The sequence below is a fragment of the Falco punctatus genome (genome assembly GCF_963210335.1).
Source record: "Falco punctatus genome assembly, chromosome: 17".
In the NCBI taxonomy this organism is placed as follows: domain Eukaryota; kingdom Metazoa; phylum Chordata; class Aves; order Falconiformes; family Falconidae; genus Falco; species Falco punctatus.
The window spans coordinates 3732928-4008421 of NC_137597.1; the positions used below are offsets into that span (position 1 = coordinate 3732928).

A 275494-nucleotide genomic window follows, 5' to 3' on the forward strand; every position below is an offset into this window, starting at 1 on the left:
TACATTCTGTTTTCATCTGACTGTAGGCAGGGGGGGGAAATCGCAAGTGGCACAAACCTGTGAACTTTTCTCAAAGCCCAGTCCTGATCATCACCAACTCCTGCCTATTTTTTTCCTCCAGGAGAAAGCCAGTGCTTGTTGCACGTTGGATGTGAAAGCAACCCAGCTTCAGCCTAAAGCTGAAAAACACTCAAGATTATTGATCAAGGAGACACATTCACCTTCCAAGACACACATGGGTACAAACATGTCAGCTCCTTGCCATCTGCGCAGTGTCCGATGCCTGCAGAACCCAACGTGGGAGATGAAGCTGCGCCAGTCCAGCCCCAGCGCTGTGTACTGCAGAAGTCTACCTCTAGCATGGTTTATTATAAAAACATCCCCTAACTGCTGCCTCATCTCAACATTTGTTGAATACGGCTATTAAACACTGAGTGATCAAGTATCTGCAGTCTCAACTACACCACATTTTTTACAGCAGATTGTTGAAAGCACACAAACTCCTAAAAATATCTCCTCTAAGTGATTGCACTGTCCTGTCTCATCGCAGGGAGCAACTCAAGAAAGGAGCCCTTGCAAACCCTGCTAACCAAATGCTTTCTTTTAAGATGCAGATCACTCCCACTTTCATATTAGAGGCAGATATGTCAAGAATGAGTTGGACAGTTCTGCAGACTGAAACGGATGACGACCGACCTGCGCAGAGCAGCAGAGTATGCAAACAGAATAAATCCTTTATATCAATTAGAATTGTGCACCTGCATTATGTATGGCTCATCAAAAGCAAAGTCCTTTTATTAAACTAAAGGGCCTGGGATATGTCTTCAACAACACATCCTTTTATACTAAGAAGGGAACAGAGCGTTAATAACTACTGACTCAACTCCAATAATGTAATTAAATGTGTCCACACAGATGCCCCAGTAGCAATAGAAAAGCAGAAACATGTTTGGCAGCATCAAAACAATTACTGTAAGAAGCAGCCTTTTAACAGCACCTCTTTGCTTCCCTCAGTGGAGAATCAGCATTTTAATAAATTCATTCTATTTTGTGCTGGTAAAGTCACTTAACGTTGCAGTCTCCCCAGGCAATTGGTATCACTGCAGTATTTTCTGTTGTCACTCTGTGATTTTCTTTTTTTTTTTTTTTTTTAAAGTAAAACCACACATACTTGTTTTGAAACAAGAATTCAAAATGCAGATAGTAATGCATCTCTCAAGGCATATGATATGAAAAAAGAGTGACTACCTAAGGACTAAAGAGAAGAAAAACCTGGAAAATTCTGTGCAAGACAGGTAGAGAGGGAACAAAGAAAACTGACATCTCTGCCTGCTGCGTAGAAAAACCACACACAGAGTAAAGCTCAGATTCTCCGTATGTAAACCAGCATCAATGTTTTATTGTTCTGTTTTATGATTCAAGGAGGGGGGGGGGGGGGGGAACCAAAAAAAAAAACACCCCAGACCACGTACAAAAGCATCAGTCCAGTGTGCATCTAAGGTCAAACCATTTGCAATCTGAAGTTAACAGCAGATTTCCTCAACACACTGCTTTAATAAAAAATCCTAGGGACACAGGGCTAGGGTATTCATCATACAGAAGACTGTAATATGAAAAAGAACAGGTAGCTCTATTTCCACCTTTATCTGTCTGGACGGGTCATTCCCGGCCTGGTTGGCACCATCATGGGTCTGGAGGGTGGTCTCATCATCGGGGGCCCTGGCATCATTGGCATGTGTCCTCCCATCGGTGGCCTCATCCCTGGAGCTACAAGGGGAAAGAGGACATTGGAGAAGAGCTTTCTGGAGCAGCAACTGGCAAGTCACACCAAAATCGCGTGTAGGTTCTCTCCCCCACCCTCCAGGGAACTTTTGTTTTACAAGTTTGTAGGCTTTGATCAGGAATCTGACTGAGATGGATTGCATTTCCCTGCAGGATATTAGCAATGAGTAGCAGAGCAACCAAATGCCTGGGTTATATGCCCACTTTTGACAATATTCAATGACAAATTATTTTCAACCACTCAGAAGAGACACTAGCTTAATTACTGAATTGGAAAGGTCATTTGGAAAGAAGTGCTGCAAAACCCTCAGTGTGCTCAAGAAAAAAAAAAAAGAGAAAAATAAAGTAAAATAATAATAAAAAAAAAAAAAAAGACTGGTGTACTTCTTACAGCTGGGTAACAGCATTACCAAAGAAAAGCAGATGCTCTACTAAAAAGCACTGAAATAATGGCTTCCATCCAACTTTGCCGTTTATTTTCAGTCAGCCGCTCTGCTGCTTAATATCGCAGATTATGCACGGTTTGTGCCTTTAAGAAAAACACTTAAAAGAACAATTTCTACCAGCAAGACAATAATTGCAAAGACACTTTACTCCTTCTAGTGCACATGTCTGTGTTCCTTTAGATTTGTTCCAGTAACTGCTTCAATAAGACATCCTCTGAGTATTCTTTGGATGCCAGTAAACTCAGAAGTGGAATGTATCAAAGACATTTTGGTTTGCCTTTACAGTTCTGAAAAAAACTTAAGGCACAGCGTTTCTCTGCAACACATTATCTTGAAACATTTGAAACAATAACGTTCATTTAGAACTGAAATGCACCCCTTGTGCAAAAACAAAGGCGCTACTAATACCAACATAAACCTCTATAGATCGTACTGCTAAGACTAGAAGTCAAAAAGCTACAATTTAGCACAGTGATAATTTCAGCTGGAGAGGGGGACTCATAACTCGCAACAAGTAGTAAAGAAACTTTAACGAGCAGTGGTAAGACTGGTTCATGTCTCACCACGCAGAGGATAATGGATCAGCAAACGTGCAGACATAGCATATGCAAACTGAAATACTTCCACAGCTTGACACTGGGGGCTGTCAATCCACGCTGGATCTACTACGACATCTGAAGTGACGCCGCCTGTAAACTGGAGTGCATCACTACAGCTAGCAGCCGAGCACTGCAGCTACTCCACATTTTCTGCTGAGCTCTTCTGACAACTCTCTGTTGCTCCGTGAGACAGAAAATAGAAGCCCAAACATCCCACCAAGCAGACGATGCAGTACCACTACCACAGTTACAGAGATTTACCTATTTCCAGACTTACCAGGTCCAACCGGCATCATTCCCGGTGGGGGTGGGCCCATCATTGGCATCATTGGCGGTCCACCCATATGAGGGGCTGGCATCATGCCAGGCCGTGGGGGGCCAGCTGAACACAAACACGGATCGGTTACGCATTTGGCTGCTTTCATATTCATCAACAACATGCAGCGTGAAGTAATTATTAAACTTTACAGGACATTTTAGGAATTATAGTGTCTTAGATTGTTGTACTACTGCCTCCCATCATTTTCAGTTTCAACTCTGACTTCAGATGCCAGAAAGTAAAGTGGATGAAGAATATGCTAGCTGTTAATCCCAGCTTTGCACACCTAATGCAGGTGACTACCATTTTCAACAGCAGGACTCTAAGCAGAAAGGGATCTCGGCTGTTTGCCAGCTGAAGTGCAAAAGACAATTATCAATCCTATTCTATTAAAAAAAAAAACAAAACAACTGAAAACAAAACTGAAAACAAAACCAAAAAAACTTCCATGCTGGAAGTTTTAATGAAGCTATCTACGTGGCAACTACCAAGTAATGAGGAGACACACACAATTAAGATCTCTGCCAAAACACTCTTACAAAGCATCTTCTTTAAATTTTGGTATTCACAAGCTCAAAAAGTCTAAGCTTGATCTCAATCTAAAAGGATTTTTTTTTTTTTTTACAAGTCCAGGAAACATGCAACACAACTCAAGAAGGCTGCCATCCCAGTCAAAAATCATCCAGTTCAGACTTACGGATGCTGGGAGGAGGTGGTATCATGGCTCCTGCCGGAGGTGGTGCCGAGAACGGTGTAGGTGGGATTTTCCCTTGCTGAAATGCAGCCGCTACATTGGGGGGGAAAAGAAAAAAAAAAAAGGAAAGAAAGAATCCCAGGAGAAAAACCAGTTACTAGGCTGAGGAAGCTCCTGCGCCAATCTTCCTTCTCATGCCACGCGGTCAGAGCATACTTCACGTCATGCTGCGTGCTCAGTTGTTCTAACTCTGGAACAAATCCCTGGTTTATGCTGCTTGTCATGGCGGAAGCACCTGATATTCTTGAAGAAAATTATTATAGTAATTACTCCAGCTGAGACTAGAGAGGTCCATGATGAATTTCACACACCTAACGGGAAGGCGGATGGTAGAGAAAATACATCACGTGATTTGCAGCTGCAACTTTCAACTGGGATCGTTATGTAAAGACATGCTGTCCTGAAAACGGTAACAAGGCAATGACTTAGGTAGGTGACAAAAAGCATGAAACACATCTTATGTGAAAGGGAAGAGAAGAGGCAAAAGATGGGAAACCTGGAAGCATTATGAGGAAAACAGACACAAGGAAATGGGAAGAAGCTGCGTCAGGGGAAATCCAGATTGGGTGTCAGGAAAAAGCTCTTCACAGGGAGGGCGGGCGTTCCCTGGAACAGGCTCCCTGAGGAAGTGGTCACAGCACCAAGCCGGCCACAGTTCAAGGAGCATCTGGATGACACGTTTATAGTCATAGGGTTTAATTTTAAGTAGCCCTGCAATGAGCAGGGAGTTGTACTTGATGATCCTTATAGGTCCCTGCCAGCTTGAGATACTCTATAATCTACAGAAACTTGCCATAAAGTTAATCTGGCATTTGTATTTCTTTTCACAGAGAAAAGAACCATTATTCAGAGGGCAAGCAAGAGGGAAAAAAAAAAACCATAAACGTTTATATACATATATTATATATGTATATATAATATATACACATATATAAAATATATGTATTATATATATTATAAACATAAAAAAAAATCCCATAAACAGAGGAAACTTCACACTTCATTCAAGCTTTTAATAGTAAGAGAGTTAAAAAAAAAATCCTCAATATCCCTAAGGAATTGAGGGCAAGCGACTACAGCGGTGTAAAAAAAAAATCTGTACATTTTGAAGTACATTTTCCTATCTTTTGGATTTCTTATTCATACCCTTTACATAAATGTGCTACTACCACAAAGCAAGAATGGGGTACACGACCTTGTACGACATTATTAGCAGTGCTAACGGTGGTGGTATCTACAAGCCTCTCAACTGCAGTAAAGCAACACCTGCTTGCAAGATGCTCCCCTTGGGTAGAGCCCTCAGTCTCTTAGGTGGAAGCTCACACTCTGATGAGTTCAAGATTCAAAGTGAAGTTTTTGCTCACGATTTACAGAGCAAAGACTCAACAGGAAAGTGAGGAAGGATGGAAAACAAGCAGCTAGAGAAAAGACAGAGGAAGTAACAGGAAAGCAACCCAGGGTCACAGAAGGATTAGCCTTACTTGTTTTATCAATCAGGCTCTGAGCTTGTTCCTCCATCCATTTTTGATAGTAGTCTTTCACATTCTCTTTGTGTTTTCGGCCGCTGCAATGGGTTTTCCTCACGGAGGGCTGAGAAAGATCACATAACCCCGAAGGTTAGATAATATCACATAAAAGCAAAGTTTACTGGGAACTATTGCATAATATTAAACACATGCAATTGAGCAGTACAAAACAGGCTGGTTTCTGTGCCCAGCCAGAGGATGGGTGATATGCAAAAAGTTCACGTATAAACTGTAAGCGTTGAAACTCCAGTTTAGGTAGAAGCGGTTGCCCTAACATGGGGCCAGCTGTCTCCTACTAACTCACCACAACACTCACAGCCGTGTCAGCTGCCCTGACTGCTAGTGCCACTCGATATCCTCATTCTCTTTTGCCAAGAAGTAGGAGAAGACAAGTACACGCCAAGTAACCTGGCTTTAGCCTATTTTTATTTTAATGCTCTTGATACAACAGAGAACTTAACGCAGAAGATTCGGTACTTACTGAGTCATGGGTGAGATATGTGTCACAGTAATCGCAATAAAACCTGAAAAGGGAAAATTCTTTGTTATTAAGGCATCGCCTTGCCCAGTGTCAGAACGCAGCCCCTCACAGCGGCTGTGCCCGGGGCGGCGGGAGTAGGAGGCGCCGCACGAAGCGGGCAACTCCGGGCTCGGCCTGCCCCGCTCCCCTTCCCCCAGCCCCCAGGCCTGAAGAGACAGGGGCCGCCACAGGGGTCACCCAGCCCTACCCGGGTCAGCGGGCCGCCCCCCGCCTCGGCTGCCCGCCCCCTGGGCCCAGGCGCTGCCCCCGCCGCCACCCCCTCAGCGCCGCAGCCGCTCTCACTTGGGCATGATGCTCCCCGCCACCGGCGCCGCCAGGAAGTGACGCCCTCGCGTAGCGTCCCCCTTCCGCCACTTGACCGCCGGCGGCTTCCGTAGGGCGGGCGCAGCGCCGGACGGCGGCCCGCGGGGGACAAACGAGGTGGCGGGCGGGCTTCGCTTTTCCCGCCCGGCAGGCGGGGCCTCCGCCGCGCCCCTCAGGCACGTCCCCGGTCACGCCACAGCTTCTCCGCCTACAAAGCGACGTCACAGCCGGACGATTCTATCGCGGCCCCCCCCCCCCCCCCCGCTGAGGCCTATCCTGCCCGTTGGTCCGCCCGGCACCTCAGCCGGCCGCCTGGCCCGGGACCGCTCGGGGAAAGTGAAGCCTGCACGTCACGCCACGGGGTTAACACCAGCGAGAGTTTATTTACGTTAAAAAATGAACGTACAGCAAGCATCCTGGCGCTGCCCCCGGTGCTGCAGGGCGAGAGCCGGCGGCTCTGCGTTCCCCTCAAGGGCAGCCCCCGGCGCTGCCAGTGACGGAGCCGCGGCGTTCAGAACTGCGGGAAAAACGTCATTTTGGGGGGAAAAACCCGCCCGCGACAGCTGCCCCAGCCCAGCTGCCCCCGCGCCGCCTCCTTTGCATGGTGCCGTGACGTCACAGCCCCCGTGCCGCTTATTTGCATACGTAAACAGGTGCGCTCGCCGCCCATATAAGGAAGCGCGCGGCTGCGGGTTATGCAAATTTCCATCCGCCGCGCGCTCGGAGTCCCCGCGTCACGCGAGAACGCCCCGCCTCCTTATGTAAATACTTCGTTTGCATGGGCGGCCCCGCCCTTTCGCCCTTGCGGCTCTCCTTCCGCCAGGGGGCGGGGCGAGCGGCCGGCGCTCCGCCCTACGCGCCGCGCGTGGGGTGACGCCACCGCGCCCGGCGCCGTGGCGTCAGAGGCGGCGTGCCCCTCGCGCCAGGCGGGGCGACGCTTGCGCAGTGCCGGCAGCGGCTGGCGTCGCCCGCGCCCCCTCCCCTCCCCCCCCGCCGTGCCCGCGCTCCCCCCTCGCCCCCATGCGGCGCTGAGGCGGCGGCGGCGGCAGCGGGGCGGCCCCGGGGCGGCGGGGGCCGCTGGGCGCCATGGAGGGCATGGACGTGGATCTGGACGCGGAGCTAATGCAGAAGTTCAGCTGCCTGGGCACCACCGACAAGGACGTGCTGATCGGCGAGTTCCAGCGGCTCCTCGGCTTCCAGCTCAGCCCCGCCGGCTGCGCCTTCTTCCTCGACATGACCAACTGGTGCGGGGGGCCGGGGGGGCCGCGGGGAGGCGGCGGAGGGCAGCGGCGGGAGGCCGCCCGCCCTCCCTGGGGCGGCGGAGGGGAGAGAGCGGGAGGCCGCCCGCCCCGCTGGGCGCCTGAGGGGAGCCACGGCCGCCCGCCCCGCTGAGGGGCCGCGCACCGGCCCGGCCGCCTTCCCCCCTGCCCGACCCGCCTCAGGGGGCTGCAGGCCCGTCCCGCCGCCCGGGGAGGGTGGGGGGGAGCCGCGCTGGGGGGCGCTGTGTTTGTGGCGGGGTCCCCCTTTCCCCTCCCCTTCCCCGGGGTCGGCGGGGCGGCAGCGATCGTGGCAGCGCGGAGGAGGGGAGCGGCGGGACGGGGCTGAGGGGGGGCGCGGGGTGGCCTCCCGGCCTGGGTCGGGGTAGCGATTTTGCCAGGTCGAGGAGCTCGTCGGTCAAAGGGCTGCGAAGCTGTTAAAGAGTGACTAATTGATAGGCAGAGGGGCATGTGATCCGGCGGACCCAGAAGCGCTTAAAGGGCTCTTTCTCTGCCGAGCGGGAGGTAGAGCTGGATTCAGGGATGGCTGACGGTGCCCTGGCCCCTGGAGCAGGCTTCGGAAGGAGGGAAAATTGTGGTAGAAAGGCTGTAGGGAGGGCTTCAACCTGCCCTGGTTTCCATGTGAAAGTTACCTGCGTGTTTGGTAAAAACTTAGCGTCTGCTGGCAGGCTAGGGGTCTCTCTAAATGCTCTGGCTTTCCGCGTATGTTTTGTCTTTTTAAAAGCTCTCTGTTGCTGCCCTAGAAAAAAAAAAAGGCAGGTACAGGTGGTCAGGGAAGCTGTAGCTCGAGGAAAACGTGGGAAATAGGAAATATAATGGTGAAAAGTAAAACCCTGGAGTGTTAGTGGTGTAGTGAATTCAGTGACTGTGGGAAAAATGTCGTGAAATTGCTGCCATCTGAACTGTGGGCTTTGACTCCTTATTACCACTTTGCATCTTTTAAATCCTCTCTTAATAGCTTTGCCGTAATGTAAGGTGCTAACCAAAACACAACCCTCTTGTTAGGTTTGCATCTCTTCACGGTGGCAGATGCAGGAAAGGTTTTTTCTGTTTCAGATCTGTTAACAGATGCTATTTAGCTAAGTTGTACTATTTTTTTTCTTAGTGGTGTAACACCAAATCCAGAAACCTCTAGATTGAAACTTTTGAAATCCAAGTGTAGGTCTTCATATCAACAGTTGGGAAAAAAACTTTCACGGAATTGTTGAACTAATAAACAGTAACAAGACAACTTTGTCACCTTCTTCCTTTCATCTTTCCTTCCTCCTACAGCTCTATATTGAATTATATTGGCAAATCTGCATCTGCAGAGGGAGTAAGGGAATAGTAAATAATACCATGTGTTTTGAAAGCTGATACAATGTGAAAGAAGGTCTCTCTCGAGGAGTTCAGGAGTTTGCTTTGAAGAAGTCGTTCACAGCGGAAGATGTTTTCCCAGTTTATTCGTGTGTTGATAATATGAATAAAGCTACCAACACTGCAGTGTAATACTGTTGGGGATTTTTCTGTGATGTTCCTTGGGACAACAGAAAGCTTAGCAGAGCTGAGCCTGAAAGTTACTTATGAAGATGCTATGTATAACCATAGTATTGGCTGATTTGTGTCAAAGAAGCTCGCTCTTTTTTTTGGGAGTATTTAATTTCTTTTTTAAGTAACAGTATCTCAAATACAATCTTATAAACAATGGCTTTTTAAAAAAAAAATAATTTTTAATTACAGTTGAAGAAAATCTTAAGTGGTTAAAATAGCTTTAATGTAACTTCAGTGGCCAGTTTGGTTCTGAAAACATAAGTTTTCAGAATTTTTTGGAAGTATTGGTTGATAAGCCTTGATGGATGGGGGTGTGTAAAAAGGAAATCTGTTAAGTTGGTGTCATGTATGCAAAAGTATATGAAAATTAGTGCAGGCTGTGGTGCAATTACTCTTAGAGTGGGCTTAAAGCCTGTGCGTGTTTAACCTTTCAGCAGCAGGGAGCTGGGTTAGGTATGCTGACAGGTGCTGCTCGTTTTTCTCGTGTGTTCTTGCCAGGGCGCTGCTTTCCTGACCTGCGGTATCATTTGTTGTGCCTGGTTTTGTAGGGTTTGCAGTTCTGCCGTTTTGTGTTTCTGTCCCGTTCTCCAGCTCACACCTCTTCTTAGTATGACCTTTGGGTTAGTGGCCTGAATATTACTAACCCTGCTCTCAGCTGTTGTAAAAAGGTGCAATCAAACCCCAATTTCCTTAACTGGAAGGACCTTTCCTCTGTCATGTCGAGGGACCCGGTGAAATCCACACTGTCCCAGGTGATGTTAGGTAGCGGCTTCCTAGGTTTGGTTTTTCTGGCCTAGAGTTAGGGTCAGAATCTTCTATCGCCAGTCTGTCCTGCAAATAATTTGTCTCTGAGACTGTCGAGTCACTTTCCCTTTTGTTCAAAGCATGGCACTTTTTCTGCAGTGATGATCCCTTTGCTCTTTCTCTGCATGAGGATTAATGTTCATGTGCGGGAAACGGTGAGGGGATTCACAGCAGGAGTGAGAGAAGTGCATTAACTTGGTAGACTGGGTTCTTTATAGCGATGTCCACGTACGGGTTAATTAACAAAGACACAAATCATTTTCACTAGAACTTTTTTCACAAGTGTGCCAAGCTGCTCTTTGGCAACAATTATGTATTCTTCAGGTCTGAAGTTACTTCTTCTCAGTTGTATGCCTTTCACATATTGTGTAGTAAATAATCCAAGTTGTAGTGTGTGTTGAAAGGATATTTTTAATAGTGGCTTATTCAGCCCGTTTGGGGAAAATAATTAGTGGTCAATTTTGAAGCACTATAGGTGCTTGTAAGCTGCCTTTAAAAGTGTGTCCACTTCTCCAGTTCACCTGGAATTGCTCAATGTGCTTTCGAAGTTCTGTCAGACTTGGGGCAGTACTAAGAAACTGCCAGCTGGTTTTATTACCAATATTGCAAAAATGCTTCAGGTAGAACATATGCACCCTAAGTTTCTGAAGCTGTTCCTTGATCTTCAAGAAATACAGGTTACACACTTTGAGTTGTGTTCTTCCCTGTTACTTATTAAACACTTTCCTAGAGTTCTGCCCCTTTTTTTAAATTACCATTGAGTTCTGTTTGTGGGCTGTTCTAACATCTTTGCTTTCTTCTACAAAGATCTGGCTTAGCCCTTTCTGAGAGGCCTGGCGGTAAATTCTTTAATGGCATCACACATTGTCCCTCTTTATTTATTTATTTATATTTCATTAGCAGTTGTGAGGCATTAGTGAGAGGCTGAGCTTTTGCTTTTGGCCTAAAACCAAAACTGAACTTCTCCAAAAGATGTTTTTGCACCGAAACGTTCCTCCCTCGGAAGGAAAACCCAGGCAGTGTAGTTGGGAGGGCATTTTGCTGCCATTGCATCTAGGATAAAAATCCACCCTCCATTAAATGGCATGCTTAACTCTGCCTGCTCCCTTCCCCCCTCCAGATGTTATGCCAGGCAGAAGCTGCCTGCACACTGAAGCACATCCAGCACTGCAGGTTGGAGGCTGTTGGGAGCGATTTTTGTGGTGAAGTTAAGTTCCATGTGTTGTCTGCAGCTCCTCAGTGTGATGTGATAATGCGGCCAGGAACGTGTCTCAACTTGTCTAGACTCAGTCTACCTACACGAGAAACTCCTTTTGAAAACCTCTTTGTGCTAGTGTTTTAAAAATAGGGATTGTTTAGTTGATACTGAATGAGTTTGCACCAAAATACCTGTTCATGTTCTTCTGAACATTGGAACGGTTGGTCTCTGCATAGATGGTACCAGGACAGATTGGATTTTCCAAAAACTCTTGCAAAACAAAAGTTTGTGTCAGCCTAGCCTTTACTGGTTTGCAGCAGTATGGAGTGGTGTGAATGTAAGAGCAGAGGAAACAGTACAGAATGTGCATTTTAGTTTTTGTTGACACCCAGTTAAGGCTTATTTCATAAAAGTCATCGGATTCCTCTGTTGCTGGCATGGAAATTGTATTGTGGCAAGGAAGAGGACTTTTTTTTTTTTAACTGGAGAGTATACCAGCTTTTGAAGGTGAGAGGCTGCAGAGTAAGGCTTGGAGCTCCTTTAATTCTGTGAGAAAGTGAATTCGTTTGATTTGAAGTAGCTAGTGGTGCTGGATTTAAAAATCCATATTTCAACAGAGTTGGCTGTGAAGGGATTCTTAGTTTGGAAGACTTCATGTATATTCCAGCAATTTACACGTAATATTTCGCTAAATTAGCCTTTTAGCTGTTGTTTAGAAAGCTGAATTTTTATAAGTCTAGTAGGTGTGATATTTAATTGAAATGTGTCAGATAATGATGGTTTCCATTGTGTGTAGGAAAGAAATTTTTATTGTTGTGAACCCTAGCCTTTTTTGATCTAGCTTTCTGGTGGAAAAAGGTCTTAAAAACCACTAATTTGAGGTAGGCAGATCTTTTCTGGAGGTCCTCATTTTTTTTCATGTGCTTAGAAGAATCTTTAGCTGTATCATGGTTTAACTAGTAGTCTAAAGATGACATTTTGCATAAAAATATTTATGTTTATCTCTGAAAGTACTATAGGAATTTGCTGTAAAACCTCTTTCTGTATTGTGTAAAATGTAGGGCACTTCTTAGCTTCCCTCACTCATACATACAGGTGAGGTAGTGATTAGCCAGTGGTGTTAGATTTTAACATCAGAAATCTGAAATTTTTGAGCATAGCAAGGAAAACGTTTCCAACATTTTTGTGCAATTGTTTTATTGGTCTTGGAGAACAGACAGAATATTGGCTTTTAACAAAATTAAAATTGCCTTATAAATGCATGTTTATCCCTGTGGGTGGGCTATTTAAATTCTTTATATCAAATGAACCACCTGTATTGCCCAGAAGTGGATGTACTTGATTGGGAGCCTAAAGACATGTTTTAGCTAATAGTTGCTTTTAATTGCTTTTACTCTGTGCAAGTGTTTAATTTTTGCTTTCTAGCAAAGACGATAGGATGCTACTTTAAGTAAAACTCGGATCTGTGGAGGAAAGCATGTCTATTTACACTTGGTATTAGTGCTGGAGTATAGGTACTGTTCGGAGAAATACTTGAAGCACACTTAGGTGAGACATCAGGACATACGGCATTTAACATAAGAGATTCAAATCAACCGGATTCACTCACACATGATGCATTTCCCACAGTGGGTGATGCTAGTACTCCTGGTCCTGATTTTTAACCTTGCAGGTGTTTGCAGAACTGCCATTAAACAAACAACAACCAAAAAACCCCATGCAGATATCTTCTGTTAACAGATTTTTGACCTGCTTTTCAAAAGCAGCTCTCCAAGTGCGTGTCAGGAAGAATTTGGGTTTCCAATACTCCTCCTCGGCTCAGACACAGGGAGGTTACCACATGTTGGCTGAAGGATGGTACCGGTGTGTGGGCAGGCTCATCATCTCAACGTCCTTGGCTTTTCTGCGCTTACTGTATTTAAAGTGTTGCTGGTACTAGTCATCCTATGGTATGGTATTCTTCCAGTCTTCAAATAGTTGTACATTATTTTTCAAAGATCTGTGGGAAAAGCATATATAGAAGGCAAATATAGGGACATGCGAAGTCAGAACAGTGCAAAAAAAAAAAAAAAAAAAAAACCAACAAAAAACTCAACAGTGCAATTGGTAAGTTTTTAGGCTTTACCTGTGAGGATATGAATGTCGAGGTGGAATGTGGGGCTGTAGCTGCACCATGAAACCTTTGATGGTGTGGTTATATCAAAAGCCAATTTTACTGATGATAGTATGGCTCTACATGCTTGGCCTGGTACAGGGGCTTGCTAGAACTCACTGCTGCCAGTGGAATACCTGCATTTTTGTTCCAACCTTTACTTAAACACCAGCAACCCGCCAAGAATTTAGTTGATCTCTTAAATGAAAACATTGGCTTTATATCATTGTTCAGATGCAAATATGCATCTCCACTATTCTTGATGAAATACTTCTGATTATAGACCTAATACAGTGTTAGATTTGCATTTGTACATTTGTTGTGGGGGAAAGAGACTGTTCTTGTGTGGTCTTATATCAAGATCTCTTATCTAGTTTTTATTTGGAAATCCTGACTGAAGCGTGAACAAATTTGAATTTCCTCAGCAGTTTGAAGGCAACATTTTTGTTCGTGTCCAGTAAAGTAATCAACTGCTGGCAGAGAACTCTGTCTGATTTTCAATAGATGTTCTGTCTTGCTACGTTTACTGAGTTTTCCTCTTTTTTTTTTTTTTTTTCTCCACGTGTGAGAAGTCAAAGGGAAGGTAGGATAAAACACCAAAAGGCAGGATTTTCTCTTTCCCTGAACTAAGGAATGTAAACCCTTCTTTCATGTTCATATTGGTGGTGTTGGACTTGCCACAGAGGTGATTATGCTGTTGCGAATGGAGAGTTGTGGGGTGTGTGTGTGCTTTACCTTAGAAGAGTTCAGGGCTGTCCGTGTTTGGCCTGACCTTTGTCTCAGTCCGTGGGACTCCTGCGACATCGCTTTTGCTGATCCATATGCAGGTAAATCTGAGGAAGACTCCCCCACAGCTCTGTATAAATCTCGAGCTTAGTTTTGATACTCCTTTCCTTTTGAGAGGGCAGTGGGGGGAACCCTCGTGTCATGGAGGAGGCAGGAAACCTGAGACCTGATCTTTCAAGTCAGTCCTCCTCCTTTCCTGGAAACTTCTCTGGATTAGCTCAACACTCATCTGAGCATCTATTAGGGAAGTGACAGGAGTGGGTGTGAAGTCTATTACTTTGCTTCTTTCTATATCAGGTGATAAAAACAAAACAGTCTTGTGTTCTTTATGTGTCTCAGTACAAAGGAAGATTTTAAGTAATCTAGGTCTTCCCGTGGTTCTAGTCAGATTAATATTTGTAGGTGCGGATCAATGGAACTGAATCTGGTGAGAAGAGTGAAGCGCTTGGTTTAAAACATTGTTTGCATTTTGATAAAGTTTAGTAGGGAGGGTGAAGATGAGGATTTAAACTTCATGGCATTCTTACTCTGAAACAATCAAACTGGTGTCCTTACGGAGGGAAAAATGCCATAAAAACAGGTCTAGTAGTTCTTGATGTACTGTTGTCAGAATGTCAGAGAACAGGGTTGCAACCTGTGAGCTGTGGCTGCTGCTGAGCAGGGCGTACGTAGGGTCGGCCGTACCCTATGGCTGTGGAGCAGAAAATAGTTTTTAAACTCTTGTGGCAAACATAAAGCATAGCAGTTGTCATCTTGGTACGTGTGAACTACTGTAGACTGTTGCATCTCTAGTGTCCGCAACTGTCCCCTGATGCTATTAAAAACTAACAAAATTATAGAATTAAATCATTTAAAAATATTTCCTTGGATAGCTTTTATCTAGTGAGTTAAAAAAACAAACCCAAACACACAGCTCTTCTCCAGAATAACTCGGATCTTTGACCTGATTATTTTGAATGAAATCTAGGCTTTAAATATATTGTATTTTTAACTATGGAACATACTATAATGGTGCTATGCTCCAAGTTACAAAACATTTACAAATTGGGTGCATGTGAAATGGAAATGTAAGCAGACAACTGCAGCAGAAGGAATTGGGTACCATATAATTTTAGTCCAGCTGGACTGCCTTACATGCCTGAACTTGTTCTCAGACAGTTTCTGTAGCTTAATCCCCCTTTACTTTAATGCAGACAATTATAGATTGGTGACATCGTTTATACTGAGGAATTAGTAGTTACAGAATCTTTTGCCTACTGGCCGCTCTTGATTACTTTCCACTGTGAAGAGCTGCTGCCTGTTTTCAATGGTAGCAAGTAGAGAGCAGCTCCTGCTGTGACATTCTCAAAATATTTTACCCCACACTTAAAGCTTCTGACCACCTGCTTTAGGAGGGCTCAGCTGCTGGGGGTGGCTGTGTGGGCTCACGCTTATAGCAGCATCGTAGTATTGATTCTGTCATTGAGACCGATTGCTGCTGTTTGGCAAGGTGCAGTGCTCAGCCAAGGGGCAGGCACCACCGCAATGGTTAATGTTATATATAAAATGTGTACGCTGGGGGGGGTGTGTATATAACAGCCTGCTAAAGGAAAGTGATTTCCTTTGGTGGTTTGGGGCGCACTGGAAGCGGTGTGCCTCTCCTGCAGCCTTTTGGTTTCTTTTCTTGTGCTGCCCCTGCAGAGAGCACAGTATTGCTTCTAGTCACCGCAGGTTTCTGTCTTCCTGGAACATCCCACCTGTGTTTGGAACTGGCTATTTTCAGCTAAGACAATGAAATGCTTTTCTGTGGCTTCATGTGAGAAAATACATAAGCTGCAAATTAACCAGCTCTTCTTCCCCTCCCTTTTCAGCTGTGTAGGTTCATCTTAAAGCTTTCAACTTCCCTCATCTAACGTCTTCTAAGGTAGTTTCCCAACCTCACGGTTTAGTGTAAGAGAGGTCAGGAATGAAGACAACCCATACACAAATTTTGCTTTCTGAAACTGTCTATTGAAAGCTATTCAGTGATTAAAATTCCAGTCCTTCAAAACATCTTGAGACTTTCCACTTAATTGCCACGTGTCACCTCTATTGAAAATGTTTGAATTGAAAACTCCAGGTAAAAGTGCTTCCCTGTGGTGTAATGAGTACATCTCTCCCCCCTGCACCCCTTCAGCTCTCTCCAAGGCTTTGAGTGAGGTGCCTCCTAGTTGAGGAGTGACCAGGATGGCTGTTCATGTTGTCCCAGCCTGTAGTGCTATCGTCCTGTTCCCCAAAAGCTGGGGCAAATAAAATCCAAATAAGATGCTAGAGACCAAGAGACTAAAGAGAGTGGATTTAGCATTGCCTCATTTGGATGTCCTCCATATACATTTTTAGTCTCTCCCACCTGTATCACGTAGAGATGTTCCATTATTTAGGAGTGAGAAATTATCCATCTGCCACACTATTTCTTTTGCACATTTCTTTCTGGTTTTAACAATAGATACCTCATGGGCTATCATGGTGCCTGGTTACATACTGCATTCGGAGAACGAGAGAAAGCTCTGTAAAGGTGGAGGGTTCAGTTACAGAAAGAGTACATGGTGTTCGACGTAACATCATGTTCTTGAGATTTTATTGTACTTTCATATTGCTGCTTAGTTTTTGCATTGCAAGTTTCCAGGAGGATAACACCCAAGTTGCTTTTCTCACGACAAAACATTGCGCCATATGTGAGTGCTGAGGATATACAATGTGTATACGTTACAGCTTGGGCACTTGCCTGGCTTTTCCACCCCTCCACAGAAGGAGAGAAATGTAACTGGGCATTTGCTTTATTACAGCTGCTCTGCACAACGAAGTGACAGAGTCCATTTGTCAAAGTGCTTTCTACTTGACCTAATAAATGTCCTCTGCTACTGTCTGTGTATGATCCAAGGGCTACATCCTGTGTGAAATCCTAAATCGAAGGCTAATGGTATTGCACTGAGAAGTCTAGCCTTCGCTTTTTCCAGCAAATCAGGAGAATCAGCGCTGGGAACTTTCTCCCGTTAACTGGTGATAGGTGGGGTGGCTGTAGGAGTGGGCAGGAGCTGGTAAGAGCAACACTTGGATGCTGCAATTTGAGCCTAAGCTGTGATTTGATTTGAATTTTTACCCCAAAAAATCTTTTTTAAAAAAGAATTTTTTTTCTTTATCTTTCATCAAATAATTTTGACAATAAATGAAAACCTAGATTCCTGTAACTATTCCTAGAGTTAAAAATTTAATTTTAAAATTGTTGTTTTCTACTGTAAATGTTACTTGCAGTGTATGTTTCACCACATACATTAGACAACGTGCACATCATAAGGGATTTTTTTTTTTTTAGTAGAAATCTTTAAGCTGCTGGATTGTGAAAAAAAGCCAGAATATGATCCCATGTGTCAGCCATGCATGATAGTTGGTGGGAGAGGTGTGTGGGAAGGTTACAGCTCCTGAATGGTAGAAGATCCCTCTAATTCGCTTTCTGCCTCTTTTGAGAATATCTGTTTGCCAGGACTCTAGTGTTCGTCGTCTCGTATGTTAGGGCGACCTGTTTATACAGCTTTCTTTCCAAGATGCTTACCTTCTTTACATGGAAAGAATCATACACTTTATTGGTAACAGAAGGATTAGGTATTGTGCATATGCTCTGCTTTGCGTAAGGCCGCAGTGAAGTGACCCTTGCACTTCGGTTTCTTCGTTCTCCTAAAAAAAAAAAATATCTGATTCAATTAATCAAACACAAATTTCCAATTACCTGTATATTGCTCTTTGTTTGCACAACAGTTAGGTTTTACAAGGAGGCCTCCAGTTTGTGAATTGATTGGAAGATTTTCTTTTATTTTGGAATACTGTGTGGTGACCTAGTTAATTGAGAGTAATTACTGTCTAAATATATTGGTTTAACATAACAAAAGGCTGTCTGGAAAAAAAACTGGGAAGGGAAAGAATGGCTCAAGATAAACCACCTCTTTGCAAACACTTAAGAGTTATTAAGGGACATCTCCAGAGCTATTAGCAGAGAAGGCTTTAACTTCGCTATTGTAATTTAGCTCCTGAGGCTTGAAACAAAGCAGCAGAGCAAAGGAATTGATCTGAAAAGGAACACTTTCTCTGGTTCTGTGGGTCGCATTTTGTTGGGAAAGCACTTGACACGTAGGAGTCATGCGATGCCCTTGGAAAGGAAGGGGTAGGATGCCAGTATTTAGCATGGATTTGGTTGATAATATGGAGCTATAACCTTTATTTGCTGCCTTTCCCCCTCTTCTCTTTCCGGAGCCTTGCTCTTAGGACTGAAATTGAGCACTGTGTTGATTTTAAGTAGGCTCACCTGGTCGCTGGGGTGACTTCTGATTGCAGGCTTTTTTTCAGGAGTTAGAGCCTAAATCCTGTCAGACCTGCTCTGTAAGTATGGCAGAGCAGGACTGTTCTAAAAATGGAAAAATTGCTTAATTTAGGAAAGGTAGGGAGGGCCTGACACCTGAAGGGCTATGTTAAGAAAGAGATGTATGGCCATTCCTGTAATTAGGAGAGATCAGTCATGTAAATTACACTGGCTGGATCTGGCATGCTCATCTTCGTTTCGAAGTTGTTTGGTTTATAATAGCAATTTATCTCATATGGCAGAGAGCAAAGGGGTAGTGTGGTGCAAGTGACACCTCGGGAGTAAAAGAAAGCAGGCATGGATGTGTAAGCAGAAGCCTTTAGATGATAACCCCTTCCTCTCAGAGCTCTAACTTTTTGTTCCTGTCCCTGAAGTATCTGCAGTCGGTGCTATGCAATTACAGCTGGGGCACAAAGGGAAAGACCTAAAAAACCAAGTATATCTATTTAAAAAAGAAAAGAAAAAGACAAATTTCAGGGCCTTGAGTGTGTTTGACCTTGAAGCCATCTTTCTTGTTAATGCTTGCATGTGCTTGTAAACTCCACTAATGTTGTGCCTGTAGCAGAAAGGCAGAGCAGCGAGGTATACTACAGTCTCAAGAACAAGAACCTGCAGATAATCAGGTTGCAGACAGTTTGCAAGTGGCGTGCATTTTTCCCAAGCAGTGCACTGCATTCGGAGTGGTGGTGGGGTGTTGGTAGTAGGGAAGGAGGGGGAGCACTGTGTCGTGGAAAGACTGGGAACAAAGCTAGCAGTGATACGTTGCTGGCTTTTCTGGTTGTGTAAGCAGGGAGCATGACTAAAATGTGAGCACTGTGGGTATCTCTTGCAGCAGAGCAGTGCCATAGGGCCTCTCAGTGGCTATCTCTTAGGGTTGTCTGTGTCAAAGAACGTGAACTTAGGTCAGATTTGCTTTGTCATCCTGACTTTGGCTCTTGCCACTTTCAATTTCTCTTTAGTTTCTGGAAGTTTCTTCTTAATTCTCTAGTGGGAAAGCAAGAGATGTATCCAAACAGACTGAAGGGCTCATTCCCAACAAAACTTGCTGCGCGTTAATCAAAACAGTGGGAGCGGGAAGGTAGGTTTGTGAATATCTGATCACAAACGGGTGGCAGATCTGTTTTTCAGCATGTGTTCTTTAGTTAGCTTTTAACTAAACGCTGCAGAGGGCTGGAGTTGTTTCCCAATGGCAAAGCAAGCAATGAAATATGACACAGGGAGGGGAAGAGGGTTGGCAGAGGGCCTATGTGCACAAATAGCCCACTACCTTTTGAAGCAGATTTGCAGCCAAGCAAACAAAAAAACAGTGCAGACTGCCTTACAAAGAATTACAGTGGGAATCTTCTTGGAACTTTTCCTTTTCCCTCTCAATGTCAATAAAAACTCATTATTGCTGATTCCAGAATCCTAACTTGCAAGATGTTGTGGTATGTCTGAAAACGTATTTATATGGTAGTGGATTAGGACAAGAAAGAGCTGTGTTGCAGTCTTTTATAGCTCTTAGAATACCTTTTGCCTTGGATTGCTGTTAATACAGGGAGGAATCCTAGTGAAAACTAAACTCTAGATCATAGTGTTAGCTGGTTGAGCGAACAGGAGTCTCTTGGCACAGCCCTTTTGTGAGTTATGTAAATCTTGTGCAGTGTATAAGCAACAGGCGGTTGGTGACGTAAAACCGAGCATTTGTCTCTATTTATTGGCTAATGTGACATGCACCCTTGCTGTAGCATTTGACTGAGCTGGCTGTATTAAATATAGCCTTGACACTCCTAAGTAGAAAATACCTCAAGCTGAAAAATGGTTTCTGGTCTGAAATGAATTGTTCTAAACGTGGAAATCTTAGACGGTGGCTCTTTTGTCTCCGTATCAAAGTCCGTTCCATGTTGATGGCGAAAGAGCTCACTGTGAGGCTCAGCGTGCTGAATTTGCCGATTGATTGTCATGGCCATGTTGTGCAGAACATTCCTCCAGTGCCTCCTAATGCTTTGGCTGTGCTCTGGGAGACTTAGCGGGATGTCAGTAGCTCCTGCCGTTAACACAGCGTGATTATCTTCTGTCATTCGTGATGGATTACCAAACTGATACATCTGTTGTTTAGGTCCTCTCCCACCCGCCCCCATCACGGGTGGCTTGCAGATCTGCCTAATGCTGCTATTACCCCCTTTGACCCAAGCTTCAGTGCTATTAGCTACTATGCTTTGGGTCCCCTGTGTTTTCTGTGAGGAGAAAGCGGTGATGCTTCTCCCATGCAGTTCTGATTTTATCCAGAATGTCTGATTTTTTTATTTTTTTTTTCCCCCATGAACACTGTAGGAATTGAACAGGAGGCAGTTTCTCTGCTCACTGTTTTGAGCCTCTTTCCAGCTGGCAAGCAGTCCAAAAAAGCCCTGTGTTTGCTTTTTCTCAGGGTCATACTGCAAATGTTTCTCTTGCTTTCACCTTGGCTTTCTGGCTTTGCTTTAGACACATGACACTCCATCACACAATACAAACCCTCAGTGTATCGCTGTACTTGGTAGTGCTGCTTCTGACTAGCCTTCTGCATTTGTTTTAGGTGGTGATTCCCAGTTCTTGAAGGTTTTTGTTGGTGTTCTTTTCTAGCCTGCTCAAAAAAGCAACACAGACTTTTGTAATCGTGAATAAAAAGCAGTTGTTATGCCCATTGCATTTGGTGAGATTTTACTCATCTCCATTCTCACGGCACCTGCTCACAATGTGTAAATTAGGGCCACAACCTCACAGATGTGTAAACAGAGGAATTACATGACTTGCCAAACACTTACGTAATAACTTAATAGTATATCGTGGAACGGCAGCTAAGACTTATGAATCCTCTTCCTGTTTGACTGTTCCTCTTTTCAAATTAATTATCACATGAGTTTCAACTACACCACAACTCGGGAATCAACAGCATTTGTGGCTTTCTGAAAGTCCTTAATATATCACAGACTTCCACTGTCATTTGTCTGTATTCAGTAAGAACTTCTGACTCAGATGGTTTGTAAGTTCCTTTGAGCTGTGACTATCCGGAGCTGAGCAGGCACTTTAGTGATTAATAAATAGTCTTAGAGTATGTGTGGCTCATACATGACCATATGTTCCAAAAGCAGCCAGACTTGAGTTATTATCCATAGCTACTGATGCCCTTTGGCCCTCAGAGTTATCATAAGAACGTTCTTTGTGTTTTGTTCATCTTATGTTCCTTTTGGACCTTTTGTGCTAGAATAAAAAAAAATGGAGAGGTTCACTCTTTCTGAAATTAGCTCAGGAAATTAGGCTGATAGAAAGAAATTGCCCTGTTGTTTGCATGCTGCTGTGTGGCGCTTCCCTCGGTGTCTCTTGAACTTTTTGGCAAATTTTATAAAAAGCTAATAGGGTAGAGCTCTCAAAGACTCGTAAGCTCGAAGATTTCCAGTGAAAATGATCCAGAGTAGAAAAGTAGTCTAAAATATTGTCCCTGGCAAGTAAAATGCTATATTTTGAGCTCTGTTATCTTGGCGAGTCCGTGTGTGGTAGAGATAAAAGCTTTAAAAAAACCAAACATGCAGCAGAACTAATACAGTCTGGCTAATATTTTCGCTTAACTGTTTAGGATGACATATGTAAACCTGTGAAAAAGACCTGACCCACCTGTACTTTAGGCTATAACCTGCTTTTTTGCTTTCTAGGAATCTACAAGCCGCTATTGGAGCCTACTATGATTTTGAGAGTCCAAATATCAATGTACCCTCCATGTCCTTTGTTGAAGATGTCACCATAGGTGAAGGAGAGTCCATCCCTCCTGATACCCAGTTTACAAAAACATGGAGGATACAAAACACAGGTAAGGCTTTTAGACTGTAGCAAAACCCATGTAGCGTGTATTATGTGAGAGGATGGCAGATCTAGTAGAAGAGATGCTGGCAGGAGGTTCAAGTGCACTTAACTTGGAATAGAGCCACCCTGTCAACTGAAGGAGCTAGCCTGCCAACCTGTGCGTATTCCCATTCTTACGTTGGCACAAACATTTAGTGGCGAGATGTGCGGCTCAATTCACCAGTCTTATTCCTCGTGCCACCACACCAACAAAAACTTTAGGAAATGTCTAGATAAAAGAAACTGAAGTACAACTTGGGGGGTTATTTTTGCTTTTTTAAGTATCTAGATGTGAAAATTGATGAAGACTCCTTAGCTAGTCATGGTTCTGATCACTTGATGCAAACAAATGGAGTATGTTTTTAAGTCAATGAAGAGATTGCTTTTAATCTCCAAGCTTTTTAGCTGGTGACCAGCCTGCATATTACCACTACCCTTCATCACGCCATTTCTCTGACCATCCTTGTTGTTTGGTCATTTGGCTTTCCACGGAATTGTGGTCTCTGTGAAGGCGGTGATGCGATGATGTAACTCTGAGAAGAGGTAGAGATTTAAGGGTAATGCGGCAGGTACCCTATTTAATATGCTTTTGACAGAATTGCTTTTTCATGCTCCGAGAGGATGCAAGGCTGGAGAGACCACATTCCAGCATGAAATAAGTCAAAACAGTGACTGGGATCCAGGAAGTGAGACTAGGCAAAATACATTCTCGGTGCTTGGTCTTGTTGGGATGTAGTCAGAGAGAAAAATGAGATCCGTGGATGCAGAGTGGAATACCTTGTCTTCGGGTGTTGCAATGACAGGATGTTGCATGAATGTTTAAGCTGTGTGTCTGAATGTAATTGACCTGCTTGCACTTTTGTGAAGAAGAATGATAGAACAACAAGGTATAATATCATGAATCATCACGAGTAAAGTTCAGATGTGTTAGTATTTCTGCTTGTAAATAACTGCAGTACTCGAGTGCTGTACGGATTTGTACTGAATATCAAATTATAATAGAGAGTAAAATTGTACTAAAAAAATCTAGGAGTGTTTCACCAGGATATGAGAGGTGAGAAGGGGCGGGGTGTAAGAACACTAATTTATAAAGACTGTGTTCTAGAGAAAGATCTTAATTATTTCAGTTTGCTTTTTCTGCCTCAATTTTTTTGATTTAGCACAGTGGCAAGGTGACATGTATAGCTTGCTTAAACTCCAATAACATGAAAAATTGGCAGGTTTTTTATAACAGTCTCACATACAGGTCTTACAAATGTAGTAAGTTTGACAGGTCTTGTTTCTCCACTGTTGGTATCTTAATTTGTGTGTGTTATGACCACACCTCCTCCTTTCTCCTTTCAGACTCCTTCCTCTCTTATTCCTCTGATGTACCCTTTCCTGCATGCAAATACAGCCTTAATTCAACATCCTAGTTCAAGCACTAATTCATTATTCTTGGAATGTTTGACCTTCTGAAATCCATGGGCCTTCTAAAACGAGGAAAGGAAGTTAGTCTCGACTTACGAGTTCCTGGCAAAGCCAACATTTGTTTTGGCTTCTGTGTGGGTTCAAGCCTGATTTCTCAAAACGTACATCTGTACTCTTAACAGTGGTGCTGGAGGCTAGATCTTGTTAAAACCATGCTGTTGAGGCATGTTTTAGTTAAATGCAACTTCACATACTGTGTTATGACTGTGCAGTTTAGGGAAGACCATGGCATTTTAAAACCATTTTATGGTTTAATTAAGGTACAATATCAAAGGACTGTAGTGTTTCCAGATAATATCTGCTTGTTAGGTAGATAACTGAAGCAAAGCCAAGGTTTTTAACAGCTCTACAGGAACCCTTGATTAAATGACTTCAGTTCTAGAACACGAAATACCTGAGGCATGTGTCACTGAAGCGTTTAGTGTCTGACGAGTATGACAAGCAGAGCTCTGAGAGATTGTCAGTTTTAAGCAAGCAGGCAGTAAGCTAGGTTCAGTTAGGTTTTCATATACGTTATTAAAAACTAATACCCTGTTCTGATACCTTCCAGGACGGTGCTTGGCTTGTCTGCCAAAAGACCAGTTTGTATAGTAGAACCATTGCTGAAAGAGCAGCAGGATTTAACAGACTTGCTTCCTCTTCCCACTCTACCCCCAGCTGCTGCTGGCTCTGCGGGACAGTTACTACAATTTATCATCTCCTGAGAGATGAGTGTACCAAAATAGAATGACATAATCATAATTTCATTTTATGGGGCTTATCAGTTGCAGCGTTCTAGGCACCTTGCAAGCCTAAAGCCATTAAAACCGATAAAAATCACATAAATTATTTAAACTAAACCATGTTGCTGGGCTGCCAACCTTTTCAGATGAGACTTCATACTCAACTCCCACACGCCATGGTCTGAGGTCACCTAGTCACTCAGCTCCTCTTTCAGAGACCTCCTTATCTCAGCACTGTTTCCAACTGTAGTGATATATCCCCCACTCTGAATGTCTCACTTTACTTGTTCACGTCATGCTATCCCTGCCAGATTGTGAATTTCACAAATAAGGACTTGACTAGAAAACCAGTCTTTGCCATGTCTTCACTGAAGTATCCACAGGAATTAAATTAGGAGGCGAGCTTTTGCAAAGGATGCTTTTTGGGGTAACCTAAGGTCAGATCAGCATCCACTTTCTCGTCTTAAACTAGACATGGAGTGGTTCCAAGCCTCTTCGTTCAGGCTTTCCTTTGCTGTTTCCATCAACCTCAACGAAGCATTAGGTATTCTCAAAGTCATTGGCTTAGTCATGTCACATTACTGGGGAAGAAGCAAAAAAAAATGCTGCTAAACTGATTTTTCACTAGTCTCAGAAGCACTTTTCTTTTTGTCTGCCCCAGTATTTGTTATCTTTGGTGGAGATGGCTGTGCTTGCATGCACTGTTTTCTCTACCTCTACAGATTGCCAGGTCATGCTGTCAGTCCCAGTATCTGCAGTCTAAACATTGATCTCCTCAAATAAATCATATGTTCTCAAACCTTTCCACCTGTGCACAAGGCTGAGGGAAGGGTTGGTGAAAGAAGGGAAATAAATCCATCTACAAAATAGTACTAGCTCTTCAATTATAGTTCAAACTGTGAATTCCTCCTGAGACTGCTAACAGGCTTAAAAAAGAATGAATCCCTGAAAGAAAATGTTCTGGGCGCTTTGTATTAATAACGTGTATTTTGATGTCTCAAGACTCAGGAGCTGCATGTAGGGAGGCAGGAAGAAATGAGGAGGGGGGGAACCCACCTAGGGCTGACCTCATCTTTGTGTCTAGCATTGATAAAATATATATGTGTGTCGGTTATGTTGATTTTCTTTTTTTTTTGTGGCTGTTACACTGTGATTTTGAGAATTTTCCGGTGTAAAGAAGACCTAGGGATTATTCAAACAGAAATATGAATTGTCCTGCTGGTCTCTAAATGGACCAGTTAAGCGTTGTGTGAAAACTATTCTTCTTCAGCATCCATCGCTGGCTGTGTTATGTATATCTTGGTATTCCTTTGACTGTCCAACAATTGCACAACTGTTTTAATAAGCATGTTTCATCCAGTCTTACACAAACAGACACAGAGCTTTTCCTGGTGCACTGTCAGTAATTCTTTCTTCTGTTTAATCCCAGGGACAGAGGCGTGGCCCCCAGGGGTTTGTCTGAAGTATGTCGGGGGAGACCAGTTTGGCCACGTAAACATGGTGATGGTCAGGTCCCTGGAGCCCCAGGAGATTGCAGACGTCAGTGTTCAGATGTGCAGCCCCAGCACAGCAGGAATGTATCAGGGACAGTGGCGAATGTGCACTGCCACAGGACTCTATTACGGAGGTGAGTGATCCCTTTTTGCGGTTCTTCAGGCTTTTCTTCCTCATACTCCTGCTGCAGACGAAAAGGATGCTCCTGGCCCCTTGCAGATGTTCTCCCGATAACCAAATGGTGACAGTACAGGTCTGCCAGCTCCGAGACTAAATCTAGAAAACAGAATAGAGAAAACATTAAATGAACTACTATGTTGTCTTGGTCAGCGCAGGTATGTTTTCTAAACACTGGAACAAATTATGGATTACACAAAGCTCTGAAAAACAAAGGGACTTGCATTTCTTTAGGAGATTCTTTCCAGTTGGTCCTTGCTGGGATTCTTTCGCAGTGAACTCCATAAAATCTACATACGTAAAAATCTATGGAAGTGGTGAAAACCTCATCTGAGAAGTTCAGGCCTGGGTTTTAATACAGTAATTTAATGCATCCGCTGTGAACCATATTTCTGTATTTTAAAAAAAACACTTTTTGATATTTTGCCTGGTGCCTCAGCCTGAGCCACCAACATCTTCATTCATTTTGAGTCTTTCAGTCATTTTTAGCCAGCTTTAGTTTATACTGAGAACATCTTTGTATCTGTTTTGGCAGTTGGGATTATCCCAAGTTACATGGGCTTGAGTGAGAGATGTTAGCACTTGAAGTCAAAAATAACTCTTTGCTCAGAAGTAGGGGGGTCTGCGCGGGATGGTTGGGAAACGTGCGACTCCTCGGTGTCAAAAGGGGATGTAACTTGTCCCTGGAGAAAGGGCATTAGTTCCTCCGCGCAGGTTGGAAGGCCTCCTCAGCTTACATTCCCTGCCACAGCCCCGTGTGTGTGTAAAGCTGAGTGTTTCCCAGCTGCTGACAGTTTAAAATCTTCCTAAACTTCCTGAAGTTGCACATTTTGAAAGGAAACAACCAACAAATGAAAATCCCTTTGGCTATCGAGTTCTGGCTCAAAGCTACCCTTCCCCCGCTGTATAATTAAGGGCGTTAATGCTAGCCGGCCCCCAGAGGTCAGGCCCCGCAGCAGCGTGAGAGCCTGGCGAGTGGCCGCGGCTGTTGCCCGGTGGTCTTGGGGGGGCCACCGGGGCGAGCGGGCCAGGCGTTGTGCCGCGGGCGGGCAGCAGGGGGCGCCGCAGTGCCGCTCCGCGGCGGGGCCGGGGATGGGGGCGGACGGGCGCGGGGGGCACGGGCTGTTGTGGCGCTTAGTGGGTATTTACGGGGCCCTTACGGCCCCGGCAGGGTGCTGGGGACCTTCAGCGAGTTGCATTTGTGGAAGGGAAAAAAATCCCGCTGCCTTTAATTGGGTCGTAAAATGCAAAGTAATGAGCCCGGCCCTGATAAACCTGGGGAGGGGCTGGGGGGATTGCTGGCTGAGTTAATGGCACACAGCAAAAGTACCTGCTGTCTGCTCCCGCAGGCCAGCAGTGGCAGCACGAAAGAGCCTCTCGTAGGTTAACGCTTGACTGCAGAAAACCTGGAAACGATTACATGTGACATGAGGTGCTGTTATTAGATCTGCTGAGATGAGATAAGGTATTGCTGCTGTTCTTCTTTAATTCTCCCTCTCCGTGCAGCAAAACAAAAGTGGAGCACGTTTAATGGAGAAGTGGAGAGAAAAGGGAAAAAAAAGGCAGTAAGGCTGAATTTGGATACATACCAAGAAATGTGTTTATGTAAATAGGCCATAATGTTTGCATGAAGTGTAAATGAAATGGTAAGTAAAATAACAATCTTATCTATGTACAAGAGGCAGACATGCATTAGGTAAGAACTGTAAATACGTTCCTTATACTAACCAGTAGTTTGTGAATTTGGGTAATAGTCTACCAAGACTGGGTGTCTTATCCACCCACTGTGAGTGTTTTGGAACTGGAATAGAGATATCTTGCAGTGAGTTGTCATAAACATAGTTACCTTCTAAGTCACCCTTTTGTTGTTTTATTTTAATAGTCAAGCCTTTCAAAGCTAAACAAAAAACATTGCCTTTTCTGTACCGTCAGAGCAGGAGATTGGCAGTGATATTTCCTGGCTCTCATTTCAGTCTTGCTGCATAGCCTTGGATAAAGTCACTTAAGGTTTTCTTTTTTCAGTGCATCCTATTGGTAACCTGAAGGTATGGAACTTCAAGTTGCCATCTCAATTTGCGTTTTTTATGTTCTTAGCTGCTTCATGTAAGTTCAGTGGGAGTAAACGTTGCCTGGTTTTCTTGAAAGATTGGACACTAAATTAGTGTTTAATCGGTACTTCTGATGCTTCGTAAAAATGTACTTTAAACGATCAGTCTTTTTTTCATTCTATTGTGAAGGATGGAATTCATGTTCTGTTTTTCTCCTTCCCACTTCATAAACTCCATCTAGTGACAACCTGAGTGTCTGTCTTTTCCCACAGATGTCATCTGGGTGATCCTCAGCGTGGAAGTTGGAGGACTTCTAGGTGTAACACAGCAGCTGTCATCCTTTGAAACAGAGTTCAACACGCAACCGCATCGCAAGGTAGAAGGAAACTTTAACCCATTCGCCTCTCCACAGAAGAACAGGCAACCAGATGAAAACAACCTAAAAGACCCTGGGGGTTCCGAGCTAGGCACAATCAGCAAAAACACATGGGGGCCTGCTCCCGACCAAATCGAACAAGATCAGAATGGACTGTCACAAAACTCTGTAAATCTCTCCCCCAGCAGTCACTCGAACAACTTGTCGGTAGTGACATACAGTAAGGTAGGTGCCCTGGGAGAACAGGAGAATGGGTAGGTGATGAGACTGTGATGTATGTAATAGTTCTTCGTTACAAACTGCAAAGCCCTTCCCTTCTGCTTCTGCCAGACCTGCTAAGGAAGGTTTTGAATTTGACTGTCTGACTCTGCCAACTCCTCATGTTATATTAAAATATTTTTGCCTCTGATAGACTCTACCAGATCTACCTTTTTGTTTTTGCTTCAAGTCCTTCTTAAAATTTATATAATCTTGTCTGGGTGCTGTAACTATTAGTGGCTGGAGCCCGCTCCAGTTGCGTGTGCAAATAAGTCAAAATATCTCTCTAGATGTGCTCCTGAGTTTTAAATAATTTTGAAAAGAGGAAAAAAAACCACACCCCCAAATTCTAAGATTAACCAGATAACTTCTTTTTAGCTGGTGTGGGGAGACTACAGAGCTCAACGTTTTGATCCCAGAAGCTACCTGTCAGGAACAGTCAATCAAAGGACTATTCCTGTCTATGTCCTTGTCTTGTTTATAATTGTAGGTAACTGAAATTATCTTTACTTTAAATCTCTCATAAAAGCTTGCTTGGTGGATGCTATATGAGTCTGAGTGATATTTTGACTGTTTTTATTTGCTTGTGTGTGAAAAATGAATTGCAGGATTATTTACAATTCAGAATCCACCTGTTAATGCAGCCAGTATGTGTAGGTGTGTACTGTCGTATGTCAAACTAGTTTGATTTTTAAAATCCTTTAAAAATGCTTTACTGTACTTTAAGCAGGCTGTGTAGGACAATAACACTTGGTTGCTGAATGACTTAATAAAGCCCTAATGTTAGTTCACCTACAGCACTTTAGTTCCTAACTGGATGAACTGCCTGTCCTCTACCAGTGGATCATATTTTAGTGACCTACTTTGCACCAGGGCTATGCATTTTTTTACTGATGGCATGCGCAGGATTAACTGTTTGACAGGCTACCAATCACCCTTCTTGTGTTTTGCACCTCAAACATAAATTGCTATAAGCTGTATTGGCTCCTGCTTCGAGATTCTTGCACACTAAAAGTGAAATGGATGGCTTAGGAAATGATTGAAAAATAAAGCCTTTCACCGATCCGTTCAAATACAACCTGAAATTAGCAGTGACTGAAAGTCACTGCCTTTTAGTGGTTGCTTGGTGGATAGCAGTGTTCCCTGAAGGGACAGGCCATTGTCTGACTGCAGAGGCTGTCTAGATACCGGTACAGCTGCTCTGCATAAACTATCTCAGGTGCTTCAGGCAGGGAGTACTGCTCTACGGCTGTCTGTTGTCACCAGCAAAGATTGGTAACAGCTCCATGTATCAAGTTGATGAAAAATCACTTACTAAGTACAGCTTTGGTGAGTTAATGGACTTACCTAAGCCTTTCATAGCTAAAATACTAGATTTAATTAAATTCCACTTTCGGTAGTCAGCTTTAGGCTGGAGGTGGCTTTCCCCCCCCCCCCCTCCCCCCCTTGCCTATTGTCTGAGTGCAGAGCTTGGCAATTGCTTCGTAGTTGATTTGCACTTGCAGGTGGATAGATGTGGAACTGCTAATACATGCACTTCTGAGAAGGTTCCTGTGTAGAATTTCTGGATGTGAGGTTTTGGCAGTAACGTGGCCTTCAGTTTTCGCTAGGTCTCTCTCCCCGTGGTATAGATCCTTACCCTTCCTAGTGAGAGAGGAGTGGTGTGGGCACGAGGAGGTAACGTGTACCGGCAGACTCTCTTGGCTGAGGAGTAGATGCTTTCTTTTCTAGGAACATAGGTATAAGAGATACCTGTTGGCGGTGCAGAGGGCATAGCAAAGGTCAGCTATACCATGGGAAAGAAAAGCCAAAAAGGAGAGTGAAGCACTACCAGAGAGGATTTCACTAAATTTAAGTAAGTTGGTTTAGCTAGTAACCCAAAGTTTAAGATGAGTACTCTTAATGAGATGTGAGCCATTATAATCTAACCTCAGATGTAGGGTAAGTGGCCTTTCTTCCCTTTGTTTTTGTTTTATTTTGAGGGTTTTGTTTCTTTCTGTATTTACAGAATATTCTTGGGTAGACTTGAAGTGGATTATCTGAGATAAAAGCAAATTTCTTGCTTCAGAAGGGATAACTTTACGGTCCTTTTTGGAGATGGGTGGGGTACGTGAAAGGTCATTGATTTTTTGAGGGTTGTCTCTACTACAGCGTTTCTATTTGTGACATAATAAAACAGCTTTTCCTTTGGAGGCCATTATTAAGGTAGGTCTAAAGATCAGAGTCCTGTTCCAGCCTTGCTCTTCCTGTCCAGGCCAGGAGGTGTTCTGCCACAAACTTGCTATTTGTATTGGTACAATACTGTTTCTGTAGTGAACAAGTTTGAATAGGTTTGACATCCTGGATACTTGGTCTCTTTTAAAATCACCAGGTGAACATGCTCACCTTCCCAGCTTTAGGTCTAGCAGCACTATTGCATGCCTTCTTCCTACAATCTGGAAAAGATGATAGTTGTGGGTTTTTTTCTAAAAAGGGGTAAACTGGGAATACCACTTAAACAGAAGAGGACTTCTTGAGAGGTCATACTGGCACTATTAAACCACCTGCTCAGCAGATGGTATTCCAGTACCTGTTAGGAAAAGTCATACCTGGCCCTTCTTCCCCACTTCCCCGGGGACTTGACCTGTACTCTGCTGCTTGAGAGGGGGAAAGAAAACGACTACATTTGGAGCTGTTGTCTTGTGATCCACTGTTGATGTGAAAGGCTTTATTTCAAGTTGTAGGAGCAGACAAAGGAGTTGTTGGGGGGTTGGTTATATAGTTGTACATTAAGATTCCTGGATTGTATCTTGGGACCTCTAGTATTTTTTGTCTGCTTCCATGTATCAGGAGAACGAAGTGAATCCCTAGTCACGTTTGATGCACCATTTGGTGAGATATAGCAAAAAGGATGGGTAAGGTCTAGTGAAGGCGTTCAGAAGGACCTATGTCCTGTATTTAGAAGTAAAGTGAGCCCTGAAATATCTCTCAGATCACTGTGGAGGCTTCCTCTCTGCCAAGAGATCGTGGAGGACCCATCATGCAGTTGCATGAGACCATGAAACCTTTGAGATAAAACTGGCAGTTTCTGGCATCTCCAGCTGGAAAACATACTGGAAGTTGCCAGACCTTGTCTGTATTAATTCTCCCTTTGGTGCAACTGAGCAGGTGTGACTTGGCCTCTGAATTTCCCCGTTGGAGTCAGGATCGTAATGACACTGATGTGCCATCTGCTGCTGGATTATACAAGTATATCAATGTTTCACAAGTGGAAACATTCAGAATGCTTTTTTTATACAGTAGCACAGAGTAGGTGGTTTGGATGCTCCGCACAGTGAAACAAAGTTACCTAGGAAAAACCAAAACAAGAGACTGAGTTCCCTATAAGCAGACGAGATGAAACCTGTGATACGGTTGGAACAAATGGAGTGTGAGCTTTATTCCTGCTGTAGTGTACGCCTTCCCTGGGTCCACCCTGCGCACCTTATCAAATAAACTGCTGGAAGGCCGTAGTTCAGGGTCTGTGTTCAGGGCATTGCTTTAAGCATGTTGTTATATCTATTCCCAGTGGAGTTTTTGCATGTTCTTAGAATTAAAGATGTGCTTAAGGATAGGATGCTTATCTCGGGACAGGGATGAGCTGTATTAGAGTCCAGATATACCCATGCATGGGTATTTTATTCTCCTCTTTGGCAATCGCTTTCTCTCTGTATCCTCGAGAGAGATGAGGCTAATATAGCTTCCTTCTATTTACTCGCTCCTGTCTCATAGCAACACTGTCGAGGTCACTGCTGCTCTCTTGTGACAGTCTTTTACATTAAAAGCGCAAGATGCAGTCTTACAGTGCCTGGGGAATTAAATTTCTTAACTGAGGAAAGAAACATACAGGTTTAAATGCCTAAAAAGATCTGAAGTGGATAGCCATATACTGACACTCAGATTGTACTTGTCACCTCTATGTAAAAAATACATATATATCTCTCTCGAAATCCGTTGCCCATATGAATTGAGGAATTGCTGCTTCCTGTGTAATGCAGAAAACTACGTGTGGAAGTTCTGATTCGGCAAATATTTGCCCGTACAGAACGATTTGCATAGTCACTGCCATAGCAGAGGGTGTTCTATAGCTTGTCTGGTTTTAATCTGTTCTGTTCATTACTCATGCTACTCTTAAAAGCCCAATGAAATATAAGCATATTTGCAGTTCACAAAATGAAAATCACAAAATTAAACCACCTTTTTTCCTGCTGTATCTATGCTCCCTGTCTTTCTTCGTTCTGTGTGGAGCTGAACTCTGATCCGTGCTACTTGACAGCTTTCTATATGTAAGGGGAAACCAAAGCGTGCTGTATTCTTAGAGCCTTTAACTGGCTTCCCCTCTCTGAGTTTCAAAGTTGCTGCTGTTTCTAGGTGCGTGCTTCTTCCAAACCAGGGCGCTCCAATTTGTATATTTTTGGAGTACCTCTGTAAACTTCAGACAAATTTTTTTTTCACTGCAAAGTATTTGGGTCCCAACTCTTATTTGTGGGTAAGATGCCTCAGAAACGTTTGCATCCATGTAGAAGAGAAGTTCCTCCCATCCTGGTGTTTGGGCTTCAAACTGGGCTAGTTGACCATGTGGTTAAATTAATTTAGAACAAAATGGGAGAACATTGGACTCAACTACCATAGCTACTCTTTGACAGCCACACAGCTGCGTAGCATCTGCAGGCTAAACTGATGTTGCATGAGCTGGTTTGCTTATCTGGTGAAAGACTAATGTGTTTGGATGCTGCATGTTAGCTCATCCATGAAAACCGACAGTCCGTGTGCTTTCAGACTGTGGGAAATGTGAGATAATCTGATTTTAGCTTAACTTTGCTCCATTGCAGGCCAACAGAGTTACCCTGTTCTTTTATCTCTGCAGACTAAAAGCACGCCATTGATTAAGTTACAAGAGCTAAGTTGTTGCATGGTAACTTAACCGTGTACCTGAGCCCTCATGTACTTCATCAGCTGTGTGCATCTAAACCAGCCCTAGGAGTGGCTGCACTGTGAGAAGATTCTTAACTGCCTGGTGGTCTTAACTGCCATGCCATGTTTGCACAGCATGCATGGAATAAAATAATAATAATAATAAAAAAAAGTGCTCAATACTTTGTTCTTCTGTTTGTGTTCAGTTTACGTAAGTTAGTCAAGAAAACTCTGCGTAGTTTGGAGAAGCACTGACTAGGAGCGGCCCAGGAGGTGACGAGGAAACGGGGACTTGTAGCGTTGTCTGATGCTACTGTCAGTGTACACTGGGAGACTCCTGTATTGCTTTGCAGCTGTGCATCAGAAACTCCTGTCTCTCTTGAAGTGTACCTTTTATTGATCTTGACTCAGTCACAAAGGTGAAATAAAGATAGCTATTTGAAAGCCTGTGTTGTGATGGTTTATGAAAGATTAACTCAATCTTTGTTTTATTTCTAGCACAGGTGCCTTCATTTAAAGAGCTCAGTATTTACCAAGGCCTTTGACTTTCCAGAATGTCTCATTTCCTTTCTAGATACAGAAGTCAAATGATAATTTATACCAATAATTCGCATGTAGAATCTTTCCTTGGAAAAACACGGTCCTCTGTTCTCACAGACTTTTATCTGTATGAATAGCTAGTATGCTTTCACTAGCAAGTTAGCAATTACTTCTGTGGAAGATACTGGAAGAATTGAAAGTAAATTTGCAAAGCTGCAGCTGAGCTTTTCATGAAGGCAGTCATGTCATTTTGAGAATAGAAGGAAATTCACCAAAAATAGTGTAAATAATTCTTCATTTGAAAGAATTCAGAAAAACTGCAATTGTATGCAGAATTATTTTTGCGTGTTTATGATGTAAAATATTGCATACAAGGGATAATTATTCTTGAAAATGTCATATAATGGAGTCTGGTATATTTGCACTGCAGCAGTAACTAAAGTTTTCAGGTATCAAGACACTATTACACTGTGTGTTGAATAAATGTACTGAGAAACGACTGCTCTGCAGAGAGCTTGCCTCTTACTGAGGAAGAAGAAATATTCTCATTTCACAAAGGGGAGTGAGAGTTTCTTGCTCAGGGTCTGATGTTAAACCAAGTCTACACTTGATCTTAAAGAAAAGAAACAAGTGTTTTTTAATTTCGTACGTTCTCATGTACACTAATAAATCTCACGGGTAAGTGAAATGCAGTGAAGAGTGGCAATCCCAAAAGCAAAGATTTTGGGCTCGCTCTTCTTGGTGACAGTCCCTGCCCCAGGAGAAGGTACCGTTAGTCACAGATTCGGGGACCATTGTTGGACTTGCTCGTGAGAGAAGCCCATCTAGGGATGCCAGCCTGTTCAGCGCAGTGTAGCAAGTGGTACAAAGCTGTATATATTTAGTAATCTGAAACGCTGAAGGTGAGCTAAATTCTGGTTTTAATTAACACATGATTAGCGTAATTGTGTAGCTTTAAATTAGAAGCTATGGAACATGGTATCTGAAGATCCAGAGGGGTTTCCCTGAAAACAAGGTTAATAGCGTCTTCACAGGGTCTCTCTCTGCATACAGAAAGACTAATGAACTGTTCTCGTGTCTGACTTCAGATGAAGACTCTGGGCTGTGTCCTGATTAACTGTGTTAATTCTTTTGTGTCATGGGGTGCTGCAGATGTCTTGGCTTACAGCACACACAAATGAAATCGGCAATGTTTTGCCTGTGACATAAACTGTGAAATCCATGACGGGTACAGCGCGGGCTCCGCAGCGCGGTCCCGGCAGAGGGAGCAGGCAGCTGAGAGCAGTTGGTGTTTAAACCCTCTCGGGAGGCTTGTGAGTGCTTGCCAGTCAGTGTCTGCAAACAAAGCCTTATGTGCAGGTAACTAAAAGATGAAGCAAACTCTGGCACATGTGTCTGTACAGGTCATCGGCCACAAATCCTGTTTTTCTTCTGTAGAGCAGTAAGTACGATAGCTTAGGATTTTGCTTGTAACATGGTTTTCCTCCTGTGTCCTTGGGGGTTTTTTTTGTGCACCTAGTCACGTTATTTTAATGTTCCTCTTCTGCTCCCCTTCCCCCGTTTTTTTGGAAATATTGACTATCTCAGTCTCTTGATTTTGGTGGGAGCTTCTCCTTTCTGAGGTGAACTGTTGTGCTGGAATCTGCAGGGTGTTATCTTTTTAAAAGATTCCTTTGCAAACCAGGAGGAGTGCAGCGTATTCCTAGGGTAAAAGCATGTTTGGTTTTCCATCACTTGCATGTATTTCTGTCTTCCAAGTTTCCAGTCTTCCATGCTTCCCACACAGTTCATGAGACGTCCTGTTTAATAACTTGCTAGTCCTCTACTCTTGGTTGAATTTTGAGAGCTGCTGATAGATGTTTGATTTTGCCGTTGTCTTGGATCTTGCCACCTGATATATCCTAAAGAATTAACTTTTCCACCAGCTGTAGCGAGATTACAGGCTTCTTATCGCATTACCTTTATCGCATAGATGTACAGCAGAGCTCTTGAGCTTGGGTTTTTGCAACTGGGCTTCAGCTGGTGAAGTTGAGACTTTCTTTATCGGTTTCTACAAGTCGTGTTAAAGACTCGTTACTTTGTGGCTGGTGCAGTGAGGTTGTAACAGAGCTGTAGGAGGACATGCAGGAAACGGTGTTTGCTTTGAAGTTTGCCCTGTTGAAGGCAAAATGGTGAAAACTGAAGTCGGAGCTTCACTCAAAGACCGAGAATGGCTTTGTGCTAATTGGGGTCTCCGCTGTCTTACTCATCAGTGTGCTGGAAAGAAGCTGGACTGTGTTACAAAAAGCATTTGCATAATGATCTTCCAACTTTGACAATGAAATACAGTGAGCTTTTCCCACTTCTGACCTGGGTATGTGTCTGGATCTCACAGGAGGATTTTGTGTGTGCTTTGTACCTTCATCGTTGTGACAAACTTTATATCCCTGTGACTCGAGAGATCTCTTGCCTGCCTGTTGCTTGCTTGCTTTTGCTTCCTGATGAAACCCTGGATAGCCGATGTGAACAATAGAAGTTACAGAAAGAAGTTCCTGTTCACTTGAGACCTGTTACTAGATCTGTCATTTAGGTGACTCACTTCAGGATGTAAAGGAGGAAAAATGGATTTTTTTCATTAAATATTGTGTTTGGTTTTTCAATCGAGGAAAATGTATATTGTTGTCTTGAGAGAGGAAAAAGTGGCGGTTGTGGGAAGGTGGATTTCCAAGTCTTGATTGATTTATTTTCTTCTTGAATGGACTCTCCCACCAGTTCACAGCCTGTTACTTAACTGTTTGCTGTAGTCTTTAGAACAGACGTGTGAAACTGTGGTTGCTTGGCCTTTGTAGCATCTATTAGGGGCTTTTTGCTCTGGTGTAGAAAATACAAGTTACTTTGTGGCCCAATAACACCTGGGTATTACCTGGCCTAAATAACACCTGAAAGAGGTAAGTGGATAGCAGTGGCCACCTCTGGGCAAACCGGCTAGAAGCGCTGAAAACCTGTGTTTTAGGAGTATTTCGTAAGGCTAGACAGCACAGGTCACGCTGCTGGGTAAGGGGTTGCATTTGGTTCCGAAGTACTGGGATGGGATGGTCGGTATATGTAGGTGTTACACTGACCAGTTTTATTTTTTGCCTGTTGAAATTGATTATGTCTCCAACTTTCTTTCAGGGTTTCCACGGTCCTTATCCCTTCGGACAGTCTTAAAACACAAAAACACAAAACGGGTATCGACAAGAGGAGAATTTAAGAAAGAACTGACTTTTGGGGGAAGGGAGGGGGATTCATGTGGCAGACAGACACAACGTGGATCCCCCCTTCTCTGCCTCCGTGTTCTGGATAAAGAAGAAAAAACAAAAGCCCAGTAACTTAAGACTAGCTGTTTTCAGAGGAAAATACAAAATCTAAGTATGCATGTGTGAATGCTGGATTTCAGGAGTGTTGTTAAATGCTATGAGAAAGAAAATATACCAACACCATGGGTTTGGGGTTTTTTTTAGAAATCATTCTCACACATAATTAGGTAGTTTAAAAAATGAAAATGAAAAAGCCATCTTTAAAAAAAAAATATTTTGCCTACAGAGCGGTTGTAGTTTGTGCAAATGTTTAATTTGTTTGTTTCTTGTTCATTTATTTTTTTTTTTTTAATAAGGGACAGCGTGCATTTTTATGGAACTGTCATGTTTTGCTTGCTACCGAATGGGAATTTGCTTAGCATCTTCTGGGGCTTGTGCAGTGACTTCTTTTTGTTGGACATTTTTTTAGTGACAGGTTGGGTCTGCACCCAGCTCTGCATTTTTAATATCATCTGCTGGTTTTAGTTACCAACTTTTTAATCTTTTATTTCTTCTTTTTTTTTTTTTTTTTCTTTTGGTTTGGGTGTTGCTGTTAGTTGTCCTGCATGTCATTGCAAACCATGCTAAAGACCAGGTCTCGGTATTGAAGTTGGAAAGATGGCTCTGGGATTTCTAGGATAGCATGGAGCGCTCGTTTCCCTTCCCCTTGTACATGAAGTACATACAAATACACGCCCATATTAATAAGAAACAGATTTATTAAAAGTTCCAGAGCTGTCCTACGTGGTTAGCATTTTAAAATACCTTTTTGTTAACTCTTGATGTACAGTAGCTGTGCCTAGAGCAACCAAGCAAGCGTATCAGTCTTGTGCCAAGAGGAAACTTTTTCTGTAGCTGTAATTCACTTGGTAGTAGTTGCAAAGCTTTACAAGTCACATCCTTTTTAATTTTGAATCTCCCATCTCTCTCTTATACTGTTTTAAGTTTGCATTCGTTTCTCCTGTGATGAAGTATTAGCTTTGAAGCTAATTGTTTGTGTTTTTGAGTGCAGAGCAAGAGTTAGCATCATCAGCTGGATTCCACTCTGTTGCCTTGTATTCATTCGCCTTTATCGTCCTGGCTTGTAGCTTTGTTGAAGCTCTTCTCTTCTAAATGGGATCTCCAGGTCTTGGTATCAGAGGGGGAATCACTCCTCTAAAGATTTGGGTTGCTCTGCTGTTCCTCCAATGCATTTTCCTCCAGTTACGGATTGGGAAGCCCAGTGTGAGGGGAGGGAGAATGGCCTCGAGTGCTGCGGTGGGTTTCTAAAGTGCTGTGACACCACAGCTCCTGCTGAAGGGGAGCAAGGTCAGGGGATACCGCCTCACTCAGAAGCACTGAACAAGGCTGGAACAGCCATCTGCCAAAGAGAAGTCATACATAAAGCTCCCACAACCTTCTTCCAAATCTTGTCAGTGAAGACTCTTGTTCTTGTTGGAGCAGAGCGCAGGCTTGCATGGCTTTATTCTGATTGCCCTTGACTAGTTGTACTGTCTTGGTTGGTTTAGAACAGGGGATTCACTTTCATTGCAGCTACTGAGGATGCTCTTGCCTTAGTGCGTGCAGACGGATCTTGTGGAGGATGGTGGGAGTTCTGCGTATCCAACAGAAGGAGAACTAGGTGATGGATTTTGGTTGTATTTCAGAGGTTCAGTTGTTAAACGTCACTGTTACCTGAAATCTTCCTTCAAAAAATGTTTACTTGGAGAAACAAGTATAATGTAAGAAATTATCTGCATAAAAGAGGCACTGCAGGATTTGGACTGCTAGCCATTTGCACTTGTGGTTTGGTGAGTGCCTGGGTCTGTCTCGGCAGCTTGCTGGAGCTGGGTGAGCGTTGAGATCCAGGGCGGACCCGTGGAAGGTGGTGCTGCACCGCTCAGTGCAGCTGTAGCGTTTGGTTCTTGTCCTGTCACATCATTTTGTCTTGGATTAATTATCTCCTCCTAGCATTCAGTCTAGGGAATGATTTGCATTACTGTAGCGTAGCACGGGTGAGTGGATCCTTTCTTTGCTCCTTCCTTTCCGAGCAGGTGGCTTGTGCGACAAGCTCTGAAGGCAGGAACACGTACCTGACCATCACGCTCTTGTAATACCGTTGCTTCCCTTCTGAAGGCATCTAAAACACTGGAGGCTGCTCTTTGTCTAGGTGACAAGGTGACTCCTTATCTTCATTAGCTCCTTCTATCAGCTGTGTAGCGAAAGGGAGGAAAAAATTAAGATCTGAGTCTGTGTGTCACAGCTGGTGCTGCGACCTCTTGCCTTGGGTCAGCTGAGGCGTCTGGGAGACCCTTGAACTCAGATACCCCCACACTGGCTTCCTTCTGCTGCCAGCCACGTATGCTCCTCTCGTATATAACGGCTGCCACATTCGTGTTCCTGTGCTTTTCCTAAGGCTGAATTTTCCTTTTCTTTGAAAGAAAAAAAAAAAAAAAAAAAAAAAAACAAAACAAAACCAACCAACTTGCATGCACCCCAAGTAGTCGTGTGCTTTCCCACTCAGAAGGCATACTTGTTCTGTATAGACTTGAATTCTCTTGAGTGTTTCCAGTCCGTGGTGTCCTTGTGACAAGGGTCACTTACTCCAGGGTGTAAAGAAAGGCAGGGCCAGGTCTGAGTTGCTGCTGAAATCTGCAACCTCTTGCTGCTTACATCCCCGCTCTTCCCCAGGCAGTGCCTGTGAGCACTCGTTTCTGCAGGAGCCAGCTCTGCAAGTGATGGCACGGAGCTCTGGATGCTTTGAGGGCTGGGGTTGTAACCCTGGCTGTGACGGGGAAGAACGTTTAAATTAGTGGTTACTCTACCTCTGGGTTTTTCCTCGAGTGAAAACTGTTTCACTAAGGCCAAAGGTGGTTTTATCTCCTATGGTTCCTTGGAGCTTAGTGTGGTGCAGCGAGCCCTCAAATTGCTCTTGCTGTCAGGTTTCCAGCTTTTAAATAGGGAGATTTGAGATGTATTCAGCAAAGCTCTTTCCAGGTGACTTCAGGGCACTGTGATTGTATCGGTCTCAGCTACACGAAACAAACAGCCTGGTTTTTCGGAAGTGCTGAATGCCAAATATTTTGGTGAGCCTGCAGCGTATGTGGTGGCTCGGAGAACCCCATCCGTGCGAGTTACACACGTAGAACCCAGGCCTGCTGGAAATGGGAGGGAATCCTGACGGGGTTGAGACTGGGGAACCAGTAAAGAGGCTGTTTTACCCCAGTGAGGCTGGTGGTCCTGACGGGGGGAGGGATGGGGCTGGTACCCGCTGGTACGGGGGGTACGACCCCTCCGTGGTTCGGGAGATGCGGCTCCCCCAGCGAGGGGCGAAGCCGTGCGGGCAGGAGAGCAGCTGGAGTCTGCAGGGTTAGGAAATGCACGCTGTCCCGTGTCTGGGTTTCTGTTGTGTGTTTTAATATTTTTTTTTCGTGTGTGAGTGCGTGGGTGGTTCTGCAGCCTGTCTGTTCTCTCTGGGGGGAGCGCATGTGTAGAACAGGATGGTGTGTTGCCTCATTGAGTCTGGGAGAAGCCCTATGATAGCACATTAGGGGTGAAAATAAAGGAAGCTTTTTCCTTAATGTATAAATGAATATTTGTATGATTAAATTAACACAGAAAAAAAATGTCCTGTAGCTGTTGAGAGTTTTATTGAAGCTGCAAAACCTTCTGAGTCTGTCATCTTAGTTAAATGTACCCAGCTGGCTTCTGTCTCCGGGGTGTTTCCAGACGCTAAGACACAGTATCCTTCACCCCGTTCTAGCCCTGTCTTTACCCAGTTCACTTCCAAAACAAATTCTGTGCGTGTTGAGTTTATCAGACAACCCCTCCAGCCCAGGCGGATGGGCATGAAGGGTGGTCGAGAGCCCCGTGTGGATGTTTCGGTGAAGGAGGGATGCTCAGCGCGGCACCCCTGTCCGGAGGAGGATTCCCACCAGCTGGACGTACGGTACAGACCGCTGCCACGCGTGTTACACCTCTCCGCTCCCGTTGGCGGTGGATCTCCCTCGTTACAAGGGCAGGTAACTTCGCTGTAGCGCTGTCTCTCCTGCCTGCACCGGTCCAGCCCGTGCGTCCGAGGGGATGGCTGGGGCTCAGCACCATGCCAGTGCTGCAGCTGGGAGATGGAGGTACCTTCCAGCTGCAACTGGGACCGCAGGGGAGGTGGCACTGGGAGGGCTGGGTGCCGGTGGGAGGGCTGGAAATCCGGTGTTCCTTACCTTCCAACACAAAGCAGTGCTTGAAAGGCTCCTTGTGTGGTTTATTTACGTGCCAGCACCTCACTCGGAGCCTCGGTGCAGTATGAGGCCATGCTTCAGACTTCAGACAGCACCGGATGGGTCCCGAGTCTCCTGGCGTGGCAGGAGAGGCAGTTTGAACGAAGGAAGTTTGTTTTTTTTCCTTTTCTTTCTGTCACTAAGGGATTATCTCGTGTTCCTGTGTATCGGGAGGGGGACATACGGTCTCCGCTTTGGTGGGCACTTGCAGGGGTCGTCTGGGGCCGATCCTGTTCCCCCAGGCTTTACTGCTCAGGGCACCAGCCCAAACGTTTGCTTATCTAAACTATACTGTGGAGCAGCTCAGCTGCAGCCCTGCTCTCGGTTCTCTCTCGCTTACATGTGACGCTGTCGCTAATCCCTGCAAGAAGCCTCGATGTGCGTGCGGCTGGGTTTGCTTTTTAACATTTGAATAAATGCCTGGAGCTTTCATGTGCTGTTCAAGCTTGACTGAAAAGCCTTACTGGGAACAGACATCCTGCTACCTGCGCCTACAGGTATTTATTTTGTGCCTTGAAAAGAATGCACCCCTTGAGCTCCTGGTGCTCACGGGTGTCTTTAAGACCGATCTGTTTGGGTAGGTGGGGATTGCCTCCCCTTCCCTCTGCCCAACTTTTCATTGACTCTGTTATTTGCTTGAAAGAATCTGTTTGTCTTTAGGGTTGCAACCTGTCAAAGTGTGCCGGTACAGGACAATGCCATCACACCTTCTAATACTATCTCCTGAGACAGCAAATAACTCGAGGGATCCCTGATCCTGCGCTGAGGCTGGGTGTGGTGCTGGGTGGCAAGGCTGGCGGCCAAGGCAAACGGTGCGCGCAGTTACCTATGAACTACTTGGGTTTGCTTTTTCTGCCTTCTTTTTTTTTTTTTTTTTTTTTTTTTGCCCCCAAAGGAACCAGATTGTTGCCCATTCCAATTTATAAAAAATTATAAAAAGAATTCTGTTTTTTAAGCAGCTTCTTTCGGTCCCTGAAGTGACGCTGTGGTAGGCAGGAGCTGCGTGGGTGATGGGGTACAGTGAGGAAGGGGTGCTCAGCACACTGGGTAGTGCTCAGGACCAAACAGCACCATCCCCCGAGCCTCGCTTTGTGCCCAGGCTCCTCTGCCAGCGCCTCTGGCTGGAGGGTGCCCAGCCAACCACCAAGCACAGGATGTGCTCCAGAGCCTCCGCAGCATCCCTGCATCTCCTCATACCCACAGGCGTGGGCTGGGGGGCTCCAGCAAGCACCCTGCCCTCCAGCAGCAGCAGTTGTAACCGCAGCAGAGAAGAAAAAGGCAGGTTTTGTGATATTATTATTTTTTTTTTTTTAATTCCCTCCTACCTGCTGTGGCCGCTAAATCACGTGGCGCACAGCCTGCAGTGCGCAGCAAGGCGTTAAGGGAGGGATTTGGGCTCGCTTCACCTCTTCTTCCCTCTGCTCCTGCTTCTCCGCAAATCCTGTGGGGATGCGCAGTGAAATATTAACAGGCCAAGTGGGGACACAGGCCGTGCTGGCGAGGGGGATGCTGTGAGGGAGTCCGTGGGGAAGCACTCCAGGATCTGTGCGTACGTACACGGGGTCAGGAGTAACTTGCAGCGTAGGCTTTGACGGGAAGCTCTCTCTAACCTGTTATCTGCTGTTCACGTGCTCCGCCCGTGTGTTCGTTGGAAAATACCCAGTGAAACAGAAATTCTTTGAGGAAATCGAATCTCAAATGTTTCCTACCCCATTCATAAAACAGCCGAGTAGTAAAAGCACGCAGCGCAGAGCGAGCGAGGAAGCAGATGGCACATGCAGGTGAGGACCAGCCTTGTTTGCCCCACCAAGTGCTGCGGGCTCAGCTCCGCGGAGCAGGGCTGGCGTAAGAGCCGTCTCACGTGCACTATTTCCTTATTTTGATTATGTCTTCCCTGCAGAAGGGATGCCTGCGCAGGAACTTTGGGGGCTAAAGCAGGGGGGAAAAGGAAAAAATATGTTTTTCACCTATTTACAAACGGAGTAACCGGTGGAGCATCCTGCAAGGCGGCTCAGCTGCGCTGTGAGTTGGTGATGCTGTCAAAACCACGGATACAATCCACGGTGTTGGGCGGAAAAAGGGTGATGCTGGGACTGGGGTGGAGGCATTGACCTGGCTGGGGTATCCTCCAGCCAGAGGAAAAGCTCGCTGCTCGGCTTTACGAGTTTCCCGGAGGCAGCGATCCCAGCTCCTGCTGGTTGGGGCTGTATGTTTGAACCCCTTCTCTGTATAACCAGGAGTATAACCAGCTTCCCATGGGCTGCTAGGGCTCTTCTCCCAGCTCTGAGGTGTATCACCCTTCAAGCTAAGGGTGTTTGAACAAGCCTGAGGCTGCAGATGGGATGTCATTATTCCCCTTCACCAAGTGCTGTGTGTTTTTTTCCAGCAGTCAAGTGCCAACTCTTCACCTCTGGGGCTCTGCTAGGTTGGCTGTTTGTGGGAATTCATTGAGGATCTCTGCAAACGAGGATAAAAAAAACCTTCTCAAGAGCTTTCCCACTTGCTGGCAGGGCTCAGCCCTTTGCCAGCTTGCTTGGCTGACTCAAGCTTAAGGTGTGTGTACCATCCTGGGAGAGCCGCGTGCCTGCAGGAGTGAGTCGAGCGATGCTGAGGCACCTCCGAGGGTGCTGCCAGGCTCTCCACTTGCAGGCAGCTGTTGTAAACACCCTCAAAGTGCCCATAAACTCCAAGTAAACCCTGAATTCGGCCACCGGAGAGGAGAGCCAGGTGCGTGGGTGGGGAAGGCCATATAGGATGTCTTACGGAGCCGCTTGCGCTGCCGGCTGCGGTGTCTCCATAGCAATCTCCCTTTATTGACATAAAAACAAGGCTCCTGCTTCCCAGCTGCCGCCGTGGGTGATGGGGTGGGCTGGGGCTCAGCATCGTGCCCACACACTTTTCCTCCAGTCCCGCTGCAGCGTGGGGGGTGACGTGGGGTGGCGATGGCCGGGGATGCTTCACCCCACGGCCGGTGAAAGGTGCCTGGCTGGGAGGTTGGGATGCGGCGTTCCCAGGCCTGTTCCCAGCAAGGGCAGTGCTCCCTGTGGTTTATAGGTGAGAGATGCTGAGGCAGGAGGTCCTGAGTCCCCAGCCAGCCCTCTGGCTGTGGGAGGGAGCCCCGCAGGACTCATTTTTAACAGCAGAAATCGTTTGTGGGTGTTGTGTCTTTGCTCCCCAGGGCTGTGGCTCATCCCTGCTGACCCTCACCAGGTGTTTTTCTCACTCGTAAGATGGGAATAACTACCCGGAGCAGGATGGATGGATGGGCTGTGTGTCCTTCTGCTGAACAAGCTGCTTGTGCTCGACCGCAGCGTGTGGCAGGAGCTGGGGAGCATCTTCCCGGCTTTGGGCTGGGCAGGTGGCACCGTGTTCTCTGGGCAGGGAACGCTGCGGGAAGGTGGCTGGAGATGTTATTTATAACCAGGGATCGCTGGGGAAGGGCCTGGCCTGAAGCAGGTGCCAGCAGAGGGAGCTGAGGTTGTTCCTGGTTTGCAAAACCCTCCAGAGCTGCTGGATGTGGCTTTTCCAGGCTTTGGGACATGCTGGTGACAGTGGCCAGCCGGGTGTGAGCTGTGTCCCCATGTGCTCCCAGAGCTGCCGCTTGGCACCGAGCGTGGGGCTGGGCTGGGGAGGGGTTTGCACCTTTCTGGGGGCATGTGGTGCCCACTGGCAGCGGGGTGGCACCGTGTCACCTGGCCCCTCACCACCACTGTGGGGCTGGGGTGGTGCCACCGAGCCAGGCAGGAGCTTGTGCTGGGCAGGGGCGGCATGAGCAGGACCTCCGAGATGCTCTGAAGGCAGAGGTGTCCCATCGGTGGGGAGCAGGAGGGTGGCTGAGCACCAGTAGCTCCATGTTGTGTCCAGGTCTGGAGGGTGATGGGCTGCTGGGGGGCAAAGGGGGTCTGGGTAACACCACCTGGAGCCAAACATTGCTCTGCTGGGGAGGCTGGGATGCAGCCAGCTGGGCGGGGGTGAGTGCCCCCTTTGCTGGGACCCTGCGCCTGTTACACCACGGTGGGGACACCAGTTCTGCTGGCCAGGACCTGGCCCTGCCTCTCTCTTCACTAGGATGAAGCAGCGGGTCTTGTTGCCCCATGTCCCCTCGTAGTCGCTGCTCCCACCCGCCCCACGTTCCCCCCGGCAGCGGTGGGGTGTGCAGACCCTGCTCTGCCCTCGCCGCCCACCCCAGGGCATGCACAGCTCTGCGGGAGGGAGGGCAGGGACCCCAACCCTCGGATCTGGGATAAGCCAGAGCTTTTTTCGGAAAAGTGTCCTGCAGCAGGGGGATTTCAGCCCCTCCGGGGCCGAGCTCCCTGTGCTGTTGGCCTGGGTCTGTGCCCCCGCGGGCGGGCAAGGCTTGCCATCCCGGGCAGAACACGGCGAGAACCTCACATTCCTCGTTATCTAATCTGCCCCGTTTTCCTTCCTCCGTGTTTACCGTGGCTGGGTTTCCTCAATTAATTCTGACAGCTGCAGGCTGGGCCATGACGTCAACCTGGGGTAACGAAGCCCGAACCCCGGGTGGTGTCGGGCGGCGTGGTGCTCGGCTCCCTCTGTCCTGACATTTGGTTCTGTCATGATAATGGATGTGTCTGGTTGTAATGGCTGTACCTGGCTCAAAGCGGCTGCGGGGGGTTGACCAGAGCAGCGTGCTTAGCTCACAAAACGGATAACGAGGAGGTCTACTGATCGACCCCAGTGATGCCCGGGGTGCGGTGGGGGCGTCTCAGCCCACTGCTGCTGGGGTACCAGCCAGGAAGACACCCCCCTCCCCCCATCCGTACCGATGTACCCCCCACACTCCCAGAATTAACAACCCTTGCTCAGGGCTGGCTGGCGCACGGTCCGGCCTTAGTCCCACCTCGCCGTGAATGTAAATCGGGCGTTGAGACCCCAAGTTTGAGGATGAGAGCTCCAGCCACCGGCTGGGTCAGTGGGCCTGGACCCCCCCCCTCCTCCCCAAGCCGCAATGCTGCATCCCTTGGACTCGCACCTCCGGCTGCATCCGATGGCACCTGGGGACACGTTAACAAAAGCGCTGAACTCTCAGCTCAAGCTGGCTTGTCACACTAAGCGCGTCTATCAGCGGCAATTCTGAATTTGTTTTATCTGTTGCTTAAATTATTTTTTTTATTCAACTTGGCAAAACTGTTTCAGTGAAGGTCCTCCAGCGGGCTGTGGCAGGCAGATGCTGAGTGTCTGTGGAAGCCATCGGGCCAGGCTGTGGCAGGCAAACGCTGGCTCCGATGTGCGGCTGTATCCCTTAGACCAAAGCTGTTGACCAAGTCTGAGACCAGGACTGATCCAGCCACGCCTGGGCTCCTCTCCGGGAAGCACTTCAGAAGGCAAGGGGACCCTTCCCAAACCTCCTGGCTCAACGGGAGGGCTTTTCCCCGCTCTGGCCACACATCAGGCTTGTGCCCATCACGGGACAGCCAGGACACAGGGATGAGCCCCTTCCACCCCAGCCGAGCCCGGTGGGACGTTGAGCCTCTCCAGCAGGTGACAGCGAGAGATGCTTGGGGACCGACCTCCCCACTCCCACAGCAGAGAGGGTCTGTCCCCAGCGATGTCCCCTGTCCGTGCTGGTGGGACACTTGAGCCTGTCCTGCCTTTGCTCCCGGCAGCTCTGGGTGCTGCGCTAATTGGGGCTGTTAATGACCAAGAGCAGTGCTCGGCTGGACTTTGTACAGCGGAGTGTTGGGCAACCGTGGCCAGCTGCTGCCGCTGCCTTTGGGGTTACCTGGGTGAGCACCCACCGCTGCACCTCCCCCCCCCCCCCCCAGGGCTCCGCAGGCAGTGAGGTGGGGGGGAAAGGGGACTTGGGCAGCACCAGGGTCATCCTTGCTCCCTCTGGATCCCAGCAAAGGCCTTGTGTGGCCACTCGGAGACCTCTCCGTGGGGGGCGGTGAGTGTGCAATGCCATCTTCCTCCCCCACTCCCTCACCAGCATCCCCCTGCCGCTCCCCCAGCCTGGTAGGACTTCGTGGGAGCCCCAGAGCATCTCTGCTGCCATGGTTCGTGGTGGGATGTGGGGAGGAGGGTGAGCTCCTCAAACCACAGCTTTGGAGCATCCCAGTTTGTCTGTCATGGAAAGGGCAGGGTAAGCGGGGGCTCGGTGCTCTGCACGTACCTCCCCGAGCAGGGGACACCCCCCCCCCCCCCGGCCGAGCCTGGCTGCTCCGCCTTGCCCGCAGGCTGGGAGGAAGCGGGTGACGGTGCCTGAGAAGCAGGTTTGTCAGAATTTTAAAGGGATCTAAATAAATAGCGATAAGGAAACAATTATTTAAAGAGCAAACAAATGGAAACTGCTAAATGTACCTTCTTTTTTTTTTTTTCTTTTTTTTTCCCTGCGGGTGAAGGGTACAGGGCTGATGCTGTCAAGTGCTGGGAGCGGGTTCCTGCAGGGGCTGGATCTCCTGGCCAGTGCTGGCTGAGGTCGGTAACTGGGATGGGCTGGAGGGGCTGCCCCAGGGTGGGCAGCAAAGGGGGAAGCACTGCTGGCTCAGCCCACAGCCCCAGCCAACCTGGAAATGAGCCTGGCCATGACAAACTTTTGTTTCTTCCCACCAGGAAAAAGGTTTTCTGGGTCGTCTGAAAACTCCAGTGCCCAGGTGAGCCCATTCTGGCCAGGCTCGTGGTGTCCCAGCCCAGTGCTGAGTCAGCAGGGGCATGGGACAGGGGCATCCCAGGCCGCCCAAGGGGGATGTTTGCCACACAGATGCTGCGGTGTGTTACACCCACTCGCTCCAGTTTGGTTAAAGGCAGAAAGAAGCCTTGACTTGCTGCTGGAGGCCATCCCTGCTCCCATGGGAAGAGCTGTTCCCACTGCCTGGCTGCCACGTTGTCCCTGTCCCCTCGTCTCGCCAGCTGCACCAGCACCGCGCGCCCCGGAGATGCCGTCCCGCTTCGGGGCTGCGGCTGTCGCCACCGGGGCTTTGTTTCAAAGGGCAGCTCCTTCCCATCCTTCCCACCCCGTGGCTTTTTTCATCGGCTTTTGGTTGGGGATTAGGCATGTGTTGACAGAACAAACATTTTGCTGCCCTTAAAATCCACCACTGAGGAGAGGAGCGACGGCCTCGCTCTGCTGGTGCCCCGAGCCAGCGCCGGGATGGGGAGAGCCGGGCTGGGGGCTGGGGCAGCTCTCCAAGGGGAAAACGGAGCCGTTTTGGGTCACATCCTGCACTAGGGCTGGAGCCTGGCTCTGGCTCTCTGCTCCCTTGCAGAGCATTAATCACTTTCTGCTTTAATAGCCCTTCTGTGAAACCAGGGATGCCACCGAGGAATGCTGCCCGCCTGCGCCAGGGCTTTGGCGTGTGCCGGTGGCCCCGGTGTGCCGAGAGCTCTGCGGGGCTCGTTCCCTTCTCCCTATCCTGGCTCCACGAACCGCAGCTCCTCGTGGTGTCAGGGAGGCTGAGGGTGCCCGTGAATTGCTCCCAGCAGCTTGTGTTTGTCAGGGAAAAGCAGATTCCTCCAAGCTTCGAGGTGCCTGGGGAGGGAGTGAAGACAAGACACGCTGCTGCCACTCCCTGTCCCCAAGCACGGGACCTGGTTTGGGGTCCTGCCCTGCTTTGTGCCCACCCAACCCCAGGTTCTGGTGCCTTGCTGAGCCCCCTGGCCCATGGGTGCCTGACCTGGGCGCTGTGCACTGGGAACAACACGTTTCCTTCGGAGTCGGGTGACTCACAGCTGAGTCACGGCTTATTCTGCTGCAGCTCGGCGCAGTCCCTGTCCCCAGCCTTACTCCAGCCCTGCAGGATTGTCCCTGTCCCCAGCCTTACTCCAGCCCTGCAGGATTGTCCCTGTCCCCAGCCTTCCTCCAGCCCTGCAGGATTGTCCCTGTCCCCAGCCTTCCTCCAGCCCTGCAGGATTGTCCCTGTCCCCACGAGAGGACCGGGAGCACAGCACCTTCGCCCCAGGCCCACGGCTCTGTGGGATGCAGAGCAGCCTTGTTCCTCGTGGGGTCCCCCCCCCTCTGCCTGGGGGGGCACAGAGGGGTCCCCTGGATGCTGCAAACCTGGCTCAGCAGGGCTGGCCCTGCCTGATCCCAAGAGAGGAGAGGGGTGGCTCTAGTCCCCGCTGCCCCCCCCGCCTTCCCCTCTCCATCCAGCCCCGCCAGCTCTTACTTTGAGCAGAGACAAGGCTGAGCGTGGGTTTTAGGGGTATTTTTAAAGATTTTGCTCCTGGGGCAAAACCTTCTGCAGGTTCTCCTGGGATGGATAACGCTGAACCAAAGGGGAAACCACAGCCAAGAGCCTCTCCTGCTCTCTGGGGCATTGCGTGCTGCCCTGGCCCGCCTTGGCTTTGAGACCATTGGAGCTGCTCGTGCTGCCCGCTCCCACCCGGGAGGTGTTTCCCTGCCCCAGCGGCTCCCACGCTGCCGCTCCGTGGGCCCATTATACCCAAGGATCGTTTTGCATGCGGGGAGAAACAGCGGCAGCAGAATGAATTTGCATTTCTTAATGGCAGCCAGTGTGGGAAACAAAGCCGCTGAGGGTTTTGCTGCTGCTCAGGCCCCGCACCGGTGCTGTGTGAAAAAACAACATCCCGTCTGCTGGCACAGAGCCCTGCCCGTCTCACCTGGCTGCACGTGTGTGCCTGGGAACCGCCAGCACCTAAGGTCCCCGAGCCCCTGGCACGGCCAGGGGGTGCCAGCCCTGCCGGTGGGATGCGCGGGTGATGGTGACAGAACAGGGGGGCGATGCTCGTCTGGGTTGTTTTGGGGGATCCTCTCATCCTGGATGTGACTTGGGGGTTGCTTGTCAGTGCCACTGGTGCGTGGACAGTCTGGACCAGGAGCCGTCCCCACACGTGGATTTCCCTCCCTTTGCACCCCCAAATCGCCAGCGACCTTCCGTCATCCCTTCCCTCATCCTTGCTCTGCCGGGGCTCACGCTGCCACCCAGCCCGGCGCACCCATGCCACCCTAAGCCATTTCTTCCTGGCACTGCTGGGTGACCTGCAGCCATTTCTAGGCTTTTAATCCCGAAAGACAAAAGCAGGAGTTTAACGCAACCTGAGGAAGAAAAGAGCAGGGCTTTGAGCAGGGAACAGCAAACACACCGGTGGATCCCGCTGCTTCCAGCCTGGCCGGGCACCCCGCGACCTCCCTGCCTGCGTCACCCCAGTTTGCGCTGGTGGTGCTCAGCCTGCCGGGGGGGAGCAGGGAACTGGGGAGATGTGGGAAACCTGCTGGGAGGAGGTGGGATGGTGCGTTTGGGTGGGCAGTTGGTGGGCCAGGGGCTGGGCTCAGGCTCAGGGTGGGAGGCGAGGGTCGTGCTGGCATCACCCTGCTCGCTTCGTCCCCCACCAGCTCGTCCTTCCCCAGCCGCCCTCCCAGGCACAACCGGACTGAAGAAGTGGGGCTGTGGCACCCCAGAGCCAAACCCCAGCACCTCCTGCCACTGTGGGGTGCAAAGGAGCCTTTGCACAGCACCAGGTGAGCACCGACACCTCCGTGCCCAGCCAAGAGATGGCTCCAGGACCTCCCACATCACCAGTGTGGAGCAGACCCCCACCCCTGCACCCCTGGATGGAGCTGGGCTCTCCAACACCCCCATTTGCACCCTCAAGGGCTGCCCTGACACGCAGGTGACACCATTTGGGTCATGGTGCCATTAACTCTCTTGCTGCTCTTCTTTCTATTTATTTTTTTTTTCTCCTTCTTTTTTGCTCAGGTCTCCCCACCACAGCCCGGGAACGCCGGAGCCGCCTCATGCAGGGACCGAGCACTGGAGCAGTGGCTTTTTTATCAGGGTGGGCCCTGCAGGTGGGTGCCAGCAGCAATAACTGCGGCTGTTTGCCTCGAGCACACATGCATCTCCCGTAAATTGGGTTTATGGCAGCATCTGGGAGATGGGGAAGCCCAGCAAAGGTGGCTGGGGGGGGCGGGTAATAAAAAGGAGCGGCCCTGCTTGGCCACGGGGCTGCTCGGGAAATGGGGATGTTTGTCTGGAGCAAGGAGGAGTTCAAGGGAATTTGGTTGGTCTCTGCTCTGGAGGGATCGTGGTGGTTCGGGAGCGCTGCATGTGCTCCCTGGTAGACCTGCACGGGGTCACTGCGCAAATAAAAAGCGTGCCGGCTTCTCCGTGTGCGCCCGTGAGTTGTTCCTCTTGCACTCCCTGGCCCTGGAAAGCCCTTCTCCCACCTCGGGAGGGGGTGCTCAGCCCCTTTGTGGGGCATTAGGAGCACCCAGTCCTGGGGGGTGCCCCAGCCAGCACCTTGCTCCCTTTCCCTGCCGTGGGGACTGTTCCTATCCCTTGTAGGGGGGTCTGGGGGGGATCCCGGGGGAGCACGAGCAGCAGCTCAGCTGGATGCCAGCACTATGCTTCCTGCTGTTTGCTCCAGTTTGGTGGCACAGGGACATCGTGCAGGACATCAAGGATGCTGCTCTGCACTGACATCTCACCAGAGCATCTCCAAAACTCATCGGCACAAACCAGCCCGCCCCGAGCACCTGGCTGGGGAGCAGGAGGTGCAGGGGGACCGGGGAGCCATGCAGGGGGACCAGGGGACCAGGGAGCTGTGCAGGAGCAAGGGGACCTCGCCGGGGTGGGTGTTGTGTCAGGACTGCAAAGCAGACAGGAGCTGGGATGGAAAACGTGGCCAGTATTCCCACTTTCTGCCAAGCACGTTTTTCCGGGAAAGAGGAGTTTGCAGGCGGTGGGTGAGATGCGTGTGAGACCCGCTAGCCCCCTGCTCCTCCTGCCCTGCTCCTCCTGCCCTGCTCCTGCCATGGAGACTCTTTCTAGGATTGCAGGGAGCACTCCAGGCTCTGACCTTCCACACATGTGTTAGCTTGAAATAACACAGGAATGAGGGTGATAAACCCTCCTAGAGCAGGCAGGGAGGAAATGAATTGCTGTTAGCAAACAGGCAGTGAAGAGCAATTAAGATTACGGGTAGCAGGAGGGGAGTGAGCAACCACTGCTTCCCGCTGGGACCTTTCTCCTGCACCATGGCTCCAGCCCCAGCATCCCAGGCTCTCCCACAGCAGGGATTCCCTGCGTCCTGGTGCTTTCCCGATGGTTACTGGTTAATTTGAAGGCTGGTTTCTGCCTTGGTCTCAGCCCAGCGTTGGAGCATCCCCCTGCACCTGGAGCCCCTGCAGGTACCAGGGTGGAGGCAACAGTTCTGGGGAGGTTGAAGCCTAAAGGATGCTCGGTCTGGTGGGAGCCTAAAGGATGCTCGGTCTGGTGGGAGCCTAAAGGATGCTCGGTCTGGTGGGAGCCTGGGAGCGTCCCCCCTCATCCCACTGCTGGCCTGGAGCTGTGGCCTCTGTCTTGGGGCAAAAATACCTGTCAGATGTGGGGCTGGCGTGGGCTGAGGCACTGAGCACTGCAGATGTGTGTTCACACCTGAAGAGCAGGACTCAGCGGGGGGATGCGGTAACGGCTTTTCCACCATTTCCAGTCTCCTTGGGCTGCAAAAAAAGCTCGAGAGAGCCCCTCCTCAGCCTGGGAGCGGGGGTACGGCTCCTCTCTGAGCGTTGCCCAGAGGCACAGCCACGGGATGCAGGATGAGGCCTCTTGGAGGGACCCAGGCTTGTGGGTTTGCTTGGCACGGGGACCACCGCTGTCCCCAGATGCTGTGCGGGAGCTGAGGCAGAGGGAACCCTGGTGCTGCAGGGGACCAGGAAACACCACCGGGCTCAGGAACAAATCAGGCCTGATGGCCTCTGTGGTTTTTGCAGTGACATCAAGTGCCTTCAATAGTTTTATTATATATTACACGGCTGCTTATCTATTATTCTTGTGATGCAGCCAGAGATTAGCTGCAGGCAGGTGGGCAAAGAGATTCTTCCAGGCTGATTCATGAGTCGTTTCTCCATCCCTCCCCTGCGGCCGTGTTCCCAAGCGTTGAAGTTTCAGCTGTGGCAAAAGGCACTGGAATCAGAGCCCAGGGGTTGACAGGGAGGACAAGGAAAAAGCATTGCAAACTGCGCACACGGGGCAGAGAAGCCAGACTTTATTTCCCCTCTTTTGTTGTTCCTCAGGTGTTGCAACCTCTTCTTTTCCTGGTTTGCATAGGCAAGCAGAGCCGTGCTGAGCCGCCGGTTGCGCAAGGCAGTGGCGAGACCATGGCACGGCCGCTGCTTTGGGGAGGAAAGCCGAGATCTCATTTTGGGGCTTTTTGCCTCTTTTCATGGCTCTGTATTGTGCTGGCCAACTCTCCCCCAGCACAGCAAAGCAAATGTTTTTCTCTTTAATCTCTTTTGCTTATCAAAATTGCCAGCACTACCGATAAGAGGAGCAGGGAAAGGTTTTTCAGGTGCACGTTGTGAGACAGGCAACAGGTTCCCAGACAGACTGGGACGATCCAGGACTGGGATGCTCCGGAGCAGGGTCCCAGCACTGGGCACTGCCAGCGCATCCCCTCTGCCTGGTGCCACCCTGCTGTCACCCCATGTCCCCACTCACGCTTTGCTCCGCGTTGTTCCTGGTTCTTTCAGGTGCACTGTTTTGATATTTGCTCTGGTAACGAGTAGTAATTAAACCTAATAAACAAGGGAGACCTGCAAGTGATGTCACAGCTAAGAGGTGCAAATCCAGCTCATGCAACCCGTGCAAACCATAACCTGCTCGACCAACTCCCCCGAACCAGCAGCCCGGCCGCGCGCGGAGCTCCGCAGGATGGTGCGGGATGCCCACAGTGATTTGTGTGTGCAGGGGTGCAGAACTTACACGTGGTTTTACTCTGGGTCTTAAGTGTCCCCAGCAGAGATGTCTGCGTTTCTGTGCTGCGATGAAGGTAGCCGTGCTTGGAGGGCTATGGCCTCGGCGCCGGAGCTGCGTTCGGGTGCTCCTGCCCCTGTGGGGATGCTGGGGTGGGACACAGGAGCAGGGCTGGGTGCTGTGCACCAGCACCTGAGCCGAACAGAGCCCTGGTGTGGTGCTCACCACTCCCGGCTTCCCACGGTGGCTCTGGCCAGGATCTGGCATCGTGGGGCAAAACCAGGCAATGGTGAGGTGGGGGGGCTGCGCCCTGGCAGCCCGACCTGCTGCAGCTCTCTGGAGCGTTGCAATGGGCTCTGCGAGGTGCAGGATGAGGCCGTCTGCCGTGGGGCAGCTGGGTTGTGATGCTCTGAGCTGTGCTGGGGGCTGTGCTATGGCTGCCGGGGGTACTGGGTGGCCGGGACCCTCCTCCTTGCTGTGCCACATTCCCATCCCATGCGCCCACCCTACGGCAAAGCCCAGCCAAGGGCTGGTGGCTTCTCCACCACAGCCACTCACCCTCTGTGACCGCCGCGTGTTCTGAGCCCAGCTGTGTTTACCAAAACAGGGGAGAAAAGCTCCCCTCAGACGGCAGGAGCTCTAATCGGGGAGGGGGGGGTACGTTTTCCCCACTGATAAGATAACATTGAGGTGTTTCAAAAGGGAGGCAGAAACTCCTGGCGCTGGTGATAGCACGGCAAAGCCCTTTGCCAACGCGCCGGGCGGGCCGGGGAAGCCATAACGCAGGGGTTGCCTTCCTGTAGGGTTTTATTTTCCTCCTGGCAAATAATTCCAATGAACGACTTATCGGCTGTGCCGTGCCACCGCCGCGCGCTGGCCCTGGGGCAGCCGAGGGATGCCGGCTGCACCGCGGCCCTTTCCATGGGCCGGGGATGCAAAGCCCAGGCGTGACGGCCACGCGGCTGCCAGGGCACGGTGACGTGGGTCCGACCTGGCTTGCACCGTGGGTGGTTGTGGCCGGGGTTTTGTCTGACGTGGGTTTTTAGAGCGTGGGGGAATTTGGTTTACGTGTGTGGGAGAACCGCCTGAACCGTCCTGCGTTCTTTTTATGTGTTAAAAAAAGACAATAAATACCAACTCGGTGTCTGTTTCAGTCAAAACAGCTTTTTCCTGCTCATGCTGGTGGAGACAACCCAGGCCTGGAGCACTGCACGTTCCTGCCGTGCCCCCGGTGCCCCGGGCTGCCTGCAGGCACCAGCGAGGGCCCTCGGGGAGTTGACAGCCGCATCCCTGGTGCGAGGGGTGGTTTCGTTGGTGTGAGGGGCTCCTTTTGCCCCCAACGGCTGGCTCTGAGCATCCTCACTCGCAATCTCTGTCACAAGCCCCTTGTGGCTGTGGCACTTGTGCAGGAGGGGATGCTCCTGGGGTATTGCTCAGTGATGGCCCTAGGGTATCGCTTGGGGATGCTTCTGGGGTATCGGGTGGGGATGCTCCTGGGGTATCGCTTGGGGATGCTTCTGGGGTATCGGGTGGGGATGCTCCTGGGGTATCGCTTGGGGATGCTTCTGGGGTATCGGGTGGGGATGCTCCTGGGGTATCGCTTGGGGATGCTTCTGGGGTATCGGGTGGGGATGCTCCTGGGGTATCGCTTGGGGATGCTCCTGGGGTATCGGGCAGGGATGATCCTGGGGTATCGGGCGGGGATGCTCCTGGACCCAAAAGGGCCCAGCCCGCACTGGGGGAGCAACATTGCGCTGCAGGGTTCAGCCAGGGACTCTCATGCATCTGACGGGTCTCTGTTGCTGCAGGCTCTGGCTCCAGGAGGAGCCGTTGGTCTCACCCCCTGTGACATCCCCACCTCTTGGGTGGGTTTCCCAGATGAGGCTGGGAAGGGGTTGATGGTGCCTGGATTTGCCACACTCTGCTCCCAGGACCCATTTGGGTCTGAGCCCGGAGCCTCAACGCACCCATCAAGGGTTAACCCCGGCTTGAACTATTCAAACACCTCCAGCTGAGGTAAGCACCCAGCTTGTTTGTTCAGGTAAATAAGGAAGGAATTAGATATAATGGGCAAAGGAGGCATTTGCTGAGCACCTTGCACTCAGCTGCCGGCTTCCCCTCGCATAGCTCTGCACCCCGGCTGGCTTCATCCTTCTGCCGCCCTCCGAGCCACTAGTGCTGCCCCATCCTCATCCTTGTCCCATCCCCGTCCCCATCCCACTGGTGCCTGCAAAGACCCGATGCGTCTCAGCCCGGCTGCCCTGCCGCCGTGGTGGGGCTGGCGCTGAGCCGGGCAGGGTGCTGCTGGCCGCCCTCCCTGCCGGTGCCAGGGCACCCCGCTTGGGGCCATGCCCACGCCGGCTGCCGTGCCGAGCACCACAGGGACGGCTCTTCCCACCCTACGCTGGGACCCATGTGGCTTCTGAGCCGCCCACGCACCCTCGAGGTAAGCCCCACGCCGCTGCCGCGACCCTCCCCGGCTGCCCAACGCTCCACCAGCACCCACCAGCACCCACCAGCAGCCACCTTCCCTCCCTCCCGGGGCTCCCACAGTCCTTTTGGCACCAAGTCGGAGTGGCATCCCACATCAGCATCCCACCCCGCAGCTCCTCGCACCTCTAGGTGCCGTTAGGGCTGAAGAGGGACAGGTTGTCTCCTGGCACGAGGTCCCTGGCACTTCTCGGGATGGTGTCACCCAAAATAAAATGGGATTTGCCAATTTTGTGCCTTCACCACCCGCTCTTGCTCAAGCAAGGAGGGTGGGATGGGAGCCGGGGCTCCTGGAGGTGGCTTCTGGGTGCCAGCGGGTCCCTGGGGGTCCCACGAGCCCCTGTGCCCAGCGGGAGGCAGGGGACGATGCGCTTTGGGGCACTGGGTGACCGATGAGCCGCCAGGGCCCTTTATGGAGCATCTCATGTCCAGGGCAGCCGTTCAGCTGCCAGCTCAGGGGTGTCACTATAAAGCACTTTGAATCCCTTCAGCAGACCTGCACCGTCTCGGCGCTGCTCTGCTTCTCTGCCGGGTATTTTTTTTCGGTCAGTGCTGAAGGCGTCTTGGCTCTGGGGTTGATTTCTCTGGTTCTGCTCGGTTAGTGAAACACAAACGCGGCTCGGCTGCCAAATCCCCCACAATACGGGTTTTCTCATGGGCAGGGAGCTCGCCAGGGAGGAAGGTGCTGCTATAAATAGGGGCTCCCTGGCCGTGCATGGGGAACACCAAGCTCTGCTGCTCACCCAGGGGACACCGAGCACCGGGCCACCACGGGGTTGTGGCTGTCCCCCCCCATTCCCAGCTGCTGTTTGCCTCCCCGTGCTGATGGAGAGGGCAGCCTGACCTGGGGCGTTGGGGACACTTGGTCCCTGGCACCAGCACCCATGCAGGTAACGGCAGGAGGAGCCAGGGGGACTCAGTGGTGTTGGAGAAGGCTGGGGGGGAAACTGGGGGTCCAGGACCCCCAGGATGGGCTGCATTGTTCCTGGGCGTATGGGAGCTGTTGGGCTTGCCCTGGTCCTAGCCCTGTCACCACGCAGCCCCCTGGCTGTCACATCCCCAGCCCCCCGAGTGCTGTCCCAAGCCCCTGTGAGGCTTTGGGGAGATTTTGGGTGATCCCTTCCCTCTCCACCCAGAGATAAAAGGGGTGCATGGCACCAGTGGGCAGGGTTTGGCAGCTGGGAGGGACGTGGCATGGCTGGCACAGTGAGGCTGGCAGGGCAGGTGGGATGCGCTGGCAGGACCCCAAGTTGTCAGCAGGCTCTGAGCACGCAGGTGCCTGCTGCAGCCCCGGCTCGTGCAGGGACCCCAGGTCCCTTTGCCTGCTTAATCTGGGCCCCAGAAAATGGCTCACGTCTCCTCCATGCCACTAGCCATCTGGCAGAGCCACCAGGCTCCGGCGTCTCTCTGTGCCCTGGTGCAGTTGGCTTCGGGGTGGGGCACCGCGGCGTGGGGTGGCTCCTCCTTAGGGACCGAGGGGGAGAGCTGAGCCCAGGCGAGTGGCCGTGGCAAAAGGTGCTGAGCCAGACCAGAAAACAGGGAAAATCCACCCAGGTGGCAGCCCCAGATGGGCTTTGGACAAGGAGAGCATCGCTGGGTCCGTGGCGTCCCCATCCTCTCCCACCCCTGGGGTCCCAGTTCGCTGCGCTGAGGCACGCGGGGCGAAGCCGAAGGGATCGGTGAGACAAATCCCGCTCCGCACAGCCCGGGACAGCTCTGGGTCCCGCACGTCTCCGGTTCCTGCCTGGGCAGCACAGCACGTCCCCATCCCTGTCCCCATCCTCAACCTGGGCTGGAGGTGACCCCAGCACCTGGCCCTGGCCCACCACCCCAGCCACCCCCGAGCCTGGCTGCCCTGGAAGGGCTTTTGGAAGCACCCAGGGACTTGGGAGACATCCTGGGTGCTGCAGGCAGCACCTCCTCCTGTGGCGGGCCAACCTCTGCCGGCCCCACGGGGCTTCCCGAGCCGTGCTCCGGCACAACCTGTTTAACTGCAGATTTAATTTTAATTAACAGACCCATTGTTAGAGGGTGGTGGTTGGATGGATTTCTTATTTATTTATTCTTCTTGCTCCGAAGGGCTGATCCGAGCTCTCCGCTGTCACTGGTGCACACGTTGCCACCCTGAGCGCTGGTGGGTTGCGTTGGGAGAGCTCGGGGTGGTACAGGAGGTCCTTGTCCCCATCCTCACCCCCCTTGGCTGCAGCATCCGCTGCTTCCCCAGGCTCTGGATGGAGCTGAGTCCCTGCAACTCTGTGGAGCTGAGCCGTGCCCCAGCACCACCCAAAACCCTGGGCTTGCTGCTGGCCCCGTGCCTCAGGGTGTGCAGGGAGCCCTGTCCCAGCCCTGCTGCCCTGGGCTTTTGGCTCGAAGGGAACGTGTGGGTTCGTTTTCTCAGCCACTGTCGGAGCCGTTTGGGGCCGGGCTGTTGTGGTGCCCTTCGGTGGCAGCCACTGCCTCTTCCTCCTCGCCCTGCTCCGCGCTGCCGTGGGGAACAAGCCCTGGTGCCGGCAGCTTTGCCCTTTGCCGCAGCATCCCCGTGGTGCCAGCGAAAGTGGGGAGCAGGGGCACCTCGCACCCATCCCCGCTGGTTGGGGTGTCCCCTCGGTACCCAGGGGTAGCACTGGGGAGTGATGCAGGGTCATGCATCGTTTTGGGGCTGGGGGATGGCAGGTACCTCCTGGCTATGCCCCAGCAGTGGGGCTTTGTTGTGGGCATGGAATAACCCTCGGGGGACTCGATGGCTCCATCCTGGTCCGGGGTCTGCTCCTCTGCCGCTCGGTGCCAGAGCCTTGCCCACCCATGACTGGGCTGCAGGTAGCACTGGTGCTGGGGAGGGCTGGGTGAGGATGCCGGTGCTGGGGTGGGCATCCTACAGGCAGCACCCCACTCTGCCCAGCACCCCAGGGATGGCACCACTCCCACATGGACCCTCCCCACAGGCTGCTCAATCCCCGGTACCACATCTTGGCCCCTGTGCGCCCACAGAGGCAAAACCTGGGGGGCTTGGGGGGCTTTTTGAGGTTGGTGGCAGCTGTTCAAAATGTTGCAAGAGCCAATTCTTATTGCTTCCCCTCTTGCCTGGAGTGGTGGGGTGGGCACCGGCTGCACTGGTGTGGCTTTGCTGCAGGGGATGCAGAGCCCTGGCCCCGGGGCCGCGCTCACCACTGGCAGCGTGCACAAGCCAGGCAGCCTTTGCCAAGGCTGATGCAATTACCAGCGCAGCCTTGTTTGGCTTGGGCAGGGAACGTGATGGTTTTTGGGGTGCTGCGTGGGTCAGCGCTCCCCTTGACACCTTGGGTCACCTGGGGCTGCCCCTCCAGCTCTCCTTTTCCAGGGAAATGCAAAAAGGGTGAGGAGGGAGACCCAGCCACCCAAAGGAGCAGCTTAGAGCAAACAGGTCCCCACCCAGCCCGGCCGCCTGTGTGCCAGAGCGGGCGAAAGGCAAACAAAGGCCCCCGCCCTGAGAGTACAGCACCCTTGGGGCAGGTGATTGCTCAGGCTTTTGGGGCCACTTGCCCAAGGGATCGGGTCCTGCTGGTCCCACCTGGGAGGAGGGGGACGGGTTGGGGATGAGGATGGGGCTGTCCATCCCGCTGCGTGCCCAGTTCCTCCGTGTGTCCGGCTTATGGCTGTGGGAGCAGAGCCTGGCACAGGTGGGGTGGGCAGAGGATGCACCACGACCCTGGAGCATCCTGGAGGCATTTGGGATGAGACCCCTGTCCCCCCCCTGCCAGAAAACCCCCGCGGCCGGCACTATGCAGTGGGCTGGAGCTGCACAAGCTGTTACCGCTTCCCTTTTGTGTCGGGAGCAGCGTGAGGCTGGATTTAGGGCTGATCTCCTAAAGCTCTTCTTTTAATCTGAAGCAAATCAAGGAGACGTTTGGAAGCCGGTGTCATCTCTCAGGGAAACTGTTTGGGCCGTAGGGGCAGCTTGGTGATGCGGGTACCCCCCTCTCCCTCCTCCTCCTCCTCCTCCTCCTTGCTGCGGTGCCACTGAAACCCCTTGGGGACATGGGCTCCAGCTCCTGAACCCGCAACCCCTCACTGGTCCCCACGGGGTCAGGCTGGTGTGGGTGCTGTTTAGGTGGCCACCGTTCCTCTGTGCGTTTTTTCCAAGCTTTTGGGGCTTTTCCAAGGGTAAAAAGCTGGGCAGAGCTTCCTCGTGGTGCTGGTGAGGCACAGCTTCAAAACCCACACTTCTGGGGGCATTAAAATCCTCAGCAACTGTCTTCATTCAGCCCCAGGAGCGGGACCACGTGGCTTTTAATGACATTTGACGGATCTACCACGCACCGGGAGCGGAGCTGGGCCCAGCACCACTTGGCACGGGGATGTTAACACACCATCCTGGTCCTACACCGAGCTACTCGCCTCCCCACGCTCGAGTGATGTGCTCTGCCCGGAGGAACCTGATGGTGTCTTCTCTTCAGTCTTTTAAGCCTTTTTTTTTCCCCAGCTGGGATTTAGAGCACACGGGGTACCCCCTTTCCCTGGCCAGTCCCCCATTCCCCTTCGAGGGCTGCCTGGTGTCCTTAGCAGGGCTGGTTCAGGCTTTGCACGCTCCTTTTTTATTGCAGGCTCCGGTGCAAAAGCTGCTGCTTTTTCTGCTTTTAAATTACCAATTTGGGATGGAGGTGTTGGGTTGGTTTTTTTATTTCGTTCTTGTAAAAAGCGATGCTGGAGGCAGGCAAGGAGCTCAGCAGTGCCCTGGCCATGCCCATCGCCAACCTCCCCTCTGGCAGGGGCTTGCTCTTCCCAAAGCCTCAGGATGGTTCCTGGGGAGGTTTCTCCACGGATGGAGCCGTTCCCTGGTGTTGCCATGGAAATTCAGCAGGCTCATCCTCTTCTCCATGGCCTCCAGGACTCCCTGCGAACCAGAGACAGATGGGGATGGGCTGCTTTTGGGTAGTTTTTCTTGCAAGAGAGTAAAAGGAAAGTTCTCATCTAGGGCTTGGCAGGAGTGGCCAGGAGCTGGGTGCTACAGTGCTGGGCTCAGCTCCCAGCCTGAGAGAGCCGGGTTTGGGTGCTGTTGTGCTGGGGCATCCTGGGGTGAAAGCAGCAGGTGACGTTTTCCATGCGCAGAAATGTGCCTGGGTGGTTTGGGCATCCTTGGATGCCCACAGGCCACCCCGTGCAGGTGCCTTGGAGCCCCTCCAGCACACCCCGCTGCCTCCTGCAAGGGTGCTCAGCACAGGCTGGGACGGATCTGCTGCCAACCTGGTGTGCAATTCCTGGGAAGACCCTAAAAGCCTGCGGTGGTCGGGACATGCTTGTCCCCCAGGCTCCTTGTCCTCCCAAAGCCAGGACAGCCCCCCAGCCCCATGGCTGACCCCCAGCCTGCACTCATCCAGGGGCTCGCAGGGTGCTGGGGGTCTCTTTGGAGGTTTTTTTCCTCTCTAACAGGCTTAGTTCCTCCCTTTGTGCCTGACCGCTGGGCGGGAAGGCAGGAATCGGTGCTGGGGTGAGCCTCTCCTCTCCTTCTCTCCTCCTCTCCAGCAGATTTGGAGCTGGCGCTGAGCAGAGGGATGAGCAGTGCCAGCCCTGGGCTGACCACTCTGCCCCTCCACCGCTTCGCCCGGCCGGACACTGCCCTGCTGCCCACCCCGTGGGACCCCGACACCCGGAGCTGGGGCTGCCCGGACAGCCCCAGCCCCCCTGCCACCCCCGAGCAGCCCCTGCCTGCTTTCTGCCTGCACTACTTCGACATGCTTTACTCGGAGGACATCGCCTGGGCCACCAAGGGCATGGGGGAACCGTCCCCAAGCGGCACCCAGGGGGGGCGAGGGGAGGCGCAGAAGGAGCCGGAGCAATGTCCCATCATTGACAGCCAGGGCTTGGGGCTGGGGGCCGAGGGGGACCTGCAGGCCAGCCTGCACCTGGAGGAGCACTCGCTGGAGCAGGTGCAGAGCATGGTGGTGGGCGAAGTGCTGAAGGACATCGAGACGGCCTGCAAGCTCCTCAACATCGCCGCAGGTGGGTGCCCCCACAGCCCTCCCCGCGGGGGCTGCAGGCAGGATCGGTCCCGCCGTGGGATGCGGTCAGGGAGGGATGCTAAAGCCATACTGCAGCTTGGGGGGTTGCAACCAGGTGCTGGGGTGTGGGGGAGCGTGGCTGCTACCCGGCTCCCCACAGCATCACTCCAGGGCTGGAGTGTTTGCTAACGCCCAGGGATGCCAGCAAAATGCCCCTGCAGCCACAGGGGCTCGGGGTAAGCTGAGGAGGGGGTTAGCAGAGCTGGGTGCAGGGTGCTGTGCAGAGCCAGGGAGGTGCAGGGACACATCAACCCAACGCTGAGCCTGTCCCCTCCCGTGTGCTGGGTCCCTTCTCCTCCCAGGGCATCCTTACCGAGGTGCTTCTAACCTTGCACACATCTTGGGGAGGGTGTGCAGCAGCAAGGAGCAGACAGTCAGACTTTGATTTTCCTTCTCTCTATCCTGTTTCCTCTGGGACATTAGGAACGGGCGGGAGAGCATGTGGCGTTTTGGACAGCCTGGAGCCAGCTGGCCCTAGCCGAGCTGGGCATGGGGTTGGGTGTGAGGGGAGCAGGACAACCCAGGACCGAGTTCCCTGGGGTATTGCTGCCGTAGAGCATTGCTGAGGCATCTTTGGGCATCACTGCCACTGGGCATCCCTGGGGGATTGTCCCTGGGCATCGCTGCTGTGACACAGGCAGTCTCGGAATGTTTGCGCAGGCTCTGCCACCCACTCCCCTGAAGCATCTGGTGTCCCCTAGGATGGTGCAGGGAGCAAGTGGGGCTGGATGAAGCACCCCAAAGTGAAGGAGGTGGCGAGAGGATGGGCCTGTCCCTGGGGTACCAGGGCAGGGTGAGGGTGGGATGCTCCCATCCCGGTGGTGATGCTGGGACTGGTTGCCTGGGGTGAGCTGAATTTTCCCTGTCGCTGACCACGCTCACCCTCTGCCCCCAGACCCCGTGGACTGGAGCCCCGGCAACGTGCAGAAGTGGATCCTGTGGACGGAGCACCAGTACCGACTGCCGCAGATCGGGAAGTCCTTCCAGGAACTGTCGGGAAAAGACCTGTGTGCCATGTCTGAGGAGCAGTTCTGCCAGCGCTCCCCTGCCTGCGGGGACATCCTGCACGCCCACCTCGACATCTGGAAGTCTGGTAGGTGCCAGGGACTGGGAGGGAGCGGGGGAAGATGGGCGATGCTGTGCAGCTGGAGATGCCCCTCTGACTACCCACTCCTCCCTTCCAGCCGCCTGGATGAAGGAAAAAGCCACCCCAGGAGGTGAGAGATACTGTGGTGAGTGTTGTGTGGGCTCAGCTCCACTGACCCCGCTTCTGCCTGGCACAGGTCCGGGGTATTTGAGAGGTCGCTGCCGGCTCCATTGCCATGACCTGGAACGTTGCAGCAGCCCCTGAGTGGCTGCATCCCCTCTGCCCCCATGCAGCCCCCAGGCTGTCTGCAAGGTGTAGAGACCCCCACTGGCCCCGTCTCGCACCCTGCACAGCCCTTTGGGGCTGCGCAAGGGCAGGACTGAGCTGTTTTCCCAGCTCCAAGCAAAGCGACGCTTCCAGAGCCAGTGCCTGGGCTGAGTCCCCGGAGACCCACAGGCATCGAGCCGGGATGTCCGATAAGGACCCCTGTGGGTCCCCAGGATGGTGCAAAGCAGCGAGGTCTCTCTCCTCCCGCATCTCACCCGTCCCTTCCCGCGGCAGGAGGTGATGCCGGCTGGGCGGACAGCGAGGTGGACTCGTCCTGCGCCGGCCAACCCATCCACCTCTGGCAGTTCCTCAAGGAGCTGCTGCTGAAACCCCACAACTACGGCCGCTTCATCCGCTGGCTCAACAAGGAGAAAGGTGGGTTGGGCGGGTGCTTTGGCAGCCCCGGGATGGGTGCTGGGGGCGGGGGGGGGGCAAGTGAGGCTGTAACCCCCCCCCGTACCCCACTCTCCTCCCAGGAATCTTCAAGATCGAGGACTCGGCACAGGTGGCCCGTCTGTGGGGCATCCGGAAGAACCGCCCAGCCATGAACTACGACAAGCTGAGCCGCTCCATCCGGCAGTATTACAAGAAAGGGATCATCCGGAAACCCGACATCTCCCAGCGCCTCGTCTACCAGTTTGTCCACCCGGTGTGAGCAGCGGCGGCGGGACAGGCTGAGCCCCAGGAGGGACAGGGGACCTTTGCCGCTGCCCTCTGCCTCCCAGCCACAGAAACCATCTTACAGCGCTAAGGACCACAGCTGGGATGCTGAGAGGCTCAACCCCCCCTGGACCTGCTGGCAACAGACCGTGGGACCCCTCTCACCCCCTGGAGGGGAGGGATGAGCCCCCAGCTAAGGCACCCCCACCAATGTGCCCTGGCGTGGGGCAAGGACCGTGCAGAGCCCTCGACTCCCGTCAGCACTCCCTGGGAGGATGGGCACGGAATTCGGGGCTGGTGGAGGAGATATGGGGTTGATCAGGGGCAGATAAAGGCAGATGAATCTGTGGTTGTCATGGGGCTCCCCACAACCTTGGTGCCCTTTGGCAGGGACTGAAGGTGGGAGATTCGTTGGGGTCACCCAGGGGAGGGGCTGGGCGATGCAGGAGTGCTGCCCCCAGGTCTCTCGCCCCCTGGCATGTTGTCCTCTCACCCGCAGCCCCAGGGCATCGTCAGGGCACAGGAGCCAAGGGCGCATCCCAGCAGGAGACTTTGATATCCCCTTGGAATCGTGCCCTAGGGCTGCTCTGGGGGGGGACATGACACCATGGGGGCCACGCTCCCCTCCAGCCAGAGCCTGGCGGTGGGACCGGCTGCCCTGGTGCCCATCAGCAGTGACCCCCTGGATGCAGTGGGGCAGCTCTGGATTTACCCCAACAAGCAGCTCCTGGCCCTCAGCCCTGTTAAGGGAGGGGGGCAGCGTGGTGGGGGGCTCTCAACCCTCAGCTGCAAAGAAAGGGGCTGCCTGAGCTCTGGGCGTACGGCAGCCGGGCTCGTCCCTCCCTCCCCCCCTCCCTCCTGGGTGCTGGCTGTGGGTGGCTTCACCCCAGCCATTGTTCGGGGAGGACAAAGCCCAGGCGTGAGCTGGGACAATGGCACCCACAGGGACAAGGGCACCCACAGCTGCCCTTGGCTGGGGCCACGCTGACCTGACGGTGCCGGAGCAGCCTGGCACCAGCAGCACCGCAGCACCCAGGGCTGCTGCCTGCCGTGGGAGCTGGGTGCAGGGTAACCCTGCCCCTGGGGGCCACCAGCACCCCCTTGGCATGGGTGCATCCCCCCCTTGGCTTCCTGCTCCGGGACATGCTCAGCTTCCCTCTTCCACAGGGATTTGGGGTTGAAAATGGGCATTTTGCAAAGGGAGCAGCTGTAGAACAGGGGCTGTGCATGCTGGAGCATCCCTGCAGGACTGGGGGGTCCCCCAAGCGGGGGGCACAGGGCCACTCAGAGGCCCCCGAAGCCTCCACGTCCTTGACACAGGCCTCTTCCCTTGATTTGGATTTTATTTGGACTGCCTGATTCCAGAGTTTGGGAAAAGGGAGATGGCATGCCATTTCCCTCTGGACAGTAAATCTGAAACGCAACCCACCAAGCCCGGACGGGGACAGCAAACTGGGCATTGCTTAAACTGCATATTTCACGAGAGTCTGAGTTACCTGGCGATGCTGAATTTTTTTATTTGTTTATTTGCTTTTTGGTTTTGGCTGGCAGCAAATCGTGGTTTAGGTTCAAATGACAAGAATAGATGGGCAGCCCCGGGTACCCATGAGGTGCTTTATGGGAGTTTAAAAGCAAAAAAAACCCACTTGGTTCTTGTTCTTTTGTTTTTAACTTAAAATAGCTGCCTGTGACAGCTCCTGCCTTTTTCTTTCCCTTCTGCCTGTTTCATACTGTTTACACGGCAGAGGCACGGACGCGCTTTGGCCAGCCCTGCAAGCATCCCAGCTGGAGGGATGGAGGGCAGCTGGAAGGAGAAGAGCAAGGGAAGGAGGAAAACTGCCTTGGGCTCTGGAAAAGGGGGGGAAACCCCCCGAAAAAAAGAAATGGGGAGGAAAAACAAGCTTAAATGTGTCTTGTGATTTCCTGTGCCGGTGCGAGGAGCAGCAGGAGGACGGGTGCTGGTGCCCCAGAGCTCATGTGAAGGCAGGGGGTTGCACGTCCCTGTGGGGAAGGTGAGCTGGAAGGGTTAAATGGTGAGGAAAGCTGGGGAGGGGGCACCCAAGAACACGGTGCCCCCACGGACAAGGGGATCTGATCCAGCAAAAGTTGCCCACTTCTGCGGGGCTGGCAGCCAGCGCTTCTCCCCAGGCCCCTTCCAGCTCCAGCCTTTAAATAAGGGGAAATAAATCCCTTTTCTCTGCCCCCTCCCCATTAAGAGCCCAGGGAGTGCCCCCACACACACCTCCCAGAGGGTCCCACTGCTCTCTGTGGGGCTGCCCCAGCTCTCTGGGCGGGGGAGAGGGATGGGTGACATGCAAATCATTTTTCCAAATGGTTTGAAGGCTCGTAGGGAGCCCAGAAGGCTCCGGCCCCAGCTCCCTGCTGGGCATCCCCGGCTCCCCCTTCCCAGGGTGGGGGGCAGCGCTGGATCAGGGGCTGCTGCTTTTGCTGGTGCTGGGGATGACCCCCAAACCTTCTTTTTCTTCAATCCCCCCATGAGCTTCCCAGGGCTTTGCTCAGCATGTTGGCACGGGAATCCCCAAAGGCAGCGGCTGCTCCCCCCACCCCACAGCCCCCTTGTCCCCCAGGACCCCAGCAATGCATCCGAGCCCCCATCCCGCTGCACCCCAAAGCCTCAGGGTCAGGGTCTCCCTCCCTGGGGTTACAGCAGCTGCAGCTCCCCGGGGTGCAGGGGGCTTGAGTGCCCACCCTGGGGGGGGTCCCTGAACCCCAACAGCCACCTCCACGGGGGGCAAGAGTGACGCATGGAGGCAAACGAGGACCCAGACCCGAAGGACGCTTACAGAGCTCAGTTATTTTCGCTTGCTGCTTTTTGTTGTATCCACGGTAATACAATCACGAGATATATATATATATATTATATATATACTTCTTAAATTACACAATCAATGTACAAAAAACCGGGGTGCATTGCTGAGACAGGTGGTTGGTTGGGTTTTTTTTCTGACTTTTTTTTTTTTCTGGTTGTTTATTTTTTTTTTCCTATTTGCATACCTAGCAGGGGACGTGGGGCTGGGTGGCTGTCACCCACCATGCCCAGCACATGGTGCATCTCCTGCCTCTGCGAGAACACTTGATCCCCGAGGCCAAAAAATTCACGAACCAACGGAGGGGGGTAGGAGAGGAGCGTGCAGGAAGGTGATGGCATCAATGCTGCTAAGGGTGATGGTGTGGGAAAAAAATGAGAGATGAGCCATAGGGAAGAGCTCAGGATGGAAAATATGCCTGGGGCAGCGGGGTTGGGGTGACCATGCGGGGTGGCAGCACCCATGGGTGCTGAGGGGATCCCGTCCATGCTGTGGCCCGTTGCAGAGCCCAAGCGCAGGAGGGGTAGAGCCCCTTGGGGAAAAGCAAAGGGCAAAGGCTGCAGCCGTTCCCCTGCTTTGGCGTGTCTTGTTCTCCACCCTCCTCACCAGGCAGCCGCTTTGCTGCCCAGGTGGGGTCTGTTGCCTGCACCAAGCCCTCCTCATCCTCCACCTGGCTGTGGGTCCTGCTGGCACCGTGCAAGGCTGGACGGTGCTTGCCTCCATCCCTGCTCTGCTCCTGCCTCTCTCTTTAGGATGGGGGAAGATGGGGACCGTCCCCAGCAGCATCCAGGCTGGTCCCCGCTGCCCCAGGCTGGGTGTGAAGGTGCTTCCAGCAGCGTTGGGCTGCGATGGCTCCTGGGAGCGCTGGATTTTAGGGCCATCTCACCCTGGATCTGGTGTGCCTGGATAACTGCCCTCACGAAGGGCAATGCTGCTCCCTGCAGCACACACCGGGCATCAGCTCGGGAGCCTGCGCCTGCTCCAGACACGTTGACAGCCCAGCCATGAGGAAGAGGACGAGGAGGAAGCTGAGGAGATGCCACCAAGCTCCATGGCAGGGCTGGTCCCACCACACCCGGACATCTCCATCTGCCACCATCCTTGCCCAGGAACCTGCCTGCGGATAGGGCTGGGTGGCCGTGGGGCAGGAGGGGACATTTGTCCCCTTCCAGCGGGGAGGGAGGATGAACCAGGGAGAAGAACATGGAAACACCAAAAAAATTGGTGTCGGACTCCAATCCCTCTCGGGTTTTTTTGGGGTGAATTTGATTGGTCCCAGGAGCATCAGCGCCGTGCATTTTGGAACAGTTCCAGCCAATCAGAAGGCGGCTCATGATTTCAGTATCTTTAAAAACCAACCAATCAGGAGCTCTCACTGGTTGGGCTTCAAGATCTTGAGGTATCGGCTTTTTTTCGCTCGGAAAAAAAAAATATAATAATAAATCAACTAACGTAGACGAACGGACAACGTCGTCTTTCGCTTCACGTTATCTTAGAAGAAGAAGAAAGCGACTATGCAAAATACTCTTCGGAGACAACTCTTAAAAAAATAAAAGCTTGGTCGGAAAATATGTCTGAATCTCTAAGTGTGAGGAGTGAAGGACCAGACGGCAAGATGGCTGGTTGGCTGGTGGAGAGATGGAGACAACGGAGGGTGGATTTATCTGCTGACGGCAACGAGGAGCACACCACAAGACTTAGATTGCCTCCACGTAGTTGGCGGGGTAGAGACCTAGTTGCCCGTTGTCCAAGCGCCCTTTGCACCACCCTTGCTCGTCTTCTTCACCGAGTTTGGTTAGTTCATCACCTGGAGAGGAAGGTGGAAAGGGAAGAGCTCATTGCAGGTGGTGGAGCTTCTTCTACCACCCCGTTTCTCCCTTGGATGGAGCTGCTGAGTGTTTCTAGGATTGATGCTGAGCACCCCAGTTTGCAGGGTAGAAAGAGAAGGGGTGACCCATGAGACCTCATGTACCCTGTCCCACCACCTCTCCGGTCCCACCTGGGTTTGGGTTCATCTTGTGCCTTCCCTTCTCTGCCAGTTCAGCTTTTTGAAGGGCTGGGATAAGCCAGAAATTGAGGGATTTCACACCAAAATGTGGGCGACCCGCAGCTCCGGCAGGCGAGCGCTGGCCGACCCAGCACCGCTGATGGACTGTACCTGCTTTGAAGCTGAGCTCATCCTGCTCCTGCCCGTCGTAGTCGTACAGAGCCCGCACCCGCACGCCCTTCCCCACTGACTCCTCATCGAAGGGGTTGGTGCCGCCGTTGGCCTCGCTGGTGTTGAAGGAGTTGCTGCCTTCGTCGTCGGACCACTCGGCGCTGTAGGTCTGCCCACGGTCGTGGCTGCTCACGCTGGGGTGGGGGCGAAGGAGGGAGAGGGGCTGTCAGAGCGGGCGGGGGGATGGCGGGGTGCTGTGCTGCCAGGAGGACGCCGCAGCTTTCCCGAGGTTACAGGGGAGTGGGAGCTGCAGCGACCACCCCGCTCACAACAGCCCAGCAAGGCACGGAGAGGGGACAGAGCGTAACGGTGGCTGTCACTCAGGAAAGCCCACATCCCTTTGCCTGTCCCCACAGCGCTGGCAATGTTTGCACAGACAAACGCCGTGCCGCTCCCCTCCTCGCCGCCCCTCACCTCCCACGCTCGCCCGCCAGTGCCCCCGTCTCGCCCGTGCTGCTGGTGTTGGTCAGGGTCACCCCCTCGCCCTTCTTCTGCTTCTCCTTCCGTGTTATCGTGTGCGTCAGGTCCGGGTTCCACTCCTGCAAGCACAGAGCAACCAGCCCCTGAGCGCCCAGCTGCCCCGTGGGGCTGCCAGCACCCTGGCCAGGGTCCCCAGCCTCACCTCAAACTGGGGCCAGTTCATGGGCATCCCAGGGCCACTGGTGCTGCGGAACCACCGGAGATCCTCCTGCGCATCCGAGAGGCGGATGGTCTGCTCCAGCTCCCGGTAGACGTTGGCGTAGCTGCAGGGAGAGACGTGGGTCGGGGTGCTGCAGGTGGAAGAGGGGTGACCTGGGGATGGGGTGGGGACATGCCCAGGTTGTGTCACCTCCTACGAGGCACTGGGGAGCACCCGGCTCCTGTGCAGCCCTCCTGCCACTTTGGTACCTCTTAGTGACCATCATGTTGGCCAGAAACCCCTCTCCCTTGTATTGCGGGGGCTGGGCTGTGCTGGAGGCACTTGGTCCCTCCAGAGCTTGGTTTGCTCTCCAGGCAGCGCAAGGAGACCTCACACAGGCGCTTTCTGCCCAGCCAGACCAGGAGGCACCTACCTGCTGCTCTCGGCCAGGTTCAGGTGCCTCTTGATGTCCAGCAGCACTTCCTTGAGGAAGTTGAGCCTCTTCTCCTCAAACTGCTGGCACTGCTCAAAGACCTGCTCCATGCTCTCGATGTACTGCGGGGTGCACTTGTTCAGCTCGTCCAGCACCTTCTCGTACTTCTCCTGAGTCTGCAAAGGCACAGGAGGGTATCGGGGTTACACCTCAAGCACCCCAGAGGGTGCTGAGAGGGTCCGGTTTGTGGACCACCACACTGGGGAGCCCAGACTGAGCCTCTGTGGGTGAAATCAGAGCAGCCGCTCGCACCTTTTGCACGTCTTGCTTGCACTTTTCCACTTTGTCCTGGAGCTTCTTCTGCTGCTCGGGGGTGTTGGACTGCTCCGCCTTGCTGTTGGCTTCCCGGGTCATGGCCAGCTTCTCCTCCTTGCACGCCAGGTGGTAGGCTTTCTTAGCTGTCTCTAGCTGTGGAGAGGAGAGGAGAGAGGAGAGGAGAAGACAGATGTCAGAGTAGCAGTCACAGCAGCAGTCACAGCCCCCTGCCCATCCCTCTGCTGCAGGGAGCTGCCACCTGGCTCTTCCAGCCTGGACGGGGCACCCAGAGCTGGAGCTGGGAGATGCTCCAGGACATGCTGCGCTTCTCCTCTCACCTCCTTGAGCTTCTTGGCCCAGGGTTTCTGGGCTTTCCGGAAGCCATCCTCAGCCTCCTTGGCCTCCTTGAAGCCTCCCATGATCTGCTTGTGGTAGGCGTCCTTCTGCCAGTTCTTGACCTTCTCGAAGTCATCGTTCAGCAGGCTGTTCTTCACCTCCTGGTGCAGCTCACTCACCTTGTCCGCCTCTGTCATGATGGCACCCCATGCCTTCTCCAGGCTGCCATACTGGGGACCTGGGGGGCAGAGGGGACAGCCAAGTGTCACTCCACAGCCCTTACCCTCTCCGCCTCTATCAGATGAAGTTGTGACAGTGCACGGGGACCCATGGGGACCTTGTGGAAGCCATGGTACCTTTCTCAATGAGCTGCCTCCACCGCTTGGACCAGTCAGTGAGCTGCTGGGCGTAGGACTTCTCGATCTTGGCCCGCTCGTGCACACAGTTCATGAGGTCATTGCAGAGCCGGTGCCCGTCATCAATCCGCTTCACCGTGCGCTTGTAGTTCCCCACCTGGGATGGGGATAGGGATGGGGATGGGGATGGGGATGGGGACAGGCAGGTGTGGGAACTGTGGCCAGATTGCCCAGCTCAGCCCCAGCTGTCCTGGGGTGGGGACAAGGGGGGCACTGGCCACTTTGGGGGTGCAGGGATGGTGCTTTTGTCTTGGGGGTGCTCAAACCCAACTCCTTTTGGTCCCCTCCACTGCTCTGTGCCCCTCGGGGACAGCTGAGGTTGAGACCTCCAGCAGAGCCAGCTCAGACACCCAAACCACCATGGCAGGGATGCCTGCAGGCACAGCTCACTGCGGGAGGGGAGGGCAGCATTGTCCCCCCCAGCCTGGGGTACACCCTGGGATGCAGTGACAGTGGCAGGGGCCCCGCGGGAGGAGAGGACAGCCAGGACTCACCTCCCAGAAGCTGTCAGTTGTTTCCTCTGCCGTCGCTGCTGACTCGTCGTAGGAACCCGACATGGCTCCCGGCGCTGCCTTGGGCGTCAGTGCGGGTGCTGGGTGGCTCTTGGGCAAACACCAGCCTCATGCACTGAGGGGAGAAGAGGGGGGAGGGGGGGAGTCATGGGGGGGGGGGGGGCGCGTGAGCAGGGGACCCCCATCCCTCCTGCCCACAGCACTGCAGGACAAGCATCTGGCTACAGGGGATGGCGATGGGGATGGTGCCCATTCCAGCTCTGGACTCATCCAGTGCCCGCCACGCGCCACCCCCTTGGTGCCATCCAGCCCCCACAAAGGCAGCTGTGCTGGGTGCTGGGAGGGAGGATCGTGGGGAGCTCACCGGCCGGGGGCCTGGCTCAGCACCACGTGTCCCCGGGGAGCTGCTGCACGAGGGGCCATGGCAGGGCTGTGGGAGGGATGCAACGCCTGAAGAAATTCTCGTCCTGATATTCCACCCTAATCCATCCTGATCTTCAGAAAAACGGCATCCCCGGAGCGTCACGTGGCCCCGCTGCATGGCTTAACCCTTTGCCGCTTTGCCAAGAGCCAGGACTGGGAATGGGGATGGTGGGTGACATCGCATGCAGACGGAGAGGGGACCATGGTGGCCATGAGCATCTTTGTCATCCCCATCCTGCCCCGGATTTGGACAGTGCTCCCACAGAAAAGCACTGGGCCTGTACTGCATAGCATCTGCCACCGGGATGGGGACAAAGTGGCCATGAACTGCCCCAGTTTCCTCCTGCTTTGTCCCCAAAAGGGCTGCGGCAGCGGGATGTGGCCATGATCCCCACGTACCAGCCCTTCACCTGGGCAGGTGGAGCAGGCAGTGGGAGACCCGGCCGCCTGCATCCCCCCCTGCACCTGGGAGAGGGCAGTGGGGTGGGAGGGCAGGGCTGGGGGCACGGGGTCCTGGTGCCCTGGTGCCCACCCGTGGGGGATAGTCGGGTGCCCACGCTCTCCAGCTGTGCACACAGCTGGCCGCAAGGAGCCCAGGGGCCAGGGCAGGGCATGGTCCCAGGAGGACAGGGGGCCGAAACGGTTACTGGAGCGCGGCACAGGGCTCGCTGTGCTGGAACTAACAGGGCCTGGCAGGGATTTAGTGATATAACCAGGGAGGCACCAATCCCCGCCGCCCTCCCCAGCCGGTTAAAAATAAACGCGTGACTGTCCCTCGCTCAGCCGCCGAGACGCAGATGGATGGGGGACCGCGGTGGTGCGCAGTGCCAGCACCGTCCCCCCGCAGCCGGCAGCACATGGCGCCCGCGCCTGCCTGGCACCCACGGCACAACCACTGTCCTCCCCACCCGTGAAGGTGCCCAACCCAAACACCCACGGGCTGAGCACCCGGTGGCACAACCCCCAGGGGACCCCGCAGGGCTCTTTGCTTCACTGCAGAGGCTGCGCTGGCACAGCAAAGGCATCCTTGGGGTGACAGCCCCAGCCTGGAGCCGGGAAAGGGACCCTGGAGGGTGGAACGCGCCCACAGCCGGGTCTACCCTGGGACCCATGGGTGCGTGGGCCAGCCCCCACCCAGCCCCCAGCAGCCGAGGCAGTGGGGCACTGCGGGACGTGGCTGCCGCAGCTCCTGCTCCTCACCATTACCTGGTCTGAGCTGCAGCCCAGGGGTTATTTTTGGCTCTGCATCACTTCCCAGCTAACCCTGCCGCCGTGTTGCCTCTCTCCTACCGCGCACCCCCATGCACAGCTGTCCTCGCACCCCCACACACGCGCGTGTGCCCCCAGCCCCGCCAGCGCAGCCCATCGCTTCGCATCGAGGCGGCTGGCGGTGACGCCGGGTGCCCGCAGTGCCAGCGGCTAAGCCGCGGCGTGGCGAGCTGCCAGCCCCAGCCATGTGCTGCCGCTTTGGCACTCACAGCCGAGGGGGGGGCTTCGCTTCCCTCCCCCCAGCCCCACATTTCCACAACGTTGCCAAAGAGAAGCCGCAGAGCATTTGGCATCGAGTGATGGTGAAGTTTGGTCCCGGCTCCTGCCCCTGCGTGCCCCTGGGTTGCTCCCACAGCAGCCGCCCCCCTGCATCTCGCTCCCCATCAGCCTGCTGGGCGCTGAGCACTGCCACAGCTCAGCTCACCCCTGACCCTGCGCAGGCAGGAGGCTGCTGCAATGCAGAGGGCTGGCGCTGCCGACGCTGCTGGCACGGGCAGCTGCCCGTAATTCCACAGCCGGCAGCCCTCGCCAGCGGTGCTCTGACCCCAGGCAGGCAGGGACAACCCAGGTTTGTTGTCCCCTGCCCATCGCTTTGGGCCAGCACTGCTCCAGCATCTGTGGTGCCATCCTCCCGCAGCTCCCCAGCACCCGGCAAGGGTGAGAGGGACAAGCCGGGTCCCCCAGGGGGGTCAGCTGAGCCCCTGCCTCTCCTGGGTCCCTTTGCCTTTGCTGTAACATCACCATTAAATGTGCAAACCCCCAGTGCGGCAGCCTTGGGGTGCGCTGTTGGGTGGGGGTGCCCCATCCTGGGCCTTGGGGTCCCTGGTGAGGTGCCAGGCACCAGCCCCGGCCCCGGGGAGGCTGCGGCGGGGTGGCACGTTGCTCTCCCTCCAGGTTTCTTGGTTGCCCTGGCCCCAGCACCCCTGCTACAGCCAAAAAGCAGGGATGGGGACGTGATACTGGGAACAGGCAGCTGCCTGCATGTGTCCCCTTCCTGCCTGCTTGCACATCGCCTGAGCCTGGTGGGGACCAGGGGCTTGGAGGGGCTGCAGACCTCCTGCTGTGGGTTCTCCTGCTGCCAAGAGCCCTTTTCCAAGGCAGGATGGTGGCGGATAAGCTGCAAGGAGGGGAGCAGAGCACAGAGCGAGCCTGTGTCCCATCCCGGTCCCCATCCCCTGAGGCAGGAGTGTCACACTCATGGTAACCGTGCATGAGCCCTGCTGTGGGAGGGCAAGTGCTACCGGGGGGAGTCGGTGATTGATTATTGGTGAAGGCATCCAGGGAAGGGGGAAGCCATGCTGGCAGCTGCGCTCCATCTGCAAGAATCAGAGCAAGCAGGGAGCTCCCCGACACCAACCCCGAGCACAAACCGATGCAACGCACGACATTTCCCTGGCGCAAACCCTTCCACAGCTGCAGCATCCCGACACGGAACCACAGCCTGGCCCGGCCAGTGCTGCCCAAGCCGAGGGTGCTGGGGACCCTCGCTTGCCGGAGCGTGTTTGCTGGGGACGGGATGGTAATTTGCTGCACACTGTTGCCTTGTAGTTACCCGGGGGCTCCCGGCAGTAAAGCCGAGGCTCAGCAGTTGGAAAGGACCCAATGGTCTGAGCCAGTTTTATTGCTATTAAACACTGGGACAGATCTGGCTTGTCAAACCAAACCATCCATGGGGTTGCAATATGAAATATTTGCTATGGTTTGGCTTCTTTTGTAAGCACGTGAGGCTGAGGATGAGTGCAGGGGTTTAGGGGGAGGAAGTCAGCACGGGGTTCAGGTTTTTGGCCACAGGGAAGGTCATTTGCTCTCCCTTATCTTGGCACAGGGCTGGCCGAGGGTCTGTTGGGGGGGTGCAGCACCAAATAAATGCCACCACGACACACCACTGCTACCACCACATGAAAACCACTCGTGGCAAAAACAAATGGACCAGAAACGGCCAAGAAAACCCAGGGGAGCCTGGTAGCAGCATCTCCCACTGCACCGCGGCACCTCCAGGGCTGCCGTGCTGCTGCATCAGCCGCCAACCTCAACGCCGCATCCACCGCGGGTACCAATGCCCACGTGCTGCTCCTGTTATGGGCAAGTATGGGGGATGAGATGCCCCCGGCACGATGGCAGGTCCTCGGGCGAAGCTGGTGACACCGGTGTGTGCTTTGCAAGAGGCTTTGCAGCTGCAGGAGCTGCCGTCTGGTTCGGGTTTGCTGCTCAGCTTTGACCCAGCCGCGTGGCTGCGGGTTTCCCACTGGACCGGGGCTGATCTGTGCAGCCCACGGAGCTGGGGCAGGGAAAGGTGGGGCTGGCGAGGGGCACAGCCAGGGAGCAAGGAGGGCACAGGGGTTTGGCTGTGGGATGGCTGAACCTTCTCCCGCGCCTGAGCCGATGTGGACCCTGTGAGGAAACAGTGCTGATTCACGCTGGCAGCTGTGGTTCCCGGAGGCAGGAGAAGAGCCGAAGCCAGTGCTGAGGGCTGAGCAGCCTGGAAGGTGTGAGCGACCTGAACACCCATCCTCCCCCCTCAATATCAAACCCAGCTCAAGGCCAGGCGGGAGGTGAGCCTGGACCCTTCCCAAGCCGCCGGCTCCATGCCAGCAGCCTGCAAACAGTTCACGCCAGGGCCCCATCCTGCATCCCACTGCAAAACCCCTCTGGCTGCAGCACAAGCAGGGGCAGAGCCCTGGGGCAACCAGCCAAACCGTGGCCAGAACCATGGCCAGATGGGAGGGGACGCGCGTGTCCCCCGTATGGCTCGTGCATCTCCATGGGATTCTGGCCAGGGCAGCTCCGTGCTGCTGGCTTGGACCCGGTGCACAGCATGAGGTGGCTCCGAGGGCGGCAGGTCCCTGGAGGTGGCGCGGTAGGTGACGGTGGGAAACTTCTGGGAGCCACTTTTCCAATGAATCCTGTTCGGGATGCGCCTGTGGCAGCCACCTCATTTCAATCGGGGTCATCTGCATTGACTGGGGGGGGGGTCTGAGGATTGGCGGGGGGGGCGTTCAGCTGCAACAGGGGCTGCAACAGGGACTTGCTGGAGGACCCTGCCAGGTCAGGGCTTGCAGGCTCCCCAAAGCTGGAGCATTTGCAAAGGAGGTTCAATGATCCAGGAATATTACCGGGAGCCACATGTCGCACCTGCAGACGGGGGGGGGGGGATGACAACCACCTCGCTGGCCAGGGTGGGGGCCACGTGCCATAGGTGCCACCAGGTTGCAGGAGCATTTGCTCCAAGCCCTGGCAGCAAACGGTTTTGCATTTTGTGCGCACTCTGCAGAAACCTTCCCCGTCCTCCTGTGCTCCCCAAAGTTACCCCACTCCGAGCACAGGGCACCCATCAAAGTCTTCTCAAGATTTTTTGAGCCTTGTGTAAAGATTTCTGGAAATATGCGTGGCGTTTGCAGATAACGCAAGCGTTTCTCTCCAGGGGAGCTCGCAGCCCAGCTCAGGTACAGTGGATGTGCCAGGAATGTGGATGGGCACCACGGTGAGGTGCAGGAGCAGGATTGTTGACCCCATGCATGTGTGCTCAGGCCTGGGGGAGACAGGGCTCAGCCGCAGCTTGTGGGATTTTGATGTGTCTTCCAGCTCTGCAGCTTTTCGCAGCCTGCCGCCTTAGCTTGCCACTGTAAACAAGGATGCTCGGACTCTCGAGCAGGGATTTTTGCGGTCCCAGGAGCAGGGTTTAGGCAAGAATCCAAATTCGAGGTTCGCAATTAAACCGAGAAGTAGCAAACAACAGTGGCGGAGGATACGGCGGTGCCATCCCCTCACTTCTGCATTGGGGAGGGGGGAGACCAGAGCATCACGTGCTGCCAGGGGGTGGGGGAGGGTCCCGTCCTCAGTACCTTGGCGGGACAGACCTGGGGCTGGTTGGGGACAGGAGGCGAACGGGGGTGCCAGGAGCAGGGCAGTGCGGAGGGGACAGCGGGATTTTGGCTGTCTGTGACGGGCAAAGGAGACTTGGAGCCAGAGGGGGCTCCAAGAGGGGGTAGGAAAGCAGGGGGATTGGGGGGGGGCAAGCGGTAATCTGGGGTGCCAATGGCAAAAGGAAGGGCTTCAGGGATGGGGGAAGGCACTCATTGGGGCAGGGGGCCAGCGATGACATGGATGGCACAAGTCCCCCCCCATCATTTGCAGCTGGGGAAACTGAGGCACAAAGCCGGGAGTGCAGCAGCGTCGCAGAGTGGGTGTCCCTTGCCCCAGCACCCTGTCGGACACACAGGGGGGGTGAAGGTCATGTCCCCCCCCAGCCTCCCCAGCTTGCAGAAGGGACCAGGGGACACTGTGTCCTGCCAGGGGGGTGCAAACCTATACCATACTGCCCAGTCCTTGCCCAGCATCCCCCCCTTCTCTCTCTCCACCCCCACAAGCGACCCGGCATCCCACACCCCCACTGCCCCCCTCCCCGCACCCCCATCCCCACCTGCGCAGAGGCCCCACGCAGCCCCCTCCCCACAGGGTACCCCCCCGGCGCCCCTTCCCAGGCTGCCCCCGGCAAAGCCCCGCGGGGGCTGGCGCTTACCTGGGCCGGGCGGCGGGGGCCGCGGGGGCCCGGGGGGCGCACGGCGGGCCGGGCTGCGCTGCGCTGCGCTGCGCTCCGCACCAGCCGGGCAGCAGCGGCAGCGCGCACGGCCGCGGGAGCGCGCCCTGCCTGCAGCCTCCCGTTGCCATGGCAACCGGGGATGGAGCCGCTGCCTGCAAAGGTTGCAAAAATCATCGGGGGGTGGGGGTGGGGGGGGGTGGATAGAGGCGGGGGATTGGGCACACAGCCCCCCAGTTGACCTGCACCCAGCCTGCCCAGGGCGCAGCACCCCATGCAGAGGGGTAGCCCTGTCTGGTGGGTGCTGAGCACCCACCTGGCACCGGGGGCAGGTGCCTGGGGGCTGTGCTGTGGGTGAGGGTCTCCGCATGACCGCGGGGGGGCCAGCAGCGGGGGGCTGGAAGGGGCTGGCAGTGGGGTGCCAGGACCCTGCCGTCAGGTGCCTGTGGGTGTCTGGCCCCAGCAGCGCTGCCTGTCACTGCAGGACTCCATCAGGGCCACAAACAGGCTCCTTCATGCTGGGGGGCTCTTTGGGGAGCTGAGTGAGGATACCCCGGGGTCCTCATCCTGCTGCTCCTTGGGTCCTTGTCCCTCCTGCACAGGACAGGACAGAGCAATGCACTCCCTCCTCTCCTCCCTGGGCTCTCGGCCACCTCCACGGTCCCAGGAAGGGGCTGGGGGGGGGGGGGGGGGGGGTGTTAGGGCTGAGCTGCAGCTTTTGCAGAAACAAACACCCCAAAACGCCTTCAGAGAGGCAGCCGGTGCCGCCTCCTTGCCAAATGTGCCAGCTGGGAACAGGCTGGCGGGAGAAGCAGGAAGAATCCTTCCCACCCAGGGAGGCTGGGGAGGGGGGTGACAGGGACTGCACCTCCCCTAAGGCTTCTTGGAGGCCAGGGAGCCCGGCAGCCCCCTCCCCACTGCCATCTGCCCCCACCCGAGCCCTGGGGGTTCTGCCCAGGGTCACCGGGGCTTAGCACTGGATGGGGGTCCCAGGGGGGAGCAGGAGGCTGGAGCCCTCCCACCCCCCAGCCGGTGCTTTTGGGGAGCTGGGAGGATGCGGTGAGGGTGGCGACAGGCTGTCCCCCTCCAGCTGTCCCAACACACCGCGCCTGCATTTCCCCAGCTCACGGGTGATGTCAGGGAAATTAAAAGCCGGCAGGAGACGAGCGCTCCCAGCCAAGTAACCGAAGCTGCCCACAGAAGCTGCCATAATGAGGCTGCCAGGCCGCTGCCGCCGGGATCGGGTTGCCCAGAGAATGTGACCCAGTCCCGGGGGGCTCCGCAGGCCTCCAGCGCCGGCTCAGCTTTCCCCTAACGAGCACCTTCGACTGCTTAATGAAGCTCGGTGGGGCTCACCATCCTGCCTGCCTTCCGGCTCCTTCCAGCTTCGTGCCATCCGAGCTTGTCTTCCCCCCTCACCGACAGACAGGAAGGCACCCGAAATATTTCGTGCCCGGCTGTAGCTGGCAGCAGCGCTCAAGACTCAAGACCCAGGCGATCAAATGCTCCCCAACCCTGACATGGGAGTGGGGATGGACTTCGGTCCCTGCAGGTGCAGGCAGATCTTTGCCCGTTGGCATTTCAGGGCGAGAAACCAAAGGATGCTGATTAACTGGGTAGGATCCTTACATGCAATGAGTTGGCAGTTCTCAGTGCAGGGTGGCTGCAGGTACCGCTGGGCTGTCCCAGCTGCCTTCTGCCCTGACAGCATCCCCGCTGCAGAGGAGCAAATGTGCTCTGCATCAAGCATTGGGTGACAAACACTCAGAGTAGGGTGACAGAGGGACCTCAATGACTTGGGGCGGGGGGGGGGGGGTCCCAGTGCTAATAGCCCATTGCCACCCAGCTTTGTGGCAGGTGTGGCCCACACAGGTAAGATCAATTCACATCTCCTTCCCTGGCAGCTCGAGCTGCTCCGTGCTGGTAGAAGCAGGAGCCCTGCCTCCACAACACGAGGCTCCCACAACGTCAGCCAGTTCCTTCACCAAAAACTCGGCCACGATGAACTTTTCCCTGGCTCTCACCATCCCACCGCTTACTATTTCCCGCGGTAAGTCATTTCACCTTCTGTAAAATGAGTTTCCTTGTGGGAAGCAGCAGCCAGTATTGGCACGAAATAAGCCCTGATTTATCGGGCCACTTGCCGCTCTGAAATTATGGCTCTTCAAGCACCGCAGCAAACTGAGGAGCAGAGCAGATTAGCCCACACCGTGCTGGCGCAGCTGCCAGCAGCCTGCCTGCGCGGCGAGCCGGTGCGGGCAGCAGAGGAGAGAAATGCCGCCAGCTATCAGCCGCTCTGCCCATCACCCCGCCACGAGTGCCAGCCTTTGCACGAATGCTGGGGGGATTTTCACGCGTGGCCTGCTCCCGTCTGCCTCCCTAGCAAGGAAAGGAAAATGAGTTTCCTAAATCATGGCAGAGCCCCCGGTTATGGTGCTTTCTGCTGAGCTGGCTGGCGTGGGGAGCAATGGGGGAGACCCCAGCCCATGGGCACTCTGGGGGATACTGCTTGGGGGTAGGGTGGGATCCCAGCATCCCGCTCATCCCGAGCCTGTCCCTGGCCTCCTGCTGCCCCTTCCCACTGATGTCAGGGGCAGAGGAGCCTGAGCTGGGGCTTGCGGGGCTGGATGGGGCCAGTGCCCCCGTGCTCGCCCCATGCCCAGGCTGCACCCTCACCACGTTGTGCCGCAGATCCCAGGAGCCCTCTTGGGCTTGCTGGGAGAAGCAAGCACAGGGCTATTTTGCATCCTTAATTAGCAGCAGAGGATAATTGGCCGCTCTGCAGCAATTACGCAGAAAGGCAGCCATTGTGGAGGGCCCCAGCATGGGGCAGGTGCTGCCAGAAACCCAGCTCCTACCGAAACAATCCCCTTCTTGTCTGCTCGTGACCAGGCTTGGGGCATCCTCCGAGCCCTTCCGGGGAAGGGGATGGGGATGGGACATAAAGGCTCCATTTTTCCTGGGAAACGGTGCAGGCAGCTGCCTGGGAGGAGCCCGTACATATTGCCCATGGCCACAGCGATGGTGGTGCTGGAGCTTCACTGCCTCCTTCTCCCTGTGCTGTGCCATGCCGAGGGCTGCTGGGTGCTGGCTCGGCCCCTCGGGGAAGCTGCCAGCTGGATGCGGGCTCTCCTTCCCCAAGACCCATCTGCGGAAGCGCGGCAGGGTCCTGTGTTTGCCTTCGAGGTGTTGCACAAACACCAGCCGGGCTGGCCACCCTGTGGGGACAAAGTCTGTCCCTGGGCAGAGCCGCTCGCCAAGGTCTCCTCCTTCTGCTGAGCTGTGCCAGAGGAGCCCAGCTCCATCCCAGCTCCATCCCAGCCTAGCAGCATCGCCTCCTGGCATGGCCAGGGAGACCAGCAGGGTGGGGGACACAGGATTTCCAGCAAGGGGGGTCCCACACAGAGCCAAACCCAGGCTTTGGCTCGCTGCAGGATGTGGCCCTGGTGCAGAGGCACTTCCCTGGCGTTGATGTTCCCTTCCTCGCCTGCCACTGTGCACGTCACTGATGCCTGCCAGCCGCCTTGGGCTTGCCTTCCTCAATCCCTTCGCGGTTAAATCCAGCTCCCATCCTGCTGCAGCCCCTTCAGCGGCTGCGCACCCTGGGGAGAGGCTGGAGAGGAGGGGCTCAGCGCCGGCTGAGGGGATCACGGATCAGTGCAGACCCCAGGGCAGGGTTAGCACCATCAGCTGAACCGGTAACTGGTGAAATCTCCAGTTTTCTCCGGGCTCCTGCAAAGGGAACACAAAATCCCAGGAGGGGGGAAGGACCCTCAGGGCTTCAGCCAGGGTTGCAGGGTCAGGAGCCACAGCGTGGCACTGAGCTGTGGCTGGGGCCAGCAGTGCAGTTGCCCAGCTGTGCCAGCTGTGCTGCAGCAATGGCCTTGCCCCAGATATTTGGCTTAGGGATGGGGTTTGCCTGGGGAAGGCGGCACGGGAGCAGAGGGAAGCGGGAGCAGTTCGAGGGGCTGCCAGGGCAGCTCTAATCCGTTTAGCGAAGCGCTTGCTTTGCCATTTCCAAGGCAGATGCAAGAGCAGCAAAGAGGAGACGTGGGCAGAAGCGGGCAGCGTGGCAGGACAAGGTGGGCAAAGGCAGAAGGGCAGCTCTCCTGCTCCGTGGGATGAGCCAGGAGATGCATTTCTCCCAGGGGTTGCTGCAATAGTGGCAGCATCCCAGGGGCTGCCATGCGTGCGGGGTCGTCCCCCCAGTTCCATCCCTGTTCTCCGGGAGAGGAAGAAATGAGGTGATAAAACGGTAGCAAAGCCCCAGGATGGCACCGGGCAGCTCCAGGCACCTCGGGATGTGTTGCATCCCTCAGCCCCTCCTGCCCCAGGGCTGCAACAGCCTCCAGCTCTGCCTGAGCAGCTGGAAATTTGCAGGCACAACCCCCAGGTGGGTCCGGGACCCCCCAGCCCCATGCACCCCACAGGGACCCCACTGCTCCCTCCGGCTTCCTGGGACAGGCATCAATCCCTCTGACCACCCTGCTCACCCTAATGCACCCCCAAAACCACAGCTTTGTTGCCCCGTGTGCCTCCAGAGCTCACACCCTGGGGGCAAATAGGGGCTGGGGGTGGGGGGTGGGGGGGCTGAGCTCCGAGCCTGCCTGCAGCTGGGGAGGCAGAGCCCCCCGGCAGCACCCAGGCTCAGCTTAAGCCGCCTTTCAGAGCTTCAGCTCCCTGCCAGCTGCTCGGGTGTCAGGGTGCCCGGCCGCGCCCCTGCGGCTGGTGGGATTAGGGAGCTTCAGGGGGGCTCTGCCGTGAGCTCAGCCCTGGAGCACCTGGGAGCTGGGCAGGGGGCTACCGGCGCAGGCTGGACCCCTTCGACCGAGGGCTTGGAGCAGGAGCCTGTGTTTCTTGCCGGGTAAGATGATGCCAAACGTGTCCCAGGGAGGTGGCGGGGGGAAGACGAGCACGGTTGCTGCCAGCCCCCCGACCGCAGGCTGTCCTGGCTGGGGTCCCAGCCCTCCCTTATGCATCCATAGGGGGCTGGAGGGACCCCCTGCCCTGAGCCGAGAGCAGCTGACCCAGCAGCCTGGGGGTACCCCTGGCCCCACAGTCAGTGTGTGGGGCCAGCAGGCCCTCCACCCCAGAAGTCCCCCCACCCCAGAAGCCTCCTGGGAGCCCTGGGTGGGCTCTGGGAGTGACGGGCACTGTACAGAACGGGTCCACGCGAGGGCTGGCATGTGCTGCGTCCCACCAGCCCCACGGTGCCACCTCTCGTGAGACCCCAGAAGCTTTGCCCCCTGCCAGAACCCCTGCCAGACCCCTGCCCAGACCCCTGCCAGACCCTCATTGCCGTTTCACACCGGACCCCAGCCCCCCCTAGGAGGTGCAGGCAGCCAGGCAGGGATGTGTGGCACCCACGCTGCTTTCCTGCCCTGCCAGAGATGCCATGAGGCCAGGAAAAACAGGTCAACCCGAAATCTGAGGGGGGGGACCTGGGGTGGATGGTGGCCCCCACTCGGCACAATCTGGCAGATGTTGGAAATCACTTAAAATGGGTCACGGAGCCGCTCTGCCGGAGCAGGTTTCATTTCCCAGCAAGAAGCCACCGGCACAGGGCAGGGACCCATTTCTAGCCCACTACCAGCTGGGGACCACCGGAGGGGGGCTCGGGGTGACGGTGCTGCCAGGGTGCACCGAGTCCCAGCATCCCATCCGCCACCTGGGGACACCGCCACCGTCACCCGCCGTACGCCACCGGCAACCCTCGCCACGGCACACCCCGGCCAACCCACCGACGGACGCCAACCTCCCGCCTGGCCGGGAGCCGGCATGGCCCCGAACGTGCTGGCAGCGGCATGGCGGTACCTTTGGGACGTGGGGGACGCCGGGGCCTGGCTGCCTCTCGCCGGGGCTGGCTTTGCTCATCGGCTGGAAGGAAGGTCACGGCAGATGGGGAGGAGGGGGGTAAAGATCAGCGCAGGGATTAGGGAGCCATTTTTAGCCACCCAATCGCCGGCCCAACCCCACGGCTCCTTGGCCGCGCAAGGTGACAATGCCACCCTGGAGGTGGGTGGCAATCAGCCGGCAGCCCCGCCTGGGCCAGCCGGTGGCCGTGACGGGGGTCCCCAGTGTCCCCAGGCTCCCCTGTGCGCTGCCAGCCCCCCTCCCCCCCTTCTCGCAGCCTCCCTTCCCCTCTCCCCATCCCGAGGGGGCTCAAGGGGGCCCCCATGGCAAAACCCCCCAGTGACAAAGCCCCCCCATGGCAAAGCCCCCCCTGGCTCCAATGTTTCCACCATCTGCCACCCATGGAAGCCCACCTGCCGCTCCTGGGGGGCTCAAACTCCCCAGCAGGGCAGGAGCACCCTGGTCTGTGGGGGAGCATTGCACGGGAGGGGGGGCTCAGTCCAGCACCCCCCCCCCCCCCGCACCCTCCCCAGAGCCACCGTGTCCCCGCAGGGCCAGCAGCCTGGCTGGGGAGGGGGCGCCGGGTGGCCCCCACCTGCTGGGGGAAGTGTTTTGGGGTGTGAAGGGGATGCTGGTGACATGGTGTGACATGGAGGGGGTGACACGAGTGGGGACGTGGAAGGGATGTCACGAGTGGCGATGTGGAGGGGGTGACATGGAGGGGGTGACAGGAGTGGGGACATGGAGGGGGTGACACCAGTGGGGATGTGGAGAGGGTGACAGGAGTGGGGATGTGGAGGGGGTGACATGAGAGGGGATGTGGAGGTGGTGACAGGGAAGGGGTGACACGAGTGGGGATGTGGAGGGGGTGAGGTGGAGGGGGTGACATGAAGGGGGTGACACGAGTGGGGATGTGGAGGGGGTGATGTGGAGGGGGTGAGGTGGAGGGGGTGACACGAGTGGAGACACGGAGGGGGTGACGTGGAGGGGGTGACACCAGCAGGGATGAGCAGGGGGTGACATGGAGGGGGTGACACGAGTGGGGACGTGGAGGGGGTGATGTGGAGTGGGTGACACAAGTGGAGGCGTGGAAGGGCTGTCACGAGTGGGGGGGTGGAGCGGGATGTCTGTAGTAGCGACCGCAGGGGGTGACACGACTGGTGATGTGGAGGAGGTGACAAAGAGAAGGTGACACGAGTGGGGACGCAAAGGCCGGAGCGCTCCCGGCGGACGCTGCCCCCCTCCCCCGTCAGGCAGCGCCGCGGGCACCCCACGCCTCCCCCGGGGCCCTGCGCGCCCCGCTCAGGCAGCGCCGCGGGCACCCGCGCCGCCAGGGGGCCTTCGGGAGGCCGGAAGCGGCTGCGCGGCGCAGGCGCGCTCCTTTCCGCTCTTGGGCCCGCTGCCGCCGCCACGGTAAGGCCGCGCTCTGGGCCCCTATCGGTCTCCCATCGGCGCCATCCCTGGGCGGCGGCGTGGGGCCGCTGCTCGGCGGTGCCGGGAAGCCCTGGCCCGGCCCCCCGCGGGGGGAATGCCGCGGCGGGGGGGCGGAATTTAGGCCCGAGTTTGCGGGGCGGGAGGCGGCGGGGGGCACTAGGCCGCGGGGAGGTCCCGTTACCGGGGGGGGGCAGGCCGCGGGCTGGAGGGTCCTGGGCTGGGGGCGACTGCGGGGACGAGCCGCCGCGGGACCCTTGTTCCCAGCGGTGGCACCGCGACCTTCCGCCCCGGGAGGCTGCCGTGGTGGGGTCCTCGGCCTGCCCCACGGGCTCTGCCCCGCTGGGGGCCGCCACGGCGCGGGGCCGGTGCGGGTGCTCCGCCGCTCAGCAGCTCCGCGCACGCCGCCGTGCCCTGAGGCCGCAGCCTTGCGGCTCCGCGCTGCTGGGCCCAGGGCGTCCCGCTCCCGGGCCGGGAGGCATCGCCTAGAATCCAGTGTCCCCTTGCTGGGGGTGACAGTGGCAGCGTGCTTCCAGTGCGGGCTTATGGGCTCTGGGAGCGGGCTGTGAGAGGCTTCCTCAGCTCCCAAGTTGCTGAGTAAAGTGTGAGTTAACAGCCACGCAGGTGTCCTCGGATCTCCAGCACCCGTGGCAGACCCAAAACACGCCTCACCCTGAGCTGTGCCTCTGCCTCACCTGTGTCTGCCCTCGTCTCTTGTTTTGACTGACATGAGAGAGTTTACAGTCTTTAATATGGTGATGTGATTTAATGTTAAGGATCAAAAGTTTGGACTGCTCAGTTTTTCCTTCACAGGAAAACGGTGGGAAGGGATGCCTAGCAGATCAGGTGCTGAAAGGTAGTTCAGGAGGTTCTTACAGGAGACAGTAATCTGGGGGGTGTTATTTAAGTGTCAAGCTTTCCGCGCAACCTCACACTTGTTACTTTATAACTTCTGGTAGACTTTGAATGCATTTATTTTAAATCAGCAGTATTTACTGTTTACTGCTTGCCTCTTGTTTAGATGTTGATGCCCAAGAAGAACCGAATTGCCATCTACGAACTCCTTTTTAAGGAGGGAGTGATGGTGGCCAAGAAAGACGTCCATATGCCGAAGCATCCTGAGCTTGTCGACAAGAATGTGCCCAACCTCCATGTTATGAAAGCCATGCAGGTACGGACGTGAGGGTGGGTGGCGAGGGCTGGGCTGCCGGCCAGCAGGGATCTTGGCACACGAGATTGTTGTGTACCTCTGAGATTGTTGTGTACCTCTGAATAAACATCGTCAGCCGTTACCAAATAAACCTTGTCAGACATTGTCTTGCATTTGCCTTTTCTTTCCTGTTACAGTTTTTTCCCCTGTTCTTCTGATTTTTGCAATTTCGTTTTTGATTTATTGTTCCCCACAGACCATAGAAGTTTATTATTTTTAGGATCCACATCTCTAGCTCCATTTTTGAAGCTATGATAACCTCTGTGAGTGGTAGCCTTGTATTTTCTCACAGAGTGGGAATGATGCTGTAATTTTGTCCTGTGCATGTGAACTTTGTCTCTATGTTTTTATTCCCCATGTACCCTTGATAAGCTCTTGTGTTCATAAAAACATCTACTGAGGGTATTGATCAGAGAATGTTGAATGGTGATAAGGATCACACGTGAAGTAATTGAGAATTCTCCCTCTAGTCTCTGAAATCCCGTGGTTATGTGAAAGAGCAGTTTGCGTGGAGGCATTTCTACTGGTATCTGACCAACGAGGGCATCCAGTACCTGCGTGATTACCTGCACCTCCCCCCTGAGATCGTCCCCGCAACCTTGCGCCGGAGCCGCCCAGAGACTGGCAGACCGCGGCCCAAAGGTGAGCGGTGGTTGCAGGGTGGCTGCCCCAGCAGCAGGAGGAAGCGGGGAGCGAGGTTAAGCGTGTTAGCGCAGGTGTGGTGGACGGTCAGCTTCCAGAGCAGACTGGCGCGAGTCGCTGTGATTTCTGAATGTATAAACATTATTACATCAAGGAGATACGTGTAGGCTTTATTGCTTCTGTATTTGGCACTAGCCTGATGGCTGCTGGCCGACTGAAACATTGGAGGGGGATGAAGAAAACTGTGAGACAGAGAAACGCTCAGAGTCTGCGTCTTGGCCTTGTCTGGTAACGCAAGCGGCTGGAATTCACTGAAATCAGGCCTGCCGAGACCGCAGGCTGTGGAGCGGGGTACAAATTGGTGCCTAGACACGTCTGAGGTCAGTGACAGGGGATGTCTCTTAACTGCCAGGGCTTTTCAAAACCTGCTCTTGTCTTATGGAAAGGGCCGGCAGCAATCACTGGTGTTCTGTCAGGAAGATGATGTGTGCACTGTTGGTCCAGTCCAGCACGTACAGAGAACCTTGTCTCTGGCTGAGTTACCCTTAGAAGAGCTGCCTGGGAGGCTGTTGCTGTAAAAGTTGAGTGGCCTTGGCTAGGACTGCTGAGATAGGGAACAAACCTGAATTCTTGCGCAGCACACGGGTGCAGGATTCAATGACTGAAAGCAAAAGCTAAGCCTGGGCACTGGATGTGCTTCACAGGGGGGTTCAGCTGTCAGGTTGGTTATCTGCAGTTCTGCCTTTTATCACATAGACTTAACATGCTGTTGGGCAAGTCCTGTTATTAAAGCTGCTTTCTTTTAAAGGTTTACAAGAAATACATGTGGTGTGTTGGGCTTGTAGTTCTCATCTTTTTTCTTGGTGGATTTTCTGGTTTGGGTTTTTTTTTTAGTGGGTTTTTCATGGCTTAAAGTGAAGGAGATGCTGATCAGGCAAACAAATGTGCTGCTGATACTGACTTCTTGGATTGCCTGCAACTGTCTAAAGTTTGTGTTGCAAACCTGCCTCTCTAGTCCACACAAGGCAGAAGCTATCTTTTTTCCTTGTGGATTCTTGGTATTGGCCTGTTGAATGGCTTGTGAACCATTTTGATACCTTTTGTGGTATAATAGTGTGCAGTACAAGTGAACTTGAGGTGAATGTGCTGAAGCCACCATGCCCCTCAGTTCAGTTATGAAAACGTTACGGTGTACCAAACTAATAATTCAGAACAGGAAAGATGGATACGTTGCTTGTATGCATTTAGAAACGCTCTGCAAAATCCCTTCTGCTTAGTTTTCCTAGTTTCTTGTCCTGTAGTAGAGAAGAAACAGAGCAGTGCAGAATATGGACTGCAAAATTGTCCAGGAGATCTTTGGAGACATAAAAATTTTTCGAAACTTGGAGAAAGGGGGGACAAAATTGCTGCATCGTTGGCAGAACAGCATTGCCAGGTCTCTAGGGGCAAGAAATGTCTTCGCCTTCAAGGCAGGAGATTGTAGGTCTGTCTGCCTTGTGTGGAGTTGCCTCTTGTGTTTACGAAGAATAATGTAGGATATTGTTCTGCCCTTTAGAAAGGACTTGTGTGAAAGGGGAGTCTTGCATGACAGAGCTTTTCCTGGTAGATGGTAGGAATCTACTCGTCCTGCTTCTGACCTACATCATAATCCTGTCAGCAACTACTGGATACTGCACTGGGGATGAAGGCTGTGGACACAGGGTGCTGGGGAGTTCACCTCAATCTCCTGTAAAACTTGTTTTTTAGCCAAACAAAACTGTAGCAGCATCTGCTTCAAAGGAAAGAGTTGCATTGGAACTAGGAAGATGCGGTTTCTTTGATCTCTTAAGTAGCTTGGGATGTTACAAATTTTATTCTTTAGGTGCTGTGTCTATCTAACGAGCTAAAGAAACTGCATATCTAATGGGAGGATGGGGCTTGTAGGTCCTGGCTAAAACCTGCTCAGGGTTTCTGCGGTGAGGAAGCTCCACTTTGCAGCACCGCAGCCCTTTCCAGAGCAGTGCCAGTGACCTCATTCAGTCTGCACCTTGGCAAGGTTAGCTGGTAGGGCTGCACGTACTCTCGCTTTCTGTGGTGTTTCTCTGTGGACTACCTGCCTTAGGCTGCAGCAGACTAGGGCTGACAGAGGCGTGTGTGGATGGTGGTGCAGAACTCAAGCTCTCCTGGAGTTTTGGGGCCTTTTCTCGTGCTTCCATGCAGTGCTACTGACTGGCTCAAGTAAGTCTTGGTGCAGAAGCTGGAACAGTTGGGCTAAAGCAGGTTTTAGGCTGCTGTGTATTTGATGCAATTTGTGTCTGTTACAGATGTAATTTGACTGACTGAAATCAAGGATGGACAGATCTGCAGTTTAAAAAATAAAAATTTTGTTGGCTGCGAGATGTGCTGTAATGGTTTAACCTGGCAGAAAGGAGCGATGTAGAAGCACATGTAGGATAAGTGAATCTGCACATCCGTGGGTAGTGTTTCTCTTTGTTAATAAAGGCATCTATTGTAAGAACTGGCTTTTTTGGTGGGGAAAACTAGTGCCTGTAGTATAAATCAAGCCTGTAGAAGTGCATGATTCGTGGTTCTTGCCTAAGACCGCTAGTACACTGTGGTGCACCAGGCAGCAACTGCCCCTAAGTGTGTCTTGCTGCCTGGGCGTGAAGATCGTGGCCTGGTGCTGCAGGAGTGGATTTCATCTTTGAAATGGCGAACCCCCTGAGAGTGGTGCAGGGGCTGGCAGTTCCATCACATCTGTTTCTTTACCGCAAGTGTTCTGTTTGATACTAATCTGAAGTTACGTAGATAATCTGCTCTTAGTTTTATTAATCTAGTCCATTGTGGAGGATTTGTGATACTGATACAGTGTGGCTGTATTTTAGCTTGGGATCAGAATGTCATGCAATTTGTGATTTAGCTATGTCAGATGTGACAGATTCCCTTGTATTCCTTATATTTTTTTATTAGCATTATTTTGTGGCTCTTGTTTGAAGGCCAGAAAACTGTTAGGATGATGCTGTAAATTCATTTTTCACATTATTTAACTTCAGCCTGAGCACAAGCTGGTGCATTTTTGCAGATTTCACCCTTAAAGTTAAGTTCTCCTTATTACATCACTTTTTTTGTTCAGGCTTATGTACACTGTACAAACCAAGGTGCAGCTCTGCAGGTAGGTCTAATACTTAACTGGAGAGCTACTTTTCCACCTTGAGATGCAGGGTCACCCATGGAATGAGCTGTGTCCCAGGTAAACGGTGTGTTTGATGGTGCTGTTTCCACTTTTAGGTCTGGAAGGTGAACGCCCTGCGCGTCTTACTCGGGGAGAAGCCGACAGGGATACGTACAGACGCAGCGCCGTTCCACGTGAGTGTCCATCATGTCGCTGTGTGAATATCAGGCTGACCTTGCTTTCTGTGCAGCTTATGTCTTTGGGAGGATTGTCTCCAGTATTGGCCTCCTTTCAAGAAGAATAGGGGAAAATGAGACTCTTGGCATAGCTTAGGCATTTGCACAACAGAGTTTGTCTGTATCTGCTTCCAAATGGGAGTCTTTTCTTGAATTTTGTCAAGCTGGACGGTGGGATTTTCTCAGGAGGTGGGTTCAGTAACTCTTTAACAGTCTCAGTAATGGCTGTTTTACTTGGTGATGTTTAGCCTTAGTTTTCTTTGATTGTAAAGCTTTGATTCCAAGCAGGAGCTGCTGTAGTTGGTGAGTGGATTCTCTGGTTAGTAACTTGTTCTTCTCTCTCCTCAGCTGGGGCTGACAAGAAGGCTGAGGCTGGTGCTGGAGCAGCCACCGAATTCCAGTTTGTGAGTATTTGCATTTGAGATTTGCTTCCTTTATTGAGGCTTTGATTAGGAGAAACTGGATAGGTTGTATCTGCCTGCTCTTCAGGGTGGCGCTTCTCAGGTGTGCGGCTGAGGTCAGGTATTTGGCTCTGGCTGTGTGAGAGGGGCTGGTGCTGTGACGGGAAGCCAGTGGCACATCTGAGAAGCGAGCTGAGGTCTCTGGACGAAATGCATGTTTTTATACTTCAGAAATAGAAGAGTTTGAGGCATGATCTGCAGAGATGGCTAGGATGGGTTGATTTTGTTCTTAGTATTGCTCATCGGGTTAACTTGTCAGGTAGCTAGTCTCAAACAGATCAGAGTTAGACTGTGCTTGGAGCAGGGGGTACTTCTCAAAGTAATGCAAAATTGAGGAAAGACAGCTAACTGGTTTATGATTTTGGTGGTTCTTTGTCGCTGTCACTTGCTTGATACGGTGACTAATGCTTTTCCTTTTCTGTTGCAGAGAGGTGGATTTGGTCGTGGACGTGGTCAGCCTCCTCAGTAGAACTTCCTGCTCATGTTTTGTGTATAATAAAATAGGTGAAAATTCCAGCTGGGTTGCATCACTGTGTCTTACTTAAGTGCATAAATCTAGAGCTCACATAGCAGGGAGGTGACTCAAATCTCTGACATGTGGAACAATAGTAGTGGACTAACTTGTGATGAGAAAACAGGTTGTAGGAAAGGAACAGTGTAGGTTTGGTGGTTGCTGACGGGGTTTTGCTAGTGTGTCGAGGTGATTCTTACGAAGGAATGAGGAGCCTCAGTTCATAGCTCAGGCAGTTTTTCTGCTCTGCCCAGGAAGATGCTAATTTCTAGTAATTCCCAGTAATGCAGTAAAGCTGGGCTGAGCTGAGGCTGTCTTGCAGACAGAAAATTCCAGGCAGTTCTGCTGTGTCAGCCTGAGGCCTTCTGTGAATTGGACGCAACCGGCGCAGGCAGGTGAGCGTTTCCTTCACCCAGTTCTGAAATGACTGGGTTAATTAACTGTGGTTTAAGAGAGATGGGTGTTTGTGACAGGACCTGCTGTCTGGAGCTGAGGCGAAGCTGGGGTGCCCTGCAGTGCAGCCTGCCAGTAGATGGCACGCGCCAGCTAATGACGGCGTGATGCTAATTGGAAAGGGTTTCTGTAGCCTGGGAAATGGTATCTTGTTCGAGGCAGCCTTAATATCACAGAAATGCTAGATACCGATCCGGGGGAAAGGAGCTCATTCCGGTCCTAGTTTGGGGTGAGGGAAATGGTGGGTACAAGATGATTTATTATTATTATTATTATTAATTTAGCTCTGAGGGAGTTGGCACTGTAGGGAGAGACTAGGTGTTTCAAATTGTCTTTTTAACTGATCCAGCTGCCTCCGCTGAAGTTTGTAGGTTACGATTTAGCTCAAACTAATCCAGACTAACCTGCTGGATCCCAGGTGACTGGATTTAGCCAGGATGCACTTTACAGCCTAGATTTTAAAGGGAATGTGCTCTAAAGAAGCGTGCTCTCTTTTTTTTTTTTTTTTTTTTTTTTTTTTTCCCCCTCTTCAGTTTTGCTAGTGAGCTTCTAGGTTGTCTGGGCCTACTGGGGCTTTTTGTTCAAGTTTCTTTTATCCTACAGAGTGGCGGTAATGTTTAAGCTCGTCTACTATGCATTTGTAGTTTGATATTGTTTGAGCAGCAGTGTTGTGTTCCGTGAAATGCTTAGCTTCATGCAAAATTAAGCAACTATTTCCAATCACTTGGAGTATTTCAGTGTGTGGCAATTGGTGTGAAATACTGAATGTTTTCTTCCAAAATAATATTTGACTCAAAGGGAAGATTTAAAGGGAGGATCCAAACAAGGAAGTAAAAATTGCTTTTGTTTTGGGGTGAAGAGCCCTGGTCTAAATTAGACAGGGGAAGTGTTACCTCCGTGTTTTTAATCCACTGGTCCAGCCCGGGATGGGAGGTCTGTGGGAGGCAGAGCAGATCCCATTTTCTTGTCTCAAAAGCTTTTTGACATTCAGCTGCCTGAGCCGTTGGAGGGGTGCTGTGAGAGATTCGGCTGTTAAGTGTCTCCCTTTTGGCTGGTGCTCCCACTGGATCTCGGTGGGATCCACGCCTGGTGAAGAACCTTTTCTTCTACCCGTGTACAGAGGCTGAAGATGATGGTTTGCCTTACCCTACATTTTTGACTGGCTGCTGTTGCAGAGCGGAGAGCAAACTGCTGAACCCCAACCAAGGCTGGGCAAACTGACCCTTTGATGGGGTTTTCCTCCTGGGGGAGCACATAAAATTGGGGCTGGGGAGCCTGGGGGCCCCCTTCTACCTGCAACCAAGCCAAGCCCTGAGTGCAAGCAAGATGTGGGTGCCTTTGCAGCGGGGTGATGCTGATGCCAGCTGCGCCTGGGGTGCAGTTTTGGGGGCTTCAATTGTGCCCTTAGCCTGAAGCCTAAAAATGCCCTGGGGGGGGGGGGGGGGGGAAGGAGGGGGGGAGGGGCTGCCAGTGCTCTTCCAGAGGTGGCTCGGTGCCGCTGTCCCCCCACACCTTGCAGAGGTCCCCTCCCCGGGGGTGCAGAGCCCCGGCCCCGCTGCCCCCCCGCTTTGTTCCGCGCCCGCCCGCGGGGTACAATGGGACCCCCCGCGCTCCGCCACTGGCGTAAGCTGCGCCCCCCGCCCGGTGCAGGACGGGCATTCTTCCCCCGCGGCGGCTGCGCGCTTTGCGTAGAGCCGCTGTCAAAGCGGAGCCATGTGCGCGGGGGGCCGGCCCGGCCCTTGCGCATTTTTCGTAACTGCTAGGGCGCTCCAGCATGCAGCCGCCCGCCGCCTTACGTGCAGCCGCCTTATTCTGGAAGGCGGCTTACGCCGCGAGCGTAGCGGGCTAGCGTCGAAGCGGAGGCGTGGTGGCGCCGCCTGCGCGGGGGGGAGCGATTCCGGAAGCTGGCTGCGCTGTCTGCGTGGCGGGCGCGCCGTGAAGCGGCAGGGGGCAGCCGTCGCCTCCCCCGCCCGGCGGCTCTACGCCGTTTGCGTAGCGTGCCCCAAGATGGCGTCGCGGTCGTCGTCGTCGGCGGTGGCCGGAGCGCTGGTAGCGGCGGTGGAGCGGCTGGAAGCGAAGGGAGGGATGAGGCGGGCGAAAGGCGGCAGCGCGTAGCGGGCGGCTCCCGGCCCGCGGGAGACAGAGCGAGACCCAGAAAGAGACTGTCGCGGGGAGGCGGCCCCCCTCCGTCCCCCCCGTCCTTCCCCGCCGGCCCGCCCCTCGCGGGAGCCCCGGCGGGTCCTTCCCGGCGCCGCCACCCTGCCCGCCCCCGCCCGCTAGGCCGCGGGCCTCGCCGTCCCTCCGGCCTCCCCCCACCCCCGGCCGCCCCCTCGGAGCGGAGGATGATGAAGCTCAAGTCCAACCAGACGCGCACCTACGACGGGGACGGCTACAAGAAGCGGGCGGCCTGCCTGTGCTTCCGCAGCGAGAGCGAGGAGGAGGTGAGGGCCGGGGGCTGGGGGGCGCGGGCCACCCGGGGCAGGGCTGGGGGGGGGGGGGCGAGGGCCGCAGGGACCCCCCTGCAGCACCCCGGGTGGCAGCGGGGTTTATTATTTATTTATTTATCGCCCTCCGTACCATGAAGCGTGGCTGGGAAAGTTGCTGTGTCTCCCTTATTATTATTATTATTATTATTATTATTAATTTTCCGTTAAACCTAAGGGAAAAAGCCCGGGCTGAAAGCCTGTGGGCGGTGGGACAGCGGTGAGGAGTGTTGTGGCACGGGATGTGGGGTTTGGCACTGGAGGGGGGGACCCACCGCGCTGGCACGACTTCAGTCCAGAACATCACATGAGATGGGAGAGGAAACCTGACCTTGGATTTATAAAAAGAAACTGGGATAAAAGGGGACTGATGGAGTGCCAGAAGTTGCTGTCCAGAAGGAAGTGGGAATTAAAGGTAGATGGGTTCGTTGAGGAATGGCTGTGTTGCTCAGTGGTGGCATTGTCCGTGAAGTTAAAAAAGAGAAACTTTACACCGACGTGCCTTTTTTTTAATAGCCTCTTAACCTGGGCTTGGGGTGCTGGGGACCAGCTAGGCTGCGGGTCTTTTATGTTTTGTTTTGGTTTTTTTTCCTTCCTTCTGGAATCAGACATACTTCATTTCATTTACTGGTTCCTGAGTGGCTGTGCTAAAGTCTTTGTTCTCCTGATTATCATATTTGTAGCTACAGGAAATCGGAAGGGAATGCAGACAGTTCGCTGGAGGAAAGTGAATTAGCATACCGTTCAGTTATTATTTAACGTGGTGAAGGAGGCTTGACAAACCCTTTGTAGCTGTGCTGTCATGGTGAGGAGTGTCAACGGTGCAAGCAGAAATGGTGTGAAAGGAAAATGATGTGTTTTGGTGCAGCGTTCGTCGTAGCTGGTCCTTCCCGCTGACTTTCAGGAAATCTATGATACTTTGAACGAACTACAAAGAAGAACGTAATGGTGTTGTGTAATGATACTGGGGCTAATCAGCACGGGTGGGCTGAAGGCATCTGAGTTTCCTCATGTGATTTTACACAATTTGTGGGGCAAGTGTGGCAATTCTTCTCAAGAGCTAGATGCCTGACCACGTTAGCTTACGGTATGGCTGAAGGTGGAAATGAAATTTTAACAGCTACCTGATGCAGTCAGCTTTTGTCCGGTTTTTAGTCTTTTATTTTGCAACGCCTCAATTTGCAGTGTTGTACAGGCTCCCATTTGCCCCATGGTAGTGGTCCGTTGTGTCTTCTGGCCAGTGGGAACTGGTCTTAACGGTGTCAGTGACACAAAGGTTTGCCTACATGGCAGTTTCACGATGCTGACCCGAGATGGTTGAAGAAGGAAAAACGAACTCCTTCTAGAGGCGTGCAAACTTGTGACAAATCCCTTTCAGTGTAGGTTGAGCTGGTTAGGTTTGTTTAAGGTTGAGCTTTAAAGCTGTTTTTATGTCAAAGTTGTGCCCGTGGTGTAGTTTGCAGCAACTTTCAGTGGACTGAAAATCTCATTTAATTTCAACTGGTATAATTTCAGGCTTTAGTTTCTAGGTAAGACCTAGATTAGTCCAGTTTCAAAGGCAGGAGCTGAGGTAGCTGTCTCCCTGAGCGCCTTGTCTTTTCCGTGGGTCTGTTACGAAGGCTGTGAGTGAAGCCCTGGAATTTGTTCTCACGTGAGTGTCATTTTCTCAGTTGAGCTTTGGTCGCTGTTAGCATTTGGCCTTGCCTCTGATCTCCCCAGTAAAATCAGGTGGTGTGCTCTGCTGTTCGGTGGCATGTTAAGGAGTGCTAATTGCTTTGTAAATGATGCAGCATGGGCTGTAGATTGATTTCCTCAAGTATGTGCATGTGTGTGCTTTTTTGTGAGTGAGCCATGGAAATAGTGAAGCAATGAATTACAGTTTTGTTTTGTTTTGGATTGGCCTCCTGAGGACGTCACACAGCCTTTCTAACACTGTATTTATTTACGGTACCTATGTATTTAATGCAGAGCTGAAACTGCATCCTGTGTTCTCATCTACTGTGTACGTACTGCAATGTCCATGTAAGTGGACTTTTTCAACAAATGCATTTGGGAAAGTTATTACCAAGTCACACAGTACTAAACACTTACACACCAGCATAGACTCCTTTCACAGGTGTTGCTCTTGGTCTTAGTCAAAAGGCCTAGAAGCCATTTAAATTATCCTTGTATCGGTTACTGAAATTGGCAAGCAGGAAACCTTTGTTTTTATTAATTTCTCCGATTATTTCTTAGGTTAATTCTCATTTGTTGGCGTTTACTTGATGTTTAATTTGAGAGAAGTCTACTTGCCTAATCTTACTGCTGCTTGCACTTTTTTGATAACAAGAAAGGTGTTATCTGTACACATGTAATTATATAGTTTAACCTGTCTGTGAAAGATTTCTCATTTTTCTTGGAGAATAATACATTTTTTTGTGCTACTGACATACTTTATTATTGATTACTTCTATTAAAATGGCAGTTGAGATCTATTTCAAAGACCTCTCCCCGGAGAGGGTGAAGAAAACCAGACCCAAAGTATGTTAGTAAAGATCTATTAAAAGCTTGCTGCTTAAAAGAAAAAAGAAAAAAAAGAGCAGGTTTTGATAAATAATTTAAACTTGCTGTATTAAAGTTTTATTTTTCTGTAGGACTGGCTGTTTCTGGTTACTGCTTCTTTTAAGCACTTAAGAAATAGTAGACCTTAGCTCTCGTGTTTCTTCTTCGTTTCCTGCTATGAATTTTAAAAAAACCCAAGTTTTTTCCCTTTTTGAGCCCCTAATTAGTTCCTGAATTAAACCATTTTGTCAAGGAACAAGAAGAAATAAGAAGCATTTTGTTTACACTTACAGAGAAGGCTACTTTTTTTTTTTTTCTTTTTTAGGTGTTTAGCCCCTAACTCTTCAGTTCACTGATTTAATTTTCTTTAAAAATAGCTATCAATGGAGATTGTTAAGCAGCATGTCTTTGGTTAGGCATTACGTTTGCAAATGAAAAGAGCCTTCGCATAATAATACTTTGCTTCTTTTTTAGTTTTTTAAGTGATTTATTTTTTCCATGTGCTGCTTGAGGTTGCACATTTTCTCTGTATTGTATTTGGAAGCTACTACTTTTGGACAGGGAAGAAGCTCTGGAAGTTTTTGGAAGACGAAACGTTGGCTGAAAAGATGTCTTTGTTACATATTCCTTTAAAAAGCAGTACAGGGAGAATTCATTCAAACATGAATCTCAAATGGACCAAAAAATAAGTTTCTTAATTGGGCTGTGTGTGGGGGGGAAAAAACTCCTGTATCTGTGTCGTTTCATAAACAGTGAGCCACCGCAGAGTTGATGTCTTTTTGGGCAGGAGGGAGAACAGGGGAATCAACAGGATTAATTCAAAGAGAGTGTGAACAGACTTCAAAGGACCTTTCCGCAACCAAACACCAGGGCTCTGCTGCTTCCATCTTTTCAAATGGAGTGAACTTCCCTTGCTGCTTCTGCGAAAGTGGGGAGAGCGGATCAAGGGATCCCCAGTCCTGTGTTACCTCTGGAATAATTTTATTGCTTTGTGATGGCAGCGCCTCTCACTATTGCTATTATGGTGTTATTTAAAAATAACACAAGCATTTTTTGTGTAGACCAGCTGTTTCAATGAGGAAATGTTCCAGAAAATGTCACTAATATCTTACTATTAAGAAGCAGATGGAAGCCTGCTCAATGGCAGCATCTCTGTGTTACATTTTGACAAAAATAAAAATAAACCATTTGGCTTTAAGTCCTGCGCTGGTGTAGCTACAGGTTTAAGCATGCCTGCATTGTATCTGGTGAAAGGACAAGCTGCTCATTAACAACTGGTATTTTTAAAGACTTTTTGGAGGAAATGCTTTGGAAAGAATAGGATCCCGGACTGGTCGTCTTTTCTGAATTGTGAATGAAGTCCAAATTGCGATGAGAAAACAGAACTTTCACACAGCGGCTGGTAAGCGCCCTGGCTTTGCTGTTCTGTGAGCACGCCAAGGCAATACGGTCACCAAAAGCTACGTTTATGTAGCCCCACAACAGCCTCGGTTGGGGAAAGTAATTTGAATGCAAACGAACCTTTTTCTTCTTCTCCTGGGTCAGTTTTAAACCAAGCAATGACGTAATACGGCAGTTCTCAAATTCTCGCTGTAGTACACGTTGATGATCACACAGTGTTCCTGGGCCATCCTTTGTGCGTTTGCTCCGATATAAAAATAATAATAGCTAAAAACACTTGGAGTACTTTGCTTTTGGGACATAAAGGGAGCCCAGCATCGTGTGATCGTTGTACTTTCCATGGAATATAGTCTCAGAATCTCTGTTCTGATGGCTCAGCTAGGCTCTGTACATTCCCTTCAGCTGCATAAAAGGGTTGTGGTTGAAACCAAATGAAGTTCTCCCTGGCTGGTGCGAACGCATTACCACATCTCCAGTAGAATATAGTCCAGTTCAGAAATAGTTCTCTTGCTTGTGCTTCTCCTGTCCCTCTCAGCTGTGCTTGTAGCTAGTTTTCTCCAAGAGCAAGAGTATAAACCTCTGCAAACCCTCGCTTCCATCTTAAAAGGTGTTTGGCCTTTTCAGAGAGGCAGCTTTCACAAACAATCTTAGAAGCAATTCCATGATCTCTTGTACTTTCCCAGACTACAAAAGAAGGAAAATTGTTAAATTTTCACTTAATTTACTGGAAGCTCTGTAAGCTGTTGTGAAACTGGAGAATTGAGTCAGCGTTGTTCTGCTGCAACTCAGAGAAAGTGATGAGTATGGGCAGAGGAGGGAGCATGCTCGATCCCTGGGTTTGTTGAGAAGGTCCCAGCAGTGGTGGCCTCTGTCTCTTCTCTGCATAATGCTGCTTTGAAATCTCTTTCATCTCAGATTCATTTACTGCCTGACCAGAGGCAGTAGCTGTTTTCCCTGCCTTTCTCTTCTCACCCTTTGCGTCCTGTCCCCCGGCTTTACTTCTTTTTTTTTCTTTAACTCATGATCAGTTCCCCACCTTGGTTCATCTCATCACCCTTCAGACAAGCTACTGAAGTGTGGAGGCAGGTACAAGCAGCTGGGGGGTGTACCCAGCTGGGACTGCTGCCTAGGACCTAATCTTTCCATGCATGGTCTCTCAAGGTCTGGAAAAACAACTCTTTTGCTTCTCAGTCAAAGGAAAATGATGCTGCACTTGGATTTTATAAGGAAAATTATCCTTGTTTGCATACCTCTGTGATAGGGTTGCCCAGAAAAATTGGATAATTTCAGTTGAACAAAATGAAGAAACTCAATTCTGCCTTGTGAATAGTAAACGTCAGTGTTCAGATGCTGCTGTATATAATACGCAGCGGTTGGGAAACAGGTACTCAGTTTCTTTAAACACTAGCTCTTTCTCAGTCCAACCGAGAGAAGACTGGCTGCATAGGCTCGTCAAGGATCTTTCAAATTTTGTGCATATTTATGTCAGAATTTGTGTCTCTGTAGCTGTCTTTGTTGTGCAGTGGATAACGCACACTAAGTCTTTGTTCTCAGAAATTTCATGTTAACTTGAAATTCAGGCAGATACAGTTACCTACTGGCTAGATGCTTTTAATTTTTTTCAAGGTTCTTCAGATGGTTTGAATGTTATTTTCGTTTCTATTGACTTCGGTGGTTACTTTTTCTTGTGTAAATAACATATATTGATGTTACATGCAGAATTAACTACCTATATTTGAAAAGCCTCTCTAGAGTTTTCATGGCTGTAGGGTTTTTGAATGTTGTATGAGTAGTACTTGTTAATCAAAACAGTAAATGTATACATATGCAACTGCTGACATCCAGAGTCATTCGGTCCATGTAAAAGGCCAAAATAGTCCCTTCATTTCTCTTTTTTTTCTCTCCTCATTAAAACAGGCAATTTACAAGCTAGCATTCCTTCTGGAAAAAAATCCACCTGGACCTGTTGTGTCACTACTGAGTGGTCAACAAACTGGTTTTGACAGGCAGAAATAGGTTATCAGTTTGGGGTCTTACACTGGGAGTTGCCTCCTTATCAGCCTTTTGCTTCCCAGGCAAGTGGCTGCTGGTTCAGGCATTTCAGCTGGTTTCTCTGTCCCGACCCTGCTGCGAAAGGCATGCTGCAGATAATTTTTGTGGTTATCTGCAATGTAATTTTGATGGAGGGAGAGGACTCTGGATTGTGGTGTTCTTTGGTAAGAGTAAGCGGCTGCTCTGAAGTCACAAGAAACTGTAGTAACAGTAATATGACCCTTGGTATTTTGAAGCTGGAGCAGCAGTGCAGTGCGTGATGATTAATGATTGTTATTCTAAGCAGCAGCCTAAAAACCAACAGAATTTTCTTGTTTTTTTCCTCTATGGTTATAGTACTTTATAGGTGCGATCCAAACACTTGAAATGACTTGAACTCCTTCCAGCTCACCTCTTACTCAGTGTTCAAGACTTGTGCTTTACGTTTGTGTCAGGTTCTGTAGCCTGGGTGCTTTTTCCTTCTAGCTTTGGGCCGTTGATTTTCTGCCTCCAGTTCCTAGGTACCACCTCGGAGGTTACATCGCATTACACCACGGAGCAAGGCACGGGTGTGCGTGCAGAAATGACACTCGCCTAAGGAAACGGGTACTGTTGAGAAACAGTAATGCCTCTGCGAGGACATGCTGTTATGGCCAGGAGAGGGGTGTTCTGTGGCTTGCTGTTGAGGTTGTGTGTATTTAGCGAAGGACATTGTCATGTTTTAAGCTGGCTGTACCCTTGCTGACCACTGGCTGTACTTGTTACTACTATGTGCTAACTTCCTAACGTGCCCTGAATAGCAAGAGGGTGGGAGAAGCCCTCCTTGTAAGCCTTGGCGTCTGTGTTTAGACCGTCCTGCGTTAGCAGTTTGGCAAAATGCATGTTTTGTTGTAGGGTGACTGAGGCTGTGTTTCTGTGGGTTAAATTAGCTTAATTTTTACATGGCTTTGCTAACTACAGGGTCTCTTTTCCCCTCCTGCTCCTCTTGCGCTCTGTCAGTGTACGCTGTTCTTGCTGTTTAAAGGCGGTTTGATGTGGTTGAATCAAGATCCCAGTTTTGTCAGATATAAAAAGATTAAGTCCAGTAATAATAGTATATTGGGTTGGTAAAAACATTTGTTAACTTCGAGTAATGCGTAAAAGGTCTTTATTATGCTGGACACAGAGCTGCACCGGCTACAGCATCCTGCCTGGTCATAGGGCACATCGGAGAGTCGCTAGCACAGCTAAACTCCAGGCTCCTGAATACAGAGACTCTTATTAAATTGAAACTTTCAAACAAAGACAGATTGTACGGGGAGGGGGGGGGGGGGAAATCATTGAAGTCAGCCATCTTCTCCACCAGTCTCACTACAGCGTGTTATGAGACATGTTACTTGTTTGCAGTCTATTTTCGGGTAAATAATGCTAAAGTGTGAAATGAATTTAAATGTCGGGAGGTTTGTGCTTTAGTCGCTATGCAAAAGACGTGATTTTGTGGCTTAATAGTGATAGAACGCGTGAAAGAGGTTGTTTCAGTAGCCAGTGGCTATAGGTTGGCTTCTGGCAGCGGAATGCTGGCTCGGCCAAAACCCATGTATTTAACATCTTGTCTGCTGTTTCTTATTAAGTCTGCCAGCTTGATTGTGTCCTTAGGCTGGCGTGTGTGGGTAGGACTGTCTTTTCCTGGAAGTCTGGAAGGTTCGCAGCTCATTTTCCATCCGTGTTGTAGCCCAGCTTCTAACAGCACTGTAGCCCTTTTCGTCTTTGCTGTAATGCTTCTGTGGAGCCTCTTTCTAGGAATTGTGTTCCTTACGGTGTAGATACTCTTGTTTTATTTATGGGATGCTGATGGTGGTTGTTTAAATCCACCACAGCATGAAAGAACCTGGGAATCCCTCAATCTCTCTTCTGTTAACTGAGAATTAATTCTCTGCCTTATTTTGGTTACCTAGTTCTTGCTTTGCAGAACTCCGTTTTTTTGGGGGGAGGGGGCGTAGGGGGAGAAAAAAAAAACCCTGATGTGAATACAACAGATTTGTATGTAATTAGGTTGTTTTAAGGTCAGCATTGTGTATCGGGGCTCCCAGATTTATCCCGGTGACAAATGCTTTTCCCCTTTTCCCATGGAGCTCCTAGCTCCGCGTGTGGCTGTCCAGGCAGCCTTAGATGTCTCCGCATGTTTCCTGTCTCCTTTCGGGGGGAAAGTTGGTAGGCTGCTCTAGATTTGTTTGGATTTTTTGTTTGCATGCTGCTTTGAAGGTTGCTTACTGTAAGGGCTGCAATCTAGCGCTGTTTAGGAGCCCCTGCTGTAGACTTCAAACGTTGCTTATTTTTCTAACCTTTCTCTTATTTCATTGATTGTGTGTGAGAGCTACTTCAGGGCTGCCTTGTGCGTTGCCAAAGAGGCTTGTGTTGCTCATTTCCCTGCTTTGAAATGACATAATTGTCTTTCAAATCCTGGAAAACAGAACTTGGCCATGTGATGTGATACCTGCAAGTGCTTTTCCAAAAAGACTGCAAGACTTGGCTTCAAAAATCTGCCCACACAATCCCTGGTAGGACCAGAGTCTCAGTAGCCATCTTAACCACAGTTGCCTGGCAAGAAGAAAATAGAAATGTCAACCTTCCTTTGTGTTTCAGCCTGTTGTTTTGTTTTTTTAAAAGGTAATTTTTTAGTGTATTTGTATGATATTTTGATTAAATATCTTCATTATTACTTAAAAACATTCATCTGAATATATGCTAAAGAAGTTAATGAGCAAAAATCCAGGTACCAAGGACACACGAGGTGGTCCTTTAAAAAACTTTACTCTTCTGCTTTGTAAAATTGGATTGTATTGGGAAACGTTTAGTCTGAGCAATTGAATAACACTTTTTGTCATGCTATGTTGTAAAGTGAATGTAAGCTAGCCTTACGGTGTATCACATGTTTGTTCTGAAACTTAAAAAATATTTTTGACCTCATTATGGCAGCAATACTATGGCATCACTCTTCTGCAACCTGCCCAGCTGGTATCTTTGCTTCCCCAGGTATTTTATGTTCACCCATCCAGCTATCTGGGGAAAAGGTTTCTGCAGGGGAATGTATTTCTTATTTTGCAAACAGCTTTTCAGAGTGGAAAACTTTTTTTGGAAACGGTTTTCAGAGAGAGGTGTTTTTTTCAGCAGATCTCATTTTACTGGCTTTTGGGCAGTTTGTAAACATTTGAGTGATGTTGCCTTGTGAAAATATGCCTCGTGAGAAGCTCAAGTTTGTGACCACCTGAGGAACATGAACATACCTGAGTCTATGGGACCTGACAAGATGCATCCCGGAGTCCTGAGGGAGTTGGCTGATGTAATTGCCAAGCTGGTGTCCATATTTGAAAAGGACTGGCAGTCAAGTGGACTGCAGAAAGGAAAACATTGCGCCCCGTTTTAAAAAGACTAGAAAGGAGGACCCTGGGAAGCACTGACCTGCTGCCTCACCTCTGTGCCTGGGAAGGTCCTGGAACAGATCTTTCCGTTAGCTATGCTAAGGCACATGGAGGACAGGGAGATGATTCGAAACAGCCAGCTTGGTTTCACCAAGGGCAAGTCCTGCCTGGCCAGCCTGGCCTTCTGTGATGGGATGACTACAACAGTGGACAAGGGGAGAGCTATGGATGTTGTCTGTCTGGACTTCTTTAAGGCCTTTGACACTGTCCTTCAAAACAACCTTCTCTCTAAAGTGTAGAGGTATGGATTTGATGGGTGGACTGCTTGGTGGATGAGGAATTGATTGGATGGTCGCATCCAGAGGGTAGTGGTCGACGGCTCAGTGTCCAGATGGAGACTGGTGGCAAGTGGCATCCCTTGGGTCCATACTGGGACCAGTACTGCTTAACATCTTCATCAGTGACATGGATGGTGGGATTGAGCGCACCCTCAGCAAGTTTGCAGACAACACTGAGCTGAGTGGTACAGTTGACGCGCCTGAGGGATGGGATGCCATCCAGAGGGACTTGGACGAGCTCGAGAAGCAGGTCCATGTGAACCTCATGAGGTTCAACAAGGCTGAGTGCGAGGTCCTGCACCTGGGTTGGGGCAACCCCTGGTATCAGTACAGGTTGGGGGATGGAGGGACTGAGAGCAGCCCTGCCGAGAAGGACTTGAGCTACTGGTGGGTGAAAAGGTGGGTGTGAGCCAGCAATGTGTTCTTGCAGCCCAGAAAGCCAACCATATCCCAGGCTGCATCAAAAGCAGCGTGGCCAGCAGGTCACCGGAGGTGATTTTCTCCCTCTCCTCTGCTCTGGTGAGACACCCCACGCCGGGGCCCTGCATTCAGCTCTGGGGCCCTTCGCGTGGGAGAGATGTGGACCTGTTGGAGTGAGTCTGGAGGAGGCCAGGAGGATGGGATGGAACGCCTCTCTTAGGGACAGGCTGGGAGAGCTGGGGTTGTTCAGCCCGGAGAAGAGAAGGCTCCGGGGAGACCTTACTGCAGCCTTCCAGTACCTAACGGGAGCTTGTAAGAAGGATGGGGACAAAGTTTTTATCGAGGCTTGTTGCGATGAGACAGGGGGTCATGGTTTTAAACTAGAAGAGGGTAGATCAGATTGGGTATAAGGAAGAGACTTTTTTTACAACGAGGGTGGTGAAACAGTGGAGCAGGTTGCTCAGAGGTGGTAGATGCCCCATCCCTGCCACCATCCGAGGTCAGGCTGGATGGGGCTCTGAGCATCCTGATCCAGTGGAAGATGTCCCTGCCCGTGGTGGGGCGGCTGGAATTAGCAGACCTTGAAAGCTCCCTTCCAACCCAGATAATTCTACGATTTGGATTATAACGACCCTTTTACTGGATCCCTTGAAACGCGTTGCATGTATTGGGAGACGGGACTTTTTCAGATGTGTGGGTTTTTGAAACACACCAGTGTCTCACCCTCATTTTGAACTAGGCCCCTTTGTCTTGGGAGAGCTCATTGGTAGCAATATCCTGTTTAAAGTTGTTTTAAAAGAATGACCTTGTAGGGCATGTTTCCTGCTCTCTCTTGATGGGATTTCCTTTTTATTAAACAGGAAATAGTCTGATTACATAAAAGTGTGAGAATGACAGGTTTTTCCTTCCCAGTGAGGGTTGTTCATGTTAATTCTATTCAGAAAATGCTCAACGGCCAGAGCAGCTGAAGTTAATTTACTTTGCATAAAACTGTTGTTTACACCTAAAAGTCCCTACTAGTGTGTTGCTATAGCATTGTCTTAGTCTGAGCGCTCCAGCAGGCTTTCCTGTAGAAGTCTTTGTACAGGGGTTTTCTGAGCAGATACTTTTTTCTCACAAATAGAAGGTGGCAGGACTTCAATGGCTCGAAGTGTGCTGCGCCGAGTTTCAAAGATCTGTTTCTGCCACTTGTTTTAAATCTTTTCTTCTTTTTTTTTTTTTTTTTTTTTTTTTTTTTTCCTTTGAGCTGGACGTCTGAATTGAAATGGGAAATGGCAAAGATGATGGCTTCCTTACCTGGCAAGAAAACGGATACTTGAAATATCCGTTACCTTTCTTTTAAGTTTGTCCTCAGAATCACCTGCTGACCCGGAGGTAGGAATTTCAGGCCAGGCTCTTCTGTGTACGATGCTGGTAATGAGACAGGATGAAGTGAAAGCCCTGTAGTAGGAAAGGGTGCAGTGATAAGATGGCACAGCCCATCGGCGTGCATGTGTGCTGAGCCTACCGCGGCCACATATCGGCAAACCAGAGGTGGCTGCTGGTGACAGCCATACAGTCCCAGCCCGTGGTACCTGGCTGCTGTCCCAAGCCTTGAAGGCTCCACGGATGAGTGAAGTTTACATTCCCTATTTAGGCATGGCATACTGGTCGTGTTTTATATGGATTGGATGTTTGGGGGAAAGGAATTCCATCTTCCTCTTGAAGAAAGCCAAACGCCATGGGATGTTACTATAGAGTAAATGCTGTTCTGTTGCAACCTAAGCCAGGAGATGCGTCAGGTAGTAAGCATCTCCGTTAGGAAACTGCAGAATTAAGATGGCCCATTCAGCTTAATTCATTTCTGGCACGTGTTTGCCTTGATTCAATAGACGTACCGGGGAGTGCTCGGAGATTTCGATGAGCTGCTTTGGGAAATGATCCTGCTTCATGCAGTGCAGGACTGAGGTGTGCGTTCGGACTGAACTGGGAAGAGGAGGCTTTGAGATGTTATTTTTGGTGGGATCCACAGAAAATTGCTGATTCGAGGAGTGCTGACACTTGAGAACACCGAGTTTAGTTGCAGGCTTAGGAAAGGTTAGACCAGCAGTTGCCAAAATCTTTGTTGTGACCCCTCTTCAGTTTCTGCCTTAAGCTTTGCTACTGCTGGTTTGAAAGCTGTGGTTTGGACCCCCACAAGTGACCCTTGTCTCCTCGCCCTGGTATGTTCTAGTCTGCTGGCCCCCCCTCTTTTCCCTGTGCTGAGCCAGCGTGGTCTGGGTGGCCCTGGAAGACGAAAAATCACTTTGCAGCGTGGTTGGTTGGCAGATGAGTTTTCAAAAGATAAAAGAACTGGGAAACCCTGGAAATCTTACGCTTGTTTTTGTTTCAGAAGTTTTAATTTTGAATTCTGTAGGTAGGTTTCCCCTTGGTAATTAGCACAAATCTTTTCATATCCTACTGGTAAATCAACATTTACACAGTAAAGCCTGGGATTTTTAGTGTCTCGCACAGTTTAACTTCAAAATGTCTGAAACTGTTACAGCTGGCCTGTAACCTAATTGGACTGGTATGTTGGAAAGTTTCTGGAGCAAGTCGCTTTGGCTGTAAGCTTTGTGCCAGTGAAATGATGAAGTATAGCCTGATGACTCTAATGAACAAGCTTTGTTTAGAGAGCTGAAAAACAGTATTAGTTTTGTTTTTAGTTTCCATCTCTGCTCATGGATGTATTGCAAGTAGATTTAATAAGCAGTGTCTCAATATTCTTTGGGGAAGTTTTTCGCTGGTGGAGATTGTTAGTTGGCTTTTTGTTTCTGGAAGACAACAGAGCAAAACCTGAACTTGCACAGAGCAGAATTATGGTGGAATAAAATGTGTTTCAAGAAAGACTGCCACAAAGCCTGCTTATGAAAAATTACTCCTGTGAAAGTGGTTGAACTATTTTCCTGATTTAAAAAAAAGTCCGTCCTTCTATGCAGCCTCGTCATAGGGCTTTTAAGTGGTTTAATGTAGAATTATTTTTTGTTTGTATCTCATTGAACAACCTCATCTAAAATAAAAGTAACCAAGTGCTGGCTCTAGAGCTGAACTCGGTGGTGCCTGCTGCAAAAGAGGCAACACTGGGAAGTTGACAATCTCTGCTAAAACAATTGCACATAAATATTTTAGCGGGTAGTTACCTGACTTGTGTATGTCGTTAGCATAACTGCAGAGGCGGACAAGGCCAAAGGTACTGATAAAGGTAAATCAAGCTACTTCTGCAAAGGTGCTGAGCAGCTTCTGGTGCCATCTTAGGTTGTTGCATGCTGTGTATGTATCCCAAGCTGTCGAGACTATGTAGTGACTTTGAGTACAGCAGTGATCTCTTCCACTGTAAGTATTGTGATGCTGTATCAAATAGCAGATCATTGTTCCAGTATGCAGAGGCACTGATTTATTCTGTGATGTGTCCGAGCAGTGAGGAGGTAGCGGCTGAAATAATTTGAAGTGTTGGAGTGCCTTGGTGTCACCGATAATATAGTTTGCCCAGCTGTCTGAAAGGGGCTAAGGAAATTGTCTTGGAAAAAGTGGATTATTTTCAAGGGCTCGTGTTGGATTGGCTGTGTCCGGAGGTGTGAGAGATGCAAAGACAACTTCTCTTCAGCTGGGCTCTGAAAAGGAGCATCGCCTTGAGTTTATACATCACCTGTGCTCTGCTTTCCACAGGTGCTGCTGGTTAGCAGTAGTCGTCATCCTGATCGATGGATTGTCCCTGGGGGTGGCATGGAGCCCGAGGAGGAGCCCAACGTGGCTGCTGTACGAGAAGTCTGTGAAGAGGTGAGTGTTTGACAAGAGCAGGAGCTCCTGAAGCTTTGCTGCTGATTATTGGCGAAGGCTTTGTGAATTTGTTTTCATCACTCTTGCTTGTTTTTCTTAAGATGGAAAGGAATACAAGGTCACTGGTGATATCCCAGTCATATGTGGGAGGGAAACCAGAGTCCTAAATAAAGATAGCACAGGAATGTAATTAAGGCGCTCTCGGTCAGAATGAACTTTTCCTCACCCGATACCTTTAACTGAAAACAGATAAAATTAAACTGTAGTCGTTTCAATGCATATGATGATATTCTCTGGTTTGTTTTCTCTCTATGACGAAGAGTTTCTTAAGAGAACTTTAAAAAAGAGCTGTGCTTTTGTGGAGCTACCTAATACTTGAGTAGAAGGTAGAAAGTAAGACCTTATGAACCACTGAAGACACCCCAAATATAGGGACCTTAGTATGTTTTGATCTAGTACGTATTTTGAGTTTTATGTGAATAAGATAAATTGATCATGAGAGTTATAAGCAATAATCCCTAATATGTTAATTTTGGTGGGTTTTTTTTTTTACTTGAAGCTATTTCAGAAAGGAGATCAAACAGCAAATCAGACACAGATTGGTGATCTGTAAGGAGAAGGCGTATTTTTCTCTTAAAGCTGAAAGAACAATTTTATCCTTCACAAGGAAGAACTTAAAGACAGCAAATGGCAGTTGACTGCATCGTATGTAAAACACGTCTTTAGAACTTGCTTCTGAATATTTTCAAATTGGAGAGATGCTTGGATTCAGGAACGATTAAATGATTATATATGGATGACCAAGTCGGTTCACAGTTATATAAGGCAGGATTAAAAATGCTTTCAGGAGGGTTATAAACATTTGTGCTGCGGAACAGAAGTCAAGAGCTAATTGATGGGACTTGGGAGGAAGCTGTGCCAGTAGTTGCTTTATTTATTTATTTAATGTCTGGTATATGAAGATTTTCCTCTGACGTATTTGGAAGTACCTGCTGCTGTCTTAACAAAATGCTGAATATTTGAGCCTTCGGACTTAGCTAATGTGGCAGTTCTCAAGTCCCGTTTCTCTTTTGATGGTTTTATTATCTAGCAGTTTAGCAGAAAGGTATGAAAGATGATACAGTTGAAGTTTATTTTTTTTTATAAAGTGTCTTTAGGTCCCTCTCATACTGGGGATTGCTGCTTCAAATTCGGTTTCCAGCTTGTAAGACAGCTCCTGCTTTTTTAGTAACTCGGCGATTGTTCAAATACGGTACCAGCCAAAGTGAGTTTAACCAGAACAATAGATATATTTTTAGCTGCAGAGTCCTGCTTTACAACCCTACCGTTATTAGTAATCATTTGATACAGAAGTCAAGGGTTCATCCAGGAGATGCATGGCTTCGCCTTTCAAATCCTTAAAATAAATCCGTATCGACCCTCCCTTCCTCGGGCAGCGCAGCGCCTTGGAAGAGTCGCTTTCTTTCCATGACAGCTCGGTGCCTGAAACGAAGCCTTGGCACGGGCTCAGTCTGCAGCGAAGAAACTGGTTTGGGCTGGCTGAGATAATCCCCTCTCGCTCAGCTGGTGTTCCCTCGCTCACGTGGACCGGTGCCGAATGAGAATGTAATTCAAACTGTGGCAGCCTGGCAGGGTTGTGTCATTCCCAGCGAAGCACCTATCTGCTTGAATGCCGCTCAACAAACGGCAAACGGCGAGAGCTCCAAAAGCGGCAGGATTACCCCAACAGCTAACCTCGACGACACCTAGTAGCGTTTGACGGGAGCGCGTGGTTGGAATCTCAAATGGAGCGATCAGATGCTGTGATGGTAAAGGCTTTGCTGAAAGCGCTCTGCAGAAGAGCAGCCTGTCACGTGTGTAAAATTACTTGAGCACTTCTACAGCTAACGATTAGGCTAGCTGACACAGGTGGAAAGCACGGGGGAGCTTTTAGACGTGTAAGACCTTCCTCAAATAGGTTTGTGTTCCAGCACGCTGTTTACGATCCCCACACAAAATTACAATGTACATCAACTGCCTTGAGCTCGGCGAGCTGTTTACTGTTGCCTGGGAATGTGCGTGCGGGAGGGGAGTGTTTGTTATAGCACAGCTGTAACGCTCTACGGGACTTCGGCACCCGCTTTCCCAGCTTGTGCTGTTGGTTTGGCAGAGGAGGTCTTTTGGGAGACTGCTGGCCAACCGGTGTGCGTGCTAGCTGGTAATTCTTGTTCATCCTTTCATGAGAATCTAGGCTTTTTCAGGTAGGCTGTAGCAGGGGCTGATTTCTGAGTAGGTTTGATGTCTTTGCTTCTCTCCTGGGACCGACTGATGTGCCACTCGCAAGCAAACGAGAGGTTAGCTGAGCAGGTAGAGAGTGATCTGCCTGCCGGTCCAAGTCGTGGAGGAAAATTGTGGACTTTCTTTCACTGGCTTTGGTGTGCCTTTTCCATTTTAACAAGACACAGTTGGAAGAGCCATGAGGACTCATTGCCCTTTCAGTTGCTTGTGGTCTTTGAAAATAACAATAGGCTGTTTTTCCTCAATTTATTCCTTTTTGCATGGTGCGCATTCTCTTTTTAAAATACACTTCCCTAAACTAAGATTTTTAACTTCTGCATTCAGTGTTTTAATTTTACCATGTATGTTTGAGTTCATCCATTTTTTTGCTGCAATAATTGCCCTACAAAGAAACCTGACTTTTCCCTATCTCTTTCTGATTTTCAGAATTTTAGAAGACTGTTGTGAAAATGAAATGTTGATTCTCAGTGAAACCTGTGATCCCTCTGCCCCAAGCTGAGTTAAAGTCCTTGTCCTAGTTTGAGATAGTCCTTATCTATATTAATCTGTACCAGCAGAAGTATTGAAGTAGACAGGTACCAACGCTTGTCATGCTTGCTGTTGTCTGCATAAAATTTGAAGTGACTTGAGTTCTTGGCCATTGTTTTAAGGCAAAGTGACAGTAGACAAGCACGCTAGCTCTGAATGAGAGCAACCTTTTCAGAACAGAACCACTTATTTCTGACAGACTGTTGAAAATTGATGTAGTCAGTCTTACACAGCTGTAAACTCCATGTACATTCTAATGTCCACCTTCTAGAAAAAGTGTGCCCTTTTCAAACAGTCATTAGCACCAATGTAGTATATTTTTTTTTTACTTCTTCATTCTTGGATTATTTTTTTTTTCACTATTGCCTTCTCTCCCCAAAATTAATCTTACGTTAGGAATAAGGTTTTTTTACGAGTGTGAGCAACTGGCAAAGAACATATTTTAGAAATAGATGCCTTAAATTAAACTTATTATAGAGTGACTTTGAAAAAAGCCTCCACGCTCATCTGTTAAACCCAAAGGCATTTCATTTTGCACTTACAGCATCTTTCACATCCTGACCTTTAAATACTTAGCAAATGCCAAGTTCTATAAAATTACGGGAGTGTTAGTCATGCTTTCTTCATGGGAATCAAAAGCCAGATAAATTGTGCTTGATCTGTGATCAAACAGGCAATTGATGCCAATATTAAAAATAGTCCATCGTGATAGTGCTTTGATCTGGCTGCTAGACCTTTTTTCTTTTATTTCTTTTCCCCTCTTAAACATGTTTTATAAATATTTTTTTCTGTTTCATGTATTTTGTTAGTGATTTAAAATACGAATGTTGACACTGTTCGGTGCTAAAATAGGGAGACTCTTTGGTTTTTAAATATTGCAAGGACTGTGGATGAATGACAGAGGTGATGGCGTTGAACTCTTCCTATGTTTAGTAATACTCGGTGCAAACAGCGGGCCGAGTTCACTACTTTCTGTTACTCTGTGTACTCAAACTTCATACAAATGAGTACAGTGTCTTAAAAGTTCCTGCTCTGACATGGCATTTCATGTCTCTCTCACAGATGTAAAAACATATTATTGGTTGTAATGCAGTAAAGGGGTGAGTAAGTATAACCTTCTCTGAGACACAGCAAGAAAATTTGCCTAGCAGGTCCGTAATTGGCATCTTTAGAACTTGTCTAAGCTAGCAGTTTTTATGGGTGTGCTTTACTACCTCAAGTAGTGCAAGTATTAGAGCAAAGATTTGGGTGTTTTACCACAGTCCTCTTGCCCAGCAGTAATCTGTAGTAGATGCAGGCTTTGAGCCTAATAGAGCAAAGTAAAATAGCTGAAATTCCAACCCACATTTTCCTTAGCTCAGATGGAAGGAAATAAAAGCTGTCCCTAGGAACAGATGGTGTTGCTGCAGGCTGCTTTTTGCATCTGACCCCAACTTATTTTCAGCTTTGAAACCTGAACCTGCTGTTCTTGGATGTCTTCAGTAATTTTTCTTTATTAAAACAAGTTGTTCCATGAGCAGCAGAACTAGTAAAGCTTCATTTCCTCCAGATTTTTGTTCCTTGTCCCGAATGCCCAGCCCACCCCGCTGGGTGTGCAGCAGCGGTTTGAAGTGGTGTGCTGTTTTGGGGCGGCTGGCTGTTCTGTGACATTGATGCACTCTTGCCAGGTCTATCTTTTTTTTTCCAGTGAGGACTACCTCGGATGCTGGAAACTGATTTGAATCTGCAGAGCAGTGAAAAAGAAGCTCATTTTTGCAAGCTGCGTCTGTCCTCTTTTTTTTTTTTTTTCTACCTGAGTGTGCCTCTTCCTGAGTAAACACTGTCGTTTGATTGATGGGCTTTATTTTCACACCTACAGATGGAACAGTTGGCGTCAGTGATCTCTTACCCCTTGTTGATAGGTTTAATAGCATCTTCCTGGGACGTGTGCATATTTTGGGGGTTGCAGCCCAGGTTCCATGTGCGGCACTTCCAATGCTTGGTGGGGGAACATGTACCCAAATAAATTGTGCTGTCTCTGCCAGACACTTACTGTTGTGGCCCACGAGGGCGGAGGATTCTCAATCCGTTTACTACCGAGGAGAAAATTCCTGAGTCATCTGGTACAAATTAAGATTTAGATCCAGCGTTCAATCCTGGATGAGCCTGTGACTGTGCTTTTAACTTTCCAAGAAAATGCTCGTTGTCCTGCGGTGGAGTCGGGAGGGTGCTAGGGGTTGGCCCGTAGCAAGGCAGGAGGTATGGAGCTTCCCCAAAGAGGAGCCTGGCACTTTTGTTGCACGTTGTCTAGCTTGCTTTGTTAGTGATAACAGCTACAGATTATTTTCTCAGATGTCTTGCGCAGCTTTTATGTCAGAAACTCATGCGAGACTGTGAATTCCACTTCATGATTGTTTGTTCGATTAAAGTACGTGACTGTACAGAGACCTAGGACGTTCCTATTTGCGTGTGAATTAAGTGCTTTATCAAAAATAGGTGTATAACAATCCAGTTGGTCTGTGTTGGATGTCCTATATGTCATCTTTAAAATCCACTATACCAGTAAAATAGGTTGAGGGTGCCATTGGATTCCAGTGGTAGGATGTGCTTTGCAGTCTTCTATAAAATCAGCCCAGTATTTCTTTGAATCAAACCATTGCTTTGCCGCCATTTACTACTGCATGTGGTAAATTCATATGTGAAGAAAACCTTAGCACTTTTTAATTCAACGTGACTTTTCCTACAGCACATGTTTATCTTGGCATCGTTTTTTGTGCCTTTTCGGGTGCATAAGACTAGGCAGAAGAGAGAAGAAGGATCCTAGTTTGCAGACGGAGTGTTATTTCTGTCGCCTCTCTGTTTAAGCAGAACAGAAGGAAGGGCTCCTCACCTGCCTGTATCACTTCAAGCACAGTTTTAGAGCTGGGGATAAACTGCTTGGGAGGCTGGTCGTGCTGTATTCATGCTTGGTTTCCAGGCTGGCTAGCTGCCTGGAGATAAATTTGTTTCCAGTCAGATTGAGAGTTCACTAAGCATCACAACAGCATCCCTGGCTTTTGATTCAGTGCCTCTGCAGGTAAGGAGAAAAGAAATTGGATAGCCTTCTCCAGGAACCAGTGAAGAAAATCGGTTTAAGACAGTTATTTACCTGAAATACTTGGTTGTGTATGTATGTTGTGATGGTGGAAGCCTTGCGTTCCTCCCTGTGTTATTGCTGGCTGATTGATATTGCTGCTTATGCAAAAAAAAAAAAAAAAAAAAAAAAAGCCCACTGTTCAAGGCTGCTGAAGGTCTTCTTTGAATGAAATTCATTTGAAGTATTTGCCTTCCAGTTCACTTCTGAGAGAGATTAGCCCAGGGTTAGCAGTAACAGTTTTGCAGATGAGGTAAAATCGCTCATCCGCAAAGGTCAGACCCAGTTATCTGTCCCAGCCATGCTGGTGTGCGCATACACGCGTACATTGACCTTCATGGAATTGCTGTTTGACTCCAGAAATAACCTTGGGGTTAATAGTCAGTGGTCCACCTGTGGGCTGAGCAGAATGTCAGAAATACTGATAAGACAATAAATTTTGCATCCAAAGACAACATGAAAAGGTTCAGTTGAAAAGCTCCTTCCTAGAAGTAGAGGTCAGGGAGCATGTTACAGAAAGAATTTCAGATTTCTATGAACACCTGTAGTAGGGGCAGCTACAAATCCTTTTCTCTTGGGGCAGTTCTAGCATCAGCTGTCATTAGCAGCACTAGTGAGGTGTGCTCTGGCTGTGTAATTTGGTGTATCTGTGTGTTCATTTAGTAGGCTGGGCACTTAACCAGAAGAATCTTCTAATTAATACAAGTTCTTCCTTCCCAAAAGCATGTGACTGTACAGCAACTGGTTAGTAGCTGAACAAGTGGGAAATGGCTTATCTCAGCTGCTCAGGACAGAGGATTTTTCTTATTAAATATTTAGTTGCCCTCACCCAAACATCTTGTTTGTTTGTTTGTTTGTATAAGGAAAAAAAAAAAAAGCCTGACATAATCAGTTCTGTCTATCTTGGCTGCAAGAGCAAAGGCACGATTTTCCTGAACTGTTTCAGATGTGTTCCAGCTGCCAGAGGCGACAGCCAAATTTACCTTCCAAATGTGGCTGGGTGGTTTGCCAGATTCTGTGTAGTGTTTCAAACCAGTTAAGTCGTGGAGCAAAACCTCATCGTGTTTGTAGCACTTGAGTTGCAGGCATCTATAGTTGTAAAAAGGAGGGAAAAAAAATTAATGTAAATTATTGGGGAGGGGAAAGGAGAGGTCTGGGGGGAGAGGAGCGGGATGGCGTTTTGCATGCATGCATGATGCGACACCGGAGAGCAGAGGCGAGAAACAGCAGTTTGAGAAAGTGACTGAGCCACAGCGGTGAGTGGATGTTTAAAAAGTGACAGCAAATCAGATAAAGTGGGTAGATCCTCAGTAGTATTCGAGTAGAAGACAAAACTGTTGCTTAGATCTCCTCTTGATTTGTGTCTGTGCCTGATTCAAAAGGCTTCTCTCAATACCCATCTGTATTTTCATTTTCTATCAAAAAATAGTCTTGTTCCTGTTGCAGAGGCCACATTACAATGTTGAAAGTATTTTATGTTTGTATTAGCTTGCTTCAAATGTATGCAGGGCATCCCTGAAATACCTGGTAGCTGTCATGTTGCTTTGATGGTGTAAGTGGATGTCTTGTACATACTTTGAAGTTATTTTCTTAAACTATAACTTCAAAGGGGTAAAACTGCTAACGCCAAAGCAAATTTTATCCATGTTTAGGCTGTAATAACCTTTAGAGGAGATTCTGGTCATTTGGTGGATATTGGCATGCAATTAGTAACTCATCAAATAGTTGTTTTTTTCCTCCAGATTGAATTAAAAAATGGAATATAGAAAAAGAAGAAAAAAACTACTGGAAATGCATGCATGGTTAGAACTTGTGATGTATTTTTGTCGTTTTTCTTGTGACCGTGATGTTTTAAGGTGTACAGAATTTTACAGCATGTGCTTCCCGTTCTAAAGGAACTGCTCCTGCACAACAAATACAGAAATATGCACTGACCTGTCGTTAAAGTATGGTTTTTTTCTCTTTGAACTTTTCATAGGCTGGAGTGAAAGGGACGTTAGGAAGATTAGTGGGAATTTTTGAGGTAAGTTTCAGACATTGTTGAAAAAATTGTTGAATTTCGATGCAAAAAAATTGTCTTGAAGTAAAAATCACTTCCTAGTTTGTTGCGAAGTCAGCTCGCTAACTTGTTTGAAGGAAAACTCAAAACTCCCCGTTAAATAGAAACGTAGCTGATCAATTTTCAGTGATACCGCTCATCTGCAATTTGCAGTTCAGTTAACAACAGGAGGGATAATTATGGCAGCGTAACGGTGGATATTCTCGGTGCCTTCGTACCTTTCTTGCTGCCACACAAGGGCACCCAGCAGCTGGGGAGCAGTGGGGCTCCTTTGTTCTTTAGCACCTGCCGTCACCCGTTGCCAAACTGGTGAAGTGGTGGAGCCCGTGTGCTCCGATGTGGAGTGTGGGAGCACGTGGTGAGTACCGGGGAGATGCTTTGCCACAGGTGCCAGGCACGGCTCTTTCGACAGTTGTTTTTTCACGGAATTGTGTGAAATAGATACAGATCTTTCCTGTGGGGCGGGATTGGTTTGGGTTGGTTTGTTTGGGTTTTTTGCCCCCCCCCCCAGCTGAGGAACTCATTTATACACATACCTGTCCACCAGATACTGCCTTACAGTTTAGGCACTAGACTTTTTGGCTGCAGTCCCTACTAATACTTTCAGACCTCTCATTTAAAACACAACAATTTTTACTGAACGTGAGGGGAACTAGACGTAAGGTACCGTGGCATGATAGTGAGGCAGCTTGCCGCTTGCAGTCGCCACGTGCCCACTTGCCTTGTTTTTCCCTTGGTAGCTTTGCTTTTACTCTGTTCCCTTTGCCTTCTAGAATCGGGACAGGAAACACAGGACATATGTTTACGTACTTATCGTCACAGAAGTGTTGGAAGACTGGGAGGACTCTGTCAATATTGGTAAGCTCTTTGTGTTTGCTAGCGTGAACTGGTTGGATGCAGAAAAAACAAGTCAGCTGAGCATCCCTCTGGGAGCCAGAATCTTTGTGAGAGTGGTTCAGAAAAGTTGCAGTGGTGTGTCCTTTGGGTGCTTGGGGAAAAAAAATAGTGGTTAAACTGATGCTTTTGTAACCTCTGTGGCCCAAGGTAAGTCAATTCAGCTGTACAGCTGCCTCCACAGCAATTTTGTATTTAATTCTTGCACTTTAAGTTATTAAGTAAAGAGCATGAAGAGCTGTCCTTTCTAAGACAAGAAGATAGGGCAGTGTGGATTAATCATTCTCCGCTATCTTTCGAAATCTTTGCATTTAAATCGGATTCCCAAATGAAAGTGAACCTATTGTTCCACGCGACATTTGTCAGTAGTGCTGTAGCACCTGTAACTTGGCTTTCGTCAGGCTGTATATGGAATAATTTTTATGGAAAGAGTAAGAAATTAGTTCTGTCCACCAAAAATTAAGGTTCACTTGCAAATCGATAGGGATTGGGTGGTGGTTGGTATCTGACTTGAATAGAAATTGCAGAAATAGCAAAAGAAATGTGTTTGTGTGTTGATTCTTTGGTTGTTTTTTTTTTTTGAATAAGGAAATGCAAGATTGGTTTGTTTGGACAGTGATTGTAATGCCCTGAACAAATAGCTGTTACGGGGATAGAGGAGCCATTAGTGCGGTGTTTGGACTAGGTAGTCCTGGAGATCAGAAAATCCTGGGAGAAGATTTTCCGGTGTCTTCTGAACTGATGTTTTCTACACAGTGAAATTATTCTTGCAGCGTTTGTGCACGTGATAATGATTGAGAGCTAATCAACAGTAAAGTTTACACGTAGAAAGGATGCCATCGTTTTGCTGGGTCTACTGTTTTTTCTCTTTACCCACAGGAAGGAAAAGGGAATGGTTTAAGATAGAAGATGCCATAAAAGTTCTGCAGTATCATAAACCAGTGCAGGCCTCGTATTTTGAAACCTTGAGGCAAGGTTGTTTGGCAAACAACGGCACTCCCGTCATGACCACAACGTACTCTGAGAGCTCCGTGTCTGACATCAGATGACTGAAGACGTCCCTACGAGAGAAATTTTGAAAACTAGACTGAAACGTGGATTTCCCTCCCCCCTCCCCTTTTTCACATGCCTCCTCTATCAAACAAGGCATGGGCAGCAGCCTGTGGCAGAGCAAGTGTTAAAGAGTGCTGCAATTTAGTGCAAGGTGGGATTTTTTTTTTTGTTGGCTTTTTTTTTTTTTGCTTTTTTGGATATGTATTTTGTAAAATACATTTTGTGCATGAAGTGCCCCTTTCCCCTTACACCGCTTCCATGGCCTGGCGAGCGAGGCTGCCCGTTTCGCCTCTGCCTTGTGTTCTGAAGTGTCCCGTTTGTGTCATCCCAGCCATAGCCACTTTTTTTTTTTTTTTTTAATTAAAAGACTTCAAATGTGAGATCAGCTCTTTAAGTCTTAGTCTGTACTGTAAGGTGCTGTTCAGACCTGTGTGGTGGTCACTTTCAGCGCATATGTATAAACTTTTTTTAGATGGAGAATCTAACATTTTAATTTTGCGGGAATTTTTTTTAATCCTGGTCTGCTTCTGAAAAGAAGGGTTCATAATTAATCTGTTTGCCTTTTGTTCTGTTTTTTTTTAAAAAAAATACACGTTCTGTGACAGTGCAAGTGGCTGGGCCAGTTTACTCCCTATATATCTCCCGATTTAGTGCAGTGACACTTGAAGATGAGGGCAGAGTTTTGATCACCTGCGGACATCCCTGCTGCTCCGTTGCTTCTCCTACAGCTTCCGCCAGTGTTTCTGCATTTACATGAAAATGAAACAAAAAGGAGTTGGTCTCTTAACACTTGGCCAAAAATAAATAGCCTCAGAAACGCTACGCTAGAAACTGAATTTAATTGTCTGTGGTAGGAATCAGGGATTTGAAGTGGGGTCAAAGTCTGACCAAGTGGAGCGTCGATCACCAATGCTGTTCTGCTGATCCTGCTGCGTTCTGCTGATGTCTCTTCTTGTCCACATGCCTTATACCGTGCTGAACTGGATACGTGTAATTTGTGCTAAAGCATCGGATTGTGCTTACTGAGTGTTACTGCACGAACCCTCGGTTGGATAACCATGTGTGTCCCTGAAAAGAAGTCCTGGGGGAGAAATTCGGGTGTTCAATCTCTGGTCCTGTGGTTCTGCAGCACTTACAATTGCACCATGGAGCATGCTCAAAATGTTTAAACTCTCCCTCTGTGAAAGGTACAGCTGACTCCCAGCAGAATTGCGAGTTGGAGGAGTACACCCTTTAATAGGATAGTTCCCCTGATGCATTGGCACACTTCACCTTTTTTTTTTTTTTTTTTTTTTTTTTCCTTTTTCTTTTGTTGTTGATGTAAGTTTCATGCTGTCTTGATTTGCCAACAGTGTTGTCTAGTTGGGAAATAAAATGGGAAGGGTCGGGGCTGGGGGGTGGGTTGGGACAGGTACAAGTTTTGGGAGGGGCATTAATTAATCCCTGGCTTGGGACAAGAAGGAGTCGCTGAATTCAGTAACTTCTCCGTTGTCAGAGCATAGCCAAGATGTGAAATTAAATCTGCAGTACTCTTTTTTTTTTTTCTTCTTTTTTCTTTTTTTTTCTTTTTCCCATTTTTCCCCCCCTCTTTATTTAACAAAAAATATTCTAATAAATACTCACTGTTCCAGAATTTTCTCTCTTCCCGAGAAGCACTTACAATATGAAAAATCTGATAGAAATATCCATGGAGCCTGGGACAAGGGGGAATGGTATCCTTGCTGGTTTGGCAAGAAGCTGTTCATTTTAAGATCCTATTCTGTTCCTTTACTTGTTCTCCTTGCTTTCATCAGTGTGGAGTAGCAAGGCCAAAAGCGGTGCCAGTGATCGCTAACGTGAAAAACCGCGCATAAGAAAAAGCCGAGAGGCATTATTCAAGAAGTAGCTTGAAACCCAGCAGCTGGAATCAAGCCTAAATTACACCAGTTCAGTTCACTTCAACTTAGAGACGAATGTACAATACTTTCTTACTCTTTGCTGAGCGGCCTGAACCAAACTCTTGAAAAAGGGCTTGAATATTGTATCTGGAAGTGTACAAGAAATTCAGACAGCCTGCTGTTACCGAGCTGTGAGTGGCACCTAACACAGCCATCTACTGCCTTCAATTGAGATTTTTTTTTTTTTTTTGTCTTTACTGTACAGATTAGGATGTTGAAAACGCTTTGCAACAAAACAGCTGGTACTCCTGAAAGAGTAACTGCAGTTTTAATATCAACAGCATGCACACTTCTGTTTTTCAACTAAAATTGTTTTTACAGGGCTGTTAAACTGACGATTTAGGGTAGAATATTGTTAATGACTTGCTAATGGCTTATTTGTTTGGGTCAGAAAAATAAATTGTGCCAAGAAAGTGTTTTAATGTGGCATGAATTGATGCTGTTAACACAGTAACAGGGAGGGGCTGATATTATGCCTTTTTTAACTGGAAATAGCTCCTGGGTAGAAATAGCTTTTATTCGACAGATGTGGATTTTAAAACAGGTCTTAGTCCTGTGCTACCTGAATCTCTCCCTGCACCACACAAATTCCCCTCTTCCTCAGCATCTGAGGTTCTTCTCTAGTTACAGCTGCATGCCCTAGCAGTTTCAGCCATTTGATCCAAAATGATATTAAATTGGTTTGGGACCGACAATCAAACTACCTTTATTAGCGACAAGAAGAGTTGTGGGGACGGGGGTTTCGCAGTACAGCCGAGTGCCTGCTTGATTAAACGGCTTAGGGCTGCTGGCGTGACCAACCACTCAAAAATCCTGTAGGATTAGGCTCGGGCTTGCGGCGTTTGCTAAAACTGGTGCTATATCGAGAGAGCGGGATTCTTACCTCGGCTGACGTAGTGTCTCGTGACCCCTTAACGCCAGCGTTGCGGTGTGTCTCGGCTTCCCGTTGAATAACGTTCTTCGCTTGGCTTTCAGCGTGGCTTTGGTCTGGCTCGGCACGGGTGTGTGCGTAGGTCAAAAGGAGAGGAAGGCCAGCGCTCCGTGGGGACGGCCCGCGAGTTCGCCGCGGATTTGTCCAGACCCCCTCAATCAAGTTGCAGGTTTCAGACGCTTGTCTTCGGTTCTCTGAAATCCGGTTTGGGATGAATGCCAAATGGCGTGTGGATGATGCGCAGCCGCCGTCTGAGGGGCTGCCATTAATGACCTTTTGGCACACCTCGCGAGGGGCTAACGTTAATTATCTTCTGGCGCTGCTCGAGAGGAGCTGCTGCTAACGAATTACCTTTTGGCACACCTCTGAACTCTGGGGTCTCGTGAAAAGCTTCCAGTGTCCTCCGCCACTTCTTAGGGGTGGAGTAATTTTGCTAATAAGATTACTTTTTCCCTTGCTGCTTTTCATGTGTGTACTCCCGGTGTAAGGACGCCTCACTCTTGCTACAACAAGAAGCAAACCTGCCTTCGGCGAGGAAGAGGAGGGGGAAATTCCTGGCCCTTGAAACACTCACCTACTAGATTTCTCTCTGCACCTAAGTGTCAGCTCAGGGTTGCGAGTTGAGTGATGGAGGAAGAGGGAGACCTGCTGCTCGGCGCAGGGAGGTTCTCTGAGCAGTTCCCACTCTTAAACATTGATTCACTTCCTCTGGTGGTGTCAAAATTAGAAATCCTCGTATCGTGGAGTTGCATCCGGCCATCTGGATTTTTAAACGTAGTTGAGACCTTAATGGGAGAAGTGCTTTCAGCGCTTAGACACCGCCGCTTAGCGTGATGATTTTTTAAACCTCAACATACTTAGAAAAATCTGGATCTCGTGTCACTGGAAGCGTTTAACAGACCAGCTTGGATTACTGGCTGCGGCAGGAGAATGTTAGCTGGTGGTTTAAGCCGATGCTAGGTGGTGGGTATACTGGCATTTGTTGACACCAGCATGGGAGCAGGAAAAAAAAGGATGCCCTCGGGGTACCACTGTCTCCAGCAACTGCTTCTTGATCCTTCCAGCAGGATTTGTCAGATCCCCTACCTTTCTGATGGTCTTAAACGATGCGTAAAGCTCAAGAGGCAGGTGGACGTCCCTCTGCAGAAGAGTGCCAAGTGTAATTAAATTTAGCGCAGCTGAAATCAGACGCGTTGTGCTGGAGGAGGTCTCTCTCAAATAAGGTTTTGGTATGGTGGAGCAGGGGTTTGGATGCGGTGGTTCACGTCAGCTTGCAAATCGTGCGCAGCGGAAAATGTACAGCGCCTTTGTCTTGAAGTGGTTACTGTTAAGATGGTTTGGGGGTTTCAAATTTGACTTGTGCTTGTGCTGAGGCTTTCCAAGGACACGTTTCAAAAGGCAGGGCCTTTTTTGGGGTTAAAAATACTGTTTTCTGTTTGGTGAGGGTTTCCCCCAGTATTTAACGGCTGTGCATGCTGGTGGGTGCCTGGCTATGAGAGCTGTGGTGTGACGCTGCCGGGGAGGGGACACCTTTTCCTGGGAGATGCTTAGAGAAGAGTGAAAGGTTGCGTGTTCTTTTATTTTCCCCATTCTTCCTGAAATTTGCCATTCAGTGCTGTTAAAGTACTTCTGGTCGCTTCACAAAGATGTCTTTTGATTTCTTCACAAAGATGGGTTGTTTAATTCTAGACAGTAGTTGATTGGCGATAGAGAAGCTCGGTATTGTTGCAAAGCCAGGGGAGGCTTGTACATCCTTTATCTTTGCCCAGTGTTTCTGCTTGCTGTGTTGTGCTCTCTTAGGGTTCGTCGGAGCTGCTCAGCACCCTTGCTCAGAACCGCAGTGACTCCTTACAAGTATGAGTGGTTAGCGTTAGCCTCTCTAGGTTTGACAAGGCAACTGCCTCTCCAAGTATATCATTTGGCAAAACGTTCCTTTGAGTTAATGGCTACTTTGCAAACTGAGAATGAGATGGTTTTTTTCAAATGGAAAGTGTGTTAGCCTTTGAACTGCAAAAAACTCGTCAGGACTGGGGCAGTGACAGCTGAGAGGGTGCAGGATGTGACAACAGGCTTTCTCACCGGCTGCTGTGCTGTGAGGACGAGATAGGGTAGCTACTGCTTGCTCCTGATTTTGAACTCTCAGAACAAGATGTGTAGCCCCTGTGTGGTTTTACAGCTGAAATTTCTTGAGATGAGTCTGTCAAAGAGAGGGTGCCGGGATGGGGCGGGTCAGTGAGTGTAGGGCAGTTGCATCACCTGTAGCAAAAAGAGAACTCAGAAGTTGCTGATGCTCAGCTCACTTGTGTGTGTTTAATGCTGTTAAACAGAGCTGAACTCGTAGGCTGGTATTACTGATAAACTCCATTAGCCAGTAACTGTAATTAAAACCGAATAAAGAAGCTAAAAATACGGGCTTTAACGCAGGGGCGCTTCCTAACGAGTTGGTTTATGCTGCTGCGTGGATCCGATGGGGAGGGTCTATCTGGCTTCTTGGAGTCTTGCTACTTCTTCCCCCCTTCCCTTGCTCATGTTCGGTACAGAAGGGTTCAGGCAACATTTGGGAGTGGCCGTTGGTTGTTGATGGTAAACCTGCTGTGATTTAACTGAGTTCTGTGCACGTTACGCTTTAAGGAATTATGGGATGAACAGGTAAAGGGAGCCCAGCCAGGGCTCTCCTCGGATCACGTCTCCTGCCTCGCTTTGCCATAGGAAGGTGGCACGGGCAGGTGAATGCATGTGCTGTCTCTGCATCTTTTTAAAATACATCCTTTGGGATTTGTTTCCTTTTTCATCCATCCTGGGGAGGTGGTTCCTTCCTATCAGTTTGGTCCCAGCTTAGCAAGGCAAGTGTGTTCTGTGACAGCTGTGCTGAGCGGTGCCAGTGGGAGGGAGCAGAGCCTTACCTGGGGTGTACTTCAGAGCTCCTCCACCCCAAAAAACTGCTGTATTTCCTCTGATGATGGCCTTCAGTCTCGCTGCTGTGGAGGAAGGTAAGAGCTCTGGTTTGGGGGCTGGAAAGGAACTGCAATTTAAACATTTGCATCAGCTTTTTTTCCTGGGCATTGTGTGTGCTTCCCCGATTTCTGTTGAGCAACGAGAAGGCAGTTTTAATTCAGCGTGATCTTGAACGTGCCTTAAAGCAAACTCTATAAACTGAAAAATTGAAAGGGATCATTGGAATCTGCTAGTGTTGGCTTTTTTCCCTAGTGCAGACACAAAGTATTCAGTGGCTAAAAATGTGGGTAGGGAATGTCAGGAATCCTCAGTTCCCTTCCCAGATCTAGCAACGGACTTTGGGCCTCTGCCTCAGCATTTCCATGCAGAAAACGCGTTCACCACCAAATATTTGAAGCTGCACAGATCAAATGTTTGCCCCTCCCAATTATAACAACTTCAGCTTTTCTTGCTTGTACTCAGAAACGCAGTTTTATCCCAAATTGATGTGCTTTGTGCTTTTCAGACAGCCAGATACAATGTTCATAGCTGTGCAGAGCATCCAGTGAAATGGGTGATCTGGGAGGTTTGAATATTCAGCTTTTGCGGAGTGGAAGCTGTGGCTGGTTCTCGGGAAAAGGTGAAAATCCGTCGATCTCTTTAGCCAAACTTGCACCAAGAAATGAAGTTGTTGCAGACGCTTGTTGGTGTGAAGAGCTTTTATCTTATAAAGATAATCAGCAGCTTTGTATAACTCACTGACTGCTCTGGTCCTGCTTTTAAATGATTGTTTCCCCTCCTGGTTCTGTTCCTCCTGTTTAATAAGATAGCATCATCTAGTGGCTGCATCAGCCTGGGGATGCAGGTGACCTTGCTTCTGGTGTGCTCTCTCGTCTTGTCTCTGTGTTAGAGACTATAACATACATATATCTATCTATCTATATCTATGATCCTCGCTTTTCTCAGTGTTAGAATAAATTTAATACAGTTAGAGAGGACTCTCGGCTTCAGTGGTGGAAGGTGGTGTGTAGATACGTGCAGTGTTTTACTGGGTGTAGTGTCATGAGGTCTGTACATAATTGAGAGAGGTGTAGATGGATGAAGAAGAACACTTAACTGGATTGAAGATGTATTTAGGAGATTTATAAAATCTCTTTTTTGGTGCTAGTCAATAGGGTTGTGTTTTTTGGGGTTTTTTCCTCTTTTTTTTTTTTTTTTTTTTTTTTTTGGTGGGAAAGTGAGAATTTTGAAGTTATACTTGAGAAATTGGCTCTAGAATTGCCTCAGAAATTAACCTTGGGAGGTCCAAGAGTGTTTGCTGAACTTCCTGTATGTCCTATTTTATATTTATTAAATCAGAAGATCTGGAACGATTGCTCTGCATTTCCTGCTCAGTCTTTTCCTGAACTCTCTGTACCTGAGACCCCCTGGCAGCACCCCTGAGCTGGGAGAGCAGGATCCCAGCCCCCATCGGAGCCTGTTGCCCAGGGTACGTCACCCCGCCAAGGGCCCGAGCTGGATGCCCGTGGGTATGAGCGTATCTGCCTTAGGCTGCTCCATTCCTTACCAAACCGAGATACCTCCGAGATCAAAGCTGTGGGGCTTTGACCATTCTCTTCTCTTCGCCTCTGAACTGGTGCATTCGAATCTCCTTCGCGACCAAGGGTAAGACTTCGATACCACCAGTGTGGGCGATCCCTATGGAAAACGTTTGGGGTTTTTTAATCCTTGCAGATTTCTGAGTCCTTGAAGCGTGCAGGCCTGGGGTGGGGGGGGCACAATGGCAGCAGCAGAGCGTGGCGAGTGATTTCCCCGGGATTCCTGCTCCTGTGTGACCTGTGGTGTTGGTTGGGATGTCTCCTGCTGCTGCCCGGCTTTCCCACGGAAACGTCAGTGAGTTTGGAGGGGGAAAACTGGTGTAGAGAACAAACTTGCTAATTTATTAGAATTAAAAGAAGCCTGAGGTTTTCAGTGATTTTCAGTGAATCAGAAGTAATATAATAGTCGGTTCCCTGTGAGTTCTAGATGGTTTTGGACTTGCAGTTCCCATAGTCTGGTTTGGTTTATTTTTCTGGCTGCGGACTTCTGTTCCTCGCTCCAGTGCTTTGTGTTTCTAATCTTCTGGTAAATTTAACATGTGGGGTTTTTTATGATATATTAAGTTAAAATGGTTTGCAAAAACACTTTACAACTGCAAGGGCACTTTGGAAATCTAGCATTTCAGCTGATGCTTTTTCTTACTGACTGGGACTTGTTCTTACTTACGACACATTTGTTCAAAGTCAAATGCGTTCAGTAGAAAACACGTTTTGTTTTCTTTGAGGCTCAGATCTTAGTTCGAGCCTGTGAATAATGCAGGTGCTCTCTTGCTCCTGCTTAGTCTTGGCTGGCAGGTATAGCGTATACCTACATAATTTTGACATTCTCATCCATAGTGTTTCCAGAAAAAACGGAGGGCTCACTATCCACTCCTCGCTCAGCTCTGGTATCATCACAACCCCCCTGTCCCTCTTCTGCCATGAGTGTCCCGGTGTGTTTTGAGCCAGATGTTGAGACGGTATGAAGCTGCGCTGATGTACAGCAGCTGGCGGTCTGGTTCCTTTCTCAAGGTGTTTCCTCTGTTGGAGTTGTGTGGGAGGGGGAGGTCATCACTGTCTTTAAAAGATTTAAAAAAAAAAAAAAAAAAAAAAAATCGTGGATGCAAGTTTGACAAGAGTGTAGGCTGTAATCTAGTGCCAACCAATAAACACGCCAGTATTTCACACATGGCTCTGCTTGCTGCGTGGTCTCTCTTCTTCCCGGCACTTGTTACCATGTACGTGATCTTGGAGACTGGGCAATAGTGTCACCAGAGGAGAAAGCCCTTCCTGAAGTGTCTCGGGATATTCACAGTCTGGAAAAGAAAATTTGGAGGGATGTCACCCACAGCCTGATGCTGAGATGGGCTGGTCTGAGTGGGGAGAGCATCCTGCCATAAAACCAGGGTGAATTTTGAGGCACGGCGTAGTATCATCAGATGTTTCTGGTCCTGAGAGCCTCATGGAGCAGAAGTGGTCCTGACTCGCAGAGAGAGTGGAGAGCCCTTCACGTGGAAATAGCCACTTGCTGGGGGAGGGGCTGGGTGCCACCAGCACCCAGAGCACCGACAGCCTTCGGCAGAGCATGGCGTGGGGTCGCTGCTCTGGCGAGGGGGTCGGCGAGGGCTGGAGGTGGTGAGAAACGTGGGCAGATGCCAGCACAGGTCGAGGAAAAACGCCGTGAGCTCCTTGGGACTCCGTTTGCACAAATGCCGGCTGCGTCTGTGCTCCACGTGTGTGCGCACAAATGCTCTGCCCAAGTCTGACCGCTGCCCCCAGACCCGTGGGTAGGCTGGGGGTGTCCCAAGCCCTTTGGAGGTTTGGTGTCCCCCCTGCCTGCCTGGGAAGGGTGAGCACTGGGAGGTGCTCAGAGCCCATCGCAGGGGATGCAGGATTGGTGCCAGGGTGTGCTGTGGGAGCGCACAGGGTGCTCTGCACCGCCGCAGGCTGCCTTCAGTGGGTCCCCCTGTCCTCACCACCGGTGGGATGGGGCTGCTCAGCACCTTCCTTGGCCTCCGCGTGCTCCGGTAAGAGCTGCCGGGTCCCTCTGCCCCATGCCATGCCTGGTGAGGGAGAGCTGGGTGTGCTGGGGGCAGCACCCGTCCCATGGGTGCCTTGCGTGGCCCCCAGAGCTGTCCCTTCCCCCAAACGCCCCCCATTCCTCTCCAGCCTGGGGGGCCAGGCTCTGCTGATGCCCCAGGGCAGCAGATTTGCCTTGAGTCTGGGGGAGAGTGAACCAGCTCCCGGGGCTGTGGCCCCACCTCGCTCAGCTGGGGTGGGGGTTTCTCCCCCTTTTGGGATGCGAAACAAGATGCCGGGCAGGATCCAGTACTGTGCACCCGATCACAGCAGCGAGGCTGTAAATCCGGCCACGGGAGCTCTCGTGTTTTATCTGCGACGTGGAATGCGCCCTGGTTTGGAGATCCCATCCCGTGCCACCACCCTTTGGAAATTCCCGTTGGGATCTGAATGCAGCAGGGCTCCCCACAGCATGTTATTGCAGCGGGGGAAAACACACCGGCTTGTGCCCGACGCCCTCGTGTTCGCAGCCGCGGCGCAGAGGCAAGGACGAAGTTAATCTTTGCTGACGGTGGAGTTAACACCTTGGCCGGTGAGCGGTAAGGCAGAGCCGGGAGCGGGCTGTGCCCCCGTGGATGGGTGACGGTGCTTCCCCCCACCCTGGTGTTTCTGGCCGGGTGAGCAGCCGGAGGGATGCAGTGGCTGGAAATCCGGCCACTTGTGTTTAGCTGCTTAAACGGGAGCTTAGCGGCTCAGCAAAGCTGTCCCCAATTATCTGCTGGGGGCCGAGCAGTAGGGAAGAGGGGGCTGATGTCTCCTCACGGCAGGTTTTGGAGCAGAAATACCCCGTGTAACTATTCTAGCTCTCAGCACCTACTTAAAATTTGCTCCCCTAGCTGACCCCCTCCCAGCTCGGTCATGAAGGTGCCAGTATGAGCGGCGATGCTGCTCTCAGCCCCCCCAGCATCCTTCCCCCACCCTGGGGGTAAGTCACAGAGGTTTCCGCAGGGATGTGCAGCCCCTGTGCTGCCCCAGCCTCACTTCCCTCTTTCCCCATCCAGGTGGGTAGCGGTGGATGGTGAAGAGATAGTCCCCTGGGATTTGGGGATACTGCAAGGGTCCAGGGCTGTCTCTGGCCACACGGAGGGGCTTGGTGACCCCCCAGTCATGCTGCTTCCCCCAGGACCCCGCGTGCCCTCTGGCCAGGCTGCACTGGCTGCACGCTCCTGCTGGCCCCTGCTCGCTCTCTCCAAGGAACTTTCCGAGAAATTCCTGGATTTATTTTCAGCTGCTGCACAGCAGCACCGTGCTGGGAAGAGGTGGGCAGCGGCAGAGGGGGGGGTCCATGCGGTGTGGATGGGCTCCCCCCCTTTGCCCAGCTCCTGACCCCTTTGGGCATGGAGGAGGGGATGAGGATGGGCTGCGAGGAGAGCTGCTGCTGCTCGCGCAGGGGTGATGTCCTGTGCAGGGTGTGGGGTCCCCCTAGACCCATCTCATCGGTGCTGACCCCCAGGATCTGCCTCCCCTGGTGCTACCAAAGCCCTGGCTCCCCATGGTGAGATGGGCATTGGGATGGAGATGATGCATGAGGATGGGTTAGGGGAACGGGGCGGGGGGCTGGGGCTGGTTTGGGAAGGCTGTGTGGGGCAGGGAGTATCAATGGGGCCAGTGGGACCACTTCGGACAATGAGATGCTGGGAACAGTAGGCATCAGGTGCTCTCAGGACAGCTGGTGCCCTTTGTGGGGCTGGGGGATCCCCCAATATGGGAACGAGCCACCCTGACCCCTTCCCACCCTCTGCGAGGGGCTCCGGCATCCCCCACTCCACACCGTGCCTGGCCAAGGGTATCTCCACTCCTGCATCCCTATCAGCAGGTCCCCAAGCCCTGGCCCGGCACTGGTGCAGGGACTGGGAGGCAAAATTAACCTGGCAGGGGGTGCAGGCAGGAGGTGCAGGCAGGAGGAGGAGGACTCTGGCTGTGCAGCTGGTTGGCCTCTCACTGGTTTTTGCCATGGGCAGGTTCGTCCCGTGGGATGCAGAGCGGGGAGCTGCTTTCCCGCGCTGCTGCATTGGTGCAGGATGCTCTTGGTGCTTTGTGGTGGCACCCAGCCCCATCCTGCCACCAGCCCAGGCACGGGGGGCTGTGTCCCCCCACCTCCACCATTTCCAGGCTCCTCTCTTCCACCTCATTTCACTTAATTATTATTTATTTTAGCTATGGGGAAGCAAAATGGGGCTCCTTGCTCCCCGGTGTCCCCCGCTCCCATCTGACCCACTTAGCGGGGCCATCTGGTCCCCGCGTGGGCAAAGCGGATTACCCTGCGCCGGGATCAGGGCTGGGCCGCTGCCGTCACCCCGGGGCCCCACCGGGGCTGACCACACCGGCAGCGTGATGGCACCGCCAGGGAGGGGACCCCCGGCAGCCCCCGCGGTGGGTGACCCAACCCTGCCAGCCTGTGTGCCTGCGCCCACTGGGACCCGGGCCCTCGCAGTCTGTGGGCTCACCCTGTGCACGTCTCTGTCCCTCTGTCCCTCTGTCCCTCCCTCTGTTCCTCTGTCCATCCATCCCTCTGTCCCTCCGTCCCTCCATTATCTGTCCGTCCATCCCTCCCTCCGTCCATCCCTCCCTCTGTCTCTCTGTCCATCCATCCCTCTCTCTTGTCCGTCCATCCCTTTGTCCATCCATCTTCTGGCCATTTGTCTGTCTGTCCCTGTGTCCCTTCCTCTGTTCCTCTGTCCATCCTTCTGTCCATCCCTCCCTCTGTCCATCCATCCATCTGTCCCTGCGTCCCTCCATTATCTGTCCTTCTGTCCATCCATCCCTCCCTCTGTCCATCCCTCCCTCTGTCCTTCTGTCCCTCCATCATTGTGTCCCTTGGTCCATCCTTCCCTCCGTCCATCCCTCCCTCTGTCCATCCCTCCCTCTCTCCTTCTGTCCCTCCATCATTGTGTCGCTCTGTCCATCCCTCCATCCATCCCTCTGTCCCTCCGTCCCTCCATTATCTGTCCGTCCATCCCTCCCTCTGTCTCTCTGTCCATCCCTCCCTCTCTCTTGTCTGTCCATACCTTTGTCCATCCATCTTCTGGCCATTTGTCTGTCTGTCCCTCTGTCCCTTCCTCTGTTCCTCTGTCCATCCCTCCCTCTGTTCCTCCGTCCATCCATCCATCTGTCCCTCTGTCCATCCATCCATCTGTCCCTGCGTCCCTCCATTATCTGTCCTTCTGTCCGTCCATCCCTCCCTCTGTCCATCCCTCCCTCTGTCCTTCTGTCCCTCCATCATTGTGTCCCTCTGTCCATCCCTCCATCCATCTGTCCCCTTTCCCCCGCTCCCCTAACGGAGCAGGGATGCACCTCCCCACCCTGCTGTCCCCCCGCGCCGTCCATCCACCCGTCGGGTTGTCGTTTCACCCTTCCACGCCCCAGATGTGCCCCCACCCCCACCCCGTCAGCTGTGCGCCCCTGCCCCACCCGCCAGCTGTCCACCCGCTCGCCCTCCCCCCTCCTGGAGCCCCCCCGTCCCTTCCTTCCCTCCTTTTTTTCCCCTTTTTCTCCTTCTTCCCTTCCCCTGTTTTTAATTTTTCCGGTTTTCCCTTGCTTTCTTTGCCTTTTTCTTTCCCCTTTCGCATTTCTTTTCTCCCCTTCCCCCCGCCCCCTGCCCCCCGCCCCGCCCGGTCTCTGCTGCCCCCTGCCGGCCCCGCACTGCCACCGACCCGCCCCCAAGCCCCGCCCCCAAGTCCGCCCGAAGCCCCGCCCCGCCCGTCACGCGCCGCGCGGGTTCCGGGGGCGGGCGGTGCGCGGCGCGCGCAGGTGGGGCGGGGCGGGGCCGTGCGCGAGGATGCGCGGGTGGGCGGGGGTGCAATGGGGGATGCGGGGTGGGGGGGCAGGGGCAGTGGGGGGGGTGCGGGGGGGGAGCAGGGGCAGTGGGGGGGGTGCGATGGGGATGGGGTGCAGGGGGGGTGTGCAGGAGGTGTGCATGGGGTGCAGGGGGGGTGCAGGGGTTGCGGGGGGGGGGGGAGAGGGGCACCCAGTGCATGGCCGAAATTAGGCGCGGGGGGGGGGCTGTGGCGTGGGACGTGTCCTGCGTGGGGGTCGGGTGGGGGCAGAGCCTGGGCTGAGGGTGCTGCCAGCACCCGCCCTACTTGGCCCCTGTCCCGTCCCCCCCCGTCCCCCCCCCCCATTCCTCCTGCTTTGGAGGCCGAGCCCCCCTGAGCCCAGCTCTGCAGGGGGCTGTGGGGTGACCGCCCCCAGGTGGGGCTGTGGGGGCGCTGGGCACCCCTCAGCCGCATCCTGGGGGCGCCCGTGTCCTGGGGAGCTGTGTCCTGGCTGGGTTGTGGGTACCGGCCCCCCACGGCCACGGTCACGGTCACTGCCTGGCCCTGGGGGCTGTTACTGGGGAGTTATTGCCGGGGCGGTGGGTTATTACCGGGATAATTGGTTATTACTGGGGCAGCAGGTTAGTACCGGGATAGTTGGCTATTACTGGGGCAGTGAGTTATTACCGGGGTAGTTGGTTATTACCGGAGCAATGGGTTATTACCAGGGCGGCTGTGGGTTCGCAGACATCCCACCCGGTGGGGGTGGCCACCCGCGTCCCCATGCAGGCAGGAGCCGGCTCTGGGCCATGAGCAACACCACAGCCCCCACAGCCCCGGGCGCAGCAGGCGACTCACTGGTGGGCTACGTCCTGGGACCCTTCCTCCTCGTCACCCTCCTCGGTGCCCTCCTGGCCATGGTGAGTGGGGGCTGGGGAGGGCTGGGGGGCACCAAAGCATTGCCCCGAACCCTGTACCTGCTTACACCTTTCCCTGCAGGTGATGTACGTCCAGAAGAAGCGGAGGTGAGCGTGGGGGTGTGGGGCTGGGGGGTCAGGGGGACACGCACCGGTCACCGCTCAGCCAACGTCCCCCTGCCAGGTTTGACCGGCTGCGCCACCGGCTGCTGCCCATGTACAGCTACGACCCGGCCGAGGAGCTGCAGGAGTCGGAGCAGGAGCTGCTGGTGGAGGCGGAGGACACCTGGGTGGGTCAGCCCACGGGGGTGCGTGGGGGGCTGCGTGGGTCGCTGGCTAGCTGTGCGCGGTGCTGTGGGATTTGCTATTTATGTCATTTTTTGCATGAAAAATCAGCATTAAGCAACAGCCAGTTCAGGAATGCGTGGGGATGGCTGAGCCGGGGTGGAAGCCCCCTGGGTTCCGGGAGCCCCCCGAGAGTTTGGGGGGAATCCAGAGGTTTGGGGAGGGTTGGGCTGCACAGCCGGTGCTGGTGCTTTTCCGCTTGCCCCGACGCCGTTCAGGGATGCCTGGCACCGGGGCAGGGGGGGGGGTCCAGGCTGGGGCCACCCACCGTGCCCTCCCAAGGGTGCTGAGGGCACGCTCTCCATCGCAGGCGGCGCCCGGCTGGGGGAGTTCCTCGTCCCGGCAGCCCCCCCGCGGGGACTGGAAGGCCTGATGCTGCCCGGAGAGCTGGGACCGAATCCTGCCCGCAGGAGGCAAGGGAGGACGGTATCGGCACCGGCGCTGCCACCTTCGCCATCCGCCGGGAAGGGCAGGATGCGCCCACGGTACCATGGCGATGCCAGCGGCTGCAGCCTGGGAGCAATCCCACCCCGTGAGCACTGACGATAACGGGTTCTCTCCCACCTTAGCACCTATTTTTGCCATTTTTTTTGCTTGAATCACCCCGCCAAGCCCTTAAAACACAGCAGGCAGGACGGGCAGGACTAGCACCGGGGCCAGGCAAGCAGCCGGGTACAAGGGCTGTGCCCCCAGGCACAGAGGGCAGGATGGCGGCCGGGGAGCAGCGTGGTGTGTGCTAGAGCAAATAAATATTATTTTTTGGGGGGTTTCTCTGCATTCAGCCCAGAGCCTCCCACATCGGGCAGGGGGGGTTCAGCAGCACGGGCACTGCTGGACCACGGGCCAGCCCGACGCCGAGGTGCTCAGCATCCTGCATCCCTCCCTCGCCAGCAGCACGGCTCGGTTTGCTGATAAAAAGGCGTCGAGGACAGGAGTTTGGCGGGGGCTGGCAGGGTTTTGCCTGTTTCTGTTTCCATCGGCAGCTCCTGTCCGTCCCGGCGGAGGATGGCTGGCACCGTCACGGATATCCCTGTGGAGAAGGTGGCCGCTCCATGCCCGTCAGCTCTCCCTGCATGGAGAAAACCTGCTCCCACCCTGCTGCCGGGGCCGGACCCCAGCCAGAGTCCAGGGCGGAGGCATCAAACATCCATAAAATGTTTTATTCAAGTAACTGCAAATAGGAAACCAAAAGGTCGTTAACAGCAGACCAAAAAAAAAAAGAAAAAAAAAAAAAGAAAACAAAAAAAAACCCAAATCCCAATTTTCTCCCACCGGGGCCGCCCGGCACCGACCTCCGGTCCCGCTGCAGCAGTTGTGCAAGGGCAGTGTGGTGGGGGAGCATCCCGCATTCCCCCCACCCCACTGCCCTGCCAGCCTCTATCCCTTGAAGCAGCAGAGCAACCTAGACCTCAAAATAACAATTTTTTTAAAAAAAAAAAGCCCAAAAAAAGGGGAAGGAAAAAAATACCCCAGGGCCCCCAGCAACACCCCGAAAAAGGAAACACGGAGCCAACGATGCCCCGGCAGCTGGCACAGCAGCAGCATGTCTGTGAGTTCAGAGAGTGGAACTTAAATATCCAGAGGTAGTTGTGAATGAAAGGAAAAAAAAAAAAAAAGTATTTTTTCTAAAAAAAAAAATATATATATACCAAAACCTATGAGGAAGGGGCTGCCCCGAGCCAGCCCCACTTGGGCACCCCCAGGGATGGGTGCTGAGCCCCGGCGTCACGGCGGGAGCTGCTCTCCCACACACAGTGCAGTCACCCGGGACTGGGGGGGGGTGGGGGGGGGAACAACACACAAGGGGGGTTTTGCCCAGGGTAGCAGCAGGCCAGAGCGAAGGTCTAATGCATGTGGGGGTCTCGCCTTTGCTGACCCCCCTGTCTCTTCCCTGCAGAAATCCCGGGGCAAAGCCCGGTGCTCAGGGGGCAACCAGCACCCGCTTTGGATGGGTGAGATCATGGAGGGGGGCAGCAAAGGTGGGGGGGGTCCCAGCCCCAGCTCTCTGCCAGGCACCCCCTGTGCCAGTGGGGCTGCTCCACAAAACCCAGCGCTGGGGAGAGGGGGGAGCCGGGGCGAGTGCCCCCCCCCCTCTGGGCCGGGGGGGCTGCGGGGGCTGCCCAAGCTGGGCCGTTTTCCAGTGCTGCCGTTGTCTGAGGGTGAGGAAGGAGCGGAGGAGGGAGGAGGAAAAAGCCAGGGCGGCCCGGTGGGTTTCTCCCCGTCCCTCTCCCCCGGCCGCCGAGGACGCGGGACCGCCAGGCGATGAGGTAGCGCCGGTTTGGGAGGTTTCACTGCTCGTCCTCGGATGATTCCTGGGAAATGTTCACCTCCTCCTCGTCCTGCTGCTGCAAGCCAAGGGAGTGCAGTCAGGGGGTGCCAGGGGCTGTGCCCCCCCCCCCGCCCCATCACCCCTGGAGGGTGGCCAGACACATCACACCCCTTATGCAAAGAGGGAAACTGAGGCACCAGCATCCTCCTGAGTTTGGGACTGGTCCTTGCTCCAGGTTTAACCATTACAGGTTAAATCCCAGGTAAGACCCCCCCGGGTGGGCTTGCAGCGAGGAGGGGGGGGGGAGCCACATGCCCTGGGTGCACACCCCCCCTGCAAGCCTGACACTGTGGTCCCCAGTGCCACTGCCGTGTCTCCAGTTGGCAGTGGGAATGCTGGTGGCGGCAGGACTGGCTGTCTGTGGCCAGGCGGCCGTGAGCATCACGGCCCCGCACGCGGCGGTGAGTCAGGGCTGAGTGTGAGTGTGAGTCAGCGCCGGCCCCCGCTTCCTCCCGCTCCATTCATAAAAAACCCACCGCAGCCAGTGGCTGCCAGAGCGGGACAGAGTGTCCCCAGCATGGCCCTGCTGGCACGGGACAGGCTCGTTCCCACCCCACCCAACTGGCTGCCCACCCTGGGGTCCCTGAAACAGCCACTGGTGCTGTGCCACTGGTGCAGGACACCCAGGATGTGCCCCCCTCGTTTGCTGGTCCCAGCCCTTCGCCCTCTGGAAGGAATTTAAGTGGGAAAAGGGGCCAAACCCTGCATGGGGCAGAGCAGTCGCACCTGGAGGATGCTCTGGGGTGGCTCCTGCATCCCAGCGTGTGGCAACAGTTCCTGGGCATGGGGACATGCCCATGCATGGGGTGGCCTGGGGCTGGGGACAGTGGGATGTGGTTGCTGGGAATGGAAATCCCAGCCATCCGGGGGATGCTCATGGGTGCCCAGCAGCCGCCTGAGCTCTCATGGGGCTGCAAATTGGGGGGTGGAGTGGGGGTGGGAGGGGAAGGGGAAAGGGGGCGGAAAATGAAACGGAGGGGGGAAAGCACAAGGTGAGAGGGTGGCTGCAGCGCTGGGGGGATGCTGCACACACAGGCTGCAGGAATGGCGTGCTGGTGACACTGGGTGACAATGGGTGCCAGGTAAGTGCGTGCCAGCGTGCCACCGCGGCAGGGACCTGCGCATGACCCCCACGGAGAGGTGGGGGAGCAGGGATGGCTCACAGCCCCCAGCACTGGGGCAGGGCAGGGCAGGGCAGGGCACGGAGCCCATCCTGTGCCACACTGTGTCCCCTTTTTGCTCACTGCTCTGCTGTCCTGCAGCCTGGCAGCATTTACCCCACACGTGTGGGGGCAGCCGGAGGGCTGCTGTGTCCCCACAGTGCCCAGCACCCTGCCAGGGTGGAGGAGGCAGGGAAAAGCCCACTCACCGATTTTTTGGGTCGGCCTCGAGGTTTTCTCCCTGGTGTGACTGCAGCTTTCTGAGCCAAAATAAAAACCAAGATGTTTTGGTCAGGCGGGGGCCGTCCCCTCGTCCCCAGGATGCTGTTGGGGGGGGGCAGGGGGTGGTATTCCCCTTCCTCCCACCCATGACTTGCCAAATTCATCACCCCAATGGCATCTCCCGGATTGCTGCACCCAGGTGGCCCCGGGGCCACAGCCAGGCCCCCCCGCCCCCCCCTGCAGCCGGCTTCCAGCACCGGGATGGCCCCGGCCCTGTGACTCATGAGGCGGGCGCAGGATGTGACTCGCATGTTTTGCAAACACGTTTATCGCGGGTATCCACATGCTGACACGTGGTCCGCGGCTCCCCCCACCTTCCCTGGAGGCCAGTGCCGAGACGCCCCCACCCCACACCTCCCGGGGCTGGATCTGCCCTGAACTGGCTGTAATTGAGCTCCAAATGGATTTGTCGTCCCTGTCCCCAGCCACCTACCCTGCCTTTCGGGGTGGCCTTGTTTTTACTGCCCTTCGGCCGTCCACGGGGTCTCTTGGGGATCGGGGCCTCGCTGGGCTCCTGCTGGAGGGAGAGTGGAGGGGGATCATTGTGGATGAGGGTCCCCAGGGAGGGAGCCATGCCCAGGGGGGCTCCCAGTGCAGCAGCGCACCCTGAGATGCTCCAGGCTGGGAGTCCCATTCTCCCCAGCAGACCCAGGCAGGGCAGAGATGCTCTTGCACGTGGCACTGTGAGCACTGGTTGCACTGGGATTGGTGGCCAGGCACAGGCCCCTGTGCGTCCTTCAGCTGGGCATGTACGTCACCCATCCCACCCTGGCATTAATCGCTTGGCTTAGCCAGACGGTCCCCACAGGTTTCTCAGCACCAGACCCCGGCTTGCTGCCGGTGCCGCTGCCCTGCAAAGCGTTGGGCAACCCGCAAATTGCCTTTTCTGTGGGAAAATGATGCGCACAAACCCCACCTGCCCTTGGGGGGGGGCTAGGGGCGGGTTGGCACTATAAAGGTTCCAGCAGCATCTTATCCTTCTGAGCAGCTTTTGCTAATGGGGCTTTAATTAGCCCATCTGCAAAGGCAGGTTCAGCTGCAGCCTGGGGAGGAGCAAGGGGAAGGCTCCAGCCCTTCCCTGGGTGAGGAGCAGCTCTGAGGGGGGTGGGTGGGCTGTGAAGCCCCCCAGGAGGGTTTTGCTGAGGGTGAGCACCCAGGAGGTGCTGCTCAAAGGGAGGTAGGGGGAATGCGCCATGGGCGGCCCCCTCCCTGCCTGGGGGATGCTGCCAAGGTGCAAGTAGGGGGGTTTCTTGCTGTCCCATATGATGGCATCGCTCCCCAGTGGGGTGCCCCCCCCTCCTTTCTCCCAGGGGACCCCACGTACCTGTGGCTTCTTCCTGGGCCGGCCCCGGCCCCTCTTCTCCGACACGTCCTTCTCCCCCTTGGAGGCCAGGGGCTGGCTGGATTTGGCGCTGGATTCGCTCATCGTCCTTCCAGCAGCGGTGGAGTGGGAACAGGAGGAAGGTCAGTCAGTGATGGCTTGCCATGCTGGCTGGCACTGCTCCCCCCAGCCCTCTCCCCAGGGCAGGAGGCCACGGAAGTGACTCGCTGGGCCACAAGGGATGAGCTGAGCCACCGGAGCTTCCCATGGACTCAGCCTGGCCATACCTCTGCCACCTGCTGCCCCCAGGTAAGGATGCTTGGCGCCCTCAGCTGCCACCTGGTACCTCTGTGGGGATGGGGGCAGCTGGTGGGGTATCAGCATGGACAGAAGGTGACAAGGAGCAGAGTCCCCCCTCCAAGAATGCGTCTTAAAATTAAAATTCAGCTGAAATGAGCAGCTTCTGCCCTGCTTCAGCCCTTCCCGGAGGCTCAGCTGCATCCTGCCCCTCTCCCAGCATGGAGCGGGGACCAGCCCGTGCCCAGGGCACTGCCAGGGCTAGCAGGGCCCGTGGCGGAGAAAACAAAAGCATCACTAAGAGCTATGCCTGGAAGAGACCCCCACCTGTATTTTTGAACCCCCCCAAGCCCATTCAGCAGCACCACGCCGTGGGCTGCGGGGCTTTTCTGCCCCAGAAACGCAGAGCACCTTGGGCAGGCACGACCCTTCCTCAGGCTGCTGCAAAAGCTGTATCTGCAAAACCGTCGCTGCTGCACCCGTGTCCCTCCTGCAAACAGACCTTTGGCCCGTGCCGGTCCCCGCTGTGCCGTCCCTGGCACAGCCGCTCCCCACCGGTGCCCTGTGGCAATGCCCCGGTGCAACCAGCCCAGGCCAAGGCGCGGGGATGGAGCACGTGCCTGAGGCTGCCGGGCTGGACCCCAGCAGTGGGACCCCCTTGCTGCTCCCCAGTCTCATGGCCCTAATGACCAGCCACACGTGGCGGCTGGTGCTCTCCCATGGCTGGAAGAGGCTCTGGGTGCTCAGACCTCCCCGGCTCACCCATCCCTGCTCCCTACCTTCTCGCGGGGGGGGGCTGCAGCTGCATCCCTTCTGGGGATACAACCTGCATCCTCCCAGCACAAACTGGGGAGCAAAACGAGCCGGCTGCAGGGCAGGAGTCCTGACTGAAACCCGTGGCACGGACACCCCACTCGATCAGCCAGCGCCCTGGTGCTAAGGCAGCTCCCGCAGTCCCCAGCAGGAATTTGGGGAGCAGCAGCTTGGCCAGCCCTTCCTGCAGAGCCTGTTCCCTTGCCCCAAAAGGAGGAGAGTGGCTCCAGATTTAATCTGGAGTCCTTGAAAGCCCAGACATGCTGCTGGTACCAACAAGTTGGAACAGGACGAGCGGTGGCACGGCACCGGGGCCTCTGGGCATCCCCGTGGGGGTCCCAGGCCCTGGAAGGGTGGTGCAGGCTCCCACAGCCCTGCTTGACCCCCCGCACCCAGGGTGGGATGCTGCACCCCTGCACCCTGCTCCTGCCACCCCGGCTGGGTTTAGGGACAGGCACTGCCTGGCACTTGTCCTAGGGACCCTGCATTGTCCCCTCCCCTGTGCATGTCCCAAAGGGCTGGATGGGTTTCCTTGCTCGTGGGGAAAACCCACAGAGCAAAAGGCTCCACGTCCCCTTTCTACCTCCACGCTTCCCCAGGGGGGGTAGGGAAAACCTGCTTTTCCAGAGCTGTGGGGCCAGTTCCACACCCAGCTCCCAGCCCAGGAGCCAGGAGGATGGGCTCCAGGCTGGAAGGGAGCAGGATTGCTACCACAGCCCCAGTGCTTACCGGTGACCCCAGGGAAGAGAGCAAGATTGTACCACAGCCCCGGTGCTTACGGATGACCCCAGGCATGGGGTACCTGCTCTGCTCCTTGGTGGGGTGACCGTGGCCGTGCTGAGGGAGGGCACCTGCTCGGAGCGATGTGACATTTCCCTGCAGAAACAGGGCTGCGAGAGCAGCGTCCCGGTCTTGCTGCCTGGGACACTTGGCTAGAAAATCACAGCGTTGCTCTGGGATGGATGGTGCAACCTCCCTGGGTCACCTCCTGCTCCGGGGACCGTCCCTGCACCCCTGCCCTGGCTCTGACCCATGTCCCCTGAGCACAGCAGCCCCCCAGCCCAGCTTCTCCTGCAGGCTGTGTGCCCAGTCTGTGCGCAAAGACGGAGGCACCCTCCCTGCGGGGTTCATAATGTTTGATTTTGAGCAACTGTTTTCAATTTGGATGGTGTTAGAGCAGCTGGGACAGCACTAGCTACCAGGGAGAGCGGGGTTGTGGGGGGAGCCAGGGTGCTGAGCCCCCCAAGGATGCTGAGCCTCCATGGGGTGGCTGAAGCAGGTGCAGGCGAGACGTGCGGTGCGAGGAGCCGTGCTCAGACGTTCAAGGCCTTTTAAAAAAAAAACACGTCAGCTCCCACTCCCCTCTGGAAGTGACTCACGAGTGCAAAACAACAACAAAAACCACCCTCGGATTCTTTTTTTTTTTTTTTTTGGGGGGGGGAGAGACAGAAACCACGCTGTCGGGTAAACACCCTGAAAATATTACTCACAGCATCCCAGAACCCTTCAAGGATTCTCTTTACAAAAAAAAAAAAAAAAAAAATTTCGACTTGGGAAAGGAAAACGCCGGCCAGCTGACTGGGGGCTGGTATGAGTTTGTCGCTTTTTAATCTTTTTAAGTCAATCTTTGACAGAGAAAACGCAGCCTCTGAGCCACGCCGTACCCCCTCCTCTAGCTGGAAATTGCTGGGCCCAGCATGGCCCCCCACCCTGCTGCGCTCCCCTCCATCCTGCCAAGGATGGGCCCTACACAGGGGGCCAGCATGGGATGCTGATGGGACCCCCCCCCCCCATGGGGATGCTGCCGGGTACAGCCCCCCATGCCCCCGCAAAGTTCTTGGAGCTGGGGAAAGCACGTGTGCTTTCCCACCCATCCCTCTGCCACCTCCAAACTCCTCCCAGGGGCTCCAGAGCTGAGACCACCCCAGGGGACCGAGGGCTCTGTACCCTGCTCTGGCAGGGGGCGTGAGGAGGAGGATGCCTGGGTGGGAGATGGGAGATGCTCCCACCTTCCCAGCCAACACCCCCCCTTTCCCAGCTGGGCGCGATGCTCCCTGGCTCGGTGGCACCTGCCTGGCCCTGGGTGCACCCTGATCCTGCGGGATGGTGCCGGGGATGCCACGGGAAGCAGCTCCAGCCCCACTGGAAGGCAGCAAAGCTGTCCAGGAGGGAGGGAGCAGCGATGTTGCCATGGAGGAAAGGAAGCAGCTGAGAGAAACCTTTCCAGGCAGGGAGGAATCGGGTGGAGAGGAGGGCAGGGGACTGCTGGGCTCCCCGAGGCTGGCAGGGATAAATCTCTGCAAGGTTTGGAGGTGGAAGGGCTACATCTGCCTCTTGATCGATAGAGTTGGGGGAAGGAAAACATCCTTCCCTCTCCATCCTTATGGATGGTGCGTTGCCAGACTCTCCTCCCGCATCCCCCTCTGCTCCGTGACACGAGCTGGGCCGTTCTCAGCAGCCACCTCTTGCAACAAGCCAGGGGTGGGCTGCAAAAGAGAGACCCTGGCCCCTCGGAGCGATGCTCCTGGGTGCTCCTGGGCCTGCTCCTGCCTTCCCCCCCCCACACCCGCGCTGGCTTACACCACTCTGTGCAAATAACCCCCATAAATCCCCCGCTCCTGCCACCTACTCCTAGATTAAACAAACCAGCCCAGGAGAAGCGGGGAGCCAGGCGGTGGCTTAGATCTTATTTACAAAAAAAAAAAAATTAAAAAAATAGAATTTTTTTTTTTTTTCACGCCCAGGAAATCTACCCTGATTGCAGCGGGAGAAGGATCCCGGCCGCACCTCCTGGCAAAGGGAGGCCGGGAGAGGGAGGAGGGGGAGGAATAGTGGAGCAGAAGTTGAAGAGCCAGTTCGGCAGGGGTGCGAGGGCTGCGGAGGGATGTGCGCAGCTCCTCGTTAGGACGAACCCTCCAGGGGGCTGCTTTGAAGGCCCCCCCCTGGCCTGCTATTAAGCAAAGTCGTCGTCCCCCCCCCCCTTCCTTCCTGGGCATGTATAATAAAAGGAAGTGATAAAAGAAAGGAAGGAGGGAGGTGGGGGAAGAAAGAAAAGAGGCAGGAAGGGCACCATCATCACACGCTTTGTGAAGCCCCTGCCCTGCGAGGTGTAATAAAAGCCCGAGCGGAGCCAGCGCTGGGTGGCATCACCCCCCCGCTGGGGAGGGGGGGGAGGGGAGGGGACTGAGCCCCAGCCCCAGCCGTGCAACTTTGCACCGACCTGTGCGTCCCCCCCCCCCCCGCTCCGTGAGCCGCGCGTGGCCCCCTTGCCCCGACTCCCCCCGCTTTGCACCGACCCCCCTGCACCGACCCACCCCCGTCCGTGCACCAGCCGCGGCCCCACGCACCTTGCACCGGCCCGGCCCCACGCACGCCCCCGGCCCCACGCACCTTGCACCGCCCCCCCCCAGCGAGGGGGTTCCCGGGGGCGGCCGCTGCACCCCGGGGCCGTGCGCCGCCACCACCCCCCCCCCCTCCTCCCGGGAGGTGCGGGGCGTTTGCACCACCCGAAACCGAGCAAGTGAAGGAAAAGTCCCGCAGCCGGCACCGAGGACCACCCCCCCTCTCCGACCCCCCCCCGCCAGGTGCATCACCCTATTAATAACAATAATTAATAACAAGAATAATACCGAGAGGCATTGCCGAGCCGGCCCGCCGCACGCACACACGCGTCCTTGCAAATACAGAGCAAACCGGGGGCGATCGTGCAAAGCATGCGGGGGGGTGGGGGGCAGCACAGCCCCGGGACCCCCCCCAACCACCCTCCCAGCACCCCCTGGCCCTCCCCCGCGCCCCCCGCAGCAAAAAGCAAAGATTAAAGGCCGGCACTCACAGTCAGCTTGATCTCGGAGCTGGGTGCTTGGGGTGTTTTGGGTGGTTTGGTTTGGTTTTTTTTGTTTTTTTTGGTTTTTTTTTTGGTGGTTTTTAGGTTGTTTGTTTGTTTTGGTTTTTTTTTTTCTCCTGGCGTGTCTGTGTTGTGAAGCGAATTAAACCCCCCCCCTCCCGGCGGCTGCTGCTGCTCGCAAATGCGGATCTGAAAGGAGAAGGCAGAGAGAGAGGCTGCGACTCACACACGCATCCACAGCTCAGCCAGGCCCCCCTCTTATTTATATAAATAATAAAGAGAGAGGAAAAAAAAAAAATTGCTCCAGGAGGAAGGAAGCTGGGTCAAAATCATTTGCAGGGAATGAGGAAAAAAAAAAAAAAAAAAAAAAAAAAAGGAAAAAAAAAGGGGGGGGGGGAAGGGGGGGGAGAGGGGGGGAAAGGAGAGAGCTCCCAGCCTTACTGGAGGGGATCCAGCTGCTAAAAATAGCAAAATCACACTCGAAATTAAATAAGGGCACCCAGGCTAACGGGAGCTTCCAGCCCTTGCGGCGGGGGGAGGGGCCGGCTGCATCACGGCCGCCGGGGGCGGGCAGCGGCGGCGCCGGGAGCGATAGGTCCGTTCAAAGGGCCGCGGCGGGTGGCGGCTGCGCCCCCCGCCCCAGCCCCGGGGGCGGCCCAGGGTCCCTCCCCCGGGGGGGAAACATCCCTCCACCCCACCCCCCAGGCGGCTGCTGCAGCGATGCTCCCGCCTGGGGCGGTGGGGGGTGTGAGGACCCCTCCGTGCCCCCCGGCTGGCCTCGCCGTGGGGACAGCCCCCCACTCTCCCCAGGTTGCCTCCACGCCACAGCGGTTTTTTTTTGGGGTGGGGAGCATCACCGGGGGGGGGGGGAAGCACGAGGACCCCTCCGTCCCCCCCAGCTGGCCTCGCCGTGGGGTAACCCCCCCCCTAGGTGCCCCCACGCCACAGCGGGGGTTGGGGGAGGGGGGGGGGGCGATGCGGGTGCGAGGACCCCTCCGTGCCCCCCAGCTGGCCTCGCCGTGGGGAGCCGCCCCCCCGCAGGTGCCCCCATGCCGCAACGGAGGGTTTTTTTTGGGGGGAAGCATCACCGGGCTGTGCCATGCACCGGGGCTGTGTGGGTGCGAGGACCCCTCCATGCCCCCCAGCTGGCCTCGCCGTGGGGTAACACACACACCCCCCCCGGTGCCCCCACACCACAGCGGGGTTTTGGGGGGGGGGGAAGCATCACCAGGGGGGGTGGAAGCACCGGGTCTGTGCCATGGGTGACAACGCACGATGCTCTTTTCCTTTTGCAGCCTCCCTGCCAGGTTAACACCCCCCACCCCACCCCCCCCCAAAAAAAAAAACAACAAAAAAACCAAAAAACCAACCCCTCTGGTCCCCATCTAGAGGCACCAGCGGTGGGTGCTCCATCCCCAGCCCCCCACTCCCCCTCCAAGGGCTGGCTGGGTTATGTCGCGATATTGATTTTATTTTTTATTACAGCACCACCGCAGAAATGGGAGGCTGGTGTGGAACTGGGTCTGGTCCTGCCTCGGGGATCGGGGAGGGGGGGTGGGGTGGTGGGAGCTGGTGAGCAGCCCTGAGACCCCCCCGGGGTTTAAGCAGACGATTGGCTCGGGCTGCAGTAAAGAACTTTTATCCTGAATTCCTGTGATCTCTTTTGGAAGTGGTTTAAGTCAGTCCGGAGTAGGAACCAAGAGCTGCTCACCACGTAGGTACCCCAAAACTCACACCCCCCCCATGTCCGAGGGGCAAGGGATGTCAGGCATTGGAGATCTTGTGGTGAGTTTTTTCTTGGGATATAAAGAAATCCAGAGCTCAGCATCCTGTCAGTGACAAACCTGTGCAACATTCCCCCAAACGCCTGTGGAAATGCGAATTGCAAATTCAATGGAAACTCACTTCAGGTGCTTTTGAGCATCCAAGGGTTGAAATCCGGAGTTAGGAGCTGAACTTCAGACTGGCTGGATTTAAGTTTCGGGCAGGTTTTTATTTAAAAAAAAAAAAAAAAAAAAGGCACCTTTGAAAATGTGAAACTTGGGAGTATCAATACCTGCATGTGCAAAACTTGTTCAGCAGGGAAGATTTATGATGAAAAAAGAAATAAATCAAACCGAGCTGGGCACCCTGGCAATTCTGTTTTGCTAATTGTTATTTGGATTTTTAAAATCCCCTGCAAATTCCCCCTGACTAAAACACAATCAGAGCACTGTCCCTTCCTGACGATTAAAAACTGAAAGCAAAGTGGGGGGAAAACACCACACTGTAAGAAGCTGACCTGTTTTTCAAACGCTGAAAAGAACCGGCATCGCCCTGCTGGCATCACCGTGTTTTGGGGCTGAGCTTGGGTGCAGCCCCCTGACCCGGGGATGGTGGTGGGTGTCCTCCACCTGGGGGCCTTGCATCCAGGCAAGGTGTTCGCAGACCCTGAGTATTTTATTTTATTTTATTTTTGCTAAAATTGGTGTTTCCCTTGGCTGCAGGCAGCCCTGCCTGGGTTTGGAGGTGCTGGGGTGCCTTCTCCCTGCAGTACCCCCTGCTCTGCCCGTGGCCATGCTCAGGCTTCCCCCCTTTGCCTTGAGCTTGGTGAGGAATTTGGTTTCTGTCCCTGGCAGAGGCTTGTTGTTATTAATATCCCTCGTTATTTATTCTGCGGTGGCGGTGAATGGCTGTAACTGGAGAGCTGTGAACAACCAGGGCTGCTCTTCCTTGCTTTGATCCCTTCAAACTTTTGGCAATTCCCAGCTTGCTGGAGCCTCCCCAAGCCGGCTTCACCTGTGGGGTGACCACTTGGTCTTTAAAGCAAAATAATTCCATAGTGGTCCCCCGAAATTAAGGTGAGATGCTGCCAGCAGCCGGGAGCAACGCTGAGATGGGAAACCAGCACATGACCGTGTGCAAGGAGGGGAAACAGGGGAAAAAAATTGGGATGAGGGGAAATGGTATTTGTTGGGCACTCTGAGTGTGTTTGCCAGGACAGGAGGACCCTGGGGATTTTGGAAATAGCCAGGCAATGCACAGCAGTGAGGTCTGCACTAAATCAAAATAAATCTGTGCCTGTGCAATGATGATGCGACGAGGTGGGATGCGGAGTGGTGCAGGGCTGCTGGATTGGAGCTGGGGCCAGGATTTCGGTGCAGGGAGATCATTTTCACTTCTGTTTTTGCGGTTTTCCCTGGCTCAAGCCTGCAGCTGGCGTGGGTCTGGGAGCAGGACCGGCCAGGTTCACCCATCCTGCCTTCTGCAGTGAGACCCGAAAGTGAAAATGGCTGGAAACAGGGAACCAAGCAGTGATTTCTTTTTTCTCTCCGCCGTGACCAAGGCGTGGAGGAGCAGCCTGCACCGTGCCGGGGTCAGCATCCCACCGAGCAGCGCTGCCCCACGTTATCCCGGCGAACTGGGATGCGTGCAGGGGATGTCCTGGGTGGGGGGCTTGCAGGCCTGGCCGGCCATGGCAGGAGGGGACCGGGATGGGGACAGGGCCTTTGTTTCCCCTCCCGGCTTTGTTTCCCGATGGCCCCATTGATGAAGCCCCATGTGGCCAAACAGCCCCAGCTCCACCCCGAAACTGTCCTTTTAATTTGATTAAACAGCTCCTTCCTTTTCACCCACTGAGGAGCTTTAGCGCTCACCAGTGCAGTATTTTCCTGTAGTCCTACGCTGGGGACAAATTCCTAAATCACCGGATAAATTAGAGGCTTAATGTCCCTGCTTTTGAAAGCGCAAGCCCTGCGTTTGCAGGACACAGCGATGCCAGCGCTGCGGGATGCGTGTGCTGCAGGTGGGGGGGTGCACATGGATTCTTGGGTTTCCCTGTATTTTTTCTAGCCAGTGTTTCAGGCCTGGGAGGAGATCTGATGGGGAAATGGGTGCCCAGTGCTTGGGAAAAGCTGCACCTCTGCCAGGTCCCTGGAAAAGAAGGGGCTTGAAACCATTCCCGGCTTCTTCAGCTCCGCAGGGATCTGCAAAACTGCAGGTGCTGGTTGGCCCCAAATGCAGCTGCCTTTGGGGGATGGGGGGGACTAGAGGGTGGCCCCGGTGGGGACATCTCATCCCTCTCTACCCCGCGTCCTGGTGACTACCACGGAGACCTGCAAAGCTGCGTTTGGGATTTGGATGCCTAATTCCTGCTAATTTCCCTGGGAAAGGGGAAACCCGATCCTCTAAGGCAGCTCTGGAAAAAAATCTCAGCCCAGGTTGTTGGGTAATTGGAAGGGCTACCCAACTAATTAAGACTGTGGTGTGTTTGTCACCTCCAAAGCCCTCTTAAACAGCAGTTAATTAATCCACGTGGTTCTGGGCCTTGCAGAGACAGGTGCTTCCCCTCGTTTTTCGGTGGGGAAGCATACGGATCAGAGGTGATGTGACTTGTTTGAAGCTGGGTGAAGAGCATGTTTCACGGGTGTTAGTGTGCAGCCCAGTGCTCAGGCTGCACCGTGTCCCTCCTAGGTGCCCTTACACAGCATCGCCAGGGTGCTGCTGGCTGGAGAGGTTCCTGCTACACCTGGAGCATCCCCCTGCATCGCCCTGGTCCTGGCTGCACCGCAGGGAGCATCTGCTGAGGATCCTCCTTCTGTGCAAGTGGTTTTGCATTTTTGCAAAGCCACAGGCAGGACCCGGCTCGCTCTGAAGCCGAGTTTTCTCATTTCCAGCAGCCTTGGGTTGATGTTTGTGATGATTGTGTTGATGATGAGCTTGTGTTCAGCTCCTCTGTACGGGGGTGCCCCTCTCCCTGCAGCCCCTCGGCTGCTCCCGGTGTCCCCAGGGAGGGGATATGTCTTGGCTGGCAAAATGCAGCTCAGGTGCACTTTGGTCAGGCAGGAGGATGGTGGCAAGGTCTGACCTGGGTCTGGGCTTATCGCTTCAGTCGTGTCCATCTCTTCCAGCGCAGGAATTGGTTGAACTCTGCATGGCCAGGATCGACATTCATGGCACTACCAGCATCCCTCCAGTCACTGCAGGGATGAGCAGAGATTCCCACATTTCCACCCATTTCTGCTCTTTCTCTGCAAGATAAGTGGTGGCTGCACAAGCAAGAAGGCTCCACAGATGGGTCCAAGATGATTAACTGCCTTCGTTAATTCTTGCCCGATGCAATATGGTGAGCATCATGTTCGCTATGCTCCACGTTTCTGACTATCTCAAGGCACCGCAGGGCTGAACTCCTCCTCCTGGGACGACATCTCTGGTGCGGAGCATCCTGAGATCACAGCCCTCAGGAAGGGCTTTCCTGAGATTTGCCATGTCCTGAAATGTTTCTGGCAGACAAGGAGAAATACTTCTTCCTCCAAGAAGCAGAAGGCCTTGCCCAGGTCCATGCGGGAGAGGCAGTAGCGGAGTGGGGCACACAACCCCCTTCCTTCCTCTCATTGCTGTTACCTTGGAGCTTGCGTGCAAATCCCTGCTGAAATATTTATTACTGGCAGCAATCAATAATGAGCCCCCAGGAAAAGACATTTCTGGCAGCCAGCTCCCCTGCTTGCATTCGGAGGGTGGTATGGGGCAAATGTGTGTGGGTCACTGAGCATCTGCCCCCCTATCCGCACCCGGGGGGGGAATAGGGTGGGAACGGGGGTGCTGAGCACAGGGGAGAAGGGCTGCTGTGGGGGTGTGTGGGTCTCTGTGGAGCCTGCCTTGGGGCAAACTTGGAGGGGAAGGAAGGGAAGAAGATTATGCCTTATGCCTGTCCCAACCCTCCAGCCTCGAGGGGCCTGGGCTGATGAAGAGTGTGGGTGCCCTTTGTGCCTGAAGTGGCCAAATCTGCCCAGACCAAGCCAAACGTGTCAGGTGCTGTCTTGTTTTGAAAGCTCTGCCGGCAAGTTACTCCTGGGATGGCTTTGGCCACCTGGCTGGAGAGTTACAAGGCTGGTCCCGGTGCTGCCCGGCACTTGCTGGGCATCCTCCTGCCTGCCCTCCCAGCCGCGCTGCCGGACACGGCATTTTGTGATTGCAACGCAGAGGTGATGGGGCTGGATCCCCTGACTCCGGGAGCTGAAGATTTAGAGGAGAGTTTGTCCACTTGGCCACAGCGTGAGGAAGCTCTGGCCATGCCAGAGGAACCAGGGGAGAAACCACCCCCATCCCCATAGCACAACATCCCTGACTCGGGGCGGGGGGACAGAGCCTGGGGGTAGGTGTGGGCCCCCAATGCCCTGATCAGGCAGAGCAACCACCAACCTGTCCCTGTCCCTATCCCTGTCTCACACACACCACGTCTCATTCTTCCTTTTGTTCACAGTCCCTAAAAAACCTGGCTTCAGGGGTGCTGAACACCCTTGGGTGCTGACCCGCTGCCTTCCACGCTGCAGGGCTCAGGCTTCATCCCACCTCAATCCCAGAAACCAGGTTTAATTCCCCCCTCCCTCCCCTTTAAACAAAAATTGAGATTTGCTTTTAATCCCCTGCCAGCAGGAGCCAGGCTTGGAGGGGCTCACCGCCCTGGGTCTGTAATATATATATAAAAGCCTGTATACATCAATATATACATAAACCACCTAATATATAGCTCCAGAGAGCGCTGGCTGAGCCGCAGCATCCCACATGGTGCAGGGCGAGCCGGATGAGCCGGTGGGGCTGGGAAATGGCTCTGGCTCTGGCAGGGATGCTCCTGCCATGCCCGGGCAGCCACCTCCTGCCTGCACGCCCCAACCTGCCGGCACCCATGGGGACATGTCCCTGCTGTGGTGCCCCACCTCAGCCCCACATGTGCCTCTCCCATCCCCTGGGATGGCAAGAGTGAGGTTTGGGTGCTGCTGTCAGCAGGATGGGGATGGGTGGGTGGGTGTGTGGGGGTGCTGCTTTGGCTTGGGTACCCCAAGGTGGAGCATCCCATTAATTTTGGGGAGCTGCTCAGTGTCCCGCCAGTGGGTGCCCTGTGCTCCTTGGCCACCAGCCGTGCCACCTCCCGGGGGCTGGGGTGGGCGGTGGGGCTCTAGGGCTGGCAGGGGAGCTGGGATGCTCTGGGGCTGCAGCCATGGCTGCGGTGCACAATGGCCTTTTGTCTGCGGGGCTGCCCCGGGAACATCCCGCCATCCCAGTTTCCCAGTAACATGAAACCTCCTTGGGCCTGCCTTCCCGAGCACAAAGCCTGGGGCTGCTGGGGGGGAGGCTGCTGGGGGGGGGGGGCAGCTCTAGCCCCTTCCCTGCTCTCCCCCGCACTGTGGCACTCATGCACTGAGCATGTTGGGGCTCAGATGGGTGGGGGTCCTGCATCGTGTGAGGCTCAGGTGGGTGGTGGGTGGCCACCGCCCACGCCGGGGTCCTGCAGTGCGTGGCTCCCGCTAGGCATAGGGTGGCATAAATCTGGGACCACCAGGAATGGAGCCACGTGCTGTCCCCATGCCCCTGGGAACCTCCGGGCAAGGATGCAGCATGGGGGGGGTCTCTGGCAGCTTCCTCACCCCCAGGGCTCCTCATCCTCAGCAGAGCAAGAGCACCACCCCCGCCGCCCCCCCGCCCCTTACTCCTCAGGGGCACCCAGGGCATGTGCCAGTGGGTGAGAAAATATCTGTGGGTGCTCCCTGGAGCCCCTTTTCCCTCTGCAGCCCCAGCCCAGCCTGCCCTGGGGCTGGGGGCTAACAAAGGGGGGGTGGTGGTGTAACAAGGCCAGGGAGGAACCGCTGTAAATCATTAATGAGGGATGCAGCGGAAGAGAATGCAAAGGGTCATTAATTGAGGACTTGCTGGCTGGCTCGCAGGGGAGTCTGGCTGCCTTATTTTTTTTTAATCAAGGTATTTTATTGCAAGTGGCACATCCGAACTAAACAGGGTAGTAAAGAAGCTGGCGGGGGCGGGGGCAGGAGCAATGTGGGAGGGAGGTGCTGCGAGGGGTGGGGGGCACATGGTGCAAGGGATGGTGGGCCATGGTGCAAGTAGTGGGGGGCCATGGTGCAAGGGATGGGGGTCCATGGTGCAAGGGATGAGGATCCATGGTGCAAGGAGTGGGGGACACATGGTGCAAGGGATGGTGGGCCATGGTGCAAGTAGTGGGGGGCCATGGTGCAAGGGATGGGGGTCCATGGTGCAAGGGATGAGGATCCATGGTGCAAGGAGTGGGGGACACATGGTGCAAGGGATGGTGGGCCCTGGTGCAAGGGATGGGGGGGCACATGGTACAAGGGATGAGGATCCATGGTGCAAGGAGTGGGGGGCACATGGTGCAAGGGATGAGGATCCATGGTGCAAGGAGTGGGGGGCACATGATGTAAGGGATGGGGGTCTATGGTCCAAGGAGTGGGGGGCACATGGTGCAAGGGAGTCCGTGGTGCGAGGGGTGGGTGGATGCACTCCAAGGGGCTTGCAGGGGGTTGGAGGACATGTGGGGCAAGGGGATGGGGGACATGTGCAAGGGACAGGGGACATGTTTTTCCTGCCCTTCCCAGCGGAAGGGCTGGCTCCCTGGACTTTGCAGGCCTGTGTGATGAGGAAGGAGCCCCCCCTTGCTCCCCAGCCAGCAGGCAGCTCCGCTGCCCCCCCTGCAAAGACCACCCCAAGCTGTTCCCAGTAGGCATCCAGTTTGGCGCAGGGGCATGTCCTGAGCTCCTCCTCCCACCCAGGGCAGCACCCCAGGGGACCCCCATCAGTCGCATCCCTGGTACCTCTGGGACAGGACACCCAGCTCAGGGGGTGGTCGTGTCCAGAGCCACCACTGCTCGCTGTCACTTCTACATCCACCCCCCCGGGGGGTGCTCCTGGCACAGCCCCCCCCTCCCCCACCCCAGCCCCGTGCAGTGCACGCGTGGGTGCGTGGATGCAGGCACCCTGTACTGGTTTGCCTGGGTCCACGCTTGCTGCTGGTGACCCCAAGGTCACTGTGGCAAAGGGGACACACCAGAGAGGCTGCTCCTTGTTGGGGCTCCAAGAAAATCCTTTTCCCGGCCAAATTCCTTGACACTTTCTCCTTTACTCAGTTCCGGTTGGAAAAGCATCAAGGATCCAGGGACTTCCCTCCATCCCGGTGACTCAGGTGGTGGTCATGCGTGACTCAGCCGCTGGCAGTGTCCCCTGCTCCGGAGGTGTGTGGGGGCCTGGGGTGGCCACAGAAGCAGGGAAATGGAAGGCGGGGGTGATGCCGGAGGTGACGGGGCCAAGCTGGCTGCTGGTGTAAAGGAGGGAGCGGGGAGCTGGAGCGGCCCCGCTCTCTGCTGTGGATGCTGTGACTCGTGTCCCCCCCTGTGGGCTGGGGGGTTTAATTAATGGGCTTTGAGGGAGGTGGGTGATGGTGGGCGGTGGGTGCAGCACCGTCTGGGTCAGTGGGTGACCCAAGAGGCAGCAGGGCTGGGTGGGACAGGGCAGCCGGAGATGTAACCAGCAGGTTTTCCTGCAGGGAACAGGCTCCCCACCTTGCCAGAGCAAGTCTGGGGTGAAACAGGTTGGAAACCGGTTTTGTGGCAGAAGGAAAACCAGTGTGCCCAGCGAGCTGGTGGTCCGGGCATCCCCAGCAGCAGCCCAGGGCCAGTGCCCACCTGGTGCCAGCCTGGTGATGGTGCGATGCCAGCTCGGTGCCAGCCTGGTGCAAGCTCGGTGATGGTGTGATGTCAGCCCAGTGCCAGCCCGGTGCCGGTGCAAGGCCAGCCCGGTGCCCACCCGGTGCCAGCCCGGTGCCAGCTCTGTGCGGAGCCCGGTGCTGGTGTGATGCCCGCCCGGTGCCAGCCCAGTGCAGGTGCGATGCCCCCCCGATGCTATCTCGGTGCCAGCCCGGTGCTGGAGTGATGCCAGCCCGGTGCTGGTGCGATGCCAGCCTGGTGCCAGCCTGGTGCCGGTGCGATGCCAGCCCGGTGCCATCTCGGTGCCAGCCCGGTGCCAGCTCGGTGGCAGCCCAGTGCCAGCTCGATGCCGGTGCGATGCCAGCCCGGTGCCGGTGCGATGCCAGCCCGGTGCCATCTCGGTGCCAGCCCAGTGCCAGCCATGTGCCGGTGCGATGCCAGGCCGGTGCCGGTGCGATGCCAGCCCGGTGTCAGCTCGGTGCCAGCCCGGTGCCGGCGCGATGCTAGCCCTGTGCCAGCTCAGTGCCAGCTCGGTGCCAGCTCAGTGCCAGCCCAGTGCCAGCCATGTGCCGGTGCCATGCCAGGCCGGTGCCGGCGCGATGCTAGCCCGGTGCCAGCTCAGTGCCAGCCCGGTGCCAGCTCAGTGCCAGCCCGGTGCCAGCTCGGTGCCAGCCCGGTGCCGGTGCGTTGCCAGCCCGGTGCCCTCCCGGTGCCGACACGGCGGTTCCCTGCTGCCACCTAACGGGGACAGGGGACAGGCTTCCCGGCAGCGGGGCGGGCGAGGGAAGCCCCTTCCCCAGGTCCCTCCTTCCCCGTGGGGCGGGCACAGGCTGCCGTGGGGTGCAGGTCACCCCAGGGCTGCATCGCCCCTGCAGCCGGTGGGACCTTGGAGCTGTGGGGCGGGGGGAGGGGGGCGTCCTTCTGCGGTGGGGGGAAACTGAGGCACGCCAGGGGCTGGTTGCACTGCGGCTGGAAAGGGATCTGGGTGCCCCGCTGCTCATCCCAGCCCACGCTGGGGGCTGTCAGGCACCCGCAGGCCGGGTGAGCTGCACCTGGCTTGGGGCGGGGGCTGCGGGGGCGGTGGGTTGAGCCCAGCTGGGCCCCCCCGGAGGTGTGAACTGGGGGCTGCACCTAGAGCTGGTCCCTGCCCTCAAAGGACTAGCCCCGCCTGCACCCTGCCCCCTGCCCCGCAGGGGTCTGCACCCTTCCCTGCCCACAGGAGGGTCTGCCCGGCCCCACGGTGAGTCTCAGCATCCCTCCCCCGGGAGCAGGATGGTGCTGGGGTGGGCTCGGGGCAAAGCAGGGCTGGGCATGGCTGAAACGCATCCCTGCCTCTCCCAGCCGGCCAGCCTGTCCCCGTGGGGGGGGTTGCTTGGTCCCCTGGGGAGGGGGTGGCTGGGGGGATGCTGGTCACCCTGACCACAGGGCTGAGCCCGCTGCAAGCTGCTTGCTTTGCCCCCCAGGGACTGCAGGGACAACGTGTTTGTCCCTAGTAAGGGACACCCAGGCACGTGGCATGTCACCAACCCTTCGATGCAGCTCCCCCATCCCAGGGGGGCTGTGACACCCAGCCTGGCCAGAGGATTATGGCCGGCTATAACGGGTCGGGTGGTCACCGGTCATTCCTGGCTCTGGTTACGCAGTGCCTGGCCGGAGCGCTGCCCGGTGATGCCAGGGGGTCATCTTTCAAATGGCACAGACACATGGGGGGGGGGGCTAGGGGGGTTGGGGGGGCAAGGGGAAGGGTGAGGGACTTGGCAGGGGGTGTCCACAAGGTTGGAAGCCACCATGGGGCTGAGCATCCCACCATGTCCCCACACCCATGATGGGGTCCCACACGGCACCTGCCACCTTCATGGCTTCACTGTGGGGGGGGGGGGTCAGGAGGCTTCTGGTATGCGCCGGTCCCCCTCCATCCATCACGAGAGCAGCTTGGTGGGAGTTTGCAAGGCTGTCACCCACCTTCCCAGCCAGCTCCAGGGCCTGATTAATTGCTCACTTAGCAACAGCTAATCTGTATGTAGGTGCTGAAGCCCAAAGAATCGCTCGCGTGTCTCCCCTCGGAGCGGAGCGTCACGACGGTGCGGGCTGGGGGGCGGCTCGGTGTGACTCGGCAGTGGGGGAGGACGGCAGTGTTCCCATTCCCCATGAGAAGCCCCAGGGTTGCTGCAGAGGGAGAACACCCTTCAACCAGCCCACCCCCAGGCCAGCACCCACGCATCACCCTTAAATAGAAGGATGCATTTAATGAGGGTCCTTGCTTCGCAGCATCTTTGGGGCGCGTTGGCTGGGAGGGGGGATTTTCCTTGAGGATTCAGGGAAGGCTCCTGGAGTGGTGTTGAGGACTTGGCTTGTGTTTCACCCACGGCACAAGGGTGCTGGGAAACTGGTTGCGTGGGAGCCGCGTGCTCACACCGTGCGGCACCTTTGCACGTGGGGCAGGAGGGGACAGTCCCCACCACAGCTGTGTGTGTGTGTGGGGGGGTGTTGGGCCAGTGAATTGCCCCAGAGAACTTCCTCCCCTCCCCCCCGCCCCAGCCTGGAGGGGGTCCGGCGTGGCTGGATCCCTCCCGGCGGCGTGGCTGGATCCCTCCCGCCGCGTGGCTGCAGTGAGGACGGCTGCCACAGGAAGGCACTGGTGGATTTTGTTGGAATTCCAGGGATGTGAGATGCTGACTCCAGATCTAGGACTGGAGCGCTGGTTTGGGGAGCGTGGGCTGGGGTACGTGGCAGCCGGTGGGCTTGGCTGGGGGTCCCGGGGGCTGGCAGTGCTCCCATGGGACCTGTTTGTCACCGTTCCTGGCCCTGGCCGAGGCTCCTGCTGGTCCTTGCTGCACAGATTTCTCCAGATTGTTTTTCATTGTGCTCAGCCCCACTCCCCATAAACTTCGTCCCCTGCTGCTGGGGTACCCTCTTCCCCTGGGACCCCACAGCCCCCTCCTCTCCTTCCCCACGGCCAAGCCTCCTCGGAGCTGAGCGATGCTCCCCCCTCACCTCCCTGCTTGCTGCAGGGGATGGGGCTTGTTTGACCTTGCTATAGGCGTTGCACAGGAGGAGCCCCCCCTCCCTGGGACCCCTCGCGTGGGGTGCACGGAGCTGGATGCCCTGGCATGGCCGGAGCACCCAGCTTGGGCCGAGGTTGGGCTGCAGAAGGCAGGCTTGGTAGCAAAGGGGTTTGTGTGGGTTTTTTGTTTTTTTTGTTTTTTTTTTTTTGTTGTTTTTTTTTGTTTAATTGGCTTATAGTGTGAAGAACCGTGAAATCTGGGCCGTGTTTTATTACAGCACGTATGGCACTGGACAAGATGGGAGTAATTAAATGCATGCTGCCACTCAGCCCTGCTCAAGCATGGGCTTGTCCCTGAGCGGTGGCAGTTAACGGACCCCTCTGTCACCAGGCTGGGGGCTCTGCTTTAGTGTGGGTGTCCCCATGTGCCCTGCCAGTGGCTGGGGAGATGTCCCCCCCCTACACCAGTGGTCCCCAGACCCACCTGCCCCAGGGGTTTGGTGGCTGGCAGCTGCTGAGCACATCTGGATGCCAGAACCTCCCATGGGAGCCTGGCCTGAGCAGGGGCCTGGCTTATTGCCTGGGAATCAATCGGGTTATGGGTGAGAATTTTTAATTAGTGAATTTTAATAGCTGGGTCAGAACACTTTTCTCTATGGGAAGCTGTTCTCTCGGCAATAAAAGCAGCTTCAGCTGATGGTGCCATCCCTGAATTCCCGAGTGCAGCACTGCCAAGCACCCCGCAAGGACTGCGGCTTCATCTGCTGTTGCTTCAGCAAAGCCCCCGCCAGCAGCTGGTGCTGAGCTGATGCAAACGAAGGAGAAAAGTGCTGCTGTGGGGGAGCTTGTTCCGCTGCCAGGCTCAGCACCCAAGGCAGCAGGAGGTGATGCCACTCCATGCCACAAGCAGGGTCCTGGGCTGGGGCCATGGGACCCTCGCTGCCCCGAAATGCTGCTCAGGACTGAGCTCCTTCACGGCTGGCTGCTCCCTCCATGGCACAGCCTCCCCGTCCCGTGTCCTCCCCGGCTCCTGTGACCGGAGCTTGTGGTGCTGCCCATGCTGGGAAGAGAAAAAGCAAGTAATAATAATAATAATAATAATAATAAAGGGTTAGAATATTGCAGCCAAACGGGGCCAGGTCCCTCTGCTGAACTCTGCAAAGGGAGTGACATACAAAGGAGCTCTTGATTATTTGATCAGCATCCAAATTGAGGGACAGAAAGGGGGGGGGCAGGGCTGGGGTAGCTGCTAGTGGTAGGTGTGTAATTACAGGCATGTTGGGCTGTGCGTGTGCAAGGAGTGGCAGGTATGATTGGGATGGGGCTGGATTGGAACTGGTGTGATGCTGGGGAAGATGGTCCCTTCTGGGATGGCTCTGCTGGTGCAGGGAGGCAGCCAGGAGGATGGGGAATATCTCTTGGGATGCCACTTCACGGTGCAGGATCCATCCCACCTCTTCCCAAACCTTTTATGCCTCTTCCAAAAGCTGCTTTCTTGCATGGGGACACAGACACTGACACTGCTGGGGGTGTGTGCGCGCCTGGTGCAGCCCCTTTTCTTTGCAGCACCTGATCGATGAGGGACATAATTACTCTTGCAAAGGCAAATCTGTGCCGGCCTTGACTGCTTGGTTGCACTCCAAGGAAGACAGTGTTTCCTCGCAAAGTATGAGGCCATGAATATTTTATGCCCGAGGAGGACATTTCTTTCAGGAGATTGTTGCATGAATTATGGAGAAGTTGGGAGGAGAAGACGGGTGCTGTTTCGAGGGGGTCGGCTCTGTAGTGGAGGCTGCCCTGGCTCCGAGGGGTTTTGCTTGCCCGGGGTGCCTTTCCCTGGGTGGGGGGCGAGGTGTGCCCCTTGCCACCCGCTGCAGCAGGGGTGCTGGAGGAGCCCTTGGTGCAAATCCATCCCGGTTTGGGGCAGTTTGCTTTCCAGCAGTGCATGCAGAGTGAATGGGGCCATTTTTGCCCAGGGTCGGATGCAGGATGAGTGCCTTTGCTGCTGGCTGAGGCCTTTGAGAGGGGCACGGCGGGTTCCCCACACACTTGGAGGGGAGAAGCAAGGTGATGGCAGCCTCTCTGGCCTGCTCCATGCTCTCCTTGCTTTCCCTGTGTCCTGTGTATCATCGTGCCTGGCTGGGAGCTCGAGATGCCGATGCTCAGCGCTGGGACCATCCAGCATCTTTCCCACTGCTTTCCAGTGCTGGTCCCTGGTCCCTCCCCAGTGGCTCGTGGCTGTTCCTGGCTGGGAGCTGTGGTCCACCCTGTGCCCTGCTGATGTCCTGCATCCCGGGAGCTGCTGCAGCTCTGCTCTGGCACAGCTAGTCAGGAAGGACAAGGGGGTTAACTCTCCACACCATCAGTGACTTTTGTGTTAGTTAATAGGTAAAGATTTTTCTCTAATTGTCCTGTTGGTGCGGAGGGAGTATGTGCTGTCTGGCCGTCACAGTTAATTTGACCACCAAATGTGCTCTCTCCTTCCTTTTTACCTCTTTAAAGAAAGCATTTCTAGCCACCCATGGTCCCCGTGGGTGGAAAAACCCCTCCTGTATCCAAATGGAAACGCAGCTAGAGCTGTCTGCCCACCTTTTTGTGACCCTCCCCCCCCATGCCGGGGTTGGTGGACAGACCTGTGTCCCTGGGATGTTGCAGTGGGGACAGTGGGACATCTCTGGCTTTAAAGAAAAAAGGGAGTGGGAGGGAAGGGAAGGGTGGTCCAGGGGAGCAGGGCAGCGCTGCCGCATTGCCAGGACCCTGGTCCCTCTGAGGCTGTGTGGCGGGGGACTTCTGCACCGTGCCAGGCTCTTGCTGCCAGGTGAAGCTTTAAAAGTGGGATGGGGATAAAAGCCCCTACCCTTGTTGTCCCCAGACCTGCTTAAAATGCAGGTAGAAGTGGCTTCTTCTTGGTGCAATATTAGCCTAAAACACAGAGCTCTGTGCTGATGATGCTAGCTTGGCTCTAGTTCTGCCCTGCATCCCTCCAGGGCTTTACAACCCCCGTGGGCCATGCATCTTCACTGTGGCAGCAGGATGATGGCTTTAGCCAAAGCTGCATCCCCAAATCCTGTGGGATGTGGGGTGATCTGAGCATGGGTGCGAGGAGTTTGAGCCATCTCTGTGCCTGTTCGGGGTAGGTCCTGCGCTCTCTGGAGCACCAGCCAAAAAAGGTGCTGAAGGTGCACAAGGAGAGATTTCCGATGTAAGGTTATGTCCCGGCTTTTCATGTTTCCTTATTGTTTAGACCTCAAATCCTCAGTAATCACTCACCCAAAACAGCTTCTCGACGCTCAGCCACATCCCTGGCCCTGCGCCACGTGAGCTCGTGCTCTCCGACATGGAGCAACTCCTCTGAAACCATTGAGTCTGTCACAGCTATTTTGCTTGTAAAGACTGTTCAAAGGGTTTTGGCGTTGAGGAGGGATGGCTGGATATCAGCGGGAGGGGAGAGCAGGAAGATGCTGCAGGGCGTTCGCTGCCGCTTGGCGTTAGCTGGAGAAGGGTGGAGGATGGTTCATGCTGGCGCTGGGTCCGGCTGCGGAGAGCTGCTCGTGGCACAAGAAACCTGCCTGCTCCCTGTTCCTCAGCTTTCTCAGGAGGGTGGGAACAGCTTGGGAGAGGAGGAGAGCTGGGTCCACTTCCAGTTTTCTCTGCCTCTGGGTGAGGGTTGGCATCTTGCTCAGCCGCGGTGGGGAGGGGGAAAAAATTAAATCCATGTGTTTTGTCAAAGCGTTTGCGTGTATCCATGGACAACTCTGACACTTTCTGTCTGGAAATGTCCCATGTTGGCAGAGAGTAAAATAACTGTGCTTTTTGTGCCACCAGCTCAGCTGCTGAGCGCTTGGGTTTGGGGGATCCCTGGTGAATCGGGCAGTGGCTCCTCTACTTTCTCATTTATAAGCAACAGCTTCTCACTGGGATGGGATTCACCACTTGCACTGGGTGGGTCAAACTGGGGAGCACAACCAGCAGCAGCCCTCGTGCTCTCCAGCAAGTAGCAAAATGGGGTGCCAGGCTCCCGAATCCCCTCTCCCTTCCCGGTATGGCCATGCTGGAGCAGCAGCAGGACATCACCTGGAGGATGGAGTCAGCTGAGGGCTGGAGCAGCGGGGTGGAAAACCTCCATTTGTGCAGGTTATGGTGATACCCCAGGTGGGTATCACATGGGGATACAAGTTATGGGATGCGCGGGGAATAAATGTAGCTCGAGTGATGCTGGGGGTGCCAAGCACGTGGTGAAATGTCACGCTGCCCAGGCAAGCTGCGCCAGGCTGGCGTGTTTCTATCACAGAGCTGCCTTGCTTATTTAATTGAGCAAAACTCCCCGTTGCTGGAGCCTCCAGCACCTGCTCACAAGGTCGGTCCTGAGGGTAAAGCCGGCAGCTTCTCCTTTCCCGATCCATCAGTGCACTGAGCCGTGCTGGCCTCTGCTGCGCACCCAGGGGTGCGGGGTGGGTGCTGTGGGGTGGGTGGCCCTGGTGCTGAGGGCTGTTTCCTTGCCCGCACTCTTGCCGTTAGGTGGAAGTGTTGTAGAGGAGAAGAGCGCTGGTGCTGCCTGGCTCCGGGCTCCCAGAGCAGCAAAAGCCAGGCATGAGTCCTTTGTCCTCCCGAGACACGGAGGCAGTGAGGTAGAAAGGGGAATTTTTAGGTTGGCTACACCCAGGAGAGAGGAATAAATCCCCAACAAGCAGCTCTGACACGGCAGCTGGAGGCGGTTCGGCCAGGGCTGGGTATGGTCATGGAGCATCAGTGCCCGCTGCTCGCGCTGGATCCCCAGCGTCTGCTCCATCCCCTCAGTGCTGGCATGGGCTCTGCTGGGAAAAAGCCCCCCAGCCCAGGGAAAGTCCCCCCCATTGGTGGTCTCCAAGAGGCAGGTCTGGCTGCTTGGCCTCAGTCAGGGTTTTGCTGGGGGTCCCGCATCCGCTGGCTGGGATGCAGGTGCCTGGCAGGATTCCCGGCTGCACGGGGGCTTGGCAGCCCCCAATGTGGGCGAGGGGCAACCAAGGGGGCTGCCAGGGAGCTGGCACGGCTGCAGCAGCCTTCCTCACGAGGAGGAGGAGCTGTCATCACTCACAGCCTGCAGCCGAATCATCCCTCTTTCATTGCTAATTCCTCCCTGTAAGCCTGGATAGGCTTTCTTTTTTTTTTTTTTCTTTTCCCCTGCATTTCTTTAAAATGCAACTCTTTCCATCAAAATCTGGTTAGTCATGAAGCGTATAATGAGTTTTATATATATTTAAAATGGTCTGACATTCGGCATCCCATTATCCTCACTCCTCGAGAGAAACATGGACTTGATGTGTGAATGTTGATCCAATAACAGCGCAGTCAGTACCATTTTTGCTCCCTGAAATATCCGTATCTATTACCCATATTCATGTGCTGTTTGTGTGTAGGAGTCTCTTTCTTGTGGAAAGAAATCCAAGGCTTTTTTTTTTTTTTTTTTTTTTTTTACCTTGGGCCTGTTGTTTAGGTATTTTTTTGGGCAAGCTGACTTATTTTGTTGCTTGGTTTTGTTTTGCAATTTCGTTTATTCTTTTGGTAATCCCCATCTCTGGCTCTAATTGCCCAACACAGGGTAACTCAATGGCTTCTTGCAAGCGGCTCATGCAATTTCTGCTGGCAAATGGCTCCGGGGGGCTGAGCCTGGGTCACCCCACTCAATACCCAGCCTGAAACACCCTGCAAACTTCCAGCAGAGACTTTTCCCATTCCCCATCCTCTTGCTAAGGTTCTCTGCCTGACGTCAATGAAAACTTTCCCTTTGCTGCAAAATCCCCCGCAAGGAGCAGGACAAAAATGTCAATGTGTTCTTCTTTCTTCCTTCTTAAATCCTTCTCCTCCTCTTTTCTTTTCTTGCAAACCAGCCTTTCGCTTCTTCCTGTGCCACTGCCACCAGCCAGGAGCCCTTGACCTGCCGTGTCCCGTGTCCCTCTGGTGCCGCTCCTCCTGGCCGAGGTTCTCCCCCAGACAAGTGGGACACCAGCAAAACATCTCCAACTCCCCCAGTCTCTTCCCCTGCAAACTTATTTTTTCTTTAAATGCACACAAAAATAGTTCTTACTGGGACTCTTGCTTTTTAATTGTGTAGATATTACAGGTAATTACAGCTCTATTAATATTTCACTTTGAATTAAAGATTTTTTCCCCACCCTTCTATCCAGGTGGGAATGAAATCCATACCCAAGGCAACTGCACACTGGCAACACAACCCACAGATAGAAAGGACCGTGTGTGATTCCTGAGCTTCTGTCTCTTTGACATGAGCGACCCGTGAAGAGGAATGAGGAGGTGCTGGCTTGGGCATAAATTATTCAAAGCCCTTTTGCAGAGCCGAACCGCAAAGTCCAGTCCATAAGATGTGGCTTTGTGCTTTCCTATATTAAAAAAAAAAAAACACAAAACAACTGCAAGCAGCACGTCTTCCTGGTTGGTGCTTGGTGGCTTTAGCAGTGGACATGGTGACCTTCCTCGCTGCAGGAGGACCAGAGCAGTGGGAGGGTGGATGCTATGGATGCTGTGTGGCTGGCTGGGGGACAACTGTGGGCTGAGTGGGCTCGGGGAGTGCCAAAGCCACCTGCCTGGCGGTCTGCAAACCCTGGAGGTTCAGGGAAAGGCTGCCGGTGGCCCTGGGGATGGTGGGGCACCCCATAATCCCTGGATGGATGTGAACACGGAGCTGGGACTTGGCTCAGGGTGTACCCTTCCAACCCTGCCTCCAGGATGCGAGAGGCAGCGACTTGCTCAGTTCCTCTTGATTTGAGCCTGATGAAGCCATATCGATCCTGCGGAGGATGGTACTGCATCCATTTGCTGACGGTATTGAACTCTCCTGGAATATTTGATCATCTTATGACCCCTGTGCCCAGGAGGAGCCCTGGCAGCAGCAGCAGCGAACTTTGCGGGATTTGCTGGAGCGCTCTCAGGGGAACCCCACGCACGGGCTGCTTCCCTGGCATCGCTGGGGCATCTCCTGCCTGTCCCTGTGCTCCCCTACCCGTCCTGCTCAGCTGCCACATCGTGGCCTTCCCCATCACTCCAGGGAAGCGTGGCGGCATTGGCCTGAGCCGGCTTTCCAAATGTTAATTGTGTTTTGACATTCTTGATGGTGACACGAGCGCTGTGATATTTTGGCTTCTGGCTGACAGCAGGGAGAAGGGCGTGAGAAGGGGAGACGTGGTCTGTGAGGCTTGGAAAGGAGAAAGAGAGACACTGCCAGCTGCAGCTGTGGTGGCAAGAACATCCCCCAATTCCCTGGAACTCGGGTCGCCAGGGCTGGGTGATGGTTGTTTTCCATCAGAGCCAGGGGAGCATTGAGCATCCCTGGGCGAGCAGGCTGCCGGAGCAGTTCAGGTGCTGCTTCAGCCCAAACTTCTGCATAATTTAGCCCGGACACCTTCCCCCAGTGATTCTTCAGGACCTGGGAAAAGCTAAGCAGGCTGGCCTGGTGTCCTTGTGCCTGGGGACACAGCCCTGCCCCAGTGCTGCGAGACCCCAGGCTGTGAGTGGGATACCCTTGTTTCTCCTTGAAGGCAGAGCACGTGTCTTACAAATCCCCAGGAGCTGAGGGCTTCACCTGGCTCGGAGCAGAAAGCTTGACCTCAGGGTGCCTCCGAGAGCTGCTTTTGGTGAAGGGATTTGTGTCTGGCTTATCCTGCGGTGGCTGGAGCACCCTCAGCCCTGGCTTGTGGGTGACTCATGAGCCTAGAGCCCTGGCTGGTGCCTCTGCTGTGCCCTGAGGCTCTTCGGGGCTTGGGGCAGGTGAGGGGCTCCTCTCCTCCCAGGGGCTCCGTGGTCCTGGGCACTGATGGGTGCAGACCCCCCACTCCTGCCCATGACTCTGCCCTACATTGTGCCAGTCCAAACAGCCCCTTGGGGTCACCAGGTGATCCCAGAGGTGGGTCTATGGTTGGGTCCTAGGGGGTTTCCCAGATCTGTTGCAGTGTTCCAGCTGTTGCCCATGGTGGAGACAATGTGGCTTCTTGACTTTTGGACCCCCCCCAGCCACTCTGCTCCCCATGCAGAAGGGCCTGAGTGAGTCCTTGCTTCCCCTGAGAGCCTTTTGGAAATGTCAGAGCCCCCCAAGACAGGCAGATAGTCGCTGCCTGGGAGCCCTGCTCGGGGACCTTGCTGGTGGGGCAGATTGCAGCTGGGAGCTGGGCTGTCACCAGCATCCATCCTTGTGCCCCCTCCCCACCAGCCACAGTGCAGAGATCCTTTTGCTTCCATTCCTGGCACTGGTGCTGGCACAGCTGAGGTTGCACACCATGTGTGCATGCATGGGGGGGTGGACGGGTCTGTCCCCCTCCCGGGGCTGCCCTCCCCTGCATCAGAGCAGAATAACAATGAGAACGGCTCCAGCTCTTGCTGTAAACGAAATCACTGCAACAGCCTGGTCTCTCTGCAGGCGACAGTGCTCTGGGCACGATCCCGTGAGCATCTGAATCCATGGGAATATCGCCACTTATTTTAATGGCAGGAGGGCGGCTGGCCAGCTTTTCAGGCGAGTGCATCTCACTGGAGAGCACGTAGCTCCTTCAAAGGCCTGGCCAGGGTATCGTGCTGGGAGCCGGGCAGTTCTGAGCGCTTCTGAAAAACCAGCTCGTCACCAGCCCCCCGAGCAGGATCTGTGTGGCAGGGCTGCGATGGCCAACGCCGAGCCCTTCACACCGGCACCAGGACTTGGCTGACCTCACACCAGGGCTGGTATTTTGCTATTCCAAGCAAACAACACAAATCAATCCTTAGGGAAGATGAGGCTGGAAATGTGTGTTGGAAAGGCTGTGCTTTGCTTTTTAGTGCTCAGAGCGGGAGGTGGAGCTGCAGAGAGCCTTCCCTGCTGCCAGACCCCTGATTTGTGTGCAGGGACCGGGGTCCCTGCATGGGCTGGATGCTCTCGAAGCCCCGGTGTACGGGCAGGTGTACTCCCTAATTGCTCCAGTGACCGATTATCCCGCAGTCATTACCATGATGGATCGGAGCAGTTAATGTGTCAATGGCCGTTACTAGGGGGCTGTGTTTTCTCTGGATTAATGAATGGACACACCATGACGGGCTCCTTGGAGCCACCAGGGCCTGGGGCTGGTGGTTTGGTAGCCAATGGAGGCGATGCATGAGCTGTGCTCCACGTGTGTGCAGAGTGGGCTGGTGGCATCATTTGATGGGAGGCTGAAGAGAAGGGCAATGGCTTCGGGCAACGAGCATCCTCCCTTGAGCATCCTTCCTTATCACTGCCCTGGGGAGCTGCTCCCACCATGGGGAGGGGAATTTAGGGATGGATTTGTTAGTGGATGCAGTGGGAGCCACAGCATCCCAGCAGCCGGGCGCGGGGGACCCTTCCCACGCCCCCAGCACGTACCGTGCTTCTTGTGGGGCTGGGCAGAGGCTGGTGCGTTTGCACCCATGGGAGCAGGCGTGGACCCCCACTTCTGCAAATGCTGAAATTAGAGGATTGCAACCTGGGGGAGGCTCTTTAGCATGGGGGGGGGGGGGGGGTCTGGAGGCCCGGGCTCGTGCCAGCCCTGCTGCTGTGCTCATGGCTGCGACGACGGCTGGAGGTGACGGGCAGGGACAGAAGGACAAGTCCAAGCAAAATACATCTCGATGCAAAGACCGGGAGGGGAGAGAGAGGTGCGGGGGACAGCAGGGGCATGAGAGGGGCCGGGTCCACTCCCCCCCCGCCGGCTGGGGCTGTCGCTGCCCCGCGGGGGGGGACTTGCGGGGCCGCAGCCGTGCCCCCCCTCCCGGGAGCCGGGGGGCAGCCGGGGCCGGCCGCGGGGTCCCCCGCGGTGCGCTAGTGCTTTAAAAGGCTGGCAAAGCCGGCGGCGGGCTTCCCAGCGCCTCTTCATGCAAAACTTCCCCGGCCCCAGCCCTCCTCCTCCTCCTCTTCCTCCTCCTTCTCCTCCTCCTCCTCCTCCTCCTCCTCCTCCTCCTCCTCCTCCTCCTCCTCCTCCTCCTCGGCGCGGCTGCGGTGCGCGGAGCGCGGCGGGTCCCGCCCGGCTGCGGCTCGCTCGGCTCCCCGGGCCGGGCCGGGGCTGGGGGGGCCGGGCTGCCCCCGCCGCATGCCGCAGGGCCCCCCCGGGCTGCCGGCGCCCCGCCGGGGCCGGGGGCGGATCGCGGCACCGGGCAGCGGCCGCGGGCGGAGACGGGGTCGGCGGCGCCGCCAACTTCGCGCTGCCCGCGGGTAAGTGCGGGGCGGGCGGAGCATCCCCGGGACGCCCGGGACCCCCAACCCTCCCGAGGGGCTGGGGTGCCCCCTCCTCCCCCCACCCCAGCAACGCTCCAACAGATTTTCCGCCTTTCCTTTTTTTTTTTTTTTTTTTTTTTGTTTGTTTGGTTTGTTTTTGTTTTTAGGGGGGGCTGCGACAGCGGGGGCTGCAGCAGGGAGCCCCCTCCACAGCAGGGAGCCCCCTCCAGCCCCAGCCTGTGTCCCCCCCCTCCGGCAGCTCCCCGGTTCCCCCCTCATCCCATTATTCCTAGTTGTGGGGCTGCGGAGCGCTGCCCCTCACCCCGCAGCATCCCCGCCGTGGGGGGCACGGGGGGACCCCTCCTTGCCCCAGTCAATAAGCCTGTCACCTTTGTCCCCAGAGGTACCCGTCGCCCCCGTGTGGGCTCCGGGGAGGGGGCTGTGGGGGGGCTGTGGGGGGGCTGGGGCTGGGGGCTGTGGCCGAGCCGCAGGCGGGTGGCTGCCCCCCCTCGCCGCAGCGGCCAGGGCCCGCAGAGCCCGCCGCAGGGCAGGGCAGGGGGAGAAGCAGCCGCTGCTTTGCCCAGCTCAGCGGGGAAGGGGCTGCCCCATGGAGCTTGGGGGAGGGGGGGAAGACCCTTCCCCAGAGCTGGAGCGACCCCACGGAGCCATCCCGGGTTGGGAGCTGGGAGCCCCGCTCTGGGTGCAGACACGCTCCCAGGTCTGTTTTCCTCTCCGGAGCGCTCTGGCAGAGCCGATCTGCCTGGCTCCGGGAGCCGCTGGGGAAGTTGGCAGCCGTGGGAAAGATCCACACAACTCTCCCACCACCTGCCTGGGAACAGCCCCGCCACCTTCCTCCTCCTCCTCCTCCTCCTCCCGGTGTGATGAGTTTCCCGTGCTCTGCCAGCCGGCTTCTTTTTCTGGGGGCTGCTTTGGCTTTTGCGGGGGGGATGCCCACTGCCTTCGGTGGCGGCTGCGACGGAGAGGCTGCGGAGTGAGTCATTGCCATCGCTGCTACCGGGTGACCTGTGGCTGGGGGCTTAGGGGGGGGGGGGGGGGGACTGGGGTGACCGAAGCAGGGCTGGGGTGACCGGAGATGCTCACCGGCGCTGGCTGCTGGCCCACGGCAGGGCCTGGGGAGGGAGAGAACTGAGCCGATCTGTTGAATGCAGCGAGGAGCTCGGGGAAATGCCAAGAGAACTGCCAAAAGAAAAAAAAGCAAAGCGCATTTCCTTCCCTCCCTCTGCTCCCTGTAAGCAGGGATTTATCCGCACCAGGGCAGCGGGCAGGGGGAGCGGGGGGACGTGCTGGGCAAGATACCGGCTGGGGGGGGGGGAGACCCTCCTCCCTGTGACCTGCCACCTCCGCACTGAGCCGCGGTCCGATGGGATGTGCAGAGATCCTGGCTGCTTTTGACCAGCCTGGCTGAGCCGGGGGGATGCAGTGCTGGGGGCCAGGGTGATGGTGGTCCGATGGTGGTCTGCCTTTGCAAGGGGGATGGGTCCCCACGGGCACAGCAGGTTCCAGCTGCCCCAGGCTGGGGGGGCACAGGCAAGCCTGTTTTGGGGAGGGCAGCAGGTGCTGAGCAGGTGGTGCTGAGCTGCACTCTGGGGTGTTGGAGCAGCGGAGGGGGAGCTTCAAGGGGATTTTACAGTGGGAACTGAAGCTCGGATGCAGCCGTGGCCCGGCCCCCCATCCCAGGGGCCAGCATCACCCTGCAGAGGAGCGTGCCCGCTCCCTGAAAAAGTGTCACGTGCTTCAACTTTGGCATCAGGCAGGAGGAGGATGGATTTGTCAGCTCAGCCACCCCCTTCCAGCTCTTCCCAGAAAGGCAACGGCTTGAAGATGTGGCAGGTCCTAATTATAACATACGCGAACCCGCTCCTGCTGCCCTCCCCGGCTTCGTGCCCGCTGCGGGCACTGTATCATCCTCTCCGGCTTCACGTCTAATGGAGGAGTTTCCTCTGCGGGGTGGGCCGGTTCCCCGTGCCCTGGTGCTGTGGATGGCCCTGCACCAAGCCCAGCTCAGGATGGGTGTCTCTGCCCCTCCCCGGGGCTTTCCCAGGCTGGGTATGGGCAGGGGATGGTGCTGCCAGACCACGGTCTCGGGGTGTAGGTGTGATGGGGAGCAGAAGCACCACGCGGTGTCACGGGCACCACTGGGGACCGACAGTCAGCTCTTGCTCTGAGCCAGTGCCGTCCCAATTTGCAGAAGGTGATCAAAAATTAATTGCGGGATTTTGCTGCACGTGGCAGAAGCAGGGATGAGCGCCGGCTCCTTCCCTCCCTCCAGCCTCTCCTGGCTGGAGCTCCGTGTGCTGGCTGCCGGCGGAGACCCCGCGCCACCTCCCGCAAGGTGAGCCGCTGCGATCTCCGCTTGTTCCGCGGCCGGATCCTGCTCGGCTTCCCCTCGCTGTGCCATCTGATCCTTCAAAATGAGGGATTAGTCCTGGCCTGCTTGGCAGTGGGGAGGGAGAGGGAAGGAGAGAGCTTGGCTGCAGTTAAGGAGATATATATATATATATATATATATATCTCATGATAAATATGTCCTAGGTCTGATCCGTGCTCAGTGGGAGCATTTTTCTTTGGACTTCAGCATCCTTCAGGGGATGCTCTGTGGCAGTGAAGAGGGTGGTGATACCCGGCTTTGCCCGCTGCGGGGCTGTGAGCCGGGCGCTGGCAGGACGCGGTTGCAGAGGGGTTGAGTCGGCACCCTGGCACTGGGCTTGGGCTTATGCAAGCGTTGCAATATCTGTTCGTGCATCGATTGAGGCGTTTCTGGGGGATGCTGCGTCTTGGAGCACGTTGGGTGGGTTTTGATGGTAAAACCCGGGGTCTCTGCTCGCCGCTGCCTGCTGAGCCGTGGCCTTGCTTTTCCTCCGAGCGAACGCCGGGGTACTTGACCTGAATACTTAAGGTTTTGCCTGTCGAGAGAGAACTTAACCTGGTGTCCCCTTCCTCTATGTCTAAATTCTGCTATACTTAATGGAGCTTTTGTGATTAAAAAAACCAGGAGCCAAAACGAACTTCCCTGTAATCGCTTGCAAGTGGGGAAGAGTGAGCGTGCGCTAATTGGGATATTGTGCTGCGTGCCGGCTGGCCCCGCTTACTGAAGGAATAGCAGGTGGGGAAAGAAATGGCCTTGATTTTCAAAAAGATGCTGGCGAGCTTGCGGCAGCCAGTGTGGCAGAAGCCAGCACAGCCCTTCCCGTGCCGGGGCTGGGCTGGGGAGGTCTCCTTGGTGGTGGGCTGATGGGTGGTTGGCTCCTTGGCAGCCAGGGATGGAGTCATGCAGGTGAGTGCTGGGCACAGCCTCTTCGCTGCTTATTCCTGCATCTCCCGGCTTGTGTCACCAGCTAAGCCTTTGCCTGGTTTAATAAGCCCTGATGCAACTGGGTGGGCTCAGCACAAAACCAGTGAGTGCCCAGGTTCTGAACTGGGAGCCAACAGGTCTTGTACAGCTGGAGGAGCCCCATCCTGCTCTAAGATCCGTGGGAGCAGGATCTGCTGGCGGTGGGGTGGGATGCTCAGGATAAGCCCTGGCTGGGATCTGAATTAACACGCCTCTGTGCTTTGCCCACTGCCAGCGGTGACGAAGCCATGGTGATTAGCGCTTAGCCGGCGCTCTGGTTGATGGCACACGAGATGTGAACTCGCCTGCCTGCAGCGGCATGGGCTCCATGGAGCTAATGGCAGCAAAATGACTTGGTTTTGACTGGGAGTCCTGCAGGGCGTGGAGCGAGGGAGAGAAATGGGCCGTTCCTTTCCTTATTTATTTAGCCCCTAAAGGAGCTTTTTCACTGCCGCAAAATCCCTGTGTCAAGGGGCAGGTCTGGGGGGCTCCAGCAAAGAGACCCCCTGTGCTGTGCCGCTGTCATGGGCCAAGTCTCCTCTGGCCCCAGGCTCTTGGGGTTGGTCGGTGTGATTTGGGGGACACTCTGGGCTGTTTTTTCCTGGGGCTGCAGCAGCACCAAGCTGGGGAAGGGAAATCTTGCACACAAAACCCAGGCGATGCGTGGAGGGGGAGCTCCAGCTGCCCCTCCTGGAGGTGCACCAGCCCCATGGAGCAGCTGCGAGCACTTGCCTTGGCTGCAGAGCCTTGGGATGCAGATCGCCCTGGCGGGATGGGCTGCCCAGCTCCGGGGCTGTGTGTCTGGTGGCTGTGGTCACCTCTGGGCTCTGCGGGACATGGTGAGCCTGGATGATGTTTCCCTGCAGCCCTGACTGGTGTGGCGCTTGCAGGGATGCACAGGAGGAGCTGTGGGAGGGAGCTGCAGAGGTGAAGCCCGGGATGGCCAGTCCTTCCGCCAGGCACTGGAGATGGGTTCACAGCACGAGCTTTGTGGGGTGCAGGAGAATTTTTAATCGGCACTGGATTTGTCCTGCCCAGCTGAGCCCTCACCCTGCCCCATCCAGGGACCTTCGTGGATGGCGATGCTGGTGCTGGCCCGTGGCTCGGTGGCATGGCCACCACTAGAGGGGAGCAGGATGCCACCATGCAGGACCGGCCCTGTGTCCTGGGGTGCTGGGGACCCGCAGGGCAGGGGTGCAGCCCGGTGCTGAGCACTGCCCCTGGCCCCCTTGGCTCTGCCCATCCCAGGGCAGCAGCAGCCCCAGCACCCGCATCTGCAGCTCCTGGTGCTCCTCAGATTGGTCTGGCTCGGGCCAGGCAATGACCCTTGCCTGGGTTCTAGAGATCCGCTGGGTTTGATTAGTCCTTGCTCTGCTCTCCAGACTGCGGATCTGGCTGTGGCACAGCCGGGATGAGGGCGACAGAAAGGCTCATTCCTCACCGACGATGTGCTTGCGGGGAGTGGGAGGAAGCAGCATTGCTCCTTCCTTTGGTGCAGTGATAAGTGCCACACTGGGCGTTTATCCCACCCCCTTTATTGCCACCCTCGGTACCTGCACCTGACTTATTGCAAATCTGCAAATATATCTTCCCCCGGGGTGGTGGTGCTCCCGTGGATGGGGCAGGAGGGTGGCTGTGTCCCCTCGCTGCCTGTAGCACATGGGTAAAGCTGTTCCCTGCTCCACGAGCACCTGCTGTAGGCAGGTGTCTCCCTCCAGATGTGCATCTCCCTCCAGATGTGCAGCACCAGCCTCATGGGGGGAGGGCTGGCTGCTCTGGGGAGGTGCAGGAGCCGGGCTCCCTGCGGATGCAGAGGCTGGTCTCACACCTCGGAAGAAGGATGGCTTTCCCTCCTCCTTGTCCTTGAGCTGTAAGGGCTCCTGCTGGCTCGCCCAGCCCCACGCGCTGCCCACCCCTCTGGCCAGCCCCCCAGGGCTGGGTGCATCCCTGGCACGGGTGGAACCAAGGTTTGGGGTCTGTGGGGAGCAGCGGCTCGTGTGTGACCGTGGGGATGCTCAAGGCAGGTGGAGGGTGACAGTGGGAAGGGGACGCTCATCTCCTGCCCCTTCCCGGTGAGTGCTCAGGCCATTGGCAGCACAGGCTTATCGGGTAAGTCAGGCTGCATCTCCCCTAATGATTCAGGGAAGGATTCAAACCAGCTCCCCCCTCCCCTTCCCATTATTTGCGCTTTCTTCTTGCCTGCCGTGATATTTTTACCTTCAGTTCGTTCAGATTATATGATCAAAGGAGGCACAAAGGGGAGAGAACAGAGAGGAAAAAGCTTAAAAGAAGAAAGGGAGAGGCTGTGGGCTCTGAGGGCACTGCTGGCTCTGCGGGAGCTGCTGGGGGCTCGCAGGATTTTCCTGGGAGCAGGTCCACGTGGTGACCATCGCACCTTCTCCAACGGGCCGAAATGTCGCAACTCCAGGGGTGAGGGTGTAAGAAATGACCTGATTTCAGCTGGTGCGGGGCTGGGGGGGGGCGGGGGAGGGGCTGGCTGTGGTGTTGGCACACCTCTGGGTCTTCCCATCATCTGCTCCCTCCCCATGGGCAGAGCTTGACCCGCTTCCAGGCTGTGGCAGGAGCCGCTTTCCCCCGCTCTGCTCCCGCTGCTGCTGCATGGGATGGTTCTTGCAAAGGAGACGGGACGATGCGGAGGGTTGATCCCTGTCCTTGATCCCAGTGGGAGCGGGGCCGTGCTGGTGGGAGCGGGGCCGTGCTGGTGGGAGCTCTCCCGGCGGCAGGGCAGGCTGGGGTGGGTGCTGTGCTGCAGCACTCCCAAGCTCCTGCCTTTCGGAGCAAAGAGCTTGGCACTGGGTAATTCTGGTTGCTTAAAAGCCCCGGCTGTCAGAAACGCTTTGGAGATGGGCCTTCAAGTGGCTCCGACGGACAGGGATGTGCATAATTTATGGAGGTGAGTTGAGGCAAGGGCCCTCCTGGCTGGGGCGGCTGCGGAGCAGAACCTCCTCCGTGGTGTAACGGGGCTCCATGGTGTAACAGGGCTCGGCACGGCCGGCCCTGGCAGGCAGCACCCCTTGGGGCTGGCTGAGGATCCGGCCCGGCAGGTGTGGGCTTGGATGCCAGGCTCTGTGCTCGAGCTGAGATTAATTTAAGCTCTTTCTTCGGTCTCGCCGTTGCAGTCTGTCCTGCTTGGGGAATGCATTTGCCTGCTCCGCTCTCCTCTGCTTTTTGGAGCTTTGCATTAATCATGCGCTGCCATCGCAGCATCCGTCAGCGGCTGCTTGGAGACAGCAGGGATGGGCTGCAAGGGAGAGCCTTCCCCCAGAGGGGAAACTGAGGCAGGGGGCTGTGCTGCTTGGGCAGGGGCAGCTCCGCAGCGTGGGGAGGGGGATGAAGGGCTGTCCTGCCTGTGATCTCAGGGCCAAGACCGTGGCAGCACCCTGTGCCTACTCAGGGGGTCTGTGGTGAAAGCAAAGGAGACAAGGTGAGGGCACAGGGGGCTGCGGGAGGGTGGTGAGAGGTAAGACCCCCCCCGGCTGCCCCGCAGCTGCAAGCAGGAGGCTGCCAAGAGGGTGTGGGGTGGAGGGGCTGGGCTGGGCTGAGCCCTCTCTGCCAGCTCCAGCACTGGCTCTGGAGGAGCCAGCAACTCCAAGACAGGGTGCGTGCACCGGTGTGCTGGGGTGGCATGGCAGTTAGTAGGAGCAGGTGGGTTTTTTCCATCTGGTGAAAGGACTAAATCTCACCCTGTGAAGGTTAATCGGGACCCAAGGGTGCCTGGCTGCTCTTCCATTGCTGCCTCTCCAAAAAGAGCCGCTGACGATGCCGAAATGCTCCCCATTGGCTGCGCTTGGTGCCGGGGCTGCTGAATCCCCGTGGCCCTCGGTGAGGTGTTGGGATGTGGGTCAGGATGCAGTGGGTGTCCATGGGCACAGCCTGCGCGCATCGCTCAGCCACTGCTCCCGGTTTTACCCCCAGTTTTCCCAGGGACCATTTGCTCCTTCCTTCCCGCCCCGTGGACACCCAGCTCGGGGTCCGAGGAGCAGCTCAATGCCCTCGGCACACAGCTGACCATCCATCCTGCCATTTTCAGTTTGGGTGGACCCTCAGGGTGCTTGCCTAGGGCAGCCAGATAGCCAAACTCCCTGCGTGGCTCGGGCGAGACCTCGGTACCATCGATATTTGCTGCTGGAAGCTGTCGATAGCGGATGCTTGCGAGGAAGCAGCTGCTGGTTCGGAAATCAGTGGCCTGAAGGAAGAGCAGCAGGAGCAGCAATGCTTAGGGTAGCGATTCAGATCCGTGACGCTGGCTTTCGGCAGTGCCTGGATGTGTCGGCTCTTGCTTAAGATAGAAATCAGCTCCGAGCCCGCTTGGTTTGCAGTGCGGCGCTCGAGACGTGGGGACTCGTGGCAGGCGGTTGAAAAAGCTGTTAGGAAACAGCCCCCCGGTCCTTCGGCACCTCCTTGCTTTGGGCTCGGTGGTGCAGGGGATGGGGGATGCACGTGGCTCTGACCCCCACCAAGGGCATGAGCCTGGCAGACCTGGGAGGAGGCTTGGGAAGATCTTCAGTCTCGGCTGGCTTTGCTGGGGGCAGGAGCTCATGTCTGGCAGGGCCGTCGATGGGGACAAGGAAGGGGCAGGTGGGTGCAGCAGGGGGTGCTCCACTCAGTAGAGGGGGTGTTTAGAGAGCAGATTTCTCCCCACATCATCTTGGGGTCTAAATCAATCTCGGCTTTAAAGCGGCTGCTTCGCTCCTGTGCCTGGCTGCGTCCTGGGGCAGGAAGGATGCTCTAGGGCAGGCAAGGGACCAGGGCTGTGGGTGCATGTGGGGTTTGCCCCCCTCTGAGCACTGTCTAGGAGCCTGTCCCACCCTGGCAGCTCCCTGAAGAGGGGGTGGGATGGGATGGGGTCCCAGGGTGTCACTCCAGCCCTGAGCCGGCCACTGACCTGGCCCTGCTCCTTTGGGCAGAGTGAGCCGGGGGCCCCTGCACCAACCCCCTGCCCAGATGCAGTCTGGGCTGAGCCAAAGCTGCTGGCATGAATCAAAAATCAAGTGAATCCCAGTTTTGCAGTAACCCCCAGTGCTAATTTCTGCCAGCATCCCTGATGAAAGCACGGAATAGCTGATGTCCTCTTCATGCTCCTGCTTAATTTTCTCTCTCCCTCCTGTTCCCCCCTCCCTCTTAAGGGCTCCGGAGGAAGGATTCGAAGCTTTGCTTGGGCTCACATCTCGGCTGCCGCCTTCTCTCCCTGGCATAGCCATGCAGACCGTGGCACCCTCCTGCAGCCCGGCTGCCCGCTGCTCCCTGGGGGCTGGCATCACCAGTGGGAGCTGCTGACGGTGCCGCGAGCGGGAGCCCACCAGGAACCATGCTGCCCGCCCGCGCCAGCCTGGCTCCCTGACCGCTGCCGGGATTTGGGCTGCGAGCTCTGCCCCATCACGGCTTTGGCGATGAGCGGGGGTTATTTTTGCATGGAGCGTCTGTCCTTCTGCCTCCTCCTGAGTGCCTGGAGCTGGGGGTGGGCGCCCGGGGGTGCCGCCAAGCCCAAGGGCCAGGGCTACCCACACATGAACTCCATCCGCATCGACGGGGACATCACGCTCGGGGGGCTCTTCCCCGTGCACGGCCGGGGCGTGGAGGGCAAAGCCTGCGGGGAGCTGAAGAAGGAGAAGGGCATCCATCGCCTGGAGGCCATGCTCTTCGCCCTGGACCGCATCAACAACGACCCCGATCTGCTCCCCAACATCACCCTGGGCGCCCGCATCCTGGACACGTGCTCACGGGACACGCACGCCCTGGAGCAGTCGCTGACCTTCGTGCAAGCCCTTATCGAGAAGGACAGCACCGAGGTGCGCTGCGTCAACGGCGGCCCCCCCATCATCACCAAACCAGAGCGCGTGGTTGGTGTCATCGGTGCCTCGGGCAGCTCCGTCTCCATCATGGTGGCCAACATCCTGCGGCTCTTCAAGGTAGGGTTTGGCGAGGGTAAAAAGAACCGCCCAGCAGAACCACCGCGAGTGTTTTTGCAGTGTTTCTCCACGCGTGCCTCTTCCACGGCTGAGGGTAGGGAGGAGCTGGTGTCTTTAAAACCCTTCTCCTGCCTCTGCTGTGTTCCCTGGGATCCCTTCATCCATTCTCCTCCAGTGGTGACACTTTTAGCAGGAGGATTTTTCTCTCTTCTCCTCTGGTTTTGTGGTGAGGGGGGATGCTGATGCTCCTGGTGCCAGCGGGGCTGTGGGAGGGCGGTCGCCTGGCAGGGGATGGATGGGGAGGTGGGCTGAGTGTGAGTGTGGGGTGGGATAACGCAGGCTGGAAGGACTGTGGGGGGCTCATCCCACTGCCTGTGCCCACCAGGACCATCTCTGGGCTCAGACTGGGTTGCTCAGGGCTTGGTTTTGGTAGATCTTAAAAACTTCTGAGGCTGGAGGGGGTGCCGAGGATTTCTGGGGTGCAGCCCTGGCCTCCCTTCCTGGCTGGTACTTGAGGGGGCTTGGATGATCTGTGGGAGCAGTGTCACTGGGAGGGTCAGCCCGGGGGCCCCCTGCCCATCGTGCTCAGCACCCTGGGTGTAAAAAGTCACATAAAAGATGCTGGGCACCTCCCTGCTGTGGCTGTCACCTATAGACTGTCTCAGCTGCCTGCAACAGCTGAGAGTTGGGGGTGTTTCAGTATAGATCCCCCTGACACAGGTTATGGGGGGTGGCTCGATAAGGGGGGGCGGGTTATACCCCCAAAATGTAAGGTCACGCCTGAGCCAAACGGCTGGGGAGCTGCAGGGTTGCCACGTCCACTGCTGGGATGGAGGCGGCTCTTGCTGATGGGCTGCGAGGGCGGCTGTGACCGCTCCGTGCTCCGGCCCAGGGGACATGGGCCAGGCTGGGGACACTTGTGCTGTGCCACTGGCCCCGGCTGCGTGGGGGGGAACAGGGGGCTCAGGGCTGCGGTGGGACACGGGCTCCCCCCGGCTCTCCCTACCAGCCGCAGGAAAGCCGAGGAGTTCGTAATTACTCTCCCCTCGCTGTGCATTTATTTATCTGCATCAACATCCCTGGGCTAGAGAGTGTTTGAACAAGAGTCCCCTCTGCAGCAAACGGCAGGGAGAAATAGAAATACTCTGCACACCCAGCAGCGGTGGGAGCCCCGTGCTGCCCCCGGAGTGGGGTCCCACCTCTTCCACCCCTCCCAGCACCCCGGAACATCTCGGTTCTGCAGGATCGGGGCCATTTTCCCTTTTTTCTTACCTTCCTCCTCCGCCAGCCCAGTACACTGAGAGCGCTGGGTGCCCTCTTGGGAGGGCTGGAAGCTGTTAGCGAAGACGGAAAAACCAGATCGCTGATGGAGTTTGATTTTTCTGGGTCCCTTTTTTTAAAACGTGTTAATGTTCCAGGCGATGAGTGAGAAGGCTATTCAATAATTAAAATAATATAAATTAGAGGGAGCGGGAGGAACTTAAAAGCTATTTGCCGAGACAAAAAAGATTGAATGCTTGCTTGGGAGAGGAGGAGGGAGGCGACAGGCAGTGGGAAAGGAGGAAGGAGACTGACAGTTGGAGGAGTGGGGATATGGGGATACCTACATCCTTTCTAGATTATGATGGTTTTTTTCCCCCCTTCTCATCCAGTTTTGCTCCCTGGGCAAAGCAGCTGTGACCTGTGCAGGGAGGATGTCACTGAGCTCAAATGCACCCACGCCGCAGCCTTGCAGCCAGGCACCAGTGCCGCTGGTGGCTCGGTGAGGGCACGTCCAGAGCCCTGGGGGTCCCCAGCAACTTTAAAACCCAGAGTTGATCTCAGCCCAGCGTGACAGTGTGGAAATGCAACTCGATGGACAGGCAGGTAGAGATGGAGACTTCAAACCCCCCGGGTAGGGGGATGCAGGGCGACCTCAACCATTCCTAGACAGCAGCGAATCTCTGGGGGATGGGGTGTGCATGCAGGTGGGCGCACCCCCGGCCGTTCCCAGAGCAGGGACATCATTCCCATGGGATGTGTGGTCTCACCTCACCTTGCTGGGCCCAGCCACATTGCTGCAGCAGCAGGGGCTCGGGGATTCCGGGGTCTCTTCCCCCCTGCCATGACCTGAGAGCTGCTGCTGCTCTTTGTTATTCAAATAGTGGGTTTATGGCAGGGACATGCTTAAAATGAAAATAAGGCAACTTCCATTTCACGCTGCCGCTGACCTTTAAGCACGGGTGACTCCACTCTGAGGTTCAGCAAAGCATTTGCCTTCCCGGGTGTCGCTGCACAGGCAGTTGCCTTTGCCTGTTCCCTGGGGAATGATGCTCACCGGAGCTCTGGCTCCTGCTGTGGCCTCTTGGCACGAGGTGAGTACTGCTCACATCCCCCTCGAGTACTGCTCACATCCCCCTCTGAGTACTGCTCACATCCCCCTCCGAGTACTGCTCTGAGTACTGCTCACATCCCCCTCCGAGTACTGCTCCGAGTACTGCTCACATCCCCCTCCGAGTACTGCTCACATCCCCCTCCGAGTACTGCTCACATTCCCCTCCGAGTACTGCTCCGAGTACTGCTCACATCCCCCTCGAGTACTGCTCACATCCCCTTCCGAGTACTGCTCACATCCCTCTCCGAGTACTGCTCACATCCCCCTCCGAGTACTGCTCCGAGTACTGCTCACATCCCCCTCCGAGTACTGCTCCGAGTACTGCTCACATTCCCCTCTGAGTACTGCTCACATCCCCCTCCGAGTACTGCTCTGAGTACTGCTCACATCCCCCTCGAGGTACTGCTCACATCCCCCTCCGAGTACTGCTCACATCCCCCTCCGTGTTCCCTGGCGAGGGGACGCTGATGGGAAGTGCTGGGAGCCAAACTGGTGCAACCTGCTCCCGATGCTGGGGGGAGCACTGGAACGCCTGCCCTGGCTGGGGGTTGGTGCCCCCTCCCCGTGGGCAGCTGGTGGGGGGGAAGCAGGGCGGCATTTCAAGTGCCCTCCAAGTACTTTGATTTTTTTTTTAAATTGCTGAAGTGGTTCTCTGGGAGGGTTGTAGCACATCCAGACACAAAATCAATTGGAAAGTCCAACCAGGCAAGGAGCAAACAGCATCCCCCCCAACCCGCCCCTGGATGTGCGCTTGCACCCCTGCACCCGTGGGGATGCAGACAGGAGCCGTCCCCTCCCTTTGGTCACCCACATTTCAGCGATGGGTCCCCTCACCCCGCTCCAGCAGCAGCAGGTGGGTCACTGCAGGTCTGCATCCCACCCTGCATGTGACAGCAGCCCCCCCAGCTTGTCCCCAGGAGCTTGGAGCAGCCCCTTTACCTCTGGCCATGTGCACGGCAGAGGTGGTTGTTCCTGCCCCAGGATGATGCTGTCCCCCTCCGTGGTCCCTCGCCCCATCCCACGCTCCCCTCCCACGCATCTCTCCCTGCTCCCTTCCCATGCAGCCCACCGGCCCTTCCCCACCGGCGGTGAGCCTTGCCCCTCCCTGCCAGGGTTTTTGTTGCTCCTGTGCTACATAAATAAGTAACGTGTCCTTTTAGATGCCACTGCCTAATTAAAGCTGTACATCAGTGGAACAACTTGCAGATGCGGCATCCTCTGTCCAAGCTGGCTCCATCTCTCCTCGTAGCTCTGCCTGCAGAAAAAACCTTCCCCCAAATCCCCGGTCTCGGCTCCTTGCGATAGCATCTCTCTGGCGTCACTGCAAGAGCTTTCTGGCATGCTCCAGCTCCTTCCCACCCCTTTCTGCTAGCTTTCCAGCCCCAGCTCTACGTACTTTCTCCTGAACCACCACGGTGATGCTGGTGTAAAAGGAACCACGTCTGTCCCCTGCAAATATGATCCCCCAAAAGCTGCGTCGGGGTCTGGGGTTGCATTTTTCAACCCCACCCAGAAAGAGCTGGGACGTGATGAAGCCTAAGTGCTCAGCCGGGGTGAGGAGCATCCTTGGCCAGGGGAAGGACTCAGCACACGCCGGACACTTTGAGGTGCTTGTTTTCTTTGTGGCAGCGAGTGCAGCAGCTCTTTTTAGCACAGGGGTATTGTACAGCATGAATAATTCACCTAACGGAGGACGATGCCAGTCGCGTGTGTGGCGGGAGCCAGGAGTGCTCAGCACCTGCAGGCACATGAGGTTTTGCTGCCTGGGGCTGGGTTGCTAGAGCTGTGTGTGTGTGTGCAGAGCTGGATTAGACCCCTGGTGCTGAGCCCCCCAGGTTTGTGTCTGCTCCCTGCAACAGGGGATGCCCCAAGGCTTTGGGGGCAGTGGGATGGGAGGGCTGCTGCATTCAGCACCACGCTTCCCCACTTAGTGGGTAAATAACCTTCATGAAGCCAGGAAGGTGGAAATCGGCTGGGGGACTCTGATTAATCACCCGCTCCTGCCACTTCATTTCCTTGTTCTTCACTGGATTTATTAAAACAAATTGCAGCTGCCTGGTTCCCCCAAGCTGCCCTTGCCCCGCAGCCCCAAGCTGTGTCCCTGGGCTGGGCGAGGAGGAGCGGGAGGCTGAAGGCAGGGGGACCGCACTTTCAGCCAGGAGCATCCCGAAGGGCAGCATCCATGGCTGTCTGCACCCCATGCTTGGGATGGGAGCTGGGGTTTGTTTTGGAAAAAGGGATGCAACCACCCTTTGGCAGCACCGGCGTTATCCACTGGAGCTGCCTCCCCAGTGCAGGAAGCCTGGTCTGTGGGCAATTAAGAAAAAGTTTTCTTTCTCATCACTGGTTTTCCATCTGCCGCCAGCACCCCCAGCTGAGCCGTCTCCTTTCGGCATCAGCCGGTGCCAGGGCTGGCCGGGAGAGCCTCCCGCAGCTGCCGTGCTTCCCGGTGCTTTATTTTTTGACAAGAGCCAGATTTATTGAAGGAGACCGAGCAGCCCGTGCGTGGCCGGTGTCAGCCCTGGCGCTGGAGCTGCCTGATTTAGATGCTCGGTTGAACAGGTCACGACAAAGGAGCGGGCAGGTCGGGGAGTCTGTGCTCCCTACCCTGAGCTATGTCCTCTCCGGAGTGGCTTCATCCTGGTGGCACCGGCGCTGGGAAATGGAGGAATCTGGTATCAGCTCTGTCTTGTGGCGGTGTGCCGTGGTCCCTGAGCGATCTGCCTGCCCTGTGCGTTAGGAGCAGCCCACCCCCACCCCCACCCTACATTTTCAGCTGGGGAAAGTGAGGCACGGAGAGCTGGTAAGCAGCCCAGGGTCTGTGGGATGCGGAAGCTTTATTGCTCTCCAAGGAGATGCTGAGGGCTGCTGGACCCTGCCTTGGCACTGGGCCTGATCCTGCAGCCCCGGGGAAGGGGCAGTGGCACGGGGGCTGCAGCTCATTCTGTTCCGATGACAAAGTCTGACCATCCCCACTCAGCCCCCTCGCTCCTCCAGCCCCTGCGGTGCTTTACGCTCTCCCTAATTAAAAGCTGCTGTCCAAATGGCTCGATGATGGAAATTCTAATTAAATCAATTCCATCTTGTCGGTGAACCAGAGGTTTGCAGAAGATACGCATGAAATTAATAAGTGTGGTTAGGGAATTAGCTGCCTCTGACCCTGCTCTTGGTGTGGGGGGGTCGGTGCAGGAGCCCCTTCTCATGGGGATGCTCCCAACTGGTGCGTGAGGCTCTGGCCACGCGATGGCCCATTTGTTTTTTGGTTCCTTCCCTCCTGGCTGCTCGGGCTGATGTTCAGATTGATGGTTTAAGCCGTGCTGAAATCACCGCCTTTGCCTAATTCTCCCCAATCCAGAGGGATTCTGTCCACCGCTGTAGGAAAAATGGCCCACCAGCTCGGTGTTCGTGAAATCGGTATGAAATCCAGGTGCTTTGGCAGTGGGTTTGAGGTCGATCACACCAGCCCATTGACCTAAGGGGCTGGGAGGAGCAGGATGACACCCCCGACCGTGGCTCTCGCCTGCTCTCTTACCCTGAGGGGCACTTCTGCAGGCTGGGGGTGCTTCTGGATGATGCTGACCCTGTTTTTTGGTTCAAAAAAAGGGAGGAAGGAGGTTTTACCCCCTGCTCTGGCATTACTCCTCACTCTTGATGGGACAAGGGAGTCTTGAGGTGCAGGAGGGCTGGTCCCACTGATTCCCCCCCGCCCCAGTATTTATCCCAGGCTGGAGATGAGCCAGAGAAGGTACCACCGGTGCCCAAATATGCAGCTGAGAGACATTTCCAGCTTTGGCCTCCCCGCTACATCCTTCTTCTTTCTAAGAACCCTGAATTCCCTGCCTGCATTTTGCTTTTACGGACCTAAAAGGACTTTTGTCTTTTATCTGAGAAAATAGCTGGTGCCAGGAGCTGGGCTATTGCAGACCAGGAGATCAAAAAGGCAAAGGGGGGGAAAAAAGGCAGAAGTCGTCTATGAAATGGTCGTTTGAGAACCAGTATTTTATTTTCACTTCCATCCAAGGCAGAGGAATAAGAGAAAAAAGCTCTTTCCATTTGTTTATTAAAATACAGCTTCCAGTTTATAGCCCGTAGATCAACAGGTAGTTTCTAGGCTTCATTTTCCAGCAGAGATTCCGGTGGGATGGGCAGCCTGGGGGTTAAAGCCAGATGTGCCCCAGCTGTCCGAGCTTGGATGGGATGCGCGGTGGAATGGGGGAACAGCTGGGAAGTCTCCATCACCAGTGCTCTGCTGAGGAGGCAGGGATCTGTTTAAACTAAACCACTTTGCAGAGAAGAAAAATCATTGAGAAAGGATCCTCTGGAAAGACAGGGTTGCATCCCTGCCCCCCAAAATCTCCTTTGACGTGGGCACTGCTGCTTTCCATGCCCACTTGACCTCATTGCATGGGTACGCTGCCTGCATCACCTCCATCCCAAGCCCCCGTGTCCATCCTTTGCCCGGCACCGCTGTAGCCAAGGCAGGAAGGATCCTGGCAAGGAGAGCAGGCGCGGAGCAGCCCCCCCCCCCCCCCCCCCCCCATTCCCTCCCCAGGATGAATGATTGCCAGACGAGCGCCTCACCTGCTGAGCAGAATTTTAATCGAGTCTCATGTACCGGCTCCTGGTCACAGATACCCAGCGAGCAGATCACAGCCCCTCGGAAAGCAGCACAAAGCAGATTGTCACACAGAGTAATCCTATTTGTGTCTTGATAAAGATTCCTTCCTCTCCCACTCCTCCTCCATCTCTCTTTTTTTTTTTTTTTTTTTTTTTCATCTTTTATTTTGCAGGTAGGTGGAAGGGTGGCTGCTCCTTTCTGGGGGCCTTTTAGCATTCAGGTGGAGTCGTGAGTTTATAACACTGGTATTGCATTTTAATAGAGAGAGAGACAGGAGTGGAAGAGGGGAAAATAACGGAGAAACAAAGGAGAAACTGTGCGGTGCAGCCTGGGAGCAGGAGCGGAGGAGAATGGAGGAGGTCCTGGGAGGGTTGGGAGACCTGGGAGGGTCCATGGGGTAACTCTGGTGCACGTCTCCCCATCCTTGGGATGCTGCTACCCTGCTGGGCTCCCAGTAAGGTGGCTTGGTCTTATAACACCAACTAGGATTCCCACAGATCCCCCCCTCCAAACCTCTCCCTGTCCCCTCCAAGCCCACCCAGGTGTTTCTGCTGCTGGGATCTGGTTAATTGCTTAACGGGGACTGGTGATGGGTGAGGCCGAAGCTGATTTAGGCATCTGGCATCACCCAGGAGCCTGCTGAGCCTGGAGGATTACTGGGATCCCTTGCAGTCCCCTGTGGCTCTGGCAGCATTTGTGCTCCTGCAAGCTGCCATTACTGAATTATTCCTAAATGGATTAGCGGGAGCAGGAGAGGGGGGAAAACCCTCCGAGAGCCGGGGGCTGCTGCTCGGTGCCTGCTTGCCCCCAAGCCACGGGGTGGTTTGGGGTCGGCGATGCCCTGGGCTGTTCCTCCTCCGTTTGCTTGGTCCTGGCACTGAAGCAGCATCCTCAGGAAGGTGAGAGGGCAGCGGGTGGTCAGATCCTGCCGCCGGCCATGCCCGCCCCGGGTAGGGCTGTCGATGTCTCTGCTGTGCTGCTGCCCTGTGGCTCTGGGTGCATCCCGGCTGAATTTAACACCTTGCCCAGGTTTTGGGCTCTGCCAGCCCTTGCAACGTGTGGGGCTGCACCCTGGAAAGGTACCTGCTCGGGTGGGGGGGCGAGGGGGCGGTGGATGGGGTTGTCTGGGTGCTCGGTTTGCCTTTGGCAGGGAGCTTCAGGCTGGTGGGGAGAAACTGGGCTTGATAATTTAATAAGCCTTTTCCATCTTTAAGATAAATTAACATCTGTGGTGTGTTTTGGAGATGTAAAGTGCTGTGTAAGTGTTAAGCATTGCATGATCCTGCGGTGCTAAATCATTCTAATGTACTGCGCGAGGTGCGGTGGCTCGGGTTAATTTAAAGGGCTTATTTATGGCTTGGGTGGACGGGACCTGGTGGGGTGGGGTGGGATCTGTCCTTCCTGGGGCAGGAAGCCAAGGGGAGACCTTGGGAGTGCTGTCCAGGGCAGAAATAAGGTTTTCTCTTTGGCCTCTCCCATGTTGGCTACACTCGATGTTCAGGCAACTGGGGATCCTGCTGGGTGTCCCTGAGCTTCAGGTGGTCCCTGAGCCCCGATGTCCCCAGGGGCTGAGCTAGCCTGTGTGGCCAAGGGTTGGAACCGGCTTTCCCTGCGTGATGCTGGTCCCCTTTGCCCAGGCAGCACCCAGAGGTACCCACAGCTCTCGTGCTGGCTGGCACCCGCGGAGCACGGAGGGGAGGTCAAAGCAAGCAGGGAGGCATGGTACATGCAGCAATGAAAGCTTGGGATGCTCTGAACCTCTCCTTGCAATGCCCGGGACTGCCCAGCTCCTTGGTGGACCTTGAAGGGACTTGTTGGTGTCTGCTCTGCCCTGGGGCTGGGCTCTGTTCTTCCTTGGGAGATCCTGGAGTCCTTCTGACCTGCTGGGCAGATCCTGGAGTCCTTTTGACCTGCTGGCCTCTGTGTGGGCTGGACTGGAGGGTGCAGAGATGTGTGTCTTGGCATGGGTTAGGGTGGTTTTGTGTCTCCTGTGCCCAATTATGCATGGAAGTTACTGGATCAAAGCCTTTGGGTTTCCACCAAGACCCAGTAGAGCTGATCACCCACCACTTCATAGTCTTCCTCCATAAGGTGCTGGTCTTGGGTGCTGTGGAGCATCCCATGCCTGTCTAGTGGCACATGCTCCCACCTACCCGGTGGTCTTCCTTGATTCCCACCCCTTCCTTCTCCAGAGCAGGGCTTTGGGAGCATGGACAGGGTGAGGGCATTGCAGTGGGGTGAAGATCACCTCTTTCTCCTGATGCTTTGTCTTGCCCCCTCCATCCCAGATCCCCCAGATCAGCTACGCCTCCACCGCGCCGGACCTGAGCGACAACAGCCGCTATGACTTCTTCTCCCGCGTCGTCCCGTCTGACACCTACCAGGCTCAAGCCATGGTAGACATCGTCAAAGCCCTTAAGTGGAACTACGTCTCCACCTTGGCCTCCGAGGGCAGCTATGGTGAGAGCGGTGTGGAAGCTTTCATCCAGAAGTCCAGGGAGGATGGTGAGTAGGTTTCTCCTGGGATGGGAGCTTGGTGTGGGCTTTGGAGCAGCTGGGGCTGGAGGAGAAAAGGCAACGGCTGGGGATGGGTGGATGCATCTGGTGGGCTTCTCGGCTTGAGCTGCGATGTGGTTGTGGCGCACGAGCAGGGCTAGGTGGCATGGTTCTGGGGACAACCCTGGGGCAGTGTGGGTTTTGGGGCTGCCCTGCTGATTGCAAAGACAATGTGGTGGCCAGCAAGGATCCAAACTCTCCAGCAAGGATCGGGACCAGCAATCCCAAGCTGCCTCCACTCTGCAGGGCAGGCTGCTTTATTGCTGCTGGCTCTTTTTGGAAAACATCTCGAGATCCCATTCCCTGCTTGCCAGGAGACCTCAGATCTGCTGAGCTTCCTCCACGGCTGAGCCACGGTGCTGGGCGCGTTCCAGAAGAAAAGGCTTTTACAAATACTCCCAGGTTTTAACAGAAAATAAAGTTGGCATCACCGCGTGCTTTGCCCAATTTTAGTGGAATTATCCTCGAGGGCAGGTGCTTTAATTTGTCTATAGGCTTTGGACAGGCGGAAAGTCTGTGCTCAGCAAAACTCTTTGGGAGGATTTGTCTGGAGTCAGAAAGATTTTGCTGACAGGAGCACTGGGATGCTTAGGGGGGATTAGCAGCCTTGGGAATGGCAGAGGAGCTTGTGGGTACCCGCTGGTGGCCGAGCATCAACCCTGGATGGGCTGGGCTGGGTGAGGAGCCCTGGGGATCGCTGTTATGGGTGCTATCACCATGAGTGCAGAGCCACCCTGAGACCCCACGGAGTGACCGGCACAGCACCGGGGTCCCTCCTGGATCCGGCATCATCACTTCGCCTCCACAGCATCGTGTGCACGGGGTGGGCTGGGAGCTAAAGAGTGTTTTCCGAGGCAGTTAAAACCCTGCAGTGCACAGGCTGCTGCCTATTACTGGCTTAACTGTATCTGAATGGCACATTAAGTTCTGGCAAAATCGGTGGGACACCAGCCTATCTGGAGCTAGTCAAACTGTGTTACGGCCTTATAAATGGATAAAGGGAATAAAAACTTCTAGGTGACGAGCTCCTAATCAAAGCCCTATAAATAGGAACAGCGTTAATTCTGTCTTGCGTGCACGCCCTGGCACTGGGAACCGGCTGTGCTTTTAATATGCAGAGAAACCCATCTGGGGATTCAACCTGGAAACTGCTCTTCAGGATTTTAACTTGAAAAGCAGAATATTTTTACAGGGTTGTGGTTGAGCAAGAAGGAGTATGTGGGGATGCTTCGGAACAGGCGGGTGCGATGCTCGTGCCCTGGGATGGGGATGCAGGTGTGAGCAGTGCTGGGGTGCCCGCGCCAAGCTGGGGTTGTGTCCACGCAGTCGGGTGTGACGGCGAGTTGCTGCAGGGGATGATACGTGGATCTGCAGATGCAAAGGTGCCGTGGGGGGTACGTGGGTCCAGGGGTGCCCTGCAGGGTGGGGTGCCCCATGGAAGGGCTGCGAGCAAAGGACTGCCCTTATGGCGATGTTAACAGCTCCCAGGGTTTGTAAATGCAAACAGCAGCCCCAGCTGGTTAGTGCTGATAATGAGATTCTCATCTGACTATAGGAGCAATAAGGGAAAGCAGCCTTTTTTGGGGGAGCTGGGGGCATTTTTGCATTATTTCCAGCAATTTTTCCACCCAAAAAAAGGGAGTTTCCATGCCTGCCTTGGGCCGGCAGAATCTGCCCAGCGAGATGCCCAGGGCAGGGCTGATGGGACTGCTGGGTGACACGGGGCGGGGGGGGGGTGTGACAGGGTGAAGCAGCTTCGTTAGCCTGTGCCTGGCTCTGTTGTGCCCTTATCCTGCAGCAAGCAGGGCTGGAGGATGCTCTGCGTCTGCTCCAGCACCCATGGTGCTGCTCCCCGGGGTGCTGGGCTGCACAGGGCTGGGGTGAGAGGGCTGGGGCACAGGCAGGATTGGAAGCCACGTCCTCCTCCATTAAGCACCAGTAAGGAGCGGTGGTTGTGACTGGTGGCCCTACTGCAGCGCGAGCACTTCTTCTCTCGGATACCTGTGGTTACCGCGAATTCTTATAACCAGATGGTTAACGATATGACAGTGTAATTGCAGAGTAAACAAGTGTACACGGAGTCGAAATGCACGTGTATTAATCTGGGGCTGAGGCAGTCCTGTAATTTGTGTATCCACGTAACCCAACGATTATGTGCATTAGTGATAATTTAGTTATCAAAAAGCATAATTCCACTGTAATTGCAGTATAACAGCGGCGTAAGTGCAGCCTGTGTGTTATCAGCAGTAATGCCACGCCGCAGGAATACGTTTACTTAGAAGAGCCATCGTTTATCAGCCGGAGTCAGGGCGCCGGGGCAGCAGCTCTCGCTTGGGTGGGCTCCAAGCTGCTTCCCAAAGCATCTCCCCCGGGAAGGAGCACCGGGGGTCTCACCCTCACTGCTTTGCCCATGGAAGAGGGCTCCGTGGCTGTGAATAATGGTGAGGTTGGACCAAGAACATGCTTTTTCTTTTTTTTTTTTTTGTTTTTAATTTTATTTTTATTTGAAGATCTCCCAGTCTTGCCCCCTGTGGTGGCAACTGCAAGGGTGGAGGAGGAGCTGGGCTGCACCTGCTTCATTTCTCTGTCTTCCCCCCTAAAGATGGCTCTGCTGACACTAAATACCTTTACACCAGCACAGAGCCACTAGGAGCAGGTGAAGAATCTGGCCTCTCCTTTATAGCCTGTTTGTATATGCCTGGCACTCATTTGCATTTCTCCAGCAGCATGAAGGGTCCTGCGATTTATTGCTGCTTCAAGGTGCCTCCAGCATGTCAAAGTGATGTAAAAGGGCTGTCGGTTGACTGAGGATCTGGCCTCTGCCGAGGGCTTGCCAGCAGTTTGTCAAGTGATGGAGTTTACCTGGTCGGGGGTATTTATGCTGGGAGAAAGAGCCCTGCAGGAGGGAGAGCGGCGGGGGCAGCGCAGGGGGTCTCTGACCCGACCTGGGGATCAGGGTGAGCATCTCCCGCTCTCCTCCTGAACTCGCTCTCCTTCATTTTTCATGCCAAGCCTGAGCCTTCAGAGTCAGTTTTTATTTCCATCAGGCAATAATGCTCATTGCTGTAGTTAGCAGTTAGCATTCAAGCTGTTTGCTTTCTGATGCATTATCAACTTGACCTTCAGTTTCAATTTTTAGCAAAGCCTCATGCTAAAGCCCTCGCTGTCGCAGTGGAAAGTGTTTTTGCTCGAGGCACAAACCCACTCCCTCCGCTGGCGGGGAGGGAAGGATCTCACCCCGGGGACAGGTTATTCCTGCAGCCAAGGCTGGCCCTGGGTTACCAAGACATACTGGCACGTCTTATATATTGCAATTATTCTGGCAATTATGCTGTTGGCCCCTGGTGATTGCTGGTGGTTGCACCGATGGCCAGCTGGTTCTTATTTAGTAGAATGATTTTTTTTTTTTTTTTTTTGGTGCTAGCATTGTAGAGGTGTTCAGCCTGCAAAGGGTGAATTTCCTTTGGCCATTTTAAAGTGTTTTCAGTGCTTCCCTCAAAGCATCCTGCTCCTCCAAAGCATCCTGCAAAGGCAGTGGGTGTCAGCTGTATTTACGCTGGGCACCAGCGCAAGGCAGGGCCAGCACTGGGGTGTCTCCAGTGTCCCCACCTCCCACCCCTGGTGTACAGCATCAGCCCCTGACCCCAATCCGTGGCATTGTTGGGGTGGACGGGCAGACCTGTCAGCAGCCCTTTGGTTCTGGGTGTGCTGACATCTCTGCTGTTGCCGAGCTCTTGGAAATGAAGTATTAGATTTATGTTTATGTAATTTAGCTGGTGAGCGCAGCATGTTATGCCATGCGTCGTAATGTGCAGCGCTCGGTTTTGTGAAGAGGGTAATATTTCCAGCCAAATGCAAGACTCCTTAGTCATGTGTCTGGATCAATTTTACACTGTCATTTCCCCCCTCTGCTGTTTTATCCTTCGCTGAGTTTTCTATATTTTTTAGTGAGGAGGCTGATATGTATTTGTGATGCATTTGTTCATCCCCATGTGACATTCATGGCTGTCTCCTTCTGGTTTCAGCCGGGTTCATTACTTTTGGTTGATGTGTCAGGATGTTGCACCCAAAAAGCTGCTCCCAAATAAGGAAAAATAGGCTGTGTCCTTATGGCAGACCTGTATGTGCAATCCTGGATGTGGCTAATCCTGGTTATTTGCTGGTTTTGGGGAGTGCCTTTGTTCTGGGTCCCGTGGATGTTGTCCCCAGCTGGGATGGATGGGAGGATGATGCTGGTGGGGCCCTGTCCCTGGAGTTCCCTCCCCAGCCGAGTGGGCAGGAGTTCAAGCGAGTGACCTTCAGCCCTGTGGCAGCGAGGTGTGATGAGCGGTAAGGCAGAGCAGGGCTGGTGATCCAGCTCCCTTTCATCCCTGAGGACGGCTGTTCTTGTGCAGTCAGCACTCAATTACCACGGCTCACCGGAGGGCTCTTATTTGCTGCCGGCGTCTCGGTTACCCAGCCAAATCGTCCCATCCAGCAGCCAGCGCAGAGCTGGATGGTTTTTTTTGTGGCATGATGCCATGAGCCCAAAGGGTCCCTGCTCTGCGGGAAGGCTGGCTTTTGGGTCAGTCTTTTCCTGTGGGTGTTTTCTGGCTGATAACGCCAAGGCTGGTGGCATCTCTGGCCCCTCCAGGGCTCAAACGGAGCATCCCTGAGAAGTCCTTTCATAGTGTGGCTCATGAAGGGTCACCAGCATGCTTATACTCACCCCCTGAGCTTCTGTGCTGGACTGTATCATCCCACCCTCTGCCCAAAAATTACCCCCAGCTCTCACTGATGCAATGCCTTCATGCAGGACGGGGCAGCTGGAGAGACAGGTCTGGCCACCGAGGCTCTGCTGCCATCGTTGCTTTGGGTCCTGCAACTCTCGCAGGCTCCTTGGAGGCAGGAACCATGTTTCCCGAGTTATTCTCCTGTTCTTTCCCCCCCACTGCTTCTTTTCTTTTTGCTATTGTCAGTGCTGTGTACCCCAATACAGCCTGAAGGGAGCTGTGCCTCAGTTTCCCCACCTAAAAACCTTCCCTGCCCTTGAGCTGTTCGCTGGTGGCTGCAAAGTGTCCAGCAGGCTGAGACTGGGGAGAGCCAGAGCCGGACTGGGACTACTGGGCACCGCTGCCTGGAAAAACACAGGCTCCAGGCCTGGATGCCTTTGCTGGCCAAAATCTGCCTGTAAATAACGCTGCCCTCGCCTCTTCCCTCCGCTCCTTGTTTTGGCATCTCGGTGGGAGCGGGGAGGGAGGGGAGTAGGGCCGGGCGAAGAGGAGCTATTAGTTGCGGTCGAGGCTGGTGCGCGGGCTCTGGCTCGCAGCCCAAAGCTGGGTTATGGAGGCAGCTCGAGTCGATATGTTGCTTGTGAATATTTTTGATGTGTGTTGTGGGTGCCCACAGGCTGGCGACCCCGGTTGCGTTGTGCCAGTGCCAGTGGTGAGGTCTGGGTGAGACGGGAGACGCAGCCGGGGGGGGTCAGTGAAGCGGGGAGCCTGGGTGTTTTCTGTGGTGTGGGCTTGGGTTAGGAGTGCTGAGCTGAATTATTATGATAAATGAAGGGAAAAGCTGTCTTTGCTTTCAGGACTCACCTGGCACTTCAAGCCCCGGCTCCTGGAGCTGCGTGATGGGTGGGGGGCTCTGCTGCAGGCAGTGATCTCCAGCCTCTGACTGCAGAGCGATGCTCCCTGTGCACAGCAGTAGATGGGGGAAAGACTGCAAAATCCTGCTAGAAACCTCCCCAAAAATCCCAGAGCGTGCTGGCTCTTCTCAGTTCAGTGCTGCAGTAGGGTGAGGGGGAAGGAGATGCAGCTCGCCCACAGAGGGGCTGCAGGAGCTGGGGGGGCTTGACTCACCGAGTCCCTGATGAGGTCTTTGGCGTAAGAGCTTTCCCGTGGACACAGACCGTGGTGCTGTTACTTACTTGCATGAGGAACCTGAATTTTCTGCTCCCCAGTGCCCTGCCCAGGGCCCTAGGCTTGAGCTGAAGACTTGCTTTTTTTCTTCTTTTCTTTTCCCCATTGCAAATTCATTAATTGCCGATTTAGCCCAGCAATGCAGGCAGTTGAAAAGCAGGCTCAAATTGCTCGGATTGATAATGCCTGATGAGATTTCAAAACACTGAAGAGCAGCGTTTGAGCCTGTTCCAGGGATGAGGTAGGCGGCAAGTGCCGGGAGCCTCTGGTGATGGGGTTGCATGGTGCAGAGCTCAGGACACACAAGGAGGGACCCACCATCCCCAAAGTGGGACCAGGCTGAAAAAACTTGGGGGTTGGGGGGCTGCTGTCACTCCCTGCTTTGCATTGCCAGGAGGGAAGGGGTGAGATGCCCACCTTGCAGTGATGTGCAGAAGTTTACAAGTTGAGAATCTGGCTGCACCAGGGGGATGCGCTGGGGCTGGCTTGGGGTGACAAAGGTGGGTCAGTGTCCCCAAGCACACCTGAGCTGATAGCGGAGGTGCTTTGCCAGCAGTGGGACTGGGACTCGTAGGATATTGCAGCCACCATGCGGGATAATCTGGGTATGGCTGTCATTAGGGCTCTGCCGCAGCAAAGGTGAGACCACACCGTGGGTGGTGGGACCGGGGTGGGCTCGTCGGTGCTGCTGTTGTCCCTTAGCTCATGCCGTGGCATTGGGCTGTTCCCTCATCACACCACGCTCCCCAGCCGGCCTGTCCGTGTGTGGGTGCCATGGGATGTAGGGAGCGTTCCCCAACCTGCAGAGGCACATGCTGCTGCAGTGTTGAGGGTGGGTGGGTGGGTGGATGGAGGATGGAAGCCCCCGCCCGGTGCGGGGCATCCCGTGCTCTGTGGTTTGACCGAAGTGTACCAGGCTCACGATGGTGCAGGAGCTTTGCTCCAGGAGGGCAAAGAGCCGTGTCCCTAATGACTTCTCCTCTACTGAGTTGGTTCCTGGAGGCTTTGAAGTGACATGAATAATGAATCCCAGGGCAGGGGAGCAGCCTGCTGCTTGCCAATTAAGACTCTGGGCTTTGGAATCTTATTTAAATGGCTGGGATTAGGGAGGCCAGGAGCATGGAGGGAGCCGTGCAGGTGCTGCATGCAGACGGCCACCGTTGCTGAGTTGTGCAGAGCCTGGACCCCTCCTCGGGGTGCCTGGGGCTGCTTGGGGAGCACGTGGTGGTGCGGGGGACATGGGTGTTGCCGTTCCCAGCACGGTTGAGCCAAGCCCCCCTTCTCTACGTGCCATGCCTGTGCTTGCCCAGCACTTGGCAGCTGCCGGCTCGGTGGGGAGCCCCAGCAGAGTGCTCCCTGATTGATGGTGTGCGTTAGCAGCAGCAAAAGCTTATTAGCTACCTGCAATCAAGAGGGTGCTTCCCAGAGCAGCTGTGCTCCCACCGAGCCCGTAATGGTGGAGATTAAACCCTGACCTGTGTTTGACAACATGCGTTAACCCCACCTTAATGAGGAGAGTCCCTGCGGCCCCCGGCGAGCTGCGGGGATGCTGGAGGAGGCTGAGATCTCGCTGGGCTGGGGGTGATGCCGGTGGGAGGGATGCGGCCGCGTGCTTGAGGATGGTACAGGCAGCAGGTTGCTCCTGGGGGGCTTTGCCCTGCCCTGGGTCGGGGGGGATACACTCACAGGCAAGCCATGCACGGCGGGGATGGGTGCATGGGGCTGGTGGGTGGCACTGGGTGCAGACCCTCGTGGTTTTGCTCCTGGGGCCACCTCGGGGTGGCACTTGGGTGCAGGCGCATCCCTGGCCCTGTGGCAGGAGGGTGGGTTGTTTGCTGGACGAGCCCCGTGGCAGATCCTTCCCTTGGCAGAGCTGCTCTCGCTGCGTGTCCCTGTTTCGTGTGGGAGATTTTTCCCTCTTGCCCTGCGCTGGGACCTGTCTGGGTGAGATGGGGCAGCCGCTGCTTATTAACCAGGGTGGGCTTGTTACAGCAAGCTCCGGCAGGCAGCAGAGAAAGAGCTGCAAGTGCAGTGCCAGACACGCTTGGCCACCTCCTGTAATTACGTCCCCACCATTTCACTTTCCCTGTCGGTCTCCGCTTCCGTGGATGCGGGCTGCTGAATATTGCATCCTTGGCTCTTCCTAGCAGCCTCCCTGCGAAGCTGCTGGCTCTGTCATCATGGGGCTGGGCTGCCACCGCTGCGGGAGCTCCGGTGGTGCTCTGGGTGCTCCCAGGTCCTGAGGCTGCAGCTCTGGGTGCCTGGTTGCTTCCCCAGCCCACAGGGGATTTGGAAATGGGCTCAAGTTGGGTTTTTCAAGGCTGTTTCTTGCTGCAAGCGCCCTGCATCCTGTGCTGCCATCTGTCAGTGATGGCACGCACGGGACCGCGTCTGAGCATCCTTAAACTGGGCCTCCAGCAGCTGGTTGTGAGATGTTGCCCTGATCCTGGAGGCTTTCCTCGCTGTTCCTACTCCTCTTTGGTCCTTTCACAAAGCTGGGGGAGGAAAGGCGTCCCTGTACCTTGCCTCCTGCTTTCTCCCAGAGTCAGACTTTGGCCTGAGTTGGGAAGCGATGCTGTGCTGTCCTGCTGGAGGAGGGAGAGTGGCCACCTCCTCCCCATGGCCACTGCCACCTCGCTTTGATTTCTTGCTTTAAAGGAGTGTTTTGACTAAATGGATTTTTGTGCGGAAGACGGTAGGAGCATCACTTGGCAAATCCCCCTTCCCGCTGTGGCGCCTGGGGTCCATGAATAATGCAGGCGCTGAGAGCCTGGGCTGCTGGAGGTGAGCAGGGCTGCCCCGAAACGCACAGCTCTGCCTGCCCCACCCCCGACCCCTTTGACCCCTTTTTTCCATTATTAAGAAGATAAAAATGTTAAGTGGTGTTGTCAGCATCAGTCCGTGGGGCTGGAGGAGGGCGCTGGGGGAATGGGGGGCTCCCAGACCCCCCCGGGGGCTTTCACCCAGGCTGGTTTTGTGTTATTTTTGAGCTTGGAGATCCCTGATGAGCTGTAGCAAACCTTAGGGCCCAGGCCTGGCAGCCAGGGTTTGCAGACATCTGTGTTCATCCTTGGGGCAGTTTTCTCCCAGCATCCAGCCACTTTTTTGGGGCCCCATCCCCACTTTCCCACTGGCCTGGCCACGTCCCCCCTCACGTACTCGGTGCTCTCCAGCCAGTGCATTAATAAAGTCCTCATTACATCCTAATTGCCTGTATCCCTTTTTTGTTACATTCCTCGTTAGTTTGATTTAACAGAGCTGCCGAGCAGCTTGGTCATTTCTGAATTGCCATTGATTTAGTATCTTTTCTTATTTATTTACGGGCCCATCTCCTCTGCCACCCGCTCTCGCCACGTGTAGGAGGAGGTGGTCCCTGCTCCAAGTTTGCCCAAGGCCATTTGCAAGTGCCACCAGGATCCTGGGGATGCTCAAAGCCCCGAGAATAAAACCCTCGTGGAGGGCCCCAGGGCAAAGCCTTGCTGCTGTGCCAGGAAAGCCTGGGAGCTGGCTCGGCTCTGGCTGTACTGGGAAGGGGCTGGTGCTGCAGCTGCCACGTGCACACCTGGACCCGCCGTGTCCCTGTGTTGCACACTCGTGGTGCGCATGTGTTCAGGGGCACGTGTCGCGGTGGGATGTGTCACAGCGTGTGTCTTCTTGCACGAGCCCGGAGCAGAGGAGCCTGGCTGTGTTGGTGGCTGGTGGCACACGGGTGTGCGCTTGTGTCAGCCCCGAGCTGTCACTTGCACGTGCACGCACCTGCCCGACTGCGCCGGGGCTTTTGGAAAGGGTCTTGTGTTTGCAAACTGCTGCTTTTGTTGGATTTTCTCCTTTTATTGCCATGGAAACTGTAATTAAGCTGCACCAGCTCCTTAGTTGTCACCTCTGGTGGCACAGCTGGTGCCACGCTGGCCTGGCCGGGGACTTGGTGGTGACCGGGGCTGAGTGTCCCCCAGCCAGGGATGCGCTCGTCCTGCCGGCACTGCCTGCTGCTGCCCGTCTCGCCTGGCTGATCTGTCTGTCCGGGAGTCTGTTTATCCAACTCCCTCCTCTCCATCCATCTGGCTCCCCATATGGAAAACACACAGCAAATTGGCCCAATTTCTTAGAATAGGAAAAAAAAGAAAAGCCCAACCTAACACCCCCCCCTCCCCCCTGTGCCGGGGCTGGGCGATGGTCCCCCGGCCAGTGGAGATTTGCTGGGGGATGCTGTTATCCCCATCCCTGCAGCCTCCCTTGCTGGATGCTCAGCACCCATCAGATCCCCCCCTCTCTCTGCATTTGACTGCAAGGGGGCCAAGTTACTCCAGCTTTACTCCAGCCCTGTGGGAGGGAGCAATCCCTCTGCTTCGGAGCCTGTCCCCATCCCATCCTCCCCCTGCTCCTCTCCAGGGCCTTATGCTGGGAAATCTCTCCCTGCCACCATGTGCTAATTACTCTGACCTTTGCTTAAGCGGGCATCTTTTAATGACAGGCGAGGTATCAGCCGTGTCATTTACTATGCAAATTGAGACCATCAATTACATTCAGAAGGTCCCACAATGTTTAATTTTCGCTCCCATCTCTCTTTTTATTGGCATTTGCAAAAATGCAGGAGCAGGAGGGCTCTGGCTTTTCGGAGCTGGAGGCTGGGAGCCCAGCAGCCATGTGTGGGGACTCTTCCAATTGCCAGCTTCCCCTTGTCTCTTTTAATTTTAATTAGCTGCTTTTGCAATCACTCTGTGGAAAGCTGGGCTGGGAGCTCGGCTGGTGCTGCAGGGATGGGAATAAAACCCTTTGCAGAGCCAGGCTGCTGTGTTGGGGGCGAAGGGCTGGTGCTGGGGCTGCAGCCCATCATCTCCTCTTCCTGTGGGCTGTTTGTGCCAGTATTTGACCACTGTGTGCGCAGAGCCCTTTGCAAAACCCAGTCCTGGGCTGGGGAGGGTCTGGTGCCTGGAGCTGGCTGGAAAACCCCCTCTGAGCCACCGGGATGGGACCCTGTGTCTGTTGGGGGGATGGGGGGCGATGTGGTTGTGGCTTGAGGTGACAGGTACTTGGAAGAGTGGGTGGAAGGCAGAGAAGAGCTATGGAGATCCGGGATGGGAGGGAAGGTGGCACAGAAGGGCTGAGCTGTTGGGGAGAAGGAGGGGTGAAGGCAGTGACCTGGGTGAGGAGGTGTAAGGGCAAGGCTTGGGTATGTGTCCTGGGGGGCTGGCTGATGGTCAGGGGCTCTGGGGGCTGTGGGCTGTGGAGATGGTGTCGTCCTGAGCCCCTCACTGGGGTGGGAGCTGGGGAGCCCCCCTGTTTGCCTGTTGTGGGGATGAGGAGCCCTGGGAGAGGGGTTGTCCTGGGGGATGGGGGCTCGTGGGGGTGTCTCAGTCCCGGGGCTCTCTCTGCCGCAGGGGGTGTGTGCGTGGCCCAGTCCGTCAAGATCCCACGGGAGCCCAAGCCGGGAGAGTTCGACAAGATCATCCACCGCCTCCTGGAGACCTCGCACGCGCGGGCCATCATCATCTTTGCTAATGAAGACGATATCAGGTGCGGAGGGGCTGGCCTGGCTGGGAAGGGAAGCTGGCGGGGGGAAATGCACCTCAGGGCACCCGCATCGAGCCTGATGGGCGCTCTGCATGTGCCGTTGGCTGGGGCATAGGGTGTGGGATGCTGATGGCAGGAGCTGGGCACTACACCCGGAGCCAGCCGTGCCTGCAGTGTGCATATGTGTCTGCAACGTGGTGTAGACGTGTCTGCAACATGCAGCAGATTGTGCCTGCGTAGCTGCCTTCACAGCGTGGTAGGGACGTGTCTGCAACGGGAAGAGGATGAACTTGCAGCGTGGCAGGAACGTGCCTGCAACGGGGAGAGGATGCACCTTGCAGTGTGGCATGGACGTGCCTGCAACGGGGAGAGGATGCGCCTTGCAGCGTGGCATGGACGTGCCTGCAACGGGAAGAGGATGAACTTGCAGCGTGGCAGGGACGTGCCTGCAATGGGGAGAGGATGCACCTTGCAGCGTGGCAGGGATGGATCTGCAGCAGAGACCCACAAGAGCTGACTTTGGAGTGGCCGCCTGGCATGTTGCTGCCATCAAACCACAGCGATGCAGAGCTCAACGGAAGAAAGATCTGCTTTCTGCTGGCTTTGGAAACCCCTGCTGTCACCACCCAGCTGCTCCACGCTGCTCACAGCTTGGGTCAGAGCTGGCGCGGGTCCTCACTGAGCACCAGCCGTGGCAGGATCCAGGCACCAGTTCTGCTTTGCTGTGCAGCTTCAGCCCCCAGCGTGGAAGAGGAACCCTCTCAGGGACCCCCCCTTGTCGCCTTGCCTGCCCAGTGGGGCTGGGGATGCAGCCACACTTTGAGGTGATGAGCTGCTCTGCAGGCGAAGATGCAATGTCTTGCAGCTCCCGTTGTTTATGGAGCAGAATGATTCACATGGAACTACCCCTGATTTTCTAAGTATCTAATTTATTAATCAGCAAACATTATGTAAATGTGGGTAAACTGCGATTTTAAATCAGTTTACATCAGATGTGCAAACGCTCTGAGTTTCTTTTTTCCTTCCTTAATAGAAATGTCTGCAAACCTGACATTTACGCGGGTGTGTGGTGAGAAGCGGGGGATTTACCTCGCTGTGTAAATGGCAAGTCCCATTAACTGGGGTTTGTAAACATTTACCCATCCAAATAGGATTACATCCCATGAACAGTGGTTTACATGCACCTACCTCGTGCTGGGTAAATGTGGGTTTCGCCCGGGAGTGGAGACTGCCGTGATCCCGACCCTCGTGCCAGGATGGGCTGCGAAGCCTGGAAGACGATGTGCTGCCTCTCCCGAAACACACGGGGCCGTGCTGCCGAGCAAGATGGTCTGGGGGTGGTTGTTGCTCAAATTTCTGCCTGGCTCGGATCGCGTGTAAATCACTGATCTCACAGGAATAGCCTAGATTTGCCCTGGGGAGCTCCTGCCCCGCACGGGGACCATGGGCAACTGGAGATGCTGCTTGTGCTTGGAGCGGGACGTGGGCTTTGCTGACCAACCTGCGGTGGGATGCACCCGGAGCTGGGGGCAACCCCGGATGAGCACGGAGCAGCTGGCACGGCTCCCCGGCTGCTTGCTGGCCCCGCGGCTCCCAGAGCACGCCTGCCTCTTCCCTTCTTGTCTCCGCTCTTTGCTCAGTTTGTATGTGTTTTTTTTTTTTTTTTTTCTTTTTTTTTTTTTTCTCCTTATTACGTGTTTCAAACACCATCTGGACTTGAAATGATCAGCTCCCGACGGCGGGGGGTGAGTCACAAACCTGCCTCCTCGCTGCACGGGGAGATGGGGAGGTGAAGCTGCCCTGGGCCCTGCTCCTGTGGGGCTGGGGACCCACACAAGCCCCCGAGGGGACAGCGAGCCCTGGGAAAAAAGAGCCTGGAGGGTGGATCCAGGAAAGCTCCCATCCACTACTGCGATTTTCTGAACTGGCTGGTGCTATGGAGCGTGCAAGCGTGTGCGGCTGAGTGTCTGGCCACGGTGAGGGATGCTTGGCAGGTCGGATGGTGTCTCCAGCTCCCAGCTGCTGCTCAGCTGCCCAGTTTTGCCCAGCAGAGCCCAGTTTAGCTCTAGCCTGGGCACTGGCAGCACTGGCTGGCCCTCTCCTGTGGCTTGCAATGCTGATCAGAGCAGAGCACACGCGTGCTCTCTAGTGCTGCTGCTTCTCCTGCCTGCTGCGGCATAACCTGATTTTTTTTTCCTAATGTTGGGTAATTAAGGGGGAAATTCAATTACCAGTCAGCAAATATGCAAATGAGGTGCGAAAAGCAGCCTGTGTGCCTGGGCTGGGGAGGACGGAGGGTGTGGGAGCTGAGCAGCATGGTTTGCTCTCATGTGTCCATATGCACCGGGTTGTGCGTGGTGGCTGGTGCCGAACCGAGTGCCCAGCACAGGAGATGCAAACAGCGCTGAGCCCTGCCCCACGCCAGCATCCCCGCTTCCACGGGCCCTGTGGTGCTGGCAAGTGCCAGTGCCTCTTGCTTCTCTCCACAGAAGGGTGCTGGAGGCGGCCAAGAGGGCGAACCAGACAGGACACTTCATCTGGATGGGCTCAGACAGCTGGGGCTCCAAAATCTCCCCAGTCCTGCACCTGGAGGAGGTGGCCGAGGGCTCTGTCACCATCCTGCCCAAGCGGGTCTCTGTCAAAGGTAAGGGGTGGCACTGGGTGGGTTCCTGCAGCTCCCCTCCCCCCTCCTTGGTCGGTTGTCCTCTCTGACAGCATCCCCTTAACTGCAAGGTTTTGGCTGGGAAGCAATCAAAGAAACATGGAATGGTTTGGGTTGGAAGGGACCTGACAGACCATCTCGATGCCACCCCCTGCCATGGGCAGGGACACCTGCCACCAGCCCAGGTTGCTCCAAGCCCCGTCCAACCTGGTCTTGAACTGTGCCAGGGATGGGGCACCCACAGCTGCTCTGGGCACCCTGTGCCAGCGCCTCCCCACTCTCACAGTGAAGGGTTTCGTCCTAATATCTAACCAACATCTGCCCTCTTTTCAGGGTAAAGCCACCCCCCCTTGTCCTGTCACTACATGCCCTTGTAAGAAGTCCCTCCCCAGCTTTCTTGTGGGCCCCTTTAGGTGCTGGAAGGTGCTATAAGGTCTCCCTGGAGCCTTCTCCAGGCTGAACAGCCCCACCTCTGCCAGCCAGTCTCCACGGAGAGGTGCTCCAGCCCTCTGACCACCTGTGTGGCCTCCTCTGGAGTCATTCCAACAGGTCCATGTCCTTCTTGTGCTGGGGCCGCAGAGCAGGATGCAGCACTGCCGGTGGGAGCAGAGGGGGACAATCCCCTCCCTCAACCTGCTGGCCACGCTGCTGGCGACGCAGCCCAGGATTCGGTTGGTTTCTGGGCTGCAAGTGCACGTTGCCGGGTCACGTTGAGCTTCTAGTCCACCAACACCCCCAAGCCCTTCTCCTCGGGGCTGCTCCCGATCCGTTCTCCATTCTCTGCCCAGCCTGTCTTTGTGCTTGGCATCGCCCCCACGCACGTGCAGGACCTTGCCCTTGGCCTTGGTGCACTCCACGAGGGTCGCACGAGCCCACCTCCCCAGCCTGTCAGGGTCCCTCTGGTGGCATCCCTTCCCTCCCGCGTGTTGACCACACCATTTAGCTCGGTGTCACAGTGAACTGGCCGAGGGTGCGCTCGATCCCACTGCCCGTGTCGCTGGCAAAGGTGTTGAACAGTGCCGGTCCCAGTACGGACCCTGAGGAACACCACTTGCCACTGGTCTCTGCTTGGCCATGGCACAGCTCTTCTGAGCACGACCATCCAGCCAATTCCTCACCCACCGAGTGGTCCATCCATCAAACTCATCTCTCTGCAGCTTAGAGACAAGGATGTCAAGTGGGACAGCGTCCAATGCTTTGCACAAGTCTGGGTGGATGACACCAGTTGCTCTTCCCTCGTCCACCAGCGCTGTAACCCCATTGTAGGAGGCCACCAGGTTTGTCAGGCACGATTTGCCCTTCGTGAAGCCACGCTGGCTGTCACCAGTCACCTCCTTATTTTCCGTGTGCCTTAGCACAGTTTCCAGGAGGATCTGCTCCATGGTCCTGCTGGGCACAGAGGTGAGACTGACCAGCCTGTAGTTCCCTGGGTCTTCCTTTTTTCCCTTTTCAAAAATGGGGGTTACATTTCCCCTTTTCCAGCCAGCGAGAGCTTCACTGGACTGCCACGACTTCTCAAATATGATGGACAGTGGCTTAGCAACTTCATCCGCGAGTTCCCTCAGGACCTGCGGGTGCATCCTGTCAGGTCCCATGGACTTGTGCACCTTCAGGTTCATTAAATGGTCTTGAACCTGATCTTCTCCTACACCAGGCGGTTCCTCATTCTCTCAGCCCCTGCGCCTTGGGCAGTGTGGCTTCACTTGCCAGTGAATGACACAAAAAAGTGGTTGAGTACCTCAGCCATCTCCATATCCCGGGTAGCCAGGTCTCCCATTTCCTTCCAGAGAGGGCCCACATCTTCTCTAGTCTTCCTTTTATAACCAACATACCAAGAGAAGCTTTTCTTCTTGCCCTTGATGTCCCAGAAAGACTGTGTTTTGCACTGGGTCTTCCTGAGTGGGTTCTCCAGCCTGCAGCCTTGCCCAAGTGGCACCTCGGACACAAACCCACCGCGGTCTTACATGTCCCCAGGCCCCGTCACTCACAAGACCCTCCTGCCCTCTGCCTGGGGAGTTTTGGGCCATGCTGAGCATCTCTCTGCCATCCCAGAGATTTTTCCCTCCATCCTCTCTTCCCCGGGCAGGTTTCGACCGCTACTTCTCCAGCAGGACGCTGGACAACAACCGCCGAAACATCTGGTTTGCTGAGTTTTGGGAGGAAAACTTCCACTGCAAGCTGAGTCGGCACGCGCTGAAGAAGGGCAGCAGCATCAAGAAGTGCACCAGTAAGAGTGGTGGGGATGCTGTGGCAAGAAGAGGCTCGTGGGTGTGCGCTGCTGTATTGCACGGGGTGCATGGGGACGTGAAGGTGATGGCAGGGAGCCCAGGGCAAGTGTTAGAGAAGTTTCACTTGCCTTCCCCTTACGGCCTTTCAGCACAGCCATGTCCTTATTGCTCCAGAGCTGCCAGCCCAGCTCAAGGCAACTACGTGGCAATTAATGCTCTGCGCGGGGCAGGCTCAGTTGTGTGTTTTTTTATGGGCTAAGCATCAAAGCTAGGTGGGAATTTGGGAAAACCTGGGGAAACATTGGCGCTTCTGCAGCGTGGGGAATGTGGGTGACGCCGAGCAGCTCGGCTGCACGGGCACTCGGGTGTCTGCGGGGCTGGTGATGGCGGTGGCTTGCTTAAAAGTGGACGAGAGTGTTGCACAAAAATGCTTTTGTGCATCCCGATGTGCTGTGTGTGATTGAGAAAGCGGGTGGAGCCTGCTTGGTTTGTGTGTGTGCAAAGGCACCGTCCCCGTGCAAAGCTCCCAGGGCGGCTCCCTCTCACGCAAACTTCTTGCGCATCCCCCTTCCCTTGGCCCCGTCTTTTGTGAGTACAAAACCACTCGGATTTGGGGGATTTGGGGCTGGATCCTGCATTGCTTTGCAGCATTTGAACAATGGCCTGTTTCTCACTGTGGGCTTGGCAGAAGCACTGTTGTCCCATGTAAGGCACGAAGCCACCGGTGCATCCTTGCTCCCTTGCTGGTGGCTCCTGCCTCACCTGAGCAGAAACCTGGTGGAGAAATGAGGCCAGTTGATAGCGCAGGGTCAGGATCCAGGTCTTGCTTAGCCAGCATTGAGGTTGGGGCTGTGGCACACTGATGCCTGCAGGGAGGGTGCTGCCAAGCATCCCACGGGAGGGTGCAGGGGTACCCAGGGAGGAGGTGATCACCCTGGGACGCACACACGCTGGAGTGGTGTTTGCCTGTTTCTTGCTGCAAATTGCTTTGCTGATGTTCCCCTTTGTCCACTCCCGGCAGGGAGGCCAGCAGAGCCTGATCCCAGGCCCCTGACCCCCTCCTCAGGCCCCACTGTGCATTTTTAGCTATTTCCAGCTAAAAGAGAGGCTTGTAGGGATTAATGCAGTAAACAAGGCAACCAGGGGATCTGTCTTGCTGACAGCACTGCTGCTGAGGTGATGGTTGGAGGCTCAAGGAGATGACATGTTTACTGAGAGATGGGAGAGATTTACTGCCTGCCTGGCACCGGCTGAAGACAGATAACGACACAGCGGCTCACAGGCTGCGACGTGGCAGGACTTGGGGACGTTTGTGCATCCCCCCCATCCCCTTCGAACGGATGCCTGTGGAAGCCGTGGCACACCAGCAGGCAGATGGACATGGCTGTGCCTGGAAAGTTTGATCATTAAGGTGTTGGGTTTTTTTCCCCCCTGCTTTCACCACTGAGGATGAGATGGATGGTGCTTCCATATCCTCTCCCTTACAGGCATCAAATCATCAGCTGAGGATCTGGGGACACCTCTCCTTCCCCACAAGGGCTTTCCAGTGCTGCAGCTTCCCCAAGTAGTCTTGTGTCTAATGCATAGGTGTGAGTTTGGTAAGCAGCAAAGGCATGCAAGAAACCTGGCCATGGCCATGGCTTTGGGTAGCTGAGAGTGCCTCAGCTTTCCCGATTGCATCAAGAAATCCCCGGCAGGAGGAAATGCATGAGCAGGTCCTGCAGACCACTGATCTCTTCATCTTCACAGTAATGTAGCATTTCAACAAGCAATATTTCAGGGCCAAGGTATTAGTGGAGGCAGCTGAAACCATGACATGGCAAATGTCCTAGGAACTGTCTTTAAATTATCTAAATTTTGTCAGCAAATAAATTATCTCCTGAATGTTTGCTTGGCAGATATGCAAAGCAGGGAAATAATGCACGATGAAGCAAATAACTTGCCCGTGCAGATCCATGCACTCCTGCTTTGCTCAGCTTATGCAAATGTCCTGCTTGGGGCTGTTTTCTAGAGGGAATTGTACTGACTTTCCCCATGGACTTCAAGTTTGGGTAGAGCCCAACAGGCACAGAGAAATGCTGCCTTTGCTTGCTTTTGCACCCCAAAACCCAAACTGGAGGGTCCCACCACCGAACAGGACAGCTCACAGCTCTCGTTCATGTATGGGAGAGCTGGGAGGAAGGTGAGGAGTGAGGGCTGGGGTGGGAGACCAACCCTAGCATCCATCAGGACCCGTGCGCTCCATCCCCAGGCTGTCCTGCTGGGACTAGGACCAGAATCGGGTCAGGACCTGTCTCCCGGCTGCTTTCGCAGTAGGACCACCTCAGCATCCTTCCTCACCTGCAAGCTCCCTCCGCTGGGCTGCAGCCCCAGCCCTCCGGGGTTGGGTGGGCTCCTGTGGGTGAGCCAGCCCCTGCCCGCGCCCAGTCGGCTGGGCTGGAAGGGTCCTGCCAGCTGCTTTGTTAATTCTCACACGTGCGGATGTAGACGGGGAGGTGCTGGGGTGCTGCGAGCGGGGGTGAAGGAGCTGATGGCAGCACTGCGTTTGCTGGGCTGATGGGGTGGCAAGGGCAAGACGATGGGGTATGGCTCGGGGCTGTGTCCCCCCACCTGTCACCCACACGGGGACTGCAGGATGCTCCCAGGCCCTATGGGCTACTTTTTCTCCAGGAGAGCTAATTAATGGCCTTCATTTAGCAGGGCTGGATGGTAACTCTGCTTTGAAGCAGGGCTGGGGATGTCTCTGCGTGCTCACCTCCAACCGACCAGGCTGTCGATCGATGCAGAGCAGCACCATGGGTGGCGGGGAGAGGGGCTTTTGTTTGTTTTTTTTTTTTCCCTTTATTGTGATTCCTCATATTCCTTTCCCTTTCTGTTTTGCTTCTCTCCGGTCTCTTTTTAATACGGGCTTATGTTTTTTTGGCACTGGCTGTTTTCTAGCACAGCATGCCCCAGCCAGGCCAACGGGGGAGGATTTGCACTGCTCGCTGGGTAGTTAAGATGATAAAAGGCTCCTGTTGACTGAGACTGGGTCTGAGCAGGCAAAGATGTCCCGGCAATGCCTCTGCTCGGCTTCTCTTCGCATCCCTGGACATCCCTGCTGTCCAAACAGGCACCGCCAGCCTCACTGCAAGAGCAGCTCAAACCCTCGTTGCAGAGATTTTTGCAGCGAGTATCCCTTGGGGCGGGGGGCAGCCCCTGCTCCCCAGACAGGCTCACCCCACCTGACAATGCGGAGATGGGTGCTGCTGCCAGCACCCATGAGATTCGGAGATCCAGAGGTGACACCGCTCCCCAGCTCTCCAGAGCAGCAGTGTGAGCGATTTTGATTAACTGCTGGTGCCGGCAATGTGATGGGAATTGATGCTAATCCCATCTCATCCACCGCTTGAGAAGATAGCTGAGCCCATCCTCCGAGGGTTGCCTGCAGAGGCTCATCAGGCACTTGAAAATTAATTATCAGCCCTGTAGAACAATGCGCGACTCTGCTATTATAATCAGTGGGGTCACATCCTTTTTGTGGCCCTCATCTACTGCAAGTTTGGCAGAGATTATTGTCTCCATGTTGGGAACAAGCCTTGGCTTTCTGCTTCGTGTTGGCCTGTGTGTGCACCAGCCTAATTCCCGTCTGCAAAAAGCAGCTGGGACCTGGGGCAAGGTGCTGGCCAAACATCCCTGGGGATGCTGCTTATCCGCTACGGCTCAGCGTTGGCACTGGAGCCAGCTTCTCCCACCACGCTGCTGGGCTGACGCTGCTCACTGCAAGCCAGAGGGATGTTCAGGAGGAAACCCAGCCTCCGCAGCCTGCCTGATCACAGCAGGTTGTGTTTTACTTGCTGGGACCTGTGTGGGATTTCAGGCGCCTGCTGGGAAGCTGAGGAGCTGGGAAGGGACAAGTCCTGGGTCTTGTGCATCCTCTAGGCTCGGCAGCCTCTGCGGAGCGGCAGGATGGTGCTGGAGGTGGCAGTGGGGCTGGGACATCCCCACAGGCTCAGCTCCCCTGGGCATTCTGTTACACCCTTTTTTTTAATGGGTAATTATCTTGACAAGATAGAGTGGCTTGTCTGCTCCTTGAGAGATGAATGCGGGGAAAGGCCCAAAGTTGAGGGAGAAGATTAATAGCTCTTGTCAATAACGTGGAAGAAAGGATAACTTGACGGGTTTTGCATGAGTAATCTCCACGTAGTCCGAAAGCATTTTTATAACTTTGAAGGATGGGCTATAAATTCACCTCCTTGATATCATCCTTTCTTGTTGGTCAGTTCGCTATCAGTTTGCTTTAGTGTCTTGTCAGTGGCACGTTTCACTCTCCGTCCCGGTGTGGGGACCTCCGGGCATGTGGCTCTCGGGGCCGTCCCTGCTCAGCGAAGATTTGCTCAGCATCCAGCGCTGGCTTCGTCCCACCTTCCTGCAGCAGGGAGGGAGGAGACCAGCAACTGCTGCTGCCTCGTGCCTTCTCTGTCCCCATCCGCACAGGCGCGTGCCCTGCTCTCCTGCAGTCCCTGGAAATCCCCACCTTACATCAGGGAGCATCCGTGCATGGTGGAGCCAGAATTAATTATTTTGGACACCCTTGCATGGCTTTCTAGGATGCCTCTGCCTCTCCAGAGGATGAAGGCCATGTCCTCAGCTCCCTGAGAAACTCTCCTTCCCTTTTGCTGTTGCTGAAGAAAGGACCTGTGGCCTGGCGGGGTGCCCGGGCGTGCTGCAGAGGCGGTGATGGAGATGCAGAGGCCATGGCTCTTCGTCGTGGCATGGGAGATGCTTTCTTAGCTGTAATTAACAGCATGCTACATTAATCGGTGTCTTTTGCTAAATGATTAACATGTTTCTGGTCCCATTAAGGACAGTTATGACAGGAGAGGCAGGCAGCTGTCGCTGTAATTACCAGATCCTTGCAGGATCCTGCATGCCTGGGTGGCTGGGGAGGCTGCAGGGGGGTGCAGGGTCAGCGGGGTGGGAGGATGGCAGAGGGTGACAAGGGGAGCAGGGTGACAGGAGACTTTGGGAAGTGAGATGGGGGACATGCACCCAGTGATGATACTGCCTGGGCAGTCCCTTGATACTGCTGATAGAAACTGAGCTGGTGGGAGCTCCTGGCAAGATGAAAGAGGTCAGCCCATGGGGTGAGGATGGGATGTTGATCACAGACCAGCCCATGTCCCACTGAGGGACCTGGGAGTACAGGGATGGCTGGGGGATGTGACACCCCAAGGGCTCTTGGAAGCACAGTTGGGTGCCAGCACCCACGTTTTCAGAACTACGTTACAGGGAGGTTAGTTGGGTATTTCCCCAGTAAACGTGTTCCCTGGCTGCGTGTCACCCTCCTCCTGCCTGCAGAGTCCAGCTCACGGACCCCAAACCTTCCCGTGTGCTGCTCAGAGGGGCTGGGGTGAGAGCCACAGCATCCCCCCAGCTGTCCCTCCTGACCCCTCCGGACAAGGGACACACAGGCGATGGGAGGACTTCCAGGGGGTGGAGAGGCTAGAGCCCAGAGCCCTGGCAGAGCAGATACAGCCGGTGCCTTGGGCTGGCACTGTGAAATACATCTGCAATGTGGGGTTTGTGCTGGGGGGAGTCTGGTGGTGTTTGAGATGCGTTTCTGCCCTGCTGCACCTTCCCAGGGCATGCCGAGATAGCATAAGCTTCCCGCTGGGAAAGAGGTACCCTGGCTGGCTGATGGGTTTGTAGTTTTGGGAATGGTGTTGGAGTTTCCAGCTGCTTCAGTCCAGAGGGGGCTTGTTTGCAAGGGTTTGGCTGCAGCAGAAACGTCCCAGCGGAAAACGGCTGGGATGGCAGGGAGATGGCAGCCCTGCTTCATGTGTGTCTGCAGACCGAGAGCGGATCGGCCAGGACTCCTCGTACGAGCAGGAGGGCAAAGTTCAATTTGTCATCGACGCCGTCTACGCCATGGGGCACGCTCTGCACAACATGCACAAGAACCTGTGCCCTGGCAAGGTGGGGCTGTGCCCCAGGATGGACCCAGTGGATGGTGTGGAGCTGCTCAAGTACATCCGCAACGTCAACTTCTCAGGTCTGTCCATGCCCGGGGCGGTGGGGAGGAGTGGTCCCGTGGGGCTGGATGTCTTGGGTTGTTCCCTGTGATGGGTCACACAGCAGCACCTGCAATTATTGGTGTTACCATTTGAGGCTCGCCATGCTGCAAATGCTGGGTGCAAAGACGGGGTGGTTTTGCAGCAGCTCAGCAGATGAGGAGGTCTGAGCTTCTACTTCTGGGAGCCTTTGGAGAGTAACCTGACTGCGATCCTGCCCTCGCCCTGTGGTCCTGCCTGCCTGGCCTCTTCCCTTGCCCGCTCCCCCTGCTGCCTCCTTGCATCACGACTGGCAGAGGTCCCGCTGAGTCCCGCTGCTGTGTCCTTGTCCATCATTAGATCTCTGGAAACACATCTTTTCCTCTGTCTTCTTAATAAACATTTTCTCTGTCTTGTCCTCCTTATTACTTCTGTGTATCTCCACTCTGTGATCTCCTCTGCAATGTCTCCTTTATTTATTTTTCCTCTTGCTTGATTTTTCTCTTCCTTGCTTTCATTAGTGTTTATTTGCACAGTTCACTTGATTTGACTTTAAAGCTGCTTTCCCCCCGCTTTTTAAAAGAAGCAGTAAACTGGCTGGTGTAACAGCGCTCGGTGCCTGGCGTTGCTCCGTGAGCTCTGGCTCCTGGGGTGGTTGGAGGGTTGATACCATCAGGTCCCTGCACCAGCTTGGGTTTGGGCTTGGTTTTCTTTTCCTCAGCTGTTTCCTCCACCCTGTGTCCGCTTTGGCATCATCCTGGCAGCTTGCAGCACTCCCAGCAGTGAGAAACCCCACGCCAAAGGGGAAGCATCAAACCAGAGCCCCCTTTGACAGCATCACCCAGACCACCCCATTCTGCTGGGTGCTGAGCCCTCCCTTTCTTGCAGGCATTGCTGGGACTCCCGTGACGTTCAACGAGAACGGAGACGCGCCGGGGCGTTACGACATCTACCAGTACCAGATCAGGAACTCCACTCCTGAGTACAAAGTCATCGGGCAATGGACTGACCACCTCCACCTAAAAGTAAGGCTGGGGGCTGGCTGGTCCTGTGGCGTGGCCGTGCACGGGCCGTGCCAAGGGGAAGGTCCTGCAGCTCTCTCCTGCACCCACTGAGGCCATGTAGGGTGTAGCAAACCTGGCTGGGAGGCAGGAGCCCATGGGTGCAAGTTTGGCAGCCAAACTTGGGGGAGGGTCAGAGGGAAGGGTGTCCCCCGAGTACACGCTTGTGGTTCGGCCACGGTGACCCACCATCAGCGTGCGTGACCATGTCCCACTGGCTCAGGCACCCAACTTTGCAGCTCTGGTAAGGGAATTAGAAGCCAAAACAGAGCAGAGGGGGTTTTCTCAGGGAAGAAGGGACTTTGTTTTGGGTTTCTGGTGTTGAATCTTCCCAAAGGGCTGATGGAGAGCTTCACTGCCTCCCTGTCCCAGCTGGGTAGGGCTGGGGTCCTTCATGGGATGTACTGGTGGGGTGAGGGGCCGGATTCAGGCAATGCTGCCACAAGCAGAGGCGAGGCATCCCCTTGTGCCCCAGGAATGCTTGACTGATGCCCAGCTCGAGCATCAGTAGGGCTGGTGCCATCTCGTCCCACAGGTGGAGAACATGCTGTGGCCGGGGGGCGGGAGCCAGCTCCCCAGCTCCATCTGCAGCCTGCCCTGCAAACCCGGCGAGAGGAAGAAGTTGGTGAAAGGCATTCCCTGCTGCTGGCACTGCGAGCGCTGCGATGGCTACCAGTACCAGCTGGATGAGTTCCACTGCAAGCGGTGCCACTTCAACGAGCGGCCCAACGAGAACCACACCAGCTGCACCCCCATCCCCATCATCAAGCTGGAGTGGAGCTCACCCTGGGCTGTGGTCCCTGTCTTTATCGCCATTGTGGGCATCATTGCCACCCTCTTCGTGGTGGTCACCTTTGTGCGCTACAACGATACGCCCATTGTCAAGGCATCGGGGCGGGAGCTGAGCTACGTCCTGCTGACGGGCATCTTCCTCTGCTATGCCACCACCTTCCTCATGATCGCTGAGCCTGACTTGAGCACATGCTCCTTGCGACGCATCTTCCTCGGGCTTGGCATGAGCATCAGCTATGCCGCCCTGCTCACTAAGACCAACCGCATCTACCGCATCTTCGAGCAGGGCAAGAAGTCGGTGAGTGCCCCCCGGTTCATCAGCCCTGCTTCCCAGCTGGTCATCACCTTCAGCCTCATCTCGCTGCAGCTCGTGGGTGTCTGCATCTGGTTCATCGTGGACCCGTCCCACTCTGTCATTGACTACGAGGACCAGCGGACTACAAACCCCCACTTTGCCCGGGGCATCCTCAAATGTGACATTTCGGACCTCTCCCTCATCTGTTTGCTTGGGTACAGCATGCTTCTCATGGTCACCTGCACTGTGTATGCTATTAAGACCCGCGGGGTCCCGGAGACCTTTAACGAAGCCAAACCCATCGGGTTCACCATGTACACTACTTGCATTGTGTGGTTAGCCTTCATCCCTATATTTTTTGGGACGTCGCAGTCGGCGGAAAAGGTAAGGGAGGTGGGGAGGGGTCTGGCTGGTGGCCCTGTGGGCTGCAAGGAAAGGGGCTGAGAGAGGCTTACAGGTCCTAAGCAAGGAGGGGTGTTTCTCTGCGGTCCTGCAAGCTTGGGAATCATGGTGGGAAGAGTTGGTTTGCAAACTTCTTGCTCTGCTGGGGAGCAGAGACTTTCCTGTTTCATTTCCTCGCTCTGGTTTTCTGTGCCCTGGTGGCCCTGCTGCCCCTCGCCGGGCAGGGTAGCGGTGGGCAGCCCAGGCTGCTGCTCTGTGGGCTGGGGGAGGATGAGCCCCCAAGGCAAATCCAGGTCCCCGGTGTCGTGAGCACCATTTCTGCATGGAAAAGGGACCAAGCACTGTCTAGCCAGCACCTTTTCCCAGTGCTGAGTCAGTGATGGAGGCTGGAGAGATGGAGCTGCCCTCCGAAATCCCCGAGAGCTGGAAGCAGTGGAGGGCAAGGGTGAAGGAGAGGGAGCAGAGAAACCCCACAGCACGTCCCCTCCCTTTCCAGGATGCATGGCAATTTGCAGCTTCTTACTCGATTACCATTTCGCTGTGATTTTAATTAACACCTGTGTGTTTGGCAACACGGCACCGACAACAAATTGCTCGGCTGGGCTGCGGCGGGCAAGGTGGCACAGAGCTGCGGGGGGAGCAGTGTGGCTGAGTGGTTTGGGGAGAAGAGCATCCCCTGCGACTCCGAATGTGACTCTGCACACAGTGTAGACGAGGCCCATGCCAGATAATTCCAGATGTGGATTTGTGCTGTGAAACAACCTGTCCGTCCATCCTCGTCCCCATCCTCACTTCCCGGAGGGTGGTCCTGGTGCCAGTACCCATGGGACTGAGGCCAGCCTGGGTGAAGCTCTGTGCTCAAGTGAGAGGGAGTGAGAACAAAGGAGAAAAATCTCATGAATGAGACCCAAATCCCCTTTGCCTGCCAGCCAAAACAAAAACTGCATTTATGTTAAATGCGAACAGCTCACGCCTGCCAGTCTGGAGCTGCCTGTGACAAATAAACCTCAGTGTTGCTATTCCCTGGAAATCCCTGGGGTGACCCACTGCCCGGATTCCCTCTCTGGACCCATCACAACTGGGACAGTGTCTCCCGGGTGTCCCCCCCGGTGATGCTGAGCTGCTGATGCCACGGCTTTTGGGAACGCCTGTTGCAGAAGGGCCAGGGGTGGTTTGCTGAGAGGTCTTTTGCTGTGGACACCAGAGTTTCAGACATGTCCTGGAGAGCTGGCTCTGCTCAGAGCATCACACTCTGGAGCTCCAGCAGGCCGGGTCTGCACAAGCACCTTTAACCTTGGCTCAGCCAAAAAGCCTTTACCGAGCTAGCCGGCGTTGGCTGGAAGTGTGCAGGAGAATTAAAGGAAATAAACGGAGCCTTTTGCAGCATTTCCATTTTGATGAGATGGCAGGGGAGATACTAACAAGAAAGCAGGTTTTTTAAGAAATTACTGCAAAACAAAAGCTCCCTTAAAGCCTCCTTAATGTGCTCGGCATACTGTGGGTAATAAAGATGGAAATGATAATGATTGTAGATTATGCGCAAGGTTGCTCACCTCTTCACTGCAGCTTGTCATGGGATAATTTAGGGCTGCCGAAAACTGGCTGTCAAGCAGCAGTTCGACAATAGGCTGTGCCTCACTTTGGGGGCTTGTAATGTGCAGGGCTTCTCTGTTATTAGGCTGCTAACAAGCTGATTAGAGGCGGAAAAAGTGATGTTCCCAACTCCCCTTGGATGCAGCTCTATTTCTCAAAGCCTGCCACTGCCACGGTGCCTGCTGAGCAATCCCAGGAGGGGTTTGTGGTGTTTCAGCTTGGTGCTTGGCTGTGCTGCCATGGGACGTGAGCTCCGAGCATTTCCAGGCTGTGGCTGAAGGGTGATGGATGCACTCAGAGGGGCAGCTAGAGGAATTGGGTGCTCGGTGCTGCCCCGATGCTTTAGCTGCTGGTTTTCAGTCTTGGCAAGAAAAAGGTAAAAAAGGCATCCTTATGCAGCTTGCACAGAGGATCTGGCTCTGAGCACATCCTTGGGATGAAAATCAGGAGTGTTGGCATTGGCATCACCCCGTGGTGGTGCTGGTGCTGCCCGGGATGCTCAGCAGTGTGTCCCCAGGTCACTGCAGGGAGGGATCCCCTTGCCTTCGCCCCATTGCTGCCGGGACCAAGGCCCTGTTGGGCTCTGTGGAGGGTCAGCACACCTGGGAAAAGAAAAGCCAGGGGCATCGGCTGGGCTGTTGTTCTCCCCACAGAGCATGGCCTGAGTTCTGCTTGAGTCCTGAGGATGCCATGGGGCAGACCCACAGCTCCAAACAGTGCTCAGCACCTCGGCTCAAAGTCCATCTGAGGCTGTGGCCAAGGCTGCCTCGTGGCCCAGAAGAGCTGGATAAAAATCTCAATTTTTATTTTATTTTGCTTTACCTCGTGCCTACAACTTTGCATGGAGGTGGCATATTATTATAACAAGTCCCCCAAGCCTTTTCTCAAAAGAACCTCTTATCCCTGCCGATCCCAGCGGATTACAGAAATAGCAATAACAGAGGATCTAAAGAAAGAGACAATTTCCTGCACTGATAAGGCAGCAGCTGAACAGCGGTGTCATTGTCTGGTTCTCTGTTTATCACATTTGCTTTCAGCAAAGGAAAAGAGGGAGAGAGGAAGGAATGAAAAGGACTGTCCAGTGATTTGTTTAGCAGCACTGGATGAGGGTTGAGTGGGTTTTCCCTTCCCCAACACCTGTGGTGGTGCAAAATCTCTTGTAGCTGAGCCAGGCATGGATTTAGAGAAGGGGAGTATCCAACTGATGGCAGAGATTTGTTCTGGGACAAACACAGGCTGTGCCTGGAGCTTGGGCTGCTCCGCCGGGGCACGACAGGCTCATCCAGCCTTGGGGCAAAGGCTGAGCACAGTGCTGGGCTTGGGAAATTATGCTGGGTATTTAGGTTGCTGTGGTCCCTTGACACAGCGTCATCATCTTGAGTCAGAGACAGGCTGTGTTCTTTGATCCTATCCATGAGACAGCAGATGCTGCTGAACCGGGAGCTGTAAGTTCTTTGATAACTGCAGCGCTTGGCTCAAAGGGCTCCGGAGGAAACTCAAGTGTCGTTAACGGAGGGGCAAAGTGGGGTCCTGGGCTGGAAAGCAATTAAGAGAGTAGGAACCAAGAGAAGTGAGAAATGGTCATTTTTTGATGTGGCAAAAGGTTAACTGTGCAGTGCTTCGTGGCTGTGGTTAGACTCCAGGCTAAAAATACTCCTCTCTGAGTTGAAAAGGGCTTGCTGTGGTGTGATACAAAGCGACTGAGGTCAGCCGGGCTGCAGAAAACGGGGCTGTTTCTGGCAAACGCATCATTAGAGTAGCCATGGTGGCCCTGTGAGCCCCCAAAGGTGCTGCAGGGATTGGAGGAGGGCTAAGAGATGGGGGGGAGCATGGAGAACCTGGAGCTGGGGGTCTGGGTGGAGGGGAGTCCCTGGTGGCACTGAGAGATGGAGACCCTGCCCGGGCGCGTAGAGGAACGCGTGCGTGGAGATGTCTTGTCTGAGCTCAAGCTCAGCTGCTCTCTCCACTTTGCTGAAACGCCTCCGAGTCCCGAGGCATGGGTGGGAGTCACTGCAGAGGCAAGAAATATGGAAATCACTAGGTTGAAAAGTGAGGCTCCTCCAAAAGGCATCTGCTGAGGACCAGGAGGGCGGGCAGGCGGGGGAGCCGGGGAGGTGAAGGGCAGCTGAGCCTCCGCTGTGCCCCATGGGGTGGTGCTGAGCAGAGCTGTGCTGGTCCCTGGAACAGAGGTTGGGGTGCCTGCGGTTCGTGTCCCAGCGCCGCCCTCATTCCTGGCAAGTCCAGGACACCTGCGGCAAAGTCTGTAGAGTTGCAGTGTGAAAAAAAATAAAGGAAGGATAAAAAAAAAAAAAAAAAAAAAAAAAAAAGAGCAGATATTCTGGCACAGCTATATGTTTTGACTTTCCTTGATGAAATGACATTTTTAGTTCCAAAAACTGCCTAGATTGACTCTGCGTGCATATAGAGAGAAGGCGGAACAAACAAACCAGCGCATGTGACAGCAGGAGGTTTTATTCTGGGGACAAACAAAACTTTTCAGTTGACTCAGAACAAGCTTTGTTGGTTTTTCTTCTTTTGGGTTGAGTTGGAATGCTTTGGGCTGCTGTGTTTGTTTTCTTTGCATGGTCACAGCTGAGACTTGCTGGTCCTGGGGTGGGATGGCAGCCCCGGCTGGGAGCTGTTGCCTCCTGCCAGCTCACACTCGTGGGATGGAGCTACCTTCATGCACCTTCTCCTCAGGGAGCCGTGTAGAGCCTCTGCCTCATCTCCTGTCCTCCACCACCTGTTTGCTCTAGTGACTCCAGAAAATAAGTGCCCAGGTTAAGTGTGTGTGGCTTGGGGAGGTGAGGACCCCCTGCCCTCCCTGATGCTGCAGCCCCCAGGCTTCCCCTGGCTCCTTCAGGTCCTGCCGCCTTGCAGGGCACTAAATCCCATGTATGAAACAACTACAGAAGAAACTCTGGATACCACGCTGTGACTGAGTTATGGGATAAAGTTCAGGAACTGCCTTCAGCCTCCTTCTGAAACCTTGTTAGCAACCTGAAAAAGAGCCATGGCATCTAAGCACAGCTGGAAAAGAAAAAAAAGTGCATGCCAAGGCACCCAAAGACCTGGAGCCCCCTCCCTGCTCAGCCCAGAGAGCCAGCATGTGAGCTACACAGCAGAGAGGATGCTGGAGAGAACAGAGCCCTGTGCCAGGAGCAGGGATGCTGACACGGCAGGGATGCTCATGGAGGGGCTTGACCACCTGGTCTCCCCATGTTGCTCAGGGGCGAGAGGTGGGGATGGACAGAGGGAAAGGGTCTCTTCACCTCCCATTGCTGCCTGCTTCAGATGCCCTCGGCTTGTGAGGAGCCTGCCAAATGCTTTCCATAGAAAAAATGGATTATTCTACAGTCAGATTAATGGGCTTTCATTTTGCAAAACATCTGTCACTGTTAGTCCTGGACAGTGAGCGTGAAATTAGTTTTGACTGCAGAAAGGCAACGTCGGTGTGTAATATGTGACTTACATGACAACGGCCCAGGCAACCAGCTGGGGAATGGGAATTACCTGTTGAAAGGAGATGGGGGAGCAGGGGGTGACCTGGGAGTGGGTGTCCTTGCTGTGCCCATCACCGCAGCATTGGAGCTCCCGCCCTGCAGCTGGTGAAACGTGCTGTGAGTGCTGGGGAGGAGAGAGGGTGGGTGAAGAGGGTGTGGGGGGTCTGTCTCTGGTGATGTTTTTGCGTTGAGATGCTGGCAGGTTGCTGCCAGAGCATGCATGAGTGCTGGGAGGGCTTGGCACAGGGAGGCTGTGCCAGGGCCCCGAAATGCGGGTCAGGGCATCAGCACAGCCTCCCTGTGTTTGCAGGTGGGGAAGCAGCAGAAATGAGCTGAAGGCCTCTCCAGGTGCACCTTGGCCCATGCAACAAGTCAAGTCTGATGTTTAAGATCCAATACTGCCAACATTTGCAACCCTGGCTCCCCACCCCTTCGTTTCTTTAACCCCAACTTTTCTGTGTTGCCCTGTTTCCTCTCCTCCTTTCCCGGCTGACCCTTTCTGGATCCTACAGAGCCGCGGTGGGTCTCAGCTCATGCCCTTGTGTCTTGCAGATGTACATCCAGACCACGACGCTCACCATCTCGGTGAGTCTGAGTGCCTCGGTGTCCCTGGGCATGCTCTACATGCCCAAGGTGTACATCATCCTTTTCCACCCGGAGCAGAACGTCCCTAAGCGCAAGCGGAGCCTCAAGGCGGTGGTGACAGCGGCCACCATGTCCAACAAGTTCTCTCAGAAGGGAGGTTTCCGCCCCAATGGAGAAGCTAAATCAGAGCTCTGCGAAAATCTGGAAACACAAGGTAACGTGGCTCCCCATGGGGTTGGGAAGCTGGTTCTGCCGAGGACCGACGTGGTGCTGAGGAGCCCAAAGCCCTGGCTCGCCGGTGGGCTGTAGCTGTGCTGTCCTCCATGGGCAATGCCGGCAGCGCTGCTCCTTGGCAAAGGGACATCTCAGCTCCCTCCCGCTCCATGGCTTGGCCCGCTGTCCCCCAGGAGCCAGGGCGGCGTGGGAAGGGATGCATCTCGCAGGCTAGGGGCCACGCTGCACCCCGCTGTACCCAAAGCCACCCTGAGGAGGGAGGTGCGCTCTGGTTATCTGTGCTCCAGCTGGGGCATGAGCTGGCTTTTGGCAAGGGGACAGCATCATCTGTCTGTGGGCAGGGGAGATCTTCCCTTCATTAATACCCACCCAAGAAATGCCGTTTTCCATCACCGCAGCCAAATAGCTGATCCTCCCTCTGATCAGGATCACTCCTAGCGCTCCGGTCCCTCCACAGGCCTGTTTGCATTATCCCATAGGAAATGCTGCTGGGCGGGTAGCAGGGGGGATAACGCTGGAGACACGCTCCTGCCGCTGCTGGGTGAGATGCTGGCTGGGGCACACAGAAATCTGCTCGAACACCTGGAAAAGGATCCTAACAGCCAACCCTGGGTGCCTGGAGCTGCTCCCGGGCAGGGTCTGGTGTGGCTGATGGAGAACGGCGTTTGCTGTCTGCCTGCGGGCTGTTCCCAGGGCCAGGCTGGGGCTAAGGCTGACACAGGGACAGAGCCACCAGTCTCCCCTGGGAAGAGAGGCTGGGGGCTTGGGAAACCCTGGCAAACTGGGTGCACACCTCTTCTGTGGTTGGGTTTCCAAAACCAGAGCCTTGCAGGAGGAAGAATTGTTGGAGCCAGTGCTGCTGGGCTCCTTTGTGAAGGGAAATCCCATTTGGCCTTAATCTGAAAAAAACACCATGGAAATACAAATGTTCCTCATGTATCAGCAGAGTTTCTGGTTTCCAGCATCAGTGGGATGGAGACCAAACAGCATTTCCATGGAAAGCCATGACTGCCTTTGTAATCCCAGACTCTCTTTCCAACCTGAGATATTTAATATCCCTTGGCATCTCCGTATAACCTCTGTATCCACATCGCTCTGTGTAATGCCTCTCGCTGGCGGTGGGTCTGTACGCGATGTCTCTCTGTAAGCAGTCTTTCTGCATAATTGACTTTCATCTACCTGTCTGCATTGTGAAGGGCAGCTACATGGTCATCTACCTATCTGCATTGTGAAGGGCAGCTACATGGTCAGACCCCCCTCACCGCCCATGCTGGAGGTGGCTTTTGTCAGCCGCTCTTGCAGGTCTGTGGTCCTATCCCAGCGTGGCAGTGGGTAGGGGTCCCTCTGTTACCCCTGCTTTGTCTGTGCAAGGGATGCTTCATGCAAGGCTGGGGGGATCTGCGGGCTCCCCACAGGAAGGGCTTGGTGGGAGCGTGCCAGCCCTGTCCTGGGGTGCCAGATTTCCCATGGCATCAGTGTCACAGGCTGTGATGCTGTGCACGCGTGACCTCATCTCCCTCCAGCCACACACGGCTCCTGGCCAGGGCTCTGCTGGCACAAAGGGCCAGTACCTGCTTTGCAGTGGCACTCGGGGGCCTGGCTGCAGCAAGCACCTCGTCCAGGATCTGAACCCAAACATTCCCATATGCTCTCAGCTGCGCTGAGCATCCTTCTCCCCCACGGGATTTGCAGCAGGAGCCTCTGGGGACTGTATGTGCCGGGAGCCGGGATTGCTGAGCCTCCTGTCTGCCGCATCTCCAGCTCCGATGTGTCTCGCATGGGGAATGCGGGAGCTCGGTGCGGATGCGGCTGGCAGCGCGCTCCTGAGGTGTGCCAAGGCAAGCAGCTGGGCACAGCGTCGATACTGGGGACAGAAGGCACGGTGGGGTTGTCAGCACAGGACCAAGGGGCTGTTTTTCACTCTGTCACTGGCAGGTCACGTATCCTTAAATAAACAACAGAATAAATAATTTGCAGGACTTTGATATGGACAGATTGGCTATGAAAACATTGAGGCTAACAAATAGCTCTGTCAGCTCTAATTTCTTATGGCCTATCTAATTGTTATCTGGGAACACCAGTCTGAAATCTGCAGCAAGGTTCATTTGTCAGCAAGGCACTGAGACAGAGGGAGTGCTGCTGGGTGTCCCCTCCGTGCGGTGCTGTGGGGATGGATGGTCTCCACAGGGGACGTGTTCGTGCTGCTCATGGTGTCGGGCTTTGCTGTCTGTCCCAGCACCTGTCTGTGTCCTTGGCTAGAGGATGTCTGTGTGTCTGCTGGTCCTGGGGACCCCAGGGTGGGATCTCAGCAGAGCATCGTGCCTGGCTGGAGCACTGAGACAAGCCAAGGCATTGCAAGCTGCCGCTACCACCTCTCCCTGAGCTGTGGCTGCTGCTAAAAGCAAGTGACATTCTGCAGCCTCTAAGCCCGAAGGCAGCGGTGCAGCCCTGTGGGGAGCAGGAGGATTTATTGCTATCTGGCATTTTTCTGGCTCTGGGCCTTGCTGCCACTCCCCCGTGTCAGTCTGGGCTGCGCGGTGGCTTTGTAGCCATTGCTGCTTCCCTCCTTCTGTGTTCAACCCTGACCCGAGGGCTGGGGAAGCTGGAACGTGGCAGCAGGTTTGAGTAGGTGCCTGCTCCTCCAGCACCCCAGCATGGGCACAGGGATCCCTGGCTGAGGGACACAGCTAGGCTGGCTGGCTTCATGCCACCCACTGCCGGCATTGGCAGTGCCCTGCGGCTCAGCTGCTATGGACCGGTGTGCTGGGGTGCAGGGCACCCAGCTTGGACCCCAGATTGTGCTCTTGCAGGGCTGGGGCAAGCTGAGGAACATGGACCACCTGTTGGTTTGTCTGGAAGAGGCTGCAGAAGGAGGTTAAAAGGAGCCTGAGAGCACATTCCCATGACTCATGTCACATCCCAGGGCTGCTCTTCAGGCTGAACTGTCTTTAGAGAGCCCCCAAGGGCTGCTGTGGGGCTCAGCCCCTCTGCTATGGCTCAGTGCCCCACACAGGGAATGATCCCAAGTGCCAGCGCTGGCCAGATCCATGAGCAAATTCTGTGTCACATCCCCACCAGCATCTCATGGCAAAACGGTCAGGTCAGGGTGACGGGATGGGAGCCAGAAAGGGAGGGTGGACCTCATTAATGATACATGTGAGGTTTGTCTCTCTCTCCAGCACTGGCTACCAAACAGACCTACGTCAGCTATAGCAACCATGCAATTTAGCTCCAGCGATCACAACTGCCTGGCATAGAGGGAGGCTGCGGATGCCACGACGCAGGAGGGAGCTGAGTCGCATCACTCATGGCAGGACGCTGGAGGGGGAGCTGGAGGGGATGGGGAGGTGGCAGCGGGGGGCACATGCTCCTGGTGGGGCCACTGGGCAGAGCTCCTGGGGAAGATGGCGATCAACAGCAGCAAAAAAACCCATAAAGAAACAATAAAAATAAACCACCGACCACCGTGACAATGCATGCCTCCCCATGGAGGAAGAGGAACAGTTGAGTAGGGGGGACGTAGTGTGGGGAAGAGGTGACGGACTTCGGCAAATCTTTGGGGTTTTTTTCTGTATCTTGGCAAAAAAAAAAAAAAAAAAAGAGACCCAACATTTTCCCTTTTCTGGAATTTGTGAGGTTGTTTGTGGTTGTGCAGAACCTTCTGTTTTCTATTTCTTTTTTTTTAATCCTCCATTTTCTTTTGTTCCTGTCTTCCTCCGTTCCTCTTCACTCTCTCTCCCGTATCCTACCAAATTCTATATGTTGCAAAAAGAAAAATAAATAAAAATACATAAAATTTAAATAAAAAACAGACAACAAAATAAAATGAAATAAAACCTAGACTGTGTTCAAAGTGCTGATTTCTATAGGTGGTTAATTAATGTATGTGATGACCATATGGATTGAAATATGTCTGCTTTATGTACTGACCAGTCAAAAAACAAAACACACACAAAAAAAACAAAGTTCAGTGCCTGGATGTTTATGAATTATTCGATGACTGTGTAGAGCATGATCATTTTTATACAAGGAGATTTCTAATAAAAGACCATGGTTTTGCACTCAGCGTTTGGTGTCTCTTGGTGACTGTTCGTTCCAGGCTCCAGGAGGTGACTTGGTCTTGGCTGGCGGGGAAGGGTTTGGGTGGCCTAGTGCATCAGGCCAGCGTGGGGCTTGGTGTCCTTCTTCTCCAGGTCATGAGGGTCCTGGTGAGGGCAGAGCTCAGCATCGCTCCGGCTCAGTGCGCTGGGGCACGCGCTGTAGCCTGCGCTGCACCAGTGCTCAGGGCAGGATCTGGGGCACAAAGGGCTGATTCCTCCTTGTTTGCTTTTTCCCAGGGTGTGGGGGGATGCTGGGGGGATGGAGCAGGGAGGAAGGGATATTTAGAGATTTCCCCCCACCTTCAGAGGCAACTCCACCCTCCCCATCAGGACCAATCTGGGCTAATTAGGGAGTTGCCAGCCAACAAAAGCAGCTCTGCCCTTTCTGGGGGGAGGGTTCCTCTTCCTACTTCCAGCTGCCCTGTGGGATGGTCCAGGTATGTGGTTGTTCAGAATCTCGGTCTTGTCTGTTCTGGGGAGGTCTGGTGTGTTTGCTGCCAGTGTCTCTGTGCTCTTGGAAAGGGGGTGGCTGTGCTTGTTTGCTCCTGGGTGAGGAGAGGATGCTCTGAGCTTGTCTTTTGGAGAGGAGATGTGGGAAGGAGGCAGAGGAAGATGCTGCTACCTGCCCCAGGGAGGTGGGCTGCCTCCAGCTTTTGGGCAGGTTGTTGCTTTAGGTGCCCAGCAAAAGTGCTGGAGCTGGTGGTGGCATCCTGACCTGGCCCAGGCAACGAAAGCAATGGGATGGCTCCCCACCCCTTTGCATGTGTTCCTCCTGGCCCAAAGGTGCATATATATTCCCTTCTCTCAGCCTGAATGAAGTTACCCTTATGTTTTGCATGTTTGTAGACCTATTTGCGTATCAATCATAACTCCACTCTTGCTCTGGTGGGCTGCCCTGGGGAAGGGAGGCCTTGGTGCTGCTCTGAGCACCGAGGGGAGCTTCAGCCATTGATCAGTGCCAGATGGGAAACGTGACTGTTCCTGCTGGTGTGGAGAGGACAGAGCGCGGCTTGAAGGCCCGAGTTAAAAAAAAAGAAAAAAAGAAGCGTAATGAAAAGCTTGAAACTTTGATAAGATCATACTTGTCAAAAGAGCTTCTCAGGAGGAAAGAACTGCTCTGTTCCCACCGCATCCATCACTGTCGGATCAGATGTGAAATGCTGCCTGGTTCAGAGGGCTCCCAGCAAACTCTGGTTGATGTCTCTCGTGCTGTTTCTAGCTCTGAGATCCTGCTCTACTGTTTTCCACCCCAAATTCTGCCTGATAAAAGGCTGAGTCTCCCTTAATTACAGCATCCCGCTCCTTTGCCTTGCAGTGCCTGTGAGGAGGGATGCTCTGAGTCCTCCAGAGAGGCTGTGGCTGAGGACTGACCCTGCTGCCGCCAAGCAGATCTCTCAGGCTCATCTGTCCTCTGATGGCCCAGGGAGCTCTGCAGGGCATGGTGTGGACACGGGGGCTGGACGGGGTGTGGGGAAGAGGAGACATGTGGTAGTGAGGTGATCTACTTGGGTCGATGCTTCCTACCCAGGCAGGAGGCAGAAAGCTGCACTGATCTAACAGCTCTGCTCCAGTAGCTGAATGAGCTACATTTTCCACGTGAAATCAAGGTGCTGCTTTGTCTGCCTTGTTCTCAAACATTTCTGCCTTCAAATTGCTTCTTTAGAAACACAGACAGCCCTGGAGTGCACCCTGCCAGCCGCTTGGGCTGCGCTGCTGCGGGGTGTTAGAGCAGAAAGGTGCGCAGGAGTGGGAGCGGCGCTGCGGCTGTTGGCAGCCAGCAAAGCACAGCAGCTCCGAAGCTGTTGCTTTGGACGCTGGGGTCTGGGCTTCGATGGCTGGGATGGCACATCCCAAAGGGATGCTTTTGATGCTTGCTTGGTGTTGCGGGAAGTCACTTGGCTAAACTTCAAACATGGTTTCGACTAGATTCATGTTCTCCTCCTGTACCAGACCCTATTTAAGCAAAATAGCTACCCCGATTTCTTGATGGATCTGGTGGAGTGTTAAATCAAAAGAGTCCTCATGTGGGTACTTATTTTGGTGTAAGTGTGCTTTACAGTGATTCAGTCTTATTCCTTACAGACTTTAGCTTAAATGATATAAAGATGCTCTTAGGCAGATATGCAAAATATTTGCACAAATCCAACCTCGCTGGTCTCAACACAGAATTTTAATTGGCCCCATTTTTTGTCGGCTACAACCTACACTACCGGCACCATTACGGCGTGCTGCTAAATAGACCTGTATCCTTCCTAGTGCTGGGTGCATTTCAGCAGCAGATGCAGTGACCTCCGAACATGGCTGGTTAATTTTATACGGCATTTCATGATACAGTGCTGTTTAATTCTAGACACTTATTTGATTATGAAAGCTAATTAAAAGGGAGTAGTCTCTAAGCAATGGAGATGGATGTAGAGCGACGTGGATCTGGGCAGGCTCTGGTGCCAGTATCTGCAGAGAGGTGATGATAGATGCTGCCGGGGCAGTTTTGGAAGCTAGCTGATGGCTATTAGGATTGAGTTTCTGCTTTGCTTAGGATTTCTGAGGGCAGTTCTGCTGCCTGCGGCTGAGCAGAAGAGTAGAGTAATACTGATTTGTAGATACTAGATTCCTAGGGTTTGGTACTCTGTATATATACACTTTTTTTTTTTTTTTTGCTTTTCAAATAAGGCACCTGTCCTAAAATCTGCGCTGTTGTTTCTCTTCCTCACCTCCCTTACAGCTTAAAAGCACTTGTCTGATTTTCCCCTTATTTCTGTGAAGAGCTGTTGAATTTAAATAGCAATAATTGCCTGAGTTCCCTGAATGGTTGACCTGTGTGGTTTTCACTTTCTGGGAATCCGAGAACTGGAGGGACAAACCCAGGCTGATGCTGTCTCCCTCCATTGCCTGCTCGTATTTCCCCCCTCCTCAAACTTTCTGTCGGCCTTGGCAGCCGTTGCCAAGCTGTACCTCTTCTCCTGAGCTCCCTTCTCCAGGGACAAGTGGGAACTTTTGGGGTCCCGCTGCCCTTGCCACGGCACAGCTAGGGGCTGGAGCGGGGAGCTCTGTGTGGGCTCATCTCCCCAGCCCTGTGCGGAGCAGCAGCAGCAGCGTGGAACCTGTCATTAGCTCTCTTCTGTGAGAGGCAAATTACAGACTTTAGCAGCACAATTAAGCCAACTCGATAGGAAATGGAAAAACAAAATAATTTCTCTGTGAGTTTCTTGCTTTGCCCGCCACCTCATCCCTTGCTCCTCTGTGGCAATGGCTGGGGAAAAATTGCTCACCTGCCACCCAGATCTGGAGGCCTCCTGTTGAAGCCATGGCAAAGCTCCTTAGTAAGCAAATCTGGAGGAAGGGGATGGAAAGGGCAGGGCTGGAGTAGAGAGTGGCTTGTTTCTTGCTCCATCCAGCTCCTCTCCTACAGGGAGGGCCACAGAGTCCCTTTTTGGCCCCAGGAGAGCTGAGTGCCGCTCAGAGCAAAGGTGTGACTTGTGTTTAGAGCAGAAGGCAGCAAAGCCTGTGGCAGCTGATGTAGTTTGTAACGCAGTGGGGTACCAGCTCTGCAGCAAGCAAGTCAAGCTCATTTCTGTGCTACAAAGCTCCCAACAAGACCCTCTGCCAAGCCGAAACCTTTGGCCTAGAGCATCAGGCTCTTGTTGGGCCACTGGAGCTTTGGATATGTAAATGGAGACCTTGAACTTAATTTTCCTGGGTTGCGGGAAGGCAGCAAGGAGGATGGAGGGCTGCAATGAGCACATCGGTGCTGCTGAGAAGACGGGTGATGCCCCTGAGCGGTCTCAGGGGGACAGTGGGTGCCCCAGAGGGAGGGCGCCCCAGCCCTGGCTTCTGGACCACCCAGTTTGCCCTTGGCAAAGTGGTCTCTGTGGCTGTAGCCTGCAGCCATAGATGGAGGCGTGTGGTGTGTGCGCAAGGGTCTCTCCCCAACACCAGTGTTCTCTTGTATGGCCCAGCGAGTCAATGGCAGATTGTGTTGAAATTTCACTTCAGTGGCGAAAGCTGCAATTAGCATTTAATGAAGCTTCTTGCTTTTATTTTTAGGTAACCTCCGATTCCCCGACTGTGTAATTTAGTCCTCCATTGCTTGGAGATAATTAAAGTATGTCACTATAATTTGCTTTTTTTAAAAGCCTGTAATTATGTTTTTATTGAGAATAAAAAAAGAGGGGGGAGGGAGAAATGAAAACAATGTTAGGGGAGGAGAAGGCTTTGGATGGGCAAGGGTATTTCTTCCAGCTTGAAGGCTTAGGAGATCTTTCCAGGATGCTGGGTAGACTGGGGACAGAGGAAAGGCTCCTTCTCTATTAGCACGGGTCATAGCAAGGTGCAGTGTTCCAAGCAGAGGTGTGAGAGCTTTGGGTATCCACAAGCCCTGACCATGCCTGCACGTGCTCTAGCTGTGGGGGGTGTGTGTGGACTGTGCAGAGTACCAGCGCTGCTTCCTTTCTTGCGTTGTTTGTGGTGTTCAGCATCCTTCTCCCAGTGCCCTGCTCTGTCTGCACCCCAACCTGCGGCCCCTAGGGCAGCTGAAGCGGGGGCAGGCCAGGATGAGTTTAGCCTGGAGCAGAACAGCTGAGGTCTCATCCCTGCAGCCTCCCACTCCCAAGACCGCCCTGCCAAGCCTAGCAAACATCTGCGTGCTTGCTGGGTCTTCATGTTTCAATTGCAGGCATCTGGTCTCTGCGACAAAACACGCTTTGCTGATGCAGGGCTACGTAGCTCACACTATATGTCCTCCCCACACAATAACCAATTAATGGGGAGGAATTAAATGTATCTTCCCAGGCCCGGCAGGACTGCTCAGCCTTTGGGGGATGCTCCTTGCAGCTTGGGCTGTATTTGCATCTGTAAACGCTGCTGCTGGATGTCAGACAACTTATGTCCCTCCAAATCCTGCCGGCACTGTCTATTGCTGAACGTGCCAGCTACAGCATCCCGCCTTGCTCCAGTCCATGTAATGCTGTGTATGGCCCTGGGCCAAGCGTTGCTCCCAAGCAGCCCAGTGAAACTGCTTCCCTGCAAACTGGTCTGAAATGAGAGTGTGGCCATCGCAGGAGGAACTGCTCACCTACAATTCACAGCCTGGAAATTGGCTGTTACAGGGAAGTTGAATAACGAATAAATTCAAGATAATTGATTGGCCTGTGGCCAGTTCACAGCCAGAGAGAGCTGAAATGAGTTTGATTGTTGGCTTTTTCTTGAAGTTAGTCGCGCTCAAAATTTTTGAGCGCTAAGAGGTTACATTTAGTTTAGAATATATTTGATTCATTAAAACGCTGATCTTCTTGGCTGCAGAGTACAGATCTGATCCCAGGCTTTATTTCTTACCTAAATGCAAAGGTTTCTTGCCAGAAATACAAAGCAGAAAAAAAATCTTGGTGCTTAAGAAAAGTGACATGATGAAAGGAGCATGGTGCTGGACTGCGTTCCAGTGCTGGAAACCTGCTGCAAGTTGAGCTGACATTCTCGCTGGCACATGCCCAGTTTCCTTCTTGCCCATGCTGGGATGCAGTCTTTGGGGGATTTTTCCCAGTCCCACAGTGCTTGACATGTCCTGGACGCTGCAAGCAGCAACCTGGTGTGCCTGCAGCCAGTCCCTAATGCAGGGTACTTGTATGCTGGGATGCTGTGAAATTTGGCGCAATCCCCTGCAAAACCTCCCTCTGGAGCTGTCTGCCCCTTATGGAGCTGGGGCTGGAGTGACTCAGGAAAGCCTCTTTGATAGAGCAATATCAGGTCAGGGTTTTATTTTCAAGTGTGTCCTCAGGCAGTGCATCCACCCTGAGATACCTGCTCTCCAGGTGTCTGAATTCAATGGCACTGTGAGCAGGATCAGCCCCCCGATATGCTTGCAGCACGTTTGTGTTCCTCCTCGCTGTGCAGAGATCCCCCTCCTGAGCCAGGTGTCACACCACCTTCCTTGCAGAGCCTTTGTTACCTGCTGGGGATAACAAAAAGAAGGAACGGCACTTAAAACCCAACAAAACCCACACACCATCACCAGCTTTTGTACTGGTTGCTATGGGAACCCCATACATGCACCGGAAACTCTGGAGTATGCAAATGAGCTTCTTAATTAGTTCTCCTTAGTCTTTCATGCTCCTGGTTCAGCAATTTGATCATTAGATGAACATGCCACTTAATTATCAGCAGCTTAACCAAACACAAGTTGGGGTGACCTTTGGGGAGGGCAGTGTGTCTTGGGAGCTGGCTGGCAGCTAAGGAAGACGGAGACCAGTGGCTGCGTGGGGCTGGGAGTCTTCTCTAGCAGCTTTCGTACTGGCAGGAGCTGTTGGTATCATTCCTGTTGCCTCTGGAGAGGAGCAACAAGCCAGGGTGGGTCTGTGTCTCCGGATTGCCCCGATGCTCCTTCCTGGAGAGGGCTGGCTGGGTGCTGGGGTCTCCACAGCGTGGTCGCACGTACCGCAGGCTGAGATCGCGTGGTTAGCTTGAGCAGAAGGACCAAGCGCCTCGTCTCGCTGTGGGGCAGCGGTGGAGTGGGGGGCTGGCTGGCAAACCCAGGCTCTGAGCTGTGGGGCAGGGTGCAGTGTCACCCTGGCTTTGGGGATTGGGATGGGACTTGTTGCCGCCAGCCCAGCGTGCCAGTTTTGCAGAGCCAGATGCCAGCCGAGTGCATGTGTGAGTTCTTGCTGTAAATGCTATGAGTTTTTCACCAAACAAGCTTCATTAATCGTCTAATAACCGGATTAATTAAGGACACTGAAAGTAAACAGCAAGAATGTAATTTGCCTCTGATTGCCATGTAATTGCAGGAGTATGGTCCTATTTGCATATGCAGAAAGTGTTGTTGACAAAGGCACTGGGACCAAGAATAACAATTTATGGAGGGCAAATGTGCCCTTGGGGCGTCCAGACCCCTTCAGCCATGCTCTTTGCTGCCTTTGGTGCTGCCTGTGCATGTGTGTGTGTGTGTGTGTGGTTTTTTTGTTTTTTTCCTGTGGTTCTCTGACTTCTTCCCAATTAGCCAACTCTCCTGCTATTTGTGGAGCTTTCCGAGCTATTTGCTTAGGCAAACATTGATGCTCCAAATAGACTGGCAGATCAGCTTGGGAACACTCTCCCGTGTCCTGCAAGACAGCAGAAATAGCTGAGAAACCTTTCTTTCTCTCAAGGCTGCCCTGCTGAGGGTTATGCCTAGTTCTCCCTTTGACCCTGCTTACTTGGGACTCGGGGATTTTGGTTGTGCTTGGAAGAACTTGCCCTTGCAAGCCCCAGAGAGCTCCCAGAGCCCAGAGAGGAGGCAGGGATGAAGAGGTGAATTGGGAGCATGCAGAGAGGGAAGCAGATGCTGTGTGGATTGGAGGCAGAGCCAGGGATTGAATACCAGAGTCTAAGTCCCACACCATCTTGCATATCTCGTGTCCTCCACCCCTCATCAGCTGGTTGGTTTTTTTTCCAGCACTTCTTTTTCCCTGCAAATGCAGACATCTGGATGGTGACTAATCTTCCAACTCTCTGCCTCCCATTAGCCCTGGGTGAGCTTTCTTCTTGCATTTGACCTTGTCAACACTAGATCTGGGCTGCTTGAGGAATGGGAGTACGCAGTGCTCTGCGAAGGTGGCTACATGCTCCTTCCACGCACACGTGCGTGTGCCCAAAGGGGAGAATTAGGAGGACTAATTCCATCCTGGGGAGCCCCAGGGTTGTATTTTTCTTTCCCTGACAGACACAATTTGGTGGAAGCCTACAACGTGCAGGGATGTGACCTTTCAGGAACAGCCCAGAACATCTGTGGCAGGCGTGATTTCTAAGTGTATCCATTTCTTTTTTTTCCCCCCCTTATGGTGGGGATGAGGTCTGTATGCTTCAGCTATTTCAGCCTGTTCAAGTGTAGATGGACTTGGATTAAATCATTGTGCATTGTTTGACTTGAGACAGGCACCTGCTGTTCACTTGTGTGTCTTCACGCTCAAGTGGGATAAGAAGCGGCAAATACAATCCTTTGAGCAATTGTTTTAGAAGAGAGCTTGCTGGCAAAATGGATGGGGGCCAGTTCGCCAGCAGAACGCTGGCGACAAATATCTGTGAAGGAAAATAGGGATTTAGGGCCCCCCTGCCTGTCTGTGGGCATCTTTCCCATCAACCATTTGTTTCTTTGCAGTGTCTGAAGGTTTTGGGCCAGTTTCCCATGGCTCCAAGTGCCATACCTGCCCCGAACAGCTGCCAGACTTCATTTATCACAGACAGCGTTTTGTTTTCCTCTTCTGGAAATTTGAAATGTTTAGAAAGAAATCAAGTTTTCCCTTGAAATTCAGTGGGGAGAGGAGCGGAAGAAAGGTAGCCTTCTGTTTATTTTGCTCTGCCTTTCTGTAAGCTGCTACAAACAACCTGTCATCATGTCTCCAGTGAAGCAGCTGAGCAGGCTCCCCAGGTGTCCGTGTTTGGTTCCTTGCCATGGGAGGTCTTGTTAGAGGTGGTGTTTGTTTCTGGTTAGCCACGAACTCCCCTTGAGCCTGAAGAGCAAGACAGGGAAATAGCAACGGTTGTGATTAGGGCTTTATTTTGAACCTCTAACATCTCCGTTTCCTGCGGAGAACAACATCCTAGAGCAGCTGGAGGCTGCACCCCACTAATGTTTCGTGGTGAAATTTTCAAAGAGATAAACAAGGGAAGCAATCAGCCCCTCCTGAATATCAGGGGGGTGTGGGTGGTGATGCCTGCCGTGCCTTTGAGACCTCTCCCATTGTCAGCATCCTTTTTTCAGGAATCGAGGCCAACCTGACGGCTCTGACACTGCCGTTGCCTGCTTTAAGCTGGATCTGAATGCCTTCAGACCTTCCCTACAAGAACCTGGGCTTCCTCCTGGAGCAGTACCACTGCCTCTATCTAGGGTAAGCCAGCGCCTCTCGATTCCGAGAGCAAGCCTTTGCTTCCTCTGCATGTTGGCTCTTGGAAATCAAGTATTTGGTTGGTCTTGAAACTTGTGAATGTGAGTCAGTCGTTGAGGCTTAACATTCTCACAGATGTCTCTTTCCCCCCGCCACCATCCCTCCTTTCCTTGTGCATTGGAGTAGGTGTGAGGGATTTGCAAGCACCTGACCTTGAATAAATGTGGATGAACCCAAAAGGATGGACATGTAGGCCTATTATGTCCTGGTTTGAGTGATCTTTGGCTTTGAGGATACTGAGATTCTGATTAGATTCCTATGGGATCTTGGCATAAGCAATTAATCTTTCCCTGATCTCACTCTTTGAAATCCCATTTTTTTTTTTTTTTTCTTCCAAGTGGGCTCTGTATTCTGGTGCTGTTTTTCAAGGCTGATGGGGAAGCTGCCTCTGGTCTGTTTGTCTATTATTTTTCTGATGCCTTGTGTTTTTTGGGAAAAAAAAAAAATTCCAAACCCTGCTTTGTGATTTTTCTCTTCTCTGTAATTAGATGTAGCAGTGATCAAAATATGTTGCATTGCACTGCAAGCTTCTCCAGGCAGATGTTTCATCACCGGAGGAGAGATGACTTCATTCTTTACATTTGGGGAAAATTAAAAGAGAGGAAAAAAGAAAAAGGCGAAGGAGAATTGGATTTCCTGTAGTGTGAATACATCTTACTATGCTTTAGGGGAGGGATGTGTGAGAGAATGAGTGCTAGGAGTGAGAGGGAGGGCAGATAATTTTTTTTTTTTTTTTTTTTAATCCTGCTGGCATTCAGAACTTGAGAAATGCATCCCTTGGTACTTATTTTGCCCCCAGAACTGGGGGTGGTGGCTGTGACCTACCTTGCCGCTTCCCTGCAGCCTCCCTTGGAGAAGGGTTTTTAGCACGAAGCAGTCTGTTAGCTCCATGTTTTGACTTTCTGGGGTGCAGAGAGCCCCTCAGCTGCTGCCGTACCTCTACAGCTCTTATACGTGAGCTTTCAGAGCAGCTAGGGAGGTTGCAAAGGTGGCATGAAGCTCACTTTCTGTACTCTGGCATCTGGAACCCCTTGGTGCACGGTGCTTTGTATTGATGGTAAGAATGGATTAATTCCCCAAACATGATCAGTAGAGGAAGGTGGGGCAGAGGAAAAGATGGGAAAAGGCCTGTAAATGGCTGTTTGTTTGGGGGTGCCAGCACCAAATGTCACCAGCTTTGATGCAGAGACTTGGGTTTGGCTGGGGAGAGGGTGAGTGTGTAGGAAAAAAATGTCTTCTGTGCTGGGAACACCGAGCACGATTCCTCAAGCTCGGCTCAATAAGAGAGCCATCAAAAGTAAAAATGACAGCAATTCTGCAGTCAATATAATGTGGCTGCAGGTTAAATAAATAATGTTTGAATGATAATAATTGCAAAATGATGCTATTTCATCTGCCACAAACATGTGGTTAAGCTCTCATTAGCTGAGACTACGAGCTTTGCAGGAAGCACAGACTCTTTGAAAGCAGATCTCTTTGGATTATGCTGCTATAGAAATTCCTGGACTGCTTTTGCGAGTCTTTAATAATGCCTGTCAGTAAGTTTGCTCATGGGATTGAGAGGAAAAACAGAAAGACCAGCACCCCAAAGTGAAGCTGGATTTTTGTTTATTTGAGGTCTGCTTTTTTGGCTTCTCGGGGCTTCTGAAAAACTGGGTTTATAATTAATGTATTATATTATAGTCCTTGCACTCTGCAGAAAAATAAAAAAGGTGTATAAATTTTTTAAGTGTTTTTTTACTCGTAATTGTACGTATATGAGAAAATCCAGCCACATCTAGCACAGTTTTGTTTGAATTTCAACTTTTGCCAAGAAGCTGCTCTGTCCTGTCCCACCATCCTCCTCATTGCCACCTCTTGGACCCTGTGAAGCCATCCTGGAGCAATGTTGTCTGTGCTCCCCAGAGATGGTGCTGAACCTCACACTGGGGAAACTGGTGCGCTCAGCACCTCACCAGACCAGGGCTGCTTTCAGACTTGGCTGCAATATTGATCCTCGCTTAACATAGTAATGAGAATCTGCTTCTCTAATCAGCAAGGGAAAAATCTTATTTTCCAGCTGCTAGAAGGAAATGAGCTTTGAGTCGTGTCGGATGTGGGGTGGTAGGGAGGTGGGTGATGCTGGCTGGGCTCCGCTTTGGTCGCCTCAGTGTGGGCAGGAGCCTGCTACCATCGCTTAGGTCGTGTGTCCTTCTCACCTTGGCTTCTCTTGTCCACCTTGATGTTTGAGGAAAGCTCTGTCTTGCTCATTCTGAAGCCCAGCTTGGGGTTTGATGAGGAACCCCATCATTCGTATTGACGTTTTGGAGCCCGCTGGGACAGGCGATGGCTTTCCAGCCCTGTTGCATCACAGAGCGGTGGGGCAGTGTCCCTGCCAGCTCCTCAAAGCCCAGTCTGGCACCTCATCTTCCTCATCCAGTGCATTTTTGGCGTTGGGGAAGCTTCATTTCCCTGTCATTCCTGGCTCGGGCCTCCTGGAACGTGGGTGAGGGACCTCTCCTCCCCTCGGCAGCTCTCCCTGGGCTGGGTGCCTCACCGGACCGTCTGGCTGACGGCAAATTGTTTTTTGATGGCTGACTCGGTATAACTGAACTCAATTTGCCTTTCAAAAGCAGCTAATAGTCGCATTAAAAAATCCATTTTCACTTGTGATTGAATTTGACGGCGGCTCAATCAATAAGCGAATGGAGTGTTTCACACGCTGTACTGAGCGGGCGTCACCATGGCAACGGTGTAAGCCAGCGCCGATGGGTGAATCCCCCTCCGGCGGGTGTCACCGGCGGGTGTCACTGGCCCTGCCGCCCCGTAAGGGGCTGCCACGTGCCGCGGCGGTGCCCCTCCTCAGCCTCATGGCAGCGGTGCTAGCCAAAATAGTCTTAATTTTCCTTTTTTTTTCCTTTTTATTGCCACCGTGGAGGGGGCTGAGTGCGTTGTTAGTGGCCGGCCTCACCGGCAGCAGCTGTGGTGCCAGGGCCAGGCCTCCTGAGGGGAGGCGGCCATTTTGCGGTGGTGCTGGCACTGAGGGGACGGCAGCCTGGCACGCGCCTCGAGGTGTGGGGGAGGGGGTCCTGCCCCTTCCAGCACTTCTCCTTCTCCCACATCTCCCAGGCCTGAGGAGGAAAGCGGCTGTGGGGCTGCGGGTGAGGGTGGTAGGGCTGGGAATGGAGCTGGCAACGAGCTTTCCTGAGGGGACATTTTTTCTATGGGAGGAAGATAATGAAATGAGGAAACGGAGATATATATATATATATATATTTTTTTAATAGGGTTCATCTGCATTTGATGAAAAATGAAAGCGACACTCTGCTTCATGACAACCAGAGTGTTTCCTTTCAGCTATTGTTTGCCTTCCTCCTATCGTAGTATAAAACGAAAATGAAATGGTTCGGTCAGGAATCCTGCAATTGTGATCTTTTTTTTTTTTATTATTATTATTATTTTCCACCCCCCCGCTCTCCCTCTGCATGCTCCACGGCATCCCAGCTCCTTGCTGTCGATGCAGGCAGCCTACCCGCGCGTTGGTGCCACAGCCGTTTTGCCAGCGTGACGCCGGGGAGCCCACCCACGTGGTGCCACCTGCAGCCGCTGCCCGGGCTGCCTTCGCCGCTTCCCTGCAGCGCCGAGGGGGTCCGCCTCGTGCCATGCATAAGCTGCTTTACAACACGTTGGTGTGTTCTCTGCAGGGAGTTTGCCTGAGGCTCCAGGATGCCGTTAGTTGCCTTATATTTCGTCTCCGTAAAGCATACGCAAACAACGCGGTCCTGTCTTCGAGCTCATTTCTATAGATTGATCTGCACTTGGGGGGGCGAGGGGGGAAGGTCTGTGCTGGGTTTGAGCTAAAACAAGAGGAAAGCCAGGCACCCGGGGTTTAACTTGAGCTGGCAACTGGAGTTCACCCCCACTGAGGACTGAACGGAGTTGAACTGTTGCTGCCCACCTGAGTTAAATCTAAGTCCCTTCCCTCCCCAGCTCGCTTTCCTGGCAATCCCTGCCACTGCACCGGACCCAAATGGTTTTTCAGGGCTGCCCTGGACTGGGACGGGCTCTTGGCCCTGCTGCAGCATGGCGTTTCTCACCTTTCTCTCCTTTGAGGTGTGCGCTGCATCCCGTGGGGACCTGCAGAGCTGGAGGTCAGGACGTGGGGCTGATACTGTGTCAGCTCAGCCCCTTCTCTCCTCTCCTGGCATGCTGGAGGTCATGACACTCTTGCTGAAAAAGGCAGGAGGCTCTGAGTTTCCAGCCCTTTTGCTGAAGGCTTCTATGTTCCTTGCAGAGGAAAGAAGCCGTTTCCATTAATTTCACAGGCTGTTTCCACCATAGCTATGTTGGCTGCTGCTGGTGGCTGAGGATGATTCTCTTCCCACGTTCACAAGAAGAAACAAAACCTGTAATAATGGTGCTTGAGCAATCTGTGGAGCTCTGGAGACAGCCTGGAGGGTCAGGGCTTTTTTTCCTGACAGGTACAGGGCTCCCTTAAACTGTAATTTCATTGTCACCGGGAGCTGACATCTCTTTGTTTTACATACTGGAAGGAACTGGCAACAGAGCTGGTTTCAGTGTGCGGAGGGGAGCTGCAGTCTATTCCGCCTGAAAGAGCACAGCTTTGCTGCACGGAGGAGCCGCTCTGGATGCGACAGGCCAGGCTTCGCTCCCTGCGGGTGATGGACGGACCCGGTCCTGCTTCTGACTCCGCTGCTCACTGGCCTAAGCCAAACTGCTGTGCCCCAGCTTTGCCCCCCCGTTATCGCCCGTGTACCTACACCTCCCCCAGATTGGGTGATGGTACTTCAGGGAAATCGGAAGCAGCTGAGGGGTAAAGTCAGACTCCTTGTCTATGCCCACTCCGTGCCAGTGGGGATGCTGGCTTTTCTCCTGGGCTCCCTGGGTCATGCCTGCTCGGAGTATTGATCGGCTACCTGACCTTTTTGTTTTCAATCAGAAATCTTTCAAAGGCACCATGTTAGCCCCGTCAAAAGCTGAACTGAACGGACCAGTGGCTGCACTGCTGCTGCCTGCACAAACCTCTCGGAGAGATAAAGAGACTCAGAGGAAACTGTGCCTGTGTCTGAGCTTTTTCCTTTCAAAGCCACGCCAGGCCCTGCTAGAGAGCTCAGAGTGAAATGGTTTCTCGGCGCTCTTTTCCCAGATACAAAGCTGCTGAGGTGTAATAAGCTGAGGGGAAGGCGATAAGCTATGTGGTCAGCTCCGCGTGCTGCGGCGGCACGTGTGCTGTCATTAGCCTTTGGGAGCTGTGTCTCATCTAAAAGTCACTTGGGAATGAATTGTCTGCTGGTGCAGCTCCTGTGGGGAGATGGCTGGTTACGTCTTGGCTTGTCCAGGCTTAGGAGCAGGGAAAGCATTTGAATCTCCATCCCAGCTAGATCCCATCTGCATCGCCAGGGATGCTCAGTGCTAGATTCTGTACTTAAAGCTGGGGATAGTCTTTATCCCAGAGATGAAGAAACGGAGGAGAAACCATCCCTTAGAGGAAACGAGGTACCGAGATTAAATGATTTGCTTGAGTCGTGCAGAAGATATAACAACGCTTGGGTGGCGTGCTTGAGGCGGTGATGGGAACTCTGGGTTGAGGTTTACAATTTGTGATGAGGCTTAACAAGCATTGGCTGAAAGAGCTCAGAGGAAGAAAGCAGCGCCGCGGAGGGTGCTAGTGTGGAGTCCTGAACTAAATCTAGTCAGACTGGGTTGTGTCACGTTTTGGGCCAGGCTGTCCCAGGCCAGAGGCTGTTAAAGCTGAGAACTGAGCCCAGGTCTACTGAATTGACTTAAGGAAACTGCTCCTGGGTGTTAGTGTTCCCAGTGTTGCTGTCAAGCTCTGCACAGGATGAGCTTGTGTGACAAGGGATAACTCTTACCCTGACGCCAGCTGGCATACCTCCATCAAAGTCAGCGAGGACAAGGGATGTGTTTCCCAGTACGGGGGCTCCAGGAACTGGTGGCTGTGGGTCCTGACGTTGCCTGAAACAGGGGGAGAATACCCGTTGCCCACCTGTGATGCCAGTACCACAGTACCAAGCCAATTGATTTGTGCTCACTTACGTGAGCAGCCCCAGATTAAAGTGGGCTTTGGGACTTGACGTGTAAAATGATTTCCTGTCTTACATGGCTGTGCAATTATTTCCAGATCTTTCCCCTTTACAATCGCATGGAGAAAAGTTAAGACAAGAGCCTAGCAATATTGCAGAAATAAATTAAAGAAATTAATATGGAAGGAGTGGAAAAAAGTTCAGGGCTGAGCTGGCATTATGATTAATTACAGATCAGCTGTTGCTATGTGTGTGTGACAGGGAAGTTGTCTTTGTCGCAGAGGGCTGTGTGCATGCTGATGCAGGGAAGCTGAGAGAAGGCCTGGGACAAGGTGCCAGCGAAATGGGAAGGCATCAACTGTGGAAGGCGTCTTCCCTCTGTCTTCCTTACCGCTACCCTTTGCTTTGGGCTTATCTATGTGCAAAAGGGCTTCTTGTCCATTAATAGAGCCTCTGAGAAAAATGAGGCACTTGTGATTGTGTTCTGTCCATCTACCTTAGCCTTTCTACCTCAGCAATCTTTTAACACATTAGCCAATTTGAACCACATTTGAGAAAAGAACCAAGGTCTTGGAGATGTCCCGTTTTGTACATTAACTCAGTCTCTCTGTTGACAACAGCAAAAGAGGAGTCGATCACTGAGGCTGTTGAAACAGGAGCAGTTTTCCTGGATGGGGTTTTGCCCAGCCTGGTCTAGTGGCGAGTATCCCTGTCCATGGCAGGGCGGTAGGATCTAGATGATCTTTAAGATCCCTTCCAACCCAAACCATTCTATGATTCTAGAGTTGTTCTGCAGCCAGTATTAAGGAGTACTAGCTGCCTGCTAATGTCCGTGGCCATATCTCAAAGCTATTGATAACAAGAGGTGTAAGAAATAAGGATATTTTTTTTTTCCCCATCCCTTGTCCTTTTTCTTAGAGAGCATTTACCTTTGAGAATCCCTGCCATAATCTTGCCAACTAAAAACTGCTGACAGCTCCTGATCAAGTAGCCCTTGCCTTCTGCCCCCTTATTTGTGGGATGATTGCCTTACTCCACAGCCTCCTTCCCTGAGATTGCAGCCTGTCCTTTTGCCAGCAGAGCCCTTGCAAAAACCCAGAGAAAAGCATATTTTAGCAATTCCTCTAGGTCGCCCCTGCTGAGGAAGAGCTGTTCCTAAGAGTGTCTCACTCCTCCCTGGAATGCATCAGTTTTTCAGCAAGTGGGTTGGAGATGATGCCTGGATCCTGAGAGACAGCACGTACACATGGAGGCTGTGCCCCTTCCCTGCATCCCCAGCTCACAGGGACCTGCCAGGCTGCAGCAGGGGTGTGAGCCCGGTGACGGTAGACTTTTCCACCTGCCTCTTTCCCAAAGACTGCCTGCCTATTGCTGCAGAGCTGTGCCAGGGCTGATGGAGCAAACGTGCTTGGGAGACCTACCTTGAGAGAGGTGGAAAACAGCAGGATTGGTGGCCTGTCTCTTGTAAGAAAAGGTTTGCCAGCCCTGCTGTATCTGCAGACTCTCCTACCGCTGAGGCAGCTGTGCCAGGAGAGCTTTCGCAGCCCTCTGACCCACTGCTTGCTTTGTTTGGCCTCTTGCAGATTACGTCCTTCGGGGGTTTTGTAAGAGCAGAGATGTTCTTTTCGGACAGGGCAATTCTTGATGCTGACTGATGTTTTTGGACAGCCAGATAGACCATGCTGCCTATCAACTCTGTTACCAAACCACCAGTAAGTTCAGAGACTTCTCGCTTTAGTCCTCCATAGATGGGAGTCTTGCACATACGTGTTTACCGGCTGCACTAAAAGAGCACCGTAGCTCATCGATTTAACTCATGGCCTGCTGCAGGGCTGTGGAAAACTTTGGTGTTGGTGCCTGCTGCGCTTTTGCCTTCTGTTTTCTGCCTAGGTACTAGGAAAGGAGGTGAGATGTGCTGGCCCTTCAAGAGGAGGGGCTGGAGGCAGTGTTTGTGTGGAGAGGACTGGCTGAGGCACTGTTCAGCTCAGCCTTGCAGCTCTAATTGCGCTGTTACTGGCAAGTTAAAGCAAACATTGCTAGGAACCTTTTCATTAGAACAAATGCATGAGAATTTATCACTGTTACTAAATGCCTTAAAACATGTCTGGAGGAGGAGCGGGAAGGGCAGCTTCCAAATGGAAGTGTTGGCATGTCACTAACCCAGCTGCTTGCTGCTGGCTGGGAGCGTTGCAGGGGGCTGTGCCACCACTTTAAGATGATGTTCTGTATTGCAGCCGTGGTTGTTGGATCTGAATAGCTCTGAGCAATTCATGAAACACCGTAACTGCGTGTCTGTGCTGTGTATAAGCTCTCCCCAGGGGGAGAAGTGTGTGTTTGAATGTCTTGTTTTGATAGGGCACTGCTGCTGGTTTTTAGCATGCACAGAACCACAGTCTGTGCCTGGATTCTGCCTTTGTATGAGGATCAAGAGAGATGAGACAACCTCTTATGTGAGCTTCAGAAAAACAGGCCTGCCTTTTCTTGGCCTGTTTTTTTTTCTTTCTTTTTTTTTTTTTAGTGTGTGTATGTGGGAAGGGATTGTGTTATTTTTATTTACTATCCCTGGTTAAGCACCAGTCAAAGATCTGGTTCTTCTTTGCATGCCTAGTCCTAATTACAGCATGGCACGTTTGTTTTCTCTGAGAGGCTAAGCTCTAAAGCAATTTTCATCTGTGCCTTTGTTTTCATCACCCTGAAATGTGAGAGATCTGAGCGGCTGTCTCGGGTGCTTTGCTCAAAGTGGAGAACAAGCCCTAGCGAGAAGGGCAACTGGAAAGAGAGATTAATTAACCTGGCCTTGGTTGGCCTTGTAAACAGGGGGAGAAATCTCTCTCAAACTGCTTGTTGCTTATTTAGCTTGTAAAAAGCGCCCTGGTCTTGCACACAGTCTTAATCCAATCCACCTTTCCACAAAGCTAATCGCCAGTAATCTGCTTGTACGTTCTCTAGTGTCCTCCTCTTCCTGGCTGGCTTTGCCAGCTGTGGGCCAAGGTGATGAAGTAGTGTGCTTTTCCTTTCTTTGGCTACAGAACAGACAGTAGAAGTCTGTTGATCAAGTCCATTTATCTTGATAATCCCAGGAAGGTACTTGTCTAAAACTGGGGAGAGGAACACAGAGCAGAGGTGGTCATGGAAGATGTCTCTCCTCTGCTCCCGATGTATTTACAGTGTAATCTAATTAAATGAAGGCTGGGTAGCTGAGATCCATTGATTTTCATCAGTGGCAACCTTGCTATGTTATCAGAAGTGAGTAATCCCTCCTCTGCGAAGCAGGCATTGATAGATCAATAGGAGAGAACATGCTGTACCTCCTGGCAGCTCCATCAGCCTTGGAGGGAGAGCTATCAAGGGCACCAGCATTCCAGCTCTCCTACTTCCAAAGCTTCAGTGCTCCCTTCCATGCAGTTGCTGCACCAACTCTTCCCTGTCATTGATACAAGCTGCTCATCAGCCCCCAGCCTGAGATTCCTCATCTCCCTAGAAGCATCTCTGATATTTCCTTCCTACTCCATGGGACAATCTGCCATTAAAGTAATCCCCCTCTTGGTCTGGCTGTGCTAATTACTGTGTTAGATCTGTTATTGCTAAGGGCATGGCACAGGGGAGTGCCTTCTAGCTCAGAACTGCGCAGGCTTTAGAAGGCAGGTGCTTGGCTTTTTGGAGAAGTCCCGTGGATAAAAGGAGGGAGAGACGTTAACCACAATGGGCCAAAGGTTTGGGACCGTGTCAGACCTGTTGAACACAGCTTCTGTTGTGTCAGACACTGGGTGGACCTGGTCCCAGAGGTCTTACAATGACAAGACACTGGTAACGGTGGGGGGTGGTGGTGGTGGATTTTGGATATGGTTTGAGCATATTCTGGCTTCCCTCTGGGAAATGGGACTCTGACTGTGAGACTGCAGGCTTGTAGCACAGGGAATTGAGATGGATAATTGATTTTGATTTTTAGTAAACAAACTTAAAGAGCAGATTTTTATCTAAAGAAGGTAGTCATCACAAGTTCTTGTGCCATTAAGCTCTGGATACACAGTTCAGCTGCAGCAATGCACAGTCAAAGCTCAAAGTAGAAGGCACTTGGGACAGAAAGGAAAGGCGCTGGGGTGAGAAGAATTAAAAACTAGCAAGGCTGTGACAACCCCCTCTGAGCTCTGCTGTTGAGACTTCTGATAACATATTTGTTTTTGAAGATTTCACGCAATGCTGCTCCTGGCTGGGGAGTGAGAAGATGCTATGCTTGCTGCAAATTGTCTTGATAGAAAATAGTGGTACTTTGGCCATTAGCTGCATGAACAACCACTTTGTTCTGCTCTCTAATCGCTTTGCCTATACATAATTTGGTGCCTAACATACCACTACAAATACTGTGATTATTCTTAACAGTCATATACAGTACATATAATTTGAGGGTGAATGTGGGAGCTGTCAGAAGGAAATGTCTAGCTTGTGAATAGTGAAGGTCATGTCACTGCAATAGTAACTCTTCCGCTCACTTGCAGTTAGGTATGTGAAAGCAAATTCTGTGTCGGGAGGTCTCGATCTGCGTGGCACAAACAGGGAGGCAGGAAAAGGGAGAGCACATGTGGCAGGAGATCATGCGATGCAAGGGTCTGCCTCTGGCAACGTTTATTTTGGAGAAGCAGGGAGCCCAGTTTTGTCCTAGGAAATTTCAGCTGTGGCTTTCTGGTGGGATGCACTTGATCAGTTCCTGCGGGCGTGATATAAGGACAGCTCTGCTCTCCTGCGTGTGTAGATGAGGGCTGGTGTTTCCCTGGCAGAGCACTGTCCCACTCTGCCTCTACAGTATGCGAGCATGTTGCGAGCACAGTGAGTTGTAGCCTTCCCTTTGCTATGGGAGCAGAGGGACAGTTGTTTTGGAATTAAAACATAACAAATAATCAGCTTTGCCTCACCTTGAGTTTATAGGACTCTGCATGTGTCTTATCTTGTGTGTGATGATGGGACTTGCTGTCCCTATCTCACGATTTAGATGTGTTTTCTACCTAATATTCCTTCCTCTGGTCTTGGAGCAGACTAATAAAATGCTACAATCCAGGGGGTAGAGTCCTAGGAAGCATCAAAACCCCTACAACAAATAGCTCACGAGTGGTTCTTCTCTTGCACATCTTATCTTCCCGAATTAGACACAGAGAGACAATCAAAGTCAATTCTACGCTTATTGTAAAATCTTTACAGCGTGCCTCTGCAGAAGTTACAAGAGGAGTACTGAGTTGTTCCCTGGCTAAGTGAAAAAAAAATTTTTTTCCCCTTGCTTTGAAGCTTGCCAGCCGGGACTCTGCAGCTGGTAGGACTCACTGGGATCTGTATCACCTGAGCAGAAAAAGTGCTGGCCACACTTGTGTTACCATCCACAGCTCTTCCCCCTCAGCTTCTGCCTCTGAGAAACTTGGGAGAGACCAAATGTTACTAGTACTACTACTGAAAATGCTCGGAATGGAAATCCAGCCTTTTGCCTTGACTTAGCCATCACTGGAAAATGAAGCTTTGGAAATGTACTTGGTGCTGTGGCACCTGGAGAGCTGGAGGACTTTTCGGGAGGCGGGTGGGAGAGGAGGCTCCCGCTCAGACTGAGTCCTTGGTGTTTCTGTGCAGCAGTCTTTGGTTTCTTGAATTGAACCTTCGGAAAGTTCCTGTTTCCCCCGTACCCAACCCAGGGCTTCAGCCTGGACTCGGCGCCTCCCTGAGAGGCATCCCAGCGGGCTGGAAGGAGACAAGGGGAAACCAGAGCACTGCGCGTGTGTGCAGAGCTTGTCTGAACCCTCAAAACATTTCCCATGATGTGTTTGGAGCTGCAATGAGCAAGAAGCACCCATGCATGCTCTCGCCACGCTCTGGCTGTCCCTCACTCCCACGCTTGCGTTTCAGGCAAAGTCCCTCGTGTGCTGATGTTGAACAAGCACTGTTGGCTCCCCGAGGGCCCCTCCGGCTCCTCCTGGTTGTGTTGGCAGGCGTTTGGGTTGGGATACCTGGTAAAATAGTGCTCCTTCAGCATCGGGTGTGCCCGGTGAAGGTGAGGTATGGGAAGGGTGGGTGTAGAAAGTGAGTAGTTGGAGACCAAGAGGTAAAAGTGTCTGACAGAACAGGATTGATTTGAAGCTTTTCACTGGAACACTTGCAAAAAAAAAATAAAAAAAAAAAATCAATGCTTATTCCCTGGACTCGAGAGTGTGTTTACTGTATTCAGCAGCTAGCATTAAAAGTGAATTCCAGCAACTGCAATTATAGCTTTCTCCTTCGTTGCCATCGCCCCTCTCCCTCCCCCGTTCCCCACTCCCCCTCTCTGCTGGCTGGCTTTCGTCATGTTTTGGAGCCTAAGGCAAAGCTAATGCAGTCAAACTGAAAGTGGTTTTATAAATTGTAAAGCCCACCTTCCCCCTTCCTTCTCTTTTCTTTCCCTGGGGATCATCTTTGCCTGAGCACTGTCAAACTTGATTCAGCTCGGAGCGACAGCGGTGCCTGGCCGAGGAGATGGCGAGGCGCTGAGCCTGGCTGGAGCACGGCTCCGTCGCGAGGCAGCGGGCCAAGCCATGTTAGTCCTAATGCTCTCTGATAAGACCATTTGATTTCTTACTGCCTGATGGCAGGAGACTTAAACACAGAGTTTCGGGGCTGGGGGGGGGGCAGGCGGTGTGGTGGGATGGGGATGGGAAGCTGGGAGGAAGGAGCCTGGGCAGTGCCCGGGGAGGGCGTGCTGCCCACCCGCCTCGGGGGACTGCACCTATCCTGCACCAGCCTGGGCACATCCAACCCTTCTGCTGAGAGCTGCACAGGGTGCCCAGCACGCCCCCATAAACCCTTCTGACTGGTCCCAGTAGAGGGCACTGATGTCTGCACTCTGATCCTCTTCATTAACCTTTAATTAACATGCAAGTCCTGCACTGGTCCCAGCTCTGGACTGAGCGTGGAGGCAGGGTTTGTCCTGCCTGCTGCACGGAAGCTGTGGCTAAAGCATCAAGTGCTGGGGCCATTGCCAAGGTCCCCAGGACAGGCTCCATGACAAGGGTGACTCGAGGAGTTGTCCTGAGTGAGGCAAATGAAGTTGGTTGAATTGGAGTTGGTTGATTTTTGTCTTTTTTTTTTTTTTTTAATTTTTTTTTCAGAAAAAAAACATCCCTCCGCCCCATTTTCTTTTTTGCAGGGTGGATTTACAGGGGAGGGAGATGGAGCCTCCCCTGCCCCGTGTGTTAACCAAGCAGTCGCAAACGCTGCTGTCATCTGAGGATGTCTTACAGGGGGGTTGGGGTATGAAGTGGAAAGAGCTCAGCTTTATTTGCAGACACAAGCCTGAGCTGGGGACGGGTGGTCAAAATGCACTTGCTGTTGCTTGTAAACCGAGTGGTTTTGGTCTGGAAGTTGCTGGTGGGGAAAAGAAAATATGAGAAATCAAGATTTCATTACTCCTGCTCTGCTTTCCTCATTTTACTGGTTGAATTTTTTTTGGTTTTGACTATATATATTATTTTTTTTGTGTGTGTGGCCTGTGTGGATAAGACAAGGGACTACTGACTGTATTTTGCTTGTACTTTCTATCTATGCATTGATCTAGTCTCTTCTTTGGAAGAAGTGTCTCCAAAAGTGTGTAAACCTGCTGCTTTTGGGTGTAAGAGAAGCTTCTAATTTTTAATTTATTTTTTTTTTTAACGCTTCTGCCAGTTTAATCCAAAGGACCAAGCTGCTTCCCACCAAGCACGTGGGTTGCCACTTGCAGGGACTTCCAGGGTGTGCAGCCAAGACCCTGCTCAGCCCTTTGTGCAAACCTGCCAGGAGAGGTGGTTTGTAGCTCTAATCCTACTTCTGCATGAGCTGCTTCTCTCCCCCTGCTGTGAAACCAGGGTTTATCTGCCTCCCAGGGAGTGTGGGGGAGGTGGATGCCAGTAATGTCCATACACAGGCTCCGTGAGTGGTGTTGGTGTCAGGTCTTGCTCTGGATCTGGCAGAACCTCTGAGCTGGATTTTGCCTCCCCACTTGTGCCTTGTGTTGCAAAACTCCCGGCAGCATCCAGTGGAGAAGAAAGCGCTTTGCCAGACAAAACTCCTGGCGTTTGAATGCCTGGGTTTGTAAATGCCTACAAAAGGACCATTAAGCAGCGTCGGTATTTATTCCACTCTCTTTGATAAATGCACTTCAGAAACTTCCCTCGTGAGCTGTTGTTTCTCAGTGCTTAGCTGACCGGAGCTGTTTGGGGTTGAACTGGGGAGCAGGAGCCCTTGGCTCTGAGCCTGCCTTTGCTACGGACTGCCTGCGCTGTCTGTTAGTTCAGCTCCGTTTTCCTCCAGTCCCATCTACTATATCCATTTGGAACAGCAGTTGTTACTGGGAGTTGTGTTGAGCTCAGGACCCAGCTTTGGGTCAGCAGTGTCAGATCTCAGCATCTTGTAGCGGACCAGCAGAGATGTCCCAAGTGTGAGAGTCTGATGCATGTGGGCTCCCTTCCTCACGTGTGTGCAGTAGCTATGAGAGCAGCGTCTTGTCTTCATGGAGGCTTGTTGGCATGACAGTGACAATATGCTGGTGTTTTGTGTTTTTTTTTTTTTTTTTTTTTTTTTTTTCGTGGCTGTTTTTGGTGGTTTTTTTTTTTGTTGTGTGTTTTTTTTTTCTTTTTTTCCTTTTAAACTGGAAAGAAGGATCTGCTCCGATGAATAACAGCTGACCCAGCCAGGGATGGGTTCAGGGCATGTTGTCTCTCACTTGTAACTTGAAAAGTCACGTGGGAAGAGGCTCTGTGCAAAAAAGGGGAGACTAGAGTAAAAAAACCCGGAGTGTGCTTCTGTGGCAGCCAGAGAAAGCACTGGTGGCTGCAAGCAGGCAGTCTGTCCAGGGCAGCCTTTGGACAGGCAGCTTTCAGAAGCGTTCAGCCCCTTGAATTTGCCTTGGGTCCTGAGTACTTTGCAAGATCTGGCACTTAATTCCAAACCCAGAGCTTGAGGGAAATGATTTTCCTCTTCATTTTGAGGGACGCTGAGCTGGGGACTGGGAAATAGACTTTGTGATGGCCTGTCATGAATGGATTCGGTGCTCCGTTTACCTTGGAGATGCTTTAGAGGTGGAAAATTCATGCTGAGCTTTCAAATGAAGCCACTGTGCCTATTTGCATGTATAAAGCATTCAGCAGGACTGGGGTTGCTGGCTGCAGACCCTTTTGCTCAGTCTAAATTGCCGGCACCGTGCACAGAAACAAACATTATGTTGATCTTCCTGACTAAAGTCAATAGCACGCAATTCCCCGGGTTGCTAGCGAAAGCACCACGTGCTCCAGACCTTTCCACAGCAAGTCATTGGAGACGCTGCTAAGTCAAACCCCAGCTTTTCCCAGACAGTGTGGTGCAGGAGTGTTTGTTTTCTTGAGTACCTAACTAAAGTTGCCACATACAGCAAATGAATATTGACTTAAACACAGTTGTGAAGACAAGACCCTAGTGGAGCTGAGGAATTCCTTTTCCAGCTTTTTGCAGGCACGGTTGATGAATATAAAGAAGGAGCAGCTGCTGCATGTGCCCTTTTTCACCACCTTCGCTGGGTGTCCCTCCAGAAGCATCCCTGTAGCCTGCCTGGCTCTCTTAGGCTGTGACAAAACAACGCTGCATGAAAAATAACTTCAGCTGGGATAGTCCCGTGGTCAACTCTTCTTCCAGCTTGGAAGAAACACCTTTGTTTGTCATGAGAGGGGAAAAAATAGACAGCCTTGGAACTAGATTGCTCAGCCAGGGCAAAACTCTCCATGCACGAAGGCAGCTGCCTACCTGCTGCTGATTCTTCCCTTCCCGGGAATGTTCCTGCTTCCTCCTGGAGTTGTCTGCCAGGCAGCACACAGCAGACGGTCCCTGGAGGGGTCTGCTGAGCACACATATAGAAGATGATTACTGGCTCTGGAATGGATTGGGGAGGGATTTAGAGACTTGGAGCTCGGCTGCGTGGCTTGGAGATCTCCCTGCAAGTAAGCTATCCTCTTTGCTGACACCGGCTTTCTCTTCAGGTCGTGCTACTAAACCTCTGGACCCCAAGATAAATCACTTCCTGCTGTAATTACAGAAACTCATTTGCCTGTGATTAAGCAGTTTGGTGGAAGGTGTTGGAAAGGTGGTAGCTGAGCTCTCCTGGGTTGTGCTTTAATTAGGATGAAAGGGCTTCCTTCCCTTCTTCCCGCAACTCTCCCTGGGCTTTACACCAGGTCTGACGGAGGCAAGTTACTGTTGGCTTGACCCGTCGCTGACTTTAACGTGTTCATTCAACCCAGCGCAATCTTTAGGGTGTAAATATGCTTTAATTATACAGCATAGTGTTTGTATGGCCGTAGTTATCCCTGCCCTTGCTGGGTGTCCTGCACCAGCTCTCTGCAGGTCACCACTTCAGGAATGGGAGGAGGGTGTAGAACAACAGATGAAGGTGAAAAAAGGATAGCCTGGGGTTTCGAGGCACTGGCAAACAGGGTGTGAGGCAACAGAGGTTCCTACTTTCCCCATCAATTGTCCTGGACAAACTTCCTCAGGTCCCTTATGCAGGCACAAAGCAGTGAGCATCTGGGGATGTATGATCCCTGTGGACTCGGTGGGAGCCGGTGTCTCGCTGAGGCTTGAGAGCAGACCTGAGTTTTCTGTCTGCTAATGATGGTAATCCTACTGCTGTCTTCTGGAGTGGCAGCGTGTTGGACGGGCTGTGAGGATGGCCAGGAGATGATGGGAAGGGCTGAGAATCGAAGATTGCTCCTTCTTTTGGCAAAACTAGAGAGAGTGGAAAGAGTCCCCTGAGAAGGGCTGTGTAAATGGAGTAAACCCAGCTCCTCCTGCAGGAGACTCCTTCATCCTTCCCTGGGAGCCGGGAGCAGTCTCAACAAACCACTCTGAGTTTTTGTGCTCTTGCAGAGCATGTTCCCTTCAGTGTCCCACACTCCCTAGCGGTTCCCCGGGGCCCCTAATTGCTTGTGAAGGCTCTCTGAAGTGTTTTGCTTGGTGGATGTACTTGCGTGATCTCCAAGCAGTACTTATGAAAAGTGGCAATCCGTGTCGCCAAGGAACCGCCTGATTCATCACAAATCGATTTCTCTTGGCTCTGGTACATGACTTGGAGACTGTTCGAGCCCGCTGCACGGGGGGGAGAGGAGAGAATTGCTCTGGGTTGAGATGGGGAGGGAAGTTGTTAAAAACCAATGCTTGGAAAAGTCCAGAGAAAGTGTGGAGTTGTAGTGATCCCTCTGGCTCTGCTGGTTTTTATTTCTCCCTCGTGCTACTGTTTGCTCAATGCCACACAGCTTTATGCAGAAAAGGGCCACCAACCTGGAGGTTGTTTCTGTGTGTGGCTCAGCCTGTGGCTCTGCACAAAGCTCCTTGGTGGAAAAGCTCTCTATAGGCTGGAGAGCCCCTGGGTTTGATAAACGAAGACCTGGGTTGTTCTTGGTGACCTGCTCCCAGTCTTTTCCCATGGATGGCTACGTATAATATTTGCATGTGTAACTGGGGCTTTGACAGCACCGTTGCAAGAGGCAGGTCTAACACCATAGTGATGGCACCCGTCTTGGACAGAGACTGGGAAATTTAAACTGAAAGTAGCTGCTGGGATGAGCAGAAGAGCAATTGTCTGCGTCTGTCTGGGATGTGCATCCAGGATGCTGGTGTTTGTGACTCATAGCTTGCATCTGGCCAGTGCGAGTAGCTTTCCGTGCTTTTCATTCTCCTGCAAAGCCATTTGGTTTTTCTAGCTAATAAAAATCTGTTTTATTAGAAGGTAGTGTGGTGTTTTCCCTCCTTGTCTTTGCCTCTTCCCTTCTCCCTGTGGCCTGGACCAGAGCCCTCGGAGACCTTCGCAAGCTGTGCTCTGTTGATGGGCACCAGTTGTCCCCTGTCACACTCTGTCCTTGCACTGCATGCCCCAGCTGCAGAGGGCTGAAGAGTTTGGACTTGTACAGGGCTGTGAGGTGCTACGCAGCCCCTTGATACCTCCTCTCCCAGCCCGTTGTAGGAAGCTATGGACCTGGGCTGTACAGATGGGAGAGGAGCAGAGATTGGGTTAGCCCTGTTTGGTATAGCAGGGCAGTGTCTCGTACTTGCTGGGACACAGAGGAAAGGCTTCAGCCTCCCTAGCTCTATAAATTCTCCTTACCCTGTGTGCTGGGCATGAACATGTGCTGGGTGTGAGGGCAGGATTTATCCTGATTATTGGGATTGGATTCTCAGACTTTGGGGACAAGAAGGCGACTGTATAAAAACAGCCCTTTCTTGTGTTGTCAGTGTGGGCTCCTCTGTACCTGTGTCAGCCAGGTCTGGTGGCTGCAATTTGTTTGTCCCACTGGCCCTGCTGAGCCGGCCGTAGGTGCCAGCGGTGGAGCTGGCTCCCTGCGTGCCTTCTGCAAAGCAGCCAGAGTAACTTGCTTTTGCATGGCAGGATACCCATTACAGGTGGCTGATCGGAGCCAGCCTTTGGCTTTCAGATCCCAGCAGGAGTGCAGGGCTTGGGCAGCAAGGCTTACAAATGCAGGAGGGTTTTAAAGCAAGTCTGATTTGAAATTGCCAAGACAAGAATGCCCATGGTGGCTCTTGCAAAAACCTATCCTCAAAGCTGGGTTGGTTTTGAACACCAATTAGTCAGTAGTGAAGTTGCTTTCATCCCCTGCAATGGCTTTAGCAATTTGTGGTTCAATTCTAATTCATCTGAAGCCAGGACTCTGTTTTCTGTATCCTAGCGTGCCCTCTGAGTTTACCTATGAGTCAGGCTGGATTGCCGTGTGCCGCTGCTTCTCTGGGACTGGGAACTTTTTGTTTGCTCCTGGCTGATTGTGCAGGACGGAAACATCCACAGTTCTACAGAACTGCATAGAGAGACTGTGACCTTTTGCATGGGTTGCCTGGCTGCTGCGGATGCAGGGCTTTTGAGGATGGGTAGGAAGTCAGTGGGAAGGCTGTTGCCTTTCTCCCTGCCTTTTATTTTCCTTTTTACTTGTACTGACAATTCCATTCCAGTGATCTTAACGGCAGTTAGGCTTTCTTAAACTGGAGCTATCCATGCTGGGGAGGATGTGCTTTTAGTAGATGTGAAAGATGCTACAATCTAAATGGAGGAGAGGGTAAACAAAGGATAAGAGTGAAGCTAAGGGACAGCAGATCAATAACAAATTCAGGACGTGACCCTGAACTGTGTCTCAAACCAGCTCTGTTTCCATCTGTCTGCTGTGGCCCAGATGCCAGCATTTTGCTTATGCCTTGAATCTGGGGTTAAGCTGGTTTCCTCCTCCTCTTGCAATTCTGACCTCATTCAATCTTACCCAGAAGAAAAACCTCTTTAATAGTGCATGTGCCTGTGCTGCTGTGGCATGTTCATGCTGCCAGCAAGGCAAGAGTGTCCCTTTGCTGCTGGAGTGGAAAGAGACCTCATTTTGAGGGTGGCTGCAGGAGGTGGCTGAGTCACTGATGCCATCTTCAAGCACCCTCCTGCATCCTTCACAGCTTCTTCCCTGACCTGCTCTTGCAGTTTAATGGGTCTGGCAGGGATCTGCCTGGGGACGCGGGTACTGGCAGCGCTGCCAGCTGCCCTGAGGTGTCCAGGACCAGAGGATGAGGCCAGTGTGTTCCCTGTTAGCCAATGGCTGTAGGATGCATCTTTGCTTTCCCCACCAGCCCATGGGTCTCCTTCTGTTGGGGGCTGATGGGAGGGGATGGGACGTATTGATACCTTGGCGCAGGGAAGCTGGGTGAGAGAAGGCTGAGCTGGTTCCTCCCTCTGGCTGGTGACAGCAGTAAAAGGAGGGGAAGGCAAGAGCTGTCTTGCCTGCTCCCCAGACAGTTGTGGCAGTAGTGCTCAGCAGGACAGAGAGGGTAGAGAGCATGTCTCTGCACTCTCCTTGTGTGAACACCAACTTGATTTGCCATCCAAGGCCTGTCCTCAGAAAACGCCCACCATTTCCTTTGCTGTGAGCAGAGTCCAGGCTTGCTCCAGCTCCCAAGAGGTCTAAAGATGCTCCCCTCTCCAAGGGAGAACTCCCATGGCAGCCCTTCCCAGTGCAGGACGAAGCCAGCCCTGCTCAGGCCAGCGCAGGAGCTGCTGACTGTGCCAGGGCACAGGGAGAGGATCCCACCTGTGCTCGGATCGTGGCCTCGTGCTGGCTCTGTCCCTCCTGTCTGTTCCAGAGGATGTTAGAACTACATGTTAAATAACTTCGTCTTTGGCACCTCTCCCTTGAATTGGCTGTGAAATGATGGCAGAGAGAGAATAGGTGGTTGTTTGCAAAAACAAAGCAGCACCCTAAAATGGGCAATCACTATAAGAACAAAAGAGCATATGAAATACCTATAAATCTCCATACTGTGTTTAAATGGTGCAGGATTTTTTTTTTAATGCCCCCTTTTTTTGCTTTTTTTTTTTTTCATTTTTTCAGTGAGGATTATATCCTAACAGATGGGCAGCATGAAGCAGAACATTAGTCATCGGGCACTGGAGAAGGGCAGGATTTTGTTAAATACCTTGAAGCTGAAGTCTATACCGTAGTAGCTCTGTGTTTTGGTTTTTTTTTTTTGTTTTTTTTTTTTTTTTTGTTTTGTTAGAACTTGCCAAGTTTAACTTGGTTGCATGATGGATGCAGGAGGGTGTAGGAGGAAATCTCTAGCAGGAAAAAGCCCTTGTTGAGGCTCTGGCTGTACCTGGGTCAGTAGGGTCCCTGCAGCACTGTGGAGCACAGGGACAGTGGCTATGGGGAAAGGTACCACTCCTGATTAGTGAGCAAGAAGGTGATGGAGCCTCGACCCCAGTTTTCCTTGGGATCAACATTGGTGCCTGGCTTTTGTTTTATCTCTGCTCCTCTCCCTTGGAGCAGCAAAAACCTGCTTCATGCCTGTTGCTGCTGTCGGGCTGTTCAGAGCAGCCTTTCCAGTCAGGTTCCTTGTCTGGCTCCAGGAGCCTCAAAGCGCTACGTGTTTTCCTCATCGACCTCCGGTTATGTTATGCCTCTGTGTCAGCCTCGTAGGGTTCTGGACAAGAAAGACTCTAGATTGTTTATTATAGATTAAAATACCATATTGTGAATTACTTTTTTTTAAGGGAGTGTGTTAGAAGCCCTAGACTAGCCTGTCTGTGCTAAGGAAGCATCCTAGGCTTTGGCTGTTGTAGGGTTAAGGCAGGCTTTAGGGTACTGAGGGCTGGCTTTAGGGTATTGAGGGCTGCAGATCCTGTAGTCTGATGCTCTTGGCACTGCTGGGTCTGGTCCTGTTCTGTTGAAGCACTTCCCACCCCCACAATACGGAGCTGGGGGAGGCACCAAGCTGATGGCAGTCCCTGGCTATCTGTACCCTTCTCTTCCTGCCCACAAGAACAGTGAAGCAACTCAAGGCTCAGGCTTATTATGAGAAAGAAGTTAAAATCTCTTTTGCCAAGAGTGCTGGGAGGATGCAGAGCTTACACCACGCTTGGATGGGACAGGACAGCCGACACGGGGAGAGCGGCACTAGCATCATCCTCATCCTGCACTTGCACAGGAGGTCAGGTGAATTTAGGGGCTGGGAGTGAGGCCAGTGTCTTCCCTCACTGTTTCTCCTCCTCCCTAATCTGCGTGGGAGCCCTTGGCTGCGAGGATGGTTTGTCTGTACTATTTTGGAGACGGAGGCTTTCAGCCAGTCCTGTTGGGTTAGAGTGAGCGCAGCGGGTGATGGAGGGGGAAGTGGTATTGCCTTGTCATATACCTTGTCATATTACCTGTAACCAGCCCCATCCCTCCTTCAGCTGCATGAAGCATCTGCCCTCAATCTGCACAGCAAATCCCCGAAGCTGGCTCTCTAGTTTCTGTTAGTCCCCTGCCTCCTGCCTCTTTTTCCTTCGCAGTCCATCGATATTTGCATTGCTGCAAGGGGAAAGCTGCCTTTCCAGCCGAGAGCCAGGTCATCTCTGCGACCACAGGGAACGGCAGCCAGGGACTGAAGCCACAAGTCCCCAGCAAATACAAACCAATGTATAAACATGTTTCAATGTCGGGTATTTATTACAAATGGACTAAGAGATTAAGATGTTCATCTGCCTTGGAGGGAGTGACTTTATAAATCACTTTATAAATCTCAGCTTGCACGTGCTCACAGAGTGTTGCTAATCTCCATACTAGATCCAGATAGTGTGTGCGTGGATTGCTTGTTTGTGGAAACCTCTCTTTCTCCCGGCAATGAGAGCTGGGGCTCAGCAAGCCTTGCTTGGGCTTAAAGTAGCTTCCCACTGAGGCAAAGCTCTGGAGGCTCCTTCCCCTTTTCAGATGGGTAAGCTGGCCTTTTATATGCTAGTGACCCATGGTTTGAAGACCCTGCCAGGAGCCGCACTGGAGCCAGCAGACCCATGGCTGATATCTGCCGTATCAGCAGAGCCGTGGCTGCTATGAGACCCTGGGATCTTATACTGGACATCGTTCAAAGATGCTTTGAGTGCTGCAGGGATGGCAATGGCCATTGAGAAGGCCTTTGAAAGCAACTGGAGTGTTGCTTTCTGCCACGCTGAGGTGCAGTGGTGGAAGAGATTTAGGAGCATCTGAAAATCCTATCCTTTGGCCTCTTTTTTTTTTTTAAGCATGAAACAGTCGTAAAAGGATTGGAGCAGCTTTGGCAAGAGATGATTTGATTCCTGGCTTTTCTTTCTTCCTCTCTGCTTGTTTTCTTCTCCTATAAGCATTCATCTAGAATTTCCCCCTGGCCAAGGTTGGATTGATGGCTCTGGGACAATCAGTTGTATTCTGCTGCTGTTAGTGGTTTTAAAGGCAGTAAAGTTGGGTCCTTGAAGTGCTGTCAGTAATCATTTTTATGGTGGTCAGATTGCTCATTAGCACACTTGTTTTCAGATATTTAAGCTGGAAAGAAATCTATAGTCCTTGCATTTTTAACTTGATAACCATTCAATAGAACAAATAGAGTGGGAAATTAGAGCAGGGCTGGCCTGGAAAAAATAGTCCTGAACAGTCACCTTTTACCCCAAAGGTCTACGGAGGCAAGTGCTTTGAGAACACAGCTTGGGGGAACACATATATTCCCAGCCTACAGAGAGGTAATAACAGCTCAGGTTTACAACGGTGATTAACCCGTAGGATGGTCAGGATCTGGACGTAGCCCTAAAATAGGTATGTTGAAAGCTTCTGCTCCGAGCTGGGGAGAAAGCCAAGGACCGGATCAGAGCATTAATTTTCAGGTCGTATACTGAAGTGAACAGTCTAAGAGGTCTTAAATGATGGTTCTCAGAGCTTGGAGGTAACTGGCTGGAAAAAAATCAGAGGATGCAGTGCAGAAATGGCTTTTCCTAAAGGCAGGGGCGTCAGCAGCTGGTTGGAAACTGCTCCGTGTCCTGGTGGGTGTACAGGGTGCTCTGGCCCAGAGCTGGGCACAGCGAAGCATGAAGATGAGTCAGTATTTCCCCCACCACACCTTCAGTTCTGGCAATAAAACAGTAAAGAGCGCTGGGGGATGATGTTGGGCTATTTTTATTTTTTGTAAAACATTTTGGGATTCAGTTGGAGGCAAGGTGCCGTGCAGATGTAGGCTCGTTAGAAGATCATTATCATTATTTACCTGCTGTGTCTGTCTGTCTCTCTAAATAGCATTAGCTGTCAGCCTATTTATCCATGTACCCCTCACCATTATAGTGGCAAAACACCAGCTCGCCCCATCTCCCAGCCCCTCCGCACATCCTCTCTCCCCATTTTTCATATCCAGAAATACTGGTCACACTGGGCTGTGTGTTATGGGAGCTCAAGGGGCACGAAGCCAGACCGTGCCCTGGGTTCAACCTATCCTGTGCTGCAAGGGAAAACTCAGATTATTAAATTTATTTTATTTTTTTTTTTTTTTAAGCCTTGAAATGCAATGAGTTCCCCCTCGGCAGCCAGCCTTCGCCCATCCCTGGGCCCCCCCTTGGCAGCCTGTGCGGCTCAGTGCCGTTCTGTGTAGCATTGTGGTCGCGTTGATCTGAGGAGATAATTAGTATAAGGAAGCTAAAAATTTTGCCTTGCACTTTTTACAGCCTCTAACCCTATTAGTCAGGTCATTTGGAGTCCAGGGAGGGTTGTTTCTTGCCAGAATAGATTGCGAATGGATTGAGTTCCATTATGTTGTTAATTAAAAGGAATAGGGAAAAAAAAAAAGAGGAGGGAAGTGGGAGGAGAAAAAGCAATGGAGTTGCCTGAAACTTTGGAAGGAAAATTAAAGCCTCTTGGGTATTTTCCACTGATGCATTCATGTGCATTACCTTGGTACTTCATCCACCCTGGTTTTTTTTTTTTGCTCTCGAGCATCACAAATGCTTGCCCGTCCCGCTGGACCCCACCTGAGGAACCCCAACAGTCCAGCAGGGTCTGTAGCACAGCGCAGAGAGAGGAGCCGGTGGGGCTGAGCGAGCGTCGAGGCAGTGTGGCCAGAGGAGGAGGTGGCAGCCAGCCCAGGTTTGGCGAGCCCAGTGCCCCAACCAGGCTGCTGGAGGGGTGAGCAGACGGTGCTGCGAGGCAGCCGGCCGCCCTGCACATCAAGGCAGCCCCGTTAGACTTTCATGAGCGCTATCGGTTGCCCAAAGCACTCGGCGCGCTCACTTATTTTGTACCATGGTCCTGCCGCCTGTGATGTGCTGCAGCCTGTGATGTGCCAGACATGTCTAAGAAGCTGGGCTGTTCCTTATCAGCTGTTCGCACTGTCTCAGAACCCTTCTGCTAAGCGTCTTTTGTCCCCTAATAAACTGATAAACTCCTAGTAATCCACCGATCGCTGATAGGCAGGGCAGCCCTGCTCTCCCGTGCCTGCACAGATAAGACAGCTCTTTGCCAGCGGGCAGCGGGTGATACAGCAGCAGCCTGTGGAGCCGTGAGCCACCCGCCAGCAGCTGGGAAAGGGTGGGCTGGGGGGGGGGGGGCGTGTGGCCTGATCCAGCGTGCCCCTGCCTTGTGCTGGGAGAGGGGATGGGGCATGATTGCAGAGCAATGAGGATAGATTGGTCCAGCCGCTCTATTATTTAGCCTGGCGCGGTGGTTTTGCACGGCTCGGGTAGGTGGGCTGGTGGCCTGGGTCTGCCCGCAGAGCACGGGCACAACTCGCTGCCCTCCCAAAGCTGCTTCCCGGTCGGCCAGGGCATGGAGTCCCACTGGCTGCCAGCGCCGCAGCAGCTTAGCAGAGGATAATTGAAAAGAAATGGAAAGAGGGAGAGAGAGCAAGGGAGAAAACACGCGTTTTCTCCTCTCCCCTCGCTGTTACAACGCTGGTTTGCTCGCCTCCGTCAGGAGATGGGCAGGAAAGAGCTCTGCAGCTGCTTGCAGGGTTAATTATCTGAGGTCTTCCCTGTGCATCGGAGCTGCTCTGGTACAGACAGCTCCCATCCCAGGGCCGTTGGCCACCTGGCACATGGGGGGAGCAAAACCAGCTCCAGCCTCCTGGCCTCCAGAGCCAGCATGGGATGAGGGGCTGGAATGCAGCATTGCTTCTCCCTGGGCACCCAGTCCCTGCTTCCCAGAGGCCAGTACAGGGCTACCAGTCTGCCTGGGTCATCAGAGGGGAAGCCCCCCAGCTCAGGTAAGGGACCGCCGTGCCTTTTGCAGCCACATGTGCACACATCGGAGTCATTTAATTTGCCAAGTAGTAGGGAGGAAGGGAAAGGAGGATTTCATTCCATGTTTTTACCATCTTGACGGCATTCTCCTCGGGGGTGGCTGATCTTTGGCCTATTGTAGCTACAGCCCTTGTTTAGCAGAACCTGGACTTGTTCTCCTTATTTCTTAGTGTGGAAAACAACTCATTAGCACAAGGTATGCTGGAGCCCTGGAGACTCACCTATTTTCCTGCTTTTTTGCACAGTGCAAGAATAGAGTATCTTTTTCCTGGCACCAAGCAACATTACGGGCTCACCTCTGTGTTCTCCTCCTCCTCTCCTCATGTGTTTCAGGGTTAATGCTAGCTGCTCCCTCTCCTTGATACAGGGTTTTGAGCTGGGGGTATAAAATCAAAAGTAGGATCAATTTTCCCCCTGCCTTCTCTCCTTAATTGCGTGCATTTATGTATCTGTTTGCTGCTGCTGGAATGAGTGGGCTCAGCCCAGCAACCTGCTGTGTGGGGATTGGAAATGAAGCATCAAGAAGATGCTGACAGCCTGCTCACGAAGGCTTGATCAATCAGTATGTAATAGAAAAATGGCTCTAGCTCCCAAAGGGAAAGGGAAACAAAGGATTTGATTAAAAAGTAGGACAGTAGTTGGTTGGAGGGGACATCTCTTGGAGGTGGATGAATCATTTGGCAGTTAGAGAGGGGTTTTGGCTTGAGAGTAAAGTGGGGAGAATCGTCTGCACCCTTGGGCTGGGGAGCAGCGTTGCACATCACAGAGTCTGTCGCTGATCTCGCTGCCTTCTTGATGGGAATGTTGGGTTAGCAGAGGCAAAGCTGCGGGTGGGAGATTGCCCAAGGGCTGTGGGCAGAGTCGGGGGTGGGTCTGCACTGCAGCCCAGTGGTGCTGCCTGGGATGGACCCGGGGAGCAGGGCGTGGGTGTTTGAACTGGGAAGCATCAAATCCAAGCCCTGAATCCACTTGATAAAGAGGCCAGTTGTACCCAGATGGCAAACCATGGCACCTTGAGTTGGTGTTGGAGATGGGCTGCAGGTCCCTGCTCCTGCTTGGGGGCTCTTGAGGATGGAGCTGTGCCGTGCTGTGCTCCTCTTGTTGCAGAGCCTGTTGCAGGTTGGTGCCTGCCCTGCTGGCATTTGATGTGGGCGAGCAGGCACTAAATAATCGGCAGCCTATCGATCCAAGGTCACCTGTGCCAAGGTGTGATCGATAGAAACAGACAGCTGAGTGGTTCTGTAATAAAGTGCCTTCACCTTAGTGGATTTGGGAGAGAGCAAGGGTATGGGAGATTAAATCCTCCTGCCATCGACAGCTCATCAAGCAAGAGATATATTAGTGAAGAAAAATTATGCTTCCTGAGCCCTGATCGAGCTGCTGGGAACTCTTTGTGCTCTTTGGGGGAACATCAGCCAGAAAAGCAGCTCTGCTGTCTCCCACCACCCCGTTCCCAGCACCAGCTGGCAGGGAGCTTCCCGAGCAGTGGCAAAGCCTTCGAGGGCTTTGAAGGTATTAGGGAATCAGTGAGGGAATTTGCCAGGGCTGCTCCTGCAGCCCAGCGTGAGGCTGCTGGCCAAAGGGCTGGTGTGGATCTGGCTGCACCGTGCTGAAACCCAGCTGCCACCGATGCCTTTCCCAGCCTGATGGGCTGTGACGGGCTGTGACAGGCAGTAAAGGGCATCACACCCCGACCCCGCCGTGCCTGGGCTGCTCTGGAGCCCACGGAGAGAGAGAGGCTGGGAAACACAGTGTTCCCAGCAGGTTCTGGGTCCTGTCCCCATCCCCACGTGCGAAGGGAAGAGAAGGCAGTCCCTGGACACCGGGGTCTAGTGGGATAAAGCTGGTGTTATCTGAAGCAGAGAAATGAAAGGTACAGAGTTAGATTCTGCATCTCCAGGCTGCCTTGTCCAGCTTTTACCTGCTAACACCCCCTTGCCTGGCTGTAGTCTTGCAGTAGGAAGGAAAATAGTGAATAACACTTAAACCTGTGCAGGCCTGGGGTGACAGCAGCTTTCTGACATCTCCTCCACCTGTTTTTCAAGACAAACTTTCCGCTGTGATCCACACGCCGCTTTATTGAGCTCTATTTCCTCCAGTCTAACTACAGAAAGAAATTGGCAGCAAACGTTCTCGCGGGCAGCGTGGAACGGCAGCGGCCGGCTGTCGGGGCCCCTGGGGTTTTATTGCCCTGCCAAACACCTACATCATGGTGACACGTACATAATTACATATCGGACCAGGGAGGATGAAGCACCCGGCACCTCCTAAACGTGTCAACATGATTTGAGAGGTTTGGGCTTGGCTGGACTTCTCAGGCATTAGATTTTAGACTCCAATCACACGGGCATGCGGAGGATCAATAGCTGCACACCTTAAAGCAGCTGGCTGGAAGGTGAGGGACTGGGGCACTGGGTGTCAAGGAGGACAATTAAGTTGATGTATGAGTTGGGTTTGGGGTTAGTCATTCTTCCTTCTTGCTGGGAAGAGGAAATCTCGTGGGCAGATTGTGTCTCAGCATCTCGATCTCGTGTCAGCGAGCCGCCTGCGGATGCTCCGTGACCCTCGTTATGCATCTCCCAGATTCACCGGTAATCCCACATCTCTGATCTAGACATGCCAACTCCTGCCGACAGCAAATAGCTGTGGGTAAGAGAAGCAAGCATCCGCTGGCTCAGGTCCATCTGATGGCAAACGCAGATGGCTGCCGGCTGTGCTGCCGGCACAGGGAGCGTGGCATCGTGGTGGGAGATGCTGAGGTTGTCTTGGCTTTGGCTCGAGACTGAGCAACAGGAGGGAGCAGACGGAGCTGTGATTTCGGGCCCTCGTGTGGGTTCTGGCCAAAGCCGTGTGAGACAGAGCTGCCCTGATTTGGGCGATGCCACTCTCCGTGCGTTTGGGCGATGCCGCTCTCCGTGCGCACTGTAGGAGCTGCCCTTGGAAAATGGGGGGAACTGGGGATGATTCGTGTTATTGGGGCTGAGTGGGAGAGGAACAAAAATCTGAAAATCCTTGAACAAAACAAGTTGAGATTTGCACGGAGTCTTCTTGTGGTAAGCTTTGGGAGTAACTGCTTTGAGCTCTTATTGCAAAGAGCTGAGGTTCATGGAGTTCTTGTCCCCTCCAGCTCAAACTCGTGGCATTAGGCACATGGGACTTTCTAGTGACTGATGAACAGTTAATTAAAATATCCATTGATTACTCATTAAGCCTGCACACGGTGCTTCAGGACAGCCCTGCTGTCAGCCTCCTTCCCTCTCTCTCCTGGGGCAGCCCTCCTGCAGCGGGATCCCTTGGCTCCTTTCCCCCCTTTGAACTTTCTCACCTCCCATCTTTCAGGTGGGGAAAGAACCGAACATCCTCCGCATCCCCCTCGGTCCTCCGCATCCCCCTCGGTCCTTGCTGTGTCCACAGGACCGGGGTCTCCCCTCCGCACCAGGGAAGGTTTGCATGTGCATGTTTGTGAGCTCCTGTGTGCTGACAGGTTGTTCAGCCCAGCCCAGATCTCACCCCATTTGTTTCACATGACAAATGAATTTCCCTGATATGGAAGCTCTGCTTTAGCCCCGTGACTTCTGTCACATCTTGCAAACTGTCCCTGGATCAGCCAGCACCGAGGTTTGTGGCATCTGTCTGGGGCTCCCCTGCATGCTCTGCCAGCCCCGATTACCCAGCATGACTTAAGGGGAAAACACCTGCAAACAAATTGAATGTTTCTAAGTGCAAATTTGTTTTTCGATTGCTCAAGATTTAAAGTGGCTCTACAGCAAAATAACATTAATTTTAAGGCAGGTGTATTTGGAATACAGTTGGGGTTTTTTTTATGGGGTGTGTGTGTCTTGGAGGAGTGTGTTGTATGGGGAGGGCGAGGGAGCTTGGAAGAGGCACGTGGCTTGGGTTGTTTGGGGATGCTGAGCGAAACGCTAAGTTTTTAGCTGGCTTCTGACATTGTACGAGGCAAGCAGGTCCTGGGAGGCTGGTTGCACTGGAATGTCTTGGACTGCTGCTGTCTGGAAACAGCCAGCAGATGAATCTCACACCTGCACTGCTGGCTTCAGCTGCTTCCAGTCTGATGCTCATGTCGCAGGGGAGGGAGGAAACACGGTACCCTGGCATGAAACGAGCTGAGAAGTAGTACCTGCTCTCTGTCCTATTTTGAGGGGTTGACATGATCTGGGGGTGACCCTGGACCTGTACCTGATAGATACAAACTGATGGATGCCGATACTGCAGCTCCTGGTGAGGCTTTGAGCAGAGTTCAGCACCGCTCCAAACTTCCTCTGTGTGCTCTCCAGTCTTCATTTCCACTAAATCACATAAATCGGTTTTGCTCAGCAGTAGGAAAGCCATGTTCGGAATATAATGGTTGATCTTTTATGACATTTACCACCACTCATGTAAGAGCAAGCGCCTGTTTAATTCACTTGTTGCTATGCCATCCGTCAATCACTATAAATGTTATAACAGCAATCTGTCAGGAGTGTGCGCAGGGATGCGCACGTGGGGTGTTGGATGGGCCTGAGAAATGATGTGCCACCTCTGAATTTTTTTTTTTTTTTTTTGGGGGGGAGGGGACATCCATGTCTAACCAGCGCTACTGGGTCCCCTGGCACTAACGCACCTGCCTCAGCAATAGCTAAAAAAAAAGCTTATTTATTTGCTTGCAGCTGATTCGTTTGCTGCCTTGGCCAGCACCACCCAGCAAACACCCTCCCTCTTTTGGGGAGCAGGAGGCTTCTGATGAGATTTTAAGCGGTGAAAGTTTGCGTGGTTTTGTGGCAGTTTGCATCCCCAACAGCCCATGTAACAGCAGCCATCAACAACAAAGAGCCCAGCAGCAAACCAAATGAAGACAAAGTAGCCTTAGGTTTCACTTCTTGCCCTTTGCAAGAAATTATATTAATACATCTGCAAGCTTGTGTGTAATAACAAAGATGAAATTCCAGTGACGCCTTGTTTGGGTGAAGGCAGGCTTGCAGGAGATGTTTGAGCTTGCTTTTCCTGTGAAGAGTCAGCATTTTGATTGATCTTTCAGCAAAGATATGAAAATGCGCCAACTTTGTGTGACTCTTATTTTCTGTGGTGACATTTTGCACGGCTCCTGTGCCTGCCAATATAAAATAAACGATACGTGACGATTCCCACTGCACGTGGCTATAACTCCATGGGGTGATGCCGCTGTCATTATAAGCACACGCTTAAAGCTCAGCATTTTCTGCCAGCACTGATTGAGCTCGAATGCGGATCCCAGCCAGCTCCCCGTGCCGAGCTAACTGGGATTGGGAGAAGCCCAGTGTGGATGAAGGCAGACCAGAGCAGGGTCCTGCTGTCAAAGGAGGTGTCAGGATCCAGTGTGATAGGTAAAAGCCCCGTGCCTCCCCCTCCTGACTTCAACATGGCAGGTGTTTTAGATGCTCCTTTTCCTCCTTGTGCAGAGCTCTTCATTGATGGTAATTAAGAGGGGCAAAGTTCGTGATACACTCATTGCCCCCAGACTCACAACTGTGCTGGTCTCTTGTTGCCTGGTGAAGGGATGAGGGTCTCCCTGGGTCCCCAAAGCAGCTCTGCTCCCTAGGGAGAGCTCTGGCTGCTGCACAGGGATGGTGGGAAGCTCCTGGATGAGAGGCTGGGGAAATCCCGCAGTTTGGAGCCAGCAGGCTCTCCGCGTCCCCGTTAACCCTCATGGGTGTGATTTTTGGCCTTGGTGGGTCTCGGATTCCTTGTCTGTGAAACGGAGTGAAACTTTCTTTCCCTCTACTGCAGTGACACCGGCCCTTCCAGCCCCGCTTGGGTTTTATTCTCTTCTCCACAGAAGTGCTTGAAGGCGCTTGCCCATGTCAGAGGCTGATGGGCAGCACGGTCAGTGAGCAGGGACAAGGCTCTTCCTATTAAACCACAGAAGCGCAAAGGCAGCTCTCCACTCCCCCATTATTCCCTCGTTACTGTCCTGTATTTCCTTCTTCCTGCTTCCCTCTCTGCCCTCCCAGATGATGCTCAGCTCAGTCATCCCTGCGATGCTGTCACAGCTGTGAGCAAATGGAGGAGCAGGGCTGGGAGGTGCAGACCCCATGCAAGGAGGGAGATGATCAGCCCTGTGCTCCCACTGGAGTTGTGTCTGCACCCCAAAATCTCCCCTCAAGGGGTCTTTGTGGGCCAGTGGCTGAGAACTGTGTGGTGCCCCGGGGATTCAGACCCACGAGAGCTGCTCTGAAAGCAGGTGGGAGCATCGCCGGACCAGCTGCCAGGGCTGCTGGGCAAGCTCTGGGTCTGGCGCATCACTTTTGAGGCAGGAGCAGGTGTTGCATGCACTTGCAGATGTTTTGAGCAAATCTCTAATGCTGACATCTGGGTTTTCAACCTCAGAGGCTGTTCTTCGTCACCGGCACCTCAGACGTGAGGCTGGCTTGGGAGCGAACTAACAAGTGTTTCTGGGGTCTCAGGTTTTGATTCAATTTGAGCAACGTGTTCTCCTTTGCTCCCCGGTCCCAGGAGACAGGCTTGCCACCCCTTTCCAAAAGGAAGCCGAGACTCTCGCCCCTTGGGTGAGGTTTCAGTCGGCTATGCTGATGCAGAATTGCCAGCCAGCGGCACAAGGCACAGGAGCTCCAGCACGGTGCTGGCACGGAGGGACTTTCACCCCCTCGACCCAGCCTGTGTTGGAAGGCACAAGGTTCCACCTGGCTTGCAGGTAGCTGAGATTTGAGAGTGCAGGGGGATAAAAGCAGGAGGAGAGCATCTGCAGGAGCAAGGAAGCAATCGCCACCCTGGGTAGGGGGAGGCAGGAGCTCCAGCTGGGCGAAGGGGCTGCTGGAGCAAGTGCTCATGGCTGCTTCCCTAAACCCTTGAACATGAGGATTTATAACGGAAAGGCTGCCAGAGCAGGAGCCTAGCGGGGTGAATGGAGCTGCTCTAATGGATATTAAGTGATTTGCGAGCCTGCTGCTTGCAAACACAGCTGTAAATAGAACCGGGTGTGTGGGGGGGTGGGGGCAGATGAAAAGAGGCTCAGGCTCTTTAGCGGTGTAGTGTGAAAAATGGGGAAAGGTTCCTGTGCAGGGCTTGGGCAGCGAGAGAAACAAAAGCTGCAGCATCTATTTTCATATCTTTTATGTCTTCCTTGCACTTAATCTTGTTTAGCTCTGCAATTAAATTTTAAGACGCATAAGAGTGTTCGCTTACACACTTGGATTCTTCGCAGATTGAATTATTTAATAGAGTGTGGAGCGGCTCCATGATCTCGGAGCTATGGCACCAAACGCAGCCAAGCAGAAAATTAATAAACACTGCCTGCCGTCTCCGCGCCTCCCGCGCTCCCCTCTGCCATGTTCCCTCTCCAGCATGCTCTCCTCCTGCCAGTCGCCCCCTCTCCACCTCCTTCTCCAGCCTTTCCTCTGGGGTTTCCTCCTTCCCTCCATCTGCTGCGTACTTGTTTGCTTTTGCTATTCGTCCTCCTGCTCCCCGCCGCCCCGCCACTGTCTGTGTTTCAGACCCTTGGCTGGGTCGATGGGCTGCTCTGCCCGTGCGTCCCGTGGTACTTGCAGGGTGATGGGGATGTCCAGCCCACGCTGCCATGGGTGGCCAGGCTGCTTTGGACAGGTGGGTTTATTGGACCCCATCCATGGGGTGGTAGCTCGATCCCAATGAGCCGTGGCTTCACCCACACCGGGGAAGCCCCTCACAGCGAGGAACGGGCTGTCCCACACCTTTCTGCAATTGCATGCCTTGGCCTGGAATAAATTGCGCTTAAAATGCTGTTGGCTTTCCACGCTCTCCTTCTCCCGCAGCCAACAAAGTTGTTCTTCTCTCCCTTCCTTTCTGGTTTGGTAACCTTTCCAGGCAACAAATTGCAGGGGGCAATTATGCCGTGTGCTAAAGAGAGCGTTAAGCCAGCCACAAATTCTGTAGAGAATGTTGCTCAGCAAACAGCAATACAAAAGCAGCCTGTGAAATTCATCAAATTGCCTGTTGGATAAAGGCATACATTTACAATGCACTTGGAGCCCTTGCGAATTATCTGAAGAGAAATCAGTTTGTTATTTCTTTTCCTTTTAAGTTCCCCTCTTTACAAGGCACCAAATAAAAAGGTTTCAAAATTGCTGTTAAAGAAGAGGTCTGGCCTCTCCTTCCTCGGAGCTGCTGGCGGTGTTCCTCTGTCGATTGTTGGCGGGGATGTGCTTGGGGTTTTATGGCTTTTAATGCAAGTCTCGATCACTCCTTCCCACAGAGCCTCCCTTCCCAGCTCCTGCCCTTCGTGTTGCTCTCGTGACGGCTGTTGGACATCGCAGTGGCACTTCATGAGGCCACCCAGCATGGGTGACGGCAAACGGAGGCACCAGCAGGTTAAACTGCATGTGCCCCCGGAGCTGAGCCATCCCCGCATCCCGGCCCAGGCCCAGCATCTTTGTGGAGCCACCGGTCCCCAGCACCGCTCTCCTCCTTCAGGGAGGTGGCTGCCAAAGTGCATCTTTTCCTTCTCAAAAGCCAAGGGAGGAAGCTTCCTCCTGGGTTGAATTGTGATTATTTCTCAGCCTTTCCAGGATATTTTTCTTTTTGTGAAAGCTTCCTTCCCTGCTCCTCCCTGAGGCTTTTTGGGAAGAGCGAGGGCTGGGGCACAGGCTGTGGGGTCAATGTTTCCCTGGCCTTGCTGCAGGATGGAAATAGGTCTTGTGCAATTGAAATTCTGGAGGGAATAACAGGGACACAGCAGAGAAGCAGCTAAAACACCTCTCTAATTGCTAATCAATAACCTAAAGAAATGTTGCCCTGGCTGAAACCTGCTCCTGAGGAAAAAATAAAAATCCACATGATTTGTTTCGTGATTAGAATGAGATTTTATTTGTCTGGCTTCTGGTTTGCTTTCCCCCCTCTTCTGTGCTTCTGCCCCCCCTGCCTTGTGCTGAGGTTTATGAAGTTATCACCCACTCCTCGGTTCAAAACCTCACTGCGAAACTTTTGGCTCTGCAGAAAGACAGACACTAATCTTCTGTGTAATTGAATCATCATCGTGGATATTATTTGGCTGCTTTGAAACAGTTCTGTTTCTCAAGTAATATTTTTATGAGCTTTTGGTGCTGTTGTGGAGTGAGGGTTTGTTTTCTTTTTTGGTTTTTGGGTGTTTTTTTTTTTTTTTCCAGTAGTAATATTATTTCTTTGCTTTGAAATGCTGTCTGCAGCGTGGCTCTTTATTGATGTGTTACTAAGATTTTGGTCTGTCTTAAATTCTCCGCAGAGCTGCGAATCCCTCTGCGCTCTAACAGCAGCTGTCGTCTCTCCGAGGACGAGTAATTAAGGGACATGACCAAGGAGAATTTCCCTGCACTTAGCTCTCTCCGATCTCTTAAACCACCAGTTTGCCGCTTGATTTGGGCTGGTTTGCAGCTCAGCGGGGTTATCACCGTTCCCTGGGGAAAGGATGGGATTTCCTCCATCCTTCAGTGATGGGAAGGCAGAGGCATGGGGCTCCCCTAACCACAAAGGCTCTCTGCAGCCTGGATAACCTCTTCCATAATATAGGTCCCATCCCTGTGCTCCTGCCATCAGGGATGGCTCCTGGGGAAGAAGAAACCATGGATCAACACGCTGTGCTTTGACCCAGAGATTTTTCGTGGCAGTTTGGAGGGAAGGCTGGAGAAGGGGCCAGGCGAGGAGCTCCGGGGGGGTCGGGCTGAGCTGCTGGGGCTGCGGGAGGGATTTGCTGAATCCTGCAATTGCCTGAATTCATTTCAATTATTGGCAGCATTTCTCTACAGAACTAAATAAAGTAAAATAAATAAGGAAAGCAGAAGGTAATATAAAGCAGTTAGAGAGGATCAGTGGTGAATTGAATAATTCATTCAGGAGAGAAAAGGAGCTATTTGCAATGTCAGTCTTATCTTGATTGTATTTATAGACAGGAACTTTTGACAAGGAAATTACCTGTAAATTCCTCTTCTTTTTAGTTGTGGTTTTTTTTGTGTTTTGTTTTTTTTTCTCCTTCCTTCATCCAGAACATAACAGGGCAGAAAGATTTCCTACAGGTTTGGGGTTTTTTTTTTCCTTTTTTTTTGGAGGTGATTTGATGCATTTCTGTGAAGAACATGAAGTCTTGTGACCTCCCTGGGAGCCCAGGGGAAGCTGCTGCTTTGATGGAAACAGAGGTAGCTGCAGCTGGAAACTCAGGAGGGAAAGGAGAAAAAATGTTCCTTGGTGCTTCCAAAAAGGGATGGAGGCCGCCTGTTTTTAATTCGTAAGCTGGATTTTGGAGCAGGAGGGGTCCCTGTTTGCTGGTAGGAGAAAGTCACTATGAGTTTCTGTCTCTTGAAAGTGTCGATTTGGGGATGGGGGTTTTGCCGCAGCCTTGCCGGAGGCAGGGAGGCTCCGGGCAGGGAGCTGGAGCCAGCACCCATCACTGCCAGCGGGACTCTGCCCATGGTCCGGGGGTGCAGCAAAGGTGCTCGGGGTGCGAACAGGGCGCTCGGCTTCCTGCAGCCCCTGGGATGCTGGCGAGGAGGAGGAGCGGGCGAAGGGCGGCGGGGCCAGCCCGAACGCCTCTGTGAGCACGGCTTCTCCTGTTAAGCCACAGCCTGTCAGGAGTGTCGTTTTATTTCAGAAGACATCATTTGGAGTGAAAGATGGTTTGAAAAAAAGATTAATCCTACTGAGTTCCTTTGGCAGAGAGGGACCCAGGGGCTTTAAACATTTATTTACAGCTCTCACGCCTTGTATTTGCTCTTCCCCTTATTGAGAATCGGGCGACTTTTGGGATCAAACTCCACTTTTCTACCCTAAAAAGTGGCCTTGGAGTGAATTCACAGAAATCCAGCCCAGGACAGAAGCTCCGGTTCTGCCTCTGAACAGACGTCGTTGTAATTTGTTTTCCAAACGGTGTTGGGAAAATGCATGTTGTTCACAAACCCTCCCATTTGCATTGAAGGGAAGTTATAATTTGAGCGAAGCATGAAATACGGCAAACTTCTTGTCTCCGCGAGCGCACTGGAGCTCAGCCTCGTGTATAATTGAGTTGTTGTAATGAAGTCTGGGTTTGGTTTCTCAAGAAGGAATTTGTTGCAAAAGGAGCCTCTCGACTTAATTTAGATTTCATGCTATTTCCTAGCGCTTGCTGCGAGTGTTGCAGGTCTTACGGGCCAATTTCTCCCTGGGGTAATTCCACGGAGGTCAAGTGGTGCTGGGATGTGGCTCTCCGAGGAGCTCAGGGATGTAATAGCCAGCAAGTGGTCCCTCGGCAGTAACAGCGGCGCTGCAGAGGGTCTGAGCAGGCAGCGTGCTGAGCTCCGACCGCGCAGCGCGCTGGATGCTCGGTGGTGCTGCCGTGTCCATGGGATGGTGACAGTCTGGGGTCCCCATGGGAACCGGAGCTGGGGGTTGCTCAGCGGAGCACGCTCTTGGGATGGACATATGGCTGGGGGAAAAAAAAGTGTTTTCCTTGTTATCTTAAAACTGAAATGGAGGAAATACAGGGATGGAAGGGGCTAACCTTCCAGTACCTCGCACCGTCTCCAAAGGACCAGACTTTTTTGCTCTGTTGCCCTTCTGGGAACATCATCCTCCTCCTGCCGAGAGGATGGTAAATACTTTAAGGCTCCATAACTCATTAGCATCTCTAAGCAAATGTAAAAGCAACAAGCAAACAAGCTGCCTTTCCTTCATTTGTGCATTTTGGTTTAAAATATTACGTTTCCAGGGATAAACGTTGGCAGCACTTGAAATAAGATGTATTAATTAATGAAAGAAGTACTTAATTTAGGTTTAATAGGATAATCCTTTGCCGCGTGTTACATAAATAGTAATTGAATATTAAGAATGCATTGAATTAGAATTAACTGCTAGGGGAGAGATGCAGTTTATTGCATTCTTGTTAAACATGTGGCCCCAGCCTGGGTCTCCAGCATGGGAAAGCTGGATTCAAAGGCTCTGAAAGTCAATGCAGAAACTGCTCTGAAATGTGTGTGGTGCACAGGGTGAGAAATTCAGAATTAGGCGTTTGTTCTTTACTGGTCGGTGGCCAGACCCGAAGCTCAGCTGAGCAGGGGCAGCAGCCTTGCCTTGGCTTTGAGAACAGCTGGATCATTCACCAGGTGAAATCAAGCCATCATCCTAAACACACGCCTAGGATAAAGGTAATCGCTGGTGAGGGGGATCAACAGGTCTGGACGCAAAGGGCTGCTTTAGTCATTACCCAGAGCCGTGAGGCTCTCTGCTATGCAGAGCTTGACGGCTTTGCCAGGTCTGGAAAAATTCAGACCGAGCCAGGAGAGGGTGGCTGAGCACCAGTGATGGGCAGGATGGGGCCCGGATATCTCCTCTTTGTGGCTTGAACTGGTGGAGAGCTGTCCCTGGGTGGTGTGTCCCTTGGTGCCAGGGTCACCCAGACCCCCCCTAACCCCCCGACTATGGTGACCGCTGGCAATGCAGTCCTGCGTCCTTGCTCACTCGCGGAACCTGCCACCTTCATTTTGTTCTGATATTTATTTATTGCCACTCACTCAATTACATCATTGCCAAGCGTGAGTGATAAAACCCTTAAATTACTTATAGCTCATCCTTGTTTAAGGGAATAATTAGTGTGCTTCTAAACAGAGAACAATTCTTCACAATGGGAAATTTAGTCTTTAAGGCTATTTCCCCTGTAACTTTAAGCTATGTATTTTAGCACTGATTACACAAGTGTTTTGTTCCATCTAGCCCTAAAACTTTTCCTCCTTCCCATGCCAGTTTAATCCAGTGCTGTGGGTCATTGCACGCTGGAGGTGCTGCAGATCCTGCTTAGGGGACTTGCTGAGGGCAGTTCCAGCAACCCATGCCAGGGCAGAGGACTAACATACAGTCCCCTAAATTCTCCATCGATGGAGCAGTGAACCCTGAGATGCTCCTGCTGGCTGCATCCCTGTGCTGTGCCCACCTGCAGCAGCCGTGCCAGCTCCACCGAACCCCCAAACGCACCTTCTTTTGGCAAAACCCCAGCCTGGCACTGGCAATCAAGTTGGTGACAGGGTTTCTCTGGCTCTTGTTTTAATTATTTTTATCCTTGGCCAGAAAAACTACTTCAAACCTCAGCTGTTTGCCTGTGTCACTTCAGCCTGTCCAGGTGATTTATGCAGCCGAGGAGAGGGAGGTTATTCAGCTATTGTTTCAAAACCAGGTGCAGGGGAGCGAGGAGGGGGGGATGGAGACGTATTTAATTTGTGATTCAGATCCTGCCACCTGGGAGAGGCTGTGGGTGACAGGTAGGGAGAGCTGGCGTAATTCATCTCCCGCACTGGGAGGAGCTGGAGCCTGAAAGCAAATTGTGCGGCAGGAGTTTGGAACATCTCCCTTGGAGCTGGGGATGAAGGCTCTGCTGGTGCAAGGGGATTTTGGGTGGGAGGAGAGGTGACAGCCCCCCCAGCAGGGGACCGAGCCGGAGGGGTCTCTGCCCTGACCCGATGCTGTTGTTCCTGCCGGGAGCAGGAAATTCAACAGCAGCTTTTGTGATGTGGGGGGAGGCAGAGCACCAGGATTTCCAGTGCAACCCAGTTCTCCCTCTATGTTAATTAAATGGGACAGGAACATGGATCTGGCTTCTCTAAATAAGAAATCAACTGGAAGGTGGCACCTTCCCTGAGCCCTGCTGCTTCAGCAGCCAGACGGGAGGGAAGGTGGGAGGAGAAGAATATCCCTGGATTAAATTTAATTAAAATAAATATATCAGCTCTACCAGCAGCAGACGGGGCCCTGTTTAGGGAACAGCAAGTCCAGCTCATTCTTCAGGAGCTGTAACTTTTGTGCTGGCTCGGAGCCCACTTAGTGGCTTTGCACGAAGTGTTTTGGGAGGTGCAGGAATGATGCCTAGGAGGTAGGTGAGACAGCCTGGGAGACAATGATAGATGAAGTAATGCTTCACGAAGCTGGCATATGCTTGACGATGAGCCTATTATGCTGGATGCTAAATACCAAATGGTGATTAAATGGTGGTGGTGTGGAAGGGAGGGGGTGGAGGATGGAGAGTTTGACCTGTCAGGCAGCTCCTGGGCACTTTGCTCAGCAAAACTTCCTCCAAGGTTGTGTGGAGGCTTCACGGGTCCATTTGCTCCTTGGCTTTGTTACGCAAGTATTTTTGAATAGTCTAAGCAAAACAGGTATTTCCATAAACAGCTGGCAGTAAAAAAGTTGCTCTTCTATGGTGCTCTCCCAGATTTGGTTCCTTTGGTGTCCCACAAGAACTGGCACAGGCTCCTGTCCGTGGTGGGGACACCAGCACCTGCCTCCTCTCCCCCATCACTGTTGCTACAAAGCATGTGAGATGGAAGAGGTGACCAGGACGGGAGCCAACCTGCCCCAAGCTCTGTGGTCAGTCCCTGCCCCCCAGCCCCCCCAGTTTTGCAGCAGGGATTTAAGACGTACCTGGGGCAGCCCCTTCCTCAGGTCACTAATTAGAGGTTTGCTCATGGCCTGTCGTGACTTGCTGGACTTTCTTTGCTTAGCTGCACACCGCCAGTGCTCTGGGCTGTTTACATGTAGGGATTTGATTTCAGGTCCATCTCTAAGCCTTGCAGTGTCTTGTGGTGACATTTCCCTTGCTAAATATCAGAAAAAGAATGTTTGAAAGCCAGAACGAGGAAGGACAGAGTGAGAGATGCAGGATGAAGGATGGGAAAGGGCTGGAGGAGAGGATTAGGGAAACAGTAATAGGAAGTGAAAGGAAAACAAAGTCCAAATCAGGCCCCGTGGAGGAATAAATACCAGGATGGTTGGGTGGTCAGGCAAGGCTCCTGCAGAGGCTGTAGGATCATTCAAAAAGCAGTTAAATGCTTTCCAGGGGAAAAGGGCTTACTGGAAAGAATAAGCCACTTTGGACCTTTTCCAGTCCCTGCTATCTTAAATGATCTTCCAGCAACTTGAGCCAGCTGGTGGCTGAAGGCAACAGCCAGGATGTCCTAGAGGAGTTGGGCAAAGTGGTGAATTGGGGCGTTGCAAGCGGGTGGTTCGGCACCGCACAGCTCGGCAAGGACGGGGTGTTACGGGGAAGCGTCGCAAGGGAGGAACCCCCCCTCAAATCTCTGTCTTCAGCCCTGAGTGTCCCCAAAATCCAGATTCTGCAGCATCCTGGTGAAGAACAAGGTGATGGCCTTGCTTGAAGCTGTGCAGCGAGTGGATGGAAGGTGCTGGCTGCCTCACTGCTCGGCAGAGGTTCCCAATCCTGCACGCAGCCGCAGTGGGCTTTACCCTTCCTCCGCTGTGTTGGGACTAGGAGCCTGGTTGCACCACACCGCTGTGGGAAGGTCACTGGGGAGATGGGCACAGTGACCCTCCACGAGTGACGGAGGGTTGCAGGGACCACTGCTTGCACGGTGCTGCAGGAACCCAGCGCCACTGGGGCTGCAGACCCTCGCTGGCCCCGGACAGGTCTTGCTGCAGGACACACGTTGGGGTTTTGCTGCCTGTGGTCGCTCTCCCCTCTCTCCAAGGCTTTTCTGACCTGTGCAGGGCTGAGCCTTTTGGGTCTGTGGGCTTTTTCCAGTGGTAACTTGTGTGCCCAGTGGCTGAGCAGAATCAAACCCAAGGTCCCGGTCCCAAGGGTGTTGCTGGCCACAGACCCACCCTTGCATGGGATGTGAGTATCTCTGCTTTCCCTGGCATCTATCCTGGTCAACTTTTTGGTTGTTGATTTTGTGGGTGGTGGTATTTTTTTTTTTTTTTTTTTTTTTTTTCCCGCTCCTGTAGGAGCAAATGATCTGAAAAGATCTCAGGAAATGTGAAAATAATAATTATTCACTCCAAAATAGCAGTTCTGGGACACCTGATCTCCCCATCTTGTTTTAAAATGAGGCTGTAGCAGACTGATGCCTTTCACAACACAGAGCTCGGGGGGGTAGGCAGGCGAGCTGGGAAACGTGCTACGTGCCAAGGCGGCACTTTCCTCTGTGCCACGCTCGACGGTGCTGTGCCCACCTGGCTCCTCCGGAATGGCCCACCCATGGCACCCCATCCCCTCGGCAGCCGAAACGCCAGGGTGCTGGCACGGGGCACTGGGAGTCCCAGGCGCTTTGATGGGACCGGCTGTCGGGCAGGCAGGGGAGATGTGCAGGAGGCAGGAGGCTTGAAGTGCAATTTGCATTTTAATAAAGAAAGTTGTGTTTTTGCGGTAATTTGCATTTAAATCAGCCGTGTTTCATAACGGAGCATCCCTCTTAAAGGGGCGCTCGGAGCTTTACCTGACTCGGGGAGGGGGGGGGGGGTAGGTGAGAGGAGACTTTTACTTCTCTGGCTCAAACTGGGGGCTAATAATGTCACCACTTCTGCTTCAGGTGGTACCTACTCACCCTCACCCACCTATTTCTGTCTGCTGGAGTATCCAGAGTCCCTCACAGCGCTGACAGTGTCTGAGCAGCTCTGGCATAAGCAGGCAGAGTGGAGGTAGCGCATAGGAGACGGGGGGATTTACCCAGGTAGAGGAAAGGGGGACCCTGGCAGCGACCCAAGCAGAAGCAGGGTTGGTGCAGAGATGCCCAAACTTGGGTGAAACCATGAAACCGCTCCTTGTGGGGCAACGGTGGCAGAGGGAAACATTTATAGTGCAGAGAATATAAAGATATTATCATTTTTAAAACTTGTTTTGGACAAACTGAAGTATTCTGTTTTCCACAAATTTGATGCTTTTTTTCCTTTCAACTCACTTTTGTTCTAAATCCATTCCTGCTCCAGCACAAAACACAGGATCTTGAAAGGAGATGGCACTTCTGAAGCCAAACAAGGAGCTGTTCTGTTCTGAGCACGCTGGAAAGCTTCGCCCCCTCCAAACGTAATGAACTTTTACCACTGTTGAGAGGTTTCTATAAAAAGCTGTTTTCCGATGTGGAAAGCATCGCACCAGAGGCCTGTTTCGCTGGGTCCCTGGGTGACGGAGCTGAAGTTACTCGGCGCTGCCTCTTCTGCCTCCTGAGCCCACCCGCAGCATCATCTCCTCTCCCCGGCACCCGGGGGTGCCCAGGACCTCCTGCACCCCGAGGAGAGCACTCTGCAAGGTGCCATTTGCTTGCACTTGCTTTTGTTTGCCGAGAGTGAGTTTTCCATCAAAGCTGCTGCTGCCTTTCATCCCTGGGGATAGCTGCCTGTGAGAACAGCCTTTTAACCACAGCTGATTTAGAGGATTGGGAGCCTTTCATGGCCCTACTTTTATCTTAGGAATGGGGTACCTGTCTTTGTAAGACGTGGATTCAAGAGCTTGGAGGGGGAGAGACCGATGGGGCGTGGGGCTTTGTCCTCCCCCTGGATGCTCCAGCCCTTGGTACCAGGAAGATGCGCTCCTCCAGCACATTCATGCTCTTCCCTTTGGAGAAAAACCTGCCTGTGATGAGCCGCTGCTATTCATTTATGGAAGGGCAAAAAGCTCAAACATTAATTTTAATGTTTAATGCTTTTCGACGAGGTGAAAGCAGAAGGAGGAAGGGGATCACTTCCTATTTAAGCACCTCGGTCGGATGCCAGGGTGTTTAGGTGAGAGGGTCATGGGCTAAATCCCATCCCAATTAACTTCCACACCGCAGGGCGAGCCACGCACCCTCCTGGGAGGTGCATTCAGAGGAGGGTTAGGAGTGCAGCTGCTGAGCTAAGCGCAGATATCTCTTACAGCATTACCTGGACAGGGGGTACACATTGCCGCCGCCGCTGCGGTTGCCAGCCGAGGAGCTGCAGGGTCTCTATCCAGGAGGTGATGGCCACAAAGGTGTGACCTGGCTGATCTTCACGTGCTGCTGAGCTGGAGATGCCGAGATGCTGCAGCGGTGCTGTGTCACCACCGGTCCTTCCTGTAAAGGATGGGAAAGGCGTGGAGGGGAGGTTGAGTAACAATGGGTATAATTCAGGTTGATTTCCTCCCAGACTCTTCATTTGCTGAACATGTCACCAGCCGTGTAGTATATGGGGTGTTTCGTATCAATTTTCTGCGATGCCAGGCCATAAATAAAGAAAATAAATGTTGCAACTGTTAATCAGTCGCCGCTCACCCAAATGAGTTCCCTATACATTTTCCTGTTCTATAATTACTTGTCACCTATTGCTAGTTTGTAACTTTTCGGTCCGTGATTCTGTTAGGTGGCTTTTCCCCCTTCTTTTGACAGGATTAATCTGTTAGTTGTGGGGGTTTTTGGTTTTTTGTTTGTTTTTTTTCCCCGAGGCGGAGGGAGTTAAAAACCTATTGATTGGTAGTGGAGGTTTCCTACGGATTAGGAGCTGAGGGAAAACAACCTCCAATCAGAGCTGTATTTTTAATGTCCAGAACAAATATTCGATGATACCTGGTGCTGGCACTGTGTAATTTGTGCAAACAGACTTTTTGCAAGCCTGTGTTGGTTTAAGCTTGGTGTCGTTGCTGGGAGGCAACTGCAGCAGTGCTATGAAAGCAGGAGCAGGTGCTGGATGCTATCCCCTTTTTCTGCCTGTCTGTCTGGTTTTCCACAGCTTTCCAGTGCTCTGGAGATGCGATGTCTTGCAGCACTGCTCTGCAGGCACCCCACCGTGCCTCTCCTCTGGGATTTGGGTCAGCCACCCCATTTTGCAGGTGGGTGAGTGGAGGCAGGGAGCCTTCCTCCTGACCGTCCTCTGCGCCAGGCTCCCAGCCAGCCATCCTGGCTCCCCGTCCTGCAGGCTGGGAAGAGGAGAACCCCTGTGAAGTGATGGCTTCTGATGAGGACTGCTTTAAAACAGATAAGTCTAATGGACGAGAAACAACTGTGAAAGCATAGTGTAATTTTTCAGCCAGGCCCTTCAAGCCGGAAAACAGAGCTAACTTCATCTCCTTTCCCCTTGCACCGAAAAGAATTGTAATTTACACACCAAAGGGACAGATACGCTGGAGCATCTCGTGGCAGGAAAGTATTAACTGCAGCTGTCATGCGGAGCAGCCCCAGGGATGGGTATATTAGTGGGGAGGCTGCGGAGATGGATTTTGGGGAAAGAGTGCAGGGAAAATGAGCACAGGTTCATGGGGAGGCTGCAGAGATGAATTCTGGGGAAAGAGCGCAGGGAAAACGAGCACAGGTTCATGGTGAATACATCCCTCGTGCCTCTCCGGGCTGCCTGGTGGAGCTGCCTGCTGCACACGGGGATGCCTTGCACTTTATATCCATTGAAACCTTCCCGTACATTCATTTGCCTGGCAGCCTCTGCTTTGAAGGCAGAATAAAAGGCTAAATTTCTAATGCGGTAAAGGATAAAACACAATGGGGAAGTCGGTCTGCTATATAGGAGGAATAATAGGTCTATTAGGTGCATACATTTTCTGTGCACCCAGCCAAAACGTTTCATTAAAACAACGGGGCTCCTCCTTCCCCTGCTAATAAATTAACCTCTGCGGAGGGGACGGAGATGCTGAAAGGATTCATTTTCCCAAGTGAAACGCAAGCCTGCATCTCTCCCAGGGAGGGCTGCCTGGTCCTCCCCTTCAGGGGGAGAGCTTGGGGTCCAGCTGGAGCCCCCAGCATGGGATGCTGGGCACTGGGATGGAGGCTGGTCTCTGAGCCTTCATGGAGGGGGCTTCCTGCATCGTTACACCTCCTTTCCCCCATCTCCTTCATTTCAGGCAGTTGAGTACCTCTCGTCTTTGCCCTGGGTCTGTCCAGGGTCCAGCAGGAGCCTGAGGGACTGCAGAGCCCACCCAAGCCTCCAGCCTGTCCTCCCCAGCCATCCAGGGGTGAGCCGGGACAGCATCCCTTCTCCAGCCGTTTAGAATCTTGCAGGGTCCGAGGATGACAGACATGGGTTTGGGTTTTGAAAGGACAGAATCCAAACATCCATCTAGCCGTGAGCTTGCCACCATCGCCCAACCCTCAAAACACCTCCAGGCTTTGGCACCTCCAAAAACAAGGCATTTTTGTGAAAGGCATGTGGGATGGAAAATTGTTGTTTGTGTTCACAGAAGCTGGAGATCAGATGCTCTGAGCTGTAAACCCGCCTCATTGCTCAGGGCAGCGCTGGCAGAGGGAGAAGGGCCTGCAAAAGCATCTGCTGAAAGGGTTCAGGTAGCTTTCTCTGCTGGAACAGCAGCTGCTGCAGGGGTTTTGGTAGCCGAGCTTGATACGGTAATTCCTCTTCCTGCAGAGCTGGTCCCTGGGGCTACCAGCAGATCACCGAACTCAAAATGCACAAACAAACCAAACCTCCTGCAAGAGTTTCCGTCAGGGCTGCGTGAACGGTGCCGAGGTGCCTGGGCACAGCAGCCGACCCCCTGCCTTTTGGGGGGGACCAGGGACCAAGCGCTTATAAATATGGACGGAGTAATTTAAATATTACTCTTGCAGTAAGCAGAGTCAGTCCTGTCGCTGAAAAGATCTTATTGCAAGTCTAGTGCAGTCTTACACATTTCTCCACAAATTATTTATCAGGATAAATAATTATATATTAGGACCATAGTGGATGCAAATTATTTAATTAATAATACACCCTTCAAGAGTAATTTGCAATTTAAAGTGCTGTGTAAAAGCTGAGTATTAGCAATACTTATTTTTATTAATTAATTGCTGGCTCTCAAAAGCTCTGTGGTGAATAATTTCCCATCTTTTTCATTTTGAATTTATTTCTGCGGCTCTGGGGAGGGGAAAGGCAACCTTGCAGTGACCTTGCGTGGAAGGGAGTCCCCAGCCCTGGCACACCCTTGGCTGGTCTGTGGCTTGTTTTTTTAGCCGTCGTTACCGGAGACTTGGGGATTAGGGTCTGTGATCTTATGAATAGGTTTGATTCACTTTTTTTTTAGCTGGTACCTACCACCTGAGACTGCCTTGCTGCTCTTTCGAACTGTG

General features: G+C 53.3%; 9 protein-coding genes and 1 long non-coding RNA gene across 35 annotated transcripts; 6 read left to right on the top strand and 4 right to left on the bottom strand.

Annotated features, from left to right (window-relative positions):
• Positions 1 to 1379: 1379 nt before the first annotated feature.
• On the bottom strand, positions 1380 to 6439 carry SNRPC (small nuclear ribonucleoprotein polypeptide C). The gene is made up of 6 exons (XM_080367557.1): positions 6250 to 6439; positions 5908 to 5950; positions 5382 to 5490; positions 3844 to 3933; positions 3105 to 3209; positions 1380 to 1767 (listed from the first exon to the last, which is right to left on the bottom strand). The coding sequence occupies exons 1-6, from the start codon at positions 6255 to 6257 to the stop codon at positions 1643 to 1645; spliced, it is 480 nt and encodes a 159-aa protein (XP_080223683.1). The 5' UTR covers positions 6258 to 6439; the 3' UTR covers positions 1380 to 1642.
• Positions 6440 to 7168: 729 nt separating this feature from the next.
• Positions 7169 to 37883, top strand: ILRUN (inflammation and lipid regulator with UBA-like and NBR1-like domains). 8 transcript variants are annotated; one of them, XM_080367546.1, is made up of 6 exons: positions 7169 to 7514; positions 22055 to 22209; positions 25863 to 26060; positions 28425 to 28753; positions 29165 to 29272; positions 33672 to 33904. In XM_080367546.1, exons 1-6 carry the CDS (start codon positions 7357 to 7359, stop codon positions 33726 to 33728), a joined length of 1005 nt encoding a protein of 334 aa, XP_080223672.1. In that variant the 5' UTR covers positions 7169 to 7356; the 3' UTR covers positions 33729 to 33904. The 8 variants fall into 8 exon arrangements, with proteins under 8 accessions (XP_080223672.1, XP_080223673.1, XP_080223674.1 ...); XM_080367547.1 differs by lacking the exon at positions 33672 to 33904 and adding an exon at positions 30518 to 33665; XM_080367548.1 differs by lacking the exon at positions 33672 to 33904 and adding an exon at positions 37412 to 37883 and having other exon boundaries at positions 7170 to 7514.
• Positions 37884 to 38078: 195 nt separating this feature from the next.
• Positions 38079 to 50966, bottom strand: LOC308054549. Its single transcript, XR_013924145.1, has 2 exons — positions 49682 to 50966; positions 38079 to 49570 (listed from the first exon to the last, which is right to left on the bottom strand). It is a non-coding gene; the product is annotated as an uncharacterized lncRNA (long non-coding RNA).
• On the top strand, positions 42637 to 67737 carry SPDEF (SAM pointed domain containing ETS transcription factor). 3 transcript variants are annotated; one of them, XM_080367544.1, is made up of 9 exons: positions 48207 to 48269; positions 48405 to 48445; positions 51145 to 51270; positions 51509 to 51600; positions 62498 to 62971; positions 63926 to 64123; positions 64215 to 64262; positions 64679 to 64819; positions 64921 to 67737. In XM_080367544.1, the coding sequence occupies exons 5-9, from the start codon at positions 62524 to 62526 to the stop codon at positions 65097 to 65099; spliced, it is 1014 nt and encodes a 337-aa protein (XP_080223670.1). In that variant the 5' UTR covers positions 48207 to 48269; positions 48405 to 48445; positions 51145 to 51270; positions 51509 to 51600; positions 62498 to 62523; the 3' UTR covers positions 65100 to 67737. The 3 variants fall into 3 exon arrangements, with proteins under 3 accessions (XP_080223671.1, XP_080223670.1, XP_080223669.1); XM_080367545.1 differs by lacking the exons at positions 48207 to 48269; positions 48405 to 48445 and adding an exon at positions 42637 to 42643; XM_080367543.1 differs by lacking the exons at positions 48207 to 48269; positions 48405 to 48445; positions 51145 to 51270; positions 51509 to 51600 and adding an exon at positions 55079 to 56521.
• Positions 67738 to 67969: 232 nt separating this feature from the next.
• PACSIN1 (protein kinase C and casein kinase substrate in neurons 1) lies at positions 67970 to 85301 on the bottom strand. 3 transcript variants are annotated; one of them, XM_080367541.1, is made up of 10 exons: positions 78993 to 83872; positions 72764 to 72896; positions 72210 to 72366; positions 71856 to 72091; positions 71515 to 71670; positions 71203 to 71378; positions 70773 to 70893; positions 70565 to 70689; positions 70091 to 70284; positions 67970 to 69739 (listed from the first exon to the last, which is right to left on the bottom strand). In XM_080367541.1, the coding sequence occupies exons 2-10, from the start codon at positions 72824 to 72826 to the stop codon at positions 69630 to 69632; spliced, it is 1338 nt and encodes a 445-aa protein (XP_080223667.1). In that variant the 5' UTR covers positions 72827 to 72896; positions 78993 to 83872; the 3' UTR covers positions 67970 to 69629. The 3 variants fall into 3 exon arrangements, with proteins under 3 accessions (XP_080223667.1, XP_080223668.1, XP_080223666.1); XM_080367542.1 differs by lacking the exon at positions 78993 to 83872 and adding an exon at positions 73146 to 74674; XM_080367540.1 differs by lacking the exon at positions 78993 to 83872 and adding an exon at positions 84825 to 85301 and having other exon boundaries at positions 67971 to 69739.
• An 856-nt stretch (positions 85302 to 86157) lies between these two features.
• Positions 86158 to 92510, top strand: LOC308054544 (small ribosomal subunit protein eS10). Its single transcript, XM_080367556.1, has 6 exons — positions 86158 to 86276; positions 87316 to 87465; positions 87975 to 88146; positions 91414 to 91491; positions 91882 to 91937; positions 92422 to 92510. Exons 2-6 carry the CDS (start codon positions 87316 to 87318, stop codon positions 92461 to 92463), a joined length of 498 nt encoding a protein of 165 aa, XP_080223682.1. The 5' UTR covers positions 86158 to 86276; the 3' UTR covers positions 92464 to 92510.
• A 1928-nt stretch (positions 92511 to 94438) lies between these two features.
• NUDT3 (nudix hydrolase 3) lies at positions 94439 to 127858 on the top strand. Its single transcript, XM_080367555.1, has 5 exons — positions 94439 to 95399; positions 109255 to 109365; positions 117261 to 117305; positions 118115 to 118199; positions 119115 to 127858. Exons 1-5 carry the CDS (start codon positions 95301 to 95303, stop codon positions 119282 to 119284), a joined length of 510 nt encoding a protein of 169 aa, XP_080223681.1. The 5' UTR covers positions 94439 to 95300; the 3' UTR covers positions 119285 to 127858.
• Positions 127859 to 129178: 1320 nt separating this feature from the next.
• Positions 129179 to 134767, top strand: SMIM29 (small integral membrane protein 29). Of its 11 annotated transcripts, none has more exons than XM_080367564.1 (5): positions 129179 to 131179; positions 133249 to 133421; positions 133501 to 133526; positions 133603 to 133708; positions 134074 to 134767. In XM_080367564.1, the coding sequence occupies exons 2-5, from the start codon at positions 133311 to 133313 to the stop codon at positions 134134 to 134136; spliced, it is 306 nt and encodes a 101-aa protein (XP_080223690.1). In that variant the 5' UTR covers positions 129179 to 131179; positions 133249 to 133310; the 3' UTR covers positions 134137 to 134767. The 11 variants fall into 11 exon arrangements, with proteins under 11 accessions (XP_080223690.1, XP_080223685.1, XP_080223691.1 ...); XM_080367559.1 differs by lacking the exon at positions 129179 to 131179 and adding an exon at positions 132479 to 132496; XM_080367565.1 differs by lacking the exon at positions 129179 to 131179 and adding an exon at positions 132509 to 132532.
• Positions 134768 to 134909: 142 nt separating this feature from the next.
• HMGA1 (high mobility group AT-hook 1) lies at positions 134910 to 144198 on the bottom strand. 4 transcript variants are annotated; one of them, XM_080367573.1, is made up of 5 exons: positions 143798 to 144198; positions 138859 to 138964; positions 137968 to 138048; positions 137462 to 137512; positions 134910 to 136105 (listed from the first exon to the last, which is right to left on the bottom strand). In XM_080367573.1, the coding sequence occupies exons 2-5, from the start codon at positions 138958 to 138960 to the stop codon at positions 136052 to 136054; spliced, it is 288 nt and encodes a 95-aa protein (XP_080223699.1). In that variant the 5' UTR covers positions 138961 to 138964; positions 143798 to 144198; the 3' UTR covers positions 134910 to 136051. The 4 variants fall into 4 exon arrangements, with proteins under 4 accessions (XP_080223699.1, XP_080223698.1, XP_080223697.1 ...); XM_080367572.1 differs by having other exon boundaries at positions 137968 to 138051; positions 143798 to 144192; XM_080367571.1 differs by having other exon boundaries at positions 134910 to 136108; positions 143798 to 144184.
• Positions 144199 to 151833: 7635 nt separating this feature from the next.
• GRM4 (glutamate metabotropic receptor 4) lies at positions 151834 to 220181 on the top strand. 2 transcript variants are annotated; one of them, XM_080366993.1, is made up of 11 exons: positions 151834 to 166484; positions 174987 to 175769; positions 185050 to 185266; positions 196596 to 196731; positions 199218 to 199372; positions 201477 to 201617; positions 207452 to 207652; positions 208539 to 208675; positions 209247 to 210182; positions 215849 to 216095; positions 219295 to 220181. In XM_080366993.1, exons 2-11 carry the CDS (start codon positions 175251 to 175253, stop codon positions 219342 to 219344), a joined length of 2739 nt encoding a protein of 912 aa, XP_080223119.1. In that variant the 5' UTR covers positions 151834 to 166484; positions 174987 to 175250; the 3' UTR covers positions 219345 to 220181. The 2 variants fall into 2 exon arrangements, with proteins under 2 accessions (XP_080223119.1, XP_080223120.1); XM_080366994.1 differs by lacking the exon at positions 151834 to 166484 and adding an exon at positions 167823 to 168840.
• The last annotated feature ends 55313 nt before the right edge of the window (positions 220182 to 275494 follow it).

Excerpts from the sequence above, each read along its gene's own strand:
- SNRPC (XM_080367557.1), bottom strand. Across the intron at positions 5,491-5,907 it reads CATATCTCACCCATGACTCA|CCCTCCGTGAGGAAAACCCA; the intron begins GTAAGTACCGAA and ends GATCTTTCTCAG. Across the intron at positions 3,210-3,843 it reads ACCACCTCCTCCCAGCATCC|CTGGCCCCCCACGGCCTGGC; the intron begins GTAAGTCTGAAC and ends GTTTGTGTTCAG.
- PACSIN1 (XM_080367541.1), bottom strand. The coding sequence starts at position 72,826 with ATGTCGGGTTCCTACGACGAGTCAGCAGCGACGGCAGAGGAAACAACT. Across the intron at positions 70,690-70,772 it reads TGAACTGGCCCCAGTTTGAG|GAGTGGAACCCGGACCTGAC; the intron begins GTGAGGCTGGGG and ends CTGTGCTTGCAG. Across the intron at positions 69,740-70,090 it reads TGAGCTCAGCTTCAAAGCAG|GTGATGAACTAACCAAACTC; the intron begins GTACAGTCCATC and ends CTTCCTCTCCAG.
- SPDEF (XM_080367545.1), top strand. The coding sequence starts at position 62,524 with ATGAGCAGTGCCAGCCCTGGGCTGACCACTCTGCCCCTCCACCGCTTC. Across the intron at positions 62,972-63,925 it reads GCTCCTCAACATCGCCGCAG|ACCCCGTGGACTGGAGCCCC; the intron begins GTGGGTGCCCCC and ends CTCTGCCCCCAG. Across the intron at positions 64,124-64,214 it reads CCTCGACATCTGGAAGTCTG|CCGCCTGGATGAAGGAAAAA; the intron begins GTAGGTGCCAGG and ends CCTCCCTTCCAG.
- NUDT3 (XM_080367555.1), top strand. The coding sequence starts at position 95,301 with ATGATGAAGCTCAAGTCCAACCAGACGCGCACCTACGACGGGGACGGC. Across the intron at positions 95,400-109,254 it reads GCAGCGAGAGCGAGGAGGAG|GTGCTGCTGGTTAGCAGTAG; the intron begins GTGAGGGCCGGG and ends TGCTTTCCACAG. Across the intron at positions 109,366-117,260 it reads TACGAGAAGTCTGTGAAGAG|GCTGGAGTGAAAGGGACGTT; the intron begins GTGAGTGTTTGA and ends AACTTTTCATAG.
- SMIM29 (XM_080367558.1), top strand. The coding sequence starts at position 133,215 with ATGGGTTATTACCAGGGCGGCTGTGGGTTCGCAGACATCCCACCCGGT. Across the intron at positions 133,527-133,602 it reads TACGTCCAGAAGAAGCGGAG|GTTTGACCGGCTGCGCCACC; the intron begins GTGAGCGTGGGG and ends TCCCCCTGCCAG. Across the intron at positions 133,709-134,073 it reads TGGAGGCGGAGGACACCTGG|GCGGCGCCCGGCTGGGGGAG; the intron begins GTGGGTCAGCCC and ends TCTCCATCGCAG.
- LOC308054544 (XM_080367556.1), top strand. The coding sequence starts at position 87,316 with ATGTTGATGCCCAAGAAGAACCGAATTGCCATCTACGAACTCCTTTTT. Across the intron at positions 87,466-87,974 it reads ATGTTATGAAAGCCATGCAG|TCTCTGAAATCCCGTGGTTA; the intron begins GTACGGACGTGA and ends TTCTCCCTCTAG. Across the intron at positions 91,938-92,421 it reads CAGCCACCGAATTCCAGTTT|AGAGGTGGATTTGGTCGTGG; the intron begins GTGAGTATTTGC and ends TTTCTGTTGCAG.
- ILRUN (XM_080367546.1), top strand. The coding sequence starts at position 7,357 with ATGGAGGGCATGGACGTGGATCTGGACGCGGAGCTAATGCAGAAGTTC. Across the intron at positions 7,515-22,054 it reads TTCCTCGACATGACCAACTG|GAATCTACAAGCCGCTATTG; the intron begins GTGCGGGGGGCC and ends TTTGCTTTCTAG. Across the intron at positions 26,061-28,424 it reads CACAGGACTCTATTACGGAG|ATGTCATCTGGGTGATCCTC; the intron begins GTGAGTGATCCC and ends CTTTTCCCACAG.
- GRM4 (XM_080366993.1), top strand. The coding sequence starts at position 175,251 with ATGAGCGGGGGTTATTTTTGCATGGAGCGTCTGTCCTTCTGCCTCCTC. Across the intron at positions 196,732-199,217 it reads GCTAATGAAGACGATATCAG|AAGGGTGCTGGAGGCGGCCA; the intron begins GTGCGGAGGGGC and ends TTCTCTCCACAG. Across the intron at positions 208,676-209,246 it reads CTGACCACCTCCACCTAAAA|GTGGAGAACATGCTGTGGCC; the intron begins GTAAGGCTGGGG and ends CTCGTCCCACAG.
- HMGA1 (XM_080367570.1), bottom strand. The coding sequence starts at position 138,960 with ATGAGCGAATCCAGCGCCAAATCCAGCCAGCCCCTGGCCTCCAAGGGG. Across the intron at positions 138,052-138,858 it reads GGCCCAGGAAGAAGCCACAG|CAGGAGCCCAGCGAGGCCCC; the intron begins GTACGTGGGGTC and ends CTCTCCCTCCAG. Across the intron at positions 136,109-137,461 it reads GAGGCCGACCCAAAAAATCG|CAGCAGGACGAGGAGGAGGT; the intron begins GTGAGTGGGCTT and ends CTTGGCTTGCAG.